General features: G+C 39.6%; 2 protein-coding genes across 6 annotated transcripts; both read right to left on the bottom strand.

Annotated features, from left to right (window-relative positions):
* Positions 1 to 22,423: 22,423 nt before the first annotated feature.
* Positions 22,424 to 40,132, bottom strand: Chrna1 (cholinergic receptor nicotinic alpha 1 subunit). Its single transcript, XM_042694171.1, has 9 exons — positions 40,088 to 40,132; positions 32,770 to 32,915; positions 32,600 to 32,644; positions 30,827 to 30,936; positions 28,595 to 28,790; positions 27,853 to 28,090; positions 24,157 to 24,380; positions 22,866 to 23,105; positions 22,424 to 22,555 (listed from the first exon to the last, which is right to left on the bottom strand). The coding sequence occupies exons 1-9, from the start codon at positions 40,128 to 40,130 to the stop codon at positions 22,424 to 22,426; spliced, it is 1,374 nt and encodes a 457-aa protein (XP_042550105.1). The 5' UTR covers positions 40,131 to 40,132.
* Positions 40,133 to 72,167: 32,035 nt separating this feature from the next.
* Positions 72,168 to 229,984, bottom strand: Chn1 (chimerin 1). Of its 5 annotated transcripts, XM_042694228.1 has the most exons (14): positions 229,873 to 229,984; positions 229,545 to 229,703; positions 182,001 to 182,039; positions 178,390 to 178,445; positions 171,731 to 171,762; positions 167,820 to 167,933; positions 139,977 to 140,265; positions 115,714 to 115,791; positions 94,077 to 94,161; positions 84,375 to 84,548; positions 82,404 to 82,481; positions 79,680 to 79,817; positions 74,276 to 74,381; positions 72,168 to 72,949 (listed from the first exon to the last, which is right to left on the bottom strand). In XM_042694228.1, exons 2-14 carry the CDS (start codon positions 229,561 to 229,563, stop codon positions 72,778 to 72,780), a joined length of 1,380 nt encoding a protein of 459 aa, XP_042550162.1. In that variant the 5' UTR covers positions 229,564 to 229,703; positions 229,873 to 229,984; the 3' UTR covers positions 72,168 to 72,777. The 5 variants fall into 5 exon arrangements, with proteins under 5 accessions (XP_042550162.1, XP_042550161.1, XP_042550164.1 ...); XM_042694227.1 differs by lacking the exons at positions 229,545 to 229,703; positions 229,873 to 229,984 and adding an exon at positions 228,960 to 229,076; XM_042694230.1 differs by lacking the exons at positions 139,977 to 140,265; positions 167,820 to 167,933; positions 171,731 to 171,762; ... (2 more) ...; positions 229,545 to 229,703; positions 229,873 to 229,984 and adding an exon at positions 137,701 to 137,765.
* Between the last annotated feature and the right edge of the window lie 20,130 nt (positions 229,985 to 250,114).

Here is a 250,114-nt window from a genome sequence, read left to right as displayed (position 1 = left end):
GCCGTCCTCCACACAGGGGACACGAGATCGTGGGGTCCTGGACAGGAATCCGCAGAGGAGCAGGACCTGGACTGGTGGTGTCTGTCTAACAAGGGTCCTTTCCCCATGGTTGCTAAGGCCCCTCTTCTTCCATCCTGGGGGGTCTAAGACCTTTATCCCTGTCACCTTCCCCTCCACTCTCAGACAAGACACCCCCTACACACACACACACACACACACACACGCACATGCACACGCACACACGCACACTATGCAAGGACCATGAGCTGTCCTTCCCATGGAAAGATAGCCCCACCAGTCAGTTGGGATTTTCTTTTTTGGAGACGTTTTTGTTGCTAGCTAGTGGGATTCATCAGCCACAGGCATAAACCATGGTTAAATAAACCCTAAACTCTGGGAGAAACCGGAGGCCAAAGCAACTTAGAAGACCCGCCACCTCAGAAGCCACCACCTGGAGGCCTCATAGGAAGGTTACTAAGATGACACTTACTAGAATGTGTGCAGTCCAAAAGACAAGTATAGTTGGCATAGTAATCATTGACTCATTAAGATACCCTGGCCCTTGTGGCACTTTGAATAAAAACAGAGAAATTGGGGCTGGGAAGGTGGCTCACTGGTAGAGTGCTTGCCATGCATGAGGCCCTGCGTTCAACTCCTCAGCACCACATAAGCAAAAAGAAAAAAGCCAGAAGTGGCGCTGTGGCTCAAGTGGTAGAATGCTAGCCTTGAGCTGAAGAGCTGAGGGACAGCGCCCAGGCCCAGAGTTCTGGCCCCACAACGGACAAAGAACAAACGAACAGAAAGATACGAATAAATGTACTTCTGAGCTTGGTGTCTGGGATGAGGAGCCTTTAACTTAAGGCCTCCTCTGCTGCACCTTTCCCAGGCATACTTACATCGCCACTGCTTTTACCAGGTATGATAACCCATCTGGAAAAGATAGCAACACTTTCCATGGCAATGTTTAGTGCCTATATTTTTTTCTTTCTTTCCCTCCCTTCCTTCCTTCCTTCTTTCCTTCCTTCCTTCCTTTCCTTCCCTTCCTTCCTTCCTTCTTTTCTTCCTTCCTTCTCTTCCTCTTCCTCCTCTTCCTCCTCCTTGTGAAAGTTCTTACTACGACGTAGTCCATACTTGCCTCCAACTCTCAATTTTCCTTAGTTCTCCAGGTACTGCCAAATGTTACAGTAGTAAAGATAGATAAGGGAGGGAGAGTGAAGGATGTTACCAACAAAAGTAAGATCAATTTATCAGGGTGCAATACTATCAGTTACAACTAGTCAGAACTAAACAGATGGTTCAGCTTTCAATTTTTCAATTTTGCAGTGATGTACAAAAGATATGCATTCAGTAGAAACCATATTTGAATTTTGTATTTTTTTAAAGACATGATTTAAAGACATATGTACCCTAGGCAGACCTTGAATTTGATGTTTCCTGCCTTAGCCTCTCTAGTGCGGATATTACATGCATCTGCCTTTGAATTTTGGATTTTGATCTTTTGCACAGAGAGAGAGAGAGAGACGCAGAGAGAGACAGACAGACAGACAGACAGACATACTCTTTCATGATCCTTGGCAACAAGAGGAATCAGAGCAAAGTAAACAACTGATACTCTGCAGTGGGCTGTGTTGCTAAGCTATAAAGTTTGGTAGGGTAGGTGTGTTAAATACATTTTCAACTTAATATTTTCAACATATATGGGCCTATCAGATGTAACCTCATTGTAAACCAAAGATCACTTGTATTTGCCTCTCATTTCATAACTATCATTTTGGGATGCGCTGTGATGGTGCCTTAGAATTTCTTTTATAATAATGACTTATTCATTGCTGTTTTCCTCAGTAGACAGAAACTTCAAGTTGCAGAAAGAGGGCAGGTGAAGGGGTCTACTGAAACCAGGTTTTCAGACCCTAAGTCCAAATTCCAGGAGTCCCAAGTAAGATCTGCCCACTCTTTCCAATACTCCAAATAAAGATAGAGTGAAAGGCAGCAAAAGGAGATCTATTACATGGCAGCCATGGGAAGACAGCCCTTCAGTACATCTTCAGCCATCTACAGACATTGGCTTCAGGTTAAATAGGAAGAGTTGGGGGCAGGGAGTAAGAAAGATAGGCAGATTAAAGTAGTCCCAAGTAGCAGGTAAGGCCTAGTTGACCATTATCTCAGTCTTTAACCCCTGGAAGAATTGGGGAATTTGGGAAAAGCTGTTATCGCCTTCTTGTTGGAACAGGACAGGAACAAGATGGTCTCCTGAATTTTTGGCTGTCTGCTTTCATGTAATAACAAGAAGACATTGCTTTATTGAGGGGCAGTTTGCCTTCCAGGCAAGATGGTTATCACTACATCTTCTCTTCCCTCCTGGAAACAAGAAGATTGCAAAGTTACTACAGCAGAGAATATGTCAGATCAAATAGCATAGATAGAAACGGGGAGCTTTAGTTAATTCACTGGACCCAGAAAAAGTATCTTTTAAGTTGCCTCTCATACTACCTGCCTCCACAATGAATTCTCACAACAATTTTGCAAAATAGATATTTGTCTCTATTTTACACATGAAGAACTGCTAACTCAGAGAGCCTAGGTAACCTGCTCCAGATCATTTGGCTTATGAAATTCTAAATCCAGACTGTTCTGGGGCTAATTAATACCTTTGCTCTACCACCACGCAATATTGTCTCCTGGCTTTACTTCCTGTGTTTGTCCTACCTCTGAGGACAAAGGAATGGATGACCTGAATTGACTACAATTCCTTGAGGCCAAATAGCAAAGAAAGGAAATTCTTTTATATACCTGTGTATAGAATTATTGGTGTTCAGACAGATCTAGGCTCTGTGCTGGCTTGGATTGTTTCTTCTGAGTTAATGCAGGAAGGAAATGGGCAAGAGCAAGGTGCCAGGCCAAGTGATGCTGTAGAGAAGCAGGATGTGCTGGCCAGATGGTGTCTGCAGGCTGCTTTGCACTTCATGGTACTCAGCATATACTTAATATATACATCCATTCCCAAAAGAACTGAGTTGGTGGAACTAAATATTTCATTTATTTAAAATACCATACTGTATCCCAACTTTTGCGTAAGACAGTAAGAGTTGCATGTGGTAAAATTTAAACCTTACTTTGGATCAGAAAAACCAGTCAATATTTGTATTCTTTATCATTTCTTTCTTACTATAAATGTGTCCTCATTTTCAACAATTGAAATATTCCACAAGCATAAAGTATATAAACTGGAAGTTGCATGAGATCCCATTCTCTTCTGGGGAATCATCACTATTACTAGGATATGTGTTCTTTCCCATGTGTGGCTAGAACTCTGGGCTTTTCTGAAATGGGGATAAACACCAGAATCTTAGACTACTACCTATTACAGATATCAGTGTTTATCTTTCCTTTCTGTAACTATGAATCTACTACATTTGTTTTCAGAGCTACATGGAATCCTAGTATATGATATATCATAATTCAGCCAATCCCATAGCAGTGGACATTTATATTACTTTCAGTTGTCTTTTTAAATGCACATTGACATACATGCTCTAAGTTCTCATGCGTGTATAACTTTTGCAAATAGTATTCTAGCTTACAGAAGTTAGTCTCCAAGTTTACAGAAGTAAACTTCTACAAGCTGAGTGGAACTGCAAAACAGGGAAGATTTTTGCCTATTGACAGGCACTGTCAAATTGCTCCCTAAATTTTTATCCTCAGAGTCCTTCCAATGACAGCATCTAAGAACATAGATAATTCTTTCTGAGGGTATTAGAGCTTGAACTGAAAGCCTCTTGTACTCCCTTACCTTTTTCATTGCAGATTGGTTTCCTACCATTTGAGTCATAGCTCTACTTCAGGCTTTTTTCTGGAGATAAGAGTCTCTCGGATTTGTCTGCCCAGACTGGTTTTTAACCTCAATCCTCATATCTCAGCCTCCTATGTAACTAGGACTACAGATGTGAGCCTCCAGTGCCCATCTTAAATAGATCATTCTTATAAACAAATTCCACTCATAGACTATTTTCATCATCAGTCCATATGTGAATACTTTCCATATAATTTTACATATAATCATTTTACATATAATTAGTTCTCAGGTTGTCTGGCTGCCAGTCTTGGCTCTTTGCTTTCCTATGTGATCTGAGCAGGTGGCTAAGCCTCCTGTATCTCTAAAGTGAGGGTGATAATCATGGATCCTTTGTGTAATTTCCATCACTGCCTAACAAATTACTTTAAAAGGTAGAGATGTAAAACACACATTCATTATCTCATCGTTTCTGTGAGTTAAGAATTTGGGTATGATTTGGTTGGGTATTTTGGGCTCAGTCTCTCTCCAGGATACAATCAAGGTGCAAAAGAGAGCTATAGTTGACTCAAGTTGTGACAGATCCACGTTCCAGCTCACTCACTCGGCATCTCCGTAGGGCTGTCTACAAGGCAGCTGCCTTCTCTCAGAGCCAGTGAGCAATGGTGGGCACCTGAGATGGAAGTCACAGACTTTTTGTAACAATTTCGAAAGTGGCATTTCATCACTGTGTTAAATATTCTACTTATTAGAAGAAGGCGCAGTAGAGCATGATAGAAGTTCTAGCTAGCTACTTGGGAGGCAGAGGCAAGATAATTGCTGAGTGGCTGCCTGAAATCCAACCAACATTTAAGGACAGGGTATTGTAGAAGGATAATCAACTTGGACCTATTGTGAGGCACTTTTCTTGAGCTGTTATGGTGTTACAGTGACTGAAAATGTGTAAATATATGCATGCTGTCTTGTTTTTGTAAGGGCTCAAGGCAGGTTTATTATTAGTATTGTTTATTGTCACCATCATCATCTTTATCCATTAGTCCCTTCCATTTTCCCAAGAGACTTTGTAACACATTAAGAACCACAGCAGGGCAGTTCAAAACAAAGTTACTTTTTGATTCTGTAGCAGGCAGTTTTTACCAGGAAACAGAAACCTTCCCAATGAGGTAATATAGGAGAGCTTTAAAAAGTTGTTTCCAAGGTGTTTAGGAATGGAGCCAGGTTCTAGAACCAGAACAGCAGGGATCCATTATTAACCAAAAGCCTGAAGCAAAACAGCTAACCAAAACCCAGAGGAGGTGCTGGCAGGTGCGACCTTCAGCAGGGGAGTAGTGCCAGTTATGGTAACCCAGCAAAATGAGGGTCAGAGGAAAAAGCTCTCTGACTTATTCCTTTCTTCCCATATCATCTATCATCTACCACAGGAACCTCATCAGGATGCAGAGAACAAGAAAGCCATAATGCTGTCCATGGATCAGGGTGGAGAATGGTAATTCACTGGTGGCATGCAGGGGAGGGAGGGGTGTTTGAATGGAAGATACCTGGAAGCGGTAGGCACAGCCATAGGAACTGAAGCATGAGGTTTGGGTGCTGTTCCTTAGGGCACCGCTAAGGAGTTCATGTGTAGGTCAGTGAGGAAAGCCAAGGGTTGAACTCATAGCTGGGCTAGAGGTGTAGCTCAGTGGTAGAGTGCTTTCTAACATGCATAAGGCCTTGGATTTGATCCCTAGTGCTGTAAAGCAAACAACAGAAACTCATGAGCTGGCACACTGGTCCAGAAGAAGTGTCTCAGGAAGCTCATGTAGGCTGCAGGTTTTATTTTAACTAGGAATAGACATTTGTTCTGCTCATGCCCTCTGATTATTCACCCTGATGACTGACTTGGGAACACATGCAGAAACCCTCTGAAGACCTTACAGGCTACCAAAGACACAAGGTTTTCCAAACATTGTTCTCCACAATAAACAGGGATCTAAGAGCCTCACTTTGGTGAAAGAAAGCAGTTCAACTCCAGAATGTCCAGAAACTGGACATCATGACTAAGAAAAGGGTGGTGAGTCCAATGACTCTGAGAGGGTCTTTCCTCTTTCTGTCTCTACAAAAAGCTCAATAAAAAGCTCAATGCTGGGCTGGGAAGGTGGCTCAGTGGTAGAGCGCTTGCCTTGCATGCCTGCGGCCCTGGGTTCTATCCCTCAGCACCACATAAGCAAAAAAAAACAAAAACAAAAAAAAACCGGAAGTGGTGCTGTGGCTCAAGTGGTAGAGCGCTAGCCTTGAGCTGAAGAGCTGAGGGACAGCGCCCAGGCCCAGAGTTCAGGCCCCACAACCGGACGCCCCCCCCCCCCCAAAAAAGCTCAATGTTTTTGAATGCTTATTTCCATGCTATCAACTGTAGAGATGGAGGACACTATAGAGCTCCATGAAGACTATATTTAAGTTACTTATTTATTATGGCTTAGATATTTATTGTGAAGCCAGGATCTTGGTGGCTCACACGCAGAATCCTAGCTACACAGAAACACAGTTTAAAGCCAGCCCAGACAGAAACATCCAAGAGAGTCTATCTCCAATTAACCAGCACACCTGGAGGGGTGGTTCAGGTGGTAGAGCACCAGCCATGAGCAAGAAAGCTGAGCAATTGTGCAGCACTGAGTTCAACCTTTGATATTAGTACACATGAAAAAGTGCTTTGTGAAGATATGGTTAAAATATTAGTCATCTGGAGACAACCTTTTAATTGGTGATGAGGACAGTTTGCTAATTCTGAGTATTTTGAAAATTAGGAATGATAGGAAATGGAGGGAGGTGTCAGGATTATAGAGACATCAAAGGAAGGTAGCTGGGGCAGGTAAGTCTGAGAGACTCTTATCTCCATTAACTATCAAAAAAATGGAAACGGAGCTGGGGCTCAATAGTGGAGCCTTGAGTAAAATAGTTCAGGGACAGCACCCAGGCCCTCAGTACATGCAAGCTGTAGTACCAGCACACAACAACAACAACAACAATAACAATAACGTTCCCTAAGTAAAGAAACATCAGACAAATGCTTGTTTAAAAAAATGCAGATTTCAGTGTGACTAGCACTCATAAGAAGCAAACACGTTGGTTTGTTGTATTGTAGTTAATTTTCAACAGTCCAGGAGAGAATATTTCTTTTCCTGTTTTTTTCTATGTCCATTTTCCTTTCCCCTTTCTCAGACATTACCAGCTTTGACAACCCAGGGAAAGCATGAGAAGAAGGTTGCTCTGTGTTCTTTTATGATCTGGCCAGTGGCTTATGACCACCTTCACAAGTTTTCCCAGGGGATCAGAAGCACACTAGACTCAAGAGACATGGATATTACCTTTTGGTGACAACAGCTAATGACAACATGTCACATACAATACTTGAAAACTGCTAACAGAGTACACTTTAAGTCTTCTCAACACATACACAGACACACACACACACACACACACACACACACACCACATGGTAAGGATGCATATGTCAGTTTGTGTAAGCTACAATAAATACAAATATCAAAACATCATCTTGTATACCAGTAATACGCACATTTTTAACCTGTCAGCAAATTATTGTTTGTTTGTTTGTTTTGTATTGGTACTGGGGCTTGAATTCAGGGTTTGGATGCTGTCCCTTAATTTTTTGGCTCAAGCTTGGCATTCTACCACTTGAGCCACAGCTCCACTTCCAGCTTTATTTTCTGGGATGAAGTGGGCAGGGGTAGTTAATTGGAGATAAAAGTCTCATGAACTTTCCTGCCTAAACTGGCTTTGAACCCTGGTCTTCAGATCTCAGCTTCTTGAGTAGCTAGGATTATAGACATGATCCACCAATGCCCAGGTATCAATACATTTAAGAAAAGAAATATTGCTAAAGAACAAAGAGTGTATCTACCACTTGGTAATTATGTCGCTTTGGTCACAGTATTACCCTGTGCTTGTTTGCTCATCTGTAAAACCTTACATCAGAAGGTCCTGGGTGGTATTTGCATTTAAATAATCAGTTGCCAAGTGCCATGGGGCCTTGGCCCAGCACCTGGAGCCAGGTGTGGCCATGCAGTCTTGTCAGTTGCCTAATTGTTTTGAGACTCAATTTCCTTCCTGTTAAAATTGGAGAATGACTGCACCTAGCTCCCATAGCTGCTGAGCACCAAGGGAGGTGCCTTAGTTTGATTGTAAATCCAAAAGAGACCTTACTAGGAGGTGAGTCACTGCAAAAGTTGGGGTGCTAACTCCACTGTCTTCCTCTTTAGAAAGGCAGTGTCTTCAGCAAGAAGGACCTTGGAGTTGGGTAGACCTGGGCTCAAATCCTGGCCCTGCTACCTTCTTACTTCTCGAATGGCATTAGGCTAGTTATTTGTTTCTCCAGGAAATTGATTTCCTTGTTTACAAAATGAGGAGAAGAGTTGTTGTGGGAGTTAAAATGGAACATGCTTTAGGAGTATTGAGATACGAGAGCATGAACAGAGGCCCTAGGAAGAACACAAGGGCAGCAGGTGTGGCCTCATTGGCTCTGGCACACTAGTGCACCTGCTCTCCCTAATTAAATGCATGGTTCTAGGTAGTCAATGAATGATAGTGGGTTTTGTTTATTTGTTTTACTTGAGACAAGGTCTCCTTGTTTAGCCCAGATTGGCCTCAAACTCACTATTCCTGCCTGTACCTCCTGAGTGCTGGGATAGCAGGTCTGTGTAAGATAGGGTTGACAGATTCAGCAAATAAAAATGTCTCTAAGTGTTGCACACACAGACTTACTATACTAATAAAATTACCCATTGCTCATCTGGAATTAAAAATTAACTTGAAATACCTTGCTTTAGGGACTAGACGCATGGTGAGAAAAAGCATCAAACCCTAAATTCAAATCCCAGTGCCAGAAAAAAAGAACCATAGTTATGATTTATCTGGCACAGCTTTTTGAGAGCATTGTTACAAAGGTAAAACTCAGCCAGGCAAGTTGGCATAGGCCTGGAGTGCTAGCACTTAGAGGCCCAGGCAAGAGGATTGCTTACACCCATGCATTTGAAACTAGCTTGAGAGAGGACCGCCGCCCCCCCCCCCACCCATAAAACTCTTGTACAACTCATGTCAGTAAAGACATTTCCTTATAGAAAGAAACTATTGATTTGAATTTCTTCCTCCCCTGTAATGTTTTAGAAGCTAGACTTGAAGGGGAAGAAGGACCAGGTGAGGTAAAGGAGGGTGGGGAAAAACTGAGGGCAGTGACAGACATCTTCTGGGGACAAAGGAAATGCTCTTAAAACTTTCAGGGCCAGGAAGTCTCCACGAGAGAGTCAGCAGAATAGTCAACTTTGGGAGAAAGTTGAATGGAAGAGAGGAAGCTGGGTGGCAGGTGAGGAGTTTTAGGCCCCGCCCTGAGGGTGGAAAGCCAGTAATCAGTCACTAACATTAAGGCAGCACTATTGTCTCAAAGCTGGTATTCACAGAATAAGTTCTTTATCCTGAGTGTTTGGAGACCAGCCCAGACAAAGCATTAGCACAAGAGAAAGACTAGCAGGTCTTCTTCTTCATCTGTTCTTTTCCTTTTTTGTTCCTTTGGTTCCGAGCTTTCTTTTTGTCCTGTTAGTGTGAGAAAAGATGGCCTCCTCTTTCTGGTGGCCTGTGTACATGAGAGAATGCAGGGGAAGAAGTGGCCAATGAGGAGACTTTCAAATCTCACAAGAAGACAGATTGCCCCAAGGCTGAGTTCTGTCTATTTCTGGGTCAGAGGGACAAGGCCTTTACGTGGAGAGGGGAGAATTCTGCAAATCTAGAACTACTGTGAATACTAGATCTGTCATCTTTGCAGGAGAGTACCCCTAGAGGAGCTGGCCTCTTAGGGAGACCTTGCTGGAGTCGTCTACCCCTTTGAAATTCTCACAGAAGCTCCTCTTTGGAATGAATTGGTATATTTCATTAAGGCGATGTTGTGTGAAGTGAAAGCAAATGGTTCAAGGTCAGTAATCTCTTCTCCCTGATCTCTTTCTCATTATTGACTTTGCATTGAATGGCCCTAAGCACCTGTAAACACACCTGAGATAAAGCACCCTTCCTTGGCTAAAGCATCCTTTCTCATCGAAATTCTGGAGTGGGAGGGATGGGAGGGAAGAGAGTTCAATGGGAACACCTTCTAAAATCAGATGGTCAGGCACCACAGGCAATTTGAAAGCCCTTTGATAAAAGGGTTTCTCCTCATCCTCTGAGGAACACACACAAGAACATTGCCACAAACATCCTGCTGCCCACCCAGAAAGTGAAGATAGGCTCAAGGTCCAGCCCTGACTATCGTTCACCCACTTTTCCCCTCCAGCTAACATTTCTTTCCATTTACTAATTCCCTTGCTTAAGTTTGGATATCAGCTGATTTCCACCCTTGCCCGTGTCTTGTGGAATCTAATTTCTTGACTTGTTCTGGGTGCCCTTTGTCTTTGGGGGCAGAACAAGAATCCTTTATCCTGGAGCTGTCCTGTTATTGTAGGACATTTTATAATGTTTCTGAGCTCCATTCACTAGATGACAGTAGAGACCCCATCATACTAGGCTATGGCAACCCGCCATCCCCAGTTGAATCCCTATTGTCCAGATCACTGAAAAGAATTTAGGCTTGGCACTGATGACTCACTTCTGTAATCCTAGCTACTCAGGAAGCTGAGATCTGAGAATCATTATTTTGAGGCAGCACAAACAAAAAAGCATGTGAGATTCATTCCCAACTGACTACCAAACAGCAGGAACTAGAAAGGTAGATCAAGTAGTTGAGCATCAACCTTGAGGGAAAAAGCTTAGAGACTGTGCACTAGGCCTGATTTCAAGCCCCATACAGAGGGGGAAAAAAGATGGCTCTATGAGTTTCCAACATTTCCCAGACTTCTTTCCTGGTGTTTTACTCATTCCCTTAACCAAGGTCAATACTTTGAGTAATCTATGAGCTTTGCAGCGGCAGAACCTACATAGAATTCTCTAAAATTGAGGCTTCACAGAAAGCACAGGGGAGGCCGGATGGTATTAATTCCTCCTTAAGAGAAGTCTATTGTATGGACCTAGCTTGCATGTGGCCTCACCTGCATGTAGGCCAAACCTCACCTGACTAAACCTAATGGGGCTTTGGGGTGGAGGGGGTGTGGGTGGGGGAAACAGAAGCCATGTGTGACCCTTGGTTCTAAGTCAAGCCTGCTCCAGGTGACTGTCAGGATGATTCAGGACCACACACTTAATGGCAGAGATTAAGTAGCTTGCCTGGGTTCACATATTTCTGTCATTAGTCTTCAGTCTGTAAAATTGAGTTCTGTGACTCATCTAGACCAGCTAGTAGATTACTGGTATTTGGTAAAGAATTGGAGTTAAATGTTGTTTGTTTTGCTTGTTCTCTCTCTCTCTCTTTCTCTCTCTCTCTCTGTATGTGTGTATGTGTGTGTGGTATTACTAGGGCTTAAGCTCAGGGCCTCATGCTGTTGTTTGGCTTTGTCTGATTGAAGCTGAGGCTTTACCACTTGAGCCATACTTCCAGCTCTGGCTTTTTGCTGGTTAAATGGAGATTGACATGTTCTGGGTTTGTTTTTCCTGCTGACTCAACTGCATTCCTCAGCCTCCTAAGTACATAGCGTTATAGGCATGAGCCACCAGTGCCCAGCTGAGATAAATATTTTAATGCAGGGGGTGGGGACAACAAGGACCTGTTCTTTTTTTTCTTAGATTATGACTCTCCTACCTCTGTTAAACAATGGACCTAATAATTGATAAGATTTGGAGTTTTCTTGGGGAACCTTTTTTTTTTTTATCATCAACAATATCAGTAACTGGTTCTGATAAATGATAAGGTTTCAGACTGTTCGTATTAACAAAGTAAGATACTGGCAACCTCATGTGAGGTACTGAAAAAATAAAATCACACAGATGGAATCATTTACTAGAATTTTGGCTCCCCCAGGTGCAGAATGGTTGGTAGGCTGCTAGGCCAGAGCAGAGGTCTGAGCAGACACCTGAGCTGAAGGCCTCTGCAGTCAGTCCTATATTGAGAAGTCAGGCTTTCTTGTAAACCTGGGGGTTTAGGATTAAAAAACAAAAAACCTAGCTTCCATTGTCATCCTTATAAAACCACAGAATGGATAAGAATAATTCAATATGCATATCAGCAGCAATGAACTAAGCAGTAGCTGCACATCTAGTTAGAAAACAGCTGTAATACAGCTCTCCTCTAAAACTGGGGGTTCCTTTGCTCTGGAGTTCCACTGCCTTTTTATGTGGTTGAACTAAATTAAGCTGAATGAATATGCATTTGAATATTAAGCAAACATGCAGGCTGAAGGGCTGTGGGAAAACAAAGCATAGGTGAGCCATGGCTGCTGCCTTCAAAGAGGTTCCAATCTGTACAGTGATGGGATAGGAAACTGCTGGTTGCGAACCAGAGAAGACAGTAGGAAGAGGCCTGAGAGGACTCAGGGGCAGTGTGCAAGAGGTGGAGGTCATCCTCATGGGGGACTGCATTATGAGAAAAGCAACACTAGGCAATCTAGACCCCATAAACAATTTAGGGGCAGGTGACTGGGTAATCACCCTGGCATATCTGATTCCTGGTAAGTTCTCAATAAATATTAAAGGAATTAATCAGCAAAAGTTAATAGCAGTGGATATGCTAGTTAAAGAGTTACTGAGCACCATGGTTTTCTTGAACTTAGAGCTGTTTGAGGGAAACTTTCTGTTTAAGCAAGTTTCATGGGCACTCTCAAGATGCTTTTCTGAATTCACTGGTTGTAGTTCTAACTTTTCAACACAAGAGGGAGCTGCTGTCTAGTTTATTTAACATAGTATCTAGGTTAGCCCCCATTCTTAAGTGACTGTGCCATTTTACTATTTTTCCTCTTCCCCATCCCCCCAAAAAAGAATAGCCCAACAAAAGCACCGTATCATATTTCAGTGAAAATTTTATCTAGAGTAGAATTGTCTATGATAGATTTTTCCTAAATTATGTGATTAGTAGAAAAAAAAGATAACATTTAAAATACATTTTTTTAAATAAATAAAATACCCACAGAGCAGGCCGGAGAATTTTTCTGTCTTAAATGAGCCTAGAGTTTCCCAGTAATGGAAGCTATGTTCAATAAAATACTTGAGGGTGCATCTGAGGGCAGCAGTTGCAGCACAGCTTTACGTAAGGGTTAAGGTCTTGCTGAAAGCTTGTCTGAAACTAAGACCAACATTTAGGATACATTTTTTAGCAAAGAGCTGTCAAGATTAGATAATTTTCAGGCAATTAAATGATTTTTGAATGACTTTTTGCTTTTCCAAAAGATGTGCAGCAAAACTTTTCCCACAGCAAACTCCCTAGGATTATACATTAAAACCAACCAAACCTAGGAGCTAGGAATGAAGCTCAGTAGTAGAGCACTTGCCTAGAATACACAGAGAATGTTGTAGGTCCCATTCCTAGCACCACACAACAACAACAACAATAACAAAACAAACAAATAAAAACTCCCACAAAACAAAACAAGCCTTAAATTACTATAGTCAAATCTACACACTGTTTTTGAACAACACCATTTCCAGAAAATAAAAAGAATATACTGTTGTCTTAAAACTCCCTCTATTATTTAGACATGGGAGGAAGAATTACTAAGACACACAGAGGTCAGTGTAATTTCAGATTCCTGAAAGTGAAATACAAGAAAACACAACTTCAAGTGAAAGACTATTTCCCATCTCACAATCAAATTCAACTCATTTTAAGAAATCTCTGTCTCAACCCCTTTGGTCCTCCTAGAACTACCTCATAATTTGTCACAGCTTTGTACTGCACTGAGGGCTACATAGACTCTCCTGTGTCTGTCTGTGTTTGGGATTGCTGCCTCACACCATTCAAGGGTCAATGGCCATCCTATTTTGTTTGTTTGGTTGGTTTTGGATGCAGTGTCTCACTATGTAGCTGGAGCTGGACTGAAGCACCATATCTACCTACCTCTGTCTCTAATGTGCTAGGATTACAGTTGTGTGCCACCATGTCTGACTCTGTGCCTTCTTGATTGCTTTGTTGCCTACAAAGTGTAGCCCTGGGACAGTGTTTAGAAAATGTCACAGCCACTGGTAACTGATAAGGAACTTTTTTTATGCTAGACATTTGTGTAGTTTTGTTCATTTTTGTTCATTTGTTAACTCTGTGTGTGTGTGTGTGTGTGTGTGTGTGTGTGTGTGTGTGTGTGTGTGTGTGTGTGTGTGTGTGTGTGTGTGTATCTATGCCAGTCCTGAGGCTTGAACTCAGGGCCTGGGCACTGTCCCTGAGCTTTTTTTGCTCAAGGCTAGCACTCTATCACTTGAGCCACAGCTCCACTTCTGGCTTTTTGGTGGTTCATTGGAGATGAGTCTCATGGACTTTCCTGCCCAGGGATACTCAGCTCTCAGCCTCCTGAATAGCTAGGGTTACAGGTGTGAGCACCCATGGCTGGTTTAGTTGCTAACTCTCAATTCTCTGGTCAAGATGAAGTAGAGAATGGTGCTAGACATAAATATCTGGGGTTCAAATCCCAGCTCTGCCATTTCTCACTACAGAAATCTTGATAAATCTTTTCATGTCTCAGCTTCTCCATTATAACATGGGAATGATGATAGTAAGAATCTCCATCTAGAGTTGTAATAAACAATCACTCAGAACAGTGTTGGATACATAGGAAATATTATTAGTGTCTATAGAGTATAATAATTACATTCTGTGAGATGTAAAGTATGTGTTGAGTCATTAAAAGCCAAGAAAAGCTCTAAAAAGTATAATGGAAGCCAGGCACTGTTGGCTCACAACTGTAATCTGAACTACTCAGAAGGCTGGGATTTAAGGATTGTGATTTCCCAGGCAGGAAAGTCCATGGGACTCTTACCTCCAATAAACACCAAAAAGCCTGGTGTAGAGTTGTGGCTCAAGTGGGAGAGTGCCCAGGCCTTGAGTTCAGTCCTCAGGACTGGCACAAAAAGGTTCGTTACGTAAGTCAGGTAAAGAGTGCGTTTCTTTTTGGACAATGTCACCCCCCCTTCCCTTGATCTCTCCTATCAATTCACTTTTTAAGTGGTTTAAAATTGTATCTGGACAACATTTCTGAATCAGCCTTCCAAGCTGACCTCCTGAAGGGGATAATCTGTTGGAGTTTGGTTTGAGTAGGAAGGCAGACTCCCTGAAGAATATCTGTAGATACACTAGGGCTCCTTGGCACAGGTCAAAACTTCCTAAAGATCCAGAAACACAACAAATCAAAGAAAGACTGGATAAATGGGATTGCATTAAATTGCAGAGCTTCTGCATGGCAAAGGACATAGCTAGCAAGATAAATAGAAAGCCCACAGATTAGGAGAAGATTTTCACCAGCTATACAACAGACAAGGGCTTTATATAAAAACTATATCTAGATCTCAAAAAATTAAACTCCCCCCCCAAAAAAATCCTCAAAGAAACAACCACTCCATTAATAAGTGGGCTAAAGACTTAAAAAGAGCCTGGTGCTGGTGGCTCATGCCTGTAATCCTAGCTACTCAGGAGGCTGACATCTGAGGATTGCAGTTCAAAGCCACATAGGGCAGGAACATCTGTGAGATTCTTATCTCTAATCAACCACCAGAAAACCAGAAGTAGCGCTGTGGCTCAAGTGGTAGAGTGCTCACCTTGAGCTGAAAAGCTCAAGGACAGCACCCAGGCCCAGAGTTCAATCCCCATGACCGACAAAACACAAAAAGAATTAAAAGCAGGCTTCTCTGGAGAGAAAATAAGAATAGCCAATAGACACATGAAGAAATGCTCAATATCTCTGGCCATAAAAGAAATGCAAATCAAAACTACAGTGAGATTCTACCTCATTCCAGTTAGAATACCATTATCAAGAAAACAAATAATAGATGCTGGTGGGGATGTGGCCCAAAGTGAGTGCTACTACACTTTTGGTGGTAAAGTAAACTTGTTTAGTCACTATGGAAAGCAGTATGGAGGTTCCTCAAAAGACTAAACATAGAGCTTCCCTATGACCCAGCAATACTACTCCTGGGCATTTATCCAAATGTTCACAAACAAGGCCACACCAAAGCTACCAGCACAACTGTGTTCATTGCAGCATTATTTACCATAGCTAAGATATGGAACCAACCCAGATGCCCCTCAGTAGATGAATGGCTCAAGAAAATGTGGCATATGTACACAATGGAATTCTATGCTTCCATCAGAAAGAATAATGTTGTCCCATTTATAAGGAAATGGAAAGACTTGGAAAAAGTCATATTAGATGAAGTAAAACAGACCCAAAGAAACATAGGCTCCATGGTTTCCCTCATTTGTAATAGTTAGTATATGCCTAGGATAGTCTTAGCAGAAGATCACAATAGCTCAATAAGTATGTACATATGACCATATTAAGTGATGCTAATTGAAATGAACTTCAAGATATGGAAACAAGGGTTTTTGTCTTTGTTTTTGTTGTTTAATGTACTGTGTGAAGTTATTTCCTTTTTCTTTCTTTTTCCCCCTTTGGTTTATCCCGTTGTCACTGTTTTTGATTTTGGTACCCTGTGTCTTGTATATACATTTATCTGATTGGGGGAAGGGAAGGGGAATAACAAAATGGTGAGACAAAAGACAAAGGGTGAACCAATGTTAGAGCAAAGACACTATGTCAGAAATGAACTTTACAACTGGGGATCAGGAGTTGAGGGGGAGGGAGAGTGGAAGAAAACAAGAAGGGGGTAACAATGTACTCATTACCTTGCTTAATGTACTCATTACCTTACTTCTGTAGCAGTAACCCCTCTGTTCATCACTCTTACAATAACATTTTTAAAAGACCTGTGTAGAGATACCATCAACCTCCACTAAGAGGAAATTGGTTTCCCTATCCATGCCCATTTTTATCCAATCCACATGTAAGGTCAATTCTTAAGGATAAGAAAGGAACCATTTGCAATTTAAAAAGAGAAGAGCTGATATTGGGACACTCAAGCTTCCAGGCCATCCTAGATAGAAAGGTCCATGAGACTCCATCTCCATGGAAGAAGCTGGTCCTAGTGCTGTGGCCCTGTTATCCTAGCTATGATGTAAAGCTTAAAATGGGTGGATTACAGTCAGGAACATGCCCCAGGGAGGAAGCAAGACCCTGTCTCAAAAATAACCTGTGTAAAAAAAGGGATAGAGGTGCTGCTCTTGAGTTCAACCCTAGAACCCCCCAAAATAAAACAAAAAATATTTAATTATGGCAAAATATACAGGATGTAAAATATATAACCTTAACTATGTTTTCAAGAACACAGTTCAGTGGCAATGCATTAGGATACTCACAATGTTGTACAACCATCACTGGTCGTCTCCAGAACTTGTTCATCATCTTCATTGCCCCTATAACAATACCCCTCCATCACTCCCAACTCTGGTAACTCTAGTCTTCTGTTTCTATGAACCTAATAACTATTCAAGGTATCTTACATAATTAGAATCACACAATATTTATCCTTTCACAGCTGGCCTATTTTACTTAGCATAGTATTTTTTAAGGTTCATTCTCATTGGTCCATATGTCAAAAATGATATATTCTTTCAAAGATGACTAATATTCCATTGTTTATATTGTATATTGTATATTTCCTTTATCCTCCTTGAGTTCTTTGCTTCCTTGGCTGCTGTACACGTAAAGTTTTGTTCCTGTTTTCCATCCCTTTAGAGATGAACTGGGTCATGTGGTAGTCCTGTGTGTGTGGCTTCCTGGGGAGCTGCCAAGCTGCCTTGCGCAGCGGCTGATCATTTTCCCTTCCCCACAGCCACACCCTAGGGTGCACGTTTCTCCACATTCTCACAACAACTGCAGAGAACTGTGGGAAAGGTTTTGGACTTGGAATCAAAAAAAATCAAATGCTAGCTGGGCGCCGGTGGCTCATGCCTATAATCCTAGCTGAGATCTGAGGATCATGGTTCAAAGCCAGCCCAGACAGGAAAGTCCGTGAGACTCTTATCTCCAATTAACTACCAGAAAACTGGATATGGCACTGTGGCTCAAGTGGTAGAGTGCTTGCGTTAAGCTGAAGAGCTCAGGGATAGTGCCCAGGCCCAGAGTTCAAGCTCCATGACTGACAAAAAATAAAAAATAAAATTCAATTTCTGTCTTTTTCTTTTTTAATTGCCTTTCCTAGCTCTGCTTTGATGATGATGATGATAATGATGATGATTTTCTTGTAGTGGTGGTGGTTTGACATGGGATCTCACTATGTAGTCCTTGGTGGTCTCAAGTTCATGATCCTCTTACCTCAGCCTCTCAAATATTGGACTTACAGGCCTGTACCATCATGCTCAACTCTCCTTTTCGGCCAGCCTTTTCTTTTGAGAGGGTGCATTATTAGATATAGAAACCTTGCGGAGAGTACAGCAAGTACATGTGCTCTCTGTCCAGCTTCCCTTCCTGGTGGCAGAGCTGTGGTACATTTGTCAAAACGAGGTATTTTAAGACTGATCCAGTATGGCTTGAAACCGAATGGAAGATTTAGTTCAGCTTTCATACACTCCAGCTCAGGTCCTTTTCTTGTCCCAGAGCCAGCTAGGCCTGCACGTTGCATTAGCAGCTCTGCTTCTTGTTGGGACACTCCTGATGCTGTCATCTCCAGGTCTCTAGGGTCTTGTGGGGAAGTGAGGATGGTGCTTACTCAGCCTCCACCTCTGGCCTCAGAGCCAGATGGGATTGCAAAGGCGGGCTGGACCGCCTCAAGCAACATGAAGGACATTACCACATTCCTCAAGGGCATCCTCTCTTGCACCTTTTGGAGGGAAGGCTGGGAGAAGAGAGGGAAGGGGAAAGAGGGAAAAGGAGAAAAAGGAGAGGGATGAAAAAAGGGGGGAGAGGAGAAGATGAAAAGAGGGTGAGAGAGAGGAAAGGAAGAGAGGAGAGAGGGAAAGAAGAATAGAGTCCATTCGTTGCTCTGAAAAATGACATATTATTCTTTCTAATGGCTGTGTAGAATTCCATTGTGTAGAGCTACCATATTTTCTTGACCCACTCATCTGTTGTGGATCTGTTTCCATCACTTGGCTATTGTGAATAGGGCAGCAATGAACAGGGATGTGCAAGTGTCTTTATGGTATCCCAGCTTGTGATGTTCAGGGAAGATGCCCAGGAGTGGGATGGTTGGGTTGCAGGGAAGATCTATGTTTAGTTTTTTGAGGAACCTCCAGACTGCTGTCTGGAGTGGTTGTACCAGTTTACATTCTCACCAACAGTGCAATAGGGTTTCTTTTTCCCCATACCACAGACAGTATTTGTTGTTTGAATTCACCATGTTGGCCAGTCTAACTGGACTGAGATGGAATCTCAGGACTGTTTTGATTTGCATTTCCTATATGGCCAGGGATGATGACTATTTCTTACCTCTTCTTCTTGATGAGGATTGCGTTAAATTTGTAGATAATTTTTGGTAGTATGACCATTTTCACTATTTTATGTCTACCTTTCCATTAACATGGAAGGTCTTTCCATTTGCTAATATAATTTTTTATTTCTTTCTTCAAATTTTTATAGTTTTTCACTACAAAGGACTTTTGCTTCCTTGGTTAGGTTTATTCCCAGATTTTTTTTTATTCTATTGCAAATGGAGTTGCTTGTACATTGTTGGTATACAGAAAGGCTACTAATTTTTGTGGTTACTTTTGTATCCTGCTACTTTGCCAGTTCTCTATCAGCTCTAGGAGCTTGGGAATTGAGTAATTTGGGTCCTTTACATATAATATCATGTCATCTGCAAATAGGGATAATCTGACTTCTTTCCTTATGTGGTTCCCTTTTATGTCTTTTTCTTGTGTTATTGCTCTGGCTAGGAATTTCAGAACTATATTGAAGAGTGAAGAGAGTGGACATCCTTGCCTTGTTCCTGATTTCAGAAGAAATGGTTTTAGTTTACACCAGTTCAGTATGATTTTGGCTGCAGATCTGTCATATATAGCCTTTATTATTTTAACGTATGTTCCTTCTATTTCCAGCTTCTCCAACATGCTCCTGATTTTCTAAGAAATCATCTGTCATTTGACAAACTCATCAACCTAGCCACACAGGGCTGGGCCTTCAACACAGCCCTCTAAGTTGGGAATGGATCCCAGGACCCCCTGTCTCACCTCCCATTTCATCAGTGCTCTTCGAAAAACTAGGCCTTGACTAAAGGAGGAGATGCGGAAGATGAAAACCTCTGATTTGATGTCAGGTTGATGGAGCCAGTTTGGGGCGAATGGAACACCCTGTGTGGCACTGCTGTTTCCATGCAGGACCAAGCACATTGCTTGGGGTGAGTGGCATGAGTGCAATCTGTGGGAAGGCGTGACTTCCTGAAGAGCCATGGACTGTTTGATGAAATGGAAATAGTGTGAGAATAGGATTTAGCAGGCTGGGTTTCAGGAACCAGTTCTGTGACCCTTATAAAATGAGCGAGCAATAAACTGAGTGCTGGTCACTGGGATAATCCTTGCTACTTGAAAGACTGAGAAGCCCCAGAAATGGCACACGTGCGCGAACATGCATGTATACACACACACACACACACACACAAGAGGGTAGTGAACACAGCAGACACAGAATTATACAAGATGTATCTCTTGAATCTGATTTGTTTCACTAGCTTAATGTTTTTGAGACCTACGATGTAGTATAGATCAGAACTTTCATTCCTTTTTTTTTTTTTTTTTGGTGGTCCTGGGCTTGAACTCAGGGCCTGGGTACTGTCCTGGTTTTTTTTGGTGGTTTTTTTTTTTGTGTTTTTTTTTTTTAATGCGTAAGGCTAGTGCTCTACCACTTGGGCCACATTATCATTCCGGCTTTTCCTGAGTAGTTTTTTTGGAGATAAGAGTCTTACTGGGACTTTTCTGCCAGGGCTGGCTTTGACCTGTGGTCCTCAGATCTCAGACTCCTGAGTAGCTAGGATTATGGGCGTGAGATGCCAGCGCTAGGTCTTCATTACTTTTTAAGGGGCAAATGATATATGTATATGTTATATATATATAATATATAAATCATCTCGGCCTCCTGATTAGTTAAGATAGCAGGTATGTGCCACTGGTACTTGGCTGTGTGGAATTTTTTAAAAACAGCCCACTTTCTTCTCTTTAAATTAGAATGGATTTACTCTAAAACAAAAACATCAGCTCTACTACAGGTATATGACGTGGAGTCACATGGAGGAGTAGATTGAAACCACCTGGGCTCAGATAAGGCCCATGCTCACGCAATTTCCTGCTCTCTTGGAGTTGTTGTGGGTCAGAGGTGTATCTGTCACTCCCAGGCCTTTTCTGACTCATGCCATTTCTCGTTCTGGGGTAAACTATGAAGGACTGAAGTTCACCATGGAGGAAGGAAGTCATTTTTTTCTTTTTTGATTCTTCAGAATTTTACAAGTCGCGATGATATGTACATAGGCGTCCGGTAGAAGACAGACCCCAAACATGATTGGTGTAAAGATAGAGGCAGGAAATTTAATTGGGGAAACAGAAAGATGGTTGTCACTAAAACTAAAACTCTGAAAAGCACAGACCAGAGGTTATAGATTGGCCTAGCTCAAGCTAGGAGAGACCAGGAGAGCAAGCAAGCAGAGGGCTGATCCAGAGAGAGTTGTTTTGGAAGTTCAAGGTCTGGGTTCAAATCTTAGTTCTACATCTAGCTTGAGCAAAGAACTTAACCTCTCAGAAATTGGTTGTCCTCATTTGTAAAATAGGGATGGTGTAAAAAATTCCAGGGTGCTATAAAACCACACAGGTGAGATGGTCCCCATAGTTCCCATGCTCCCACTTTGATATTATTATGGCCTGTTTTCCTCTAAACTCTGAGAATAAAACCCAGGGATTCTGTTAAATTTGTAAACTTAAGGCTCAGGTGTAGCTCAGTAGTATAGAACTACCTAAGAAACCTTTCCCCAACTCTTATGTCAAAAGACATATGTCTTTTGATATTATTTGCATTTTCGTGGTGATTCTGAACATTTTCTATTTCTTGTTTACTGTTTCCTCTCTGTCCAAATCAAAGGCTTTATATTTTTAGATAGATGGAACTTTCCAAGAAAGTTGCAAAACTGGGTCTTTCTTAAAAAAAAAAAATAACAGAAAACAAAAAACAAAATAGCAGTTAGCCAGGTGCTACTCAGGAGGCTGAGATCTGAGGATCATGGTTCAAAACCATCCCTGGCAGGAAAGTCTGTGAGACTTTTACCTCCAGTTTACCACCAAAAATGTGAAAGTAAGCTCTGGCTCCAGTGACAGAGCACCAGCTTTAAGCAGAAAAGCTAAGAAACAGAGACAAGGCCCTAAGTTCAAGCCCCAGCATTGGCACCAAAAAACAAGTAACAACAAAAACCAGCAATGACAAACACAAGAAAAAAACCTTGGTTTTTCAGGCAAACTTCTTCTACAAACCATTTTTTTTAAAGATCCAGTTTCATTTACCAAAAGGTTCATTCCCCAGGAAGGCATGGCAAGGCTGAAGGGAGCTGTGAGGGAGGCTAAATCCTTATGTAAACATAAATTATCACCATAACGATAACTACAGAACATCACAGGATTGATAAATGAGAGTGTATGGAAGTAGACAAGCCCTTCTTTGCACACCTCCCAGTGCTCTGGCCGGTCCTGGAGCAGAGCTTAGGCTCCACTTCTACTCATCCTTGCTGATTCAGTTCAATGAGCCGGCCTGCAAACACAGCCAGGGTTCCAATGAGACAGACGAGCATGAAGACTCCAAGGAGAATGTGGTCCATTACCATTGCGACATACTTCCACTCCTCAGCGGCCTGGGAGAGAGGAGAGAGCGACACAGAGTTCCCTCTAAAGCAGGTATAGGACTCAAAGCGTTCATGCCAGCCATCTTCCATGGGCCATTCAGTCTGTATACCTCAAAGCTTTCAACATCCCTGACCTGGCATATGATCTCTAACTTAATCGGTTAGTAAGATGGCCTACACATGATCACCAGGAACATCTCATGTCAGTAGTTATGGGTTGAATGCCAACCTACCCATCGAGCCAAACCTATCCATCCATCCACACTCATGCATTTGATCGCTGAAACCTAGAAGCAAGGATTGCAAACACAAAGCTTACATTATTGGACTCTTGGTCTGACTTCATGGTCTCTGCGATGTATTTGACACCTTCAATGGCACTTTTCACCTCAGGGTGTTTGATCAGTGGAGAATGGAAGCCCATAGGTGGAGGCCCAGGCTTCCCAGAAATGTCAGAAATATCGATGTCTTCGGTGAAAATTTTTTTCTCTTGTTTGTCTCTCGATGGTCTTTTCATTGTGGAGAAAAACATGACATTCGGGATAGTGTCGATAAAAACCTAACAAAAGGCAGCCATGATATGAGAATTATTGTCAATACATGCAAGTATCAAACTCAGTCTTTGAATTAGCAGTGTGGTCCTGGGCAAATAAAATCCTTCATACACATTCCATGGCCTGTCTAGTTACTGTGGTAGTGATGATTCTGTAATGCAAGAAGTTCACCACTGGAGGGAGCCTGTGTGCAGTCACCCATTCCACAAGGTCCTGAAATGTATTCTTAGAATTCTGTATCTAGGGGATGGAGGTCCTTCTGCCTCCTCAAACATATAAACTTTCACCCCACAAAGTAGCTAGACAAACTTTTCTGTTTCTTGTTCCTGAAGAAACAGCAGCAGAAGTATTTCTAGAAGGAATCCTACATTCTTCATATAACAAGGATTGATAATCTCTTCTAAAGACAGAACTACTGTCAAATTCCTGACATGAAGAGCCTACACTTTAATGCCTTTGAAGTTTTAACAAACTGGCCTATTTTGGGCAGCAGATGAAGCTCAATAGTAGAACACTTGCCTAGCATGTGCTAAGTCCTGGGTTCAAACCTTAACACTACCAAAAACATTTTTAAGGACTTATTTGAAATGTTAACACTTATTTTTCAGTCCAATAATGTAAATATTTGAGACACAATTCCTCACTTTTGACATTCTTTCCTTAAGCTCCTCCTCTGCCTCTAGTGTTACTCAGTTCTTGATAGATGATTTTACCAGCAACAATAAACCAGTCCATTCATAAATTGGAAGACACAATCAGAAACCTTAAGCATGTCACAGGGGGTGGGGGAGGGAAGAGAGAGAGAGAGAGATAGGTATTCCTCTTGAATTAAAGGGATTTTGTAAACTTGAATTTGGAGTGGGTTGGTTCTATTTTTCTTCTCCCTCTGGGAAGGCTACATGGATTGTCTCTACAGAGAAGTCAAGGAAACGCCCCAATTTCTGGCAGCTCAGAAAGGACTTGTAGTTCTAAATATGCACAGGTGTTGGCAAGAAGCCCCCTAGTGAGGGGGAGAGGAACCCCATGAGTGTCTCCCTGTGTGAAGTTGGCGCTCACCTTCCGCACCCACTCGGGCATGATGTGGGTGCTGGGAGAGCGGTGGTGTGTGTTGATGACAATGACGGTGATGATGATGGACGCGATGACGAACACCATGGTGAACAACATGTATTTCCCAATCAAGGGCACGGCACTGGAGGTGGATGGGATAAGCTCCACAATGACCAGGAGGAACACAGTCAAGGACAGTAAGACAGAGATGCTCAGCGTCATCTTCTCCCCTAGGAAGACAACAAAGAGAAATACAACAAACCCATCCACAAGGGGCTGACTTCTCCCCCATCCTACAGCCCCAGGGCCTCCAAACATGACTGTATAAGGGCCTTTAAAGAGATCATTAAAGTAGAATGAGGTCAACTCAATATGGCAGGTGTTCTTATAAGGAGAGCTGGACGTGCATGTGAGGTCACAGGGAGACAATGGGCATCTGCAAGCCTAGGAGTGAGGCCTCAGATGAGGCCAATTCCACCAACACCTAAATCCCAGCCTTCCAGCCCCCCAGACTGTGGGAAAAATAGATTCCTGTTGTTTAAACCATCCAGTGCATGGTACTTTGTACTGCAGCCCTGGCAAACTCTAGACATACCATACACACCCAAGAGTCAAGGACTGTGATCCGCATATTTGCAAATGATTATTCTGGGGAATTTCCCCCCCCTGGAGACTTTCCTCTGTGACTGCCGCACCCTAACTCTAGTGACCATGACAAGTGGTGAGCATTTCCATTAGAGGTTGCCAAGAAGCAGGTAACGACTTAAGTCAGGCCCTCAAATTTTGTTTCTTTGTGGAGGTCAGGGAACCAAGAAGGGCTCTTGTTAGCAAGCTGGACCCAGACTGGCAGCTTTCTTTTTGTCTTTTGTCTGGCAGCAGAAGGAACATCAAAAAACTAAACTGTAGTCTGATATATTTGTTACCCAGCAAATAGGTGGGCAGCCAGAAGTCTCTGTATAGGTCTGTCAGCGTGGTTGTAAGCTCAAGACAAGGAAAAGGACCACACCTGCAAGGTCTTGGTGGTGTCTCTATATATCCTCAGTGACCTGATCTCCCTGCTCCCTTCCGCTCACTTCCATCTAAGAAGCCATCATTTCACACTCCTGGAGATGTTTTGTTTTTCCTATTAGCAGAGTAGAGATTTCCTTGCCCCTATCCCTTTTGCCCTTCAAGCTTTGAGTCTCAGAAGTCCAGGTCAGGCAAATGTGGCATCAGGAAGGTCAAGGATAAGTGGCCTTGGGTTCTCTTCATGGCATCTGACTACTTTAAAAGCAGTAGAGGACCTGTGGGAAGGACTGTCCTTGTGATAGTCTCGCTGCTGGTTTTTCTGGAAAACCCTAGTATTGCCCTGCCAGCATTCCAACGCTGGATGCTTCCAGTAGGCCCTCTGCCTCTATGGATTCTGCATCTAGAAAGCCAAACAAGCTTGGATAAAAAATATGTAGGAAATTATAGGCTTGTGGTTTAGTTCAGTGGTAGCATACTTGCCTCACAAGTACAAAGACGTGGGTTTGATCCTCAGCATGCAAAAATACAAACAAAAAAGTTGCAACTATATTGAACATGTAGACTTTATTCTTGTCACTATTGCCTAACAGTGTAGTATAATAGAGAACTCACATTGTATTTGGTTTTATAAGTAACCTAGGAATGATTTAAAGTATATGAAAGAACATACATAGGTTATTGCAAATACTCTGTGTGTGTGTGTGTGTGTGTGTGTGTGTGTGTGTGTGTGCATGCTTGCTCATGTACGCCAGTCCTAAGGCTTGAACTCAGGCATTATCCCTTAGCTTTTTTGCTCAAGGTTGGTACTCTACCAGCTTGAGCCACAGCTCCACTTTTGACTTTTTGGTGGTTTGTTGCAAATAAGAATCTCATGGGCTTTTATACCTGGGCTGGATCTGAACTGCAATCTTTAGATCTCAGCCTTCTGGATAGCTAAGATTATGGGCATGAGCCACCAGTGCCCAGCTTACTATGCCATTTTATATCAAAGACATGAGCAAACATGGATTTAGGTCACTACAAGATTCCTGGAACCAATCCCCTATGAAGACTGAAGGACCTGTATAAACACAGAGGGCAGAATAGATGGAAGCAAGAACTGGTTAGTTTTTTTCTGGTGAGCAGGACAGCCTTCAAAACTGAAAAAGAGGGGCTGGGAAGGTGGCTCAAGGGTAGAGCGCTTGCCTTGTATGCATGAGGCCCTGGATTTGACTCCTCAGCACCACATAAGCAGAAAAAGCTGTGGCTTTAGTGGTAGCATGCTTCAGTCTTGAGCTGAAGAGCTAAGGGACAGCGCCCAGGCCCAGAGTTCAGGCCCCATGACTGACAAAAAAAAAAAAAAGAAAGAAAGAAAAGAAAAACTGAAAAAGAAATCTGAATTTGAAAGATAAAATAGTTTTCAGGTTACATATAATTTGATTAATAAGAGTAACAGTAGCTAGCATTTACTAAGCTTAGTATAGTTCATTGTCCTAAATATTTTTCAAGTAGACATTATTTAGTATTTACAGACATTAATTTGTTTCTGTATTGCCCGGCAGTGTTTTCTCAATTTACTTTCTGGAGCTTTGTTTGGTTAGGAGGTTGAAAAGATATTTACTCGTACTCATTTGTTTAAAATGGCTACAGGCTGAGGTGGGATGATCCCGAATTCTTATTCAGCTTGGGCAACACAGACTGAATAAAAAAATAAACTTGAAAAATTAAAAAGTTAAAATGAGTACAGCATTGGCACCTTCCTCCAGTAGGGGGAGCACTTGCTGCCTTTACTGTACTGAGCGGTCTGCTCCATCTTTTCTATTTTTCCACTCTTAACTATGAACTGTTCATGAGCAGGGACTTGTTCACAGATGTATGTGTGTGTCCTTTTGCCTTTTTGTCTGATTGCTGGGGTCTGATGAAATTATATCACAGATGTGATTACTCAGTAAGCGGTAAGTAAGTTGTCCAGGCTGATACGTGAGAAAGAATTGCCTCTTGGGAAGTGCAGTCTCCTGTATAAGATGCTGCCATCTGGAAAGCAGCTATGCAGAAGCTACTGAATGGTGCGTAATGAGTGAAGGAGCAAGACCTGTAGTAGTTGGTATATGGACTGACATCACAGGGGATATCTTTGTCATACCCAGCCACATGGTTGTGTGTGAAGCACATGGTTAGTGTTGAGCAAAAGTATTTGTGTGTATGTGTGTGCCAGTACTGGGACTTGAACATAAGCCTCATGTTCTCCCTTAGTTTTTCACTTAAGGCTGGTACTCTACCACTTAGGCCACACCTCCACTTCCAGCTTTTTTGGTGGTTAGCTGGGCATAAGAATCTCTTGGATTTGTTTGCCCAGGATGGCTTTGAACCTCATTCCTCAAATCTCAGCCTCCTGGGTAGCTAGGATTACAGGTATGAGCTACTGGTACCTGGCTGAGCGAACATATTGATGAACATCTTCCTTTAACTCGACTGAGCTAGGGATGTGCTCCTTTGTGATTATGCCCAACTCTCTTTGCTCTGAACATCTGCCCAGCTGTGCGCGCTCTCCACAATCGCTTTCCACTCCACCTGGCTGCCCGGCACGTGTGTCCTCTCAGTGTCGGTGACTTGTGTCTCTGCACCTCTGTTTGTTAGCACATGATTATTTCTGGCTTTTCCTAAAATAGCAGCATATGCTCCATCAGCAGCTGCTGCCATGGCAACTGCACCCACCTGAGTCTGTGGGCAGGTAGAACACCAGACTGGTTAGGAAGGAGAAGAGCAGGCAGGGAATGATGACGTTGACAATGAAGTAGAGAGGCAGGCGCTGCATGACAAAGTGGTAGGTGATGTCTAGGTATGGGGTGTTGGGGCAGCAGGAATAGAACACCCAGTGCTTCCAGCCCCGGGCCTCCTTGATCACCCATTCTCCACTCTCCATGAAGTTGCTCAGGTCTGGCTGGTCACTTTCCTGAGAAAGGAAAAGATGCTTAGAGACCCCCCCCCCCCACAACAGCATGCTGGGGAAGGCAGGGATCTGTAAGCAGCAGCAGAAGTGACCTCCAGAGGCAACAGCTTCTAGGTCTGAGGGCCATGTACCCAGGGCCATGTACCCACTTTTGCTAGGGTCTTAGATTGCTTTCCTAAAGCATAAGGGGGTTTGGATTTGTGGAATTCTTCTATTTAGTTCTATATTCAAGTTGCCTGGGAACTTTGAAATATGGGTGCCTTATTCTCCTGCTCCTTGCTCTCCCCTATGATGGAGGAAGTCAGAATTCTTGAGGCAGTTAGGCACAGAGAATTCATTTAAGCCTATTAGTTCTCAAGAGCCTTCTCCAATAATTGCTAACCCTCCAACTAGATGACTCAGTAGTTCTAATTGGTACTGAGAGCCTGTGAATACCCAAGGGCAGAGTGGGAAACTTGGATCACACTTTTCCTGAACCCAGGATCCTCATAAGAGGTCATGACCTACCGGGTTGATTGTCACCACAGAGCCATCATAGGACCAGGTGCCCAGCTTCATGCTGCAGTTCTGCTCATCAAAGGGAAAGTGGGTGACAATGATCTCACAGTAGCTTTTAAAGATGGCTGGAGGTGTCCACGTGATATGGCCTGTGTAGTCCAGCAGCACTTTGGTGAACTTGACAATGGCAAAGTCACCATTTGCACTACAATTGGGATAAGAGAAGAAAATGGCTCCAAGTAACAGATGAGCCTCCCATTCTGCTTAGAGATGTTAATAGGAGACAGCTGCTAATTATTCAGGTGCTAATTATGGAAGCTTTCTCTGGGGATGGTTGCTTTTTCATCTATGGAAAGTTGCCCAGATTTGTCTTATAACAAGAATCATTGGACTACTTGTTAAAAAAATACCTTCCTGAGCACTAGGAAGCCTTGAGTCAGAATATCTGGGGAAGAAAGTGAGATGCTACAGGTTTAAGGACACAAGGGCCTATGCATCTCAGGTTTTCCCAGTCCTCTGTGGTATTTGTGACGTTAATTTCCATCTATCCCCTACCAATAAACTTTGAGAATTAACTGGGAAACCTAGAAATTTTAAATAAACCCTCCATTGTTTCCTTACTATGACACACAGGCTAGGAAATGGATCTATTGCTGTGTGTGTGTGTGTGTGTGTGTGTGTGTGTGTGTGTGTGTGTGTATTATGTGTGTGTGTGTGTTCATGCATTTGCGTGCATGTGCATGCATGCATGTACCAACCCTAGGACTTGAACTCAAGGCCTAGGTGCTATGCTTGAGCATCTTTTATTCAAGGTTAGCACTCTACCACTTCAGTCATAACTCTATTTCTGATTTTTGGTGGTTAATTGGAGATAAGAGATTCACAGACTTTCCTGCCTCAGCTGACTTTAGACCGAGATCATCAGATCTCAGCATTCTGAGTAGCTGGGATTACAGGTGTGAGCCACCATCATCCAGCTTTATTGCCATTTTTTGTTTGTTTTGTTTTGTTTTGTTTTGCCAGTCCTGGGCTTGAACTTAGGGTCTGGGCACTGTCCCTGAGCTTCTTTTGCTCAAGGCTAGTACTCTACCACTTGAGCTACAGGACCACTTCCGGCTTTTTCTGTTTATGTGGTACTGAGGAATCGAATTTAGGGCTTCATGCATGCTAGGCAAGCACTCTGCCATTAAGCCATATTCCCAACCCTGCTTTATTGCCTTTTTAAGAACCATTTAGAGCTGGGCATGGTGATACATGTCTGTAATCCCAGAATAAGGTAAGAGGATAGTGAGTTCAAGGATAGCCTAGGCTACACTGTAAAACATCCAGGCCAGCCAGGTACTTGTGGCCTGTAAGCTAAGATTACTAAGATTATACCTGTAATCTTAGCTACTCAGAAGGCTGAGATCTGAGGATCTTGGTTCTAGACCAACCAGAGCAGGAAAGTCTGTGAGACTCTTATCTCCAATTAAGCACTAAAAAAGCTGGAAGTGGAACTGTAGCTCAAGTGGTAGAGTGCCAGCCAAGAGTTCAAGCCCCAGGACTGGTGTGTGTGTGTGTGTGTGTGTGTGTGTGTGTGTGTGTGTGTGTGTGTGTGTGCGTGCGTGCATGCGCACCCGCGTGCGTGCACACACACACACACACACACACACACACACACACTCACGCCCCTCCAGGCCAGTATAAGGCTCCTGACTAGAAAGGATGCTCTTTGAAATTTATATTCCCTGACAAATGAAAGGTGTATGATAATGAGCATGTCATTAAATCAAGTGCCTTAGATCCCATTCTAATTTCATAACATGCCTTCTGTCACAGGGCCCAGAAGATGGGCAAGGCGGGCATCCGGGCATCAGTATCGGATGACGTTCAGGATGTGATGAGTCAGAACTCTGGGTTTAGACCCATTTGGTAGGGAGGAAATATAATTCCAAGGAACTCAGGGATAGGAAGTTTGGGTACCTTGGAGGGTTGCCACATACTCCTCAGGAGTTCTCAGGAATTAAATGTCCCCCACCCACAGCCCTGATTCAATTTGGCTCCGATAATTGTTTCTATTCATAACATGAGACACCATATGGCAGCTCTCGCCTGTCAATGTGGCTTTGGTTTTTAGGGGTTATTTAATGTTAACAGTGGTGAGAGGCACGCAGACTCCCCCTTCCTCCCCCCGCCGTTGCCCAGGACACTTGTCTCCACCTGCCTCCACCAGAAACCTCTCCTGCCCGGGGCTTTGCTCACTTGTTGTAGAGAACGAAGTCTGGCCGCCAGATCTTTTCTGAGGGAATGTGAATTTTTTTCACACCACCGTAGTCATCTGGATTCCATTTTAGATTGTAATCCACCCATTGCTAGAAACAAAGACACACAGCTAATTATAAAGCCAAAAACATTTTTCAAAAAAAATCTAAGGGGATCAAGAGCCCCTGTGGGCATGGTAATTCAGCTACTGGTAGAAATTGTGCTTTAGAAAGGAATTTTTTTTTAGAAAGGAATTTTTGATTCATAATTCAGTGTCTGCTTTTGTAAATAGTAACAGCAAACCTATAGTGTTGGTTATGCCTAGTTACCATTGTAAGCTCTTCCTTATCTCTTGTAGTCCTCATTATAATCCTTGGAGATAAAAATGACTACTGAGTTGGGCAAGGTGGCTTTCACCTAGAATTCTAGGTGCTCAGGGGGTAGAGATTGGGGAAGATTGAGATTCAAGGCCAGACTGGGCAAAAGCTCAAAAGACTCTCTCTCAAAAACATGCCAGGTACAGATGCATAGTACATGCCTGTAGTCCCAGCCACTTGGGAGGCAGAGGCAAGAGGATTGGAGCCTGAGCCAATGTAAGCAAAAGTACAAGACCCTATCTGAAAAATATAGCCAAAAAGGGGAGGGGCATGGCTCAAATGGAACAAGCGCTTCAGGCACAGGCCCTGAGCACAAACCCCAATATTGCCAAAAATTAGACAAAAGGAGTGATAATTGACCTTGTGTACAGATGAAGGAACAAGGTCACACTCCAGTGCCACACCAGCTGGGAAGTGGCTGATCTACCAGGCCATATATGACACCCTCAGGTCAGAACAACCCTAGTGTGGACACTTGGCTCATGCACTAATATAAATCTTAAATGTATTACATATTTTCCTACATTATAAAATGCTGCAAATTTGGTGCTAATCTATACTTCAACATATGACCATATTGAAATTAGGGTCTTTTCAGAGAAATTAATTTAAAACAAGAACATTAAGGTAGGTCCTAATCCAACATGACTGGTGTCCTTATAAAAACAATGATGAGCCAGGTGCCGGAGGCTCACGCCTGTAATCCTAGCTATTCAGGAGGCTGAGATCTGAGGATCACAGTTCAAAGACAGTCCAGGCAGGAAACTCCATGAGACTCTTATCTCCAATAAACCACTAGAAAACCAGAAGTGGTGTGCTGTGGCTCAAACAGTAGAGTGCTCGCTTTGAGTTGAAGAGCACAGGGACAGCGCCCAAGCCCAGAGTTCAAGCCCCACAACTGACTAAAAAAAAAAAACAGAAACAAAAACAACAACAACAAACAATGATGAGTGATACTTTTGTTACAGTGGTTGCCTTAGCAAAGCAACATGCACAAGAAGCTCAATGTAATAAAAATAAAACAAAAACCAGACAAGATCTATATTCCCATGTATATGGGAATATGTGCATATATACATATATATGTGTATAATACACATATACATATATATGTGTATTAAACACATATATATTCCCATATATGTGTATATGTGTTTATATATGGGAGTATATGTGTGTGTGTGTGTGTATATATATATATGGAGTATATGGGATATGTATATATATATAGTATATATATATATATATATATAGAGAGAGAGAGAGAGAGAGAGAGAGAGAGATGAGATCTATACTCTATATATCTCTTATTCTGTTACCTAAATTAATGTCATCAGGGTCCAGGTTTGATTTCAGGGTGAATCAAAACATTGGTGCAATTACCTCACTGAATTACCTGTTTCAGACGCACATTGGTTGTCACAATCTGATTTACTTCATCCTGAAAACAAGAAAAGGTCCGCTCTGTAAAAGGTGGAGGACAGAGATGAAGGCAGAATCCCCTGGTAGGATTGGGGGCGGGGGTGGGGGGAAGGTGTGCCTTGGGAGCCCCAGGCCTTGTCTTACCACGCTGATGAGCTGTATCAGCTGCAGGCCCACGGTGACCTCCACAGCCTGGCGGTGGTCCTCCACTGGCCGTACCACACTGCTATAGTCTTTAAATAGCTTTGCCACCAGACGGGTCTCATGTTCAGAGCCCAGGACGAGGCCAGCTGGACAGCAAATGATATATACTCTGTCAGACTCTGCCCCTCCACCAACCCCAGCACCAAGACTGAAGGCACGCAGGGCCTCTGGGGAGGGCTGTCTTGTGTTGCCTTATTGCTTGAGGTCCCTTTCCAAGCACAGTTGCTTGGCTGCTTCCTTTCCAGGCTGCAGTGGGGGTGAACTATACCAGATTATCACAACATTTGTCCTTTAGACAGGTGACATTCTTTAATACAGCCTCCAGCTACAAGTGTGCCAAGATCATGCACATGAGAAAGATCCATTGAAAAGCCAGCATCTGTGTTCCAGAGTGTGGTCATGGTGGTAATGGACTCTTGAACTGGCTGGACTCATCTCATGACACTGTGAACAGGGAAAACAGCTTGCGGGCTCACTCCTCTTAGGATGGCCTTGTTAACACAATAGAAAATAAAATGCTGGTGGGGTGTAAGAAGCTGGATCCTAGCTTTGTACCATGATCCTCAGATCTCAGCCTCCTGATCAACTAGGATTACAGGCACGAGCCACCAGCATCTGGTGATTTTGCTCATTATTAAATGAGGGTTTTTTTTTTATTATGATATATGTGCATAAGTGAATATCTATGTGTCTGCAAGTATATATACGGGAATTGATTCATTTGTCTGATATTTATCAATCAAAATGATTTCCTTTTTGATATACTCCAGATTATTGACTTTTTCCTTTATGATTGTTTTAATGTCTACACACACACACACACACACACACACACACTTCTTCAAACTTACAAAGCTATTTTTACGCTTGCTTTAAAAAAATGTAATTTCAGCTTTTTACTGTCTCTAACCCCCTATTGTGTTAAATTCGCTTTATGCTACAATGTCCATAATGAGTGCACTTTTAATTGCTGAAAAATATTGAATTGTGTGCAAAAAAAAAGAAACTGGATCCTCATCTGTTGCTGATAGAAATATAAAGGGGCAGTCCTTCAACAAGATAAGCTGTTCCCAGTAATTGACCCAGTAATTCCACCCTCGGGTGCACACCTGAATGAAGAACAGCACTATTTAAAATACTGAAAGAAGAACAGCACTATTTAAAATAATCAGAAGGTGGAGACAAAAGTGACTAGCAGACAAGCAGAAAAGGTCAAAGCTATGTACATATGACCATATAAGAAGATGCTAAGCAAAATGAACCCTAAGCGAGGGACTTAAGAGGTTTTATCTTTGTTGCTGTTCTTCTTAATGTACTTACAATATACTATGTGATTTTTTTGTTTCTTTTGTATGTTCTTCCCCCCTGTTTTCACTGTATTTGATTCCGGTGCCCTGCATCTTGTATATACAATTTTTCTAATTTGGGGAGGGGAAGGGAAATAACAAAATGCTGAAATAAGGACCCATTGTAACAATGAGATGTACAAGACACTATGTTGAAAATGAACTTTACTTTTTTTGGGGGGAGGGAAGAGCTGGGGAGGTGGAGAGGAAAGGGATGGTAGAGGAAAAGCAAAGGAGGGGGTAACAATGCTCAGTAGGAAATTGACTCATTACCTTGCTCATGTAACTGTAACCCCTCTGTACAATATCTTTATAATAAAAAAATAAAAAACATATCTCAGAGTTTTCTTGAAATAAAAAGTATGTCCTTTTTTTAAAAAATTGCCTAAGCAGTAAATAAGTGTATGAATAAATTATGGTGTTTCCAAACAAAGCAATATTACTCAGCATAAGAAAGAATAAAGCACTGATACATGCCCTGACATTCGCAGACCTTGAAAACATAATAATGAAAAGCAACAAGCATACAGAGCCCATGGTGCTAACTCCATTTATATGAGACACTGAACAGATAAACCCATAGAGAAAGGAAGAGTGGTTGCTAGGGATGGGGGGTGGAGGTGAGAGGAAGGCAAGCTACCCAGGCCTTCCTTCTGGGATGAAGACAATGGTCATAGTCACTTAGCACAGCAAATCTACTTAATGCCACTAAACTGTAACCCTGAAATGATCAAAACGGAAAATTTTATATAATGTGCATGTGTGTGCATATGCATGCGCACGAATGTGCAGGTACATTCCAGTAGTGGTATTTGAATTCAAGGTCTAGACATTGTCCCAGCGCTGTTTCCTCAAGGCTAGCACTCTATCACTTGAGCTGCAGCACCACTTTTAACTTTTTGATGGTTAATTGGAGATAAGAGTCTTGTGGACTTTATAGGCTGGCTTTAAGCCATGATCTGTAGATCTCAACCTCCTGCATAGGTAGGGTTACAGGCATGAGCCACCAGTGCCCAGCTTGTAATAAGCATTTTACTGCATGTATCTATCAGTAGTGATTTGTGGTAAAATGCCCATTACATATAATTTACCATTTTAATCATGTTAAAGCTCACCATTAGAAGGTGAAACTCGAGTTTTGTTGACCTGGGTTTGAAGCTCCTGTTCAGAGCATGAGAAACTCCAACAGCTCTTCAGGATACAGAGTGGTACCATCAAATATTCTCCATACAGCCCTTTTCTGTTCAGTATGTACTGGGTCAGAGGATAGAAACCATCCTTCTGTGGTTCCCATCCCAGCCCCAACATGTGCCAACCCTCTGATGCTGGTGAGACTAGCAGATATTCTCAACTCATGGGATATAGGCCTGGCTCAAGGTCATACAGCCAGAAGGGCAGAGCTTGGATTCTCATGTTGTGTGCTGCTCCTGCACCAGCTCTTAATTTCACCAGTGTGGCATGGGCTGGCCTGGAACCTCACAACTACACATACCCTTATTCCTAGGAGAAAAATCTGTCCCAAATTCCAAGAAGTGCCTTATGAAGGCTCTGTGTAATTCAAGCCTGGCAGGGATTGAGGTCTGCCCGTTTGGAGTAGTAGACAAATGATCACAGGAAGCTGACACATGATCCATTTGTTCTGACCCATGTAACCAGATCTCTCCTTTCCGCAGGGCATTGCTGAGACCGCCATAATTCTCTGTGGGCCAAGACAACTCTGAACATTGAACCAGCCAGACACTTCCCTTTTCTGCTCAGTATCTATCACCTTGGAAACAGATTATCATTTATTTCTTTATTATTTTGTCTTTTGGTCTTAAGCTTGGAAGAGTCTGTAAACACATAATTATAAAGTAGAAAGTGATTTTTTTTAATTAACCAACAAAACCAATAGCCAACCCAACGATTTGTTATATTCCAGACACTCTTACATGAGCTTTATATAACTAACTCAATCCTCCAAACCGGGTGAGGTAGGGGCTGTTCTTGCCCTTGCTTTACCAATGAGGAAACTGAGAGATTAAGTAACTTTCCTAGGTTCTGCAAGTGGTGGGGCCAAGATTCAATCAGGGTTCCTCACCTACAGTTTTGGATCTGTGTAAAGTAACCAGTGATACAGGTAGTAAACAGATACATTTCTATCCCCTCAAAGTATACCTTTTGCTTACCCCCTCAGGGCCTGAATAAGTATTTATAGTTGTATTAACTTCTTGGATCCTTACACTGATGCTCTGTGATTATTTTTCACCTCTGCTTTATAGATGAGAAAACAAAAGTTTGGATTGCTGAGTGAGCACTCATGGCGGTTCACTTTCTAGTTAAGAGTTTGGGTTCCACAGAGACAGTTTATCACCTCTCCAAAGACCAAAGAAACATTTCCATTTAAATTTTTTTAATACTAGGGTTTGAACTCAGGGCCATGCACTTGAGAATGCTCTATACTTGAGCCAGGCTCCTAGTACTTGGTCCATACCCCAATGTCTTTGCTTTCAATTTGTTTTTCAGATAAAAGTGTCACCCTACCTTTGCCTAGATAGGTCTCAAACTATGATCCTCTTTCTTCTGCCTCATAAATAGCTAGTATTACAAGTACACCAAACCATATCCAGCTCTATTCAGAGTTTTGAAACTTTCAAGATAGCTTCAACATTGTGTTACCTTGACCTAGTTCACCTCTTTGTTTCTAGTGTCCCAAGTGTTCTGAGACCCAAAGCTTCCAATGATGCTAAAAGGGTCCAAATATGCAGAGGTTAAACATAAGACCTTCCTATTCATTTGATGATCCTTCAAAGGCCCAGGCTTTGTACTGAACCACTGGGATAGAGCAATCTTCTTTCTTCTACACTTTGTCCATTCTGGCTGTAGTGGGTTTTCACCAAGAGACTGGGACCTGGAGTTGGTACCTAAGTGCCTTGACTGTTGGTATTGCCCTGTGTTTATTTTGTCAGTTGTGGGACTTGAACTTAGGGTTTGGGCACTGTTCCTGAGCTCTTTTGCTCAAGGCTAGTATCACTTTTTTTTTTTTTTGTCGGTCGTGGGGCTTGAACTCTGGGCCTGAGTGCTGTCCCTTAGCTCTTCAGCTCAAGGCAAGCGCTCTACCACTTGAGCTACAGCACCACTTCCAGTTTTCTGGTGGTTTATTGGAGATAAGAGTCTCATGGTCTTTCCTGCCCGGGCTGGCTTTGAACCGAGATCCTCAGATCTCAGCCTCCTGAGTAGCTAAGATTACAGGTGTGAGCCACCAGCGTCCGGCTATGGCTAGTATCACTTTTAACCATAGCTCTGCTTCCGGTTTTCTTAATTGGAGATAAGAGGCTCACAGACTTTCCTATCTGGGCTGACTTTGAGCCACCATCCTCAGATCTCAGCCTCCTGAGTAGTTAGGATTACAGGTGTGAGCTACCAGTGCCCAGTTTGTTCTGTGGTTTTTAATGATCTCACTTTGACAGGAAGAACATATTGAAAAGCAATGACTATATATAAAAAGATACTAGAAAGCAATGAATAAATACTAGAAAGCATAAAAGTTCTTAGGTGAATCTGAGGACCACTGAGGAGAAGGGAAGACCTGGAGGAACAGACTTATCAAAACTGAACATCCTCTCCCACCATAGCCAATAACTAGGTGCCAGTTCCTTCTATGAAGAATTTCTAAGGGTGACATTGCTCAAGGTGCAGTATATTCAGAAATGTCTTTTGTTAAATAATCCTTTGTGAAACTACTTAAAGACAGTAATACTACTGCTACTACTAGTAATAGTAATAATAACAATAATAATAGGAGGAAGAGGTGGGAGAAGAAGAAGAAGAAGAGGAGGAGGAGGAGGAGGAGGAGGAGGAGGAGAAGGAGGAGGAGGAAGAATTATTATTATTTCCAAGTAGATCTCCATTTCTTAGGTTGGTTTCATTGATGTAGAATGAGGCGACAGAAGACTTCCAAAGGCAGAATTGTAAGGTTCTCTTCCCAACTCCAAGATGGTCTGGAGTATTGAACCAATTCTCCATAGGTTCAGTGAATCACAGTAAATGACTTTCATTAAAAGCCAGGATTCAAATAAACAGATAAATCATGTTAAAAATCTCCTCTTTTAACAAAATTATATTGGTGATTGCTATTTGGATAGTGGTAACATAATTCATTTATTAAATATATGGTGAGCATTTATTGCATGTGAACATTGCTTTAGGAACTTTGAGATATTTGTAAGTGAGCCTGACACAGGTCTCTATTCCATGGGGATTGACCTGACACTCACATAAAGAATTATAAACATGCTGATGCTGGCAAGGAAGTACTTGGGATTCTGGAGATGGAAGGAGGAAAAGATTGGAAAGAAAGAGCTATATGAGTAACATGGTGATCATTAGGTATCTCCCAACACAGAAAAAAGTGGCCTGATTATGAACGAATGAGAATTTGCCCATAAAGGACTCACTGCAAATAGGGTAATTTAGCGACAATTTCAAAGTGTCCAAATGGCTGGTCCAAACTGGAGATCTGTAGTTTTTATATGGTATGGGCAGAAGGAAATTTGATATGTGACAAGCCAGTCACCTTGTGTAATTCTTGCCTCAGCCCAATGCTGTGTCACTTGCAACTTGGTGATGTAGGTTGTTTTTTGACTGTGCATGTAACAAACCAAGTCTCCACATTGCAAATTTTATAAACTAGGTGACCTTGAGAAGGTCAGTTCATATCATTCAACCTGTTTCATTTCAGTAAGAAGTTGAGGATGTTAGACTGATATAGCTCTAAATTTCAGTAAGCCACTTATAGGAATCAACACCAGCAAACCGTAGGTTTGATAAAAACACATAACACATTCTTAATAGCTAAACATACATTTGTTGGCTTAAGAGGTCTCTTAAGTTGTTTTTATTTTTTTTCTTAAGTTGTTTTTAAAAGAAGCTTATCACTTAAGAATTGACATCAAGTGTGATATTTCACACACACACACACACACACACACACACACACACACACACACACATCCTACCCCCACATCACACCATACCATCTTGGTTGGGTCAAAGATATAATTGATATAGTTGAAACTCTGCTTTTGAAAAACATTAATAACACAGTTCTTTGCCTCTTGCCTTGAAGGTCTGTGTTTGTCAAAGCAATATTAGGGCTATCAGTATGTTCTTTTTCAGTTGGAATGATATAGCTGGTAAACTTTTATATGAAACAATTCAGCAAACATCTCCTAGTTCCCTCTTTGGGAAGTTTAGGATAGTGTTTCTGCTGCTGTATACTGACGCATTCCAGAGCAGCTCACAGGTTAAAGAACTGTGAAAGGTTCTGTAGCTTCAACTTAAACCCAACCTACATATAGTAGCACCACTAAAATAAGAAAAAAGTAGGCAGGAATGCATTTATATGAACTTTTTTACCTTCAGAAGTTAAAAAATTATAAAATATTTCATCTGTATGGATTTAGTTACAATTACAAATAGGTTTCTCTTTCCACTACACGCAGTTGCCAATCAATCCTCTTCATTAGCAGAATTCTGAAACAGCAAAAGGCTTTGTCAACTGCATTAATTGTGATTATAAGTTGCTGCTTAAATTCCCTGCAGCAGCTGAAATATGAAGGCCGCTCTAGGGTTCTCTAGTGGTCTGCCAGTGGCCCAGATTCTACAAGTGGCACTAAGGAGCCATGGATAGACCTGGCAGTCTATCTTGAAGCCTTTGACCAGGAAGCTCCCACTTTAACTGGATAACACAAACTAAAAATCATTATTCAAAAATCCAACCAAGTCCTCATCAGGAATAAAACTGGCAAAGGAGCCTCTGCCAGGCTGGGGAAGGCCCTGCTGTCTTAGAATCCCAGCCAAGAGGCCTTGGTTTGAGAGGGTCTCTAGCGCTCTAGTCTCAAATGGAAGTCCCTGCTATCTACATCACTTACCTGAGCAGAGGCCAAGGAGCAGGAGCAGAGGCCGGGGCTCCATGGGCTGTGGGCGCTGCTGTAGACCTGGAGCTGCACAATGCTTGTTCTGCTCCCTGGCACTGTGGCTAGACACTTGGCTGCTAGAAGGGTTGGAAAGCTAGCTGACGACTCAGTGGAGCTATTGTCTTACACCACCTGTTTGCAGCCATGACAGCTGAACTGCCCACAGCCCAGCAGCCCAGGGAGACGTGCAGTGCCTTACCCTGCTGCAGGTGTGGCTCACTTTGCAAGTCGCCATGCTTTCACAAGCATATCACAAGTCATGGTTGTGTGTGTGTGTGTGTGTGAATAACCACCTCTGTTTGGTGTAACCCAGGACCTTATCTGTGCACTGATTCAATTAGGATTACTTGGTCTGAGTAGACATCAGCTGTTCGTGTAAGCATCGTAAATCACACACGTCTACATTCTCCAAATGTAAAAAATGCATTTGCTCTGGCTCATGGTTGAGCAGGGTGTACCTGGAGCTTCTGTGACCACATGAATTTGAGAAGCGTGTGGTTGGTGTTGAATCTTTTGCTGGAGAGTTCCATGAGTTCATTAGATCTGGTTTTTAACAATAGCTTCCTCCATGAAACTGGCTTCCTTAGCGGCCCCCCCCCACCCACACACACCTAGAGTGACTATTCCTGCACCTGTCTTTGGGTAGGCAGGACCTAGCCTATGAGAGCTATAAGCTGGACCATGTTGCCTACCTCCTGTGGCTGTTACTCCAGTAGCGAGCTCTGCCCTGGCCAGGCCCAGCTCCAGTTGTTCCCTGTTCCCACTTCCGGCCGCCCATTCACTGCCTACTTGGGGAAGCAAAGAGCAGAGTGGTTCAGCATATCAAGGCCTTTGTTTAAAGAATTGTTAAAAAAAAAAAAAAAAAAACCCAGTAGCTAGCAATTGCTCAGTCCCTATACTGAGCTTCTTTGCAGGGTGGAGGTGGGTTCATAGCAGGAAACAGTTATTTAAAGACTCACCGCCTGTTCCTTCTGTACCTCCTTCCCAGAATGAATGGGGTAAAGAAGGTTTCTCAACTCAAATCCGGAGGACAGCATCCTGACAAACCTCCTTGTGCTAGTGGGTTCAAACAAATACTTATAGAAGGGTTTTGGAGGGTAGAAATGTTAAACCTAGATCATTGGCATTTGTCTGTTTAAATTCAGGACATCAGTGTACTGCTAAAAATAATTGGTTCTTACCTTTCTATAGATTAGCCAGGAAGGGGCTGGGAAGGTGGCTCAGTGGTAGAGCACTTGCCTTGCATGCATGAGGCCCTGGGTTCGATTCCTCAGCACCATATAAGCGAAAAGAAAAAAGCCGGAAGTGGCACTGTGGCTCAAGTGTTAGAGTGCTAGCCTTGAGCTGAAGAGCTGAGGGACAGCGCCCAGGCCCAGAGTTCAGGACCCACGACCGGACCCAAAAAAAATAAAGAAAGGTTAGCCAGGAAATATATTTTTCCTACCTTCACACCAGCCCCTTTCGTCTACATGGAGTCATGTGATTGAGTTCTGGTCAGCGACAATGTCGGGGATGATTTCCTTGGACCCTTTTACAAGAGCTTGTTCATGCCCTTTCAGCATTCTGATTGGCTGATGGACATGGCCCCCCAGGGTAGCCTTGGAAAGTATATTCTCAGGATGGCTTTTTGGAGACATCTTGGATCCTTAAGCAACTACCTGGAGGAGGGTATCCCACTGAGCACAACTTCATGAGCGAGAAGCCAGCAACCACTGTATGTAGCCACAGGAATTCTGGACTCTTGTTATCATGAATACAAAATTTAACCTTTTGCTCTGGGATCTTTGGTTAAAAATAAACTCTAAAATATGCAGCATTATAAAAGGCAAGAGCATAGACACTGGAGGCTGTTTGATGACCTACTTTATATAGTAGCACATTATTTGGTAAAACCCTGGTCTTCAATTACTACTTGGCGAACGTGAGTCTGCTGGGCCTCGTGCTAGTAGAAGAAGGTGGCATGGTGATTGTTAATTCTTACTGGCTTTGTGGGTACAAGCAAGAGTTGGTACAGGGCAAGAACTAATCTGTTCTAAGTCTAGAAATTTGTAGTCTTCTGCTTCTACTAAAGAGTAGATGATAACATGGAAATAAAGGTTTTTAAGCAACAATAGCTTGCTAAAATTTCTTACTAAACATGGCTGAGGTGTAGCTCAGTGGTTTAATGCTTGCTTAGCATATGTGAGGCTCTAGGATACATTTCCAGCAATGCTAGAAAAAAGTAATTTTTTCCCACTGTATTTTGCTACATGTCAAACACTGTTCTAAGTATCCAGGGTTCATCATGAACAAAAACAGGTAAGAATCCTATTCCTCAGGAAAAACGCAGTCTAATTGGAGGAAATGGATGGATTGATCTAATTGTCTAAGCCATCAGTGATGGGAGATTGGTACAGAAGGAAGCCCAGTCAAAGAGGTGAAAAGTCACTGGATTTGGGCTTGGGAAATATTTCTTTAACATCAGAGCCAGCAGGATTTTATAAAGGATGAATCTGGGATGTAAGAAAAAGAGGCATTTGTGATGATTTTTACTTTCTTGACTTGAGCATTAGGAAAGATTTAAGTGCCAACAAGTGGAATTAAAAAAAAAATTGGAAACCAGGGATTTGTGGCTCTTTCCCTTAAAAAAAAAAAGTTCTTTTAGCCAGGTACCGATGGTTCATGTCTGTAATCATAACTACTCAGGAGGCTGAGATCTGAGAATTGTGGTTGGAAGCAGGGCAAGAAAGTCTGTGAGACTCTTATCTTCAATTAGCTTACATGCCCCCCCCCAAAAAAAAGCTGGAAGTGGAGCTGTGGCTCAAGTGGTAGAGTGCTAGCCTTTAGCAAAAAGCTCAGGGTCAGCACCTAGGCTTTGAGTTTGAGGACCATGACCTGCACCCAGAAAATAAAAGTAAAACAATTTGAGAGAGAGAGAGAGAGAGAGAGAGAGAGAGAGAGAGAGAGAGAGAGAGAGGAAAAACAGTCAGAGGAAACAGATATAAAATAGGGAGGTCAGCAGCTCTTCCATTCTCCCAGGGCCATGATACATTTATAATGTCCTTTAGAATCAGAGTGAGGAATGGATTTATGAGTCAGCTTAGGAGACTGAAGCTACCGGAAATGTCAGTACAAAAGGTCAAAGGAATGAACGTAGGCAGGAAGAGAACGAGCATTAAAAGGTTGGGAAGAGAAGGATGCAGTAGAGAAAGCAGTAAGACAAGAGAGCCAAGAAGGGGGCAGTTCTGGAAGCCTGGAGAAAGACCAGTGTAGGAGGGGTGATCTGCTGTGTAACTTGCTACTGATGGAGCCCAGGAAACGAAGATATAAATGACTTGTGGAGGTTAGCAACATGGAGGTCCTAACAGGCATGAAACCATGCATGAAAAGAGGTGGCAGCTGGTGGAAAAGTAGAGACCGAAGAATTTTTTTCAGGATCCCAGTGGCTACCACCTATAATCCCAACTACTCAAGAGAATGAGATCTGAGGATCCCTTGCTGGAAACCAGACTGGAAAAGACAAATTCAGGATGCTTATCTCTAACTAGCAAAAAGCCAGAAGTGGAGGGGTGGCTCAAGTGGCAAAGCACCAACCTTGAGTGAAAAAACTAAGCAAGAGCATGAGGCTTTGAGTTCAAGCCCCACTATTGGCTCACACAAATATTTTTTCTGTCTTTTTGGTGATGGGAGACATAACAGTGTACTTGGGTGATGATTATAATAAGCCAGCAGTAATGATTTAAAAAATGAGCAGGAAGCCTGAGTCAGGAACAGAAAAAAACACTCACAAAAATGTCCCCCAAAATGAAATCTCTACTTTTCTATAATTTGCAAACTATAAAGTGAATATATCCCTAGTCAAATGTTTCTTCACATTTTCATTTTTAATGGCTGCAAGATATTCTTTTTTTTGAGGGTACTATATTTTGTTTACCCAGCTTCTCATTATTGGCTACTTGATTGGTTTCCTTTTTTATTTTTTTGCACTAGTTCCTCACCTCTCATTCAGGCTTTTCACTCAAATGGCACTCTACCGCTAGAGACATACCTCCAGTTCTGGCTTTTTTGCTGATTAGTTGGAGATGAGTTGCTTGGACTCGTCTGGCTGGGCTGGCTATGAACTGTGATCCTCAGGACTCAGTCTCTTGGGTAGACAGGGTTACACGCATAAGCCACCAACACTTGGTGGTTTCCTTTTTTATATATATATATTTTTATAAACAGTCATTTCATGGACATCCTTTTCCACTCAAGTGAGGCTGCTTTTCTGATGCTCTCTGAGGATATACTCCTAAAATTGGAAACAAAATGAAAATACTTAAATGACTTTAATACATAGCAGTCCAAATCTCTACTTAGAAACAACCCAAATCACATATGACTAATCTTACTACATCTATGTTCCTCTACTTCTAGCACCTTGTGCAAATCTGTTTGTCTCCCACTAAGCTGCAAAGCAGGAGGGCATTGATGGCCCCAAGCTTTTGGCCCACAGCCTGCCACATGTAGGCATTCAGTAAATCACCATTGCTGAGGTAAATGAATGAGTGAATGAATGAATGAGTGAGTGGAGGTAACACTTCATTCAAGACTAGGGTAGATCATATACTATATAGTATCTTTTGGGGAGAGGAGGTGTGACTATCAGTCCCAATGTCATACCTGGAGAATAGCCTTACATTAAGGCTACTTAATATAATGAACAAGTGAAGGTGTCACCATCTTGTGTAGCTTGATGCATGGAATACCTGTGGTTCCTCCTTCCCAAGGTTACTTTAGAGAACATTCTAAGTCCAGTCCACTCATGGATGGAGCACCCAAAAGCAGCAGGGATGTTCCTTAGTCCCAGCCTTACTTGTGCAGAGTGCTGCTGTCCAGTGGCCAGCAGGTGGCAACAAACAATTATTAAAGTGTCAGGGAAGCATTTGAGGCCTCTTTGGACAGAGTGGCCGTCAGGTTGGGATCCCATCTGCTGTCACTTGGGCCCTTCCTGTGTCGTGCTTAGAAAGCCGGGCCCGTGGCCTTGTCCTAGAAGCCAGGCTGCTTGGTCACATTTCCAGGGACCCCCAGAAGAGCAGCTGCTTTTCTGAGGAGTCCAGAAGTGGGACCAGATCTCAGCTCATACCTAGCTCTGCTTCTCCATTTTACAGTTTACAGTCCCAAGGACAGGTCAGAACCTGCATATAATGACCTTGAAGATCCTGACATTCTCAGGATGACACATTTTACCCAGGTCACACCAACAGGTTTGCCTCAGTTGTCTGAAATAGTATCTTTTAAATTCTATTTTGTTTCATTTTGCTTTTAGACAAGGTCTTGCTATGTAGTCCAGGTTGGTCTTGATCTCACATTCTTTCTCTTCTGCTGGGGTATCCAGACAGGTTGGCTGAATAGAAAGAGGAGCCTGTGTTTGTTACCTGTTACATAACTGAACTTCAGTCTTTGCTGTGATTTGGAACAGTCAAGGCCGAGAATATTTTTCAACTTCCATTTTGTCAGCTGCCTGGGTTTCTATTCTGAGAGGTGCTAACTGTTAAACATTGTTATTCACTTGTGTTCCCTAAATAACTTTTAATTAGCATTAATGTGGATCAAGAATGTTTTACTGTTGACATTATGACAATGTTTATCAAAAATATAATTAATGAAGAATTCAGTTCAGAAAAAAACCTACACCAATATTGCAGTATTTTATATCTATCTCAGCAGACACAGATACTTCAAAATGTTTAATTTTGTTTGTGAAATATTTTTCTGAAAGCAAAAATTACATTTGTAAAAAGGTCATGTAAGCCAGGTGCCAGTGTAGCTCACACTTGTAATCCTAGTTACTCTGGACCTGAGAATTCTATTTGAAAGCCAGATCAAGCAGGAACGTCTGAGAGACTATTATCTCTAATTAACCACCAAAGAGCTGGAAGTAGAGCTGTGGCTCAAGTGTCAGCTCTGAGTGAAAAAGCTATGCCCCTGAGTTCAAGCTCCAGTATGGGCATACATACATGCAAGTCATTTAATCCTTTATTTTCACCCTTTTATGCATTGTTCACAGTGGGATTTTCCAGTGATCTTCCAGTGCAATTAATTGCATTGTGCAAGAAAAAAATGGAATTTGTGTCTTTGTAACCTGCGTTCTTCATTGTATTCATTGCACATCTAGACGCAGTGGGCAATGTTCTTTACACTTCAGAGGACAGAATATTGTCAGGGCTGTCATTACAGAAAACAGTCAACACAAGAAATGAAAAAATATTTCTGGAGTTTTTTTTTAATGGACTCTCCTTTTCTCCTCCTCTGTCTTTTAGTACAATGCTAGTTATCCACTAACCAACAGGGTATAGTTTTACTAAAGAAATGCATGTCTCTTTAGCAAAAAAAAAAAAAAAAGACAAATATCAAAGAGATAGTAATCTGGGGAACAGCCCAAGGCATGAATCCTTTTGAATCAAAATCTGGCAAAGATCAAAGAATGTTCGTGAAATGTTTAGGAATACACTGTGCAGCATGCTAGTGAGAATGCCACCCAGGATGACCACCTGAGCATGCTCTTATCTAGTCTTTAGACCTGCAGAAGAATAAATGCACCAACTGGTTCCTTTAGAGAAAGCTAAATGTAAATTTCACAAGTGCTGTGATCAACTATGACACTGTATACATTCACATTTTCATCATTTTCTAAAGTCCTATGTAGCTGGGTCTTGGGACTGCTTGGCTAAATGTGGATAAAGAGGCTGGGCCTTGCAAGAGACCACACACGTGATAGCTGTTCTTAGTACCCAGCAGTTCCACGGAAAAGCTTCAATTCTTAGGGCATTATACCATATCTTATTCATAGAAGAGACTTATGACAGATTAGAACAAGGGTGACAGCTCTGTAATTATGTAGCTAGATTTTTCAAGACTGAATTTTATTCAAGCATTATTTCAGTTGTCACACAAATCTTAAAGACGCTAGTCTCATTAGCCTACTACACTAGTGTCATTAGCTTTATTTGCTTATGGCCACCATCAGGCCTATTTTTATTGTCAAGCTCTATGCATCCCTTTTGTGTGTTCTGAGTCAACGCATTAGAGGTACCAGCTTACTTTTGTTACAATCCTGAGTGTCCTGGCAGTCCCCAGGCAGAGGGGAGATGCCGTTTCACCTCTGGATAAACACAGTCAGTCTGCCTCGAGCTGCTATTATACTTAAAAAAATTTAATCAGTTTAACCATTTATTTAGTGTTGTGCCAATTATTTTATTTAATTTTCTGTGAGCGAACAAAATTATGCATTAGCTATGTTATGACTAAAATGCAAATGTTAATTCATATTTACAGTGATAGAATACCAACTTGTCAACCAAGAAGTAAGTCTGCTTAGCTATCAGACTTCCTGCAAGAAACCATCCAAGGACATCTTCCTGGGAGTGATGGGACCCCGCCCACCTGGCCTCGTGGGGAGCAGTCCCAGACCTGCTCCACCTCTTGTCACAGTCTTCTATCATTGGCCAGGAACTCTAAAGACTACTGGAAGAAGGAAAAGGAAGCCTCCAGCCAAGGGAAGAGCACCCTGCCTGACAGACAAGATCCTGAGAGACACGGATGAGCTAGGCATAGACAGGGCCACCGCAGAAGCTCCCTCCCATCTCAGTGGAACCTGCGCTGGGCAGGAGATCCATAATGCATGTCTTCCTAGAGCGGTCCCTATTGCTCTCCAGGCTGACCATGGAACCCGTACCTTTGACTTTAGCACTTCTTTGTACACACTCTCCCCAGGCTGCCCACGGGGAAGCTTTACTTAGTTTAGTCCTTGCCCTATAAGACATTTCCCACCCTTGGCCTTGTCCATCTTCTATCTCCTGCTTTAGATGCAGTCTATGACCGAGGTGACAAAGTGGCTCTAATCAGTGATACAAAGCTCATTTTTCCCCTGTGAAAATAAATACAAATGCAAAATTCATATGAATGCCTCAAGTCCAAGACCTGGAAGAAGATGCCATGTTTGTAGTCCCTTTGAGCAGAGCCGTGAGCCCCTTGAGGGTACATTCAACCTTCTTTGCTGTTACAGTGCCACCAGCAGATGGGTTTGAGAAGTGAAGCTGCGGGAACATCAGTGCATTAGGATTAGGGACCCACTCCCTCCTTTCCTTTTCCATGTACCTCTCTCTAATCCTTTTTGCTCAAGAGAAGCTGGCCCTCGGGTTCTGTTAACTAGCTGCAGAAGGGAAGGCTAAGGCCCATCCTGTGGTTGCTGTAGAAAGAAAATCTGATACACTTGTGTATGTTAAAGACTCCACCCAGCACATGGACTTCCTGCCCAGCATTTCCCCATGAGAGATGTTTGCACCCTAAAACCCCTAGGATATGGGGCTGGGAAGGTGGCTCAGTGGTAGAGTGCTTGCCCTGCATGCATGAGGCCCTGGGTTCGATTCCTCAGCACCACATAAGCAAAAAGAAAAAAGCCAGAAGTGGCGCTGTGGCTCAAGTGGTAGAGTGCTAGCCTTGAGCTGAAGAGCTGAGGGACAGCACCCAGGCCCAGAGTTCAGGCCCCACGGCCGGACCAAAAAAACCCCAAAAACCAAAAAACCCCTAGGATAGACATTTGGTGAGGATTCTCCTGTCTCGGGGTCGGCTTTGAATGAAACTGTTTCTTTCTACCAACTTCTGTCTCCCTGGTTTTTGCTACAGCATCAAGCAGTCAGACCTTAGATTCTTGTAATGCAAGGAATAATGGTTGCTTTGATTTTGTGCCAACTTGCCCTTTTCTCTGTTTTTCTGTAAAGTTGTTTTCAGAAGTATTTAATGCTGTTTTGATGAAATTCAGTTTGATATTGCTTGCTTGTCATTTCAAGAAAGATAAAGGCAGCCTTGGCTGGTGCTGTGAGCCCTGTGCTCAGAGCAGGAAACAGATTTCACAGCCTCAAGGTAGAGCAGTCATTTGAAAGAGCACACACAGCTGTGCCCAGCCCCCTCCCTGCCTGCCATCTTTCTTACAAACATGAGGAGTCAAGGCATGGGAGGAGCTCAGTGCCAGCCTGAGACTCTGGGCCTAAGCCCCTACCCTTTATTCCTCCATCCTGGACCACCACCACCTTTTCCTCCCTTTCCCCATCCCCAAAGGTGTCAGGAGACACATGGCTGGGAAGAAATGTACCATAAGGGTTCACTAACATGAGATATGGTTTGTGATAGTTTGGTTCCAGCCAGGCTGGTTCCAGGCCTAATAAAATTTGATTCTGGATGAAGTTTAAAGTGCCTGCTCCTCCTCACAGCGCCAGGCAAGCTCTGCTTCTTAAAAATGTAATTGCTTGGAAACTGTTCTTTGGCTTGTTTCCTGGAGAAAACCACGTGGCAGATTTGGAGAATTGTGTTTCCGTATTCATTTCCCTTCTGTAGGCTAATTGGCATGTTGCTTGAGGAGGATCTAGTCACTCCTTAGCACATGTTCCCAGAGCCTGGCTCTCTGACGAGCATCCTGTGATTCCCTTCTAGCCTACCCTAGGGCTGGCTCAGCCTGGATGTAAGAAGACTTGATATTTTGCAGATGGAAATTCCTTCCTGAAAGGGGACAGGTCATCTTCTTCCTCTTATATGGCTTAGGAAAGGCAAAGAAAGAGTCAGAAGATCTAAGCTTAGAGAATCAGGTCGAGGGAAACAGAACTTGGAAGCAGGAGTTGGGAATAAGAGACTGCTGCCAGAATACCAGACAGCTGCAGGGAAGGCTGCCTAGTATGGTACCTGGTGTCAGGAGAAAGAGCCACACTGTGGACAGGCTAAGAGGAAACACCTGGCTGCTGAGCCAGGGCTGGGATGGGAAAAGGAAGCAAACTGGTATTAAGGAGAAAATTCAGCCAGGCAGGTAATACTGGGTCCTAAAGAGACTTGTGATAGTCAGGCGCCAGTGGCTCACACCTGTAATCCTAGCTACTCAGGAGACTAAGGTCTGAGGATCACAGTTTGAAGGCAGGAAAGTCCATGGAGATTCTTATCTCCAATTAATCACAGAAAAAGCCAGAAGTGGCACTGTGGCTCAAGCGGTAGAGCACTAGCCTTGAGTGAAAGCAACTCAGGGACAATGCCCAGGCTCAGAGTTCAAGCCTCAGGAACCCAGGTTGGAGGTAGGGGAGGGGGAAAGTCGGGGGGGAAAGACAGGAGTATTTCTATACTTAATGTTCTGAATTTCTCACACTTAAATAAGTTAGCTTTTCTCCCTGAACTAGAATGAGGTAAGTGCAGACAGACCTTTTCCTCTCTTACCCTAATGAGGTAACACAAGGACACCCTGTGTGGGGAATAATTTCTAGCATGTTTGATTTGTTTCAAAATCGATTTCATCATCTCAAAGTTCTGAGTGGTGAGTACATGCTCTGTATTTGTGTTCACTGAATTTGCCTTTCCAAAGCCAGACTCAGCTCCTTTTCACTCTGGCAGGAGATCAAGGGAAGGCCCGTGACTCCCCACTAATGATAAAATTTCACAGTGAAGCTTTCTCGACATGCCAGGAAGAACCCAGAATAAGCGATCGGGCTCTGACCACTGTGGCATGTGTCACCACAGAGGTTGTACACCCTGTGGGGGCAATATGGCTGCCCCAGGTCTGCAGAAAGCTTGCCTGGCCTGGTGCGGCAGCCAGTGCCCGGCCAGCATGTATACAGAGCCCTTTCTAACAACTTCTTGGAGCCCTCCCCACTCTTCATGCCCAGAGCCATAGCCCTGCCCTCTGCCCCATTGGTGATGCTGTGGTTTGCTTATTTTGACATATTCATCCCCAACATGCCAAAGATAAAAGGCAGGAAATATGCAGTTGCAGTTCCCATACTGGGAGTGTCTGGACCGCAGTGCGTCATGTGTACATGGGACCCTGAAAGCAAACCCAGCAAGGACAACCTCAAGCCCAGTGGTGGGCATTGCCCATCCCAGGATGAAATCTCTCCTCACCACACGCTGACCACTGCTGCCTGTGACTGCAGCCACCTCCTCAGAGCATCACCCCCACAGGGGCTCCCCACTGCTCCCAGGGCTCTGTTCCAGAGAGAGCCCGCTTCCTCCCAGCCACTCCTGCACCCTGGAGGCCTGGTTGCTGCTGAGTGATGAATGTACAACGCTCCCTGCCTTCCCATTTCCTGTTGTGTAGAAAAAGTCCTTGGGCAGAGTTTTTGGAAACCCCCAGTGTTCTAAAAAAGTGATTTAGTTGACTCCCTAAGATCCAAAGCAAAAAAAAAAAAAAGAACAAAAAAGTCAAGGCTTTTCTTTTCCCCTGAGTGACCACCAGCTCTTGGTACTGTCAGCTTGCTAGCTAGATTCTTCCAGAAACGCACCAGCTTTTCTGTAAGACAGAAGTGTCACATCCTCCCACACTCAGGATGTTAGAACATTTGAAAAATGATTTGTTCTACACCAGAAAAAAAAAAAAAAAACCTGCATACAGCATTGCATTTCTCCTTCGCCAGGTGTATACCATGTGGCTGGGTGATGGAGAGGTGGGGGCTGTAACTGGCTTTGTAAGTGGCCATTTCCTGGCTTTGGTGCAGTTAAACCAAGTGCTTGGCCATTAGGCTGCAGAAACAGCATTTGTGTATTTCATTTCCTTCGGGATGGTGTTTTAACGCAGGCCTAATGCACCTGATCACATTCAAATGTGCTCCCTGGGAAATAGGCCAGCTGAGAGTGCTTGAGAGCCGGCCCAGGGCACCCAGATCCAGCTCAGCTTCTTGTTCAACAGAAGCCACTAAAGACATGTACTCAGGGACAATAATGTCCTTTTGTGTCTTTGTCTGGGGCAGCTCATTAAGGTAGAGACCGCCTCAGCCAGCGTTGACAAGACAACCCTTTCCTGTGTGTTCCAGAACATAATTGACTACAAAATCTTTTTTTTTTTTTTTTATGTCATCACTGCCAGATACAAACCCAATTAGTGGTGGAGCTAGCTCAGATGTGTCCGGGGAACATGGAAATACCACATTCTACAGCTAATCAGACCCCTGGAAGGATGACACATGAGGATGTCATCAGGAAGGTGGGTTCTGGGGACAACAGAGTCCACATTCCTCCCCCATCTATTGTGTGAATTACAAGGACTTGGAGGATTAACAATCAAAGACCAGCTCCTGTCTGCTCGGGGCCTCTAGTTCTCCATCATCAGTTATATTCTAAGGCCAGAGATACATTGAGGAGAAATCACTGGGCCATAATCCCAGCCAAGACCCTAGGTCCCTTCCCAGCACCCTCCCACAGATCAGAATGGAGTTATGTAACTGCTCTTCCAAGGATTAAGGAATCTTGTGTTTCAACTCTCCTGAGAGCAAAAGCAAAGGCAGCATTTAAAGACGTAATGTCAAGGCACAGAGAGAGGCTCTGGCCCATCCTCCTTTTACTTAAATAATTAACATTGTCAGGCAGACACCAAAAGGCCAGCCTACAAAGGGTAAATGCAAAGGGAAATGCTGCCTGGTTTTGACTTGTTATTACAAAGGGATTGTAGTGATTATTAATCATTGTGATGTGGATTGTGATGCTGGAAGAGATATTACAGGCCCCAGGCACCTGGCTTTTTAATAATAAAAGCCCCATTTCCAAGTAGACGTCACCCTAGAACATTTGGACTTGAATCAAATGGGTCACGAGTCACACAGAGATGTCTGGTGCAGGGGCTTCTCATGATTGGTGACATTATTTCCGATTGTTTCAGATGTCTTCAGCTGTCAGCATGACACATTCATCCTTGGTTTGTTCACTTGATTGGTGGTAACAAAGTCACACTGGTAGAAGTCCTGCCATCAGAATAGTGTTAAGGGGTCATTCCCTTCCTTAAGCATTATATCTTTGCTTTGTGTGTGTGTGTGTGTGTGTGTGTGTGTGTGTGTGTGTGTGTGTGTGTGTGTGTAGGTCCTGGGGCTTGAACTAAGGGCCTGGGCACTATCCCTCAGGACTAGTGCTCTACTACTTGAGCCACAGCTCCACTTCTGGATTTTTGGTGATTTAAATGGAGACGAGAGGCTCATGGACTTTCCTGCCCAGCATGGCTTCAAATCTTGATCCTCAGATCTCAGCCTGAGGAGCTAGGATTGTAGGCATGAGCCATCGGTTCTTAGCAACATCATATCCTGTTAATTAGATGGGAGATGTAGTGCACTTACATTCAGGCGTGGGGCAGACAGAGAGCATTTGCAAAAAAGCTAGACAGAGCATACTTGCAATCCTAAACTTTGGAGGCTGATACAGGAGTTTCACAAGTTTGAGAACCTGTCTTCAAAGCCAGATGTGGTGGCAATCAGAGAATCAAAGTTTTGAGGCCAGCGTGGCCATAGAAGTACTCAAGACCCCAGCTCAAGTAAGGGACGAACATGGTGGTACACGCCTGTCATCTCAGCTATGATGGAAGCACAATGGTGCACACCTGTCATTCTCAAAATGTGGGAAAATGCTGTGGGCTTGGGATACCAGGAGCCTTTGGAAAAATTCTAACAAGACTTCCTTTTCTATCTTTCCCCGGCTTCCCCAGCTGGTCTGCATGCAGTTGGGATAAATTCAGCCCAGGAAGAAAAAGGCATGCTTCCTCCCCCTCTCTCCTCCCATTTTAGGTGAGAGGAGGAGGTGGCAGGGGGGTAGAGAAAGATCTGGTGAGCGTACCAGCTGGTGCTGAGGCTGGGATGAGCCGAGCCAGCTTGCTGCGCCCCCACAGCATGGGCCTGGGTGGAAACACCCTCTCTGCTTTACCCTCGTCCCCAGCTCCATGGGAGTCAAGGTTGGCTTCAGGAATAGAGGGGATGGGTGGTCCCTCACACAGCCTGATTCTAGGCTCTCCACAGCCTGCATGCTGCAAACAGAGCCTGCTGACAGAGCTCAGGGCACACAGCTTCTGGTGGCAGCCATGTTTTTGGAGTTGTTACTTTCAGAAGGATGCAGTAGAAATGCAATCCTGCTGTCTGCCTGCACATTTCCTCTCAGAGAGTGGTACACTGAATGGCATGTGGGTAGAACTAAGGATAAGACTTGGAGCTATATTTGATGTCAATGAGGGAGCTTGGATCTCAGGTACCAGGAAAGCTGGAATGAATAGACTTAGGGAGAGGGAATAATGCCACAAGCCCTCAGTATTATTTAGACACAGTGGTCCCTGTCAGCACAGGGAAGAAGCTGGAAGACTTTAGCTCCAGCTTTCAAAAACCTCTCATTAGAGCCTGAGTCTAGACAACATGCCTAGTTTCTTCCTGGTTCCTGATGCTGGAGAAGGTGATGTGAGTGCAAAGGCCAGCTCACCTAAGGGGAGAAGTAGCCACTTGAGTTGACTCTGGGGACAAACTGGAACAGCGCTGCACTCATGTATTTTGCAGGGCTAGAGACTGAACCCAGAACCTTGCACAGGCTAAGCAAGCACTGAGCTACACCCCCAGCCTTAAGCAGATTTTAGTTCATTGCATATGTTTCCTAAATGACTTTTTTAAAAATTTAGCTCAAGGCTTTATAGCTATGGAGGCCAGGTATCTGTTGTCAACTTTGGGCTCATCTGCACTTTTTAGTTACTGTACAGAGGCGGTTCCATATGTCTTGGGAGGACAGTCACCCAAGCTTGCTCTGACCTTTGAGCCATGGGCTGTGCTCATGAGAGAGATCCAGGTAGTGAGCTTTTGACTGCCAGCTGGTGAATGTCCTTTGAGGGTGCATATTCCAATAATGCCCTGTAGGAGTTAGGGTCTTTATAGTCAAAGTGGTTGCTTGACATAGCAATGACATTTTAAGGGTAGCGGTCATCTTAGCTATTTGAGTAAGCCACTTGGCTGTTTTAAGACTTGTTTTTCTAAGGGCTGGAGGTATGGCTCAAGTGGTAGAGTACCAGGTAAAGACAAATTATTTTTCTGACAAGTTACTGCTTTGATCAGGTGTCCTGGTTTGGGACTGGTTGCTGGGACAAATGCTTAACCTCTTTCAAACTAGCCAATTGAGCAAGATTATGAATCTAAAGTTCTGACCCATTAGAACAAAGGGAAGTAACAAGTAAGAGATAAAACCTTGGTGGACCTTTTCCTTACAGAGCCGGTTTTGTTACCATGCTCTTCTGCAGAAGCAAAGTCTCCTCTTGATGAGTTCCTCTCGAATTGGTGTCCTTATTCCCATGAGATATATTTCCAGCTGCTCTCGTGCACACAAGGGTTTGACTTTATAGCCTTCTTCAAAGAACCTCTCTCAATGTCCTAAAGAGACTAATTACAGGAATTCTGTGCCTCCCCTTTCCTCTGTTCTCAGATTAGGTCATGACTGGATACATCTATCCTCTAGCCCTGAGTTCCTCTAAGTATCCCTCAGTCACTCAGGGTCAGTCAGGGACCACTCCCAGAATCTCTTTCCCCCTCAGATACCAGAGTCTGTGGATGTCCCAGTCCCTATAAAAATGAAGTCATTATTTACCTATAAAGGCACACACATTGCAAGCAAGATTCTTTAAATCATCTCTAGTTTCCTTGTAATACCCAGCACAATAGAAATGTTATGTAAGTAGTTATTCTGCTCAGCGTTTAGGGAATATTGTTACAGCTATCCATCACAGGCCTAACTGCACAGCACAGGAATGATGCTCAACAACTTGTGCTGAGAGACTGAGGAGTGTGGAGTATGAGGAGAGCACGGCAGGTGTGCCTGTACTCCATTTACATGGACTCAACATACCGCCTTGTGAGTGGTCAAATCAGGTTTTGCCTTTTGGAAACTTTGGGAATTTTTTCTCCCTGAATACTTTTAATCCACACTTGTTAGAAGAGTAAGCATGGAGGGCTGACTAGATCCCATATGATGACTCCTGACGGGGCTGGGGAGGGCAGATCCATGTATCCTTGGCCCAGGTGGAGGTGGAGGTGGAGGTGCTGTGTGATCATCCTTGTCAGCTGAGACCTGTGAGTGTGCTCAACCCAGCCTGAGGACTATTGATGGAGTTTAGTTCCTTGATCATAAAATTCAGTTCTAGTGGTATGAAAAATACTGTCATCAGTCCATAGATTGAGCTATGCTAATTTATATACATTAGTGCTTTAAAAATGCTCAGTTTGGCTTTGTGTTGCTTCACCAAGTTGAGAAGCTCAATTCTATTGTTCATCTGGCAGATGAGGGCTTGTCCACTGGTTCTTCTGGCTCCTGTTGAGCATCTTGAGATGCAGTTATTACTGGGCCCTGACTCAGTGGGGGACGGGGGGGGTGGCCAGCAGGGTTGGTTTCTGCTGAAGATTCTCTTCCTGGCTTTCGCAACCTTCTCATGGGGTCTTCACATGGCCTTTCCTCAGGGCACAAGGGAAGAGACAGCTCTGGGGTTTCTTCCTCTTCTTATGAAGACATCCATCCGATAGGTTTGACTTCATTTGGCCTCAGTTACTAAATCATTGATGTTATGGCTTTGACATAGGAATTTTGGAAAATATATTTCATTCTATATCATTCAATCTAATCATTGTGAAGATAAGTTAACAGAAATTTTCTGGAAGTGGAAAATGAATGGAGTGTGTGTGTGTGTGTGTGTATGTGTGTGTGTGTGTGCGCGCGCGTGCGCGCGCGCGTGCGCTATGGTCTCTAGCTTTCTATATTAAGAATGAAACTAAAGGAAATCACAAATTCTGGATTTTAAAGAGAGGACTGTCTTTTTTATTTTAAAGTGACATGTATAAAAGGATTTTAAACTAAACACAGATCTCCATGACCCAGCCATATCACCTTTGGGCATCCCAGAACATCACAAGCCAGGATTCCATGAAGACCCTTGCACATCCATGCTTATTGCTGCATGATTCACAGTAGCCAAATGATGGAAACAGTCCAGATGCCCTACAATAGATGAGTGGATCCAAAAAGTGTGGTACCTACACACAATGGAATTTTACACAGCCATTAGAAAGAATAATATGTCATTTCAGGGAAATGGATAGGCCTAGAACAAATCATGTTAAGTGGGGTAAACCAAGCTCAGAGAGACAAACAGCGTATGTTTTCTCCCATATATAGAAGCTAGACCAAAAATACACCAGAGCATGATAAATTATATGGGACTCTACGTTTTCACCACAGTGAGACCAAAGGACGATACTCTTAGGGGAGAAACACAAAGGCTCAATGCCCGAGTGCCTCTGATCATACAGAATAATATTTATGGAAATGAACTCCAGGAAATGGAAGCAAACAGAGTTTTCTTTGTTGTTGTTTTCTTTTCGTCTTGTTTGTTCTTTTATCTGTCTTTGGGAGGGCACAAAGGCCCAACAAATGCAGCAGTGGTACTGTACTCACCATGTTGAAAATGAACCATGCAACTAGTGGGTGGGTATGAGAGGGAAATACTGGGAGGAGTGACGTTGTCCAAAAAGAAGCGTACTCTTTTCCTGATATATGTAACTGTAACCCCTCTGTATATTTATAATAACACTTAAAAAGTAAAAAACAAATTGAGGCACTAAGGTAAGCAAATATAGCAGTGGTACTCACTAGGCACTGTTGAAAATGAACTATACAACCTGTGGGTGGGGACGGGAGGGAAAAACTGGGAGAGAGCGAGGGAAGATGTGACATTGACCAAAAACAAATGCATTCCTTACGTGACCTAGGTAACTTGAAACGCCTCTGTACACCACTTTTATACAATAAAAAGTTTTTATAAAACAGAAGAGGATTTTTCTAGAATTATATCTCTGTATCCACCCGAACACCCATCCATCCTTCCATTTGGATATCTGTAATAAGAGATGTCTGAATGATATTGACCAAATGTTGATCATGGTTGTTTCTAGGTGGTAAACTCTGATGAGATTTTGTTTTTGGTCTTCTTTCAACTTACTGCTATCTTGAAATTTAAACTAAGGAAGTCGAATATTCTTTGGAAAGAAAAGGCACTGTGGGATTGTTTATTTGCTGGTACACTGGGTTCTGCAAAGGTGGGTATAGTGCCACACCTCTGCTCCGTTCCCTAGGTAGGCACAGCTACAGGGCAGCAATGAGCACTCCAGTTGTTTGGGCAAAAGCACTCTGACCCCCATGCTGTTTCTGTGTGCTGTCAAGCATGGAAGTGGGGCAGTTGTGCAGCTCAGAAAGCAGAGATGGAGTCTGCAGGGCACATCTGTGCTCCATTTAAACCCACAGCCAGCAGCCTCTGGAGCCTTTGATGTACATTTTATGATCTGCTGGTCACATCTGTAGCTGTCCCAGGGCGACAGCAGTGTGTTCCTAGGGTCCCACCTGGTCACCGTCAAACTGAGACACAGACTCCTGTGGAAGGAGCTTTGAGGGCCCTTGCTCTGGAAGCTGCCTAAATCAAGGATATGACTGCTGAACATTTTAAGCAGAATGGACAGGTGGCTGTGGGTGGCTGTGGATTTGCAGTATTTTTTGAGAGCTTGGCGGGGGGCAGGGAGCAACCAGTGTGCTCTCACTTGGGAGGGGTGAGAATGACACAATTGTTTGGGGAAACAGGTTGGCATCCGTTCACTGATAGAGGTCCCACTCTTAGGCACATGCTCTCACTTGGAGTCGGGTGAGAGGATCCTAACAGCCCTACACTGGCAGCCACTCGGAGCCTGTCAGCATTGATGGCAACTACCCCTAAATAAAAGAGTGCATTTGCAGTGGAAAGCTCTCCAATGCAAACACGAAGTCACTGTCGTCAGGAGCAACAACAGAGATGTGACCCACAAACAAAGCTGGGTGAACAAAGCAAATGCAAAATGCATACAGGCATCATTATTTCATGCACATGAAATTCAAAAACAAGAAAAATGAAACCATATTTTTAATGGATGCATATAAAAATGGTACAAATATGGAGGAAAGGGATGGAGTCAGAGCCAGCCAGGGTTTTCTGGGTGGACAAGGATTCCTGGGGTGCATTCTTTCTGAATTTGGTAGTAGTGACAAGGATGCTTGCTTTATAATTAGTTATTAAACTGTCTGACTGAACAATTTATTTATGAAGTTCTTTTTACTGTGGCGGAAATGGAACTCAGAGCCTTGCACACAGTACGCAAGCACTCCCTCAGCAACTATGTATTTCTTGGAATAGATGTTCTCATTCATGATGAAGACATTAGGGTGTTCATATCTAGAAGGACCCCTTTTTTATTGCAGAGATCCATATAGCATCAGTCCTGTAATCCCAGATACTCAGGAGGCTAAGATCTGAGAATCAAGGTTCAAAATCAGCCTGGGCAGGAAAGTTCTGTGAGACTCTGATTTCCAATTGACCACTGGAAAACTGGAAGTGACACTGTGGCTCAACATGGTAGAGTGCTAGCCTTGAGCAAAAGAGCTCAGGGACAATGCCCAGGCTCTGAGTTTAAGTCCCATGGCTGACAAAAAAAAGATATTGAAAATGAACTATACAATTTGTGGGTGAGGATGGGAGGGAAAAACTGGGAGAGAATGAGGGAAGGGGTGACACTGTCCAAAAAGAAATGTACTCATTACCTGACTTACGTAACTGTAACGCCTCTTTATAATTTTTATAATATTTTTTAAATAGACACAATTGTACTTGTTGCCAGATTCTATTATAAAACAATCTTCATCTGTTCCAGGAAACCCATTAATGAAAGTCCACAGGGGTTTGCTTGGAAAGCAGTTTAGCAGTTCTTCAAAAAGTTTAACATAGAATTGCTTTGTGGTCCTGCAGTTCTACTTCTGGGTAGGTAGCCAAAAAAAGGAGAGCAGAGTGTCAAATCGACACATGTACCCATGTTCATCCCAGCCGTAGAAATGGCACACTGTCTTTCAGATGATGGAGAAATAGGATATGTCATGTCCATTCCATAGAATATTGTTCAGAATGAAATATAAATTCATAATCAGCATGGATGAACCTTGAACACATGATGTGTGCACAATGAAATAAGCCAGACATAAAAGGTCATATTCTGAGTCTACTTATATGAAAAATGGGCGAATTCATAGAAAATAGAGATTACTAAAAGTTTAGGAGAGGGGATTGGGAAAGTTATTGCTTAATGGACACAATTTCTACTTAGCATGATGAGAAAGTTCTGGAGATGGATGATTGGTGGTTGTGCAACCATTATGAATGTACTGAATGCCACTGAGTTGTTCTCTGAGGACTGTAAAATGGTAATTTTTATGCCCTGTGTGTTTTCCCCACACAACAAGCAAAAACCCACAGGGGCTCCAAACATTGTTTCCACATTGAGATAAAGGAGAGAGGCCAAGGCTGTGGAGTTGTCAGATAGCAGGAAAGATAGAAAACAATAGACTGAGTATGGTGGCTCACATCTTTAATCCCAACTACTCAGCAAGTTGAGATCAAAAGATCATAGTTTGAGGTCAGCTCAGGAAAAAAGTTAGTGAGACTCCATTTCAACCAACAAATAGGGTATGGTGATGTGTGTCTGTGGTCCCAGCTACAGAGGAGACAGAGGGACCTGCTGGACCCAGGTGAAACATTTGAGATTTGGCATGAAAAACAGTAAAGCAAAAAAGGGTTGCAAGATGTGGCTCAAGGGGCTGGGAAGGTGGTTCAGTGGTAGAGCGCTTGCCTTGCATGCCTGAGACCCTGGGTTCCATTCCTCAGCATTTCATAAGCAAAAAGAAAAAAGCCGGAAGTGGTGCTGTGGTTCAAGTGGTAGAGCGCTAGCCTTGAGCTGAAGAGCTGAGGGACAGCGCCCAGGCCCAGAGTTCAGGCCCCACGACCGGACCCAAAAAAAAAAAGATGTGGCTCAAGTGGTAGAGCCCATGTCTAACAAGTTCAAGATCTTGAATCTAAACTTCAGCATCACCAAAACCAACAACAAAGCAAGGTAGACTTCTCTTGTAGAAGCTTGAAGAAGGAACACAATTCTGGGCCTGCCTCTAGTGCTCTTCTTGCTCATGAGCTGGCTCCTGGCAACATTATAGAAATGCCTTAAGACCAAGTGAATCCACGGTGCTTATGGAGAAATATTCTTGTTTTCTCTTTCTTACAGTCATCCCTAAACAAACGCTGAAACCAGCCACCCTCCCAAGAGCCACCCTCTGGGAAATTACCTTTTATAATTTTCTATTCATATGTGAACCCACCCTGGATACTACTAGAAAAAAGGAAAAAGAATGTAAAGACCAAAGATACTGTAGTGTGTTTACATATACACAATGGAAAATTTGCTTCTCAAACAGTTGGCACAAATGAAACCTCTCATTCCCATGGCAACCAGATTCTACTGTGACCAACTGCACATCCCTGCCTGGTCACCCACCCGTTGGCAAGGTTTGCTCCTCAGCCTCTCCTAGCAGCACATGAATGACAGCCACTGTGCTGGGGGGCAAAGGGTCGAAGGCTCTGCTCTAGTATCTAACCTGAAAGTCACTAAGACTCCGGCGAATCATTATCATGTGGAAATACAAGACTCCTCCAGCCCATAGGCTTCAGAGTACTGGGATAAGTGGAGGGTATCTAAAATAGATACAGATGTGTTACTGAGAAGAAAACCAGCCCCTTGGTAATCACAAGAACTATGAGCCCCACATTCAGTTAAAAACCCAGTGCTAATTCAATTCTTAATGCTTCATTCCCTTGAATAGACATGGTAACCCTTTTAGAGTGTCCACATTTTCCTCTTAGAGCTTTCAGAACACGTTATTCCTTTCCATATATGCTTGTAGAAGCATTTCCAGGTAGAATTTTGGAGTAGCTGGACGAGGACTAGGCCGGCTACCCTCCCTGCTGAGTCCCTGAGGTATCTCTATGAGAGGGGCTGGAGGCCCATCCATTTTCCCTGCAGCTGACCTCCCCTGTCAACCACAAGAAGGCAGTTCAGCATTGTGGGTATAAAAGCAAGCCATCAATCTTGGTGTTTTGGGAGTGACCAGTCTGCATTGCTCAGCTGTGGTCTCCTTAGCACTCCCACAATGCAATGTTTTTAATCAGCAAGTTGGCTTTGAATTCCAAGCCTGAAGCCTTTCCCCATCGCCTTACAGAAAGCCTCAGGTACTCGGAGAACTGAGCATGTATGCCCTTTGGTTAGCTGTGACTATGCCTGGATTTTAGGATGAGGAAAGAATAGTGGGAAGTTGATAGACAATTTGCTCCAGGAAAGTTAGAATGAACTTGTGACTTTAAATGAGCATCATTATTCTACAATACTGTGAAATTCGGGAAATTATGTAATCACTTAATCACAATAAAAAAATAAAAAGAACCTGGGGAAGGTAGGCAGGGAAGGGATGGCAGGGGGAAAACAATGGAGGGGGTAACAATGCTCAATAGGAAGTGTACTCATTACCTTACTCATGTAACTGTAACCCTCTGTATAGTATCTTTACAATAAAAAATAAAAAAATATTAAAAAAAAAAAGAATAGTGGGAAGAAATGAACTGCAGTGTTGCTCCTGGAGCACAGGGAATTTTCTGCACCTTGCATTTGAGCTGGTGTGTGGTATGGAGAGCAGTGTTTGACAGTAGACTGCATCTCTGCACCTTAGGCGAATGGTGAGAAAACTTAGCAGGGCCACTGTCTTTCTGAGCCCTATGGAGTGATGGGTATTGAGGCACGGAGCCTTTGCTCCTCATGAGAAATCCTCAGAATGACCTTCCACTAACCCTTTGCATCTCCCCATCCTAACGTTGGAAAAAAAAGGAAAAAATCTGTTCATAGAGGGCAGACAGTTAAAAAAAATTTTTTTTTTGCCTTAATCCATGCTCACTTCAGTAGCCCTGAAATAGCATGGATTTTGCAACATGAAAAAAATCCCGCTTCCTCAGCAGATAGAATACTATGCAATCCGAGAAACTAGCAGGAGGCCATTATGAGAATCATAGGACAGGATGGAGGCAGGGAGAAAGAATAAATCTAGCCAGGCACCGGTGGCTCACACCTGTAATCCTAGCTACTCAGGTGGCTGAGATCTGAGGATTGGGGTTCAAAGCCAGCCCAGGCAGAAAAGTCCCTGTGAATCTTTTATCTCCAATAAACCACTCAAAAACCAGAAGTGGGGGCTGGGAAGGTGGCTCAGTGGTAGAGTGCTTGCCTTGCATACATGAGGCCCTGGGTTCAATTCCTCAGCACCACATAAGCAAAAAGAAAAAAGCTGGAAGTGGTGCTGTGGCTCAAATGGTAGAGCGCTAGCCTTGAGCTGAAGAGCTGAGGGACAGCGCCCAGGCCCAGAGTTCAAGGCCCCATGACCAGACTCCCAAACAAATTAAAAACAAAAACAAAAAACAAAACATAAGTGGCACTGTGGCTGAAGTGGTGGAGCACTAGCCTTGAGTACAAAAAGGCTTAGGGACAGCGCCCAAGCCCTCTGAGTTCAAGCCCCACACCAAAAAAAAAAAATGCCTAGTAACCTAGACATTAGGCCTCAGCCTGATGCCTAGATATACCCCTCCTTCCCTCTTCCCCGCTTTCCTTCCCTCCCTGCTTTCGCTCTCTCCTCTCACCTTCCAAAGGACAAGAGGAAGCTTCTTTCCTTCCCTTTGGCAGCTCTACTTTATCTTGCTTGGTCAGCCAAAGCTAAGGATTCTAGCTGCTCTTCACCACGTTTCTCTTTATTAACTTATATAAATGGTGATTAATTCTTGATTTTGTGAGGCCAGCCATCCTTTTTGTTTGGCCACTTGTTTCACAAACAATTAGATCTGAAAATTCTCTGGTAATTTACCCAGGTACTGGTGGCTCATGCCTACAATTCTAGCTACTAAGTAGGCCAAGATGTTAGGACTGCAGTTCGGAGCTAGCTGGGGTGAGAAATGTCTTGAGAGACCATCTCCAAGTAACCAACAAAAAAAGCTGGACTGGAGGTGTGGCTCTGGTGGTAGAGCATCAACTGAGAACATGAATGTGAGGCCCTAAGTTCAAACTCTATCACAGGCACAAAACAACAACAAAGTCCTTGTGATAGTTTAGTAATTTCCTCTAACAGACTTGGAACGCGACCAAGAGTGGAAACAGCAGGGAAGTTCTAGACAGAGATAGAGATCACCTCTTCTGAGTGCCCTGCATCACCATCAGGGGTAGGAAAAATTGTCCAAGTATAAGGAAACTGAGTCATGAGGCTAGCAGAATAAAGAAAGGGCAGAAAGTAAGCTCCACAGACCAACAGGCTTTATTTGGGAGTGAAGCCTGGGAAGGGTGACCAAATCTCAGCATGGCTGAAGGGGAAATGGCATCAAGAGTAAAGCCAGAGGGAGGGGGCAGATGGAAGCAGAGTGAGATGGAGGCAGGGTGGTTGAACAATGTCATTTTGACTCAGGAATTTCAAGGTTTCAACAGTCTCTGTGTTCATCAGGGGTGTCAGCATCAGCCTTGGTCTTAGACTTTCTTCCAAGACTGCTGGTACATTTGTTCAGGAGGAAGGGGCGGGTAGATGATTCAGCAGGGTTTGCAGCAAGGGACATTCTAAGATATGGCTAAGATATGTGCTTTCAGTTTCAATTATCTTCCATCACTGGGGGCCTCGCTGAGCACTCCCTTTGTGCAAAGCCCAGGAGGCCACAGGCATGTTCCTTTGGGAGTTCCGGGCAAGGATCTCCTGTCTCTTCTTCTGGGAGTTCCGGGCAAGATCTCCTGTCTCTTCTTCTCAGGGTAGATGGAGGCCTTCTGCAATGTACTAGGAAACTCATTTCAGTAAACTCTTCCTAAGAGTCTACCCAGCATAGAGACCCAGCTAGGGGGAAGAGGATATTTCCACTGTGAGAACCCACAGCCCTTCTCATTAGGTCTTGCGCTTCCCTATACATCACCAGATCACCTAAAAAAGCATTTAAGCTCCATGTTAGAGCAGGAATTTCAGGGAGCAATGTATGGGGTTTTGGAAGTCTAGGTTCAGTTGGGCTAGGATATGTCTTTCAAGGTGAGGAATGTAGTGTAAAACTAATGAGCCCAGTACAGGTTGGATGGGCTTTGGTGGACAGGCTGCTGTTGGGTGAGCAAGCTCTGTCCACATGGGTTTAAGCAGTACCTCGTCTGGGGCAAAGGTTCTGTAGGATGACCTTGAAGCAAAGATGAAGTCATTGGGTCTATGGTCTGGTCTACCTTTGTTAAGGTCTGTGGAACAAACAACCAAGTTGTGCTGATACAATTGATCTCTAGAACTGCACTGACTTGGGGCAGGCGGTGTGGCTGTGCAGGCTCTTTTCCTTCCTGGGGCCCTAGACATGAGTCAGCAGGAGTAGCCATACCAATTGAATTAACTTGCACAAAATAGGCCATGCACAATAGGAAACTCAAGTCCAGATGGTTAAAACTTAGCTACTGTCTTCAGGGGGAGAAGAGAATGAGAGGGTTGTAGGCAACTTTAGAAGGTAGTCAGTGATTACTACTGAGAATGAATGGACCTAGGGCAAATTAACTTTTAGATGATTCTCTTTAGAATTGGAATAAGCTGAGAGAGAGACATTATCTTGTGACAAAGTTGTTTCTGGGTGTAATTATGTTATTGGGCAGTGGTTTCCATTCAGGATTGCTTCAGGTTCTTGGCATCTCAAACAATTTGAGAAAGACATGAGTTGTGCAAAGTGAAATACACTGCACAGCATGGGAGTGGGCCTGAGCAAGAGAGCTTCAAATCCCATAGAGATGGCATCTGGGACAACTTAAGGTTGGTTTGGGTTGAGGGGAGGGTGAGGGGAGGGTGGGGGAGTTCCTCCCCCAAGGGGGCTTCATGATGGTCAGTTTGAGTGGTAGGTTGTGGTTACCTAACAGGTTTTTTGGTTTTGTTGGCAATACTGGAGTTTGAACCCAAGTCCTCATGCTTGCTTTGTTTGCTTGCTCATGGCAAGCTCTACCACTTGAGCCATACTTCCAGCTTTGCTTGTTGCAGGTTATTTTGGGAAACGAGAGTCTAGGGGTTTTCTTCTAGGGCTGGGGAACACATGCCCATTCCCATAATGCATTGTTATAATGACATTAATGATATGAAATGCATAAATATGAAGTCTTAGGGGCTTCACAATAAAGGGGTTCCTCACTGGTCTTTTCTGCAATAGAGAACAAGGTTTCAGGGTACAGATGGAAGGCTTCTATGTTCCTTTTGGTGTCAGGACTTTTAGCTGGGGAGAGATTTTCAGAGGGGGAGAAAAGACAATCATCTGAGGCAGCTTCCAAGGGGACCCCCAACCCATATACAGAGCCCCCTGACAAAGAGTAGGTGATATGTTGGCTCCACTGTCCAAGTGCCAGGCTTTCATGCATCATTTTGTCTAAGCCTTCCCCTCACTATTCTCAGAACACGTCACATTTCTCATACTATTTATCACCTAGAACATGAGTCACCTGTTAGTTTAGTGCCTGTTGAAGAGAGAAGTCTTTCTGTGGTAAAGGTATCTTCTCAGTCTTCTTAATCATGAGTTTTACTAGGTGTTCATCTGCTTTATTCTCTGTGATTTAAAAAAAAATTGATAAAGTCCCATTTCCAGTTTCTGACTTCACATCTAATTTAGGTCAAATAAGCTGTGTAATTTAGAAAAGAATAATAATACAGGTTAAATATTGAGGACAGAGACAAACTTAGGTCAGAAACTGGAAGGAGACTTTGGAGAGAAGTCGGGGGCCAGATGCATAGATATTTCCTGTACTCTTGATGTTTGGAACATTCTAGAGAGAACCTCCCCCACCTCAATTCCCAGAGACAGCAAAGAATCTTCTTTGAAGTTACCAGACCAACCAATCCAGAGTTGCCATCCCCTTATTAAATGTTCTAGGCCAACTGCCCCTGTCCCAAGCCATTCCAATGCCAGCTACCAGAGAACTAGAAACCACCTCATGGCCCAGAGCCCACCAAAATTATTCAACTAGCTAATCCTGAACTTAATACAACTTCCCTGCATTGCCCATTCTTCCCCTTGAGATGCCGGTAAAGGTTCTGGGCCAGGCTTTGCCCTTACCCTTCTGCCAAGTGACTGACCCTGGTCCTTCCCCACAGGGCGCTTCCTAGGGTGCTGTGATTTGTGTCTTGTTTCTAGGGTCTGTGAGTAAAAACTCCTTTATGACAAGCACTTCCTACATATCTGCTGTCTTCCCATACCTGATTGAAACAAATCCCAGTATGTTTTAGCATGCCTACAGGAAATGGAACTAAATGTGCTAAGCACAAGGAGACTGGTCTAACAGCCAGCCAGAGTAACACACACACACACACACACACACACACACACACACACACACACACACGCACACACACACACACACACACACCTGGGTGATATGGATAGGGTGTCTGCATCACTTGGAAGAAATGTACTTCTTGGGCCCTACCCCAAGCTTTCTCTTTCAGAAGTTGTAGAAACTACTTTATCAAGTTCTCTGTATTGGATAGGGTGGTCCATGCCTATAATCTCAGCCATTGGGACACAGGACTAGTCAGGCATATCACACACACATACACGCATATATATACACACATACACATACATATATGTATATAATATATACTATATGTATATATATGTATATATGGTGAGACTGTGTCTTAAAAAGAAAAAAATAGAAGAAAATTCTCCAGGCAACGTAGATGCTTAAGTTTGAAAAGGTTTTCAGTGGATTAAAGCAGGATCCAGTTGGAGCAGCAAGTCACTAACAATCTGGGCTTGGAGTCCTGATGTTGACTCTTGTACTTGTTTCCTGCTCAGATTAATAGCTTCTGCTCACACCAGCACCCAGGAGGCCGAAGCAGGAGGATGAAGTTGGAACTTCCCACCCAGGAGTCCTGGGGCTGGTGCTGATGCCATAGATCATGACTTCCTGTGCTCTCATCACTCGCTCATGCCTTGAATACAGCTCAAACAAAAGTGAAGAAATTCTTCCTCTCTCCTAAGTATTCTCTTAGGTAAGAATACAAATTATCTTAGTTCTTGGGTTTGATGCTCAGCACCATCAAAACAACACCATTTGAGGAGAATGTCCACTCACTCGGTGGAATTCAAGTATCTGACTAGGTCTTGGTTTTCTGCAGGGGATGCCCCAGTGTCTCAGTAGATCTTCCAAGGAAAAGAGAACCAGTTTCATCTAGTTACCAGGTCAGTGAAAAGAAAAGAACACTCCCATGTTATGACATTTTATCTCTAGCCTTCTTTTTGCTCATTTCTTCTACAGTGTCACTGAAGTCTCTAAAATACCACCTCCTTTGTCTTTCGTGTCTTAGGACAGAGGCAGCAGGGTGGTGGTGGTGGTGGTTATGTTTTAGATTTAGAATTAAAACCGTAAGACTCTTAGTTCCACATGCTAAAGTTTCCTGCTTCAGTGTAACTGTGTGTTACGATAAAGCCACAATCCTGAGGGGGCTTCCAAGGGTTACCAAACCCTAGGCCAGCAATATGGCATTTACACCTCTTGATTGGTTTTTGTGCCATTTTCATAAGAAGCAGAAAGGAAATATTTACATTGGAAAACACATTGTGATTGGAAGACTATGTTAAAATCTTGCTTCAGCAGAGAACAATAATATTCATGCATCAGGACTTTGCTTTACAAAATATGGCAAAGAATCATAATTGTTCAGCTTTGGCTCTCTCTTGCTTTGGTTACAATCTGTGGAAATGTCAACTGAGTCAAGGCCCATGAGGAGCTGCAAAACAGCAATACTTTAACAATTGCTCAAGCATTTGCTGAGGTCCTAGTGACTTAAGGCAGAAGGTTGTAAACAACAAATGTTTGAGTCTGGAAGACTACCAGCATTAACACAACCACTAACATCTTAATTCCTCGATACATAGACCAAGGAAAAATGGCATCTTTAGCTTTTTCCTTCATTCCTATTTAGGAAATGTAAAGATTGTTAATCTATTTTAGATAAAAGAATTGTGTAAAAGAAAAAGAATGTCATTCAGAGATTTTATTAACTTTCAATTCTAGAATCAGACAACACTTGAGGCACTTTACTCTCCCTTTAATGTTACTTGTTTATGTAGCCAAAATTTTATATTCCCATATGATATTCTGCACTACTCTCTTCTCCCTTCCCCACATTCCTTAGACTCAATATTATTTCTAAGTTAGGGTCCTGCTTTATGGCCTCTCTGATCTCAACTGTGATCTTATTTGTGCTTCTCTTTGTTGCTGAGTAGACAGGCATGTACCACCACACCCAGCCACTGGTTAAGATGAAGTCTCCTGAATTTTTCTACTCAACTGGCCTTGAACTGTAATCCCCCAATCTCTCTCTCATATAGCTAGGACTACAGGCTTGAGCCATTGCACCCAACTTGTTCAAGAGTTATATAGCCTTTGACCTTCAGGACCTGCTTCCTTTGTTCAGAGATCAGTAAATGGGGTTGAAAATTCCAATCCTCTAAACCCGTTTTATTCCATCACTGAGTGCTTCTGAAGTCCTGTTCTAAATTATATCCACTATAAGTCTAAGAGGGCTCTTTATGAGAAAAAACAACAAAAAAATGTTCCTATCACCCAGGAAATCTTAGGGGTTTATGAAGCTCTAGGTCAGGGATTGGGGACAAAGACTAAATATATTTTAGTCCCTCTCCCCTTTTCTACAATTACCTTTGAGGTTTCAGTTATCAGCTACCTGAAAATATTAGGTGGAAAATTCCAGAAAAAAAATGTTTTAAGTTACGCACTGTCTAAGCCTGGTGACATTTTGTGCTGTTTTGCTCCATCCCAGGATGTGACTTGTCCCTCTCTCTGCCCCGTGGATCCACCCCGTGTATTCTACTCTAAGCTAGTCACTTTGTAGTCACCTCAGTTATTAGGCTGACTGGCATGGTGCCACAGTGCTATGTTCAAGTAGCCTTATTTTACTTAATAATTGCTCCAAAGGGATACTGGCAATTGGGATATGCCAAGGAAAAAGAGTAACATGCCTTAAGTGAAAAAGTAAAAGTTCTCAATTTTAGGAAAGAGAATCACATGCTGAGATTGCTAAGATGTATAGGAAGAACAAATCTATTTGTGAAATTGTGAAGAAAAAAACTTGTGCTAGTTTTGCTGTCACACTTCAAACTGCAAAAGCTTACAGCTACAAAATACAGTAAGTACCTAATTAAGATGGAAGAGACTTTAAGTATGTGTGTGTAGGAAAAAAACGTAAGGGTCAGTTTTGGTACATCAAGATTTCAGGTATCCTCTGGGGTTCTTGGAGTGTCCCTCAGAGAGACAGTCATCAGGCTGAGACCATTCCTTGCTGCAGAATGTCCAAAGGCTGGCATACTGAGGGACTGACAGGCTTGGTCGGTGCAGGAATATTCCACTGGCACTCCAGTCCAGGCAGCAGACAATCACTTAGAAGGATGAGTGATACTGCTGAATAAGGTTCTGCATCTGACAAAAGTCATTTCATTTCTCTCTCTTTTCTCTAGGAGTCAGAGGAATGCTTAAGGTCAAATTTATTATGAGCTCACTTTTCTCTTGTCCCAGGGCTAGTACTGTACAATGTATTATGAGAACACAGGAAATGTGTATACAGTGGGTTGGGCAGGTGACTGTCTTTTTTAAATTTGGAGCCATGTGAACCAGGTCTCTAAAAATTAAGAGAGGCTGACAGATCGCCGACCTTGTTTTGACTAAGTCTTTTCCCCTCCACCAGAATGGACATCAGGTCAGAGAAGCTCAAATGTTCAGCGAGTGTAGGCTTGTTGGTGCATGTAAAAAACACTACTGCCTCAGGCTCATGGAACTAAGTGCGTCTCACTGAACCCTGACAGACACGAATGCCATGCATAGAAATCAACTCATCAAAAATGCTTTGAGATTTCCTTGTAAAGCTAATGCCCAATTCCTAGAACTATACAGTTGGAGGACAGACTTGGGTACTCTGATGATCTAATATACATTCAGAAAGTCTGCTTTTCAATTGGACTTGCCAATAATACCTAATTAGCTTTGGGTGATAAGCTATACATGTTTTGTTAAAGATGATGATAGGTTGTCTGATGAGGTAACACGGTGGTACAGTGCATGTACCAAGTTTTGAGCTCAATTCCTAGCAACACACACACACACAAACACACACACACACACACATAAAAATGACAACTGTAACTTGGAAGCTAAATTGATGGTTTTCTCTTTGAGTTTATCAAATAACAACAGAAACATTTTGCTAACTATCTATTCTTTCCTGTAAAGACATTTTTCAAAATCTCCGTTTAGTGAAGGATTCTTTTTTTTTCCTGGCCAGTTGCTGTTAATGGTATTAAAAAACAGAACTTTGGGCTAGGGAGGTAGCTTCAGTGGTAAGCCTGCCTAGCAAGTGAGAGGCTCTGAATTCAAAGCCCAAACACCCAAAAACAGAACAAAGAAAGAAAACCACAGAAAACTTGTGGAGAGGGGAAATTCCTTGTTTTCTCAGTAATTTGTTTTCAGAAATACAAGGAACATGGGCGGGGTGGAGTGGGGTATCTGAGGGTGACAGTGACACTGGTCACTTCCGAATTGTGGCAGAAACTGAAACCTCTGCCTATTAAAGATCATGATTTAATGAGTTTCCAGGAGCCAGAGAAATATGTGAACAAAAGATTTTGGGAGATGCTTGAACAAATGTCTGAGTGGCTGGAATTGTTTCTTCACTGCAAGAAACTGATGCTCAACTGTCCAAGTGTGTTCACAGATGAGGTAATTGTGATACCCTTCTGTACGCCCCGAGGGCGTGCACCATACACCCATCTGTTTTTTAAAAGCCATGAAGCACGCTATTCACAGAGCTGGTAAACTGTGACTTTGTCTGCAAACAGGCTCACAACCTTTCTTTGAAGCTGGATGTTGTGGTGTCGTCTGCAGCCCTAGCACTCTAGAGGCAGGGAAATCAGTGTGAGACCAGCCTGGGCTATACAGTAAGACCTTGTCTCAAACAAAACAGAAACTCCAACTTCCTCTAAAAGTTGATTTTAATAGATAATTTACCATGATAAAGTATGGAGGGATGACATGTTCTAATTGTAAGCAGTTTTAAATGATTATTTTAGGAGCTTGCTGTAAATACTTTAACAATAAATACAAGAGGTGAGAGAAAAGTACTCAGAATTAGATAAATGGCCAAATACATTTTCTAAATTCTCATTCATGGCTAAAAACCCTATCAATTTTTTAATTTCTAAATGCCAAATTTAATAAATTAACAAATGCATGCTGATAAAACGCCACATTACAACTGAAAAGCAATAATAATTTCACAGAAAATGCTCTGTGTTGTACATTTTTTATTGGTAGGCTAACTTATTAAAGTAACAAATCTGGAACACATTTTGATTTTGCTGCAAAGAAAGTACTACGTTAGAGAAGAGCTAGGAGAAACCAGAAATGAACCATTTGCAAAAATTCAGCATGACAGTCTACGGTAATGCAATAGCCAGGGGTGCTGTTTACCCATTTGTGTGTGCATGTTTGTACAAGTATCAGAAACCAAGGGCATGGACCCCAAAGCAAAGTTATGACAGTTTTCTCGGGGAAACATGCTGGGTGACAACCACAGACGACCCAGGACGGAGAGGCAGTGCAGGCACAGGTCTGCTTCCTTGGTGTGGGGTTTTCCTTATCAAATAGGGGTAATCATGCAATAGTTTGAGTTTCTCTTAACATGATAAACACCCATAATTACTAAAACTGGAAAACATGTGTTCACTGTTTACAAGGACAGCTGAATGGAGTGGTGCTATGGAAAGACAAAGTTCCTTCATTTTAATCTGGTTATTTGCCCAAACCTCTAACCAAGAAATAATTCAGCTAGTGGATCCAATTAAATTACTATAAAACATTCCTTCATCTGTAAAACATTTCTTTCCCTGAAAGTGAAATTTAAAATAAAATGTCTTCATTTTTGATAAGCAGCTCCACCACCAGTCTCTGATACCGTATATCATTCAGTGCAGCCATGGCGTCTAGTTCTGGGGATCTCATTAGGGTTGGACCAAACACTATCCCAAGGTTCTCTGCACTCATCAGATTCTCCTTCTCATGGAGGGTCACTCTGAAAACACAAGAAGAAATGACTAAGTCAAGACTTCTTCATTGGGTCTGAGCACTAAGACAAGCAAAAGATTCATAATAAAGATGAGATGACTTATTAACTCTTTTGCCATGCTGTTTCTGCATACTTCTCTGGAGCTTCACAGTACTGACTTCCCTGAAAGAAGATTTCTTTCAATAAGAACTGTCCTGATGAGGGATGAAGCTCACGTGTGAGTGAATGTGCTGGGCTGTATGGTATGGAGACGATTGTCTGGATTCTCCTGGTCTAGTTGTAGGAGAGAAGGACCAGGTCACCCTCACTAGCCTTCCACCTTCCCTCCACTTGGCCTCTCATGCTTCTTATGGGAAGCTTTTACAAGTTGAAGAGTTTAATGAGTGTTTGAGGAAAAAGCAGTTGAGATAGTGACAGGACACAGCTCAGAGTAAGCATAACTATTCTTTGCTTTGCCACAGCCACAGTGTAGACTTCTGAGTATCAGTCCTTTGTGTTAGTGTTTCTGTTAATTTACACCCGAATATGCAGCAAGGTTGAATTTATGAGTAGAGCATATTCCACAAAGGCTTTCGTTGCTTTCTCTAAGGTCTTGGAAGCCAGCTTGCCGATTCTAGAAGGTCCCGGCCCTTTTAAAAAAATCGCTTAAGTTTCTATTTCCTCAATGCTGTACTGTTTTCCCAGTGTGATGTGCAAATTCCTGCCCCAGTCGCAACAGTCTTGTTATACTCCTCAGAATGAAACTCCCAATTCTCGGAACTGACTCTCTCCCCAAATTCCCATGGTCCAGGTAGTGTGACTCATGTGACTACCCCTACCACGTAATATGACCTGTGTGACTGCCTCCTAAAATTCTGTTTAAATTCTGCCCACACTTGTCCACTGCTGCTGCCTCTATTCCCACTTGGAGCAGCCTGGCAGGTCTGTCCCCCAATAAGGCCTTGAGCCCTACTGGTTGCTTGCACTTCTTACCCTTTTAAAGAGGGTAAATACAAATATCTAAGAGTGACTTGCAAATTGCTTTGCTCTTACTTTTACTCTGCTGAAACTTTTTCCCCTTCCACAAAAATCAATGCATGTCCTTGGTAGAATATTAGTATTTCTAGCATATTTGCAAATTCTCAAACTGCAAGTACATTTATGTCAGAATTGGGTGTGTGCAGTATTGTAGTACAGTATTTTTAGCATTCCTTTTTAACTAGTGTAATTTCTCATAAGACAATACAGCTATGTACTTATCCATTCTTTCAACAGATCTCTTGTCCTTCCTTTCACCTTCACACATTTTAAGATCTGCATGCAATACAAGTGTGATATTCCAATCTAACTTGCCTCTTTAGATGTGCCATCAGGTACCGGAGGGTTTCGCAGTGAGCAGGCGGTAATAGTTTCAGTGCTTCATGAAGGGTTTCTAACTGCTCATCAGGATCCATAATTTCTAAGACAGCAAGTCAAAACCCAAAAAGAAATGCTTTAACAAACTGATGCAAATGGCTCACTGAACACTATTCTGTGATACTCTTCTCAAACTGTTAGAAAAATACTTTTACACAGATCCTGTACCCAATTCTGGAAAATATTTTTTTAACACTAAGCCACAGATTTACAAAGGCTTTTAGGTTCAATGTGGCAACACTGTTTATTTGCATTTGGGGGAGAAGTATCTACTTTTTGTTCATTTGAGTATATTAGGAGTTGAATGTCTTATTTAGAAACTATGGAAAATAAAATGGAAACTTAATATTCAGTAAGTATAAAAAATTCGGATGCATAGTAACAGACTCTTATACATGCAAGGACATTCAGGTTAGATCATTTTAGAACATTTAAGACATATTTAAAGTATTCAAAATACTTTGAAAGCTGTGCTTCCCAACTACTTCCTGTGACAGTCTCTCTCTCTCTCTCTCTCACACACACACACACACACACACACACACACACACACAAAGTGGTGCTTAAGGTAGAACCCAAGGCATTGTGCATAAGGCAAGTGTTCTACCATTAAGCTACACTCTCAGCCCTCTCTTGCAACCAAGAAATCTATCATGTAATGTTTACCTGCTTTACCTGCTTTAGTTTTAAATTACTTTGTGTTACATAAAAAAATGTCTCCATTCAAAGTACAAGCACTTTGTATTTCTTGGGATATGCAAAAGAACACACAGTGGACTTGGAAAGCAATTCTAAATGTTCTATATGATGGCAGGACCCTTGAAATAACTGTGGTTCTTTGAAGGGAACATATTCATTTGGATATTTTAGATTTGCTGTATCAGCCAAAACCCCAGCTCATTCCTTTCAGGCTAGAAGTTGCATTTGATTTATCAATCATTTCTATAATTAGAAACAGTCAACATCTTCGAAATTTTGAGAGCACTGCAGGGGGAAAAAAAAGGAGAGAGAGAGAGAACCACAACACATTCTTATTCTGGGATGATGGGGTGTTTTAAAATGCTGGGTAACAGGACCTCATGCTGGGAGTCCTAACTGGGATGGTATCCTTGAGGTATTAGGAAGGTTACATTTGAGCAGAACAGAAGATCAAAACTCCTGGTCTTTCTAACTTATAAAGCAAGCCAACTCAATGGTACAGTAGTTGAGTCATATAAAAACTGGCATAAGATAAATGTAAAATTTCTAGTCTTGGCAGAACAGATTTGATAAATTTCAGAATATGAACTGTGACTGAAGCCTTCTAATGCAAAAGAAACTTCGATTATTTTAGAGTTTCTGCCCCTAGTTTTCTTGATTCCTAATTCATTTCTTTGGAAAGAAGAATGAATTATTTGCCTTTTGCAAATAAATGTGCTGTCGCAGAACCGTGGGACCTTTAAGAAGTGTTAACTCATTACGCAAGTTCTATCTTAGGCAGTGAAATGCAATAGTCCAATGTCTAAAATTAAGAAAAGAAATTCCATTTACTCTGGAAAGCTAGTTTATTGTTTTAAATCACAGGGCTAATTTGAAACTATATGATTGTGAAAACAGAAAAAAGAGTTTCCCTTTTACTTCTATTAATCTTTGCTAGGAGAACCTTGAACAAGTATGAAATTAAGGGTAGTGTGGATGGCTAGCTAATGACAACATGCAACAAAGTTTATAGTGTATTCCAATGATGAGGGGCTTAGGGAAATGATTAGGGTAGGAGGCACAGCAAATGTTTTCAGTTTTAAATGGGTGGCCAGGAAGGACCTCAGTGAGAAAGAAACCTTCAGTAAAAACTCAGGGGGAGGGACAGAATGAGCTGTGGAGGGCTGGAGGAAGGATGGTTCCTGGAAGAAAAGAGCAGGTATAGGTCATAAGGAGGGCAGACTGTAACATCTGAAGCAAGGTGGAAGCCATGTGCTTGTTCATGTCAACAGCTGCAAACATAGGCCAACACTTAAGTAAAGCTATTTTAAAGTATGCTTTGTTAATCTCCTATAGAGAAACAAGTCCAGGAAGAATAAAACTTAGCTAAGCAAAAGGGGTGACTCAGTGGCAGGGCTAAAGGGAAACTAGAAAGCTCTCTTTCCCAGGTTTCTCTTTAGAAAGTTCAAGGTTGCTGGAGGAACAAACAACCCTAGGTTTTGGCTTTATATGCCTCATTCAAGACTGATGGCTTTTATAAGATCTTCTGGGAAGTCTTCTTCAGACTCCCCAGCTGGAGGACAGTACACAGTTCTGGACTAGCAGGAGCTCTCTGGTGGAGGTGTGATTTTTCACCATTGTCAGACAGGTACACAAGTGTTGGCTTATTCAGTAGCCTCGTCTTCCAGAGTTTGTGTTCAGGAGCAGCAGGGTCTCAGTAGTGAGGAGAGGAAGGAGTGGAGGAGGCAGACCCAGATTTCACAATGGGCTAGGAGGGGAGTGTCTAGGCTTAGGGAGGCTATGAACAGGAGGAAGTCTACAGTCAGGATGGCCTGACTTGGCATCCACTCCTTGTCCTCTCCAAGGAAGGCTGCAAAAACAAATTCACTAGAAGGTGAATGTTCACCAGCCACTGCAGAAGAAAACTTCTTGATAAACTCTGACTTCTGTTGGAAGAATGCTAACAAATGCTAGACATTTTCTGGGGCTGAGAGATTAAGAAAACAACAACACAACAACAACAACAGTTAAAGAATGACTGCATTGGAAGGGTCATCTACCCTTGTCCTTTACTTGGAAGAGTTTCCTCCTTTTTCTTCCTCTTCCTTTGTGCAGTCTTTTCCTAGTTCCAGAACTGTTCAGAGTGGAGAGAACCAGAGCTCTGATGAGGCACATGTGAGGTTTAGGTGTCTGAACCACTCCCCCAGTGACATGACCTTGGCCAACTTACACCCTGTCATGTCTTCTTTCTAAAATAATACTGTAGGTATAAATTGGCCTGACCTAGTATATGCTCTCAGCCATTAGAGAAGTCAAGCAACTCTCATCTTCCTTGTGTGCCTCTTAAGAGATGCCTTGGCATACATGTCCGAGGAACAAAGCATACTTTACTGTCAGAAATGACATGTGAGAGAACACACTATTCCACAAAGCTGTTGCTAACCAACACGCACCACATATATTCATAGGAAGTACAGTTATTATGCTAGAGTTTTTGGTATCACAAAATATTAAAACAGCTGAGATGATAAGAAGAGACATTTATACCTTGATTTAAGAAAGTTGCTTCCTTATGATGTGGTCTTAAAGGCTCTCTCTAAGGGGTGAGATGGAATGTCTTAAGTTATTCAGACAGGAATGCTATTTCAGAAATGAAACCTATAACAATGACAGGTGCTTTGGAAGAATTGAAAAAGGGAGATTTTCCTTACCAACTGGGTGGGTATAGGGAAAGAAGGTGAGGTCAAGAAGAAACTTGAAGCCAAGTCCTTTAAATCCAATAAGATGGCTTGGATGGAATCTAGGTGGGGTGGTAGTGCAGATATCAGAACTGGGGTTGAATCACTGCTCTGTACACTGTTAACTACCCTTGAGTTAGGCACAGTGCCAAGTCTTAGTTTTTCCTTCCAAAGAACTCATACCAGTCCAGTTTACCCTGCAGTTTTCTTGGGGTCATGACAAAGGAGATAGAGAAGCCCTTCAAAGGGGAGGCTATTTCCAGGTGCCAATCAGGCTGATGACTTCTCTGGGAGGTCATGTCTATCCCATAAAACAGGAGTGTGTTAACTCTATTTTCACAATCAGCACCAAGTTCAATTCAAGATGAGGGGAGTTGGGCTGGGAAGGTGGCTCAGTGGTAGAGCGCTTGCCTTGCATGCCTGAGGCCCTGGGTTCGATTCCTCAGCACCACATAAGCAAAAGGAAAAAAGCCAGAAGTGGCACTGTGGCTTCAAGTGGTAGAGCATTAGCCTTGAGCTGAAGAGCTGAGGGACAGCGCCCAGGCCCAGAGTTCAGGCCTCACGACCGGACCCCCCGCCCCCCCCCCAAAAAAAAAAAAACCAACAAGATGAGAGGAGTTTACTCCCTATGGAAGAGACTCAGATCTTTCATACTCCAACTTTTTAATCAGTATAATTCTTGTGCTGTTCTCCACATTCAGAACTCAACCTAATCCACAAGAAATAAGCACTCTAAGGAATTAACCACAAAAATCCTCAACAAAAAAAGCTCTGAAATGGAAACTGAAAAATCCTAACAAAAAAAGTTTGTGCTTCATGAAATTTCAAAGCCAAAAAGCAAATCAGTGATACTAAGCAAGTGATGTTATTATTTAAAGATGAATACACATATGGTTTTAAAGAGAAAAAAAGCAAAACGACAGAAAGCCTATCTTAAAAAAAAATTGTAATACCAATACTTAAGTTCTGTTAAAGATTTCCTTTTTTTAAAAAGTAAAATGTGAGCCAGTGCCTATGGCTAAACCTAACTACTCAGGAGGCTGAGATCTGAGGGCTGCAGTTCAAAGCCAGCCCAGGCAGGAAAGCCTGTGAAATACTTAACTCTAATAAACCACCAGAAAACAGGAAGTGGCTCTGTGGCTCAAGTGGTAGAGCACTAGCCTTGAGTTGAAGAGCTGAGGGACAGTGCCCAGGCCCAGAATTCAAGCCCCACAACTGAAACCCCACCCCCCCCCCCCCCACGCAATAAAAGTAAAATGTGAAATACAGGTATAATTTTTGCAGCATAAACCAAATTTGACAGATAACCCCTTGCTTTTTCTCATTTTCAACTCAAATACAGTTTAAAAACAAAAACATACTTCTTGGGACAAGGGGTAGCTCAGTGGTAAGGCACTTGCCAAAGTTGTCAAGCCCTAGGTTCAATTCTCAGTTCTGAAACACAAAATCAAACAAACCTTCTCAATCTGAAATAGTGTGCCTTAAAGTTTACAACTGGTGCAGGTTTGTGAACTGCATGTTAAAGATCTGCATACTGAAGATAAACACACAAAAAGTAAGAGTTTGAAAACTCTTATGGCAATCTGAGAGTAATTTTTGCTTGCTGAACTTAGTAAAAAGTAGTTGTCCTTGTTTTATAAATTTCATTTTTCTAGGGACCCATTTTTTTTTTTTATTTTACCAAGTGTTGGCCCATATTTAAGGAGCACTAGTATAAGTTGGTTTTCTTTTTTTGAAAACGAGTACAAAAAATGGTTGAATGTATAAGTCATAAGTAATGTTAGAGAAGACTGTAAAATTCTTGTAAGTACGTTAACCATGGAGAGAGGTATATGGAGGAGAGAGGATATGCAGGGGGATATCAGGAAACTGGTCATCTAGAAGAGACAGATGTTAGGGTGTTGGGAACATGCATTCACACTTACTGGCAGACTCTATGAACTTGGGGTAGGCGTCATATGTGATGAGTGGAATTGGCAAATCCCTGAAGTACAGTTTAAGTGCACCAGTGATAATGTTGATATCTTCATACATGTTCACAGAAATATCTGCTTTCTCACCATCTTTCAAGGATGTTAAGAGAAACAAAGTAAATGCTAAATGCTGGGTTTTAATAAATGACATTTTAAAATATAACCAGATTTTAAAAATAATCAATGTTCCAGTTTTTAACATCAATGATCAATTTCAGAGAACACCATTTTTTTTCAGAATTTCTCTCCTGAAATTGCTTATATTCTGGAGTGGAGAAGTGAGAAAGGACTAAAGTAGAAATATTTCAATTTCAGAGTTACTTGAGGAGTCCCACCAGAGGAATAATATTTCTTTTTTTTCTTCTGTTTTATATAAAAACTGTGAAAAAGAACAACAGAGGCACTTCTAAAAGAATGCCAACACAGAAGGTTTCTTCTGTTTTACCCCAGGTTCCTACACATTTAATACTCTGGGTAGAGAGCACTGAGAAGTAAAAAAGCAAAAATGAAGCAAAAAAAAAAAAAAAAAAAAAAAAACAACCAACAAATAATATGTAACAAAAAATTCCCAAACATATGGAGCGTTAACATAGAGAAAGCACTATAAAATAGAAGGGTGTTTTAGAAGGCCCGCATATTCTCAAGCAAGGCTCTTCTCTGCATTTAGTACTTTGCCTAGTTATTATAACTGAAATTGTATCTACTGAATACTCAATATTCTGAGCTAGATCTTAGGTTGATTTCTTTTGTTTTGCTTAACTTTTGAAGATTTCTATGGATTACATAATATTTCATTAATATTCAAATGGCTGAAGACCCCAAAACACTGTCATCAAATGTTGGTGTGGATGTGGAGGAACAGGAATGCTTATTCAGTACTAAATGGAATGCAGAATGATGCAGCTATTGAAGAAGACAGGTAGTTTCTTCCAAAGTTTACCACACACAGACCAGAATGTACTTCATTTACCCAAATGAGCTAAACATTTTATTTAAATTTATTAAAAACCTTCATGTTTATAAAAGTATTGTTCATAATCTCAAAAACAAATCCCTTCAAAACTGGAAGTGATCAAAAAGTCCTTCAGTATGTGAACTGATTAATTATGGTATATCCATACAATGAAATATTATTTAGTTGTAAAAAGCAATCAACTATCAAGCTACAGAAGACATGGAGGAACTGTGTATGTTAAGTGAGAGTGAAAAGGCTTCATGATAGCGGGAACTCACATCAGTAACCCTAGCTACTCAAGAAGCTGAGATCTGAGGACTGAGGTGTGAAGCCAGCCCGGGCAGGAAAGTCTCCACGATACTCTTATCTCCAATAAACTACTCAAAAAAAAAAAAAAAAAGCTGGAAGTGGCACTGTGGCTCAAGTAGTAGTGTACTAAGCCTTGAACAGGAGGCTCAGGGACAGTGCCCAGGCCGAGTTCAAGGCCCAGGACTGGGGGATAAAAAAAAAAACCCACAAAAAATAGGCTTCATTATGTTTGTATTTAAGGATATAGAATCTTCTTTGGTCTCACTTTATTCTAGTAGTCAAAGCAGAGACAAATAAATAAATCACAAAATAAATAATAATTTAAATGCTATTTTCCATTTATCTATTTAATGATGGGACCAGGATTTGGACACAGGCCCTCTACTTGCAAGACAAGTATTCTGCTATCTGAGCCACACCTGTAGTTGTTGTAGTTTTTTTTTTTCAGAGAGAGTCTAAGTTTGGGGTAGCAAGATGATATTGGAGTGCAATCCAAGTATCTGTGCCTCCCATGTAGTTGGGATTATAGCCACTGTCTGACTTGTTTTGTTGAGGTATGATCTTGCCTGCCTGCCTGCCTGCTTTCTTTCCTTCCTTCTTCCCCTTCCTCCATCTCTCCCTCCATCTCTCCCTTCCTTCCTCCTTCTCTCCCTCCCTCCCCCTTCCTTCTCTTCTTCCATCTCTCCCTCTCTCCCTCCCTCCCTCCCTCCCTTCCTTCCTTCCCTTCCTTCCTTCCTTCCTTCCTTCCTTCCTTCCTTCCTTCCTTCCTTCCTTCCTTCCTTCCTTCCTTCCTTCTTTCTTTCCTTCCTTCCCTCCCTCCCTCCCTCCCTCCCTCCCTTTCTTGGCCCTTCCTTCCTTGGACTGGGTTTCTCTCCAACTGTGATCCTCCTGATCTTCATATTTTGAGTTGCTGGGATTACAGGTATGAACCCTGTGCCCCCTGTAATATGAACCTGGTTGGCCCCTCTTTCTACAGTGGGGCAGGTTCTGTATCAGCTCTTATGAGCTAGAACTTGGTTTTAGTCATACATGGTGATGAGGATGCCTTGGGTCCTGGATGACAGCTGACGTGGGTGGGTCATTTAGGCCCAGGACATTTGAGATCTGTGAAAATCATATCTTTTTACCTGCTACCTCTAGGTTTTTGGTTTAACTGATCTATGTGTTTTGGTGAGCAAAGATTAGTCTTGGAATCTCTGATGTTGATCATATAGTTAAGATTTATGCTTTTTTCTCACAATGAAATTCAATACTTTTAATACTGTAATTAAAGCTAATGCAAAAATAAGAAACCATGAATTGAATCTTTTTGGGGAAGTAATTTACATAAAAATAATGCTAAAATGCCATAAGAAATTGTGATTATTTGGGGGGGGTAGGGGCAAAGAATATGACCTAAGTGAATGACATACCTCTGTCAAATGCCATCTTGACATCTTCAATTAGGTCACTAAATCCTGATACTCGGTATAGTCCTTCCGAATTAAGACCTATAAACCAAGAAATAATAAAACAAGTTTAGGAGATGGTTTCCTTGGATTCTTTAATTCAAATTTTAACTTCTTTTCATGTACCAGGTTGGGGAAGTAATGTGTCAAAAGAATAATAAAATAAACATGACTAGAAACTTTTTCACACCTTTGTTTTAACATAAAACTATTTCATTTACAGTTTTAAATTCTGACCCACTGGCACATAGATATTTATAATTTGGCTGAACATGTTGTCTAATTAGTTCAGATAATGTTAAAGTCTTAAGGGAAATAATTCATCACTCCAATTACACCAAAAGTTCCTTTATATAACAAAGGAAAGATACATTGAATTCTAGGCCTGGGCCAGTTTTTCCCCCAAGGGAGAGAATAATTAGGGTGTAGCTCTGGTTTCTGGCCCAGGGTAGTTTTACTAGGGCATTTATACTTTTCTTTCTTTTTTTTTTTTTTGGGGTCCGGTCGTGGGGCCTGAACTCTGGGACTGGGCACTGTCCCTCAGCTCTTCAGCTCAAGGCTAGCACTCTACCACTTGAGCCACAGCGCCACTTCCGGCTTTTTTGTTTTTGCTTATGTGGTGCCAAGGAATCGAACCCAGGGCCTCAGGCGTGCAAGGCAAGCGCTCTACCACTGAGCCACATTCCCAGCCCTATTCTTTTATTTCTTAGACGTCAGAAAAATATAAAAAAAAAAAACAAAAAATAAATTTGCTCTTGAAATTGGCTTTAGAAGAATGGAAGCCTCAGCTATATCTTTTTTTTTTTTTTTTTAAGCCAGTTCTGGGGCTTGAACTCAGGGCCTGAGACCTGTCCCTGAACTGCTTTTACTCAAGGCTAGCACACTTGAGCCACAGCACCACTTCTGACTTTTTCTTTCTTTTTTTTTTTTGGGGGGGGGGGTCTGGTTGTGGTGCCTGAACTCTTGGCCTGGGTGCTGCCCCTCAGCTCTTCAGCTCAAGGCTAGAACGCTACCACTTGAGCCACAGCGCCACTTCCGGCTTTTTTCTTTCTGCTTATGTGGTGCTGAGGAATTGAACCCAGGGCCTCAGGCATGCAAGGCAAGCGCTCTACTACTGAGCCACATTCCCAGCCCTATCTTTTTATTTCTTAGACGTCAGAAAAATATAAAAAAAAAAACAAAAAATAAATTTGCTCTTGAAATTGGCTTTGAAGAATGGAAGCCTCAGCTATAAATATATCTTTTTTTTTTTTTTTAGCCAGTTCTGGGGCTTGAACTCAGGGCCTGAGATCTGTCCCTGAACTGCTTTTACTCAAGGCTAGCACTCTACCACTTGAGCCACAGCACCACTTCTTACTTTTTCTGTTTATGTGGTACTGAGGAATTGAACCCAGAGCCTCATGCATGTTAGGCAAGCATTCTACCACTAAACCACATTCCCAGATGTAAATATATCTTTAAGGATATTTTTTATAGCCAGGTGCTAATAGTTTATGCCTATAATCCTAGCTACTCAGGAGGCTGAGATCTGAGGAGCCTGGCTCAAAGCCAGCCAGGGCAGGAACGTCCATGAGACTGCTATCTCCAATTAACAACCAGAAAACCGGAAGTGGCACTGTGGCTCAAGTAGTAGAGCAATATCTGTGAACTGAAGAGCTCAGGGACAGAACCCAGGCTCAGAGTTCAAAATGCACAACTGGCAAAAAAAAAAAAAAAAAAGAGAAAAGAACATTTTTATATTAGTTAAATTTACCTTGAGATTAAACCATTTATTTGCTAATTCATTTCCAACCTTGAGAGGACCTGACATAGGAAACCATTTCCCCGATATAAAGACAACAGCAGTTCAGTGCACTAAGGCACCAGAGAAGGGCTAAGGACCCAGTCCCAGTGTCAGTGAGCTAGACTCCGGCAGCTGCATGGAAAGTGCCTCACCTCTAGACTCGATCTCCCTGATGCACATGTCTACTACCATTGGCCGCTTAGTGATGTGTGCTTTCACGAGCGTTGTTAGGTCACAGCTGTACACCTTCTTCACATGCTTCAAGTCTGGCTTACAGTCATTTGGGACCATCTTGGAACACTGCTTATGAACATTCAAACCACAATCTATGTAAAGAATACAGGAAACATCATAATTTTCAGTTTTGAGAATCCTTGGAGTGTTTGTTTTGATAATAGATACTTCAGATTGAATTGGGGGTTTCTAATAGTTTCCTCAGGGTAGAGAAAAAAAGAGATCCTTCTTTGCTCTCAGAAAATTGCAAGTATAACCTACAAGACTGGAATTTTAGCCTCTGTCTCATAATTTACTTGTTGTAAGAGCACAGAAAGGAAAAATTTAGTGTTTCATTAAATGTTTATAAACATGTTATGCCAAATAGTCAGTGCCATGGTTTGAATGTATTTCCCCCCACCCCCTAAAATCCATGGGGCGGGGTTGAGAGGTGTGGCCTTCTGGGCGCTGTTAGGTCATAAGGGCTCTGCCCTCACTCTCAACGGGTGATTGCTGCTATGAAAAACCCATGTAATGGTGGGATATAGTTTTCTGCCCTATGAGGATACTTGCTGCCTTCTGCTGTGTGAAGATGCAGCAGGAAGGAACAAACCTTGAATTTGGACTTGACTACCCAATTCTATATACTTATACCTATTCTTACACTACTCTGTAGTGTAAGAAATTTTTGTTTCTTATAAATCCCCAGGCTGATGTATTCTGATACTGCAGTATAAAAGGGACCAAGATGGCCAACTAAAAATAATTTCTTTAAAGTTTCATGAGGTTTATATTTAATGCAAGCTATAATTATATCTCAATACATTTGATATGATATAGCATTGAATCTCAAAAGAGAATCCCTAGCCCTTTTAAAACAATGCTGCTCCTATTTAGAATCTTTGTATAAGTTGTAACTAATATTTGTACATTTTTTCTGGTTGGTCGTGGGGCTTTATCCCTCGGCCTGGGCACTGTCCCTCAGCTCTTCAGCTCAAGGCTAGTGCCATACCACTTGAGCCACAGTATCACTTCCAATTTTTTGAGTAGATTATTGGAGGTAAGTCTCATGGACGTTCCTGCCCGGGCTGGCTTTGAACCATGATCCTTAGATCTCAGCCTTCTGAGTAGGTAGAATTACAGGTGTGAGCCACTGGTACCTGGCTCTAGCTAACATTTTTTGAGGGCTTAATATTGCTAGACACTGTCACTTAAACTTACAGAGCTCTATACATTTATGCACAAGGAAACCATGTATATAGGTAAGAAATTTCCTCAAGGTGCACAGTGTTCACCTCAAGGTGAACACTGCCAACAGTGTTCAGCAGTCTAGGATGAACACCTGGATCACATTGCTTCTGATTACTGGACTGTGACTTCTCAGATGTTATAGTATCTTAATAAAATATTAATATATTTAATAAAAATATTAGTATCTAATGAAATTATTAACAGATTTTGAGATACTTTGTTTTTCAATGAGAAGAGTACAATAAAATTTTAGAAGGGATAAAGAGGAATATAACCCTTTTGCTAAATTAGACTGAAAAGGGCTAAACTGTAGCTGAATGAATAGTTGATCTTAAGTAAATGCTATCTTTATGTTTTGAAATTATAGCTCTTTTGTATTAAAGTTCATAGGACCTTTTAGTTGACCTCTTGTAAAGCCAGTACAAGCTGGGAAGATACAGTTTCAGCCAAATCTTAATGAGTCTGACTTGAAAACCACAAATGCTATGGCAGCAACCTAGAGTCTCTGGGAATTCTGTGTCTCTTTTGCTGTGTTATTGGCATATAGGAGAGCAAGGTAACCACCCTGAGCTTACTGAGCCAGGGCATCCACACACTGCACATTGTAAAATCCTAGACAAATGCTGGGATCATGGTCATGGTATGACTTTTGGCAAAACTTACAATCTAGTTTTATATGACAATAACAACACATAGCTAAAACATAAATAGAACTGTTTTCTTGCCCAGCGGCTCATGCTTACAATCCTAGCTACGGAGAAGGTTGAGATCTGAGGATCGCAGTTCAAAGCCAGACCAGGCAGAAAAGTCTATGAGACTCTTATCTCCAAAAGCTGAAAGTAGAGCTGTGGCTCAAGAGGTAGAGTGCTAGCCTTGAGCAGAAAAGCTCAGGCACAGTGCTCAGACCATGAGTTCCAAGTCCTAGAAACAGCATGCGCGCACACACACAGACAGACACAGAGAATTGTGTTTTCATTAAATATGTAGACACTACCAATTTAAAAAAGATGTTATAGCCTGTGGAGCGTGAGGAGGAATTTGTAGGTATGAGCATGTCCATAAGCAAAACCAGGCTGCCTGTGCAAGGAGCTGGGTCAGTGTACGTGTTTGTAAGCCAACAGCTCTGAGACACAAGCAGCAGTGATCAACATGTGCAAACATTATCACTGCTAAGGAACAGTTTTCTTTGAATTTATACAGGCTTCGAGAGCAAACAGCTCAGTTATAGCTTTGGAAGAAATGAGGCAACAATATACTGTATAGTTAAACAAGGCCCAAACAACTAACTATATGTATAAACAAAGCTGAAATCCCTTTTGACATTTATGTTAGGTAATATTTCTGGTTCAATCATAGGGCAAATTAATGGTAAAAGTCCACTTAAAAGAGAGATTTCTCACCAAACATTTTAAAGTTTTTTGATAATTTCTTCAGTTTAGAGTTGGGAATCTATAAGCTACGCGATTCCTTCTGAGTGAGTTTATTTAGCCTTTATGTGCTTTAGTTATGCAAAATGGGACTAATAACTTTCTCTGTTGGAGTTTATGTGAGGCTTGAATGTTAATCTATGTAAAGTGCTCATGGCCTGTGCAAAAATTGTCATAAGATTGCCATATAGCATGGTCATAACCAACTTAAGATCAGAAACTAAATTGAACTCAAGGTCAATATTCTGTGCATCAGATGCGAACATGAGCTATTGAAAAATGAGTCAAAGAAGAGGAATGTACCTTGCCATTGCAGGTGGATGTAGAATTCAGGGTGGTGTTGACAGCAACTGTAGTACTCACTAGGGAGAGGGAGCAATGTGGCTTTTCCACAGGGTTATCCGGAGAAGAGTAGGTTTGGCTAAAAGGTTTCCATTCTCCTAGGCTGACCTTTGTTTGTCCAGTGGATTGGCTAGAAAGAGGAGGCTTTTCTACTCTTCTTGCCTGTTGGCATTTATGGGTTGTAAGCTTCTATCATGCCCAGGACACTATGAGAGACAACCACATACCACAATGGAACTTGTTGCTGGATTCTTACAGTTCTGAATTCCCTATGTGCTTTCCTTCTTGCTCTAACTTTCAAAGTATTCTCACAGTTGATATAAATACCTTCTTATAATTTTATTTTATTTTTGTAGTGCTAGGTGTTAAAATAATTGGATGAAATAAAGTGAAGAAATACATTTATCCAGCTTGTCCAAAATTAAAAAACTCTTATACAATGTAAAAGTATTAAATTTAGCTGGGGCATAGTGGTTCAAACTTGTAATCCTAGGTACTTGGGATGCAGAGATTAGGGGATTGCATTTGGAAGCTAGCCTGGGCAAGAAAAAGAGACACCATCTCAACCAATGGCTGGTATGGTGGTATTCACTGGTTATCCTGCTATGGAAAAAGCATAATGGCTGGGTGCTGTGGCACAGGCCTGTCATCCCCAGCACCATAGGGAAGCATAAGAAGGAGGATCATAGCACAGGTATAAGGAGGGACTCTACCTTGAAAACAACACAGAGCTCTTGCCTAGCAAGCACAAAATACTGAGTTCAACCCTTAGTACTGATATAAAAACGTATAAAATTCAGAGCTGAGTATGGTGGCTCATACCTGTGACTCTAGCTATTTTGGAGGCAGAGATAGGGAAGATCGTAGTTTAAGGCCAGCCCAGGCAAACATTTAGTGAGATCCCATCTCAACCAATAAAAAGTTGGGCATAGTAGCACACATCTGTCATTCCCAGCTATGTGAGAAGTAGGAGAATCATGGTCCACTGTCAAGGCATAAAAGCAAGACCCTATATGAAAAATAACTAAAGTAAAAAGGGCTAGTAACATGACTTGAGTCATAGAACACCTGTCTAGCAAGCACAAGCCTTGAATTCAAGCCCCATTACTGCAAAATAAGTAAGTGCAAGTATAAAATTCACAAAATTTCATAATTATGTGTGCCTCATAGTTTACCTATATTAACACAGATCACAGAATTGAAAAGGGTTCTTGATAACAATCACCATTGTCAATGATGATTGTGAAGCTCAGGGTAGCTACAACTTGTTCAGGTATTCATCTAGAAGAGCAGAAGAGCTGAGATTCAAATCTTGGAGCACTGATTCCTCGCCTATGCACTCCCTACACTGAGTCATACATGCTTCTTTCTGCCAGCAGTACACTTAGTTTTCAGCATTGAAGATGAAATTTGCTATTTTTAACTACTGTTTGGTAATTAATGCTCATTGTATCCATTATTATACACACTTTAAGAAACACCGCTACAGAGTCTGTTAACTATTTGACTGATCTGATGAGACATAAAAAAAAACCACCTAGTAAAACCTGACCATTTTATTCTTGTTTAATCACATTCTATTCTATATATAAACCTTAAATGGAAGCCAAATAGTAAATTTGATACAAGTACTTATTATCAGAAAGAGGCAATAATGATTAATCTAAATCTTTCTCTTCATCAAATTCCTTGTGACTCAATGAAAACAAAACTGATGTGTGAGCTCAGATTGAAATGTTTAAGGAAAAAGGAAATGTTTTCTAAACAAATTTTCTTTTCATTTGAGTAATGTGAATCTATGGGAAAATATTACCATGTTCAATCTGAGCAGATTTCAGTGATGAAATATCTAGCAAGACTGGATATGAAGTGCTTTACAAGACTATAGGACAGGACAAAAATACTAAACTTCTTTCTATACCCGAAGTTCATAGTGCAATATGCCAAACCTGAGCTTGCACTGAAAATTGCTGCTTTAGGAACTAGCAGTGTACCAGGGTTTCAGCTGATCATTTAGACTTCCTTTGATTTTCATTTATTTATTAAAGTCATATAACTCCTATAATAGTTCCATTTCTTCCAGGGAGGCTCTATGCTGTATTTAGGGAGAGAAGGAGAAGTCCATAGATTTCATTTGTTATATCTCTTGGTATTATATTTTTATGTACTATTAAACCACAGTTCCCTACCAATTTCACAAATTAATAAGTATTGAATAAGTGAAGGTAAATGGAATAAAAATAAATTATATCTATTCTGTATTTTTCATATAGTATTTTTATTACTTATACTCTTTCTCTTAGTAAAAAGTCCTATATTTCACAAGAATTGATTTCTCTAAAACACATGTATACTGTTTATCTAGGAAGCAGAGACTTTGGGGAAGGTGGCAGTTCTAGGGTTTGAATTCAGGGTCTTGAACTTGGTAGGCAAGCACTCAACCACTTGATCTTGTATCTCCAACTCTTTTTGTGTTTAGTTATTTTTGAATTGGTTCTCATCTCCACTCCCCCCCTCACCCATCAAGGGGCAAGTTTGGACCAATTTACACTTTCTTTCTAGCAGGGATAATAGGCATATGCCACCACACACAGCTATTGGCTGAGATGCAGTCTGTTTGCCCAGGCTAGCTGAGAACCATGATCTTCCCAGTATCTGCCTCCCAAGTAGCTAGTATTACAGAAGCAAGCCACCACACCCAATGATACCTATATTTCTAGAGCAAATTACTGGTATTATTTACATTGTACAGATAGGATTAAGGGTTAGCACAATAACAGTAATGTGTGTTTTGGAAGATAATTATTTTCAATGAATGTTCATATTTAAATGGGTTTCTTTTTTTACCCTCTTTTTTTTTTTATTGATAGTACTATAGATTAAACCAGCACCTTGTGCATGTGAAGCAATTGCTTTACCAGGGAGCTATTCTTCAGTCTTAAGTTTTATTCTTAAATATACCCCTTAGACATTTCTCTCCCTATAAAAAGTAGAACAGCTCACATTCTAATATATGCATCACACAGCATTACTTCCACAAATTAAGAGGAATGCCTTGTCCTTTGGAATATTTATAAAAAATTACTTTTACATTAATTTTCAAATTCTCACAGACTTACAAGAATGACCACAACTTTTAGGGGCAGGCAATCAATAATATTATTTCTAGTTTTTTCTATGTAAAAGTATTTTCATACTAAAGTAATAAATTCTATTCTTAATAAAAAAATTTCTCTATTTCTGAAATGTTAGAGACAGCAATGATAATGCTAACATGAAAAATATAGTCAATTTAATAACAAATACTACACTGAGATGTCTGGCTTAAAGTATTTAACATATTCTTTCCCAGAATATTCTGAGAAGGCTAAAATAGAAATAATCCAGGAATGCTGGTAGAATAATCTTTTTTGGGGGAAAGGGATGTTTATAATCGCTCTGATTACATAATAATAGAGGATGGATCGAGGATGGGGATCAGAGAAAGATGATGTAAAGACACAAGTGGAGGTCTGAGAAGAGAGAACATGCCATGTATTTAATTTTGAAGATGAAGGAAGGGGCCCTGAGCTAAGGAATGTGGATAGTTTCTGGGAACTGGAAAAGGCAAAGAAAGAAATGAATTCTCCCACTACAGCTTTCAGAAGGAAACAGGCCTGCACGCAGCTTCATTATAGCCCAGAGAACTGACTTTGGATTCCATAATTGCAGGAAAATTAAATGCATGTAATTTTCAGCCATGGAGTCTGTGGTAATTTGTTGGAACAGAGGTGGGAAAGTAATACACTAGCCACTAAACATTAAAGATATTTTTAAGGAAAATGGCAGGCTTACAGTCATTTGTAAAGGAAGATATGTATTTATATGCTTTTGATCCCTAAAACAGCTTTCTTTGTTCTGTTTCTTTTTTAAAAAAATCCACCAAGGCTAAAGAGGTTGTCAGGAACAATGGGATATTGGGAACAGGCAGCATTGTATCCTATCCACTCAAGAAAAGAAAAGACAGAAGGAAAGAAAGAAAGAAAGAAAGAAAGAAAGAAAGAAAGAAAGAAAGAAAGAAAGAAAGAAAGAAAGAAAGAAAGAAAGAAAGAAAGAAAGAAAGAAAGAAAGAAAGAAAGAAAGAAAGAAAGAAAGAAAGAAAGAGAAAGAAAAAAAGAAAGAAAGCAAGCAAGAAAGAAAGAGCACTGGGTGGTGTTCAAACCAATAGGAGGCAAATAAAGCTGAATGAATAAAACTGAATCCAGCTAATAGTGTAGCAGGCAAGCTGTACCCTCACTGAAAGCTCTGAGCAATTTTTTTCATTTTTGAGATAGTATCTCCCCATGTAGCCCAGGAGTGTGCTGGGATTACAGGTAAATGCTACCATACCTGGCTTGAGTAAATGATTGTTTTCGAAAGAATACTCCATTTGCTTTTGAAAAACCACAGGTGAAATATTCTTAAACCCATCACTTTATCAACACTTTCTAGTCTACATTGTTCCCCTTAAGTTAAAGACACAACCACAGTCTTTGGAGACTCCTCATTTTGACTACACAGTAAGTTATTATAGTAAGGATTCCTTATGAATCCCAATCCAAGGTGCAACTAGTACCTCTGCACAGTTCAAAGTCCACACCTGGGGAATCCCTTATCCTATTCTCTGTGGCAGGAAGGATTCAGCATAGCTCCAACTTGTGAGCCATGCCTGCAACATTAGAATATCTAGTGAAGCAGGGAACAGTAACCAAAAGAAGACTGATTTGGACCACTCAGTCACATGTAATACACACCATACCTTGCTATTCTAAAAAAATGCACCTGAAGCCATTAGAAAGGACAAAATAATGGCATTCGCAGGAAATGGATGGAACTAGAAAAAAACATTTGGAGCGAGGTAAGCCAAGAGCAAAGAGACAAACAACACATCATCTCCCGGATATGTGGATGTTAAATACAAAATGCAAGGAGAGATGACAAAGTAAACAGGACTAGAGACACAAGGACTTCCACTCATCTTGTCGTATCATTCCTAAATGACTCCATGCTGTTGATCACATATATGGCATATATATGCACATCTGAGGGAAACTAGGAGGAGGACACAGAATCAGAGGGAAACGGGAAAACATACAACAGAGGGGCCCGTCAGCTGCACTGGACACTGATGAAAACGAACTAAGCAACTCAAGGGCAGCGATGGGAGGGAGGGAATGAGAGGAATAGAGGGAACAGCTAACACTAAGCAAAGGGAAAGAAATATACATACCACCCGATGTGGAAGATGGCTATATTGTCAAAGCTCATAGAATTCACAAACTTTATAGACCACAATAATGACAATTTGCCTCATGAAGGTTAGAATGTGTTTGTGACTTTAACTAAGTATCACTATCTCAAAATACTGTGAAATTTGAGAAATTTATGTAATCACCTAGTCACAATAAAAATTATATATAAAAAAAGAAAATGCAGCTTAGAAATATAAAAAGGCAGACCACAAAATTTTTTACACATAATAGACAACAACAATATTCCATTTAAAAATCATGCCACAACAAAAAAGTCAATGTTTCAGTGATGTTTGATAGTATTTAGTTACCATTTTGAAATAATTTACTTAGGAAATATTTTTAATGTAAAGCCATATTTTAGAGGATATGTAAGAAGATACTTAAGTTCAACAAATAAAATAGAATTTTTATGATCAAATACTACATATTTAAAATAAATTATTATTTTTAAACCTATGCTAGAATTCACAGCAGTTTGAATGGCAAATATGAAAGAGTTGTTCTATACAAACAAGTTTCATAAGATGTGATTAACTACTCATTTAATGAACTATTTCTCTAAATCAATGCATTCTGTGTGCATGTATGTGTGTATGTATATATACATATATGACTATACATGCACATTATAATAAAGAAAATCACACCACTTATTTTAGGGTTAAATATCATCACAATCTGGGAAAACACAGTTCAAGTCTTAAAAATGTGCTGTCACATTGGGTATTTCTTTATGTATGAATCTTAAAAGTTTCTAAATTTAAACCTCAAATACCATGATCATATTTTACAAAACAGATTTGGTATATTCAGGATTTCAAAATGTCACAAAGGAAGTATTAATGACTAAGTGAATTTTCAGAACTTGGTAACTATCTTTAAAGATAAATTCACAATTTTTTTTAAGCTTTGACTTCACAAAAATTTTTAGTAAGGACAATCCAGATTAACACGTTATCTAAAATTCTGTTTCCAAGGAAACAATCCTAAGTCCCAGTGCACTGCTTAAAAAAAAATCACTTTTATAAATTTAGATACTGTAACATCAAAGGCAAAGTATTAAATATAACTGCCTTACTTTCATCTCCCCTTGTCAAGCTTTTAAAACAAGTTGACTTCTCTCTTTTCTGGACCAGATTCCTAGTCTTCTTCTACCCCTTAAGTACTAGGTTAAGGGCAGATAAAAATCTTAATTTCCAAATTGGCTGTCTAACAATGCAGCCAGGCGCACATACATGAGAGTAGACCGGGCTCCAGTATGTAGTGTGTTTAACAGTGAACTTCCTAACACCTTTATCCTTAGAACTTCACAGCACAGCCAGCAGAGAGAGGAAGGAAGTGCTCTCACCTGCACATTTCACTCCCTGAGCAATGAGGCCCCACATGAAGTTGGCACAATATTCACACCAGTGTGGGCCTCGGAATGTATGGACCTGAAAAAGAAACAGGGCAAAGCGGGAACAAGGTTAAACACATGGAAGTAATCGTTTCATGTCAAAGCATGGTACATAAGACAAATCTGTGGAAGAGGCAAAATGGCTACATTTAGAAGAACTTCAGTTGAGTGGAACTGATAAACAGTTAACATTTTTTCAAAGCCTGACTTCCTCTTTCAGAAGTGATGACAAATCAAATCGATATTCTGAAATTTACTGTTAGAAGCAATTTCTATAGTGAAATATTCCAATGAGTCTCCTCAGGCATAAGCAGCCTCTTCTATCTTATCTAAATACAAACATTTGTGAATATGATGACATAAACAAGGATAAGAAGAAAAATAGAGTACGTGTTGGATTTGCAAGGATTTTGTCAGATGATCCACCTTCTGTTACCATAGTGGGTAACAGATGTTATTGATTAACTGACTAGCTACAATTAAAAAATCAAAAAGTACCAATTTTTGGGGCTGGGAAGGTGGCTCAATGGTAGAGTGCTTGCCTTGCATGCATGAGGCCCTGGGTTCGATTCCTCAGTACCACATAAGCAGAAAAAGCCAGAAGTGGCACTGTGGCTCAAGTGGTAGAGCACTAGCCTTGAGCTGAAGAGCTGAGGGACAGTGCCCAGGCCCAGAGTTCAGGCCCCATGACTGGCAAGAAAAAAAAAAAAGTACCCATTTCTGTTCAAAACATTTGATTTTATTATGTTAGCAAAGAAAACGAATACCTTTTGCTAACTACGGAAGCTGTAGCTAATCAGAAATTCCGAGTAATTATATATTAACATTCCAACTCATAAAAGTTTTAGTTTATTTGATTTCTTTTACTCTAACAAAGAATGCCTCAAGGAAAGGATTAAAAAAAGCACTAAGATACCCATAATTTCTTTCCCTCCCTTTACCGAGATAGTGTCTGGTTATTTTCTCAGGCTGGCCTGGAATTTAAAATGTTATTGCCTCACGTTCTCAAGTGCTGGGATTACAGGTATATGCCCATACTTCTAGAGCTCATAGATCTTTATACACAGGAGGAATATTTCAGCTGATTCATGTGAAAAAGATTACTGGAACAAAAACAAATGAATCTAAACACTGGCCATTGAAGATTAAAACAGAAAAATTTGAATATTAATAATAACAATGAGATTTCTTTTTTTTTTTTTTTTTTTTTTTTGTCGGTCGTGGGGCTTGAACTCTGGGCCTGGGCGCTGTCCCTCAGCTCTTCAGCTGAAGGCGAGCGCTCTACCACTTGAGCTACAGCGCCACTTCCGGTTTTCTGGTGGTTTATTGGAGATAGGAGTCTCACGGTCTCTCCTGCCCGGGCTGGCTTTGAACCGCGATCCTCAGATCTCAGCCTCCTGAGTAGCTAGGATTACAGGCGTGAGCCACCAGCGCCCGGCAACAATGAGATTTCTGAGCTGACAGTATACTACAGAAATAATAATAAAAAAAGGAAGTTCAAGGACATCATTGTTTTTCATCACTGGTTTTCATCAAATTAGATTTACTTAGAATAATTTCTTACACATGATTTCACTCCTGCAGAAAACAGTAAAAAAAGAGTAAAAACTCACAAAGTATGATGAGTTGATTTTAATACAAGCATTTACTAAAACAGCTACTTGCAAAGAATGAAATGCACAGCTGAGATTGTAATTTTTCACTATTATTATATTAATGTATTGACCAGAAAAGTAAATGGTTTTAGTGTGTATATATTTATGTAAGTGTGTGCTATAAATAACATTTTTTAAACTTAAGATGCTTCAAATGGGACTTAACATATGGTCCATTTAGAAAAACTATGATTAGAAGATAAATCCCAAATTTTAGAGATGCTAAAATGTAAAATAAGATGTACATATCAGAATCAGCAATCAAAATTCAAAATCATCCATAAGACTGCAATGGATACCTCAGGACTCATTCGAAGTAGCTATGTGCTTGTGACTATCTATGGCTGTCACCAAGCAAATGTGAATTTTTATACTGACTTGGAAAAGTAGGCCATAATTCCTTCTATGTCTTCTATGGGAAAGCGTCAGGAATGCAGACACAGTTGCTTCTGGATTGTTAATGATGTTCAGAGCCAGGAAACTGAAAGCATTTCCTGGAGTTGCTGAGGCAGGCCCAAGATCACAGTAAGATGCTTGTGATGTCCCTATATGTGTCTATATTTCTCAGAATGAAAAAAGTGGATAAGAATGCAATCTTGCTTCACTTTGGTGGGAATGTGAAGTAGCTAGTACTGATTCATGCTAAGAGTTATATAACTGTGAAACCAGTCTATAGGATTGTGAAGTTAATTTTAGACACTCTTGGGACACAAACTGGCCTGCAGGCTGCCAGATCTCAGGATAATTCAGTATCACGTACTTGTTGAGATGAATAAAACCAGAATAAAAGTATGGAGGAAATCTCAAGAATTATCCTTTACCTATCACTACCAGTTCTCTCATGATAAAGTATCTGAAAGCTGCATTTGAAGAGCAGACAGAGTAGTTGATTTTACTACTTACCCAAAAAGACTTTGAGGCAAACAGCACTGACTACCAGAGATGTCACAACAGAATCCATTCTTATTGTTTTTTTTTTTTTTTGGTCCAGTTGTGGGGCCTGAACTCTGGGCCTGGGCACTGTCCCTCAGCTCTTCAGCTCAAGGCTAGCACTCTACCACTTGAGCCACAGCGCCACTTCCGGCTTTTTTCTTTTTGCTTATGTGGTGCTGAGGAGTCGAACTCAGGGCCTCAGGCATGCAAGGCAAGCGCTCTACCACTAAGCCACCTTCCATTCTTGTCCTCCCCTTACTGAAAGCAGTGAGTGTGGCATTTTGGAAGGCAAGAAACACTTGTTCATGTTATAGGTGGAAGTAAGGAGGCTTTAACTGTCCATTCAGGCCCCATGTTCTTTAATCAAAGAATAGGGATGTATTTCAGAAGATAGTCATTAGGAAATTGCTATTTATATACAACATTCTTGGGATAGCTTTTTTATAAAGATATTTTGAGCTACTTAGGTTTATTTTTAAAAAAATCATTTATTTTAAAAAAATCATTTAAAACGTGGCTTATGTAGCCCCTAGGAAAACTATCCTAGAAAGTTGTCAAAGTTGTTTAACATTTAACTAGTTCCCCTTGGAATTTTTCATCTAAAATTTGTATTTATTTGGTTTCCTTTGCTCTATAATCTCTGACCTCATGGCACCGAGGTATGTTTGTAAAATTAGACTATTATTACCTATTGTCTTCTTTCATTAATTAAACACTTTTATCCACACATAAACACGTAAGTGATGACAGAGATAAAGAGGTACGCATTTAGGGAATTCAAAATAGCTACTAAATGGAATTTTTCAATGTTTTCAACACAAAAAAAATGGTAAATGCTTCAAGTGACAGATATGCTACTATCCTGGTTTCGTTATTACATATTGTATATTATACTGAAATACTGTACTTAGCCCCATAAATGTAATTAAATAGTAATTAAAAACCAGCTCTCAAGTTGTCCTGCTTTAAAAGCACAAAGAAAACAGCACTTATTTACTGTAGACAATTCTATAAGAACTGATAATTGCTAACAATTCAACTAGATGTGCTTGTATTATAATTCCTATTTTAAAATTAATCAATATTGGGGCTGGGAAGGTGGCTCAGTGGTAGAGCGCTTGTCTTGCATGCCTGAGGCCCTGGGTTTGATTCCTCAGCACCACATAAGCACAAACAAAAAAGCCGGAAGTGGCGCTGTGGCTCAAGTGGTAGAGTGCTAGCCTTGAGTTGAAGAGCTGAGGGACAGTGCCAAGGCCCAGAGTTCAGGCCCCACGACTGGACCTCCCCCCCCCAAAAAAAATTAATCAATATTTAGTAGACATTCAAAACATAAAAAGTGAAAAGTTGCATTTTGGAGACTGATGCTGAGAGAAGAAAAGAAGGCCTGAAATGGGTCAAAAGATCTTGGGCCCAAATCCCAAGATTCAATGACTGAGCTATATCCTCAGCCCTGTTTTTATTTATTTTTCCCTCCCAGATGGGGTCTCACTATGTAGCCAAGGCTGACCTGGAACTCATAGTTCTCCTGCCTCTTCCTCCCCAGTGTTGGGACTGCAGGTATGCCACCATGCCAGGTAAGAGAGAATAGCTTTTGCCTGAAAGACCCTATCCTATCTGTAGTAAACACCCATTAGCAATTGATAACTGATCTGTATTTGAGGAGTCAAAATTGTTTCTCTGACAATATACATAACTAATAGACGCTCATTTTGTGACTGTCATTTCTCATAGGATTTTTAATGCAAAGGGCTTCAGATTTTTGTTTGTCTTCTCATTCTAGAATGTTGTCAGGTCTTTCCCTCCCTCACTCCTTGTTCTTCTGTTTAATCACTGATTTTTAGTTATGGACTGGGAAATCAACTAACGGAATTTTGCTAGCACTGAATGTAAACCAGAAAAGTGTTTATCTTCTTCTTTGAAACAATGAAAAGCTTCAGGATTTTCTGTATTTCTAACAGTTGAACCGATGGACAGTGATCTCATGATGAGAGAGAGTAGCAACATCTTACTTTACAGACTTACATTCATTAAGTCATTGTTTATTTATTTTTTGGTTGGTCATGGGGCCTGAACTCTGGACCTGGGTGCTGTCCCTTAGCTCTTCAGCTCAAAGCTAGTGCTCTATCACTTGAGCCACAGCTCCACTTCCGGCTTTTTCTGCTTATGTGATGCTGGGGAATCGAACCCAGGGCCTCATGAATGCAAGGCAAGCATTCTATCACTGAGCTACCTTCCCAGCCCCTAACTCATTGTTTCTTAGACACATAAACCAGTCTGGTTTTGCTATCAATTGACCTTAAAGACATACACTGGCTTTGTAAGGTGGGAAAATGATCACTTCCTGAAGTGGTGCTGTGGCTCAAGTGGTAGCATTCTAGCCTTGAGCTGAAGAGTTGAGTGACAGTGCCCAGGCCCAGAGTTCAGGCCCACGACTGACAAAAAAAAAGAAAAAAAAGAAGAGTAGGAATAAAGGCGAACAGCCACAGAACATAGTTGCAAATGGAAGCCATGCTGGGGCAACAAGAACATTAGGGGCAGTGAAATTTTGTTGAGGAAAGTAACAGTGGTATTTCAGTTGGAGCTCTGATGGGTTGGTCCTCCACCACAGTGTTGGGCAATAGAGGGAACGGATGATTAAATGAAATGAAGGGGATGTAGGTAGGCAGTTGGCAAAAAAGTTCTCTTCTAGGCCTGGGAATGTGGCTTAGTGGTAGAGTGCTTACCTAGCATACATGAAGCCCTGGGTTTCATTCCTTAGTAGAACAGATAAAGCCAGAAGTGACACTGTGGCTCAAGTGATAGAGTGCGAGCCTTGAGCTAAAGAAGCTCAGGGACAGTGCCCAATCCCTGAGTTCAAGCCCTTGGATTGGCCAAAAAAAAAAAAAAAAATTCTCTCTCTCTCATCCTCCTCATTTTTATGTCAGGGCACGTATTATTATTATTATTATTATTATTATTATTATTATTATTATTTACCAACAGCACCTATGGTAAATTGTTATTTAGTCCACATTGGCCTAAAAGTCACTATACACACTCCAAGCTGGCCTTGAACTCCTGATCCTACTGCCTCAGTCTCCCAAGTTCCAGGATAACATGTGAGTACCAACATGCTGGACCAGAATGCACTGTTTTAAGTGACCAACATTCGTATCACCAGCACAGTTTTTAATTTTTGACCCATAACAAGAAATTTATCATTCTAGCCCTAAATCTGTCACTTCAGCTAAAATACTTTGATGAATAAGCCATGAGGAAAGAATGCATATGACAATAGCCATGACCATTATTAGCATTAAACACATGAAATGCATAGGACCCCTTTAAAGTGAGGCAGGGGGTACAATTAAAATAGGAGTGTCTTTAATACCAGACAGTACCTTCTTGACTTGTGGTTAAATCTGTTCAAAAGTACTAGCCATCTGCAGACTCTTGAGCAAAATCTGTAATGAACACAGTGAGGTTGGGTACAATGACAGTAGGTTGGCCATGTGGATAGAATGAATATGCAGCATTGTGACCACAGCAGGGAAGAAATGTAGCTATAAACAATGGTTGGAGGTTGACTGGGAGGAGGGTACAGGTGCTGTCAACTTTTGTAGCTAGCTGTTAAATAGATGTTGTTACAGGGAGGGTGTGAAGGCACATGCTGCTGCAATGGTGGTTAACACTGAGAAGTATTTCATAAATGACAGGAAATTAGTGATTTAATGTTTCAGTAGTGGGAAAGCTGTTTAATACTGAGGGAAATGCCATAAAAGCCTATTAGACTTACATTGCCCAGAATAAAAATAAATATCCTCAATTATGAGAAATAAACTAGAGAGTTGATATAATCTGGTCAGACTATAACAATACTAGTTATACTTTACTAATAAGGTAATCATTAATATGAAAATATAGTTCGGCTCCAACATTTAGAACATTCATAAAAAGTTTTCTCAAGTGGTATACAAAATACTTTAAATAAGTGTAAAGACAAAATAATAAGAATATATTCATACTGTCACTGGTGGCTAATGCCTGCAATCATAGCTACTCAAGAGTCTGAGATCTGAGGATCACAGTTCAAAGTCAACCTGGGAAGGAAAGACTCTTATCTCCAATAAACTACTCAGAAAAAGCTGGAAATGGCATTGTGGCTTAAGTGGTAGAGTGCTAGCCTTGAACACAAAAAGAGCCCAGGCTCTGAGTTCAAGCCCCAGGAACAGCAGGGGAAAAAAAAAAGAAAAAAGAAGAAAAAAAAAGCATCCAACAAAGTTCAGAGAGCTTGCTGGGAAGGTGGCTCAGTGGTAGAGCGCTTGCCTTGCATGCCTGAGGCCCTGGGTTCGATTCCTCAGCACCACATAAGCAAAAAGAAAAAAAAAAGTTCAGAGAGCTTTACATTTTTTAAAAAATGTATTCCCTCCTGATTTACCTATTTTTCTAAACAATGCTATTCTGTGATGGAGACTATATCTCTAAAACTACAACTGAGTGAGTTATTACTATGCAAATAAGTGAATTTGCTCAGAATCGTGCATGATCATGCTAATTCTAGAGCACAAACACAGTTTCTAGTGTCAGTGTTCTGTTCTAAGCTACACATTATCGGTTTGCAACCTAGGAATCAAGAAGTGCAGATAACCAAGTTTTCAAAGCAATCTTATTTTTTAAAATCATGAAAGCAGGCACATATTGCATAATAAAAATGTAATAATAAATATAACCAGACATTTAAAAAACCTTTCCATTCCAAAATATGAATGTTAAAAACCTGTTATTTTAACTTTCTTCCCTGATAGCTTTACCCCGGAACTAAACCATCCTCAAGGCATAGAAAAATGTCTAATGGTATAAGCTTCAGCATTTTTACTTTGAGATTTAATTTAATTTCTTGGATGACTGAGTCTATACTCAAATATGAATAGTAAAAAACAAACAACAGTGAATCAATACTAAAATGCCAATCCCCCAAAGTTATATAGGTATAACAGAAAAAGAAAACAAATTAACCAACATAGTTGTGAAATCAAAAACACTTTACAATTATGACAGGAAATCTCTATGCTACAGTATAAATAGGTAAACTGAACAAGAGACAAAACCAATTTAAGACCAATCCATATTATCCAATTTGGGAGGAGGGGAGCTGTACTGGGGTTTAAAGAGCCTGTGCTTGGTAAGCAGCTACTCCATACCACTTGTGTCATATACACTGCCCTTTTGGCTTTATTTTTTGAATAGTTTCACTTTTTTTTGAGGCTGGCCTAAAACATAATTCTCCTACTTTTGAATAGCTGCGATGAGAGGTTTGACTTTATGCCCAGCATTTTATTGATTGAGGTACCGTCTTTTGAACTTTTTGCCAGGGTGGCCTGGAATTACAGTCTTCCTGATGTCAGCCTCTTGAGTAGCTAGCAGCACAATAGCATGAGCCGCCCTGCTCAGCTCCAATCCACATTATTTTGAAACACATAGTTCCCACCCTCCACCCCGGTACTGGGGTTTAAACACAGGTTCTCAAGCTTGCTCAGGTTGCTAGCTCATGGCTGATGGCTGATGCTCTACCATTTAAGGCACACTTCTAGCCCAGGTTTTTCCAATTATTTTGGAGATAAGAGTTTTGGACTTTTTTTTTGCCTGGGTTAGCTTCAAACCACAAGCCTCTATGTCTTAGCATCCTGAGTAGGTGGGATTACAGGCATGAGCCACTGGCACCTGGCTAAAATCGACAAATCTATGAAGCAAATCTACACGAATTTAACATTTCCATACAAGTAGATTTCAATTTAGCTTGGTTGTACAAGAGTAATATAGAGAAATATTATTAATATGTACAAGGAAAAAAAGTTTGGCCTAAATGCCAAACAGGAAATTATTAAACTCTGTGGCTGAGGAGTAGCTCAATGGCAGAGCTAATCCCTGGTATAATCCCTGTTTTCACTGTATTTGATGTTGGTATAATTTGTGGAGGGGAAGGGAAAAAACAAATTGTTTAAATAGGGATACAGGTCGATCCATTGCAACAATGAGATGTACAAGACATTAGGTCAAAAAACAAACTTTACAACTTTGGCAGGGGGGGAGAGGGTGTATGTGTGGGGCACGGGGGGGGTGTGGGCTTGGTAGAGCATGGATGTTAATGGGAAACAAAGGAGGGAGCAACAATGCTTGATAAGAAATGTACTCATTACCTTACTCATGTAATTGTAACCCCTCTGTACGGTATTTTCACAATTAAACTTAAAAAAAGATCAAACGAATGAAGGTATGGTCATAACCACTGCTTGCCTGAGGTCTACAGTGCTGTCACTGCCTTTCACAGCCTCTTCCAGGGCCATTATTTATATTTTATTGAGCATAAATACTTACTCAGGGTGTGAAGAATGTCAAGCTCTGTGGCAAAAATCTGTTTGTGCTAGTGGTGTAAGATATTACTCATATCACTTCAAGAGGGAATAAAGAAACAATAAAAGTCAACTTCATACAACACACGATGGGATCAGCAAACCTAACAGGGTCTCTGTTTTCTGTGTTTCTGCAGAAAGATGTCCTGCACATATCAGAATCCTAGCAAAACACAGTTCTGTAGAAAACTTCAGATTTTATTACTGAGCTGAGTTGCACAAACAGAAGCTAATAAGAATGAGCACCATTTTTGAATTTGGGCAAATCTTGGCCCTACCAATTCCTAATTCTCCAAATCCAGGTTAGAATGCCTAAATTCTTTGGATTATTTCCTGTGTGGGAGAGATTAAATGAAATACTGTATTTCAAGTTAAGCATATAGTAAATATGTGAACATGGTAGCTTTATTATTGATTCAATCCTTAAGCTCTAAATCCCTGCCTACTTTTTAAATTTGATATGTAATTTCAGAGGAAATCTGTAGAAATGTCCCTTCTTATTACTGCTACCTACACATGTACTTTTTACTAGACTATAATAAAATTATTATTAAAAAAAAGACTCCTCCCAACTAAGTGCTTTAACCCATTACAGCCTTAGTAAAAAGATCCTGATTTTTCTTTAATGATTTTCTTCTGCTTCACCAACTGCTGCACTTTAATATTTTTTCCCATTACTTGATCTAATTGGTATTCTTTTTCTAGAAAGGTTCTTAATCCTGTTGTGGAAAAGATATGCATTGCATGATTTCAATTCTTTTCCATTCATGGACACTTGTTTTTTACTATCAATAGTCCAGAATATGTATAGCTTGGCACATCTTTCAGGTTTAGTTGAAAAGTACAAAGAGCACTTTGTAGATATTAGGTCAAATTAATTAATCAAGTTTTCTATGTCTTTATACTTCTCAGGTCTATTTTATCCATGAGAGAGAGAGAAATGAAGGCTAGGTGCTGGTGGCTCATGCCTGTAATCCCAGATACTCAGGAGGCTGAGATTTGAGGATCATGGTTCGAAGCCAGCCCAGGCAGCCCAGGAAGTCACTCAAAAAATCCAGAAGTGGCACTATGGCTCAAATGGTAGAGTGCTTGCCTTGAGCAAAAGCAGTTGAGGGACAGTGCCCAGGTGCAGAGTTCAAGCCCCAGGATGAGAGAGAGAGGGGAGGGGGGCGGGGAAAGGTTGAAACTTCCAGCTATAATTGGTCTATTTTACTTTCAGGTCAGTTGTGGCTTTACATATTTTGAATCAGTTATTAGATGCACATAAATTACAAAATATTCTCTCCTCTTAAATGAATATATAATATTTCTCATCTTTGACACTAAATTTGATATAAAATATATAATCTAGATCTAAGCCAATCAGCACATGCTATTCTCATGAGTATGACTACTGATACATAAGTGGACATACATAATTAGAAGAATAACTGCCAGTCTTAGATCCTAAACATACTCTCTCTGTGCAGGGGCTAGAAGCTGGCTAGAGCTGAAGCTTCTACCAACCACCTTGTCACCAAAAAGCCTAACATTACAGACAAAGTTGTGATGGCCATTTCAGGACCCTGTGTCAAAGGATATTTTTAATGCTGGATGTTTTCTACTGTGTAACACAATTAACTGTCCTTTTTGGCCTCAGCCAGCATGAGTTGACCATTCTAACACTTACAGTGCTTCTTCCAATTGCCAAATGGTAAATATCATCTGTGGGCTCCTTTTTTTTCTTTTAAACCAGGTGAAGTAGTATCATACAACTATGAAGTAATGAGCTGTCATGGCAGTCTGCAAAGCAAACTAGCATGCCTCCCAGAGATGAACTTCTCTTCATGAACAGGGGCATGTGTACTAGAGAGAGCTGGTGCTCCAAACAAAGGTAGTTCTAAAACAGAGAAAGAGGATGCATGACATTTTAGGCTTGGCTCAGGCAAATCTATATTCATGAGTAGCCCAAATGTTATCTCTAAGATAACACACTATCACATGAAATGACAGGAAGTCTCTGTCTTCATTACTAAAAAATAGATCTATTCTTTTTACTTTAAATTTTTATGTCTAGAGGACATGAGACAATTCTATTTTTCTTTTCTCCCAAATGAAAACCTTTCTAGGGTGTGAATGAGGAGGCAGAATTCTTCAGGAGTACAATCTTACTGGGCTATGCATGGCCACTTAAAAGATTCCAATTTTGTACCTAGGAGAATCTTAAGATAAGAAGAAGGATTAGGAAACCCAAGAAAGAATCTAATGAAATGGTGTCTATCAGAAATACAGTTTATAATGGTTACATATTTAAGAAAAAAAACCCAAAACTTTGCGCATATTCTCTTCTATTTTAAAAACTTCATTCTATTTCTTTTGGTTATAAATCTTTCTTTCTTACCCCGGCCATTTGATTTATCTGATGAAGGTGATCATCATTCTTTTTGCACTGTACCATTACACAAACAATGATGAATGCTAACTAATAATAAGTTTACTGAGATATAGGGAACTCGATACAAGAGACAATAACTAAGATATTATAGTGTGTAATGCTCTGGTTATATGCACCGATCACTTTATTAGAATCATTATAGGCCTCACTTCAGCAACACAGTTCCATATATATTTCCCCTGTTAACAACAACAAAAGCAAAAATGATCTAAAATCCAATGCTCAGTTGGATTTGTGAGGGGAGAATGGATACGCAATACAAGAGATTATAAGTCCTACTAACTCAAAAAAAATTTTAAGAAAACAGGCTTCTAAAAAGGTGACAGCAAGGGGGCTGAGATGTAGCTCAGTGGCAAAGCGCTTGCCTACCAAGTGCAACGTCCTGGGTTCAACCCCCAGTACCAAAAAAAAAAAGGTGACAACAAGCTGGGTGCAGGTGGCTCACACCTGTAATCCTAGCTACTCAGGAGGCTGAGATCTGAGGATCATGGTTCAAAGCCAGCCCGGGCAGAAAAGTCCGTGAGACTCTGATCTCCAATAAACCACTAGAAAACTGGAAGTGGCACTGTGGCTCCAGAGGCAGCACTTGCCTTGAGCTGAAGAGTGCAGGGTCAGTGCCCAGGCCCAGAGTTCAAACCTCACAACCAACAACAACAACAACAACAACAAAAGGTGACAACAATTTTTTTTTAAAATCAATGAGGTCCCAAGGCTCACTGGCACATGGGCCCTGGGTTACACAAGCAAAGATATTTATTTGAATTCACACTGGGAAGGTTACCATGGATACATGCAAAAATGAAGCATCTATATTACAATCAGAGCCAACACAGTGAGAAACACTGGTTCCCTTATTGTGTTGAGAAAGGAGACTGCAACAGGTGACAACTATTTTAAAAATGTTTTAATTATGCATTTTTCATGTATAAACTTTTATTGGTGTGGTATGTGTGATGCTAGGGATTGAACTCAGGGCCTCACCCATGCTAGGAAAAAGTGTACCACTGAGCTACATCCTTAGTTCCCAGCATGGTTATTTCAAAATATGCATAAATTGTGCCAATTGTCAAGCTAATCACATACTTATCCTTTTTATGGTGAGAACACTTGGGCTACTGAGATGTTCAAGAACAAGATACACTGTCATTAGCTATAGGAAGTAACTTTTAAAAAAAATTGTGCATCCTTTCTGTGAGTTTGTATCTTTAACTTGTCATTGTTAGAATATGCCAAGCTGGTTCTCTACTTTGGGATTTAATTATAGAGACACTAAATTTTCTCAGTAGATGGACATAGAATCATATATAGCCGTTGCTAGAGGGTCTCAAATTGGGATACTGGAAATTGGAAATAAGAATCAGAATCTGGAGAGAGCAAGCCCAGGTTCCCTCTCCAAGCATTCAAAAACAGAAGTATGGAGAACTTGAACTCAGGGCCTCACATTTGCTTGGTTTGTTTACTAATAATTGGCACTCTACTACTTGAGCCATTCCTCCAGCCGTTTTCTGGTTAATTGAAGATGAAATCCCTTGGACTTGCTACCCTGGCTGGTTTCAAACCACAATTATAGGTCTCAGCCTCCTGAGTAGTTAGGATTACACATGTGAGCCATCGAGACCAGCCTACTTTTTGGTTTCCAAAGTGGCCCTCACATTTTTATTTTTCTTTCCTAAATAGACACCTTAGTAAGTTCTACTAATAGCCTCTTAATATAAGAAACTGCAAATCTCTACCCTATTTTTTTCAGCAACAGAAGCAAAAATAAATGGGACTATAGCAAATTAAGTGCTTCTGCACAGCAACAAAAATCAATCAACATATTAAGGCCACCTCTGGAATAGAAGAAAATATTTGCAAGCCCTACATCTAGTAAGAGAATGATGATTTGTAATGAACTCCTGTAACTCAACAGCAAAATCACCAAATGACTGTTTTTTTTTCTTTAATGGGTAAAACAGGGTTTGATAGTGCCTACAGACCATAGGAGGCTGAAATAGGAGACTCACTTGAGCCTGTGTTCAAGAACAGTGTAGAAAATGTAGTAAGGCTCCATCTCAAAAGGGAGGGAAGGGAGGAAGGAAAGTTAAGAAAAGGTGAAAAAGGGAAAGAGTGAGGGAAGGGGTGACATTGTCCAAATATATGTGCTCTTTACCTGACTTATATAACAGTAATCCCTCTGTACTTTACCTTTCTCTTTTATTTATTTATTTATTTTGCCAGTCATGGGGCTTGAAGTCTGGGCCTAGGCGCTGTCCCTCAGCTCTTTAGCTTAAGGCTAGCACTCTACCACCTGAGTCATAGCACCACTTCTGGCCTTTTCTGCTTATGTGGTGCTGAGGAATCGAACCCAGGGCCTCATGCATGCAAGGCAAGCACTCTACCACTGAGCCACCTTCCCAGCCCCTGTACTTTACCTTTATACCATTAAAAAATTAAATAAAAAAAAGAAAAGGCAAAAGACCAGAATAAACATTTCTCTAAAGAAGATAAACAATGTGTACTATTATTAATGATCAAGAAAATTCAAATACAAACTACTGGAACATCAGCTTATATCTGTTAGAGTGGTTATTATAAAACAAAATGGTAAGTGTTGGTGAAAATGCGGAGAGGCTGGAGCCCTTGACAGTATTTGTGCGAATGTAAAATGATGCAGTTGCTACAGAAAACAATATGACAGTACTTCAAAAAAATTAAAAGCTAGAACTATCATATGGCCCACAAATTCCATTTCTGGGTATCTATCCAAAAGGACTGAGATGAGATTAGGATCTCGCACACTCTGTAAATGGCAGCATTATTAACAATAACTAAGGTATGAAAACAACCTAAAATGTCCACTGATGAATGAAGATGTATTTTATGTGTGTTCATGCATACATGTATGTGTGTGTATATAACAGAATGCTTATTCAGCCTTAAAACATCTTGAAATCTTGCCACATGTGAATCAGAGGAAACTGAAGGGCACTATGCTAGGTAAAATAAGCCAGTTATATGGGACAAATAGTGAACGTATACTCAAGAGGAATCTAAAAGAGTCAAACTCACAGAAACAGAGAATGGTGGTGAGGGGCTGGGAGAAAGGAACAATGGAGAGTTGCTGTTCAATACCTCCGAAGTCTTAGTAAGACAAGATAAATAGGCTCTGGAGATCTACTACTTTATCCCTCTAGTTATCAATAGTACATTGTACATTTATATCATTAACATTAATACCGTATTTGTATATGGAATATAGAACCTCTAGGGAGATGATATTGCTACTCATCATACAAAATAAGAATGACTGTCAGTGCTCATGCATAACATATTATGTTCCTCTTATCACTGCCATTAGAGAAAGAATGATATGTGTTTCCTTTCGGTTAGTGTGTTCATGTCTAGAAGTCAAGGATCATTATGTTTCAAATTACTTCATTTCCCTGCCACATTGTCTAGCATAGTGGAAAGCACATAAAAGTGGCTCAATAAATACTTGTAGGATGAATGATGACAGAATGGAGCAAATACAATCAAAGAGCTGAAAGTCTTGTTTTAGATTGGGTCTATAATCTGGGTAAGACATTTTTACAATTTTGAAAATATTTATTATGTTCACCAGTAGCTAATCCCATGTATATTTAAAAAGCCAATCTTTTCTGGGCCCATACGGACAATGGACACAGTAGGAGCTTCAGACCAAAAGGTTAGAAGGAAGGTGCTTTCAAGACAAGTCTCCCTCAATGAAATCATTTTAAAAATGACATATTGCCAACTTGAATGGAAGAAATGTAAAACATATCATATAGTTTTATAAAAGGCAATGTGTTCTGGCAAGGCAGTATCAGGGAGAGAAGAAGAGTCATGCAACTTGGGAAACAAAGACAGATTGTGAAACAGGTTGAGAATAAGCAGTCATGGTTTCTGATAATAACTGCATCATGAGAATAATAGTATCATAACTTTCTCAAGTGTAGCAACTTAAATTTTTTTAGCCCCATCAGAGATTAGTGAAGGAGTATGTACAAATCACCGAGAGCCTGATGAAATGTTTCTCATTGGATTATCAGTGTCAGATAGGAATGTAATGATCTTGGTATATCACAGATGATTCTTCAGCTAACATTACAAACCATAAGGAAGACAGGCAAGGGAAGGGTGAGAGGACCACAATGCTGAGGGCAACGGAGAGGCCGGGTGATAAAGCAAGGATGAGTTTCATGGTCCTTCTCTCTCTTTTTTGTCAGTCATGGGGCTTGAACTCTGGGCCGGGGCGCTGTCCTTGAGCTCTTCAGCTCAAGACAAGCACTCTACCACTTGAGCCTTATCTTATCTACCTCATGGCCCTTCTTATCAATAAAGTACCATAGCAACAGAAATCTAGTACTTGCAGATGATCTTTTCCAAGCTTTCATTTTCTCTATAGCCCTTTCCATATCTGTCCCAGGCAAAAAACTCAGCTAGACACCAATCTTGGAGCTTTGTCTTTTCTTGCAAGTAATCATATTCCGAATGCGCTCTCTCTTTCCTCTCTCTCTCTGCCTCTTTCTGTCTGTCTGTCTGTCTCTCTCTCTCTCCCCCTCCAAGAGAAAATCATTATTTACCCCTTAAAAAAAACTTATGTTGGCCAGGCACCAATGGATCATGCCTGCAATCCTAGCTATTCAGGAAGCTGAGCTCTGAGGATTTTGGTTAGAAGCCAGTTTTCATGAAACTCCATGAAAGTCCAATTAACCATGCACCAAAAGAGGAGTGGTGGCTCAAAGAGGTAGGACTAGCCTTGGGCAAACTCAAGGTCAACACCCAAGCCTTGAGTTCAAGCCTTATGACTGGCATGTATGTGCATACATGTGTTTATGTTCATGTTTGACATTATTGAAGGAGCTCAATAAGAGTCATATTGGAACTCTCTTCTTTTACAATATCATTACTAAAAAAACCTCAAATTCCTGAGCATTTAAAATGTGAAGTTTCTCTAGGTAAATACTAGGTAATAATGATATTTTACCTTCCTCTTCCTTCCTTCCTTCTTCCTTTCCTTCCTTTTTTTTTTTTTTTGGTGCCAGTACTGGGCCTTGAACTTAAGATCTGGGTACTGTCCCTTAGCTTTTTTTTTTTTTTTTGCTCAAGGTTGGCACTCTACCACTTGAGCCACAGCACCATTTCCAGCTTTTAGTGGTTAATTGGAGATAAGAGTCTCAGACTTTCCTGCTGTAATCCCCAGATCTCAGCCTCTTGAATAACTAGGATTATAGGCATGAGACAATGATGCCCAGTTTTCATTTCATTTTTAAAGTTCATATAAATCTGATTAAAATAGTATCACACAGACCTTCAGATTATTAGAGAATAATAAAAATTTTCTATCACCAAAACTGGTACCAAATTAAGAACCACTGTGTCATAATGGATGCTCATTTAGTCATTTCACAAGTTAATTTCCAAGTCCTGAGAATCTACTTGTTACATCTTATCAGGTAGGCAGGAAGTACTGTCATGGCTGGTGGGGATTACACAGTGGCACAGTGCTGGAATATGGCATTTCACTGATATGAAAAACTCCAAATCCCTACTTTCACATGTTGATTCATTTTGTATTTTTCTTCTCAAATGTGACTCAAATGAAAGAGCAGAGGGCCTGGTTGTGCCTGTATTCTTGGAAGGAAAGACCACTTTTAGTACAAGTACAGCCACTGCTACCTTCAGGTTATCAAATAGCACAATACTAGGTCTGTTGGAACAAAGCAGGGAAAGCTGCAATTTGCTCATCCTAGTAGGTCCTAAATCATATTACATATTACTATGCTACTTATATGCAGTGCTATTTTCATTACAGCATCAATTTACATTTCAGGATTCACTGCTTGCATGTTATCTTGGCAACAAGAAATCTATCAATATACTATTTCATATCTTCCATTTATATGCAAAATACCTGAAATCAAAATCAAATCAATCACTTATCACCTTAAGACTACCTTAAAATAAAACTAAACTCTTAAAGTATCTATCTATTCATTATAATTATACTTTCCTTTCTTTTTCTCTTTCCTTCTTTCTTTCTTTTCTTTTTTTTTGTTGTTGTTGGTCATGGGGCTTGAACTCTGGGCTTGGAAGCTATCCCTCAGCTCTTCGGCTCAAGGCGAGCGCTCTACTGCTTGAGCCACAGTGCCACTTCCAGTTTTCTAGTGGTTTATTGGAAATAAGAGTCCCACAGAGTTTCCTGCCCGGGCTAGTTTCAAACCGTGATCCTTAGATCTCAGGCTCCTGAGTAACTAGGATTACAGGTATGAGCCACCAGCGCCCAGCTTACTTTTATTTCTTTAGTGCTGGTAAATGAACCTTGGGACTTGCACATGCTGGACAAACCCTCTATCACTGAGCTACACCTTTAACATTTTTTTTTCTTGGTCGGTCCTGGGGCTTGAACTCTGGGCCTGAGCGCTGTCCCTCAGCTCTTCAGCTCAAGTCTAGCACTCTACCACTTGAGCTAAGCATCACTTCCGGTTTTCTGGTGGTTTATTGGAGTTAAGAGTTTCATGGACTTTGCTGCTGGGCTGGCTTTGAACTGCGATCCTCAGATCTTAGCCTCCTGAGAAGCTAGGATTACAGGAATAAGCCACCAGTGCCTGGCACCTTTAATGTTATTTCTTTTAAGTATTCAATTTACCCATGTGTGCAGCAAGGCTTCTGTTATTGTATCTAATCTTGATTTTTATGTAACAATGCTTTCCAAATTAAGCAACAAATGAAATGAAACATTTCATAGTTAAACTCAGAGGCAGTAAAATAAATAAAGAGGATTTCAATGTATTCTACAGGGCACAAAAATTCAACTAGCTTATGTAACACCCACTGTGACTGGGAGTGGTGAAAGCTTTCTTCAGCCCCTATGAACACTCTGATACTCTGAAGTTCTCCTTTGCCTTATGGCCACTGCTATTGGGCACAGGATTCAGAATAATGTTTTGTGGTGTGAATTCAGGAAAAATATGCAACTAGAGACAATTCATAGTGACAAAAAGTGGTTACTATGTACCTACATGTACTAGAAAGTCAATATTTCTGATGGGGGGAGGGGATTTGAAAGATCAAGCAAATGGTCTAAGTTGGTATAAATAATACGCAAATTCCTGGGGCAAAAACTGGGTCTTACTATTATTTAATCAGAGAGACTCAGAATATAGCATGCAACCATTGCTAGGGGTAGAGGGAAGTGACAGTGCTTGTACTTTACTGTCAGACGGTCTTTCTGTTTGGTCACCAACCTTTCTCTTCATGGTATTAGGACAGGGCAGTTAATTGATCTAGGGTATATTAAAGTTATTTTTAATAGTTTTAACTCACACAGAAAGTAGTACATGTTTATTAGTATTATGTGATGTTTCCATACAGGTATACACTGTCTGATGTTCAAATCAGAGTACATATATGAAAACATTTAAAATCCTTTTACTATTTAAAATTTTTATTCTATAAGGTCATAGTTTTTAGAAGATGTGATACAGTTATCTCTAAAATAATAACTTTCCTAAGAGACATAACTATCTGATGACAGATTATCAAATCCTTATAAGTAAAAGTAACACGAGAGGGGATAAAGAGTGGGAGACCATGTTACATAATAGTAAAATAAGAAGTCCTTTTTAGGGATGAAAAAGCCCCCAAACACATCTCTGTAGTAGGTCCTGCTGCTGTGTGGCATTTACCCAAAAGTATACGGAGCTCTTCACTTTGAAAATAGGATTTGACAGCTGTTCAGACCATTGAGCAGCATTACATAACAAGGCATAGTTCAAGAAGCAAAAAGGAAACCGACATTGAAATAAAGCTTTGGTGTGTGGGCTCAAGGTTGAATAGAACACACTTGTACAACACAGAAAGGAGTCACTGACAAGGCCATGTGATATTACCATAATGGAAATGTTCCGGCTTTTCCCACAGCAGACCTCTGAACTGTACATACATATTGCCAGCAATGACCTTCTAATTGAGCGTTTGTGTGGGAGAGAACTGTTTCTGCTAGACATCTGACTTCTTTTGGAGATGTTTTTGGAAGTCAAATATATGACTCTTCTTTTTTTCACAATGCCATTGCAGAGAATTTTAAATAACAATGAATCAGATTCTGCATCTGACCTTATTAGCAAGTCTAAAATATGTAATGCAGCTCACTAAAACTGGCTAAAGCATACTTTTTTTTTTAAAGAGCAAGTGGTAGGTGGTTTAATTTTTTTAGCTAGTTTTTTATATGCCAAAAAAAAAAAACAAAACCCCACTTAGGGTTGAGGGGGATAGTTCTGTGGTACAGTGCTTCTCTTACCCACAGCACAGGGGGAAAAAAACCAACTGTATAGAAAGCAGCTTAGGTACCAAAGTAAGAGTAACTCTAGTCTTACTCAATACTTTCTCGTGTATACAATTTGCTTACTAAACTATGTGTTAAGATTGAGAAATACCTGGATTATGCAACCTAGAAAAAAAGGAATATGTTTATTTATGAAAATTCTTCAATAAATCTGTTTGCTTTTAAGCAATACTGATAAAAAGCACATGGGATGCATATAGCACTAAAATGGTACTCTCTGTAGGCCTGTTTCTACTGCACAAATCAGAGGGTACACTTCTGGGGAAAGATTTTTAAAATATCAACTATTTTTTAGAGTGTACATATAATTCTTAGTAACCCAAATAACCGTTTTTGTGAATTAACATGTATATATAACTTTATATTTGCAAAGGACTTTTTGGTCCTTTTCCCAGCCCAAACTTGGTAAACTAGGTTGTATATCATGCAAACAGAATGCAAAGCCTCATAACTTGCATGAATGTTTGGGTTCATAAGTGGATATTATGGTTAGGTGTGGATACACACGTAATTTCTGTTTTCCAAAAAGTATTTAATCTACTGAATTGTCTCAATTTCACTTTAAAGCAAGGACATTGATTGAAAAGTAAGGTCCTTAATAATGTTTAAAGAAGAAAATACTACTTGGTTTATCTTGAAATATTATCAGTCACTCTATTATTTACTAATAATCCTTATACTTATCCTCAAAAAATGATCTAAAGATTATAATGCATTTCTATGACAAATGACAACAAAGTACATAGGGAGGCATGGTACTTAACATTTTAATAAAATAAATGCTGGTGTTAAAAAAATTAGGATGAATTGCAAATTTGAAAAGTCACCCTGTACAGAGTCAGCATTCTATATACAGAATAGATTCGTAAACTGAAGATCAGGATTTCTATCTTGAACACTTTTAGAAATCAAATACTCCCTTTTCTAACAAAGTAGATGACATTCTGTCTAATCTGAAAATACTCATGTCTGCATTATAAAGTTTTCAAACTATTGAAAGTTACTATAGAAATGCCAAATGCATCTCCTATTAGGTATAACTGGGTCACTTTACATACTAGTTCATGCTGTATATGCTCTGAATTAGAATGTGAAGGACACATCTCCAGGGTTTATACTGTGCTTTAAAATCCATACACATAAGTTATATCAACTTAAGTTATACCTTGGTGAAAGATTCAGGTACAGTGGATGAAACATACCAAAAAACAATTAAAAACAAAATACACACAAGGTGAAAGCAAATACTGAAACTGTATAGAAGTTGCTTGTGTCAGCACCATCAACAGTCTCACGGTAGCCATCCTCCTTTCATCATGGTCAATTCATTAACTGAGAAGAAAAGACAGAAACTATGGGAAATGCAGACCATCTGCTCAATCCAGATGCACTGCACATGTCTAACAGATAAGATCTAATCCTTCCCTGAAATAGCCAACAAAGGTATTTAGATGAATTTGCATCACAAATAAAAATAATTCTGAAATCATTATTAAATAACACCTTTTTAATATCAGTAAGGCTTACTAGTGTATAATTAAACAGAATGTTAACACAGTATAGAGAAAATGGGATTGGATTTCTAGTAGCTCTAGTGTGTACACACTGATTAAACAGAATATTAACAAAGTATAGAGAAAATGGGATTGGATTTCTAGTAGCTCTACTCAGCTATTCATAAAATACATCAGGCTTTTTAAAATATCATCTTTCCTTGAATAAAAGAACATTTTAGTCAAGTCATCCAGAAGATACCAGAAGATATTTAATACATTTCAAGTAATGAGCATTTTTAATAAGAAAAGGTTAAAAACAAAAATATTCTTACCTTGAAATTATGAACCTTTTCATATTTTGGAATTTGCTCATTTTCTTTCAGAGTCGCTCTTCTAACAAGTGATGTCAACTGCGAATAAGCAAAGAGTTTCAGAGGTTGCCAGATTGTCACAGATGACTTTTGAGAACCCAGTTTCATTCCCAAGGCTGCTATCAATAAATCTTGCTGACGGCCCTCTTGTTTTGATTTGTGAACTGCAGCTCTATTAGTTTTCCTCCCAGACCAAGACTCTTTGGATGGCATTTTGGAATTCAGAGCAAAGAAAGAAACCCTGTATTGGCCTGTGTCTGCCGGTGAACTCTATTCAGCTAACACATGAGCATTCTGCAGCCAGCACAGAACCCTAACCTACAGAGAGCTGAGGCCACGTCACACCACAGAGAGGTGCAGGAGGGTGATGAAGCACTTCTTCAAGAGAGGCCGACTAACCAGGCAAATTCTTCTTTCTTCCTGTTTTAACAAAATGAGGCTCTATATTTAAGCTTCTGAAAACTTAAAGAGTCTGAAGAGAAATAAAAACAGTCGATGCTAACATGTAAAACACTCAGCATTCTCTTTACAAACCCTTTTTAAAAGCCATGCAATTTTGATACATTCCTAAAAGCTTTCTTCTCTATTCAATAATGTCCATTCTGAATGAAAGATGCCTACATTCTGCCTGCAGTCAGTTTCTAGCAACAGACACCCTGTGAACCCTCTAGCAGGAAGGTAGGGGGAAGGGAGGGATTTGTCGGGGGAGGCAGAATTAGACTGGTTATCTCCTTTCTTACGGTGGCCAATAAAAATCAAGCAACAGTATTTAAGTGCTGTGTTCCTCAACTCACTGTTTCTCCCTCCTCTCATGTAAAATTTTCTTGCTGGCTCAAAAAAGAAAAGAAGGAGAAGAACAAAAAAAAAAAATCAGTGGGAAGATAATGAGCAATGAATGAGTCATACATTATTACAAAATGGAATTTTTAACCTATTAAATGCAGTAGAAAATTAATATACAGCACCATGTTTTAAAACAAATGAACATTCTATTTTCAGGTAATTGTGAAAAGCTGAGCCATATCATTCTTTGTGCATTATGCATATATTCTACACCTCATATCCCCTCTTCTTTGTGCATTACTGGCAGATATCAGTTAACTAAAACCAAATATAGAAAAACTGCTAACTATTCTAATAAAAAGATATTTAAATATGTCTCACATGATTCCATATAGAATAAAGAGCATGCATATAACATTGCTAATACTCTAGGGCAGTCAGCTTTGTTTGTACTATGTATATAGTTATGGATCTACATTTTAAAAAATCAACATTTTAATTTTCTAGTCATATTTTTTATTCATTGATCTTGAAGTGAAGGGTGGTAGCTGGGAATATCTGAGTTACACAGGTCCCAGATGTAGTGTAACTGTGTTTACCAGGTTCTTTGATGTTTGTACCAGGTTCTTTGATGTTTGCTGATGTAGCAAAGTGGGGAGATGTGTAAGACACTCAAACCCAGCTGTATTTAAAAGCAATAGCTATACTCTCAGTAAGGGACTATGGGAGGCTTAAATTTTTCCACTGTAGTTCAGAAAACATCTTTCACCTATTTCCTTGTGCTACAGTAACTAATTTTAATCTATTATAACTCTAATTATACTAAGAAAATCTACAACTCTCATATTGACATGACCTACAGGATGGAGGGTCTAGCTCAGTGGTGGTGTGCTTACGCTTGCCCAAAGACCTGGGTTCAATATCCAGCACAAGTCAACAAATTCAATTAACTTACTAGCATAACCTTTATAATCTATAGGTGGCACAGCCCCATGAATATTCTAGTTTAATTTGGGCACAGGTGGTCTTTAAACTATGTTAGGTATTTAAAATAATCCTTTTATAAACATAACCATTTTTAAAGTTTTGAGTCCTTTTTGTTCTTTTAAAAATATTTTAAGCAAATAAAAGAGAGATGTTAATATTTACATGTATTGGAGTCTCAGTTTCAAACTAACAACCATATGCCAATATGACATCTAAATTAGTCCTCATTCCAAGAGGAAAGACAATGGAAAAGGTTTTCCTTGCCTAACCTAAATTACTCTCCAGCTTAGAACTAATTTGTCATTACTTAGACGCACCAATTCCTTATGTATAGACACATGTACAGCCTAAAATGGTTTATACAATTTTTAGCTGCACTAATTCGAAAAAAATTACAAAGTTAAGCAATGTTCGTGTTTTTCTCCAAGCTCCTGAGTTAGAGAAAACAATCACATGTGTAACTTAAAAAAAAAAAAAATCCCAGTCTTTCAACTGAAATAACTAAAATTCAACCAAGCACAATAGTATTCATAATAGTCACCCAGAAAATTCATGTTCAGGTAAAATAAGCATTTTATTACTAAGAATACTACATACCATAGACTTGGTAGGTATTTTTTAACTTTTCTAGTAATCTAAAAATACTTAGCTGGGGCCTCAAAAGCCTGAGGCCCTGAATTCAAATCTAGTACTCAAAATAAAAAACAAATAAATACAAAAATAAAAAAGGAAGGAAGAAAAAAAAAAAAAAGAAATACAGTAACAAGGTCTCCTAACTGTGACATAAGGCAGTAGAGAGACCGAAAAGAATAGCTTAAGATGAAAAAGGTCTTAGGTACTCTCAAATGCCTAAGGGTTTGGTCAATGCTGTTTGTCAATATGGAAACAACTGTATTGTGGTAATGGTTTGGGGACAAGCCTGCAAAATACAAGCGTTATTCGTTTTAAAACTCTGACCTGCTACCAGTGTTCTGATGCCCAATCTCCATAACAAAAAATATGTATTACTCTTGCTTACATTCATCTGGCCATATCAATTTATTTAGGTACTGAGTACTTGCACAAACCCTAGTAAGGCATAATACTATTCTCAGTTTATAGATGAGAGAATTAAGGTCCACAGAAGTGAAATTCCCAAGCTGCATAGCTGCACGGTGGTAGAGCTGGGCTCTTAAACACTATGCTATATCTACAGAGCAAACAAGAGGAAACTATGGAATCCTTCCTTTACAAGCGGTGGATGGTTTGCACCAACCATATGTGATCTTGCTCACCTCTTCATTATCTTGGGGTATCATATTCTAACTCATATCACAGTTACCTAGGTAACTATTAATTTAGAATTGGGTCTTGCATATCTTCATATAAACCTTGATTTCGCATGGAAACTTGCACCAAAAAAAGACTCAATAAATATTTGGTTAAAAAATAAAACCAGTCAGGCACCAGTGGCTCACACCTGTAATCCTACCTACTTTAGGGGGTTGAGGTCTGTTGAGGTTCAAAGCCAGCCAGGGCAGGAAAATTGGTGAGATTCTTATCTCCAACTCACTGCCAAAAAAAAAAGAAAAATAAGGAGGAAGAGGAGGAAGAGGAGAAGGAGAAGGAGCAGGAGCAGAAGCAGTAGCTGTGGCTCAAGTGGCAGAGCACTGGCCTTGAACAAAAAAGCTCAGACAGCAGCACCCAGGCCCTGAGTTCAAGCCCCAAGATGGGCAGCAAAAAAAACGCATCAAACACATATACAAAAAATAAAAACCAAATGAAGACAGCTATTTTTATTAGGAGGCAGAGAAACTGAAGAATGAATATTGACTTTGGGAGATTTGTTGGTGCCTCAACTGCCCCATCTACATAATGTGTCTTGTAGTTCTTAAGACTATAAACAATAAGTGTTCAATAATGATTTACTATTATAAGTAAATATTAGCTGTAGATTATATGTAAATATAAGACAAAGCTCCTGCTCTAAGAAGGCATAGCATGACTGGAAAAACTTGTGTTATGGCCTGTACTTAAGTCTCCACATTCTAGTTCTAATCTTTTTTTTTTCTTTTCCAGTCATGAGGCTTGTTAACTCTGGGCCTGGGCACTGTCCCTCAGTTCTTCAGCTCAACGCAAGCATTCTGAGCCACAGTACCACTTCCAGTTTTCTGGTGGTTGATTGGAGATAAGAGTCCCATGGACTTTCCTGCCCCCGTTGGCTTTGAACTGTGATCCTCAGATCTCAGCCTCCTGAGTAGTTAGGATATAGGCATGAGCCACCAAGCCCGGCTTCTAGTTCTAATCTTTAAAAATTTACCTATGAAGATAGATGCTAATTGTGAAAGCAAGATTGAGGAGGATGGAAAGTGGAAAAGAGATTATCAATATCTTTTAAGGAGTAATCCTTGTAATTTTGCTTAAGAGTAATCCTTGTAATTTTGCTTAATGCTTCATTAGGTTGCTCAATTTACTGGTCACAATCATCTTGGGAAGCATGTGACATGAGAGTCACATAAAGTGAAGAAACTAGGCCTCACAAAATGACTTGACCTGAATCTATCTGTCTTTCTTTTCCAATGTCTTCCAGCTCTTTTTGCTACATTACAATCAGAGCAGGAGATAAACACAGGCAGTTGGGAATTCAGTGCCTCTCATGTTCTGGATTACAACAGAAGAAAATGGTATGAGTGGTTGGAGATGTAAACTGGCAGGGCACATAGCTTGCAAGGTCATTCTTACTGGAAACATCAGCTGTGTTTAGCTTTTTACTTTGGCTACGAGTCTTTGACCTGTCTTCAGACCTAACTCTGCTCATCCTTGATAGTGCTGTCACTTTTTTAAGTTTATCTGAATCAGGGTGACTGCTTCAGAAAAGGGCAGATTCGAAAACTATAAAAAGTTAAAGAAAGAAATTGCAGAAGACACTAGGAAATGGAAAGACCTCCCATGCTCTTGGATAGGCCGACTTAATATAGTAAAGATGGTAATACTTCCAAAACTAATATACAAATTCAATGCAATTCCTATTAAAATCCCAATGACGTACATCACTGAAATACAGAAAACAGTCCAAAAATTCATATGGAACAACAAAAGACCTAGAATAGCCAAAACAATTCTAGGGGATAAAGACAATATGGGAGGGCTATCCATGCTGAACTTCAAACTCTACTACAGAGCTATAATAACAAAGACAGCATGGTACTGGCCCAAAAACAGACCTGAAGACCAATGGAACAGAAGATCCAGAAATAAGTCCACAGGCCTACAGCCAGCTGATATTTGACAAAGGAGCCAAAGACATACAATGGAAGAAACACAGCCTCTTCAACCACTGGTGCTGGGAAAACTGGGCGGCCACATGCAAAAAACTAAAAGTAGACCCCAGCCTATCACCATGCATCAACATCAACTCAAAATGGATTAAAGACCTTAACCTTAAACCTGAATCTCTAAAACTACTGCAGGACAGAGTAGATTAGTTCACTACTGCAGTGAACTAATAGGCACAGGAAGGAACTTCCTGAACAGAGTCCCAGGGTCACAACAAATTGGAGAGAGACTCGATGAATGGGACTACCTTAAAATAAAAAGCTTCTGCACAGCTAAATCTATTGCAACCAAGCTAGAAAGACAACCAACTAATTGGGAAAAAATATTTACCAGACAAGGGGTTAACATCCTGTATATACAGGGAACTCAAGAAACTAATCCCTCTCAAACCTAACAAACCAATTACTAAATGGGCAAGGGAACTAAAGAGGGACTTCTCAAAGGAAGAAATAAAAATGGCAAAGAAACACATGAGGAAATGTTCATCATCCCTGGTGGTGAAGGAAATGCAAATAAAGACAACCCTGAGATATCACCTTACCCCAGTCAGAATGTCCCACATCCACAAATCAGCCAACGACAAATTCTGGAGGGGATGCGGAGAAAGAGGAACCCTATTACACTGCTGGTGGGAATGTACACTTATACAACCACTTTGGAAAGCAGTCTGGAGGGTCCTTAGAAAGCTAAAGATTGACCTCCTTACGACCCAGTCATACTTACTTCTAGGCATCTACCCTGAACAACAGGAACCAATATACAAGGACACGTGCACCTCCATGTTTATTGCAGCACTGTTCACAATAGCTAGGATATGGAAACAACCCAGATACCCCACCACAGATGAATGGATCCAAAAATTGTGGTATCTATACACAATGGAATATTATGCAGCCATTAGAAATGACAAAATAATGGCATTTGCAGGAAAATGGATGGAGCTAGAAGGAATCGTGTTGAGCAAGGTAAGCCAAGAGCAAAGAGACAAACGGTACATGGTCTCCCTGATAAGTGGATGCTAAATCCAAAATGTTAGGTGATACGACAAAACTAACAGGATTTAAGAAACAAAGAACTCCCACTCATCTGGTAGAACCACTACTAAATATCTCCATACTGCTGATCACATGTATGGTGTATATGTGTACACCGTTATATGTTATAGACTGTGATAGACAATTTGCTCCAGGAAAGTTAGAATGAACTTGTGACTTTAAATGAGCATCATTATTCCACAATACTGTGAAATTCCAGAAATTATGTAATCATTAATCACAATAAAAAAAAAAAAAAAGAACCTGGGGAAGGGAGGGAGGGAAGGGATGGTAGGGGGAAAACAATGGAGGGGGTAACAATGCTCAATAGGAAGTGTACTCATTACCTTACTCATGTAACTGTAACCCTCTGTATAGTATCTTTACAATAAAAAAACAAAACAAAACTCCGATCCTCTGGAAAAAAAAGAAAAGGGCAGATTCCATAACCCCTTTTTTTCTGCCTTTGTTGAAGCCATCTACAGGAAAGAGACCTATTAAAATGGTGAGGAATAGAATGGGATAGGGAACTGTAATGAAGAATAAGGAACAGAAGGTAGGATAAGTGACCTTTGAAAGGAACACATTCACCACTTTTGAAACAAAAAGACTCTACAGATCATATTACTTCCTGTTCATACAGTAATGATACTCATTTTCACCAAGTGCAGTCTAACAGGAAGTTCAGACTCTGAGACCAACCTGCCATTTACTGACCATGCACTATCCTTGGCCAAGTTACTAATTTACCTCAGCCTTTGTTTAAATATGTGCAAATGGATTAAAATAAAGTAAAAATTAAGAATCAAATGATATGATATGCAGGAAGAATTCTACATTATTTCTGGCACAGAAAGTAATCAATAAACAAATGTTTCTCCTCCTTTCCTTGCACCCAAGGATATATATTACCAAAATTTGAGTTAGTATTACATGTGACTATGAAGTGGACCCAAGTTCAATGTCCTCTATCATGTAAACTTCAGCTACACTGAGAACATCACTATTCTGTAATTTCTATTTTAGCTTGTCCTGGCAAGAACTTTCATGCTCACTTGCTAAAGTAATTCCATCAAATCCTTAACAAATTATTCACATTAAGGTACGTTTTCTTTTGTACATAGTCTTGTATTAATACATGACCAGGACTTAAGCCAAAGGAATAAATCTCTAATTACTAAATATCAGGACTTACTTGTAGTCATGAGGGTGTTTTCCAGAAAACTGGAAGGACCTCATGCGACACAACCATCCCCTCCTACAAAACTCTGTAAGGAGAGCACAGATGCATCAGCACAATAGTAAGTCAGTTCTGAACCTCAAATACTCTAGCTGGCAGGGCCTTGAGGCCTGGGAGAGTCACATAACTGGATTAACTTTTGGGTACATAGGTTTCTGATTCTGGTTTATCAAAATCCTATAATTTCTATAGAGTACTGAAAGTGAGATACAAACAACATAGCTTTTCGGAATTCTCCAAAATCAAGAAGTAATATGATTACCCATAATAATGGATTCAAACAAACAAAGCTCATTACAGATACACATATATACATTATATATACATACAGATATTCATTATTATCTTCACCTCCTGGTGGCTATCTTTAATCCATTTAAGCCAAGAACGAAATATATTCCAAGATACTTAACAACAATGTCAGTTTCTACTGACAGCAGTGTGACAATGAATGAGTGCATGTATGATGAAGTTTTGCTGTGAAACCAACTAATAACATAGATATAATTTCTATTTTATAGATGAAGAAATAGAAGCGTAGAGACACTATCTTGGTTGAAGGTCATCTAACTAGAAAGAGGTGAAAATAGGGCTTAAATTCAGGTTTCTATATCTTCAAATTCTATGTCTTTCCTTTTGACTATCTGACTTTCATATTATTTACAGTTGACATGCACCTTTGAAAAATTACTACTGCAATAGATTCACAGATCATTAATACTCAAGTACGTCTCAAATCACTAGGTATTTTAGTATTTCTTTGTTTGGTTGTTTGTTTTGACAGTTCAGGGCCAAGACACTGTTCCTGAGCTTTTTTGCTCAAGGCTAGTGCTCTACCAACTTGAGCCACACCACCACTTACAGCTTTTTCTGTTTATGCAGTACAGTGGAATTGAACCCAGGGCTTCATGCAAGCTAGGCAAACACTCTACCACTAAGTCACATATATGTGAATTTATAGTATCTATCAGATGAAACAATCACTCAAAGTTTCCAAAAGCACTTTCAGTCAAACATTAGACTTCTATTTTAGAACTTTAAAATTCCGTTATTTTGTGATAAATGTTTATGTTGCACAAAGTTTTATGATACAACCACAGTCACATCATAATTCCTAACTCAGTCTTTTTTTCCCCATTTCTTTAAAAAAAAGTTTTATTATGAAAATACCATACAGAGAGGAGTTACCTAACTCAGTCTTAATTACACAGATCCTTACCATTAACATAATGTCCACCAAAGAACCCACATAATATCCATGTGAACAGTAGCAGTAAGGCACATCAGTGCATTAATTTCACTGTGCTATGCTAAAGTACTAACGCTGAATGCTATATACTCTAACATCCTCCTCGACAGACTCAATACTTTTAAACATACATCTAAAAACCCAATGTAAGCAAAGTATAGCTGTAACATTCCTTCTTCCAAGAAATAGCAGAACAATTATAAACTTCATCGAAAACTTGAGAGAGATTCTTTGTCTGGTCCTAGGGCTTGAACTTGGGGCCTATGTGTTATCCCTGAACTTTAGTGCTCAAGGTTAGCACTCTATCAGTTGAGCCACAGCTCCACTTCCACCTTTTTGGTGGTTAATTGGATATAAGTCCCATAGAGTTTCCTACCTGGGCTGGCTTTAAACCACAATCCTCAGATCTCAGCCCCCTAAATAGCAAGGATTACAGATATGAGCCACCAGCACCTGGCTCTTGAGGGGAACTTTTCAACGTTACATGACCCTGCCATGCCAAGGAAGAGAAATGGAACTGCACACAGCTTGGTTTTATTTCCAATTCTATGCATGTTTGAGGATTTTCCTCATTAGTGGTCTTCTTAGAACGGAATACTGTACTCCTGGACACCAAAGGGCTATAGTAATTATTCATTTGTAAATCCTCAGAGAGAAGTAGTTTATAGTTCTGATTACTGGAAACAATACAGCTTTGGACAATAAAATGAAAGAAGATAGTCTTATCCTCCCAAATACTTGGTCACTGATGGTAGTAGTTATGTGATGATCATCATAATCAGTGTTCTTAATGAACAGCTGAAACCGACCAAAACAGGAACCTCCTCTCCATGCCTACCACCTATGGGCCACTTGAGAAATGTGTCATCATTTTGACTTTTTTGTTTTAACAAAAACTTTGCTATTCTGCCTGTAATATACTATTATTGTTCTGCAACAATAGAGAAGGTAACGTTAGATGTGCTCCAATACTTCACAAATAATGAACATTAAACAGTGCAAAATTTGTAAATCATAAATATTTTAGCTTTTTCAAAGAGACTGTAGTTGTAATATACATATAGAAAATACAACTAAAAGATTCAGGTTGATACTATCAGGAGTATTTTTATATTTCAAACTGCCAAGAGATTACTTCAAGTTAGTATACTTCAAGAAATATTTGCCCTCACCAATTTAACACAGGTAACCCAAAGTCTCAAAGCTAATACTTATATTTTTAGATTTCTCACTCCTCTGGTGACTTCTGTTGGCTAGACTGGGATGAAGCTTAAGTGATTTGATTAGTTTAAAAATAACTTGTTACAAATGTAATGAAATCTGAGCTGAAAAAAAAGCTTGTTTCAATATCTTGGAAGAAAAAAAGGAATTGTAGTTTGATTAGAATATTCTGGTTGAAATTTATTTAAAACATTCAGTTTAAGCCTAATATTGATGTTGATTCACAGGAGGAAGCCAACTGTAGAATTCAAACACACTTTATTACATAGAAAAGGAAATGGTGGCATAACAGGAAAATATTAACTTCCTCAAACAATTATGCAGGAAGAAGGATAAACAGGAGCATAATTCATACATGTGTGAACTGTCTACCTCACAGCCAGACATGAACTTGTCTTCTTTCTGTAATGTCCCTATGCTGACTGTTTTCCATCAAGATAATGATGCTTACAAAGGACTTTGTAATGCTTTGGAGCATTTTCTAAAATAAATCTTTTATATCTTGTCCATAATACTTCATTTTATGAGATTCTTGTTAGTTCAAAGAATCCTAATGAAATTAATAGAGAACTTGAACAACCCATAAGTTGGACACTCTTCTTCATGTAGGAGAGTCATCAGATTGGTTGTTTTTACTGTGTCTCACTCAACATCTTAACAGTAATTTGAGGCATCTGGATTAAACCTACAAGAGATCACTGTTACAAAATAAGGCAGAAAGTCAGACCTTGACAACTGGCTCCTGTGAGCAAGAAGGAGAAATCAAATGAAGCCTGATGCAATTTCTACCTTTTAATGACATTTCAACGTAATGAGGAGTATCTATTTGCTAATCTCCCGCTCCATTAAGGCCTTGTAAAAGGGAGACAGTTTACCCTAACCAAGCAACTAAAGATCTGAGGTTGATAAAGTTAAATACTATTTAAAGCTACCTGGCCAACTGAGACCAGGGATTTACTACCTTTTGCCACTATTTTGGTAGCAAAATGCCACCACTAATAGAAACTGAAAGTGATTAGGGATATTCATGAACTCAAGAGGGCTTCTCCAAACTTCTGAGAATGTACCTACAATTGTCAATATCAACACATTTTCAGTTACTACTGGTACTCTAGGAAGATATGTTATATTTATCTTTAAGCTTATTTATCTAAGTTCAAGCACAGGCTTATATTCCCTAAGGAGGCCTTAGAAAATATTTTCTGGCCTGAGGCCTGATTCTAAGAGAAAGGTACATTATCAAGAAATAATCTGTGAAGTTAAGTTGGTATTATCCTAGTGTTACTTTATACTAATTTCAATTATTTGTTTACTCCTACCAACTTAGTCTCATAAGACTATTCTGTTGTATGCTTTTTGTTTGTTTGTTTTTGTGCTGGCTCTACCATGTGAACCACAGCTCCACTTTCAGTTTTTTGGTGGTTAACTGGAAATGAGATGATAGTCTCATGGACTTCCCTGCCCTAACTGGCTTCGAATCACGATGCTCAGATCTCAGGCTTCTGAGTAACTAGGATTGCAGGTGTGAGTCACCAACACTTGGCTTTGTTAAGAAATCCACTGATGTTAAGAATTTGCTTAGCAGTAGAAAGCCAACACAGTGAGGATAGAACCCAGGACTCCTCAGTTCTCACTGCATCCTCACTTTCGGCTCTACTTCCATGAGGCCTGGGGAATCTGATCACTCAACATGTGATGAGGAGAATGCTGAATCTATGTAAAACTCAGGGTCATCAGAACCATCAGAAGCAGAAACATTTATAGCTGAAAATGACAGTGACTGACTGTTCCAAGTCTGACAGTTTGCAACATACAGAAAAGTATAATTGGTGTATAGGTCAACTTGCCTTCACTGTGACAAAATATCTAATCAATTAAAAAAATCATTTTAGGGCTGGGAAGGTGGCTCAGTGGTAGAGCACTTGCCTTGTTGCATGCCTGAGGCCCTGGGTTCAATTCCTCAGCACCACATAAGCAAAAAGAAAAAAAGCCAAAAGTGGCACTGTGGCTCAGGTGGTAGAGTGCTAGCCTTGAGCTGAAGAGCTGAGGGATAGTGCTCAGGCCCAAAGTTCAGGCCCCACGACCGGACCCCCCAAAAAAAATAAAAAAAATAAAAAATAAAAAAATCATTTTACTGGAGTTAGAACTCCAAGCTTAGAGTCTGAGGTATGCTCAAATCCTTTTTTTTTTTTTGCAGTCATTTTTCAGATAATGTCTCACACTCTTGCCTGGGGCTAGCACTGGACCACCAATTCTCTAATTCTCTTACCTCATTGGAGAGGTAAGAGATTACAGGAATATGCCACCACAGCAGACTTGTCCTTTGAGATAGGGTTTTGACAACTTTTTCCTTCAGTAGACCTCAAACCTCAAGCCTCTTATCTACTAAACAACTTACACTGCAGGCACAGCTACTAGAAGTGGCTTAAAAATCAACTTAAAAGGAGCAACGTTTTATTTTGGTTCATGATTTCAGAGGTTTCATCCCATAATTGCTTGACCTTATTGTTTTGGACCTGGGGCAGCATAGTAACTACGGCAGGTGTCAAGACTGCAAGGCAGTGGAGCAGGGGTGGGTGCAGGGGTGAGCTGAGGTTCACTATCCCCTTCAAGGGCACACTTCCAATGACCTATCCAACTCTAGACTCCATCTCTTAAAGGTTCCACCACCTCATAACAGCACTAGGAGCATAAACCATGGGTCTTTTGGGGATACTCCAGATTCAGACTAAAGTTAACCACCCTTTTCATGATTTTGATGGTGGTAAGCAAGGTGATATGTTAATTTTCCTTAGGCACATACAGTCTTTTGCCTGGTGTCTATCAGGGCAGCAGGCACAGCTATTACTAGCAATACACAATTTTGTGTCTTAATATTTGTAATGGAGATTCCAGATTGGTTAATACAATAATAATAAAAATAGGATGCATTTTATTTTTAAAAGAACATAAGATTTGGGGCACTGAAGATGTCAACTAAGAAACTATATGTACATACCCCACAAATTCACTAAATGAAAATAATGAAATACTCAAAATATACATGCATAGTACTAAGGGGCAGATATTAAGAAAATATATACTGCTTTCCTTCATATTTTTGAGAAATACCACAGAAAATAATAAACTGTTTTGTTACAGACCTGATAGGGTTGTTTCTGTTTCCTTTTTCTGCTTCGAAATTATAATAGACTTCCTAAAGTTTTACATAAACTCTCTTGAGTACTGAGTTGAAAAGAAATCTTCAGCTGCCTTGAAAATCTTGCTTATTTAGGAGACGAATGTCAACTTAGAGGTCTTTTGTCAGTTTCCGAGAGCTAAGCAAGCTTAAATTTTCACAATGAAATGCTAATATAAGCATTTTGAAGACTGAAATGATAAAAACCTGAAGTTGTCAACTAGAATTCAAGCTAGCTGTCAAAAATGCCAAAGTGTACAAACTTATCTTCAATAATGTGATGTTTTATATCATAAATCTGTCACCAATAATTTCATTAGTACACAGATAATATTAATAATTTTATAGGGTTCAATTACAAAAGTTTGAAATTCTGATATCTCATTACGTGAAATATACTGCTGTTTAATATGCTTAGTTGAATTACTGTCAGGTTTGCACATTTACGTGTAATTCACACTGTGGCACGGGTGTCCTTCTTTATACAGTAGTTCTTACTGATGTTGTTCCTAGGAAAAAAATGAGACTTTGAGATTGGGAAAAAAGCAGAAATGGAATTTTCACTGTGATGCCTGGTACCACCGCTGTAGTTCACACTTACCAGCTGCAGACCCTCTACAGTCCCCTCAACTGACCACGATAACAGCTGAGGCTGGACAAGGGCAGTATCAGCAAATAAAAGATTGCTGGCTAATTTCTGCCCAAGTGCTTCAGGCTCAGTCCAAGATCCCAGAAGAGCAGAGGTTCTTCCTCCCCATGAGGAAGAGTACTTCCTCACCATCTACTTCAATTTACTTTTAACTTAAGAGTCCTTAAGACAGAAACCTTAAACAAGCTACCATCCCTAAAAAACCACTGCTAAACACCTCATGTTCCTTTGTAGTTCCTATATCCCTAAATGATGATCTGAGAAATTTTACATGCTAAAATCTGATATACAATCTGATACCAGATGTTTATAATAAAAAACAAATGCAATAAATGTGATATTAAAGTATCACATCAACATTTAAAAATAAAAGTCCCAATAGAAATCCCATCACTGGTTATGTGAGGCTAAGGTAAGTGGGTAGGGGATTTTCAACGAAGAGGCAACTTTCTGGAGTAATGAAATGCTGTATATTTTGATTGGAGTGGTGGTTACATGGCTATAAACACGTTAAAACTTTTCAAACTGTGCATGTGTGCACTTTACTATATATAATTTATATATCAATAAAAGATCGCTTTTGAGAAATTCTTAAGAAAGATGAGGATATATGCTTATTTGTAAAGTTTCACTGTTAGGAAGAAAAAGAGAACTTATTAAGAATCTGGGTAGCAGCCCAAAGCCATTCTAAAGGTAATAAGCAAGCTACAGCCAGAGCAAGGATCCCCTTCTGCTGAGTGGATGAAAGGAAGGAAGGTGCAAATCTCTTAAGAAGGTGCTAAACAGTCTGCAGTTTATATAAAGGCCTCTGGTTTGAGAGCAGAAGTGTACTGGAGGTGAACTTTTTACCAAAGATTGTTGGCAAATAAGCTACAATAACTTAGAAATTATCAAGAAAATACTTATATTGGATGAGATGTAAATTTAATTAAGGTGGGTCATCATCAAACCTACAGCATTTAGTGAATGGTTTATTTATAGAGAATGGTTTTAGAAACTAAGGAAGTTGGGCTTTTTCAGTCAAGTAACTGACAAACCACAGTAAAAAAATGGTGTAATAGTATAGCTGTCCCTTGATATGGCTGGGGGACTGATTCTATGCTCCCTATGAATATTAAAAATCCACAGATGCTCAAGTCCCTTACCTAAAACAGTATCTATTTGTACATGTGTACATGTACTTTTTGAATGTACACAACTTCCAGCTTAAGAGATTACTTATAACACATATGCAATGTAAATTTTATGTAAATAGCTGTTAGGCTGTGTTATTTAGGGAATAAAGACAAGGAAAAATGATAGAGATGGATTTAATAAAAACTACTGTTGAGTGGTTGGATGAGTCCAACATTGTGGATCAACAGAAAGCTGAGTACACATATAAAAGACACACACACGCACACACAAACACAAGCTGGGCACCAGTAGCTCATGCCTATAATCCTAACCATTCAGGAGGCTAAGATCTGAGGCTCACAGTTTGAAGCTAGCCGGGGGAGGAAAGTCCATGAGACTCTGGCTCTAATAAACTACTCAGAAAAAGCTGGAAGTGGCACTCGGGCTCAAGTAATAGAGTGGTAGACTTGAACACAAAGAGGCTCAGGTCAGTTCCCAAACCCTGAGTTCAAGCCTAGGAATAGAAAAAAAAAATCAAATTACTGCAATGTAATGTTTCAAGTTCCAGCATTTCTGACCAGTTCTAATAACTTGAAAGAGGTCCTAACAGAATGAATTTGTGAGGCCACATTAAAAAAAAGCAAATTTCCATCACTTGTGTAAAAAAAAGCTTCATGGCTTGGTTACAATTGTCCGGTCACTCTATAGTCCTTACATTAGGAGTAAAAATGAATGAGTCCAAATAAAAAAGGGTAATATGATAAAGAAAAAAGGAGATTAGATTAGAGTCCAAATAATTGAATTTGGGACTATTGTAGGGATTTATTACACAGAGCTATTCTTTCAAAATTGTCTATCATGCATGAGCAACAAGACAAAGCCAAATTAAGCTCAACTGTTTCATCTTGCTTTGTATCATAAAACAGTGTTCTACCCCTAAAAGCCAGAAGAGAAGATTTTGATCTGAAAAAGACAAGTAAAGTCAGTTTTGCCACTATTGATATTTCTTCTACCAAAATGACTCTGAAACAGCAATTTCTAATAGCTTCTTTTCCAATCTTCAAGTCAGTAATTAAAGATTAATTTTATTTGTTCATTGGCTCTGATACAGAAAATTTCCCCAAACTGCAGCTGGCTTAGAAAATTACAACTTGGTCTTCTGTTCTGAATTTGGCCTGGTTCTTTGGAGCTGAGGAACTGATGTGTTTATCTTCCATCTTCCTCTTTCCATCTGGTTTTCCTTAGTGCCTTTCAATAACTAATCTTTTCTGTAGGTGATAAGATGGAAGGACAGATGAGACTCACATGTAAAATATCCTAGGCCCTCTTGGGGTTTTAATAATTACAGCATGGAATTCTACAGTGAAGTCTATATATTTCTAACATATGAGTAGTAGCTATGAACTTGGTGAAGCATTCCTTGTCATCTTGGCTTCTTTAGACACACCTCTAAAGAGGTGCATTAGCTCATACCCCCACAAATTATTTTGTAACACAGATAAATTTTTTTACCCTCAGATACTTTGTTTGGAATGAGGAATGACCTTCCCTGCCTTTAATGCTCATTCTAATGTTTCTAGTTCATAAAGGGGAAAAGAATATTAAGTCAAATTACAAATTACAGATTTTGTTCTTTTTTTTTGGGGGGGGGGAGGTCCGATTGTGGGGCCTGAACTCTGGGCCTGGGCGCTGTACCTCAACTCTTCAGCTCAAGGCTAGCGCTCTACCATTTGAGCCACAGCACCATTTCTGGCTTTTTGCTTATGTGGTGTTGAGGAATTGAACTCAGGGCTTCATGCATACAAGGCAAGCACTCTACCACTGAGCCACCTTCCCAGCCCTAAATTACAGATTTTGTTCTAAATCTTAGCAAGGATTTCTATGATAGCCTTAGATTTGGCTGAACTCAGAAAAATCTATGTATTTATTTATTCGTAAGTAAGTCAACACTATTTATGTAGCTAAAACAGAAGTGAAAGAATACTGAGGTGCTAAACCCTTGAAACGGGGTCAGATGCCCTCATTCCATAATCATTTATTATGATCTATTATTCAGAAAAATCAGGTTTCTTGTTCACAAAGGTGTTTCCTGTGATCTGCTGGAATATTATAGCAGCAAATTCAAACAAAGGTGAATCCAACTTAGTATTTATTGAACTTTTTATAATTCTCTATATAAAAGGTTACTTTCTGTTCTCAAGACATGAAGTGTTCATTAAATAGAACTAATGAAATATTAAAATGTAAAGTCTTTGAGACAGGCTTACATTGTATATAGTTTTTATCCCTTCTAGAATGTAGGGCATTTGTTTGTAAATAGGAAACATACAATAAATCCTGAATTAAATGCATTTTGAAAGATGAGTTAGTTCTTGAGAACTAAGGGAGAAATAGGAATAATCTTTCTGACTTGTTCATAATTTGTATAAAGTTCAGGATAACTTCTGAATAACATTTGTTCATAATTTGTATAATATCTAAGATAACTTCTGAATAACATGAAGAAATTACTTACATAAATGCCTCATAAAACCATTTTAAAATGAAGTATGAAGATACGAAAGCAAAAGGAGATCCTTGAACTAGTTAAGAGTTAAGAAATATTGGTGGGCTGGGAAGGTGGCTCAGTGGTAGAGCGCTTGTCTTGCATGCCTGAGGCCCTGGGTTCAATTCCTCAGCACCACATAAGCAAAAAGAAAAAAGCCGGAAGTGGCACTGTGGCTCAAGTGGTAGAGCGCTAGCCTTGAGCAGAAGAGCTGAGGGACAGCGCCCAGGCCCAGAGTTCAGGCCCCACGACTGGACCCAAAAAAAAAAAAAAAAAGAAATATTAGTCTGAACATAAAGCACAGTTCAATAAAAGTTATTGACAAGAAAAGAAGCAGACTTTATGCCTTACAGTCGAGGGAAAGAGTTAAAACAACTTCATACTAAAATACAAGTATCAGAAAATACTATATTTTATCCTGTTTAGAAGGAGGTGGTAGGCAAAGACATGTTTCCTGATTAAGGTAGAATTATCACTATATTATCTAAAAGAGAAACTTTACTTTCATGATGAAACAGTTAGGAGACTTTTGCTATTTTCTTGTAAATGGAAAAGACAGTCCAAGAATCAAAAATACCTTCTTTTTCTTTTTTCTTCTTTTTGGTGTGTGTGCCAATACTGAGGCTTGAACTCAGGGCTTGAGCATTGTCCCTGAGCTATTTTAAAAGCTCAAGGCTAGCCCCCTACTCCTTGAGCTACAGCTATACTACTGGCTTCCTGATGATTAACTGGAGAAAAGCGTCTCACAGACTTTCCTGCCTGGACTGGCTTCAAATCTTGATTCTCAGATCTCACACTCCTGAGCAGCTAGGATTACAGGTGTAAGCCACCAGTGCCCAGCTATCAAAACATTTTAAACAGCTGGACACTGGTGGCTTACACCTGTAATCCTAGCTACTTAGGAGGCTGAGATCGGAGAATCTCGGTTGAAAGCCAGCCTGGGCAGGAAAGTCTATGATACCATATGATACCATCATCTCCAATAAACTACTCAGAAAAAGCTGGAAGTGGTTCAAGTGGTAGCGTGCTAGCCTTGAGTAAAAACAGCTCAGGGACAGGGCCCAGGCCTCCAGTTCAAGCCCTAGGACGAAAGTCACTACGTTGAAAACAAACTTTACAACTTGGGGGTGGGAGGTGGGTCAGGAGTTGGGAAGGTGGGGCAGGAAGGGATGGTAGGGGAAAAACACAGGAGGACATAATAATGCTCGATAGGAAATGTACTCACTACCTTACTCATGTAACTGTAACCCCTCTGTACAGTATCTTTACAATAAAAAATATATACTAAAAAAAAAAGGGAGAAAACAGAACCTGATAGTTTTAGATAGTACTTGGAGTAATAAATGGACATCTGGTTTATAGTTTCTCTGATCTAACATACCAATATTGCTTCATGTAGCATCAAGGAAGATCACATTAAAGAGTGTCATTCAAGCTCAATGACATCCATATGCTCCTTATCAGATATTGGAGCAAACTAAGAATAGGAAGGTAAGAGCTTGTTCAAATTCATATAACTGGTAAATAGTAACTATGTAGTCATCAAAAAACCAACCTCTGGTTTCCTCAGCAGGACATTTACAGATATTAAACACGCTATTACAAGTACTATCCACAAGTTGCAGTCTTACTCATAATTTACTAAACTGGCTTTTATACACAAATCAGTGAGTCTAAGCACATTTCGAAGTTCTTGAAGGGCCTATTTGTCTTCGGATCCCAATCTTTACAAAGTACAGTAGAGCCTTGCGTAAAGGCAGGGCTAAGAAAGAAAATGAAGAGCTGGAGCAGAAACAAAGAAGGTCCAAAAAAAGAGGTCCAAAAGAGGGTGAAGGTTCAAAATCATGAGCATAGTAAGGACACACTGCTTCATGCCTTCCTTTCTCAATCAAGATAATGTAGAGATGGATTAGGTGCTATGTATTTTAAAACAGTGAAAACTTTAAGAACAGCTGCTTTGTTAGAGACTAAGCTAATAACATACCAGATTGCTCATGCCCATTTTGTTGTTCCATTTTATAGAGATATCCAAAGAATTCCAGTCATTGTGGCAATGTATGGTAGGCTTCAATTACATTTCAACTGCAAAGTTCAATATGTATGTAGGCTAAAGATTCCAAAGAAGTCTTCCAAAATGTGAATTTAAATGTAAAACAAATTCCTTAAAGATAAATTATAGAAACATGCCAAACATTACATTCACTACAAACTTACAGAAAAAAATGTTTTATACATGTACATGTTATTTAGCTTGTTCAAGGTCCATAAAATCAAAACACTCATTTTGCACACCCTTGCCTCCTAGGCATCTTTACAAGTGAGATGGTTAAGTTCAGATGACTAATCCAAAGAGAAAGACATTCTGCCTAGAATCACATTCCTAGCTCACAGTATTGTTTATAAAATGCAAATTATATATTTGATTTGACAGTATCCATTGTTCACAGTTATATAAGACATTTTCCACATCATATTTTTGGGAGATTTAAAATTATACAATTAGTAAGTATGAAATTATTATTAAAACTACTGGTTCCATATTTTTTGAGGTAAACTTATTATATTTACTATTTAAATCCAGTTCCAAGATAAATAAAAAGAACTAATAAAGCTGGGCTATTGGCCAGTCTGGACTGCTAAGTTATGCCATTTTAGACAAGCATATTCTGGGGGGAGATTTAAAATTATACGATCAGGAAGTATGAAATTATCATTAGAACTACTGGTTCAGTATCTTTTGAGATAAACTTAGTATATTCACTACTTGGAACAAGAAGACATTCAAATCTAGTTCCAAGATAAATAAAAGAACTAATAAAGCTGGGCTCTTGGCTAGTCTGGACTTCTAAGTTAAGTCATTTTAGACAAAAAGGAAGTCTGGCTTCTCAATATGCTGCAATTTCACAATTAACTGCATCACAATGCTTTAATAGATTTTTTTTCTCCTCTATGGTTCTGGAGGTTAAATATGGGGCCTTGTGCTTGCTAGGTAGGCATCCTACTTCAAGCCAAAAAGTAGATTCTTTGGTGTATGCTTGGCTGGTTTGGATCACGATTCATGTAGTTACAAATTCCACGTAGGTAGGATAATCGATATATACTACTGCATCTACCTATTGATTGAGAAATGGATCTCAAGTTCATGCCTGGGCTGGCATCAAACTGTGATCCTCACATTGTCTGCCTCCCAATCACAATGTTTTAAGATTTGTAAAGTTTCCAGTTGATAGGTCAAGTTTAGTAAACAGTAAACAAGAAAAATGGTATAGCTATCACTTGAAAAGAAATTGTTTTCCCTCGTAACAGGCCATCAGATTTCCCAGAGACAAGGAACTCACAGTTACACAATTTGTGGCCAAAAAAAAAGCTTTATGGCAACGAAATCACCTAATGGACCACTCACAAAAATTTAAGATGCACAACTTACAAAAACACACACATGTAAAAGTCTTCGTCAATTATGAAACAAAGACCTTAAGAGATTACCTTATACAAAAATTTCCAGAGTAGTGTTCATGAAACAGTTTTCCAAAAATATTCTCAGCAGGGTGATTCAAATAAGTCTGGGAGTCCTACTGGAGAATCATGGTCACATTAGGTCATTAGTAAAGGCCTATAGAAAAAGAGCAAGCTTTTAGGGCAGGGCATGGTAAGCTCATCCTTGTGATCCCCGCTATGTAAGAAGTGTAGTTTGGAGGATTATGGTCTCAGGCTGGCCTGGGGGGGGGGGGGGGAGCCAGACATTATTAAAAAAAAACAAAACTAAAGCAAAAAAGGGACATATGTCAGAATATGTGATTCAAGTGTTAAAATGCTTGCCTCGCAAGTGGAAGGCCCTGAGTTCAGACTTCAGTACTGTGCCCCTAAAAGAAACAGGCTTTTAAAATTTATCCATCCTGGGGCTGGGAAGGTGGCTCAATGGTAGAGTGCTTGCCTTGCATGCATGAGGCCCTGGGTTGATTCCTCAGCACCACATAAGCAGAAAAAGCTGGAAGTGGTGCTGTGGCTCAAGTGGTAGAGCACTAGCCTTGAGCTGATAGAGCTAAGAGGCAGCACTCAGGCCCGGAGTTCAGGCCCCATGACCGACAAAAAATAAAAATAAAATTATCCAACCTATCAGAGTGCTGACTGTTTTTCTGAGGTAAGTATGTGTGATTCATGTTCTGCAGAAAACCCCTGAGCTCCTATGAAGAAACTTGAGTCCAGACAGACTAGCTGATAAAACTAGTTTGACAATAAACTAAAAAACATCTTACTTTCAGGGCTCTATTAGAGTATTCACTCCTTAAAGGATCACAGACTATAAGAACCACATCTTAGAGATCATATAGTCCAATGTTGTTCTAGTAATGGCACAGAAATATAATCTCAAAGGAACAAAGCAGCTGACCCAACAGGACACTTAAAATCCATTCTTCTAGCAGTAAAAGCACCTACCTCTTCATTACAATATAAGCATTTTCTCTAAGACAGTGTACTAACTCATATAAGGCCAATATTTTTTGCCTCTGAAGTAAAGGCAACATAGACAAGAGGCACTTTAGCTATTAAGGATCCATTTAAAGTATTATTAAACCATTATTGTGTTAATAAATATTTTACATCAATTAAATATGATTGTCTTTACTTACAAATGTCATCCACTGTGACAGGGAATCAATGTTTCAAGCTGTTGAACAGGTCATCATCCCTGTCCTGTTGGATGACACCTGTAAATAAAATAAATCTATTTTTGAGTGAGATTTTTAAGCCAACTAGATTTAAGATGCATGCAGTTTCTTAAAAAGTTGAAAATATGATCCTTAATAATGTATTGCTGGAGAAGTATACTTCCCAGTGCCAATTTCATTGTAGTTATCACTGGCCCTTAGCACAAGACAATCCAGGGAATGTAATATAATGCTGCCAGAATACAAAAGCAATCATGTCTCCCAGCATGAAAGGGGTCCTCTAGGAGTTATCTAGTCAGTCTTCTGCCTTTGTATCAGTTCTACTCTGGAGAAAGGAAAGCAAGGTTCTGTTAAGTTAAATAACTCACTTAATATTATATAACTAAATGTCTAGCTCATACAGATTATCATTAGGTGATCAACTTTGAAAGACTTATTTTGTTAATGTTGGCATCAAATATTATAACACATGAGTATAGAATATATTAAAAGTACAAGCATTAAAAAATGCTTTGGGGCTGGGAAGGTGGCTCAGTGGTAGAGTGCTTGCCTTGCATGTATGAGGCTCTGGATTCGATTCCTCAGCACCACATAAGCAAAAAGAAAAAAGCCGGAAGTGGTGCTGTGGCTCAAGTGGTAGAGCGCTAGCCTTGAGTTAAAGAGCTGAGGGACAGTGCCCAAGCCCAGAGTTCAGGCCCCACTACCAGACCCTCCCCCCACAAAAAAATGCTTTGGGTAGAAAGATCAAGCATCAGTGAGAAAATGGGAATGAGATAGTGCAAACAACACTACTGAACATAACATGCATTTGCCATTTTAAATTCAGGCTACTTCCAAGATTTGTGGTTCCTAACCAATGTAAGTATATGAAAACAATTTTTAAACAAATTTCCTATAGGCTATAATTTAAAACATTTGGCTTCTCTGTAACCATAAAATACACTAATCTAAGTATGATCTGCCAGAAACTAGAATTTGGGTGGGACAATAAACATTCTAAATTCCGTAACTGTGAGTATCTGAGGAAGCTGCCTTGAGGTAATGTGGCTGTGATGATAATCTACTCATACTGAGGGCCAAGCACTCCAAGTGTTTTATACAGACAATCAATCCTCACAACTGGTTACTTCAACTTTACAAGTAACATGATCAAAACAAACAAATTAAGTAACTTGCAAACAAATCTATCTGGTGACAGAATCCAAACTTAAACTCTATTACACTTCATCTAGTGACCAAAATTCTTAAAATAACAAGCAAATTCATAAACTTCTAATTAGAACACACAAAACTCATGTAAATTTCACACAACATGAAATATAAGAAAGTTTTCTTACTCTCTGGAGAAAAAGGGATCTAAGGAAAGTAAGGAAAATTTCAAAGGTAAAATATTCTTAATGCCAAACTTGTTCATCTGAAAGACATTTTAATTAAAACATGACAACTAAAACCTTAAACTAAAACTTAAAAGTAAGACTTTTTGATCAAATTACTTCTTAAGAGAACTCTTCCTCTATCCTGGAGATAGATTTCCCAAAATAGTTAATAGTTAACAGACTAAATTAAGTCATATAATAAACTTGCTAAATAACTACAGCCAGGTACTGTGGCTCACACCTAGCTACACAGGAGGCTGAGATCTGAGGATTCTGGTTAGAAGCCAGGCCAGGCAGAGAAGTCCCCATGAGACTTTTATCTCCAAATAACCATTCAAAAACCTGAAGTAGCACTGTGGCTCTGGTGGTAGAGTGCTAAACTTGATCACAAAGAGGCACAGGGACATTATCCAGGCACTGAGTTCAATCTCCCACAACCCCCCCAAACAAACAAACAAACAAAACAAAGCTAGAACTACTTGTACAGTAAATTACCTTTAAGGGAAACAAAAAAGTAATGTCACCCCTCCATTTCTTATATTACCTGCTATCTAATCTTGGCTGTAATTTATGCTTCTGACTAAAACTCCTAAATGTTTTTACTAGAGGACATTTTTCCAATATAGTTTTGAAACTAAAACTGATAAAATAGGAAGACATGCAGGAATTAAAAAAAAAATAACACGCCTATTTTAAAACAAGACCTAAATAATGTATGCAAAGCTTAGCACTACAAAAACAAATTATGAAGAAAGCATTCACTTTTTAAAGCACGTGTTGAGAAATGAATTGTGGTAATAATAGCTCTCTGAAGAAGACCCCAAACAGAAAAAGATACAGTGTGGTTTCATGGTAGCTTACCCTTTTCTCAGATACCCCATCCTGGCCTGTAGCATCTCTCTCATCATTTGTCTCTTTCACGATTGCCATATGTTTTTTGTATGCTGGCTCTCTGTTTAAGGTTGTGTATCCTACGTGCTCATAAATTGGGTTTATCGTCATCTTGGCAATGTATTCTGCTGCCTTGGTTTCAATATAGAGAGTAATCAAGCCATCAGTCACCAGATCGTGGATAGACTCAAAGCGTTTCTCCCCAACAAAGTGCTTTCCATCGTAGTAGAGCCTGAAGTTTCTGGTTTGACTTCCAAATCTGCCTCAATGAAATGGGAAAGATGTTTTTAAGAAAAGTAAGCAAGTGAATTCTCACAAAATTCAAAATCTAAACAAACCATTGCATTGTTTGCTTTGTGTATGTCTCATTGTTTAAATTAGCTGTGTTTAACCTCCATGAATCATATGGCATATATAAAATGAAAACTATTATTTATTTATTCACTCATTCACTCATTCATTTATGTTGTTAACAGCACTGGGGTTTGAACTCCAGGGCCTGCAGCCCTTGACTTTTACTCATTGTTTTTGGAGATTGGGTCTTGTTTCCTGGCCAGGCTTGCATCTGGGATCAACCAACCTATGTTAGACATCCTTATCTAACTAGTAAGCACCACTGTGTCAAGGTCTTTGTTGAGAATGGGTCTCTCAAACTTTTCTGCTTATGCTAGCCTCAAACTGTGATCCTCCCAATTTCAGCATCCCAAGTAGGCAGGAACCACAGGGGTTCCTGGCAAAATGAAAACTTCTGAACACAAAAAAACCCATCTGCAGTAACAGAAATAACTAGTGAGAAACATGCTGATCCAATAAAACAAAATTTGTTTTTATTTGATTTTTAAAATACTTCAATGCCTGTCAGCAAACAGGAGAAAATATGTATCATACTGTATTAAAACATATATTCAATATTAAGTTGGTCAACTCCAGTATATGAAGTTTCCATATTAACATTTTTTCTTCAAGTTGAGCAAAACAAATATTCAATGTTGTTAAATAGTAGCATTCATTTAGGATGAAGACCCATTTACGATGAAAGGTTCATCTGACAGATGCCGACAATCATGTATACTAAAGCTGGCTCCAAAACCAGAGCCACACAGGCAGGAGGGTAGAAAAACACAGTTGTTGGTGTTTTTTTTGTTTGTTTGTTTTGGTTTTGCTTTTTTTTTTTTTTTCTGGTACCAGTCTTGAAGTCAGGGCCTGGATGCTGTCACTGGGCTTCTTTTGCTCAAGACTATCTTAATACTTGAGCCACAACTCCAACTTCTGACTTTTGGTAGTCTGTTTACTGGAGATAAGAGTCTCACAAAGACTTTCCTTCCCTGGCTGGCTTCAAACAATGATCCTTAGACCTCAGCCTCATAAGTAGCTAGGATTACAGTTATGAACTACCAGTGCCCAGAGAAACACACTTTTGCCATTTCTGGCCTCTGGCAAAGAACTTCCTTCCTTCCCACAGTCATTCTCCTCTGCGTGCTAGTTAAGTAAGAGCAAGAACTGTTCAAGATACAGAAGGCACATAAGTCACAAAGTAGGACACTGCAGAAATGCTTGACAACATGCTTTTACAACTAGAGGATTGCTTCCTTTTGTAATAATTTCAGCATTCTGCGTTTTGAAGCCCAATAGGTCCAAGCTGGCATGACTGTCAGCAATGCCCCTGCCAAAATATATGGGCAGTCCTAATACAAAAACTGATGCCCAAAGGCAGAAAAGGGTGCAGCTGTTATGGCACCCTGCAGGTAATCCTGAGGGAGCTGAATACAACACTAAGAAAAATCTTAAGTTATCAGATTTTCATTTTCTTATCAAAAATACATTGAAGAGATAAACTAAAAATTAAAAAAATAATTCCTGTTTGGAAAAGGAAGTGTTAAATGAGACTGCAACTTGTTGCACAACACTATTGCAGTATAGATTATATGCCAAATAAATAAGAGTAAGAAACTTCCTTTTAAAAAATTTAGAATAGTTTAAGATGTTTCTATGATGAGAGTTTAGACTTTTCTAATTTTTAATCCAGTATCTAATATAATATCCATACCAGCTTTTTAACCTATAATTCAATTAAAGTTGTATTTATACAAAAGTGGGTGACTATATAACTACATTTTCCTGCTCTCCATGTTCCTCTAAAGTTAAAAACTTATTTCTCCTACATAGAATTTTTTTTTGTGCTAGTCCTGGGGCTTGAACTCAGGGCCTAGGGACTGTCCCTGAACTTCTCTTGCTCAAGGCAAGTACACTACGACTGTGGGTTTTTGGTTTCTTATTTTTATTTTGTAGTTTATTGGAGATAAAAGTCTTATGGACTTTCCTGTCACAGCTGGCTCTGAACAGCAATTCTTAGATCTCAGCCTCCTAAGTAGCTAGGATTACAAACATGAGCCACCAGTGCCTGGCCCAAGTAAAATTTTTTTCTTTTTTTTTTAATTGTGAAAATACTATACAGAGGGGTTACAATTACATGGGCAAGGGCTGGGAAGGTGGCTCAGTGGTAGAGCGCTTGCCTTGCATGCATGAGGCCCTGGGTTCGATTCCTCAGCACCACATAAGCAAAAAGAAAAAAGCCGGAAGTGGCGCTGTGGCTCAAGTGGTAGAGCACTAGCCTTGAGCTGAAGAGCTGAGGGACAGCGTCCCGGCCCAGAGTTCAGGCCCCACAACTGGACCAAAAAAAAAAAAAATACATGGGCAAGGTAATGAGTGCATTACTTATCAAGCATTGTTGCCTCCTCCTTTGTTTCCCCTTACCATCCCTTCCCATTCCCACCCCCTCGCCAAAGTTGTAAAGTTCATTTTCGACATAACATCTCATTGTTGCAAGGGGTCCACCTGTCCAAGTAAATTTTTATCCTGTCTAAAAAATTAGCAAAGTAAAATTTCTATAGCAATTTAAAATATTAAAATTTTCCTGTTTAATGTTTTTATTTTCTTTTTGCTAATATATATTAGTTGCTGTTTACAAATAAACATAGAAAGCTACTTTAAAATTTTAATAAGCTCTTATAATAAGGAGCACACATAGCCTGAGTTATCACTAAGTCCCTTTATAGTTCAGTTATATCAGAGACATTTCAAAGAGGACTCTTCCCTCTTTTACGCCCACTAGGGTTTGTGATTTTATCCTGCATTTTTACAGTGAATATGGTCCTTAAAATAGATTATTCAGGCAATAGTGTGAGTCACTTGTCACACACCTTCTGAAATCTGGGAAGTGTGGGCAGCACAGGGCATGAAGGGAAGGTGGCTGAACTAGCTTCAAATAAGATAGGCACAGTTTGACTAAAAGAAGGAGGCATAGTTGGGCACCAGTAGCTCATGCTCATCATCCTAGTTACTCAGGAGGCTGAGAGCTGAGGATCATGTTTAAAGCTAGATTGGGCAGAAAAGTCTTATAAGACTATTAACCTCCAATTAACCACCCAAAAGCCAGACGTATAGCTGCAGCTCAAGTGGTAGTGGCTTGTCTAGAGGAAAAAAGCTCAGACAGTGCTCAGTCCACTGAGAAAAAAAAAAAGGAAAAGAAAAGAAAACAAAAATAGAATGCGGCCTACGGTTTGACTTTCAGCACTTTACAAGGAGCTATTCCTAATTTACCGAAGAAGTGCTTTCTGGCTATAGGGCACTGAATGAAAAGTGTCTGTCCTTTTTCCTTTCTCATATAGTAATGCAAGTAATCATGGTTCTTTCCATGATTCCCATCTCCTCTCAGCCTGCTAATTTTATGGGGCTATGGGATTACTGAAATAACTCATAATGTGGTTTGATTAAAATGGTGCCTCAAAGGACAAGTAAACAAACTTGCATGGATTTTACACTGGATTTTTTTCGTTAAGGGAACTGCATAGTTACCTTTGCTTCCTCTCTTTTACACAGGAAGCTATATAAAGCACAGCATAGTGGTAGGGGTTTCTCTACTTGATCTGATTTGAAAGGCATGTTATACTTAGTGGGGTCAAAAGTGGAGGAAGAAGACAGAAGATCTCTGAGAAAAAGATGGGGAATCAATGGATCTATTCTATGTAAAAAAGGCCCCAAAATGGGATGCCAGATCTGAGGGCAGAGAGAAAAATTCTTCCTCATAAAAGGATTCAGCCAATAGACTGTCATTTATTCAATAATGTTTTACGAAATTCTCAGACACCGTGTTCACAATTAGAATAAGGGAAAGTTCCTATTTCTTCAGTAGCCACAATGGGAGACAGATTAACACAAAACTAATACAAAATATGAAACAAATTCTAAAAGAGGTCACTTTCAGATTGATTGTTTTAAATGAATACAAAAATATATGTGTATAGAGACAGGAAGATTGATAGGCAGATAGACACATACAGACTGACTGACCGACCAACCAATCAACTTACCAACCTACCTGTGGTTTGAACTTAGGGCTCTGTAACTTGCGAGGGAAGGACTCTACCATTTGAGCTGCACTGTTTTGCTTTACTTACTTTTTGGATAAGGTCTTAACATTTTTGTCTGGTCTAGGACAGCAATTCCCCTTCCTATGCTTCCCATGTAGCTGAGATTACTAGTATATACTACCACATCCAGTTTATTTACAGATACGGGGTATCATTGAGTATTTGTCTAAGTAACCTCAAATTATGATCATTTTGATCTCTGCCAAGAAAGTAGTTTTTCAGGCACATGACAGAACTCCTGGCAAAAGCATGTATAATCTTGCTCTTGAACAAGTTAAATTTTGATATAGTGATTTTGGAACTAAGGAAATCCAACGAGTCAAGAAATTATTGCTTAAGAAGATCTCAGATATTGCTATCTCCAAGTACAAAAGTGCGCTAGTGGTTTCAAATAAGGCCAGGGACAGGCAAGAGTGGAGCTTATGTCTTTAACAGAAAACCTTAGGCTTTGGTATCACACAGAGGTCTCTTATTTCACAATCAGCAAAAGTCCTGGTGAGTTCTTTGTGAATTTTTCTCTTAAGATGCTCTGAATAGTTACAGTTAACAATTAAGCAAATGGGAGGAAAGTCAGGCAATAATATGTATTAAAGTAGGACATATGTACTAAATGGATCTAATGACAAGTACTGACCCCCAAACTGCACAATAACTTGTAAAAACTCTAAAGATAAACCATTTCCCCTGCATTCCTATAGAATGTTCTTTTCCTATTTTTTTGTATATTTGTTATTTGTCTCTGCCCTTGAGTAATTCCTTAGTTAAGAGGTTTGAAACTGTATTGGTAAAACTCTTACCTAGAAAGAGTTTAACTTTGGAAAAAGTGGTACTGTAATTATCAAGCAAAAAAGAATGGCAGAGATAACATTCTCTGAACTGCTAGTTGTGCATAATTACCACTCTCTAGAAAGAGCATCTTTTTCTCTAGTTCTAACATTTTCATTTTCATATTTTGAAAAGGTATTTAATGCTGTGTCCAACTGCATCCAGAAGATTTTCAATAGTTCTAACATCTAGCTTTAAAAAAGTAAACACAATCTTAATGCCATCTTTTCCATATTTTACCAAGGAATCACACTCTTAAAGATTCCATCTAAAATCACAAAATGATGAAATATATATACTAAATAGCCCTTGAAATGGTACTTTAAATTTTTTATAAAACTAAGAACTAAGTTTTGAAGCCAAAGGTATTTGGAAGTCTTTCTTCAAAGGAAATCTTCAAGCTAACAGATGTTTTCTGTTACTAAACAGAAAAGGAAACATACACAACATACTAAGCTAATGTTAGACATATTCCCAGCATCCAACACAAAAACTATTTCATTTGTTATTAATGCATTTGCTGTTTGTTTATGAGCACCAAAGAAGCTCAAATCTCAAATCTCTCATGAACACATGTAAGCATAAGCATACCCTTGGAAGACAGGTTCCAACAGAAAAAAGAATGTGATGAAGCACTTCACTGAATGCTGTAAAATAATTATAGATACTTCCTACATAGGAAGGCTGAAGAAGACAAAGTATTGTTACATACAACTTGCCTTGATCTAAAACTTTGTTCGGCTATTACTTCTGTCAGTTCTACTATATAATTTTAAGTGGCAGAATGGGGACAAAAGTACTAAAGGATGCCCCCACTGAAGAAGAGTTGGGTTCTGTTCTTTGGATAGAAGAAAAGAGATTACAATTTGAGGAAAAGCAGGCATTGAAGACACAAGTATGTACCAGCTGCAAAATGAAATGACCCATAAATAAATAAAGATTGATGCCTCCATTTCCTTTGAATACCAAGTTCTTGTGACTCATGTACTTCCTTATAAGAGACCAAAAGGTTCTTCTTTGGGAAATCTGATAACTCTCTTGAAAATAAGACAAGATCATCATCCTATATGTTAAGTGTCTACCAGCTCTTGGAGCTACTAGTCAGCTTTCAAGTGCCTAATACGCTTCGACATGAGCAATCAGCTAGGGATAACCTGATATCTGAGAAAATTGTTTCCTGAAAAAGTCACAATGATAAGTAGAATAAAACCAAGTTGGAGAAGGAAAATCATGAAGGCATGAAAGTATGTATTTTTAAATAATCAACGTGCTTTTAATGGTTATGTATCTACCAATCAATAAATCTCTGCAGGAATTGAACTCAGAGCTTTCCAAGTTGTTAAACTACTTGAGCCACATCTATTCTTGAATAGAATTTAACTAAAAAATATTAAATGTCATAAAAGAGAGACAGAGTAAATGGAAGGGACAGAAATCAAAGAATAGTCTCAATAGCTATGTGCATATGATTATATAATATGATGCTTATGGAAATGAACTCCAAGAAACAGAAACAAGCAGTTTTTTTACTTTATTTTTGTGTGATTTTCCTCTTACTTGGCTGCTTTTTATTTCTGTATCTTTTGTCTTGTATAGTTTACCTGATTTGGGGAGAGTAAAGGGAAGCACAGAAATGGTGGGACCAAGGGTGAACTAATTCAGCAGTGATACTCACTAGATACTATGTTGAAAATGAACTATACAACTTGGGGGGGGTGGGGGACTGGGAGAAAACAAGGGAATAGTATCAACTCTTCAATGCACTCATTATCTGACTTATGTACCGGTAACTCCTTTATACCTTTACAATAAATATTAAAACAAATAAATAAATAAATTACTAAGGTACAATGCCTATGTGCTGTGATCATACAAAATAGTATTTTATCAAAATGAACTCCAGGAAATGGAAAAAAGAAATCAAAGAATAATTCAAGGAAAATTAAGGTGAGGTACAGCAGCTTACACATGTAATCAGGAGAATGGTGGCTTGAAACAAGCTCAGGTAAAAAGTTAACAAGATGTTACCTCAACAGACAAGCTGGGCATGGCAGTACAATCCCAACCAGCAGGAGGTATAAGCAGAATTGTGATTTTATTTTGCCAGGGCAAATGTAAGACCTTACCTGAAAAATAACATAACATAAAGCATAAAGGGCTGGAGATAGGGCTGAAATTGTACTTGAGTTCAAACCCTAGTACTTGGTGGGGGGAGGGAGAAAACAAAGAAGGAATTTTTTTTTACAATAGAAGGAAATTATTTACACACCAAGAAGGAAAAGTTACTTGAAAGAAGAGGAGGAGAAGCAGGAGGAGGAGGAGGAAGGGGAAGAAAGAAGAAAGAGGAGGAGGCAGGAGGAGGGGGGAAGAGGAGGAAGAAGGAGGGAGGAGGGGGGAAGAAGGAAGAGAAGATGAGGACAAAAAGCGAAGCCAGGCACTGGTGACAGACACCTGTAATCCTAGCTACTTAGGAGGCTGACATCTGAGAATCAAAGGCCAAAGCCAGCCAAGGCAGGAAAGTCCATGACACTCTTATCTCCAAGTAACCACCAGAACACTAGAAGTGGTGCTGTGGCTCAAAGTGGTAGAGTACTAGCTTTGAGCAAAAGAGCTCAGGAACAGTGCCCAGGCTCTGAGTTCAAGCCCCATGACTGACAAAAATAAATAAATAAATAAATAAAATAAAAATATTTGCTAATAATCTTCAGATTGACAAAACTTAATTAAGTCTGAAATCTAAGTACCAGCACGGACACAGATGTGCTACAAATGCAGCAACAGACACACTGTTTAATAAAGGGATTTTATATTTCATAGTAAAATCAAATATATGCATGCCCAACAAGCGCACACATACACAAGCATACATACGTACATACATACATACATACATACATACATACATACATATATATATATATATATATATATGACTGTCATTGGCTGCTTGTTTATGCCTCTATCTAAATAGCTATACAGATGTATACAGATATATATGGCAATTATCTTCACAAATAACTAAGCTTGCAAGCCATATAAATTGCCAGTAAAACAGAAATACTCTAGTACATTTACTGTGATAGTTAATATCATATATCTGTAAGAGTCTTATTAAATTTCTTTGTCTTTTCTGAAAATTAATGGTTCACTTCTACCTCAGTAAGGTTTCAACACTTTAACAAACAAGCTGTTAGTTTTACCTACCTTTAAAGCACCAGAACCAACACAGTACTGGGCATGTTACACTGTCTATGACAGCTGAATCTGTTTGGTAGAGTTTCATTGAGTCTTTGCACTGAGCTGGCCAGCTAATACAAAGTATGCAGGAGTCACACAGAACCGTCAAAATATAACCAGATTCCTATAGTTGCACTAGACATAATTCTATTTATTTATATATTTTTTATTGTGAAAATACTGTACAGAGGGGTTACAATTACATGGGCAAGATAATGAGTACATTTCTTATCAAGCATTGTAGCCTCCTCCTTTGTTTCCCCTTCCCATCCTCCTCCCACCCCTCCACCCAATCCTCCCCGCTCCCCCCCCCCGCCCCCCAGATATAATTCTAAACATGCTACTTCAGTGGAGTGTTTGTCATTTACAATTCTCCAATGCTTTTGGTGCTTATCCCTTTAAACAAAACTGCTTTCCATATTGACACTGGGGCTAAATGATGACCAACTTTTTAAAAACTGAACTTTACAAATTAAAATGACTTGGGCTATTATTTTTCATTTTAAGGATAAACCAGAGAAACCATATTAAATATTTGTGTCTGGTCACTAAATTTTTACACTTATTAATAGGAAAATTTACACACATATCCTAACCTTTTAACAAGACTATATATAGGCCAGACACTAGTGACCCATGCTGGTAATCCTAGTTATTCAGGAGGATGAGATCTGAGGGTCGTGGTTCAAAGCCAGCCCAGGCAGGAAAGTCTGTGAAACTATTTCCAATTAACCACCAAAAAACTGGAAGTGGTGCTGTGGTTTAAGTGGTAGAGTGCTCGCCTTGAGCTGAAGAGCTCAGGGACAGCGCCCAGGTCTAGAGTTCAAGCCCCCCCACCAAAAAAAAAAGAATATATAGAGAAATGACTTATGTTATTAAAATCTTATTTGTGTATTCCTTTAGTAAAAAAAAATTCTTAATACAATAGAAATTCTAAAAAGGCACAGAATTACATGAGTTTGAGTAGTTGAAGAATTCTATACATATGAGTAGGAGTGTTGTACAAACATATATTTATATCATTTTCAGATTCCTGTTTAATTCCTCTATACAACATAATGCTTTTGTTTATTTCTATATAAATTATATGCTCTAAGTATCACATATATAATTTGGGTTTTTTTTGTTGTTTGTTTTTGTTTTTGCCAGTCCAGGGCCTCGGTACTGTTCCTGAGCTTTTGTACTCAAGAGTAGTGTGCTACCATTCGAGTCACAGCTCCAATTCTGACTTTTTGGTGGTTAATTAAAGATACAGTCTCACAAACTTTCCTGTCCAGGCTGGCTTCAAACTAAGATCCTCAGCTCTTAGCCTCCTGAGTAACCAGGATTATAAGCTTGAACCACTGGCACAAGGCAATTTAATATTTTTATGAGCTACGTTCATTAATACATTACTGAATGTGGTATACAGAAATGTTCCAGAGGCTACTGTAGTGTGTTGAGCTACCTTTCTCCTGCTACCCACTTAACATTTACTTAGTGAATCTAGTTTTTAAAAGCTTCTTCGTAAGTTATCAACTATGTTCATCTTCTAATTGTCTACATTTTATGCAGGATAGGGTAGAGGAAAAAAATGACAAAAGAAATTATTAATGTAATAGCCTCTAATGGACATTATGAAATACACCTTTGCAACAAAACACATGGACTCTGATGTTATTAGTGTTTTGACTTCCAGATAAATAAGAATACTATTGAAGATGAGCAAACAGAGCTAATTTGGTCAAATATATACGCAATATTCATTAACAATTTTGTTAAATTATTAACAAAATTACTATATTTTTTCCTGAAAATGCATTATTTATATGAAATACACATACTCAATGAAAGTACAGAGTTCATTAAGCTTTGATAGAGATGACTATCATGTTCAAGATTCAGAACATTTTAAAAAGCTCCAAAAGTTTCCATATGTCTTTTTGCAATCTAATTGTCCCCTGTTCTATTCAATGACTTATCTGTTTACTATTAATGGAAAATCACAAAATACTTGTATGGGAATGCATTATCCGATACCAAAATCGGACACAGACACAGACACAGACACACAGACACACACACACACACACACACACACACAAACTACATGCTATTATCTACGACAAATATCGATATGAGATACAAAATACTAGCAAATAAAATTCAACAGCACTTTTAAAGGATTATACACCATGACCAAGGAGAATTAATATCTGGGATACAAGGATTAAAATAAAACACTAAAGTCAGTAAGTATGTAACCACAGTGAATGAAGAACAAAAATCACATGATTGCCTCAACTGAAGCAGAAAATGTATTTGATAAAATTCAATACTCTTTCATGAAAAAAAAAAAAAACATTCAACAAACGAGAAACAGAAGAAAATCACCTCAGCATAATAAAGGTCATAGATAGAAAGCCTAACAATCAATTGTGAAAAAAACAGAAAGCTTTTTCTCTAGGACCAGAAACAAGGCAAGAATGGCTACTCCAACCAGTTCAATTCAACACAGTACTGGCAATCCTTTCCAAAGCAATTAGGCATGGAAAAAAAAAAACAAACACGGCATCCAACTGGAAAAGAAGAATAAACTTACTTCTGTTCAGAGAGGACATGATTTTGTAAGTAGTAAACTCTAGAAAGTCTACCAAAAATTGTATAATACAAATTTAACACTTAAAAGAATGTTGTATTTATAAATATTAACAATGAACTAGGGGCTGGGAAGGTGGCTCAGTGGTAGAGCGCTTGCCTTGCATGCATGAGGCCCTGGGTTCGATTCCTCAGCACCACATAAGCAAAAAGAAAAAAGCCGGAAGTGGCGCTGTGGCTCAAGTGGTAGAGCACTAGCTTTGAGCTGAAGAGCTGAGGGATAGCGCCCAGGCCCAGAGTTCAGGCCTCACAACCAGACCCCACCCCCCCAAAAAAAAACCCAATGAACTATCTGGAAAAAAAACAAACCAAAAAAAATTCCCACTTAATACAGCATCAAACAAATAGAGTCAGGCAGCTCATACTTGTAGTCCAAGCTATTCAGTAGGATGAGACCTGAGGATCTTGGTTTGAAGTCAGCCTGACAGGGAAGTGCATGAGACTCTTATCTCCAATTAACTACCAAAAAGATAGAAGTGGAGGGAGCTGTGGCTCAAGTGGTAGAACACTAACTTTGAGCTAAAAAGCTCAGAGACAGTGTCCATACCCTAAATACAAGCCCCAGGACCGCCATACCTCCCAAAAAGATGTCGTTTTCATACTCATTAAGATGACTACCCCCCCCCCACACACACCTACACACACACAAGAGACAGAAAACAAGTGCTGGCAGGATGATAAATGGTACTGTGACCCAACAATGACTTCTGCGCATATACACATACATATATGCATAATCCCACAATTATCTGCACGCTCATGTTCAACTGCAGAACTGTTTGCATCACATGTGATGTGATGGGTGAGTGGATAGAGACAATCTGGTATATGGGAAAGTGAAACATGTTTTGGATAGAGGGCAGGTGCTTAAAGAGAGGGGAGCCAGATGAGTGAAGAGAGAGAGGGTGGATGAATATTGTTATAATATTCAATGTACATATGGGAAAACAGAACCAAGTAGACTGTGAGGAGGGGTAAGGATGGAACAGATGAGAGAAAATGATGGGAATGATGTACTGGTCAAGATGCATTGTACTCATAAACTGACCTTTGTACAACTACTTACAGATAACTAAATTAAACTTTAAAAGAAAACACAATACACACACACACACAATAGTTTAATATTCACCTTGCACACAGGAAATTCTGTCACATGCAATACCATGGGAACTTTAAGGAAAATATGTTAAGTGAAATATACAACTATAAGAAAACAAAACTATATAATGTTCATCATTTGAGATATCTAGAATAGTAAGAACCATGGAAACAGAAGGTGTATTGTGGCTTCTAGAAAGTAGGAGCTGTTCAAAAGGTCTAGAGTTTTGGTCACACAAGAATGAAAAGTTCAACTTTACAACTTTGGTGGAGGGGGTAGGATTGGGTGGGGGGGATGGGAAGGAATGGGAAGGGGAAACAAAGGAGGAGACAATAATGCTAGGATTGGGTGGGGGGGGCGATGGGAAGGAATGGGAAGGGGAAACAAAGGAGGAGACAATAATGCCTGGTAAGAAATGTACTCATTATCTTGCCCATGTAATTGTAACCTCTCTGTACGGTATTTTCACAATAAAAAAATTTTTTTAAATAAATAAAAAGAATGAAAAGATCTAGAGATTTGTTGCCCAATAATGTAAATAGAATGAACACTGTAATTATAAGTCTTAAGAGATTTTAAAAGGCATATAAACAACTGGCTCTGGTAGCTTACACTTGTAATTCAAGCTAGTCAGGAAGCTGAAATCTGAAAATAGCAATTTGAAACCAGTGTGGGCAGGCAAGTCTATGAGATTCTTTTTTTTTGGTTGGTCATAAGGCTTGAACTCTGGACCTGAGCGCTGTCCCTCAGCTCTTCAGCTCAAGGCTAGCGCTAGCAAGTAACAGATCGTTCTATTTAATTCCATAATCTGAGTATATGATTATTTGAAATATTATCACCATATGGTAAATGAAGTTTCTAAAATCTGAAAGACTCAGGCTGGGAAGGTGGCTCAGTGGTAGAGCGCTTGCCTTGCACGCATGAAGCCCTGGGTTCAATTCCTCAGCACCACATAAGCAGAAAAAAAAGGCCGGAAGTGGTGCTGTGGCTCAAGTGGTAGAGCACTTGCCTTGAGCTGAAGAGCTGAGGGACAGCGCCCAGGCCCAGAGTTCAGGCCCCACGACCGGACCCCCCACCCAAAAAAAAAAGAAAAAGAAAAAAGAAAAAAAATCTGAACGACTCTTCTTCAATTATTAATCATATAGGCTTCCAAAACACTGTGATGTGATCCCAGTCATTTCAGGTACCAAATCTGTACTAACATTTTCAATAATCATGTGGTACAAATAACATGGTATTAGATTTTTTTAATTAACATCTATTTTATGATACTGCAGGAATACTGAAATCACATTATCATCCACTTATATGCAAAAAATTAACCATTAACTGATCCATAATCTTAGCTGAAAGCTGAAAATATTTTTGAAAAATTGATTCTGTAGAACATTATTTTCCACTTATTCCAAGTAGCACCAGGAGGTTTGCAGATGAAATGAAACCATGGAAACCAACTAAACCTATCATAAGCGACCAGATCAAAAGAACACAATGTACATTTACCGTCAACGCCTACTTGGAGCATAATCCTTCTCCAGTTCCTTTTCATCTTCCTTACACAGGAAAAAAAAGCTTAAACCAATTTTCAATATTCTTAAAATGTGAAAGGCCCACTACCAATATCTACTAAAATTCTCTGCCTTTACCAAGGAACTCTGACTCACTTTAAAAGTCAAATTCATGGTCTGAGTTTCAATTAGGAATTGCTGGTACTTTTAATCATTAGAAACCAATTTGAGTTTTCATTAATTTTATCATTTTCTTCATTCAATCTTTACTATAACACTTAAAGAACATTGTCTTAAGAATCTCTTGCTTAATAGAATCTTACCAACATTCAAGTTCAAAACCACAATAAATTAAGTCACCACCACCACAATTACAGAATTCAGGAGTCCCATTTTAACATATTTCTAATCTATCAATAGTCAAATCTATCAATATCCTAGGCACTGACACTAAATTCACAGAATCTGGTTCCACATGTTTTGAATCTACCCAGTCACCAGCTAAAACTAATAAGGAAGTGACTGACTTTGTGGGACAACAGCTATTTGTTATATAATTACAAGCCAGGTAGACAATATAGCAAACTTCTCCAAAGACTTGAGATCCAGTTTGCCGATTCTGTTAACCACCTCCTACTAATTATCATTTACAAAAGAATGTAATCTAGTTGAGTGAGGTGAGCCAAGAGCAAAGAGACAAACAGCACATGTTCTCCCTGATAAGTGGATGTTAAATACAAAAACATAAGGTGATACGACAAAGTTAACAAAGTTGAGAAACAAAGGACCTCCACTCATCTGGTCAAATCACTACTAAATAACCCCATGCTGCTGATCACATATATGGGATATATGTGCACACCGGAAGGAAACTAGGAGGACACAGAACTAGAGGGAATCAGGGAAAAACATACATCAGTGGGACCCATCAGCTGCACTGGACATTGATCAAAATGAACTAAGCAACTCAATGGCAGCGATGGAAGGGAGGGAATGAATGGGAAAGAGGGAACAGCTGACGCAAAGAAAAGGAAAGAAATGTACATATCACCCGATGTGGACGAAAATAACTGTACTGTCAAAGCTCATAGAACTCAAACTTTATAGACCACTATAGACAATTTGCCCCTTGAAAGTTAGAATATGTTTGTGACTTTAAGCATCACTTCCCACAATACTGTGAAATTTGTGAAATTATGTAATCATTTAATCACAGTAAAGAATTTGCAAAAAAAAAGAATGTAATCTACATAAAATGCCATAGAAAGATGTGTACTTTTTAATTGGCCAATTTCTAGGACAAATAATTGTGAGTGGCATTATATCTGAGGAATGAAAGTAGAAAAACATGGTGGGGAAAATCCCAATTTATCATTATACTTTTTTTATTTTTAAAAGTATAACCACATCTGATGCTTTTATAATCACACTATGTATTAAAGGATAGGTTTGTTTATAAATATACTTTAATAGAGAATTAGTTTTCTTTGATGCTATTAAAACAGTATATAATTGTTTTATTATTACCTTACATTGGTTATACAGAGAGGGATTTCATTGCTCCATTTCTAAATGTTTACAATAGATTCTGACCAGTCATATCACATCTTATCACTCCCTATCTCTTTCCCACTTCTCCCCTTCCCAAAACAATTTCAACAGGTTCTCTTGTTCAATTATCACAGATATGAACCATCTACTTTAACTACACTCATCCTCTTTTAAAATGTACATTTTGTACTCTCCTTTGGTTATATGCCCAATAGTGGTACGACAGGGCTATTTCTTGGCTTTTTTTTTTTTTTTTTTGTCCATTGTGGGGCTTGAACTCTGGGGTTGGGTGCTGTCCCTCAGCTCTTCAGCTCAAGGCTAGCACTCTACCACTTAAGCCACAGCACCACTTCCAATTTTTTCTGCTTATGTGGTGCTGAGGAATTGAACCCAGGGCCTCATGCATGCGAGGCAAGCACTCTACCACTGAGCCACCTTCCCAGCCCCTATTTCTTGTCTTTTGAGGAACCCAAATACTAATTTTCACAGTGGTTGTACTAGTTAACATTCCCACCAACAGTGCATTAGGATCCCTTCCAAACCCCCTTGCATCCTCCGAAGATTAGATATTTGGTTTCTTGATATCCATCATTTTTAATAGAGTGAGATGGAATCTTAGTATCATTTGATGTGCATTTCCTCTAAGGCCAAGGATACTGAATATTTCTTCATGTATTATTAACTTTTTGTATTTCTTCTTAATAAGAACTGTCTGTTCACTTTGCCTATTAATTGGATTGTTACTTTGCTGCTTAATTTTTTCAATACTTTATATAATCTAGGTATTAACCTCTTACCTGCTAAATAGCTGACGTTCTTCCATTCTGTAGGCTGTCTTTTGGTTCTGGTGACTGTTTTGCCATACACAAACTCTAGTTTAATGAGGTCCCATTTGTCAATTCCTGCTTCTATCTTCTAGGTATCTGGAGTCCTATTCAGAAAATTTTCCTGTACCTTAACTTCCACAGAGTTTGCTTGTATTTCTCTGTAGATTTATTTTCAGATCTTACTTTGAGCTCTGGAGTTGAGTTTTGCACAGGTTGCAGTCTCCTATAGTTGGATGCCATTTCCCCAGTATAATGTGATAAAAAGGCTCTCTTTTCTCCATTGCATATTTTTTCTTTGTCAAAAATGAGTTGGCTATAGCTATGTGATTTTATTACTAGATCTTCTATACAGTTCCCACTGGTCTTCAGGTCTGTTTTTGTGTCAGTTACTAAGATATTTTCACTTCTATGACTCAAGAAATAATCTGAAGTCCAGTATGGTGATGCCTCCAGCAGAGTGCTTTTGTTTTACAATTATTTTTGCTATTTGGGTCTATTAGGATTCCACACGAATTCTTGGACTAGTTTATCTATTTCTGTGAGAAATGATACTGGGATTTTGATGGATATTGCATTAAATCTATAGATTACCCTTGGTAGTACAGCCATTTTAAATTTTCTGCCAATACATGAGCACGGGAGGTCTCTCCATCTTCAGAAGTCTTCAATTTCTTTCTTCCAGGTTTAATAATTTTCACTGTAGAAGTCTTTCATTTTCTTGGTTAATACCAAATTTTGAGAGCTGTTGTAAATGTAACTTTTCCCAATTTCCTTCTCAGACTACTCATTGCTGGTATACAGAAAAACTAGTAATCTTTGAGTGTTGATTTTGTATCCTGCTACTTGTCCAAAGGTATTTGTCAGTTCTAGCAGTATTTTGGTGGAGTCTAAGTAGAGTTGGTTAGTTACAGTATTATATCACCAACAAATGGGATAATTTATTTCTTCTTTTCCTATTTGAATCTTTTATTTTTTTTTGCCTCTCTTGTTGCTCGGGGTAAGAATTCTAATGAAACACTGAATAAGAACAAGGAGAGTACACATTCTTGTCTCATTACTAAAACTTCAGGAGAAATTACTTCATTTTCTCCCTCATTTAATATAGTGTTAGATATAAGTATCATGAATATAGCCTTTATTAAATCCAGGTACATCCCTTCTATTCCTAGCTTCTTCAAAGCTTTTATTATAAAAAGGATGTGAAATTCTTTCAAAAGTTTTTTTTTTTCTGCAGCAATTGAGATATTGTGTGATTTTTGTTCTTTGTCCTGTTTATGTGATATATTACATTTATTGACTTATATATATGAACCATCCTTGAATCTCTGGGATGAAACCAAGTTGATCATGATATCTGATCTTTTTTGATGTGTTGCTGAATTTAGTTTGCAAGGGTTATATTGAGATATTTTGCATCGATGTTGAGACTGATTTTTCTTTTTTTCCCCCCTTACGTTATAAATATTCTCCAAGAACCATTGGAGTCACAATGATCAACGTGAAAACAGAATTGTCTCAACAAGGCAAAATTTACTTGTGCAGAAGGGTGTGCTATCAGCCAGAAATCTGGCAAGCAAGCACATAGAGCAAGCAAGGTCTTCCCTACTTATCAGTAACATAGCATGCCCTTCTCTTCAGCTCAAATTGGTTGACTTCAGGTTCCACAGGGTGGTCATTAAAAGATATTAAAATAAGATTAACAGTACACAAGCAATCCCAAAACACACACACACACACACACACACACACACACACACACACCATTTCTTGAACAATGAAGTGAGTTTTCAGAGGTGTGCCTTAATTCTAACATGGAACAATCAGTTAAGACAAAACTTTGTATTTCAGAAACCCTTCCTTATCCCAAACCAGTTTCTCCTTTTATTTCTTTACTGGATGATATTGTCTTACCGGAATAATCAACAAGAACCAACACCAAGCCAAAGCAGGAACTTTTAACCAACCCACTTTGATAGAAAAGACAGATTTTTGTCACACTTGATTGCATCCTATGGTTGCATCTTTGTTGAATTTCTTGGTTGAACGAGTAAAATAGCTGCTTCATAGAATGAGTTCAGTAGCATTCTTTCCTTTTCTATTTTATGGAAGAGGCTGTGTAGTATTGGTGTTAGTAGTGCTTTGAAGGTCTGATAGAATTTGGCTGTGAATCCGTCTGGTCCTGGGGCTTTTCTTTGTTTGGAGACTCATTAGTTCTGATTCAATTTTATTACTTGTTATTGTGCTGCTTAAGTAGCTTATATCCATTTGGTTCAGTTTTGATGGGTCAAATATATTTATCCATTTCTTCTAGCTTTTCCAACTTAGTTGAGTACAAGTTTTCAATGAAATCCTTCATGATCTCTTCAGTACTTGTTATGATATACACTTTTTCATCTTGAATTATGTTGATTTGAGTCAGTTCTTTATTTTGGTCAAATTAGCTAGAGGCTTATCAATCTTATTTTTTCCTTCTTTGCAGTTGTTTTTTAGTTTTGTTTTTTTTTTTCATGTTTCCAATTCATTAATTTCTGCCCTAATTTTTTTACTATTTCTCTACCAGTTTGGAGTTTGGTTTGTTCCTGCTTTCTAGACGTTTCAGTTGCATCATATTTATTTGAGTACTGATTTTGTTTTTGATGTTAAGTACTCATGAGTAGCTCTTTGCTATGAGTACTTATAATAACTGACTACTTACATCAAGTAGGTAACTATGACTATGAGTACTTACAAAACACTGCCTTTGCTATATTCTAAAGGTTCTGATAAAATGTTTCCATTTCCTTTAGTTTTCAGGAACTTTCCTCCTTTTATTTCCTCAATGACTTACAGTCATTTAACAATGTGCTGTTTAGTCTCTAAGTATATGAATATTTTCTAAATATCTTTTGTTGTTAAGCTCTTTTTTAATTCCATTATAGCCAGATATAATAGAACAAATTCCATTCATTTCATTTTTGTTCTGTTTTCTGAGGCTTGTTATATGTCCTAGGATATGATGTATCTTTGAAAAAGTTCCATGCACTGGTGAGAATAATATGTATTATATATTGCTACTGGGTGAAATACTCTAGATACCTGTTAATTCCATTTGGAGTATGGTACCATTTAATCCTAAGGTTCTTTATTGATTTTCTGTTTAAATGACCTATTCAGTGGTGAGATTAGAAGAATTTAGTTAATGTGGATTAGGACAGGAAGCAGGAGAGATGAGCATTATATACTCACACAAAGAGTCCAACAACATCAATATTCAAGAAAGGAAAAAAAAAGGAGAAAAAACACAAATTTTAAAAAAGGGAAGCAAAAAGCAAAAAAACAAAATGATATAAAGGTAAGCCAAGCCCAGAGAGACAAATGGTGCATGTTTTTGATCATATGTGGAAGCCAGATCTCAAGTACACTTATACGGTAGATTATACAGGGCTCTAGGCATGCATACACAATGAGACCAATGGAGGATACTCTTAGGAGAGGACACAAATACACAATGCCTACATGTATCTGATCATACAAAATAATATTTATCAAGAAGAGCTCCAGAAAATAGAAGTTTTTTCTTTGTTTTTCTTTCTTTTCTTTTTGTCTTCTTTGTCATTTATGTGTCTTTGGGAGGAGGATTAAGGGAGGCACAGAAATGGAGGGACAAAGGGTGAACAAATGCAGCAGTGGTACTTACTAGGCACTATGTTGAAAATGAACTATACAACTTGTAGGTGAGGATGGGAAAGAAAAACTGGGGGCTGGGAAGGTGGCTTAGCGGTAAAGCGCTGGCCTTGCATGCTTGAGGCCCTGGGTTCGATTCCTCAGCACCACATAAGCAGGGGGGAAAAAAAGCCAGAAGTGGCGCTGTGGCTCAAGTGGTAGAATGCTAGCCTTGAGCTGAAGAGCTAAGGGACAGTGCCCAGGCCCAGAGTTCAGGCCCCACGACCAGATTCCCCCGTCAAAAAAACCCAAAAAACCTAGGAGAGTACATGGGAAGGGGTGACACTGTCCAGAAAGAAATGCATTCCTTACCTGAATTACATTAATAACAGTCAAAAGATTAAAAATGAAAAACCAAAAAATGAAGGCCAATTTCAATCAAACATTTTGCTTCCAGTCTGTCACGTTTTCTTATTTCAGTGATCACAGTAACTATTCCTTCTCTTTAAAAGCTCTTCAAAGGGCACCAAGTCACAGTGTGGAAGAATCACATGCAACTAGGATTTTTTAAAAACATACAAATGGAGCCAGGTACTGGTGGCTCACTTGTAATCCTACTCAGAAGGCTGAGACCTGAGGATCATGGGAACCAAAAAGCCAGAAGTAGAACTGTGGCTCAAGTGGTAGGACACAGGCGTTGAGCAAAAGAGCCCAGGAACAGTGCCCAGGTTCTGTTTTCAAGCTCCAGGAACAGTACACATGCACACACACATGCGTGCACACGTGATGCACATGCGCACACACACAGAGAGTACATATTACAGCATGATCTTAAAGTGGAATTTGTTTTAATTATTGGATTTCAAATACATTTCATTTGCTTTTTTATTAGGGAGGTAGAATTAGAAAGTTAACCTTCAGAATTTGTAGAATAATTCCCACCTTCAAAGTCTGTCTTTAGTTTATTTATAATTTTAGTTTCTCTGTTTGGTAAAATGACCAAGTATTACTTTTAAAATCTTTTTGAATGTATCGATTTAAAAGGTAAAAATTTACTCTTTTGTCATATTTTTTGTTAGTTTATACAATGAACTGGATATTAAACCAAAAGTTGTATTACATGTCTACAATCCCAGCAGTCAAGAGATTAAGATAGGAGGATTTTGAGTCCAGGCCAGCCTGGGAATGTAGTTTCATGGTAAGAGTTCTTATGTAGTATCTTGAAGGCCCTGGGTTCAATCCCCAACATGGGGGAAGGGAAAGAACTGCAATTTCATTATTATTTTTTACAAGCTATATTTCTTAGCTTTTTGTTCTTCAGTAAATTAAGCTTTGGTTTACTCATTTGAAAATGCAGAAAATATTAGAATGTACTGCATGGAAAATTCTGCATATAAACAGTTTATCTTCAGAAACTACAAGTTGCAATATATCAAACCTTATCTAGTCTCTGAGGAAGTAAACAGGACCTGAGTTGATACCACTTTACTTGGTACAGCACTCACATATGATCATGGTTGGCTTTGGGCATTTACCTCCAGCATGGAAAAGGGTCCATGGATGACACATGAAAAAAACTTTGTAAATAGTAAGATATTTCACATAAAGTATTTACTATAATGCCTAAAGTAGTAAATATTTGGTAGATGTTGGCTGTTTGATTTACAAAGCAAATCCCTTAATAAAATTTTGAGAAGTGCTAGGTTTTTTAGTGGAAGTAAATTAATACACTATTATTGCATTCTGCAGTGGTATATGGATACTAAAGAATCTTAAAAAGAGAATCAAATACACCTCCTACTGCATTTCAAAATGGACGCAAAAGTCAGATTCTAGTTCCCTTTTCCAAAAAAAAAAAAAAAAAAAAATCACCAAAAGACAAAACAGATAGAAGATGATCCAAACTGTTTTTAATTAATTGCTGCAAAAAGTATTTGAACTTAAGTCTATGTTTAATGCTTGACAATTTGCCTTAAAATATACCTTAAAAATATAAAAACAAAAGTAAGTTGAAATCAGCTTAACACAAATGTTGAAAAGGATGTAGAAAAACCGAACCCTTCCTTCACTGCTGTAGGACTTTAACAAGGTAGCCACTTAGAAAATCAATTGGAGAGGCACATCAGAAAGGAAAAAAAAAAAAAAAAGTGATGAAAACACCTATTTAGATCCCTCCCCCAAGCAGTCTTTTAGGTTAACTGATCAAGAAAGGGTCTACGGAGAAAAAAAATGGACAAAGAGTGTTTTAGCTGACTTAACAAAACAGGAGAAACCTGGTATATTTTCTTCCTTCTTTTCCACCTTCTGATCCCAGCCGTAATGTTAATTTGTTAACTAAAAATGAAAAATCACTCAGAAGCTCTTTATAATCAGCAGACTTAAGTTTTCTCTCCCTGTAAAAAAAGTACAAGGGGAGCCATTCATTAAAAAGTTGCTTAGTGATCATAGAGACAAAAGCAAGAAACCGAATCAAGTATATTTCACTGAATTCCATGAAGAAGGATTCATGGATTCATACAAGCTTAATACTAATAATACCTACAGGCTCTGAGAAGCACTTAATCCAACAGATTATGTTTAGAGGCAATTCACATTCATCAGCAACAGCGCCAGTGCTGCATCAAGCGCTCCCTCTATAAACCCTGCAAGGATTTCAGACACTGTCCATGCTGACCAATCCCTTCTGGCCAATTAAACATGCTGAAAGATTCTAATTATAGTCACAACTTCATAAACAAAATTAGAAAATATTGATTTTCATTTTTATCTAAAGTTGTAGCCTATGTCCTCATTTTGTCTAAAAAAAAAAAGAAAAATAACACTATTGACTTTTGGAAAATTATATATAAAATCAGGCAACTTAAAAGGTACAAAGAAGCCAAGTGCTTCCTGTAATACTAGCTACTTAGGAGGCTGAGATCTGAGAATTGCAGTTTGAAGTCAGCCTGGGCATGAAAATCTTAGAGACCTCCACTAAACAACAAAAAAAACCTGAAGTAGAGCTGGTTCAAATGATAGAGAGCTGGCCTTGAGCAAAAGAAGCTCAAGACAGCAACCAGGCAGAGTTCAAGCCCTAGGACCTAAAAACACACACACAAAAGTAGAGAAAAATAAAAATCATCTTAACACTCGGATAAATTGTTTTCAGCTAACTCTCTACTTATAATATGAAATTATAGATAGATAATTTTATGTAAATAATATGATACTGCTTTGTATAATGCTGTCTATATATGCTTAAAAATTAATCAAATAATAAATATAATCAAACATAGTTTTTCCAGTTTTCAGAGTTACTGTTCTCCCATTATATAAAAACTTCTAATCTTATCTTGATACACAAAATTTTCAAGAAGAATAGCATTTGCATGTCAGGCATTCTCTGGAATATGTCCAAATCTATCCAGGGAATGTCTAGAACCAGCATCTTGGGTTATCAAGATTTTTGTATACATGCTGTCCTGCTCTTCTCCAAACTTAGAGAAGCTAAAATGAGTTAACAGAAATATGTCTGGAATCACCCAATTTGGATTTAATGATATTTTCTCAAAGTCAATATTTTATAGGACATCAAGAAACTCTTTTAAAGATCAATTCTCCATAATCAAAAGAAATTGACTACTGATCACTGAGGATCTAAATTCCATCGCCTGCACCACAAAAACAAAAACAAAAGCAAATGTTTAGGGGTGGTAAAATGCTTGCCTAACACAAAATGAAGCTGTGGTTTCTATCCCCAGCACCATTAACATAGTAATAATTTTGGTAAAACTTACCACAATCCTTTCCATTCATTATTCTTACTGTTCCAACAATGACCTAGATTGTAAAAGTAACTATCACTGCCTTCTACTCAGATTTTGGTAATTTGTATTTGTAGATAAAATCGAAACTCTTAAACTTTAACTACCAGGCTTTCCTAGAACACTTACTGCTAAAATATCCTTCACTCCCACCATCTAGCAGCCTGCCAACAGACCAAAAGCTCCAGGTATATCATTTTTAGTAAGAGGTTGACCAAGACTAAAAGATTTGAAGAATTACATTATGAGATAATCTTCATGGTCTAACACTGAAATGACCTTAATGATCATAGGCTAACATGCAGTAGTAGCCATGCTTCTTCACTAGCTGGTATGCATCTTCCCTCCTTTCTATCAACTTTCCTCCTTGGTTTAAGTAAGAAAAGAAAAACATATTCTAGTTATTCAGTCTTTTTCCCAAAGTCATTTCCTAGCATTAGAAGCAGGTACTAGACAAACAAACAGAATCTGTCATGTCCCCCAGAGGTTACTGGCTCGATGGTGGGAAAGGGCAACCTGCACTGGTTCTCTCAAGCTAAAGGGAAAGAGGCACGTTGTATGAGATAGGGATGGTTCCTTGGTACTTTCTTGCCAAATATAAACAGGAAGCACATATCTCATACTATCCTGGCAAGCTACCTTTGATGCTAAGGAAAACAGCCATAAACTGAAGCTGATGATCACAGTACTTTCAACACATCACTGGAATATTAATTATCCATACTATTAAAACAACTACAATACAACTAACTCAGGAAGCTGAGAGCTAGAAGATTGCAGTTCAAAGCCTGAGCAGAAAAGTCCTTGAGACTCCATCTTCAAAATAACTAGCAAAAGTCCAGGCTGGGAGCATGACCCAAGTGATAGCATGCTGAGCAAGGAAGCTGAACTAGTTCAAGGCACTGAGCTCAAACCCTAGTAGTGAGAGAAAAATGTGGGGTTTCTTTTTTGCATTTTTCATAATGTGATGTATTTCCATAAGTAACTTAGGTTTAAGCTCATAGAGTTTACTTCTTTGTGCATTAGGTAATATTAGCAGCTGAAAACATTTCAATGACAGAGAATATAATTCTTAAAGAGGATAGTAGACTTTAAAATTGTTGAGAATTACTGCTATTATTTTCCAAATCAGAAAATAAAACTTAAAAAACTAAGTATATATAAGAAGTCAGGAAACTAGAATCCATGTTTTCAAAATCTAAAGTTGCTACTATGGCTTCATTTCCAAAGCTCTAATAAAGATAACAGGTAACTGCAACTAGTTTATGAATCGTTTTCTTTTTTTTCTTTCTTTTTCTGTCAGTCATGGGGCTTGAACTCTTGTGCATGCTCACGTTGGCCTCAAAGTTCTAACACATGACTACTCCAGGTAGTCTAGGACTACAACCTTCAATGGAGGATGAAAGTTTTTCACAAAACTGAACTATGGGAAAAAATGAGCTTTTCTTAACTCAGACTTTTAAAGTCTGAGGATCTGAACCAACAGAATAAGACTATCAGGTTTGGAGTCCAGCTGACAGATATATTAAGAGTAATGATCAATTCCAAACATGGCTTCATTGAAGAGAGAGCAGTTTAAGATTACAAACAAAACGAAACACACTGAGGAACATAGAAAAGTTCTAATTCTAGGTGTTAATGAAGTTATTCATGCAGAAATGTATACAAGAGAACACCGCTCTTTTTTATTTATACTCAGACATAGGTTATAAGTGAACACTTCTGTACCAGTGTAGTAGCTGTAAACCTATTTTAAAAAAGACTTCTTAATTTTAGTGCCCTAAGTTAACACAGTAAATGCATTAAGGACACTTACAACTATCAACTAGACAGCATGCTTTTCCACAAAGGGATCGTGCAATATTTTGGTAACTAAACAAACTGATGGAATTAGAAAAACATCAGCAAAGGGGAAGCATCAGATGAGAAATAGATAGATAGATAGATAGATAGATAGATAGATAGATAGATAGATAGATAGATAGATAGATAGATAGATAGGACATATACATATATTATAGCTTCTAATGCACATTCTGATTAGCATTATTCTGCCATACATCTAGTTTAAAACAAGGAAAAACATTAACTAAACTTTAGCAATAAGTTATTCATAATGTAAACTCACAAATTTCTCTCCCACAATTGCTGCAGCCCTTTTACAATTTTTCTTGCAAATAACAGTTTCACGATGATTTTCAATAACATAAGAAAGGTTATATGTGACCCCAAAATGCACCAAAAATACTCTAATGTTAGCTATTCACTAGTTTCAACCTTGAGATTTATTGGACGGTGTAGATGAAAAGTAATTGTAAGCCTAAAGTAATGGGCAAAATGAGAAAGGGCAAGAGGTTAGAAGGAGGAAGACTGTGGAAGGTCTGGTGCAACTTTACTCCAAACTAAATTCTTGCCCCTCAAATACTTCTGTTGTCATCTAGGGAAAGCTGAGTGACAACATGTCATAAGAAGCCATATGGTCTAGTGCAAAGTATCTGAACTTCACAATGAGGCAAAATTAAGTTCAAACTAAATTTCTGTACTTTCTGTGTGACTTTAGAGAAAGGTAAACTGCAAGAGTATTGTACAGATTTCTGTTTGCTATTTTTCCTTCCCACTTCTTTCTTCTGGTACACCAGCTTTCACATCAATGCTTATTTTTCCTAGATAATCAGATGACCGGACTATTTGGAAATGCAGTGGTGCAGAATTCCAGTGGAAAATGTTAGGAGTAAAAAGATAAATCAGCTTCAAGAAAGTCTGTAATTAGCCTCATATCAATCTTCTAGTTCAAACAGTTGCCAAAAAAGAAAAAAAAAAGGAAAAGAAAAAAGAACAAGTATTTAGATTGCCAAAGTAATTATATCCCCCTGTATACCACAATTTAAATCTGTAAAATATTAGTAAATTAAGTAACTGAAATTTATACGTTAATTTTTCATGAAAAGTAAATTTTCACAAATTCCTATGACAAGTTCTATTCTGCAAGAATGCAAAATGATATAATTTTTATATGAAAAAATACTGCATTATATAATTCTATTTATCACATAAATAATTATTAAATCTTGTGGACATGAATGAAGTCCCTTCCCTGTTCATTCTCATAAGTGGTAGAAAAAGGATTTAGACATATTAGTCCTAAGCACTAACATCAACTTTTTTTTTTATTGTTTTGTCAGTCGTGGGGCCTGAACTCTGGGCCTGGGTGCTATCCCTCAGTTCTTCAGCTCAAGGCTAGCGCTCTACCACGTGAGCCACAGCACCACTTCCAGCTTTTTCTGCTTATGTGGTGCTGAGGAATTGAAACCAGGGTCTCATGCATGCAAGACAAGCACTCTACCACTGAGCCACCTTCCCAGCCCACTACCATCAACTTTTTATCCTCTTATCTGTGGCTACCAGAGGAAATGTTACTTCTTTGACCACTTGCTTGGGAAGTTGGTATTCTAAAGTCTTTTACAAAGAAGAAGTATGTAAATGAATGAACAAAGACTTATTCTAAGTCTTTCACCAGATACAAATATGGAATGATTAAAATGACAGACTCTGAAGCCAGACTGGGTTTAAATATCAGCTGTACAACTTACTCAATGTAAGGCCTTGGATGGTCATGTTATTCAAACTCCAGGATCTCAGTAATATAAGTACCGTAACAATAATAATGGTACATAGAGTCACCATGCAGATAAAATGAGGTTAGAGGCCTGGCATGGGATAAGTCCAATGGGTAGGTATACTATTGTAACTAGAGCATTACTGGGTTGGTAGTGGAGTCTTCATGGAAATACGTGTTTTTGAGCACTATATTATAAGCTAGAACAGCCAAAACACAAGGCAAACTGAAGTTTGTATCAGGAATGATCTCAACAAAAGCTACTTCAACCAAAATCCAAACTAAGAGAAACTCATTAGCTTTATGAGTTATAAAGAACTGTTCTTTTAGTCACTTTTCTTTATTCAAGAAATATATAGATGCTGACACAGGAAGACTAATAGGAGAGAAAGGAAAGGTTGGAATGGAAAGAAGCAGCTACAACGAAAAATGCTTTAAAAGTGTTTTAATTCTTAATTACTGAGTGCTACCATTCATGGGGAATTTTTAAAGGGTCTCAAAGCTATTAAAATGGTAATTGGGCCCCAAGAAAACAAGAATCAATTCAATTACATGCTGGATGCTTTTAAATTTTACAGCTCTCTATTAAGAGGGTTTAAATAAAGTGTAGTTATAAGTGCAGGTCCATGACCAACCTTAAAGCCAAAGTATAGGTTCCAGGCTGCCGCTGACTCTCCCGAATAAGGTAGCTCCCCTCGGCTACACTCAAGAGCTGGTCAGATGCTTCTCTGGAAATCATGCCGTGAAATCTATGGGAAAAAAATCAATTCAGAACTTTATTCTTTCCACAATTCTCCCCTTAAACAATCCCCACCATCTTCTGTTATTTGCTAGGAAAATATGCTACATAATCAAAGAAAAGCACTTGGACTTAACTATGAATTTCTCTGGGCCTGGCCCCAGGTCAGCTTCTCTGTGTGTTAAGAACAGTATCAGACAAGTTACTGAATTCAGTTACCAATCATAAAATCAAAATTTACGTCCATCTGGAGGATCACTTTGGCAGACAATCCTTTCTTTCCTTTCTTATAGAACCTGTTTGAACATATGTACTTGCTAAAATCTACGAAATGAGTTCCATTTCTTTACTTCCCACCAGTGGCTCCAAAACTTTGGCTCAGAATCTATGCTGGCAATTTTCCAGGACCCTACGTTGTTTTTAGTTGGCGTAATTGCCCAATAATATGCATAATCTGCATTATTTAATACTTAAACCACAAGCAAACAACGGCAATACTAGTTTTCATTCCCTGTTAAACTTTATCTTTGGTTAACAAAGAAAATAGAATAAACATAAATAACACATTTTTATATAAGTAGTAGGTTAATCTGTAACAATTTGATACCAAACATTAAAAAAGAAAAATTTCATGGTGGAAAATATTGAAAATATGATTATCACCTTATATTTGTATGATAATTTACAACTCATAAAGAACGCACATATATATATCAAAGATAATGAAGGAATACAGGACATATTACCCTAAAATATTCTGCTTCAGTGTACTATTCTGAGCTGAAAGCATCTGATAAACAGTCAGTGCAAAAGTGTTTCTCTACTTCTTTTTAATACCTAAAGACAAAGCCTCCAAAAGAACTTAATTGGGGACTGGGAGGTGGCTCAGTGGTAGAGTGCTTGTCTTGCATGCATGAGGCCCTGGGTTTGATTCCTCAGCACCACATAAGCAGAAAAAGCTGGAAGTGGCACTGTGGCTCAAGTGGTAGAGCGCTAGCCTTGAGCTGAAGAGCTAAGGGACAGTACTCCCAGGCCCAGAGTTCAAGCCCCACGACTAGCAAAAAAAAAAAAAAGAAGTCTGAGCTAGCTTTCTCTTTCACCAAGATCAACAAATCACTATTGTATTGTATACATTACAAAATTATATCTCCAGCCAGACAGAATGAAAAAAAAAGAACTTAATTGCCACCAATATTTCCCTAGAAGTTTCATGAACCAGGGAAGACAGACAAATTGTCATAAACTAGCACATCTCCCATTTATTTTCCTAAGGGACCATTCACGTTTCCTAAAAATCACTTGCTGTGTCCTCTAAATACACTTTCCCAACCTTTTTTCACGCTTTCCTAAAATAACCATACTAACTCTGCTCAAAAAACACTTGGCAGATTCATAAGAAATAGTCACTTGATTTTGCAATGATAAGTTATAAAGGCCCTGAAATGACTCACTAGTAACTGGAACTTTACTAGGACTAAGTGGCAACTTGAAGTTCCTCAGCATGGGCCTAGTGAAGGTTCTCTGAATAGTCTTAGAACATTTCTGGCAGCTATGTTCAAATCATGTCAATTAAAACAGGTAGTGTCAGTCACAATAGAAAACTAAATTTTTCATCTCCACAACAAACTAACATGCTCCATATGCTAGAATCAAGATGATAACTTATCCCTGAGTAACACATACCATTAGGTTAGCATATACTTTAAGTTTACATATCAACTGATAAAACTAGTAAAAAAAAAAAAAAAAATCAGTTTTTTAAAGACTTGAATTGTAAAATAAAACCAAAGGAAAAAATTTTAGAATAAAAATTTATTCAGACCAATCAACCCAGTACGTCTACCTGCCCTCAAAACCTTATGTATTCTGATGTTTCTTATGTATTACTTTAATAGTAGCATTTCAGTATCTCTAATCTAAAAGTTCAAAATCTAACACACTTCTGGTTTCCAGCATTTTTTTGTGAGAGTTACTGATTCTGCAGTTGTTGTTGTTGTTTTTTGGTCCGGTCATGGGGACCTGAACTCTGGGCCTGGGCACTGTCCCTCAGCTCTTCAGCTCAAGGCTAGCGCTCTACCACTTGAGCCACAGCGCCACTTCCGGCTTTTTTCTTTTTGCTTATGTGGTGCTGAGGAATCGAACCCAGGGCCTCTGGCATGCAAGGCAAGCACTCTACCACTGAGCCACCTTCCCAGTCCCTGATTCTGCAGTTTAAAAGAACCTAAATAACAAGCTGAAGACAAACTATACAAGTTATGATATGACTGCAAAGAACCCCAAGACTGCCAAGGACCTGGGAATCACTCTCCTTTAACTAATAGATTTTTACCCTTCACAACAGTCTTGAAAATAAACACAGAATTTTTTTTATTCAATGTGATCTCAAGTCATAAAAAACAAGATTTTATTTGGAGAATGATGGGATTATGGGTGATTTTGTTGCTCGGTAATCAGATATATTAAGGACTATAGAAATTACTACAACAGCATTCTGAACTTTCTGCTGTTCAACTGCAGAACTGCAAACAAAGCAGTTAAAAAAAATCATTGAAGCCTAGCACTGGTGGCTCATGCCTATAATCCTAGCCACTAAGGAAGCTGAGATCTGAGGACTCTTATCTCCAAATTAACCACCCAAAAACCAGAAGTGGAGCTGTGGATCAAAGTGGTAGAGTGTTAGCCTTCAGCAAAAAAAAAAAAAAAAAAAGCTAAAGGACAGCACCCAAACCCTGCATTCAAGCCCCCATGACAACAGGAAAAAAAATAACCAAAGAAGAGAAGAAAAGAGGAGGAGAATGCAGTCAATAATTAAATATATATCATAAAATTTAGAAGAATGAAAGAGAAGGTGGGTTGGGGAGGGATGGGTGAGAATGCTGAAAGGGATGACATTGATGCATTATATTCATAAACTGCTGTGTTAAGTGGCAACTCCTTTGTGCAACTACTTAAAGATAATAAAATAAATGTAACCTTTAAAAATTAATACAATGTTCATTATCTTTTTTTGTTTTTTGTTTTGCCAGTCCTGGGGCTTGAACTCAGGGCTTGGGCATTGTCCTTGAGCTTCTTTTACTCAAGGCTATCTACCCCTTGGGCCACAGCACCATTTCTGGCTTTTTCTGTATATCTGGTACTGAGGAACTGGACCCAGGGCTTCATGCATGCTAGGCGAGCACTCTACCACTGAGCCACCTTCCTAGGCCCTCATCATCAATTTTAAATGGAAAAATAAGATTATTTTAAATATAAAATACCTCAATTTTGGAAAAACAAGAAAAACATTAGGAATATAATGCATGATTGTAATCTCAACATTCCTTTGGGTAAGACAAGAAGATCCCGAGGTCTATATCAGCCTGGGCTATATATTAAGGCCTTGTATAAAAAAAAAGGGGGGGAGGGACATAGAGCCTCAATTTTTTAACAGCAATTATCTTTTGGTAGCATGAACTGCATTTTTTTTCCTGATAGTAAAAGAGACAATATACTACTTGCAGGAAATTTGAACCAAATATAAAAATGCCCATATACCACTGATTATAAATTTAGTATGTATCAAGTATTTATGTAAATTCAACTTACACAAATACATTTTTCTCATATACATTTAGTATTGACTTGAATCTTTATTACTATATGTACATTTTTTCCTATTTTCTTCTTCATATTGTAATTATCACTTTTAACTGTAGAAAATTTGACTCCAACGAATTTGAATATTTGTATTATCTTCTTTTTTTACTAAAATCATACATTGATTTGTCTATTACATATGCCAAATATTTTGAGATAATCCATACTTACTCTCTTCCATAATACTTTGGTCTGTTTTCTACCTATTAGGGAAAGAGAAAAAAAGTATACTTGTGAAAATGTAATGGTACAAAACATAACATTTTATACATGTAATAAACCAAACATGCATTAAGAAAAAGAATTTGAAAAGATTAGAGACCAGAGGAAATAGGTTTGTTTCTATTGGTAGATTGAATGTACCATTTTAACTGGTCATGTAGTCACTTTAGACCTGCTTCTGATCTATATCATGCTATATGTATGTAAGTTACATGGTATTACAATTGTACTAAACTATCATCATTTCTATAATGTAATGAACTGGAAAAGGTATTTATATTGCTTTTCCCAAAGAATAAAATAAAACATCCCAAAATGTAATGTCACCATTATTTCACACAGACTGCAGCTTTCTCTCCCATCCTCTCATATTCCTTCCCATCCTGTTACTCCATTTTCTCCGTTTTGTTAACTTCTCAGTACCATCCTCCTATCAGGTCTTCCCTTACCACAGCTTACCTTCCCCTAGCATTCCATTGTGTGAATGCTGGCTACAACTAAAGCAAGCTCCCACCCCCTAGCATAAATGGGTAGGCAAGACAGAGAGCATTTGCCCCCATAGTTTAAGAAAAACTGAACAGCACTTTTCTATCTGCAGGGGACATATCACTGAATAGGACCATAAGTGTCCTGTCATAGAATACATCTAATGGTGAGAAACAAACAGTAAAGAAGTTTAAAAGAGAAGCATAAGGAAAATGGAAAGTACAGCACTAGTGAGTGCTGTAATGAAATAAGAGTCGGTAGAAGAGGCAGGACTGGTGAAGCATTTAAGTTAGATGGTCAGAAAAGGCAGTATTTCAACTGAGTTCTGAGTGATAAGATGGTTCTAATAACAAAGTCACAAGAACAGCAGAGACCAGAGCTTTAATTTATTTAGCTGTTTCTATTCTCTAAGTGTTTTACTCACATTTGAAAAAACATTTAATTTTCACAAGAAGATACATTCTATTTCTTTTTCACAAGATTATCACTCATTTTGTTTACTTATTTTCATGGCAATGTTCCTCTTTTATTTTCTATTCATGTATTTCTGGCATAAATTACACATATAAAATTTATGTACTATAAGGAGGAGTTATGAAATGTTTTCAGTACAATAGCTAAATCAAGCTAATTAACATATTACCTCCATATCTTGGTGGGAGACTAAAACAAAACCTATTCTGGGCAGGGTATGGCGGTGTATACCTAAAATCTTAGCTACTAGAAGATAGAGATAGAAGGATTGTGGTTTGAGGCAGCAAAAAAGTTAGGGAGAGTCTATTCCAAAAACTAACTTGGATCACATGTCTGTGATCCAAGCTTCTTAGGAGGTAGAAGTAGGAAGATTGTAGTTCAAGGTCAGCCAAAGCAACATAAGCAAAACCTACCTGAAAACAAACTAAAAGCAAAAGAACTTGAGACAGGTGGTAGAATATTCACTAGGCCTGAATGTAATCCGCAGTAACACAAAATAAAACAACAAAGCTAGTGGCTCATATCTGTCATCCTAGCTAGGCAGGAGGCTGAGATCTGAGGATCATGGTTGAAAGCCAAGCAGGCAGGAAAGTCCTTGAGATTCTTATCTCCAATTAACCAGAAAACCAGAAATGGCGCTGTGGCTAAAGTGGTATAGCACTTGCCTTGAGCTGAAGAGCTCAGGGACAGCACCCAAGCCCAGAGTTTAAAACCCACGACCCACAAAAACAAATAAAAAATCCTATTTTTAGCCAGGCGCTGGTGACTCACGCCTGTTATCCTGGCTACTCAGGAGGCTGAGATCTGAGGTTTAGGTTTGAATCCATCCTTGTCAAGAAAGTTGGTGAGATTCTTCAATAACTTGCCAAAAGGACTGAAGTGGAACTGTGGTTCAAGTGATATAGCTGTAGCCTTGAGCAAAATCAGTTCAGGGACAGTGTTCAAGCCCTATTCTTAACACTTATCAAGTACACAATATATCCTTATTGACCCTAACATCATATTGTAAAACAGATCTCTAACTGAAACTTTGTATCTTTTAACTAGTATCTCCCCAATCACCATTCTGCCTCCAACATCTAGTAACTACTTCTTTTATTCTTTGCTTCTCTGAGTTCAACTTTTTAAGATTCCACATAGAAGATTATGCATTACTTCTCTTGTTATGTCTAGATTCTTTCACTTACTGTCATATTTTCTAGGTTCTCTAAGTTCATCCATATTGTTGCTAATGATATTGTCTTCTTTTTAAAGGCTGTATTCAATATAGATTATACAATTTTACTACAGAATATGCATTCATCATCTGTTTATACATTTGCTTAATCCATGCACTTATTGGCAGACCCTTGGGTTGCTTTCATATCTTGACCTTTGTAAACAACACTTCCACAAACATGGGAGTTTAAACATCTCTTTGACATACTTGTTTCATTTCATTTAGATACAAACACAGTGGTGAGACCACTGGACCACATGGTAGTAAAGAAATCGAGCATCAGAGAGGTCAGATAATTTGCTTACTGTTAGATCTTACTTGAGTGGCAGAGTTCAAGGTAAAATTGATATTCTTAGGCAAAGCAAAGCCCTGGGTCTGTTTGAAATCTGCCACTGAATCTGAATCTTATCTGAATTAGGTTGAATATGGCAGTTTCCAAAACAACTAAAAGTCTGTACTTTCAGTGATCATCTCCCTTGGTTTTGCTTGGAGAATGGATGCGAAGTCTAGGTTACCTGCCTACTAGTCATCTACATCAACATCTATAGCTGTTTTAAGCAAACTTCAGATATTTATTCAGTGATAAATTCATTCAGTGATATGCAAACATTTGTGTTTCAGTGAAAAGCCTGAAGGTGAAATCAACTGGGTAACAGCCATTTTGGAACTTTCTAAAGAATAGATAATTAATAAAATTTCTCCTTCATGATAGTGATTTAACTGACTTCTGATTTCTTCCTTATGCTTGCTCAGCTTTAAAAAACAAAAACAAAAAACCTCATTCTTCAATAAAATAGACGAAGCAACCCAAAAATTTATATGGAACAATGAAAGACCCCGAATAACAAAAACAATCCTTAGCAGAAAGAAAAGTACTGGAGGAATAGCAATACCAAATTTCAAACTCTACTATAAAGCTATAGTAATCAAAACAGCTTGGTATTGGCACAAGAACAGACCTGAGAACCAATGGAATAGAACTGAAGACCCAGAAATGAACCCACAGACCTATAGCCACCTAATCTTCAATAAGGGAGCTAAAAAAAAAAAAAAAAAAATAGAATGGGAGAAAGACAGACTCTTCAGTAAATGATGCTGGCAAAATTGGTTAAAAACCTGTAGAAAATTAAAGCTAGATCCTTGTATATCACTCTGTGCCAGAATTAACTCCAAATGGATCAAAGACCTCAAAGTCAAAGCAGACACCCTGAAAACATTACAGGAAGAAATAGGAGAAATTCTAGAACTCCTTCGAATAAGCCAAAATTTTCTTTTTTTTTTTTTACTTTTTTTTTGGGGGGGTCCGGTTGTGGGGCCTGAACTCTGAGCCTGGGCGCTGTCCCTCAGCTCTTCAGTTCAAGGCTAGCACTCTACCACTTGAGCCACAGCGCCACTTCCGGCTTTTTTTTCCCCCTGCATATGTGGTACTGAGGAATCAAACCCAGGGCCTCATGCATGCAAGGCAAGCGCTCTACCACTGAGCCACCTTCCCAGGCCAAGCCAAAATTTTCTTAATAAAGACCCAGAAACACAACAAATCAAAGAAAGGTTGGACAAACAGGACTGCATGAAATTGCAGAACTTCTGCATGACAAAGGACATAGTAAGTAAAAACAATAGAAAGCCCGTAGACTGGGAGAAGATCTTCACTAGCCATACAACAGACAAGAGTCTTACATCCAAAATATACTTAGAACTCAAAAAACTAAATCCCCCAACAACAAATCCTCAAAGAAACAACCACCCAATTAATAAATGGGCTAAAGACTTAAAGAGAGACTTCTCTGAAGAGGAAAGAAGGATAGCCAATAGACACACAAAGAAATGCTCAACTTCTCTAGCCATAAAAGAAATGTAAATCAAAACAACATTGAGATTCCACCTCACCCCAGCTAGAATGGCTATAATCAAGAACTCTAATAACAACAGATGCTGGAGGGGATGTGGCCAAAAGGGAACCTTACTGCATTGTTGGTGGGAGTGTAAACTTGTTCAACCACTTTGGAAAGCAGTATGGAGGTTCCTCAAGACTCCACATAGAGCTCCCCTATGACCCAGTAATACCACTTTTGGGCACTTACCCAAACGATCACAAACAAGGCACAACCATGTTTATCGCAGCAGTATTCACCATAGCTAAGATATGGAAACAATCCATTTGTCTTATATTTCTATTTACCTACTTTCATATTACTTATATAATTTATACCTGTCTAATCTGTCTATACTCACACACAACTAGATGTTTGACATAACTTTAAAATAATGTAAGTTTTTAGGAAGTGACAAGAATATATATATATATATATTTAAATTTCTAATATTGAACAAGACTTTCACTTTATATGCTAACTTCAAAATTAATTCTCCTGTAAGATACAATTGAATTGTATAAGAGTATTATTAAAAGTCACTTTCAAGCTTTTAATTATTTGCTTGGTTTCTAAAGCATGCCTGAAACAATTCATTGTATATCTAGAAATCATCCTATAAAAAGAATTATTTATATTGGAGTTAGAAGTCCATTAGTAGAAAAACGAACTTTACAACTTTGTGGGGGGGAAAGGATGGGGGGATGTGGGGGAAGTATGGGAAGGGTTGGGAAGGGGAAACAAAGAGGAGGCAACAATGCTTGATAAGAAATGCACTCGTTATCTTGCCCATGTAATTGTAACTCCTCTGTACGGTATTCTCACAATTTAAAAAAAAAAGTGAAAGAAAATAATAAAAATCTTTTATGTTTTAGTAGTCACAAGAGCAGCTGCTAATACTTTCTGGAATTAGAAAAAAAATGAACTTAGTTACAACTTAATTTTTCTTTTTTTTTTTTTGGGTCCGGTCGTGGGGCCTGAACTAGTTTACCTAGGCAAACTATGATCCTCCTAATATGACTCCCTGGTAACTGGGATTACACACAAGGGCCACTATATCTGGTCGTGGGCTTTTCTGTATTTACTTTTGTTTGTGGAGTATACACATGGGGCAAAAGTCATTACATATATAAAAACACCAGATAAATTTCCCTCTCATCAATCTATTCACCTCCACACCCCATAAGTATACCTCGTTCCTTCCTTACAATCACTGGGCTTATCTCTGGTTAATCCTGTGTTTCTCTTTTGAAGAATTAAAATTTGTTTTTGCAATATTGGGGATTGAATTCAAATGGCTCTACCACTTGAGCCACACACAGTCCTTTTGCTTTTAGTTAGTTTTTCAGATAGGGTCCTGTGCTAACTTTACATAGACTGGCCTGACACTGCAATCCTCTTTCCTCTGTCTTTTAAGTAGCTTGGGACCACCAGGTACAGCCAAACTGCATTATTTCTTATGTTCTATTCTTTCTTACTAAAAAGACCATAAAGTCTGCTTACATACATTTTGTATTTGGGAATCATTCTATATTGGTTCATGGAAATATTTCTTATTTTTTGATATTATATTCTAGTCTGTGTCCCATACACAGACATTTAGTTCTCTTCCCAATATTCTATTACTAATAATCCTACAACAAAAAATCTTAAGCATACATGATTTCCCATATTTGAATAGGGAATTCAACAATGTAGTAAGATGTCAAATGGTAACTGCAGGTATAATTTTGTTAAATATTACAAAGTTCTCATAAAGTTTTAACAGTTCATATTCCCATCAGCAATATATGCGAATACCTGTTTCTTTACTGCTAAGCTTTTGAACTTTTCCCAGTCTGTAAAGTAAAAATGGTATCCTTGTGTGTTTTAATTTGCATTCTTATTATCAATTATCTTTTCATATGTCATCATATGTAATATCTTTGTGAAGTACCTGTGTCTTTTGTTCATTTTTTAAAAATCATGATTCAAATCTTTCTTTGAAAGGGAAATAATTCAGGAATCCTACAAGGATACCTTCAAATTTCATGAGCACCAGTGGCTCATGCCTATAATCCTAGCAACTCAGGAAGCTGAGATCATAGGATCTTGGTTTAAAGCCAGCCTGGGTAGAAAAGTGCCTGAGATTCACCAGAGGAGTTACTGGTGCTATGGGATCAGCAAAAAATAAACAAACAAAAAGCAATAAAACTTGAAAACAGGGGTGGGATATAGTTCAGTGAGAAAGTGCTTGCCTATCAAGTGCAACATCCTGGGTTAGATTCCCGATACCAAAAAAGAAAAGACAAAAAATAATTAAAGTAAAACAAAATAGCTAAAATTAAGTTGTGAATTAACTGTAATAATCACTTCAAACTACATGGCTATAGTCAGTTTATATATTCTTCCAAGCAGTTCATTAAGTAGCAATTATAACAAGAAAATGTTAAGAAAAATACATGATATCAACTAGAGTTAAATGGTTAGTCCCACAAATAATCAATCCTTTTAAGTAGGTAATAGTTTGAGAAACAGATGATTAAGTAATTTTCTTGTAGTTATTACATTGTACCTACCTCACAAGTACAGGTAATTCTTCGAGGATGAGGGGCTTCCTGTTGCAACTGATATACTGTAAGGAGAAATAAAAACATCAGTTTCCTTTATGTAAAATTTAGAAATAGATTAGGAATAAGAAATCGACTGCTTTTTATACTCAGAAGAAACAGTTACACTTCTATTTATTATTAAAACAAAAATTGTTATAAACAAAATGAAATACAAAGTAAATCAAATCAAATTTAGCAAAGATCTAGGAACAAGCACAAACAAAAATCATAATCCACACAATTGTCTTTGTACCTTATAACAAATCAATTCTGGATATTTAGCTCTGTTCTCTATCATCTGCTAATTTATTTTCCTTGACTTATGTATGTATTAAAAGTATGTCTGTGAAATAAATAGCTATATAAAGGATTTGTTTTTTCCCTTCCCCTCCACAAATTATACTGACATCAAATACAGTGAAACCAGGGGTTATACAGTGGGGGAGGGACATACAAAGCAACAAAGAAATAATCTCATAAATGTATTAGAAACAATTGCATGAAAGAAAAAGAAACATTTGAATACATAACTTAGGGTTCATTTATACAGGTGGACCCATTGCAACAATGAGATGTACAAGTCCTTATGTTGAAAACAAACTTTACATCTTTGGTGGGGGGGGGGGGGGGGAGGGAGGAGGGAGGAGGATTGGATGGGGGGGCAGGGGGAGGATGGGAAGGGATGGGAAGGGGAAACAAAGGAGGAGGCTACAATGCTTGATAAGAAATGTACTCATTATCTTGCCCATGTAATTGTAACCCCTCTGTACAGTATTTTCACAATAAAAAATAGCCATATAATATATGCATTGTGTATATATATATATATATATAACATACATATTCTGTAAAACTTTATCAAATGTCGAACATAAAACTAAAACTAAAATTTACAAGCTGAAAGTAATAGATAAGCTGTTTTCTCCCCCTATTTATATCATAAACATCTATCTTCAAATATCATCTCAGCTAAGAATAATATTTCAAAGGCAGTTACTATGACTTATCAAATCAGGGCAAATGGAATGAAAGTGAATCCAGATACTGAGACACCTAGCCAAATGAGTGGATTAGCCTTAGAGTATCTGAAAAAAGGTCAATGAAAATTATACTAATAGGGGCTGGGAAGGTGGCTCAGTGGTAGAGTGCTTGCCTCGCATGCATGAGGCCCTGGGTTCAATTCCTCAGCGCCACGTAAGCAGAAAAAGCCGGAAGTGGTGCTGTGGCTCAAGTGGTAGAATGCTAGACTTGAGCTAAAGAGCTGAGGGATGCGCCCAGGCCCAGAGTTCAGGCCCCACAACTAACAAAAGAAAAAAAATTATACTGATAGCATGACCTCTTTTTCTGAGCTATTTGCTCAAAGCTAGTGCTCTACCATTTTAAGTCACAGTTCCACTTCCAGTTTTTAGGTGGTTAATTGGAAATAAGAGCCACATGGATATTCTTGCTCAGGATGACTTCAAATTGCAATCCTCAGATCTTAGCCTCCTGTAATAGAGTACAGTATTAGTCATTTTTATATATTCTTAGAACTTTATTCACCCAATGGGGGAAGGAGGGCAGGTTTTAGTACTGGCAAACAATCTTTTTAGAGATTTCTAAAACAGCAAATAGAGGCTGGAATGTAGCTTAGTGGTTACAATGCTTGCCTAGCATGAAGCCTGGGTTCGATTCCTCTGTACCACATTAACAGAAAAAGCCCGAAGCAGCACTGTGGCTCAAGTGGCAGAGTGCTAGCCTTGAGCAAAAAGAAGCTTAGAGACAGTGCCCAGGCCCTGGGTTCAAGCCCCAGGATTGACAATAAATAAGTAAATGAATAGCAATATTTTTAAAGACTTCTTATATTTTACTTACTATATTTAGCTTAAAGTAGCAACAAATTATTAAAAGTATCTGTTGTTCTTAAAACATAACTCAAGGGGCTGGGAAGGTGGCTCAGTGGTAGAGCGCTTGCCTTGCATGCCTGAGGCCCTGGGTTCAATTCCTCAGCACCATATAAGCAAAAAGGAAAAAGCCGGAAGTAGCGCTGTGGCTCAAGTGGTAGAGCACTAGCCTTGAGCTGAAGAGCTGAGGGAGAGTGCCCAGGCCCAGAGTTCAGGCCCCACGACTGGACCCAAAAAAAATAAATAAATAATAACTCAATGAGAACTTTAATTACTACTTTTTCAGGCAGTAAGTTTTAGTGATGTATAAACATCAAAATTTAGGATAACTATCTTTACTGTTGGGGATGTTTGTTTTGATTTGGCTTGAGTTTTTTGTTTGTTTTTTGGCTTTTGTGATACTAGTGATAAAATGCAGGGCCTCACACACAGTAAATGTTTTAATACTGACTCTATCTCAAGCCTTTTGTGACACTGTTGCTGTAACAGTGTAGCCTAGCTTCTTAAAAATCTACTTTGATGCAGGAATCTGATGGCCAACATCTGTAATCCTAGCTACTCAGGAGGCTGAGACATGAGTGAGGATTGTAGAAAACAGTCTGTACAGGAAAAAAATCCATGGGATTCTTAGCTCCAATTAAACATCTAAAAAGCTGGAAGTTGAGCTTTGGCTTGGGTGGTAGAGCATCAACCTTGAGTATCACAAAAGGTGAGGGACAGTGCCTAGGCCCTGAGTTCAAGCTCCAGGACCAAAAAACAAAAACAAACAAATGAAAAACCAAACAACAAAAAAACCTACTTTGATTACATTTCTACTTTTAAATCAGGACTATTATTTGCTTGATAAAATAATTTTCTAGGAAACAAGGAAGGGAAAATAAGAAACTAACAACCCAGGCTCTCTTGAGGAAGTATTTATTCTAGAATAATGCAGTCTGAAGAGCAAAATAGAAATAAAAAATCCTCCTTTTACACTTGTTTAGCACATGGAAGTCCCTCAGTCTGACCCAAAGAGCACCTTGTTATAATTTTTATATTTTGGCAAAGCAATTGTTTTCAAGAAAAGAAAAGCTTTCTTTTCACATATTTTTCTATGAAGACAGTATCTTTAATTATCACCACTGATCTATTCCTTCTGCCATACAACAAATCAAAATTAGAGTAGATTTCTTGAATTTTTCACTTCTCCTTGCATTCATTCTACCAGCCATTCTAAACAGTGATGTCAAGTTTGCTATATAGAATTCTGCAGACTCTGAAGGATGAGCTGCATTCCAGATACACAAACCATACTGATCTTGAACAAATACTTCTTTTAGCATAATGATTTCTTTTATGCTATTCTGAAATTTGTAAATAAATTTTTCAATAATGGGCACAATATGTATCTATGTAATAATCTTGATTTTTTTTTTTTTTGGTCGATCATGGGGCTTGAACTCTGGGCTTGGGTGCTATCCCTCAGCTCTTGGCGAGCACTCTACTGCTTGGGCCACAGCACCACTTCTGGTTTTCTAGTGATTTACTGGAAATAAGAGTCTCATGGACTTTTCTTGCCCAGGCTGGCTTTGAACCATGATCCTCAGATCTCAGCCTTCTAAGTAGCTAGGATTACAGGCATGAGCCACCGACGCCAGGCTTAATCTTGATATTTTATAAAGCACTATCACCCATACAATTTATTTGGATACTTACAGTAAGATTTCCAAACAGGAGGTCTATATTCATCTGTATCTGAAACAATAAATAGAGCAAATTAACATTACTGATAGTTACACCTCAAATAAGATCCTTTTATGATTAATTTGCTTAATATATATAAGTGAACTCTACTTGTCCCAATTATAAACAACATTCAAAGGTTTCAACTTGGCCTTTGTTTTAAAATACAGTCTTCACAAAGATATTAAAAAAGGCAACTCTATGTACTCAACTGTATATCATATAGATATCATGGTTAATTTCTACTGCTGGTACTCAATGGAATAATAATCAATAAAGTCCCTGGCCTTCAAGATTATTTCGCCGAAACAACACTAAAATCATTTGCAATTTTTCTTTCCCAAACTAACTAGGTTGGGCTGGGAAGGTGGCTCAGTGGTAGAGTGCTTGCTTGCCTTGCATGCATGAGACCCTGGGTTCAGTTCCTCAGCACCACATAAGCAGAAAAAGTTGGAAGTGGCACTGTGGCTCAAGTGGTAGAGAGCTAGCCTTGAGCTTAAGAGATAAGGGAGAGAGCCCAGGCCCAGAAGGCCCCATGATTTATGACAAAACAAAAAACAAAAAAACTGACTAGATAATACTCCACCAGAAATGTAAAGTATGTCTCTATTTTCCCCATTACATTTGGATGCTACATGGAAAAAGAAGAGCAGGCAATGAGAAACCCTTCCAGAAAACAGAGTATCTCCAGGGAACTATAAAGAACAGGATGTGAGTATCCACTCTTCAAGTTCATATCCTTTTGCTCTGCTTGAATGTGGATGTAGGAGACAGTGTGAAGAGGCAGTGGCAGGAAACAGAAATACAAACATACAAGCTGAAGAAGATAAAGTAACTGAGAGAAAGGCCAGGAGCTCAATTTACCAGCCAGCCAAAAGCTCTTTGCTAAGAATATGTAGCCAAATCAGCAGACACATTGTGTTTTCAGTGGAAAGGTGCGCTAGCCACATCACCTGGCTCTGATGGCACCTAAAATGAACCCATTAGGAAGTCCTAAAATTTTTTGGTCGTCAGAGGCAAGAATAATCCAAAGAAGTTGATTAGGAGGGCTGAGCCTGAAGCTCAAGTAAAATGGTCATAGAAATCAAAACATTCGACCCTCAATGCCCAAACTTGAAAATGTAACCTCACACCTCATTCCCATTATTTGTAGTAGAGCTATTCTATAACCACAAACTCAACTGAAGAATAAATACTGAATCTTTATTCTTAAAAGGAACAAGAGAGGTTTCTGTGTCACTCTGGTCACAGCATTCTCATCAACCAATCAGTATAAAACCTTAGCTTTAGAAACTATTATATATTAAAAAAAAGAAACTATTATATATTGTTGATATTGACACTGAATTCACAGCTTACAGCACTACAACACTTCTAAGAAACTTATCTAACGTTCATTTTCTCTATGAACTACACACCACACTTCCTTGTACTTGGGTACATTAGACAGGATAACAGTACTATACTGAGTGGGTACTTTAAACAGCAAAATTACCAACTATGTAGACATAAAGATATGAGAAACTCATCTCAATTAACAAGATGAAAAAGAGAAAAGAGAGAGGGAGGGAAGGGGAAGGGGAAGGGAAAGAAAGGGAGCCTACTCCCAAAAACTCAGAACCACCCAAAAACTCCTAACTGGCGTGTGGCTCAAGTAGTATAGTGCCAAAGAAAAGGCTTGGTGATAGTGTAATGCCCAGAGTTCAAGCCCTACACATACACAAAGAAAGAGAGAGGGAGGGAGGGAGAGAGGGAGGGAGGAAGGGAGGGAGGGAGGGAGGGAGGGAGGGAGGGAGGGAGGGAAGGAGACAAGGGGAGAGACAGACAGACAGACAGACAGAGAGACAGAGAGACTTAGGATGAGGATGGGACTTTCAGGTATTATCAGTTGGTCATCATGAGGGCAACTAGCCCACTAGGTATATGTAACAAGGCTCTAACAAAAAAGTCCTGAGCACCTAGGTTGGGAAAGCTTTTCTGCATGGGAGCACTCCACCTGTACTATCACACATAAATGCAGGCTATGGGTCTGACTCCACAGAGAGAACAACAGAAGCTTCATTTTCATATTTCTCCTGAATACTGCTTATGTGTCTCTTGCCTGGACTGAATTTAATCTGTAACTGTTGTTCCCTGGAACAAACCATGATTGGCAGTGCAAGACTGTTAGTGAATTGTGCTGTGCTGAGTCTCATGAATCAGAGACACTGAGGGAGATTTGGCAGCCTCCTTACCAACTTGCAGATGGTCTCGGAAGTGAAGCAAGTCTTGTGGACTGTGGCCTCTAAGTCTGCAGTTGGCCCTCTTTGAAGATCTTGTGCAAATCCTGAACAGTTAATCCACTAGATCACTATACCTTTGGAGAAATAGCATCTCAACATCCTATCTGGGGAACCGTGTTACTTAGTGCTAAACAGGGCTTAGGAGAACATCCATCTCTATTTGCTGTGTGACTGTAACATATGTACTACCTCTCTGAAATTTTATTTTTTAGCTATAAAATGGAATAACAATATCTCCAATAGTAACAGGTTTGCCATGAAGATTAAATTATATATTATATAAAATACAAGGCATCTTGTACTTAAGAGACTTTTCTTAAATAGACTCTCCTGCTGTCACCAAAAGTGAATTTAAAAACACATATTGGATGCCAGTGACTCATACCTGTAATCTTGGCTACTTAGGAGGCTGAGATCTGTGGATCTCAGTTCAAAGCCAGCCTAGGCAGGAAAGTCCATTAGACTCCCATCTCTAATTATTAAATAGCTAGAGATGGTGGTGTAGATCAAGTGGTAGAGCATTAATCTTGAACAAAAAAATCAGGGACAGCACCTAAGGCCTGACTTCAGGCCCCAGGGCCAGCACACAAAAAAAGGCAATATATCTAAAAAAAGAGCCCAGCACCAGCAGCCCATGCCTGTAATCCTAGCTACTCAGGAGGCTGAGATCTGAGGATCGCGGTTCAAAGCCAGCCTGGGCAGGAAAGTCCATGGAGACTCTACCTCCAATTAACCACCAGAAAACCAAAAGTGATAATATGGTTCAAATGGTAGAGTGCTAGCCTCAAGTGACAGAGCTCAGGGCAGCACTCAGGCCCTGAGTTCAAGCCCCATGGACAATTTTTAAAAAATTAAGTTAAAATTAAAAATATAAGCCAGGCACTGGTGGCTCACACCTGTAATCCTAGCTACCCAGGAGGCTGAGATCTAAGAATCGAGATTCAAAGCCAGCCCAGGCAACTCCCTGAGACTCTTATCTCCAATAAACCACTGGAAAACCGGAAGTGGCGCTGTGGCTCAAGCAGTAGAGTGCTCGCCTTGAGCTGAAGAGATGTGGGATAGCGCCCAAGCCCAGAGTTCAAGCCCCATGATGGACAAAAAAAAAAAAAGACATATAAATGGCTAACAAGTATATGAAAAAGATGTTCAACAACTAAACACTATGTTGAAAATGAACTATACAGGGGCTAGGAAGGTGGTTCAGTGGTAGAGCACTTGCCTTGCATGCATGAGGCCCTGGGTTCGATTCCCCAGCATCATATAAGCAAAAAGAAAAAAGCCGAAGTGGCGCTGTGGCTCAAGTGGTAGAGTGCTAGCCTTGAGCTGAAGAGCTGAGGGACAGCGCCCAGGCCCAGAGTTCAGGCCCCATGACCGGACCCAAAAAAAAAAAGAGAAAATGAACTATACAACTTATAGGTAGGGACAAGAGGGAAAACGGAGTGAGAGAGGAGTGACATTGTCCAAAAAAAAGTGTATTCATTACCTGATGTATGAAACTGTAACTCCTCTGTACATCACCTTTATGTAACAAATAAATCTATTTAATGTTCAACATCTTAGCTATAAGAGAAATGCAAGCCAAAGCCATAGATTAAACTAATGAAAAAACTAATAAAGATGAATTTTGCTAGGTTTCTAGGCACTTCACATCCTGATCAAACTTTTTTCCTAGAAAATTCAAAATGTACAAAGAAAACATTTCAACTGAGATCATTAAAATTCACCCTACAAAGTCATGTCTAAATCAGGTCAGTTACATTCATCCTCAGAAGAAACAAAATCATTTAAAATTGCTGCAAGTTAAAAACTCATATGTCAAGATTCAACGCTACAGAAAAAAACTAAACCAAGGGTAATTATTTTTTATTCTTCATAGAACAGTGACCCAGAACTTTTGCTATATGGGGAAAAGTTTCTAAGACAGTGTAATTATAGTGTACATATGTAACTTCATAGTGTGCAAATGCAACGCTCTATCTGGTCAAAACTGAATGCAACCAAAGCAAACTTGGAAACTCTCCTTTTTAAAACACCAAAAGGTTTTATACAAAACCTAAGCAAAGCTTCCTCTTACCAACTTGGCAAACCTAGTAAACAGACTATACAAACAAAATCCTTCTGCTCACTCAAATCTTTTCACTATACTCTTGAAAACAAAAAGCTTTACAAATGAACTGGGTCACTGGACTCAATCAAAAAGTAAAGGAAGTCATTTTCCAATCTACTAGTTCTTCTAAACAACAGGTCATATCTCTGAGGTTTTCTCCTTAAAGGATTTGGTCATTTCTTATGCTTACCCTAACATTTTATCATATTTACTAAAGTCTTCTGGCAGACCTGCTTACCCACAGGGTTTCTAAAAAGGGAACTTCAAAGGGAATATAGAGAGAGAGAAAAAAAAGTATAGCTCCTGCCAAGACTCTCAATTACATCTCAGCATTCCCAATTGACTTCCATTTGTATTTTGCTTGGTAAGAAAAAAAAAAATCACCTTCAATAATCTTGAGACAGATTAGAGAGATCTACCTCACTCTAGAGTACTAAGAGCTAAAGCAGTATTAAAATACATTGTTAAATCACTGTTAATGCTAAGACTTTATTTTTTTTAATTTTTTGTTAGCGGTGATGTACACAGGGGTTTACAGATACCTAAGTCAGGTGAACAGTACATTTCTTTTTTAACAATGCCATCCCTTCCCTCACTCTCTCCCAGTTTTTCCCTCCCATCCTACTCACAAGTTGTATAGTTCATTTTCAACATAGTGTCCAGAGTGCACATCCCTTTTAACGTTTTTTTTTCCCTTTACACTAAATTGTTGGGAACTGCCAAGTTGACTGCTATAGCACCATTCCGTAGTGTCCCAGCTGCATTTATTTTTTTTTTGGGGGGGGGGTCCAGTTGTGGTGCCTGAACTCTGGGCCTGGGCGCTGTCCCTCAGCTCTTCAGCTCAAGGCTAGCGCTCCACTTGAGCCACCTTCCCAGCCCTCCCAGCTGCATTCATAAAGGATAATAAGCCAAGCACCCAACCAGTAGAATTGCTGGTCTTCGCAACAACACTGGCTATTTTGAACACTACTCCATGGACATCCTGAAGAAGCAATGTAGCAACCACAGCTGTTTGCTGCTATCAAAACACAATTTTGGCTCTTGAAGACACTCTCCTAAGTAACAGCTTGCACAGGGGGACTTTTTTTTATCACAAGTCTCAGGGAACTCTGAATGACGATAAAGTCATTTCTATCCAGGCCAGATGTAGAACACTCTTCCCAATACCCCAACAGGACTTGACTGCTGCATACAGGACTGCCATGACTGGTATATGAGAGACTGCCATGATTAATGTAAACACCATCCTTCATTTGCATGAAGGAATTGCCATGATTGATACAGACCCTTCTCACACTACCTTTCTAAGCATAAAGCAGGCTGTTTGGATCACTCTGTGAGTTAGCCTCCTGTGCTGCTCATTTGAGTGGAAACAGGACCAATAATGGCTTCTCTCAAGGGAATTTTTTTTTTTTTTTTTTGCCTACTTCTGATCTTCATCATTAGTAGAACAGTTTGAGCTGGCAGAGGCAGCAGCAGAAATGGATCATCACAGCCACAGCCCTGGTGACAGAAGTGGTGGTACTGGTGACAACAGTACCATCCCAGCAATACTAATGACTGTGCCAGAGGTACAGTGGAGTCAGTGCCGTGGCAAAAGCAGACACCATCCTCATGACAATAATGAGGGCAGAAGAGGCAATTGCAGAGTTTGGGACAGCAGTGGTAAGAACAGCAAGGACAAAAATGACAGGGAGCAGAGGCTAAGAGCCAGGTGACTCACATCAGTAATCCTACTACTCAGTTTGCTGAGATCTGGGGATCACTGTTAAAAGCCAGCCTGGGCAGAAATGTCTGTGAGATTCTTTTTTTTTTTTTTTTTTTTGTCGGTCGTGGGGCTTGAACTCTGGGCCTGGGCGCTGTCCCTCAGCTCTTCAGCTCAAGGCGAGCGCTCTACCACTTGAGCTACAGCGCCACTTCCGGTTTTCTGGTGGTTTATTGGAGATAGGAGTCTCACGGTCTTTCTTGCCCGGGCTGGCTTTGAACCGCGATCCTCAGATCTCAGCCTCCTGAGTAGCTAGGATTACAGGCGTGAGCCACCAGCGCCCGGCTCTGTGAGATTCTTATGGCCAATTGACCATCAGAAAACCAAAAGTAGAGCTGTGGCTCAAATGGTAGAGTGCTATAGAAGTTGAGAGAAGGCAAGAAAGGGTAGAGAGCTGAGACAAAAGGCTATAAAGAGCCAGAAAAGAGAAAATGCTTGAAGTTTACTCGAAGTATTCTAGAGAGCCTTAACTTTAACCTACATGGGTCCAAGGCTAAGAACTCTGACCTCCTAGGCCAGAAAACTGTAACACTTGTAACTGTAAGGTCCTAATACCTAAGCCCAGATAATAGAAGTAACATGTCTTACAATGTATATTATTTTTTTACACAGACTCAGAATTCTCGATAATGAAAAACAATATGTCATTTTTGCCAGCAAGCATTAAAACAACCATCTTTCAAATTCTTCCTTACATTGTTATTTTTAAGTTTTATCAAGAGGACAGGCACTCAGAAAATAGTATATACCAAATCTTACATAAAAGTCTAATGTGGAAATAATAAAAAAAAAACCTCTTATTACTAATAATTTGACATCACTGGTAACTGAGATAAGAAAAGATCTCAGCATTCTTCAGTTTATAATGATTTACAAATACATTTCAACTGGAATAGTCTCTAAATAAAGAAGAAAAAAATCAATTTTAAAAAATAGAGAGGCTGGGAATGTGGCTTAGTGGTAGAGTGCTTGCCTACCACGCATGAAGCTCTGGGTTCAATTCCTAGTACTACATAAACAAAAAAAGCCAGAAGTGGCACTGTCGCTCAAGTGGTAGGGTGCTAGCCTTGATCAAAAGCAGCTCAGGGACAGTGCTCAGGCCCTGAGTTCAAGCCCCTGAATTGGCAAAAAAAAAAAAAAATCCAAAGGTTTGCTTTAAATTACAAGGTATAGAGCCAAGTGTGGAATAAGGCAACTCACAGATGTAAGAAAGAGGGCATAGTTGGTATGTAAGTAATCTTGTGTCAACCACAAATGAGCAAAGTTGGACAATTCTAAGTATATCCTAAGTTTCCCAAAGAACAATAAAATTCTCAGAGTATTTTAATTAATACTTTGCATATATGACAGTGTGGGTTGCCAAGACTGCTTGGAAAGGAGAACTTCTGTTCTAAATTGATAAGTGCCTGTTTTTGTTTGAGAGAGAACAGTCCTTAAGGGTGGGTGTCTGGTTAATGCTTAGCTCAGCAAGGCCTAAAATGAACATGTAACTTAATTGATCACCTTTAAAAAGTTCTTGATGTATGAGCACATACGAAGCAACAACCTGGGGCTGGGAAGGTGGCTCAGTGGTAGATCGCTTGCCTTGCATGTATGAGGCCCTGGGTTCGATTCCCCAGCACCACATAAGCAAAAAGAAAAAAGCCGGAAGTGGTGCAATGGCTCAAGTGGTAGAGCACTAGCCTTGAGCTGAAGAGCTGAGGGACAGTGCACAGGCCGAGTTCAGGCCCCATGACCGGACCCAAAAAAAAAAAAAAAAGAAGCAACAACCTGAAGAGCAACAAAGAGTCCAATTTTTCTCATCTATAAAATCTGAAAGTTGATGACCCATTGCAACAATGATACTCATAAGACACTATGTTGGAAATGAACTTTACAACCTGGGAGAGTGGGGGAGCAGATAGTAGGAAAAAACAAAGGTGGTAACAATGTTTGACAAGAAATGTATTCATTACCTTACCACTGTAACCCCTCTTTGTAGCATCCTTATAATAAATTTTTTTTTAATCTGAATGTTGCAAAAAGTCAAAATATTTCTATTACTTATTTGGCAACCAATCCTGGTCTGACATGAACCTCAAAGTATTTTTTAATAACTCCTTTAGTGGCAAAAACCTCACCTGAATTAATGTGGGACAATTGTTTATTGCATTGAGTTTGACTATTCATTTGCTTCACTGCAAAAATATTAACTACAGAAAAACACCTCTCCTTAACACCGCTGGGACTGCTATAAACTATACTACGTACATATATAAAATACATAACCTTGCTGGGTGCTGGTGGCTCACGCCTGTAATCCTAACTACTCAGGAGGCTGAGATCTGAGAATCACGGTTCAAAGCCATCCCAGGCAGGAAAGTCCGTGAGACTCTTATCTCTAATTAACCACTAGAAAACCGGAAGTGGCGATGTGGCTCAAGGGGTAGAGTGCTCGCCTTGAGCTGAAGAGGGCAAGGACAGCACCCAAGCCCAGAGTTCAAGCCCCACGACCAAAAACAACAACAACAAAATAAATAACCTTTCTAAAAATCTCAGAAACTAAATCCTAACATCTAGATCCCGGGGTTTATAGTAACAGATTTTAGACTTACTACTATTACTAATATATAACAGATGATATTAAAACATAAATCAGGATGTCATTGTTCTATGGCTTCTCTTTAATGGCTTCCTGGGCCACTCAGAATAAAAATCAAACTGTTTACAGCTGCTAACAACGACTGCTATTCAAAGAGTACCATAATAATGGCAATGCCAAGTAATGTGTTAGAAATGTAGAACTACAGAATCCAACTACCATCTATGAATTGGAATATCTGCATTTTCTTTCTTTCTTTTTTTTCTTGTTTTGTAGGTCATGGGGCCTGAACTCTGAGCCTGGGGGCTGTCCCTCAGCTCTTCATTTTAAGGCTAGCACTCTACCACTTGAGCCACAGCACCACTTCCAGCTTTTTCTGCTTATGTGGTGCTGAGGAATCAAACCCAGGACCTCATGCATCCAAGGCAAGCACTCTACCTGAGCCACCTTCCCAGCCCCCTGTCTGCATTTTCACAAGGCCAAGTAACACACACATATGAAATTCTCTCTCTCTCTCTCTCTCTCTCTCTCTCTCTCCCTTACCTTTATAATTCAGCTATTTTTCTCCCTTTTACTCAGTTCCTCCATATGAGATATTTGTTCAATAAGCTGGTTCTTCAGTTGAAAGGTTCTCCCCCCAGTAGCTCTATGGCTTGATCCTTCAGCTGAGTCAGTTCTTCACTCTACCAGGCCTTCCATCTATCTAGAAAGTTCAAAACTCTCTGATATATTCTCCTTCAAACTTACTGCAATCTAAAATATTATACATATAACAAATTTATGTTGTTGTTGTTTTTTGTCTTTCTCCACCAGAATGCAAGCTTGAGAAAGATGATGACTTCTTTTCATATTGCTGTATCCTTAATACCCAGAACAGCAATGCTCAGTGAAATCTGTGGACCCTTGTCATCACAAGGACCCTTTCAAGAGATTTTGATAGTTAACACTAAGAGGTTATTTGTCTTTTTCACTGTATTGACATTTGCACAACATTGCAAGAGCAATGGTAGGCAAAACTGCGGGGACTCAGCACAAAACAAAGCAGTGGCAACAAATATTAGTTGTCATTGTTTTCTTCATCACCACTTTGTCTTGGCAACAAGGAAAAAATCCAGCTAACTGAGGAATGTCTTTAATGAAGCAGTTAAAGACTTTTTTGAATCTTGACTCAAGTGGCATCTCTTCAATATTCTATGTGACAAAACAGCAAGTTTGTAAAATACATGAATTGCACACTGAGTAAAATGGTTGTCTTAAAGAAAAGTATATGTGAGGTTATTAGATTGTAGCAGAACTCACTGCAAGCTTTATAAAACACCATTTTATTTGAAAGAATGGCTGACAAACTATGACTAAACAGATGTATTTGATAGATATTTCCTCAGAAATGAACAAAGTGAGCTTATCCTTTAACAAAAATAACTGACAGCATTTATTCCCAGTCACAAAAGTCAAGCTTTTAAGTGAAAACTAAAATTGGGGAAACTTGTTGGAGGCATGACTCGGCCTGCCTAGTGAGAAACCCAGAGTTCAAAATCTCAGTATTAGCCAAGTGCCAGTGGCTCACATCTGTAATCCTAGCTAGAAGTCTGAGATCTGAGAATCGTAGTTTGAAGCCAGCCCCGGGCAGGAAAGTATGTGAGACTCTTATCTCCAATTAACCACCAGAAAGCCTTGGCTCAATGGGTAGAGTGCTTGCCTTGAGTTGAAGAGCTCAGGGACAGCACCCAGGCCCAGAGTTCAAGCCCCAAAACAAAAACAAAACAAAACAAAAAATCCAGTACTGCCAAATGGAATCATTTACCATGAGTTTGAGAAATTACTGACATGAAATCAATTATGACCTTAGAGAAAATGATTTTATTTTTCCTACCAGGCCTGGGCCTTGAATTCAGGGCCTGGGTGCTGTCATTGAACTGTTTTACTCAAAGCTAGTGCTCTACCACTTGAGCCACAACTTCACTTCTAGCTTTTTGGTTGTTAGCTGGGCATAAAGAGTCTCACCAACTTTCCTGCCCTGGTTGGCTTCAGATCATGACTATCAGATTTCAGACTCATGAGTAGCAAGGATTACAGACAATGAGCCACTGGTGCATGGCAGAATATGATTTTTCAAATATATCATATAATGAAATGTGTTGACATTAAAAGATTTCAATAACTCAATGAAACTAACTTTTTTGAAATGGCAAATACATGATGGTACAATATCATTTATGAGTAAAAGATATAAGACAGACCAAATGGATATTAATGTTAATAGAGTACAAAGTGGTTTCAAAATACATTACGAATTACTTTTATGAAACTGTTACTTGTAAAATTTTAGTGCAGTATCAAATTACATCTGAAACTGTTTGAGATTAAAGTATTTCCCTTTCCAACAATATATATGTGTGAGGCTAGAGTTTCTTCACATACTCTAAATCAAAATGATATACTACCACAGATATGAGAATCTAGCTCTCTTAAGTCTGACATTCAGGAGTTTGTAAAAATAAAAGAACACCACTCTTCTCACTACTTTTTAAGAGTAAAACTATATTCACAAAATGTTATTTGTGCTCATGTATAATACTAGTTTAAAATTAACTGGAAGTTTTAATTTTTTAATTTTAAATATAGTTATTCATAACATGTTTATATATAATTGACCTAAACACTCCTCATTAATGTTTAAGAGTATAAATGGGTCTTGGGGTTTAAATGGTTGAGAACTACGAGACTAAAATAACAGCCAGTATTTAATAGTAAATTTTGTAGATCTGAACATTTACAATGTGACAGGCTCTTATTAAATGCTTTTATACTTACTTGTTTATACCTCAAAACAATTTTATTTATTTATTTTTGTCAGTCATGGGGCTTAAACTCTGGGCCTGGGCACTGTCCCTCAGCTCTTCAGCTCAAGGTGAGTGCTCCACCCTTTGAACCACTGTACCACTTCCGGTTTTCTGAGTGGTTTATTGATAAGAGTCTCATGGACTTTCCTGCCTGAGCTGGCTTTGAACCACAATTCTCAAATCTCAGCCTCCAGAGTAGCTAGGATTATAAGCATGAGCCACGAAGCCCCTAATTTTATTATCATTTTAAAGATAAGAAACCTAGCATTTGAGAGAGATCAAGACACAAAAAAGCCCACAGCAGATGAGTGAGTATTTAACTCACATCCTTGGCTCCAGATAACTTCAACTGATACTGTAATAAAGGGTTGTTAGGTTAGGCAAATAGTGCAAGGTCAGGTAACTATATCTAAAATTATCAAGACAATAAGCCAAAACACAAAGCCAAAATGACTTGGGGTCTGAAAGGAGACAATTTAAGGAAGTTTATGTGAGCAAAAGAAAGACTATGATAAATTATTCACAGATAGATGCTGATTCAAGTGCAGCTCCAAAAGTTTATCACTAGGCTAAAGAACGGACACAAATATCCATGAGACTGAAGACCACCTTCCAAGGACAGTAGTCAAGCTATATCCTTTATAGTCAGATTCATTCATGATGCCATTATAGTTGACTATCGTTGGTTTCCTTATAGCTCATGTTTGAATGCAAGCTTAAAATATTTCAGTTGTTCTGTAATTGCCATATCCAAAGAGATTGGCCACCCCATTAAAACGAGCCAATCTAAGAAGGGCCTCCTCTGAAGCCCAGAGCAGAATAGCCTGAAGCATCACCACCCTGACTGTCATAGTGACAAGAAGGGCACTTAATGTCTACACTGAAAGGACTCCAATATAAGGTAAAGAACAGCAATCCTTTCCCAACTTCAATTGAAAATCCCTGCTAGAATATGCACATAAAATTCCACACTCTTGAATTTTCCACTTCCTGTAATCTTTAAACTATGAATCACTTTTGCTGGAAATGATTTTAAGAAAGTGATACACTATAAGGAAGGAAAACAATAAAGTAGGTGGCAGAAAAGTAGTCATAGCTTGCAATGCAGCATTCAGACAAACAATGGATTTGGGACAAAATAAAGTGGGATATTGAAACTGCTCTTACTCTATTTGGAAAGAAGAAGAGAAGCTATTAAGTTGTGTATTAAGAATGCTTGCCTACATATGGTATGCTCAGCTTGAGAATGTTAATCATGTTGACGGGTTAAAATACATAACCTTCAGAGAAAAGTAGGAAAATTTCTAAATCAGTTATGCAGAATTATAACACAAAAAGACTAAGAAATAGGGAAATAATTGCATTTTAGTATTAATGAAATCTGTAACAAGTGGAACCTGGCCCCAGTGGCTCATGCTTGTAATCCTAGGTACTCAAGGGGCTAATATTTGAGGACTGAAGTTCATAGCCAGTCCGGGCAGGAAAGTCAGTGAGACTCATCTTCAATTAACCACCAAAAGCCAGAAGTAGAGATGTGGGTCAGGGGAAGATGACTAGCCTTGAGTAAAAATGATTAGGGACAGTACCCAGGCCTGAGAAGCCCTAGGATGGGCACACACCCCCACCAAAACAAAAAAAAACTGTAACAATGGAGAAAATGAACTTATATGCATACTTGCAAATTTTCAGCTGAGATAGATTCTTTAAAGTTCCTAATGTATAAGGGAAGATAAATTATCACTGATATGCTGTTTTCTAGTGTTCTAGCATCCTTTTATATCTGTGGGGGGGGGGAGAAAATTATGAGGGTTTTTTTGCTTTACTAAAATGACTTGGGGTCACCCTAACACTATTTTTGCCTTGAATTCTTCTACAAATCCTTCTATACATTCTTCTATATAGGTCACTTAAGTAAAAATCTTAAGATTAGAAAGAGAATGATTACATTCACTGGTATTTCCATGGTTAAATGGGCTGCCATCCAATTTTCATGCCTTCTTCCTACCACAACCCATGCTTCAACATATGTTATGCAGAACTTCAGTGACTCAACATTTTGCTACATTATAAACAGAAAATATGTATATCTAGTAGAATTATTGTCTTTTAGGTTCTACAAGGCACTGTACAGTTCTTGCATGTTGATAGTTAACTAACTTAGACTCCAGAAGTTCTGATTACAAACAGAAGTTCTGATTACAAAATACATTTTCTTAGGAAGGGTTAAGACTGGAACAGTTCAAAGTGAAGAAAATCAATGATTCAAAGATAGCTCTGTGATATTTCTGACAAGAAAAACAAATAAGGAGGGAAAAACAAAAAATAAAGGATTGCTGGTAGCTTTCCATCTGAGGCTAAGGATAAATAGGAGTTAGCTATGAATACTCTGTGAGGCTGATGTGGGTTTCAGGACTTTAGACTATAAAGACCTGCCTCACTTTGTCCTGACAGCTTTGGCAGCATGGGCAGAGGTCAAAAGTATGTGCTCTGAGGTTATGGAAACCTGTCTGTAATAGTACTAACTGTAAACTTGTAGACAACTGGACAAATAAATAAGAGCTGTTATAACCACTTCCCCAAGTTTTGTTTTTTTTTGGGGGGTCAGTCGTGGGGCTTGAACTCTGGACCTAGGAGCTGTCCCTCAGCTCTTCAGCTCAAGGCTACTGCTCTACCACTTGAGCCACAGTGCCATTTCCAACTTTTTCTGCTTATGTGGTGCTGAGGAATCGAACTCAGGGCCTCATGTATGCAAGGCAAGCACTCTATCACTGAGCCACCTTCCCAGCCCATCTCCCAAGATTTTTTTAACTTGATTTTTTTCTTTCCTTCTATAATTTTTGTCCTTTATCGTTTTTCTTTTTTTTCTTTTTCTTTTTCTTTTTTTTTTTTGCGAGTCCTAGGGCTTGACCTCAGGGCCTAGACACTGTCCCTGAGCTCTTCGGCTCCAGGCGAGTGCTCTACCACTTGAGCCACAGCGCCACTTCTGGTTTTCTGAGATAAGAGTTTCACGGACTTTTCTGCCTAGGCTAGTTGTGAACTACAATCCTCAGCCCTCAGCCCTCAGCCCTCCTGAGTAACTAGAATTATATCCATGAGCCACCAGCACCCTTCTTTTTTTACTACTCAGCTGTAGTTTAAACTCCTCTTGCTAATAAGCTGGTGTTCTACTGCTGAGCCACATATCTAGTCCTAACTTGGTTTTTTAAATACCTGATACTAAAGCAATTTACAGAGAATTACATATAGATGTGACTAGAAATACTTTCACACAATCTTGAGAACATTTATGATGCTATAATCTCAGTTACCACAGGGTAACATTCCTTTATGCCATCTGCAATGAACATTTCCTAAGCACGAAGACATTTTTTGTAGGATGAATAGCAAACAGAGGGAAAAAGTAGATGCAATAATCTACTTTTGAATCAAATATATATATGAATATATTTTATATGAATATATGTATATATATAGAACATATTCATATAAAAATCAACCATGGAACACATGGAAAAAGAGGTACGGGTTAAAGCCATATGAATAAACATGAGTTAAATACAAAGGTTCTCTCATGTGTATATAGCTAAGCTTAATAAATTCCTACCAGGTAATAAGAAGTAGAGACAAACATATTAAAGAGAAACTAGAAAATTTTCCAAACTGTCTTTATTTAAAGGATATCATTCTCCCTTCCCATTTCTACTTCAGTACTCAGAATATTGTGTAAATGCCGAATACACTTCACGGATGAAATGTCATGCTGAAATAAGCTTACCAAAACAAAAAGGCAGATCTTTAAATCATTCTTAAATACCTAAATTAAGTCTTTTGTTGTTTAAACTCAGTTAACAAGCTTCCTAATAAGCAATATTGTTGAATAAAATGCAGACCAAGTCTTATGTCAACCATCTGTGAACAAGAATTTTGTCATTGTTTGCATGCTTTATTGCACTAGAATGATAGAATGTCCTCTGGAAGCTCAACACTACAGACTGGAAAACAAAAGGTCACTCACTGTCAATGCAAAGCAAAACAAGGTATGTGATTCAAGTCAATATCAAGCATAAAGAAATGACAGTGGAGAAATATTTTCACATGTCTTTAGCAGTCTATGCAAGGATTACTTATCATAAGACTTAAATGCCTATAACAAAATAAATGAATTTTTACAAATCAGTGACAAGTAGATCAAATTCCATTTTCTCATATTTTTTAAGTTTGGAAAGTTTGATATATTCTTAAGCTCATGCAAATATGCTAGCAGTAAATGTCTTCCCAGCAACGAAAAAATTAAAGATAACATCATGAATAACTTACTTAATAATCATTAAATAATAAATCATTAAGAAATACAAGAGATTCTTTCTCAGAAAATTTGAGTTCTCTGTATATAAGTCTCTTATTTTAACGACGAGTCTCCAGATTTTCTGTGGGAACAGGACCATAAGAAATGATAAAAAATAATACTAGACACATTAACAAGATTGGGGTTACCTGTCCTTGTAATCTTGCTAATAGACAAGGGAAATAACCTATGTTCTATACTTAACAGAGTATTTTCTAAAAGCATAAATTTAAGAAAACAAGTGGTGCCAAACCAATTCATATTATCACCATTATATTTCTCTATTCCTTGACAGTAAAAAGCTAATACAATTGGAAATAAGCTAAACTAGTATTTAAACATACACACATACATATACATATGTAAGTAGTGTAACTGCAAGTATACTAATGTTCCTTCTTTTAAAAAAATGTGTATATGGGGAGAAAGAGCTCCTTTCAGCTTTCAGAACCAAATTTTCACTTTATGATTTTTTTCTCAAGTGTTTATTTTCAAAATGTTCAAACCTACAAAAAAAAACTCACAAAAACAAAATAACTTAAATATAAGAATATCAGTATGAGCCAGGAGCTAGTAATTCATATCTATAATTCTAACTACTTAGTATAATTCTAACTACTTAGTAGGTTGAGACCTGAGGATTATGGTTCATAGCCTGCCAAAGCAGACAAATCCCTGAAATTCTTATCTCCAATTAACCATAGAAAAGCTGTAAGTGGAGCTATGACCCAAGTGGAGAGCATCAACCTTGAGCAAAAACGCTAAGGAACAACACCTAGGCCCAGGGTTCAGGCCTTAGTACCAGCACATGTTCACAAGTATGTGCAACACACACACATTTGCAAACCTGCAATATTTCACTACAATCATCTAGCATGATCTGCTAAAATGAGAACATTCTCTTACATAACTACAAAACATCATTACACCCAGGACATTAACCAGTAGTGCTCAGCTAAAAATTCTAATAGGTTGTTTTTCACTGTCCTTTATTGTTGTATCTGTAGATTATCCATAATGTGAATTAAAAATTATGTAAAAATAAAAGGAATCATGATGCTGCATGGTAAATGATAAGGTTCCCCCCATCCCTTTTATTTTTACATAATTTTTAATTCACATTAGAATAATCTACAGATACTACAATAAAGGACAGTGAAAAACAACCTATCAGAATTTTTAACTGAGCACTACTGGTTCACACCTGTAATCACAGCAATTTGTGAGGTTTTAGATTGTTGGGATTGTGGTGTAAAGTCCAGCCTAGACCGAAAAAGATCACAAGACTCCCTTCTAATCCAACAGCTGGATGTAGTGGTATACACCTGTTAGTCAACCTATCATGAAGCTTAACATGAGCTGACAGTACCTCTCAAAATAACCAGGAAAATTAGAGCTGGAGATGTAGTTCAGCAGTAAGAACACCTGTAAACAGGCACAAGTGAGGCCCTGAGTTAAAATCCTCAGATGGTTAAGTGCCAGTAGCTCATGCCTACAGTCCTACCTATTCTGAAGGCTGTGAGAGGACTGCTGTTTGACACCAGCCCAAGCAAAAAAGTTTGCAAGAACCTATCTCAAAAATAATGAGCAAGCAGGGCACCAGTGGCTCATGCCTGTAATCCTAGCTATTCAGAAAGCTGAGATTTGAGGATCACAGTTCAAAGCCAGCCAGGCAGAAAAGTCCCTGTGAAACTCATCTCCAGTAGAAAAGCACATGAGACTCAACCTCCAATTTACCAGCAAAACGCTGAGTTGGAGGCCTAGCTCAAGTGGTAGAGCACCAGCTACTAAGCACAAAGCCCTGAGTTCAAGCCCTTAGTACTGCCACAAATAAGGAACTTTTAATAAAAACTTAAATATGACAGCCCAAATTTTATTCCATAGTTTTCTATTGTGAAAATATATACAAAAAATAGACAACAATCTAGCTGTTCAACAGTCAAACATGAACTTGACTACATAGTCATTTTGCAAACACTGATTACATGTTTCAAATACTGCACATCTATCTTACAGAAAACAGATCTTAGCTTATTGTTGTTTCTGGGTTTTTCTCTTTCATTTGCTTTGTCAAAATGAAATCAGAAAACTACCTCTATTTGCAGATGATCCTATACCTAAAGGGCCCTAGAGACTCCTCCTTCAAGCTTCTAGAGCTGATCAATAAGTTTAGCAAAGTAGAAGGATACAAAATTAACCCACAAAAATCTGTAGCTTTTCTGTATATCAATTACAAGCAAACAGAGGGAAATCAGGAAAATAACTGCATTTGCAATAGCCTTTTTAAAAAGTTCTAGGAATAAATTTAACCAAGAAAGTGAAGGACCACTCTAGAAAAAACTATAAATTCCGAAGAAAGAAATCAAAGAAGATACCAGTGTTAAGTGTTAGGTCTACCACCAACTGTTGGATGAGAAGGGGGTCTTGTGAACTTTATCTGATTTTTACCAGCTATATATCTGACAAGGGCCTAATATCCAAAATATAGGAGGAGCTCAAAAAACTAACCCTCCCAAAAATTAATAACTCAGTCAATAAATGGGCAAAATAGAGACTTCTCAGAAGTAAAATGACCAATAAACATGAGAATATGCTCAATATCCCTGACCATACAGGAAATGTGAATCAAAACACCATTGAGATTCCATCTCACTCCAGGAAAACTGGCCAGCATGGAGAATTCGAACAATAACAAATGTTGGCAGGGATGTGGGGAAAAAGGAACATTATAATAGGTTACACTGTTAATGGCAATTTAAACTAGTATAACCACTCTGGAAGGCACTCTGGGGATTCCTCAAAAAACAAAACATAGAACTAGCCTATGATCCAGTGATACTACTCTTGGGCATCTACCCGGAATATAACAAATCAGGATATAGTAAAGGCACTTGTACATGTATGTTCATTGCTGAACTATCCAAAATAGCCCAATTGTACTGCACTATTTACAATATCCAACATCTGGAAACAGCTCAGATGTCCTACAATAGATGAGTAGATGCAAAAAATGTGGTATATATAAACAATGGAATTTTATTCATCTGTCAGAAAGAATATTATGTCATTTGCAGGGAAATGGATGGACCTAGAAAAAATTACATTAAGTGAAGTAAGACAAACAGCACATATTTTCCCCCATATGTGGAGCTAGATCTATACATACATGATAATAAATACAGGGTTTTATGCATATACACACAAACCAACTGACTAAAGGATGGCAAACTTAGGGGAGGAATCCAGTGGTTTCACTCCTCTGTACAACTAAGGAACTGCTTACCAAGAAGTGGAAACATGGGACTGGGAAGGTGGCTCAGTGGTAGAGCACCTGCCTTGCATGCATGAGGCCCTGGGTTCGATTCCTCAGCACCACATAAGCAAAATGAAAAAAGCCGAAAGTGGCGCTGTGGCTCAAGTGGTAGAGTGCTAGCCTTGAGCTGAAGAGCTGAGGGACAGCGCCCAGGCCCAGAGTTCAGGCCCCACAACCAGACCAAAAAAAAAAAAAATTAAAAAAAAAAAAACCAAATGGAAGAAAGCTGAGCAGCAGTCATTACATCCCATGTATATTATGTAACAAATTAACTACATAACTAGAATGTAAGGATAAAAGGAGGGAAATGGGGGAGAAAAAAAAAAGGGGTGATATAGCTGGGCACTGGTGGCTTACGCCTATATTCCTAGCTACTCAGGAGGCTGATATCTGAGGATGATGGTTCCAAGCCATTCCAGGCAGGGAGACTAAGAGTCTGTGAGACTCTTATCTCCAATTAATCACAGAAAAATCTGGAACTGGCACTGTGAAGGGATAGAGTGCTAGCCTTGAGCAAAAGGAACTCAGAGACAGCACCCAGGCCCAAAGTTCAAGCCCCAAAACTGGGCAGGGGGGTAGGGGGGGATATTCATTAAGATGCAATGTATTCATAACCTGACATAAAATTGAATCTCCTTTGTACAACTACTTGATAAAAAGAAAAACACTGAAATCAGATTCCACATGTAGCCAGGCCTGGTGGTACACACCTACAGACTCAACCACCACTTGGGAGGCTGAGGCTGGAAGCCAGCTTGAACCTATGAGTTCAAGATTGGCCTGGGCAACAAAGCAAGACCTCATCTCAAAGATAATGTTCCAAGCCAGGCCTCACCAACTCATGTCTATAATCCTAGCTACTCAGGGGGCTGAGATATGAAAATCAAGGTTCTTTGAAGCCAGTGTAGGCAAGAAAGTCAATGAAACTCTTATCTCCAGTTAATCACAAAAGAGTTGTAAGTGTAGCTGGGTAAAGGCCAGTCTTGAGTAAAAAAGCTAAGGGATTGAGCCCAAACCCTGAGTTCAAGCCCCAGTACTGGCACAAAAAAATAAGTAAATAATAATAGTTCAGATGTGCAAAGCATCATTAAGTTCTCATTTATATTAGCTCTGGGCTTTCCTCTTATACCTGTATCTTCAAAACAGTAGTTGTAAAAACTCAAATGGAGGTTGGAGGCATGGCTCAAGTTGTGGAGCATCAGCAAATGAGCAAAAGCAAGCATGAGATAGCGCATTCAAGTCCTGGTCTCTAATTTAAAAACACACACACACAAACTGAAGTGGCTAAAATTTTGAAGAATTATCTTCTTTGCTCCATAATTACAAAGCATTTTCACTCTTAAATTCATAAAAAATCTGAATCAATAAATGTGCTTCTACAATATGTCTTTCCTTTTAGTTTTGAATACACATCTATCTTTCACATTTGTCCACTGAGGAATTACTTCAAGGATATTATGATGAGCAAACATCATGTAAGATGAAAAAATACTGTCAAATGTCCTATTAGCAAAATGAGACAGATACTTAGGGGAAAATACAATGCAAAATCCTATTGAGAGTAAATGTACTGAAAATTTTAGTTCCTTTTTATCCATATACTGTTCTTTCTCACCTCTTAATATTGTAAGATTTACCCAATACAATAGGCTAGCAAAATTCTGACAATTAATCGTTTAGTCTTGGCAGACCACAAACCATATCTGCCTCAAATTCCTAACTATAGACTCTGTAGTAGAAAAGTGGTCTTAGACAAACAAGTCAATAAGTAGGTATGGCTTTGCCAAGAGAACTTTGGTTCAGGATGGTTTGTTAACCCCAGACATAGGATATTTTCATCTGATCATTTCTTTTCTTTTCTTTTTTGTTGTTGTTGTTGTTGTTTTTGGTTGAACTCAGGGCCCTAGACACTGTCCCTTTTTTTACTCAAGGCTAGCACTTTATCAGTTTAAGCCACAGATCTACTTCTAGTTTTCTGGTGATTAAGTTTCATGGGTTTTTCTTCCTATGCTGGCTTTGAACTGAGATCCTCAGACCTCAGCCTAATGAGTAGCTAGAATTTCAAGTGTAAGCTGCGGGCACTCTGCTCATCAGATGATTTCTACTGTATCTCCTACATAGTCAATTTAATTATCACAATTAGAGACTCAACTGTTATCTGGTCTTATTCTCGTTTACCTAATAATCATGAAACATCTCCTTTTGTCAAAGTATTTCTGTTTACCATTATGGCTGAAAATAATTATAAATGTCCAACAGTATTCAATGAAACCTAACAAAACAGAAAACTTCTCTTCAAAGCTTAAAGAAATGTTTACTACCCCAACTTAATCATTATACACAGAGTAATTACTGAATTATTCCACTGTATTCCATAAATCTGTACAATTAAAATACTTTTTAGCCAGGTTCTAGTGGCTCACACCTGTAACTATAGTTACTTAAGAGTCTAAGATCTAAAAGACTGAAGTTCAAAGCCAGCCAGTAAAAACAGTGAGATTCTTAACCCCAATTAACCACCCAAAAACTGGAAGTGGAGCTATGACTCAAAGTAGAGTGCTAGCCTTGAGTGAAAGAGGTCAGGGACAGCACCCAAGCCCTGAGTGGTAGAACACTAGCCAAGCAAATCAAGCACAAGTTCTTCAGTGCAAAACACACTATCATGGGGGAAGAGGGAGAGGAAGATTAATTTAGTGGTTTTTGACCTACAGCTGTACCTTTAACTTTATTTTTTTTCCTGCCTTTTAAAAAACTCTGAACCAGTAAATCTTGTAGAATGTCGGTATTCTGTAGATATTTATAATTCAGATTAGGATATGCTATATAATTTGTAAACCATTTAAGACTTTTGCTCTAGCTGTGAAGGTATGCATCTATAATCCCACAACTTGGGAGGCAGGCTACATAGAAAAATGCTGCCTCAAAACAGAAATTTCTACATGGCAGTAAAAAAGCACTAATCCAAAAGTGAATACCTTCTTATTATGGGACTCTGAGAGCCTGGACAGGTTGCCCCCAAGTCAGCTCTAACTCAACCTTTCTGCAAGTCTACGGGTTGGTAATGATTCATACTTCCCGTTACATCACCTTTAAGAGATATATCCATTTTGTAAGTCCTAATTCTAGGCTTCAAATGACTCTTTAATCAGTTCTAGTTTATAATAATTATTTTGGAGGGGGGTTTGCACTTACACTTGTCAAAACATAATAAATACTGTATTATGGATGAGAACTAAGGCTAAGTTATCTATGAAAATATGAGCAAGACACAGTCCCCGTACTTGAGAATGTCCAAGTTTATGGTTCAAGAAAGACAATAAGGGCTGGGAAGATGGCTTAGTGGTATAGTGCTTGCCTAGCATGCATGAAGCCTTGGGTTTGATTTCTCAGTACCACATAAACAGAAAAAGCCAGAAGCAGCACTGTGGTTCAGGAGGTAGAGCACTAGCATTGAGCACAAAGAGGCTCAGAGACAGCACCCAGGTCCTGAGTTCAAGCCCCAGGACAAGCAAGAGAGAGAGAGAGAGAGAGAGAGAGAGAGAAGTGGGGAAGAAAAGAAAAAGGAAAAGGAAGACAATAAGCCTGATACTGGCTTAAAATGCCTGTAATGCTAGCTACTTAGGATGCTAGGATCTATAGGACCATGGTTTGAAGCCAGTCTGGGCAGAAAAGTCCAAGAGACTCTATCTCCAAATAAAACATTGGGTAGAAGTGTGACACAAGTGGTAGCCAAAGCAAGGCTTGTCTGAAAGTCTAAATCCCAGTAATAGTAAAAAGGAAAAAGAAAAAAATGACAGACAACACAACACAGACACAAGCATTTAATAATCACATTGCAGTATGAGACATACTAGTGGCGAAAATATGCCTTAAGTAGAGCCAATTTAAAGTTCCAGCTTTATCACTTACTAAATTTGATGGATAACCAGTATATTTTATTTACAATTCAGTGGGATTACAACAAAAGATAAAATACTTTGTAGACAAGTATTTTAGGAAAGTGGGAGGTATTTTGAGCCATAATAATGTGTTCTTAGTGCATTTACACTGAATAATTACTTTGTTTGATAGAACATTCATGAACAGTAGATTGTTTTCTACATTATACACTAAGTATCTATTTTAAAAGACAAAATAGAATTTTAGTCCTCCATTTTTTTTCTCTATAGTTAACCCAGAAAACCTGTACTGGAAGGCTATGTTCAGCCACAATTCAGGAGTTATTGATAATATTTAGAATGCACACTGCATTTACGTAGCACATATCTTAGAGTAATTTCAAGCCAAGGCTTAGATTTGTGGAATCTTGTACTCATCATATGACTCTTGCTTTTCCATGGGAGAAAGTAAGGTTGTAAAAAGCCAGAAGAGTAGTAACACTTCCATACAAAAACTAACAGAAACCATTGGTATTTTTATGTAACCTCAAGAATTCTTACCATTATTTAAAAAAAAAAGAATTCTTACTATTATTAAGTCCAAGAGAACAATATAAGTTTTGTAGGGAAAAAGTAGTTAATAACACCAACACAACCTCTGCTCATTTCAGCTCAAATTAAGGGTAAAATATAACTAGAAAAACAAATAATTTTTTTAATTCAAGTGAGATATGCCTGGTTTCCTAATAATAATTAGATGCTATGGTTTCCTCATACCTAAGTCAATACTTAACAGTAGTCAGTTAAAAAGCATAAGATGCCACTTTTTTTTTTTCTGGTCGGCCAGAGTGATTGAACTCTGGGCCTGGGTATTGTCCCTGAGCTCTTAAACTCAAGGCAAGCACTCTACTACTTGAGCCACAGCACCACTTCCAGTTTTCTGGTGATTAATTGGAGGTAAGAGTCTCACAGAGAATTTCCTGCCAGGACTGGCTTTGAACCACAATCCTAAAATCTCAGCCTCCTGTATAGCTAGGATTACAGGCGTGAGCCACCAGCGCCCAGTTAGGATGCCACTTTTTAAATGGTAAATTAATATTAAGCTTACAAAGCTGGGAACTGCGAGACTCACATGTAATTCTACCTATTCAAGAGGCTGAGACCTGAGGATCACAGCTCAAGTCCAGCCCAGGCAGAAAAGTCCCAGTGAGACTCTTATCTCCAATTAACTACTAAAAAAAAGAGGGGAGGTGGGCTGTGGCTCAAAGTGGTAGAGAGTTAGCCTTGAGCAAAAGAACTCAGAGACAGCACCCAGGCCCAGAGTTTAAGCCCCATGACAGATGACAACAACAACAAGACAATGAAACTATCACTCTTCCACTGATTTGAAATCATGTAATTTTTAAGAAGAAAAAAAATGGTATTTTGCAACTAAACAGAAAATATGTCTCAGCCAGAAACAATAAAGACACTCATTCTAATTTGCAAATTTAAAAGTTGCTTTAACTGGGCTAGGAAGGTGGCTCAGTGGTAGAGCGCTTGCCTTGCATGCCTGAGGCCCTGGGTTCGATTCCCCAGCACCACATAAGCAAAAAGAAAAAAGCCGGAAGTGGCGCTATGGCTCAAGTGGTAGAGCGCTAGCCTTGAGCTGAAGAGCTGAGGGACATCGCCCAGGCCCAGAGTTCAGGCCCCACGACCGGACCCAAAAAAAAAAAAAACAGTTGCTTTAACTTCCATGAACATCGGTTTGAGAATTATCTTACATGTAAAATTTGGCCAAATTTTGTACTGCAGATATAATCTAATCCACATCTGGAAAAAGACAAAAACCAAATTAGACAGGTGACATAAATCCAAAGATAGTTTTTCATGTGCAGAAAGATCTATTTAAGCAACTAATTAAGGAAGCTAAACTGGCTCTCTCACTTGAAGCATTAGGAATGTATCCTAATAATTAGTTCTTTATATATTTATAAAAACATACAGACATGTAATTTTGCAAAGTTACTTGGTGATAAACCAAGAGTTGTGATATCAACTAAAAAATTCATGGGCATGAACTAAAAAGGAGGCAGGTAAAATTATGAGAAGGCTGTCAGGATCAAGTCCATTGAGAACCCAGGAAGCCACTCTGTCATCCACAGAACCATTGGCTTCTGTCACTATAACATCCTTTTGGTGAGTGTGCTTTAATATAGTAAGATGCTAACTTGGGAATGAGACTTTCTCCTCTACAAGACAAAGCAATACATAAAGCAATTTAACTCCTCAGTAGATGACCACTATATGAAGCATGAAACATTGTCCAAACTGTTCAGCATCTGTCCAGGTGACTGCCTGAACCCAGTTTAAAAGTAAGAATTCTTACTAATTATGTCAATGAATAGTGAATTTGAACAATTCTTAAATATAACTTAGCTTTCCATGACATTTTGTTTCATTTGGGGTTTTGTCTATTAACTTAGGAAAACAATACTGAATATTCTTTCTGACAATATGAAATAACATCAAAATGGGGAAATTATGAAGAATAACAAACTCAAATCAGTTTTTAATATATGGTATTTAGTTCAATGGAAGTTCAGACTTAGTGTTTTATTGTCTGATGACCCAAAATATCCATAAGGAGTCCTTCACTGTATCCTTTTATTTTTATCTGCTTTTGGTGATAAGTATCAAAACAAATCAAAGAAGCGAGGCGCTGGTAGCCCTTGCCTACGATCCTTGTTATTATTTAGGAGGCCAAGATCTGATGAAGCCAGACCATGGAAAATCATGGAACTCTTAGCCACCAAAAAGCCAGAAATGGCGCTGTGACTCAAATGGTAGAGCACTAGCCTTGAGGGAAAAAGCTAAGGGGCAGTGCCCAGGCCCTAAGTTCAAGCTCCAGGACTGGCACCAAAAAAAAAAAAAAAAAAAAAAGGAAGGCAGGAAGGAAAGTCAGGTCAAGATGGAAAAGGTCACTCTATATAGGCAACAGTGCATAGTTTCATCTGTTATTAATATATTTCAACACTTTAAAATAATATCTTTACTGAAATCAGCTTTTAAAATTTAAAATATACTTCAAAAACATATTGCTTTCCTTCAATAAGACTTAGAAGCTCTTTACTAGGTTAACTGGATTTGTAATAAAGATTGTAGCATTACACATTTCTCAGACTAAAGTGAAGATCGGTGGTAATGAGCTTCCTTAGCATGTGTATGGTCCTATGTTCAATTTCCAGCACTAACAAAGAACAAAACATATTCCCATTTTATTACCACCACCAAAGAGAAAGAAAAGACATCGGAAAAAAGAAACCACAAAGAGACAAACTAATCTTGTGTGTTAATGTCAGGACAGTGGTAAACTTTGGGAAGGATAGTAATTGATAGGGCTGTTCAGGGAGACAATACAAAACGTTGGTAATTTCCTATTTCTTGAGGTACCTGCAGAGGTGTGTTCATTTTTAAATAATTCACCAAGCTTATAATTTTTCTTTAACTTATTTTTAACATATTTATACATTTTACTCAGTACTGCAACATGTATTTTTCTGCATGTATGTTTTTTTGGGTTTTTTGCTGGTTGTGGGACCTGAACTCTGGGCCTGGGCACTGTCCCTCAGCTCTTCATTTTAAGGCTAGCACTCTACCACTTGAGCCACAGAACCACTTCCAGCTTTTTCTGCTTATGTGGTGCTAAGGAATCAAACCCAGGGCCTCATGCATGCAAGGCAAGCACTCTACCACTGAGCCACCTTCCCAGCCCCTCTGCATGTATGTTGCACTAATTTTTTAATACTTAAGGAATAAATAAATGTGACACCTTTCAGTTCTATTGTTCTTAGTGGTGTAACTCGGGAGTTATATTGGACCAAATATAAAGAGAATGCAATTATTGTCTCAAAAAGTATTTGTGATCGGAAAAAAAAAAAAAAACCCTCAAGGATGACCTCGTGGAAAAGACAAATCCTTTCCTGACAATTGCATAGAAGCACACTTTTTTTTTTTTAATAAGAAGGATTAGAAAAAATCCACAGAGAACTAACTTTCATTTGAGCTACTTGTCTTAACTTGGTCTCAAAGGAGGGAGGGAAAGAGGGAAGGAAGAAAGGAGGGAAGAAAGAAGAAAAGGAGGAAGGGGTCTATTTTTCAGATGAATTTTTGTTTTTTCAGAGATTTGGTAGAATTCTGGGAGAACAAATACTTGAAATTTTATCAGTGGAAAAAGAATCAAAGCACTTCAAAAATAAAAGTTTAAAACACTAGTATTCAAAGACAATTGGATGAAGCATCTGTGGCAACTATGTCCACCTCTGATATTTATTCCCTTATTTCTAAAAGATTACCAGTTCAGAAATCAATTTTGTTGAACATCACTAAACTTTAAAAAGACTGTCTGACAAGCTCTTAAAAAGAGATCCTGTAATATGATATAGCAATGGCAATCAGAAAGGGAACAGTGTGAGCCCTCGCTACAGGAAAGGGCAAGCTAACAAAGGAATAGTTTCCATGTGCATCCTGCCCACAGAACACATTCATTATGTGAGCTTAACAGCAAGTGCATGCAGTTAATTGTAAATTTTAAAAAGAAAGCTTCTCATACATAGTAGATTCTTTCTTCTTAAAACTTCCTAAGAATGATGAAAAATGAATATTTGGTTAAATGCTTAAGTTTAGATTTTTGCAAATCTGATTCAGTAGTCAACAGAAAGTTCTTTACTGTTTTTATTCCACAGCATGTCTTTTGGCTTCTATTGTTTGACCACTTTATAATGCAGCTGAGAGAAATCAGAATGTTTAGCTGTAAACAATGCTACAATGCTAAAATGTACTCAATAACACTTTCCTTCCTCTAGACCATGTAGCTCCTTTCCCTGAAAATTACTGACAGAATTTCAAAAAGAAATATATAAAAATTCCCTACTAACATCAACATAATTGCAGCCTTGTTCCCTTCCCCAAGTTAGTATAAACAGTAAACACGTAAAACATGTTTACATTAAATGTTAAATATGCAGAGGTAAAAAGGAAGCCTAAGGTAATTCTTATGACTGGGTAGATTCTTTTTCTCTTTCAGTATTGTTCTTCTTAGTAAATCTCATCCACAACTAGAATTATGAATTCCTAATTATAAGAATTACATTCTAAAACAACAAAAAGAATTACATTCTATACTACATTCTAACTCCATTTCTTGCTTTTAAATGGAAAATAAATTAGAACAACTACTAATAGCCAGTGTCCTTAAAAATAACAATAGTTTGAGATGTCTAGAAACTAAGTATATAGATTATATATTTTATAAATTAGATTATGTATTTTATAAATCACATTTCCCCCAGGTTTTGTAACTGAGTTTTTAGATTTTTTTAATTAAAAAAAAAAATTCAGGTCCTGGGGCTGGTACTCTGGCCTGGGCGCTATCCCTAAGCAACTTTTGCTCAAGGCTAGCACTCTACCACTTGAGCCACAGCACTACTTTCCACTTTTTCTTTTATGAACTGGAGATAAGAGTCTCATGGACTTTCTTGCTTGGCTGGATTCCAATAGTGATTCTCGGATGTCAGCCTCCTGAGTAGCTATGATTACAGGTGTGAGCCATCAGTGCCTGGCAGTTTTTAAATTTCTTTAATTAGTATACACTATACAAAGAGTTTCATCATGATTATTTCTATATATACATATAATGTACTTTGATTAAACTCTTCTGGATTACAACTTCTGGGTAGGGATGGAAGGGTAAAACTGGGGAAACAGTAAGGGAAGGGGTAATATTGAAATGTACTCTTTACCTGACGTATGTAACTGTAACCCCTCTGTACATCACCTTGATAATAACAATAATTTTTTAATTCTTCTCTATTATACTTTTTCACCACTTCCCTTTAATAGTTTTTAGTTTATTGTTTCAAACATATATACAACCCCATATTCCAATCATGGTCACCCTCATCATCCTTCCCTCTCCAGCTAGTTTCTCCTAAATAGTCCCTTTTTATAATCATGTATTATTATTATTATTTCTATTTCAGCTTTTAATTTTACATGAGAGAAAACATGTCTATCTTTCAGACTGAGCTTATCTTGTTCAATATCTATTTATCTGTTATCTACCCATCTTGATGTTTGATCCATTTTCCTACAAATATATTTTCTTTTTAAAGTGTTTAAAAAGTGAATGGAGTAAACAGAGGCTCCCTTCTACTGTACAGATTACAGAGTGCTTTCACTATAACCTCAACATCTTGAACAAAGAATCCTGGATCCTAAACAACAAATGAGCATTTCTGAAAATATTGCCTTGAAGCTCTCAATTTTCAGAAGTCCTGACTCAAGCTTTTAGATACCTGAACTTTAGCATCTTAAACAAATGTTCTTAAATTTTGTCAAATTTGCTTAACCTAAGGAAAAACAGAGAAAACAGGTTGGCAAGTGCCATCTTGTGGACTTCATAAAAACTGTTTTCTCTCTTTATGACAGTACCAGAAGCAAATCATTATCCATGTTTAATATTCTTAATAACAACAATGTTAATGTAATTTATATTTGAAGATTAATTTCTCAGGGTTCATATATCAACAACTATAATAAACTGCACTTATAGATCTAAGTAAGAGTATTCTAGGACTTAAAGTATTTATAGTCAAACTATTACATTTGATACTTTGTTCTCAGATACATTGTGCAAAAGCTTGAGAATCTGATAAGCCAAAATTTTAAAAGCACCTAGTCAGTAGAGAAGTAAGAACAATTTGAATTTTGAGATAGAGCAAACAAACATAGAGCAGCGTGCCTTACAAAAAGTAAAAAGGTCTTTTGTTTTACATAAAAAGTAAACCAGTGTCATCAAGAATCCTAAATTAGAGTGGAATTAATAAACCAATCTGTACATCCACTCTATCTCTGTGTCTTGATATTAAAAAAAAAAAGTTACAAGCCAAATTAAGAGTTAAGGTATAGGCTGGGCACCCATGGCTCACACCAGAAGGCCAAGATCTCAGGATCACAGTTCAAAGCCAGCCCAGGCAGGAAAGACCATGAGAATCTTATCTCCAATTAACCATCAGAAAACCAGAAGCAGTGTTTTGGTTCAAGTGGCAGAGTACTTGCCTGTAGCTGAAGAGCTCAGGGACAGCACCCAGGCCCAGAGTTCAAGCCCCACAACTGACAAAAAGAGTTAAGGTATATAGTACATAAACATGAAAAATCAAAGGCTAACAGAATACCCCTGGTCAGAGGCATATAACTGACTTTCAACCTTAGAAGTATGATGGTTTATTCTCTCACATAGTATTAAAAAAAAAAAAAAAAAAAAGTTGGGGCTGGGAAGGTGGCTCAGTGGTAGAGCGCTTGCCTTGCATGCCAGAGGCCCTGGGTTTGATTCCTCAGCACCACATAAGCAAAAAAAAAAAAAAAAGCCGGAAGGGGCGCTGTGGCTCGAGTGGTAGAGTACTAGCCTTGAGCTGAAGAGCTGAGGGACAGCGCCCAGGCCCAGAGTTCAGGCCCCACGACTGGACCAAAAAAAAAAAAAAAAAAGTTGCAGCATGCAAACTTTACAAAGTACTGCTTTTGCACAGAAACTGTAACTGTATTATTATCCCTTGTTCTTACACCATCTTAAAAAGATAAGGAAAAACTGTTTTTATCTAGTGTTTAGGTTCAATAATTGAATACATGCCAGGTACTAGTGGCTCATACTTGTAATCCTAAATACTAAGGAGGCTGAGATCAAAGCCTGCCCAAGAAGAAAAGTCCAGGTGACTCTATCTCCAAAATGGAAAAAAGCCGGACTGGTTCAAGAGGTAGAGCACCAGGCACTGAGTTCAAACCCCTATATCACACCCCCCAAAAAAAAAAATTGGAGACAATTTTTGATCATTTAATAAAGACTGAAAAGTTAGGTGGTAGCAGTTTTATACAAATGTACTATCTTAGACCTGGTACTGATTGCCAATTTTATCCATGCTGAGATAAAGGAAGGGGTAACTGGTAAATCTTTTTGATAGTCTAAATTGGTAAGATTAAAAAAAAAATTCTTTCACATAACTAGGGTTAGGGATATAGCTCAAGAAGCAGGCTTACCTAGAATGCACGGGTTCATTCCAGTTCAATATCCAGTACTGGGGGAAAATGAACATTCTAAAGAGTACCAACAAGCCAGAAAATGAGATTTGAGCCAAAGTGGTACCAAATAGTAGTAAAATATACGTTAGTATCTCTTTGAAGAATGTATTCTTATTCAAAAGATATAACTAGGCATGCACAGAATAACATATATTATGTTTTAATACAGGAATCCGCAACTCACTGGCTCCTATCACCCAACTCTTCAATCCTACTAATGCTTCATCTTCAGGACACTCCAATCCTCCCTGGTGTTCCTCTAAGATTAGTACAGGTCAGTCAGTTTTTCCATTTCCACAACCCTGAGTTTGCAATTGGAAAGCCACCAACTAACTTGTGGCTGTAGTTGCCTCACCACCAGTGCAAAGATGTGTTTTCTTTGGCCTGCACTATGTTTTTTTAGAGGCCTAAATTGCCAACATTTAAAATCAGGAAATTCCTCAACATTCCCTACTGTATATGGTAACTAGCTAACTGTCCACATTTGTGGCTCTGGTTTACATTTTATTCTAACTCCTCCAATTTTTTCTTCACAGTTCTTTTCCTAATATTCTTTTTTTTCTGAGCTGGGGGGGAGTGTGTGTGAAAAGGAGCACAAAAAGGCATCCAAGGTCATGCTTATGTTACATGGAATAATAACTGCTTAAGGATTCTTTCCCAGTTTTCTCCTTAGATGGTGCTTAACCCTGGTGCCACTATAGGCTAACGATGCAGCAATGCCTAGAGGTTTGCAGGGCACTTACCTTTCTCACCAGCATTCTAAAACATGAAACTGAGAGAGCTTTCTGCTTTACCTACCTTACAATTTGACATTTGTTACAATTTGACATCTTCTTTGAGGGAAGAAAAAAAAGAGGAAGAACATTATTTTGGCAAAATTTAAATTGGTCTAAAACTTAATAGAATTTTAAATACTCTACAACTTCCCCTGTCTGTTTAAATAAGGAAGGACTATACCATTTTTCAAAATGCTTTATAAGTGATTACTTACATATATATTGATATATTTAGTTGCCTTGAGGTTATGATAGACAGTGTTCTCTAGTAGCATTCTTTGGAGCTTTGACTATTTTAGAATAAGGCACTGGCAAAGTGAAATGCAAAGCCTATTAAATGTCATCACTAACTGGAGCTCTTTAGAAAAGAAACAGTAAAAAAAATTGACAAATATAGTAGAAATACATCTTTTCATCCAAATTTTCAGCATTAAGAAGGCACTATTTTTATAATTAAGAAAAAGTTTCAAAAAAATCAAAGAAAAGTTTGATAGTGATATAATTTAAGGACATTTGAGGTACAGAACATGAAGAGTTAAAAGTGGCATACTTCACTAGTTTTTATTATGATTTCTAAGTCTTCTTTAAAGTTGTAAATTTGAAAAAGTAATGCTCCATGGTAATTATTTAAAACTGATGCACTTTCTCTATATTAACAGATGAGTTTCACCTATAAATAGTCTTGGCCTATTAACATAGAGGTTATCAATTCAACAGTATTACCACAAGCTTGATTAAATTTTTAAATAAAAAATAAATGTCCATTTAAAAACTTTTACCTGAAGACACAGGATGACCAACTGCAACAAGGATACCCACAGGGCAGTATATTGGAAATGAACTTTACAACCTGCCGGGGGGGGGGGGGGGGGGGGGGGGGAGTGTGGAGGTGGGATATGGGGGAGGGAAGGGATAGTGGGACAGCACCAAGGAAGGGAAGGGGGGTAACAATGATCGACAAGTAATGTACTCATTGTCTTACTCATGTAGCTGTAACCCCTATGCTATGTACAGCACCTTTACAATAAAAAAAAAAAAAACCTTGTACCTCATTGGGCACCGGTGGCTCATGCCTGTAATCCTAACTACTCAGGACACTGAGATCTGAGGATCGCAGTTCAAAGCCAGCCTGGGCAGGAAAGTCTGCGAGACTCTTATCTCCAATTAACCACCAGAAAACCAGAAGTGGCACTGTGGCTCAAGTGATAGAGTGCTTCCCTTGAGCTGAAAAGCTGAGGGACACCATCTAGACCCAGAGTTCAATCCCCACAAATGACAACAAAAAAAAAAAACAACTTGTATCTCATCTACCTAACACAAGACTATAGATTTGAATCTGAGTATTAAAAACAAACTGCCAGAAGTAGCGCTGTAGATGGCTCAGTGGTAGAGTGCTTGCCTTGCATGCATGAGGCCCTGGGTTCAATTCTTCAGTACCACATAAGCAAAAAGAAAAAAGCCGGAAGTGGCGCTGTGGCTCAAGTGGTAGAGCGCTAGCCTTGAGCTGAAGAGCTGAGGGACAGCGCCCAGGCCCAGAGTTTAGGCCCCACAACCGGACCCAAAAAAAAAAGTAGTGCTGTAACTCAAATGGTAGAGCGCTAGCCTTGAGCTGAAGAGCTGAAGGACAGCACCCAGACCCCATGACCAACAACAACTATTTCTTTGAAATAATTTTTAAGAGTTAAAAGTTGGTAAAAACCGTAACAGAAAATGTCCAACATTTTCTAATCTTATAATAAGCTGTTTTCTATTATCAAGGGAAGAAGGAAAACTGATAGATTATTAGTATTAGATAATTTAAAAATTTTGTCTGGGCTGGGAATGTGGGTCAGTGGTAAAGTGCTTGCCTAGCACACATAAAGCTCTGGGTTTGATTCCACAGTACCACGTTAACAGAAAAAGCCAGAAGTGGTGCTGTGGCTCAAGTGGTAGAATGCTTAGTCTTGATCAAAAGAAGCTCAGGGATGGTGTCCAAGCTGAGTTCAAGCTTCAGGACTGACAAACAAACAAAAACAAACATAAAGATCTGTCCCTCTGGGCTCCCATGACTCACACCTGTAATCCTAGCTAGATTTGAGGATCATATATTTAACATATTGCTAAAGTTTCACACTTATTTTATATGTACCTTTACTTAGAGAAAACAACTTTGGGATGAGTGTGTGTGTGTTGTGTGTGTCTGTGTGTGTGTGTGTGTGTGTATGAGAGGGGGGAGGGAGATCTCAGGTGCTGTCTTTTAGCATTTCCACTCAAACTGGTGCACTACCACTGGAGCCATAGCTCTACTTCTGATTTGTTGCTGGTTAAATGGAGATAAGAAGTTTCAGACTTTCCTGCCCTGGCTGCTTTAGAACTGTGATCCTCAAATCTAGCTTCATGTGTGCTAGGCAAGCACTTTACCACTGACCCACATTCCCAGCCCAGACAGATCTTTTAAAATTATCTAATACTAATAATCTATCAGTTTTCCTTCTTCCCTTGATAATAGAAAACAGCTTACTATAAGATTAGAAAATGTTGGACATTTTCTGTTAAGGTTTACTAACTTTTAACTCTTAAAAATTATTTCAAAGAAATAGTTATAAAATTTTCAAATGCCTGATTTTCCCTAAGGTCAATTATTATACTTTAAAAGTAAGATAGAAGGAAAAGTCTGGATTAGACTCAAGTCAGTAGATTCAAGTATGATGAAAGCTGAATGAGGCTTCACCCCAAAGGTACAGGTCCTAAAAGCTGAATGGGTAATTGGTGATTCCCCCAATTCTTCCAGACACTGGCCCACATGGGGGTGGGGGGAAGACAAACAAACACAGACATATGGGGGAGGGGGAGAAGACAAGAGAGTCACTAAAGAGAACAAGAGCTCCTCTGTCTGGACAGACCTAGGAATAGCAGCTATAGGGTGGCAAAAGGAAGGCTTGTGGCTCTCCAGAGAACCAACTGCCACCTGGAAAATTCAGAAAAACAGGCCTCAGAGTGTTCTACCAATCTCTCTAATAATGTATAGCAACTGATCTGTTTCTTCCTTTCCTTTTATAACACATCTTGGTGCTTTTTCTTGTCCTTTTGAAGTAAATTTAACCTTTAACATCACCTAAAAGCACTGGTAAGCTCAGACAATTATTTTCCATTCAAAAAATATAAGTTTAGGGGCTGGGAAGGTGGCTCAGTGGTAGAGCGCTTGCCTTGCATGCATGAGGCCCTGGGTTCGATTCCTCAGCACCACATAACCAGAAAAAGCTGGAAGTGGTGCTGTGGCTCGAGTGGTAGAGTGTTAGCTTTAAAATGAAGAGCTGAGGGACAGCGCCCAGGCCCAGAGTTCAGGGCCCACGACCGGACCCAAAAAAAAAAAAAGAAATATAAGCTTTAAGTCTCTCGTTAATTTTTAAACATTATGAGGAAGAAAAAGAAATATGAATTGTTTTTGGTGTGTGTATTCTTTACCTATTCTGTATAAATGAATATTGAACATCTTTATAAATCCAAATCTGAGAAAACCAGCACCTGTAATTCTAATACTTGAAAGGCAATATCACCAAAACAATTTATGTTTTCACAACTGGCAGTCAATTTACTCAAATATTTTTTACAATTAAATTTAATATTATAAGCAACGTGGGAAATATCCAATAAACCAGTGAGTTATTTTCTATAGAGGATAACATATTCCAGCACATTCTGAAAAACAATTGCTAGTGTGAGCTTTAGTAAACTGCTTAGTGACTTCTATTTAGCAATGTTAAAAACAATTATCAAGCAGGGTATAGCAGTGTACATCTTTAATCCCAGCATTCTACAGGCTAAGACAAGAGGATCAGGAGTTTGAGATTGGCCTAGGCTATGCAAGAGCCTATCCAAAAAAAAAAAAAAAAGTCAAGTACAGCACCAATAATCCTAGTGCCTGGGAGGGAGAGATCACAGGATCACAGTTTGAGGCCAGCCAAGGCAGAAAAGGTTTCCAAGGCCCATTCTCAGACAATAACTTGGCATAGTGGCAGATGCCTGTCACCTAAAGCTAAGTAGGAATTCTATTAGGTCAGGTTATCAAGCCATGGCTCAAGTGGTACAGTCTTCAACACAAAAGCAAAGGAACAGCATGTAGGCTCTAAGTTCAAGCCCAACATGATAGCACCAAAAACAAGAGAGACACAATTGTAATGTTTACTGGGGGCTGGTGGCTCACACCTGTAATCCTAGCTACTCAGGAGGCTGAGATCTAAGGATCTCCATCCAAAGCCAGGCCAGGCAGAAAAGTCCCCTTGAGACTCTTTTCTCCAATTAACCACTCAAAAACCAGAAGTGGGGGTGTGGATCAAAGTGGTAGAGCACTACCCTTGAGCAAAAGAGCTTAGGGTAGAGCCCAGGCCCTGAGTTCAGGCCCCACAACCACCAAAAAAAAAAAAAATTCCTTGGTGCATGTACACACACACACACACACACACACACACACACACACACACACACACACACACACACACACACACACTTTAATGTATCCTCTTAATAACTTCCCATCTACTTCTCCCAAGCCTATTCCGGGATTATGCAATTCAGAATTGAGCTCAATCTATTACATTAGTACTGATACTTATCATAGTCATTTTAAATAAGTATTCCCATTTTAACAAGTGTCAAATTTTTTTCTCTCTTTTTCATTAGGAAAGAATGACATTTACATATGTAATTATGAGAAAACCACTGCTCTGTGGCACTAAAGTTGGGAAGAGGAGAGAAGGTCAAAGGATCAGCAGGTGTACAGGGCTAGAGAGATGAAAGTGGTAGAGATAGGAGTATATTGGCTGTTCTAAAAAAAAACTGATTATGGGAAGTGCTAATAGTTCATAATGGTGCTCACAAGGGTACTAAAGTTGAAAAAGTTATCACATAGAATGGCAAAGCATCACTCTAATCAGAAAGAAACAAGGCAGGGTTAGAGGAAGAAACTAATGAAACAAGGCAGAGAAAAATGAAACCCAACATGTTTACTATATTCTTACACTGTCTCTTTTCCTAAGTCACTTCAGATTCTTCTTAGAAGACAAACATTAATAAATAGCAAAAATAAGTCTTCTTTAACACATATAAAGATATATTTAAATGGTTGCATATATTCCTCTAATAACCATATGAAAACTAATGGAATATTCATGTAGCATACATATTTACTATTACAAAATATGCTGTTTTTGTTTTCAGACCTCTAAAAGGTTAAACTAGCCATTTTCATATTGAATTCCTATTCAATTTGATTATGTTCCCTGCAGTGAGGGAAAAACACGAACAAACCAAGTTAATTTATGTGCAATTTCTTTGTGCTACTGAAATGAAAATGAACAATAGCTTAATGAAGTAGAATTTGTTATCTAATTATGCCAAATAATTTACAAACATCTGTTGGTTGTTAGTAATATTATAGTTAAACCTCAAAGAATATGTTCCCAGAGAGACTTCTTTTTATTCAAGCCTGTATGTTTGCAGTTGAAGAATCCACTATAGAAGATGGAGCCAACGAATGACAGAATGGCACATGTAGTAAATTTGTTAAAATAACAAAAAGCTGGGTGAAGCAGGGCACTGGTAGCTCATGTCTATAATCCTAGCTATTCAGGATGAGGATCCAGGTTCAAGCCAGGCCAGGCAGGAAAGTCTGTGAGTGTCTTTTTTTTTTTTTTTTTTTTTTTTGGGTCCGGTCGTCGGGCCTGAACTCTGGGCCTGGGCGCTGTCCCTCAGCTCTTCAGCTCAAGGCTAGCTCTCTACCACTTGAGCCACAGTGCCACTTCCGGCTTTTTTTCTTTTTGCTTATGTGGTGCTGAGGAATCGAACCCAGGGCCTCAGGCATGCAAGGCAAGCGCTCTACCACTGAGCCACCTTCCCAGCCCCTCTGTGAGTGTCTTATCGCCAATGAACTTCCAAAAAGTCAAAAGTGGAGCTGTGGCTCAGGTGGTAGAGTGCTAGCCTTGAGCAAATAAAGCTCAAGGACAGCACACTAGCCCTGAGTTCAAGCCCCAGGATCAGCACAAAAATAACAACAAACTATATTATATATCATATGGACTGGAGCCCTACAATTAAGTCCCTAATCTAAGAGCTACATATTCATCTTAGTAAATAACATTCATCAAATATTTATTAAATAGCTGGTGCAGACTCTGGCAGTTAAGGATAAAGAGGTTCATAGCTTTTCCATTAGGGAACATGACTTGGTGGAGGAGACAGAACAGTTTAAGCCAATCATTATATTACCACAGATAAATGCTAGGGCAGAGGTATACAGGGCACCACAGATAGAGAAAAAAGGAAGACCACTTAGAAAAACTAGCTATTCATGCCAAGTTGTAAAAGATATGTAAAAGCAAGTTGGGATAAAAATGAGTTAGGGATAAAAATGAGTTAGGGCCAGGTGCTGGTGGCTCACGCCTGTAATACTAGCTACTCAGGAGGTTGAGATTTGAAGATCATGGTTCAAAGCCAGCCCAGGCAGGAAAGTCCATGAAAATCTTATCTCCAATAAACCACCAGAAAACCAGAAGTGGCACTGTGGCTCAAGTGGTAAAGCACTTGCCTTGTGCTGAAGAGTTGAGGGACAGTGCCCAGGCACAGAGTTCAAGCACTATGACCGACCAAAAAAAAAAAAGAAAATTAGTTAGGGCAATGATGGTGCCAAAGGCATACAGAGCAAATTCAAGTAGGTCAGTATAGCTTAAGCATAGCCTCTCAGGGGTGGAGAATAAAAGATAAAGCCAGACAAGAAGGTAAGCAGGAGGCCTTTCTTGACAGCTGACATGCTAACTAGGGAAGCTGTACTTACCCTGAATGGTAATAGAGAACCAATGGAGGATTTAAAGTAGAAAAGTGAACTGTGCAACTAATTTCAAAGGCAGATTTAATGTACGAGTAAAGTAACAGGAGGAAAAAAGGTAACTGAACACAAAAGTTTAAATGGTTCATGGGTTATGAATACAGAAATGATCATCCATTTTTATGTGGTTATTTGTTGTTGCTTCATTTATTCAATAAACTTGGATTGTGTCCTATTATGTATCAGACATCAAGTTTACATCCTTGATGTACTGAAGTGCCAAAAGAGAAGGGACTTCATCTGATTTTAGTCTTGATTACACAAGAGAAGTGATTGTTACATGTTGGCCTGTGTATGTTTTACATTTTCTGAGCACAGTGGAAATGTCACAATGGCCTGCACTATCAGAGATCTGATCTCTGCTGTAAATGCCCTGAACTAGGTCAAGTCTCCAGCACAGCATTCTCAAACACATCTACAGTGACACATGACACATCTTCAGTAACACATGTAAGGAAAAATATTACAGAACACTTTTTCAAGAGATTTAACAGAGCTGTCTAAACACAGGGAGAGAAATAGGGTTTGCAGCTTAGTGGTAGAGCACTTGACTATAGCATGTCTGAAGTTCAAGGTATGATGCCCAGAACCTCAAAAAAGAAACAAATGGAGAAACATTTTGATCTTTGTTCATAATTGTAGTAGTGATAATAGTGGTGACAATACTATATATATATTTTCAATACTGTACTATTATATTCACATACATGATTGCAATAATTTCTGCTTACATGAAAAACTTACCTAGAAAGAACTATCCCCTCACCAGGCACCGATGGCTCACGCCTATAATCCTAGCTACTCCAGAAGCTGAGATCTGAGGATCACGGTTCAAAGCCAGTCCAAGCAGGAAACACCATGAGACTCTTATCTCCAATAAACCACTAGAAAACCAGAAGTGGCACTGTGTCTCAAGTGGTAGAGCACTGGCCTTGAGCTGAAGAGCTGATGGACAATGCCCAGGCCCAGAGTTCAAGCCCCAGGACCAACCAAAAAAAAAAAAAAAAAGAATAGTCCCTCATATATAAGGAAACTAAGAGAATATACAGTTGATACATGGCAGAGAAAGGTTAAACAATCCTCTCTTACTCTAAAATCCAACTACACTGCATGCTATAGAAAGATCATCATCCATGATGTCTATTTCATTCAGTGAAATCTAAAGAACTTAACCGTAGTTTACAGGCCCCTAACTGATCTGGGTCCTCTCTCCCGGCTGTCTCTGCCCTCACCTGTTACCACAGTCCCATACTTTTCACCCTGCTTTATTTTTCTTCATAGCACTTGCTGCACAATATATACATTTTTATTGTTTGCCTTTCTCCCATCTTGAAAGCAGAAAACAATCCATACCTTGCACATATTGGAGACTCAAGACCATTCAACAAATAGATGAGTTAGCAAATGATAAAACAGAAAAACACAAGAGCTGTTAAGTAAAATATTAGAAAATAACACTTCTCTGTGTCTGCTTCCTCCTCTCATTTACCAATATTCTCTATCTTTCCCCCATCCCTACAAACCCTTCTTAACAATGTCTCCCCCTTTAAAGGAAACTTCAGTCACTGTGTTTTCTCTGGTAGTGCAATTCCCTCAAAAAAAAAAAAAAAATGTTTGTCCTAGGTCTTGTCACTTTAAAAAAAAAATCTCCAATCCATGAGTTAAAATAATTCTTCAGGGCTTTATGAAGATTTATATCTACATCCAGTCTGGTAGTCCTCATTCTTTACACTAGCATGTTATAAAATTCATTTGCCATGAAAGATCTATGGAGGGCTGGGAAGGTAGCTCAGTGGTAGAGCGCTTGCCTTGCATGCCTGAGGCCCTGGGTTCGATTCCCCAGCACCATATAAGCAAAAAGAAAAAAAGCCGGAAGTGGCACTGTGGCTCAAGTCGTACAGCGCTAGCCTTGAGCTGAAGAGCTGAGGGACAGCGCCCAGGACCAGAGTTCAGGCCCCACGACCGGACCCAAAAAAAAAAAAAGAAAGGTCTATGGAGGCAAGTATTTCAGTCCAGCATACCCCTCAATGGACAGCTACAGCACTCACCTGTTGTTGGTCCTAGAACAGGCTACTCCAAATCCCAAGTCATCTCTACTGATACAATTTCACAGCCAATGAGGAGCTTAAACCATAACAACAAAGTTCTACATAAAAGCCACAAAACAGAATATTCTGTGTGGGCTGAAAATATGTGCTAATGGCAGATTTGGGAAAAGCAGGAAGGCCAGCAGTTTGAAGAGCCTAGAGGATGCACTCAATGGAGATGTTTCCTAGGCTACATTCTTTTTTTATATCTTTCCTCCAATAATGAAATGTATGTAGTCCAATGAAGTTGAAAGGTAAAACAGCACAAGTAGAAAGGGAAAGGAACAACTTTCAGTGCAGCTGGGTGAAAAACAATGAGATGGCCCCATGCCACTCCACTTAGTAGCTGGCAACAGGCTTGAACTGACTCATCTTCCTCCTTCCACAAATTACTAAACTGTCACAACCAGTAATTCTTTCCAAGAAGTGGTCACTTTTCTCAGTTTAAACCCATTCAAAATAGGCAAGAGCACTTTACCTCTCAATTTTCAGAAACATGAAAAGTTCTAAAAAGTCCTGGGATATAAAGTCATTCAACTAAAACTAGTTTATTCTTTTTTAACAGTTTAAGAGAACTAAATTATTTAAACTGCTTTTGTTGTTTTTGTTGCTTTAGTTCAGATGGCTTTTTACCAATTACAGTTTAACTGAGATATACATCACATACTACAAAATTTACCCTTTCAAAGTATTCAAGGATGGAGCTGGGAATGTGGTTTGGTGGTAGAGTGCTTGCCTACCATGCATGAAGCCCTGGGTTCGATTCCTCAGCACCACATAAACAGAAAAATCCAGAAGTGATGCTGTGGCTCAAGAGGTGGAGTGCTAACCTTGAGCAAAAGATGCTCAAGAACAGTGCCCAAGCCCTGAGTTCAAGCCCCATGACTGGCAAAAATTAATTAATTAATTAAAGTACTCAAGGAGCCGAGTACCAGTGGCTCACATATGTAATCCTAACTGCTCAGTAGCTGAGATCTGAAGATCATGGTTCAAAACTAGCCCAGGGAAGGAAAGTCCATGAAACTCATCTCCAATTAACCACCAGAAACCTGAAGTGGCGCTGTCACTCAAGTGGCAGAGCATTCACCTTTAGTTGAAGAGCTTAGGGACAGTGTCCAGGCCCAGAGTTCAAACTCCATGACCAAAAAATAAAAATAAAAAAGTATTCAAGGACATGGCTCAAGTTATAGAGGACTTACTTGGCAAGTATAGGATCTGTGTCAAACCTCAGGACCACAAAAAAAAAAAAATTAAAGGAATAAGTAAAATCTATTAGTAAGTATAAAGTACAGTATATACACAAAGTATTCACTTTTATAAAAAGAAACTAAGAATTATATTTTTAACTGTTAAATGACTTTTTATTCAACATGATTTTTTTCTTTCTTTTTTTCTTTCCAGTCCTGGGGCTTGAACTCAGGGCCAAAGCCCTGTCCCTAAAGCTTCTTTTTGCTCAAGGCTAACACTCTACCACTTGAGCCACAGCACCACTTCTGGCTTTTTCTGATTATGTGGTGTTGAGGAATCAAACTCAGGGTTTTGTGCATGCTAGACAAGAATTCTACCACTAAGCCACATTCCCAGCCTTCAACATGATTTTTAAGGTAAAATATTGTCACATTATCCTGTGTTCTTAGTTTCCTTCTATCTTATTTTTAAAGATAGTAAGATTGTATTAATCAATAAAATATCAAAATTTTGAAAATCAATTTCAAAGAAAGAATAACTCAGAAATGGTCAGTAATTCAATTTGAAAACCAGGTTCAATGTTTCATGCCTGTTATCCTAGCTATTCAGGAAGATGAGACCTGAGGATCAAGGTTTGAAGCCAGGCTATTAGACTCTCTTCTGCAATGAACCAGCAAAAAAAGCAGGAAGTGGAGTTGGCTCGAATAGTAGAGAGCCAATTTTCAGCTTTTGAAGAAGCCAAGCAAGCCCTCAAGACCCTAAATTCAAGCCCCATTACTGGCTAGTGCTTGTGCATATGCACGCACGCACACATACACACACACACACACACACACACACACACACACACACACACACACACACACCGATATTTCTTTATTCATGGTACACAGATAGTGATAATTAAAATTATAACAGCTATAAATCTTTAGACTCTCTACATGGTGCCAGATCCCCACACAACATAAATCTTAAATTTTAAATACTAGATTTTTGACACTGGTAAAAGAAAAGATGAAGGCAAGCACTTAAATAATAGTGGTTTGAGGTCAAGTAAAAAGAGAAAACTTGGCTGTGCTTTCACTGGGCCACCTCACATTCTTCAGAACAAATTAAATATACATACATATATATATATCAGCAGAGACTGGGAGATGGTGGCTCTTGCCTGTAATTCTACTTACTCAGGAGGCTAAGACCTACTAATCGAGGTTCAAAGCAAGCCTGTGCAGGAAAATTTGTGAGATTCTTATCTCCAATAAACTTCCAAAAGGTCAGAAGTGGAGCTGTATCTCAAATGATAGAGCACTATTCTTGAGCAAAAATGCCAAGGGACTGCACCTCACCCTGACTTCAAGCCCAAACAATAAGAAGAAAAAAGAAAAATTAGCAGAGAATGTAGCCAAGTGGAACTTTCCTTTTTGGTCAAGTAAATCACACTAAAAATGTTCAACTGACTCAACTTTTTGAAAATAAATTTTAATTTCAGGTTAATCATATGAACAACAAGAAAATTTTCTAGCTATATATATAAAAAAAAGCCACAGCCTTATAATCACTCAGAAATAACTCTACAAAGATGTCTACAGGTGGGTGTATCAGGACCTTGACAATGCTAAAAAAAGATAATGAAAAAGTTTCTGTGGCAGAGGGTCTGAAGAAATATGACAAGAAAATATTAAAAGTGATTCATGGGGCTAGGAAGTTGGTTCAGTGGTAGAGCGCTTGACTTGCATGCTCAAGGCCCTGGGTTCGATTCCTCAGCACCACATAAGCAGAAAAAAAAAAGCCAGAAGTGGTGCTGTGGCTCAAGTGGTAGAGCGCTAGCCTTGAGCTGAAGAGCTGAGAGACAGTGCCCAGGCCCAGAGTTCAGGTCCCACGACCGGACCCAAAAAACAAAACAAAACAAAAAAGTGATTCATGGCAGAGCATTATTCAAGGTGCAGCCAACAGAGGGATCATACTGAAATTCCATCTATCGGTCTGGGCAGTAAACCATTGCCCCATTAAGCTATAAGTGATGGAAAATACTGCCCAGGGATGCCCTGGCAGACTATTTATTTCCCCAATTTGGCTGAGAGCTCTATTGGCATGGCCAATCAGAACACCCTCTCAGGTACACCAGCTAAAATGTTCTAAATTTGATGATCTGATGATCTCAGACTTCTCTATTATCCCAGTAGTTACAAAAGAACATGTGCTTCCCTACCAAGAAGGTTCAACAAAGCCTATACTTGGTTATGTACCAGTAACTACATGGAATTGGGTAGTGAGCAAATTGGGCGCATTTGGTATAGTTCTAAAAAGACTATGGAATAATACCAATATTCAAGCACTAAGAAGTTATAACAGAAGTCTGCTGAACAAATGAGCAAAGTGGGTGGGGTCTGAGTTATAGCCACATAACTTTTGAGATAGGATGATTTAAAAAACTATCTGAAGGGGGGGAGGGGGGAGGCTGGGAAGGGATGTGAAGGGTAAACAAAGGAGGAGGCTGCAATACTTGGTAAGAAATGTACACATTATCCTGCCCATGTAATTGTAACCCCTCTGTACAGTATGTTCACAAATAAAATAAAACATTAAAAAAAAAAAAAAACTATCTGAAGGTTCATACTGAGACATGGGTCAAGAAAAAAGTAGAGAAAAATGGTTACAAATCCCTGAACTTTCAAAGATGCACATTTTCAATGCCCAAATGAGACCATAAAAATCATAAAAGAAGCTGGCACAGGTGGCTCACACCTGTAATCCTAACTACTCAGTAGTCTGAGAAACGAGGATCACAGTTCAAAGCTAGCCAGGGCTGCAAAGTCCCTATGACTCTTATCTCCAATTAACCACCAAAAAACTGGAAGTGGTGCTATGTATGGCTCAAGTGGTAGAGCACTGGCCTTGAGATTAAGAGCTCAGCTCACAAACTTTCTATATCAAGATTCTGTACATTTATAAAATGCCTGAGTAGAATTATAAGACACAAAGCAAGGGATAAACTATTCTAGGTGCAAACTGTTGATCTTGGACTTGATGACTGACAAAACATGTTCATCTAATCTGCTTTCTTTCTCCATCTTCTTATCACCATCTAACAGAGCTTTATCAACTCATTACTCCTCCATTCTAAGTTGGTCATTAAGAGTAAATATACATTGGAAATAAAACTGAGTGATAGCATGCATGTCTGGCATATATGAATCTATTAATTCAACCGCCAGCACTGTCAATTTTTTCTTCTTCTAACCCTTGAACACTTCTATTAACATATACAAAAAGGTATTTTTAATCAAATTTCCTAATAGTTACCTTTAATTCAATGATACTTAACTGTTTCAAGTGCTTAATCATGGGGGAGGGGAGTGTCTTTGAGCAAAGGAATCTACATTATATACATTTATTTATTTATTATAAAAGTGATGAACAGAGGGGTTACAGTTGCATAAGTCAGTGTCTTGCTCTCTTGCTCTTCTCTTACTCTCTCCCAGTTTTTCCCTCCCATCCTCACCTACAAGTTTTACAGTTCATTTTCAACAGTGTCTAGTAAGTTATCACAGCTCCATTTGTTCACTCTTTGTCCCACCCTTTGTGCTCCCCCCAACCCTCCCTTAAATAAACTTACAAACAAGGCAAAAGATAAACAAAAACAGAAACAAGGAGAAAAAAATCACCTCTTATTTCCTTTTCTTGGAATTCATTTCAATAAATATTAACGATAATATGCACATAGTTACTGTGCCTTTGTGATCCTCTCCTAAGAATATCCTCCTTTGGTCTTCTACATTTTTTAACAGACATCCAGATTAGTTTACAACCACAAAACAGCTGTTGATCTACCACTACTTTAAAAACCTCTTCACATGGACACTTTCCTTTGTAACATAGAATGTTCACATTGAAAGGAAGTGAATCTTGTTTCCTCCAAGTGGACTTTAAAATCTTAAAGACACTTTATTCTGACAGGTGGGAGATATTTCTTACACTTTGGTCTAGAGGTCAAATTCCACGTGCTGGTGTTCCTCACCCCTGCCTAGATAAACACATAATTTTTGAATCCTTGAGAACTTATTTTCCCCAATTTATCTGTTTTTACTCACCAGAAATGTCAATATCCTAAAAGCTAGACTTAAAGTTTCCTTTTGAAAGTCTTCAAAGTTCAGAATATCACTTTAGGGAGGAAATGAATTTAGGCTACTTGTTTTGGGAGAAATCTACCTCTGAAAATACGCTGATTAACTACAACAGACTTTTTAAAAAGTATGTCCTGGGTAGAACCTTCCATCATTTTTAACTGTTTGTACAAAAGTCCACATTCAAGGAAAGAAACCATTCCTATTAAATAATGGAGATTAGATACCATGTACTGGGAAACAGGAGAAAGAAGAAACAAGGAACTCAGACCCCAGCCACTTAATTCACATCGGAGTATTTTCATCGAAAGGAATTTAAGGCATGTGACCCCTCTAATGTGCCTCCTCAAATAACACGATTAAAACTTCACTGGAAATATGATAGTCTGGATAACTTTTCTAAGGCTGTCCCTAGAGCTATCAGTGGCAGATCACTGTACCCTGATTATGGAAAAGCTGAAGAGTGGGAACATAAATTTTCATATACTAGGTTTTCCTGATGAGAAGTTCCTAAGTACCAATCAGTTGCTTTGGTAAAAGAAAAAAATACCTTTTCAGTCCTTCAACCCGGCTCATTATCATTGGAAAAGAGAGGGAAGGGGGACTTTCAAATCCTAACCACTGAAACAATAGTCCTGCAGTAATGCCATGTCTCTTCTAGTGAATACTCACAAATACGCTCCGGATTAGTTATCTTCCAGTAGCCAACTTTCTTCCGTCTGCTCTCATTCGGTAGAGTACACATTTGCAATTTCAACCAAGATTAAGTTCACAAATATTTTCAATGGAACATACAGAGTTCAAAACCAAAATCTCCCAGCAATTCAACAGGAAGCAACAGCCGCACTTGGGTCATTTTAGAGAGGCTGGAGATGCTAACACATCTTGTTTAAAATAAAACTTTCTAGCCTCTTTATTTCCCGACTAGGGAAAGGTAAGGTTGGACCCAATCGCCAACTTCACTCTCAAGTTGGCGTGGGGGAGAATCACTGTGCGTGTACAAAGCACCCAGCACCTCCCAGCCAACCCAGCCCTGAATTGGTCAGGGGAGCACACGCCCATCGGCTCTGCCAGGAGAGGAAACAATGGGAAAGGCGCGAGGGAGGCAGCCCCGCGCTCCGGGCACCGCGACCCCGCGGCCCGAGCCGCGCCCCTCGGCGGGCGCCGGGCCCCCGTGGCCGCCCTCCCCCCCCCCCCCCGGCCTGGGCGCGGCCCACCTGCGGCGGCGCGGGGCGGGGCGGGGCCGGCGGCACTTACCGAACAGGGTGAGGGCCATGGCAGCGGCGCTCCTGCTCGGGCGGCTAGCCGAGGCTCGCGCTCCTCCCGGCGGCCCGGGATCACCGCACCGGCCCAGGAGCGCTCGCACCTCGGAGGGGCGTGGTGCGGGGAGGCTGCAGGCCGGGACGCGAGCGGCCGCTGCAAGAAAAAGTTGTGCACGCGTTATTGTGGGGCGCGCGGGCCCGCGGGGAGCCCGCTACCCCTCGACGCGCCGGCACTTGTCGCAGCCACCTGGCCGCTGCGCGGGAGGGCGGGCAGGAGGGACCGAGGGGGGCGCGCGCGCGCGCGGGCGGGCGGACGGCGGTACCTGCGGGGCGGGAGGCTCGGCTGAGGAGAGGCGGCGCCGCAGTGGCGGTGACGGCGACGGCGGGGAGCGAAGCAGCCCGGCAGAGCCCCCAGCGGGGCGCGCTCACTCCGCATCCCGCGGCCTCGCGGACGCCATCTTGCGAGAGCGTCCCCCCCGCGAGCTCGGCCGCTTCGCCTCCTCCCGCCGGGCCCCTCGGGCGGCGCGACCCGGTGCGTTCCCATGGCAACGGGCGCGCGCGGGGCGCGGGGGCGCGCGCTCCTTCCCCGCGCCCTCCTTCCCTGCCCTGCCCTCCTGCTCGCCCGCCCACCCGGAGTTGCGGGAGGCTGGGGTGAAGGAGGCCGCCGGAGGGGCTAGGGCGAGGCGGGGCGGAGCGGTGGGTGTCGTTTCACTGAAATCCCTGGGTTTCGCTGCTATTTCATGAATGAGGTGTGACGGGCGCGGAGGAGGAAAGCTGATCCGCTGCGCGGAAGCTGGAGAGTGGCGGAGGAGGCTCTGCGGGAACCGGCAGCCCGGCAGGGTCGCCTGGGGCCGGGGTTGTGGGCAGACGCCTCCTCCAGGCGCCCTCAGGGCTAGCGCGCGGGAACCCAGGACCCCGGGCCGCGGGGCGACCCGCGGGACTGGCTGTGGCTTTTCTCCCCGTTGGCGTGTAGGAGCCAGCAGTAGTCTGATCAGATGCCATACACTGGGAAACGGGCTTAAAAAAAAGAAAAAGCGACCCTTCGGGGACCGCCTGAAATACTGAGTCCCAAGGCCCACGCTCCAGCCCGGGCTCCCCCTCCCACACCACCCCTCCAGTACTCCGGCTCAGGAAGAAATCAGCATTCCTCCCAGACCGGCGCTTCCCGGCCACAAAAGACTGTTCCCTGGAGCTCTTGGTATTTATCTGCTAATCACTAGCAACATCCTCCGTTCTGATGTTCTCTCCTCACCTTTGTCTTTGCCTGAATTAATGAGGAGTCATCTAACACCTAGAGACTATCAGCCAAAAGATGTTCTTGAAAAGCTAAGCTGTGATGTCGGGTTCACTTTAATGTATTCAAAAACTCAGTATTCTCCAGTTGCTATATTCTTGCCTTTCTCTTGTTTCTCTGCTTAAGGTTTGATACTATTTTGGTATCTAATCATCTACATTTCTCTTTGGTGTTCATTACTTCCCAAAATACATCCTTTCCTCTTAGTTCATCGGATTCCCTAGTGTCATTTTTCTCTTTTCTCCATTTTTTTCAACTAATTTTTTGAAATTACATAAAAATCTATTTAACGTATCTTAGGGATTAAATCTCTACAAAAATTATAATTACTTCAAATAGAGCCATGGTTAATTTGTCATCATCATTTCATAGCAAATCAGAAGAAGAAAAAAAAAAAGCAAAGCTGGTGGGGAGGAGCCAAGCCTTTTGTTTCAAGTCAGTTAATTCTACAAGAAAGAAATAGAGAACTCTGCACGAGTGAACAAATACTTAAGATGCTGTTTGCTTGAAATGTTCTAATATAAAATGACTTTCCTGTAGTCACAGCTACAAAAATAGATCTTGAAATCTTTTGACTTTAAATATTTGATGAATAAAGGGACTCTGTATTTTAAGCAGCATTTTTAGCTTATGAAAAGCACACCCAGCTCATGAAGATAAATGAAAACTCAAGAAAGCTCTATGGGACAGATTTTATAGCCCTGTAAAGATTGTGCAGGTCCATTCTGAAACCAAATAAATCAGAAACTAAAGACTCCATTTACTTTCTCAACCACTGATCTTCAATCTTTTTTTTTGGAGGGGGGGAGGAGTGTGTGGGGTAGCAGAGGGACTTAGTTTCTCCTTCAGGCTTTAATGAAAATATATGCACACAAAATTTTTTTCACACAATTTCAGGATGACTATTTAGCATCCCTAAATTAGCCCCTACCTATACTTTGCAATCTCAGAACGTTTTGTCTTTATTCTTTAAAAAAAAAAAAAATTGTCACATGGAACCATGGCATTTTACACATGCAGGGACCTACACTCGATTCCCAGGCAAAAACAAACTGAGGACCCCTTGGTAAAAGATTTCCCTGAGATCCATGCACCTCCTTAGTGACAGAACTCACAGGAAAATCTGAGGCTTCTGCTGTTCTTGAGACCCCCTCCACCCTCCATCCCCCACCAATTTAGAGCTTGCATGGTTTTAATTTAATAGGAAAAATCTGCTTAGTATTAGAAGCAGAGTAGCAAGGGGGGTATTTTGTCCTTAGTCAGTTGGTATGTATGTTTAGGTTCTTTAAGAGTTTGGGAGGTTGCTGTATGTCCAACAAGGCTAAGAGAGGAAAAGTGCTTTTCTCTTTGTTAAGCCCTTTTACAGAGGTGACAGAACATCCGATTTTAGATGCTACAGGTTAGCTGTCCCTTGGGGAATTGTCCTGGGGATGAATCAGAGAGAAATAACTATCCTGTGCCCAGACTGATCCCTCCCCCAACATTTGTACAGCGAAGATTTGCTCATTAGACCAACTCTTCACTCTTTAATAATTGTGGACAAAACTAAATGCTGATTAATGATAGACTCAGTAAAGTTGTGGGGGGGCTGTTTTTAGGGTACTGGGTACTGATACTGTTTGGAACAATACAGTTTGAACATTGCCATGCATCTTTTCAAAACCTCTAAAAGATGCCATGCATCTTTTCAAAGCTTTCCCTAAGTGATGCCTTTCCATTGACTTCTAAATGGTTTGATGCTCTAACAAAATGCTTTCAGTACTTGATCAAAGTGCTCTGCCTTGAAAATGGTATTGATGTTTTTAACAGTGTTCTATCCAAGAGAATTCAGGGTGCTTCTTTCCTCACTTAGCTAGAAATATAGCCATAGCCTTTGGACTGCAGATTCAATGAGAGGAAGGGCGTTAACTACTTAGAGGTGATTATTATGGGTGGTGACCTCAGTTGTTTATAAAAGTGGTTGAAAGATGAATTGACTTCATAACAGTTATGTTTTCATTCAAAGATTTAACTTTGTACTTAACAGGAAAGTAGTTAAAAAAAGGCTTGTTTTGCCAATATTTCAGTTCTGGTTCTTACCTTCCTCCCTCATAACATGAAAGATTAGGAGGGTTATCTCTAATTCCCCTTTTAGGTTTATCTACCATTGTGATATTTAAAAATCTAACTAGATTATGGATAAAACAAGATGTTTTTATTTGAATCTCTAATATAGCTAAAGTATTAAAATATCTAAAAATCATAAATAGCCAAGGTAATAAAGAAGTGATATTTCATTAAAGCATTCATACTGCAATTCCATTTGTAGTGTGTTTTACTCATAATATTACATTTATTGTATACAGAGTAACCTTTTTCGGGCTTAACAGCATTAAAGTAAATGTCTGCAGTGAACACTCTTATTTGAAATTTATTAAAACTGTCCCTTATTTTTAACTTTTGTTGTCTAAACAGAACTCAATCCTTTAAGATTTGTTTTTTGGGGGGGAGGGTTGGTGGGGGGGGGTCATGGGACTTGAACTCTGGGCTTGGATGCTATCCCTCAGTCCTTCAGCTCAAGGCAAGTATGCTACCACTTGAGCAACAGTGCCACTTCCGTGGCACTAGTGGTTATTGGAGATAAGTGTCTCACTGACTTTCCTGCCCGGGCTGGCTCTGAACCGTGAGTCTCAGATCTCAGCCTCCTGAATAGCTAGCATTACAGGCGTGAGCCACTGGCTGCCGGCTTGATTGTTTTTCTACCTCTTCAACTAAAGACTATCAAGAGTTTCTTAGATTTTCTTTTTGTTACTCACTTAGTTTCACTCCCCTTGGTAAACATTGGTTTGTTCCTCAGTTTTGACTGAAGCAGAAATTAACAAGGCAAGTCCTGCCTCACAATAACAAGTTAAAATTATAGCACTTTATCATGTCAACAGAGTTTTAAACACTAGGAATACCGATGGTATTATCACAGGTCCAAAAATAGTGCAGAAGTTTACTGTGGAAGAAAGAAATATTACAGTGTATTTCTGCTTATGTGTCAGGAACATTTTCTATTCTTCATTCACCCTGAGGAAGGTTAAACTTATACATTTATATATTAGCAACATGTGACATTCTCCCTATCCTGTTTATGTTATCACTGGATATATTTGTTTCCATTGTGTGAATTTGTTTAGTGCATTCCATCTGTTTATAATAATGTTTTCCTTAAACATTTAATTCAAATGAGGTTTTTTTCCTCCCATCTATCTCAGACTTTGAAAAGAACACATTACCTGATATTTGTGTTTCCAGTACCTCTAATTAGTACTTTTACAGGACAAGGCCATGTGCATACAAGTAACTAAGACACTAATTCTCTTGTGCATAAAGATTCAGACCATAAAACTGTTTGGGGGAAAATAAGAATTGTGTTATAAACTGTAAAATTGGCCATTAAACATTAAGTAATTTAATGTTTAGGAGACTTAATTGTATTACATTGGCCACTAACAAATTATAGTCATTGGAATAATAGCATACCTTAGAAATTATGTAAAATTCAATATGAAAAATATATAAGAAACCTTAAGAACTGAAGACTCAGTTTCCCTGTACACCCAGTGCTTGTTTATAAATACTATGGCTAGTCCTATGAAAATTATGCTAAATGGGACAAGTACTAAAAATTTGCATATTACAGAAGCAAGAGTACTAGGCTAAAATATATTCACTTTCAAACTAAAAAGAAATTGAGTAGAAGCTGGGGGAGGGATGAATGGAGAGAAAATTGAATTTAAAATCGCAATTTAAAAAACAGGTTTTCTATCTTTGGCTCAGAAAAATGTTTCTTATTAATTACTCCAAGTGAAGAGGAAATCTTGATTCAGAAAGAGGTATAGCCACAGGTACTAAGTTAGGATGTTCTAAAAAACCCCAAGTCCTGTTTTAAATTTTTAAAATATATATTTTATTGTAAAGATGCTGTACAGAGGGGTTACAATTACATGAGTAAGGTAATGAGTACATTTCCTCTCAAGCATTGTTACTCCCCTCCTTTGTTTTTCCCCTACCATCTCTTCCCTTCCCACCTCTCAACTCCTTCCTTCCCCCCTACCCAAGTTGTAAAGTTCGTTTTCAACATAGTGTCTTGTACATCTCATTGTTACAATGGGTCAACCTGTATCCTTGTTTCAGCATTTTATTATTTCCCTTCCCCTCCCCAAATTAGAAAAATGTACATACAAGATGCAGAGTACCAGAATCAAATACCGTGAAAACAGGGGTTATATCATGGGGGAAAAACGTACAAAAGAAACAAAAGAAATCGCATAGTAGGCTATAATTACTTTTAAAACAATAGCAACAAAGAAAAAAAACTCTTGTGTCCCTATTTTGAGGTTCATTTCACTTAGCACCATCTTATATGGTCATATGTGCATAGCTTTTGACCTTTTCTACTGTTTTAAAATTGTTGCAATTGTATGCCAGTCCTGAGGCTTAAATTCGGGGCATGGGTGCTGTCTTTGAGCTTTTTTGCTCAATGGAAGTGCTGTTCCACTTGAGCCACAGCTCCACTTCCTAAAATTTATTTTGATATAATGTCAAAATAGTCCTGGTTCCAAGTAGAGAAGGGATGGAGAGGAGGGAGCGGGAGGAGAGAGGGAGGAAGGAGGGACAGATCTGCTTTTAATTTGTTTTGAAGCCATGTTTCTTTTTTTTTTAATGCTTATTTCCTGTTGAGAAACAGCAAATTTTTAGGAACTTTTTGTAGACAAAAATTTGTTTCAGATACACATTACGAAGGATTATAATGATCATGGCTGATCTTAAGTGAGTTTTTATTCTATGCCACAATCATGTTAGAATACTTTAAGCCAGTATTTCTATTCAAGTATGTTTTTCAGAGGTTACCAGGCATATCTAATGCACAGTGCGGCTAAATGTCTATTTAACTTGAGCAGTTGGATTTCTGCCAGACTTTTCAAGAGGCTATAAGGGGATTTGGCGACAAATCAAATCTCCCTACCATGGCCATGGTTTATCTGGTTAATATGGGTGTCCACAGTAAGGATGACTTACTCAAGCTCATTACATTTATATAACATGTGTGTATTTGACAAATTCCCTCCTTCCAACTTTTCTACCACTCTGTAGCAAGGCACTTTCAAATTCAAATTTACCAAAATCCCTCCCATACTTCTGGCTATATGGCTTTTCTGCTACTCTCCTCAGCCCTATTTCTTATTATATAAGATATTTTCTAGGTTCTGTGTGCTTTCCTTAATCTCCAACTTGCCCGGTGAGCAAGAATCTTCCTTACGGTCAACTATCTCCAGTCTAACACCACCAAAACAACTGAAAAATCTGGGGTTTTTTTTCTTAATGAAAGAGTAAAAGAGAAAGAAAGATGACCCAGACAAAATTCTAATAAATTTCTTGCCCTACATACAATGAATATCAGGAATTCTGTGAAATATCCTGTGTACATTTTTGCATTTGAACCTCATAAATACCATCTAGGTAGATGTTGGAATCTTAAGATTTCTAACTCAGATCGCCACTGTCTTTCCAGCTAGAACCTGCCACCTTTCTATAAACCAATTATTTGCCACAAGCATATTTAGACACATAGGTATAGTTTTCACATGAAGTATCCTTCATTACAAAAGTTTAGCTATACTATTTGAGTTTAGAGTTCATGCTCTGATTTCAATCCAGTTTAAAATTTAAACCTTTAATCCCTTGACAAAATACATATTGATAATATTTCCTAGAAGTTCAAATACACAAGATGAAATTCAAGTAATAAAGCAAATCACAAATATAAAACATCTGCTATGAACTCAGTATTTTTGCAAAGCTCTGTTTTTTTTTGTCGGTCATGGGGTTTGAACTCTGGACCTTGGCACTGTCTCTGAGCTCTTCTGCTCAATGTATACATCTATCACCTGAGCCATAGTGGCACTTCTGGTTTTTCTGGTGGTTTATTAGAGATTAGTCTCATGGACTTTCCTGCCTGGGCCGGCTTTGAACTGCGATCCTCAGATCTCAGCCTCCTGAGTAGCTAGGATTACAGGTGTGAGCCACTGGTGCCTGGCTGTAAAGCAGTTCAACAAAAATTTTACACATATTTTGAGCAGACAGTCGAGAGAAAGACAATTGGGATAGCTGAATTCAAAAGATGGGGGTAGGGACGTGTAGCATAGTGATAGAATACCTTCCTAGCATGTATGAGGTCCTGAGTTTAACAATCTCCAGTATAAATTGCTACAGGAGGGTCAAGCTGTAGTACACACACACTCTTTCTCTCTCCCTCATCCTTTTCCCCCTCCTTCTCTCTCTCTCCCATTTTTGAGCTGGTACTGGTGCTTGAGCTTAGGGTCTCACACTCTAGTTAATTCCTCACTCATGACTGGTACTCTACACTTGAATCTTGCTTCCAGTCTAGCTTTCTTCTGGTTAATTGGAGATGGACTCTTGTACCCTTTTCTGCCCAAGCTGGGTTTTAATCAAGACGCTCCAGGTCTCAGCCTTCTGAGTAGCGAGGATTATATGTGTGAACTGCTGGAACCTGGCTTCAGCCTATAGCTCTTGTCCTCAGACTTCTCTGGAAAATAGTGACTGAGGGAAGACAGCTGGCCAAACGGGGAAGAGAAGGAGACCAAGAATAGAAAATCATCTCTTTTTAAAGTCATACCCTGTGTGTGTGTGTGTGTGTGTGTGTGTGTGTGTGTGTGTGTGCGTGTGTGTGTGTGTGCATGTGTGTGCATGTGTGTGTGTGTTGCTAAGGATCCATCCCAGGGCCTTGTACACATAGACATAGACAAGTGCCTCTATCACTGAGCTCCAGCCCCAGCCCAGGAAGGGCTCTTTTGAATCTGCCTGTCATTGGACCATCAGTGTCACTAGAATGCCCAGAAATTATAAGACATCAAAAATAATAGATTCGTCAGCCCATGAGTGACAGAATGAAATGTGTTTGCTTCATAAGTAAGATTTTAAAATGCCATTTTAAATAGAACAAACAACTTCCTGTCAAGTGCTTGTTGTGCCCCTGGGTAACTTCATTCATACTCTTTCCTTTTTGAATTTGACTTACTCTGTCTGATTCCAGGGCTTTCAGAATGATTAAATGCTGGGTACCTTTGGGCTGTGAAGGGAAGCTGGCTGTCTTAGGAAATGTCTTCCTGTGTTTCCTGTGTTTCTTATGAGGAACAATACACACTGGAGAAAGATAACCCTCCAGTGACGGTGACATAGTGTGCTCATCCCAACCCAAAAAGGAAAACAGATACAGTAAGAGAAAGCTCTTCCTATCTGGAGTCCCCTCAGCGCAGCTCTTTTTCCATCCTCCACCCCTTTTCTGTCTTCAGAGCCTTAAGTTAAACTGAGGCTCCTTTTGTGCAAAGCCTTTTTATTTTCAACAGTGATCCGTAACAGGAGGCAGTATGTCATTCAGCATTCATTTTTAGCCCATTACTTAATGGAAGGGCTAATTCATTTCTGCAGCTTATCTTTTTTGCACAGTACAGTGTCCTTTAAGGAAGAGCTGCTGTTTGCTTGCTCTTATGGTAATCAGGGTCAGACTCAGACTTCCTACCCAGGGAAGGGCTCAGTCTTGAGTGTCTACCCCACCAGCTCAGACCCTCAGAGCCTTAAAATTCCACCCTTCTTTTCCTCCTCTCAAAGCAGTTAGTACTTTATTGAATTGAAATATTTAATAATGATTCTTTAGAACTCCTTTTTCATGTTTAAGCTTGTACGAATATGGCAGTATAGAAGATATATTGATACAGATGGTTAGTTAAAACAAAACCAAATAGGTAGGTAAGTAGGTAGGTAGGTAGGTAGGTAGGTAGATAGAGTTTAGCTGAGATCTGAAAACATCCCTTTATACTGAAATTTCTCAGCAAGCCACCCTACCCAGAAATTGTTCAGGCTTCTCTTCACTCCTACAGAATGCTTTCCCCCCCCCTTTTTTTGGCCAATCCTGGGGCTTGAACTCAGGATCTGGGCACTGTCCCTAAGCTTCTTTTGCTCAAGGCTGGCATTCTACCACTTGAGCCACAGCACCATTTCTGGCTTTTTCTGTTTATGTGGCACTGAGGGATTGAACCCAGGGCTTCACTCATGCTAGACAAGTACTCTACCACTAAGCCACATCCCCAGCCCCAAGGAAAAAAAAATCTTGAGAACCCATTTTAACCAATGAAAAGCTGGATATGGTACACATTCCTGTCATCCCAGCTATGTAGGAAGTACAAAAGGGAGGGTCATTGATCCATGCAATCTGGGACAAGCACCAAACTAAAGCTAAAAGGGCTGAGTGTTTGGGTCAAATGGTAAAGTCCCTGCCGAGTAGGCATGAAGCCCTGAGTTCAAACCCAATATATATAAGCAAAAAAGGTGGTGATGGTGGTGGGGAACTGTTGTTAATACTGCCAAAAGTTATCATAATTAACACTTGGGTTTATATTCTTTGAGATATTTTCCCTGTCTCTATAAATATAACACATACAAGCATAGATTTGTCTCTTTCTCTACTTCCTTGAATCCAAACCATTGCCACAAGTGTCCCGTGCTAGTACCACCATAGCCTTGCTCTCTAACATAGTTACTGGCTAGATCTATGAAGGGACAGTAACCCCAGCTGGACGGCTTAGAGTTACCTTCTTCTCTGAGATGATGCATAAAATTCAAGTAATAATCTGCAAGTAATATTTGATCATGTGGAATAAGAAACTGGAGAAACTGTCCACAGCAAGTAAGATGCACAGAGGGGAACAGATGAGAGAGGATCTTAGCAGAATCCAAGTGTCTGGTTGCAATTATTCTAAAGCCTGGATAAACCTATACTTTCTTTCTGGCAGATGCTGTAGTGTGCTGCCCCTCCACCACCACCAATCAGGACCAGGTATATATGCCCTTCCACCACCCCCAGCTACCAGGAGTGTCTGGATTTTATCTGTTTGTTTGTGCTAGTACTGGGCTTGAACTCAGGGCCTGGGTGCTATCCCTGAGCTTTTTTGCTCAAGACTAGTGCTCTACCACTTTGATCTATAGCACCACTTCTGGTTTTCTAGTGGTTCACTGGAGATAAGAATCTCATGGACTTTCCTGCACTAGCTGGCTTTGAACCATGATCCTCAGATCTCAGCTTCCTGAGTAGCTAGGATTACAGGTGTAAGCTACTGTCACCTGGCCCTTAGCTTTTTGGATAAAGGCTAGCACTCTACCATTTGAGTCATAGCCTTTACTTCCAGTTTATTTCTGATTATGGAGATAAGTGTCACATGAACTTTCCTTCCTGGGCTGACTTTAAATGATGATCCTTGGATCTCAGCCTTCTGACTAGCTGGGATTACAGGTGCCAGGCTAGGAGCATCAATTCATTGATGATTCATATTAAAGTCATTTCCCAGGACTTGTCCTTGGGCCAAAGGAGTTTCTTGGACAAAAGTCACATACCTTTTCCAGGGATGGCTTGTATCTAATGGATGGTTGATATGTAGTATAAAGGCCTGGGTCTCTTGTCTCAGTAGTAGTAACTGCTGAGCTCTTATGGAATTGACCTTGGCACTAATTATAACTACATTCAGCCCAACTTTGTCCTTGGGAAGTCTGCTTCCCTTGCAGACACTGGTTCAAAGAGCACTGCTCTAGCAGGGCACTGGTGGCTTATGCCTGTAATCCTAGCTACTCAGGAGTCTGAGATCTGAGGATCACAATTTGAAAAGAGCCCCAGCAGAAAAGTTTGTGAGACTCTTATCTCCAATTAACCACCAGCAAATTGAAAGTGGAGCTATGGCTCAAGTGGTGGAGCACTAGCCTTCGGAAAAAGCAGGCTCAGGGACAGTGTCCAGGCCGTGAGTTAAAACCCCATGATGGACAAAAAAAATAAAAATAAAAAGAGCATTGCTTAGTCCATTTGCTGTTCACAAATCTCTGTCTCCATTTGTCTCCTGGGAAGATTGACAAGGCAGTGTGTGTAGTAGAGCTGTGTAAATAAATATCTCAAATAATCCATTTCTTCTTTCTTACTTTCTAATATGGATTATAGTATATTATAATAAACCACTGCACAATTATTAACTAAGCTAGCACAAATAGTTTCTTGTTATTTGTAAACCAGTAAATTCTAATATATTATTTGGTTATGAGAAATTTCTCAAATTTAGAGCTGGGCACCAGTGGCTCAGACCTGTAATCCTAGCTACTCAGGAGGCTGAGATCTAAGAACCATGATTTGAAGCCAGCCCTGGCAGGAAAGTCTTATCTCCAACTAATCAGCAAAAAGTGGAGCTGTGGCTCAAGTGGTAAAGTGCTAGCTAGCTAGCTATGAGCAAAAAAGGCCAGGAACATGGTTCAGGCCCTGGGTTCAAATCCAGGACCAGCATACACACACACACACACACACACACACACGCACACACACACACACCATTTCTCAAAGTAAAATTGCTGTTAAAGACATATTTTTAAGATTGTTGATTCTTTTCAAAGCCAGCCCTGACAGGAAAGTTCCTGAAACTCTTATATTTAATTAACAACCAAAAAGCTGGAAGTGAAGCTGTGGCTCAAGTAGTAGAGAGCTAGCTTTGAGAAAAAAAAAAGTTTGGGGATAGCACATAGGCCCTGAATTCAAGCACCAGGACTGGCACCAAAAAAAAAAAAAAAAAGAAAGAAGAAAAGAAAAGAAAAGGAAGAAACAAAAAAGAAAGGAAGGAGAAAGAAAGAAAGAAAAATTACTGATCTTTGTTACCACATCACAGTTCTGAAATCAGTTGAAACAGTTAATATATCTCATCAATATTAGAAAAACAGAACCATTTCCCAACTGTGCCCAACAACATTTCATGTTTTTACTGATTTGTTCAACAGACATTTCTTGAGAGTCTAAAAGAGATAAACAAGAAACAAAAGAAGTGAGTGTATTGGTCAGCAGCTTATAAATAGGAAGCTTTATTTCAGCTCACAGTTTTGGAGATTGCAGTTCGCAATCAGTTGGCTGTATTGCCTTGAGTGACACAGCGTATCATCCCAGGGCTGTGTGGCAAAACTATTCATATCACGAGTAAGGACCAAAAGAGTTCAAGGAGGGGAAGGGAGAAGAGTCAGGGTCCATATCCTGTCCAAATCCCCTTCAAGTCTATGCCACTAATGACCTATAGACACCCCCCCACACTAGACCATACCTTTTAAAGTCCCACCACCTCCCAGTTGCTCCACACTGGAGACCAAGCCTTCAAGACCTCAACACATGGGCATTTGGGGAACATTCAACACCTCAACTATAGCAGTAGCTTTTTTTTTTGGCACGTGTGCGTGTGTGTGTGTGTGTGTGTGTGTGTGTGTGCACCTGTGTGGTGTGTGAGACAGAGAAAGAGAGAGGGGGGGGGGGGGTCCTAGGGCTAAACTCAGGGTCTGGGTACTGTCTCTGAGCTTTATTTATTTATTTATTTATTATCATGGGCCTGAACTCTGGGCCTGGGCACTATCTCTCAGCTCAAGGATAGTGCTCTACCACTTGAGCCACAGCAACATTTCCAGATTTTTCTGCTTATGTGGTGCTAAGGAATCGAACCCAGGGCCTCATGCATGCAAGGCAAGCACTCTACCACTGGGCCACCTTCCCAGCCCTGTCTCTGAGCTTTTTTATTTCTCAAGGCTAGTGCCTTACCACTGTAGCCACAGCTCCACTTGTGGCTTTTTGGTGGTTAACTGGAGATAAGAGTCTCACAGACTTTTCTGCCTGGGCCAGCTTCAAACCAAGCTCTTCAGATGGCAGCCTCCTGAGTAGTTAGGATTACAGGCGTGAGCCATCCGCATCTGGCACATTGGTTTTAATGTACACTACAATGTAGTTAAGTGCTATAAAGGCATAAAACACAAGGGAGAGGACCAGGCAGTTCAGGGCCTGAAAGGGCATCCATTTTAAGAACAGTGGTCAGAGATGCCCCACAAGAAGGTGACTTTCCAGAAAATCCTAGAAATACAGGATCAAGGTGTGAGAATATCTGTTCCTGAGAATGCTGTTCCACAAAGGGAACAGTAAGGGCCAAGTTTTAGAGACTGGAACACACCAAATATGCTGAAGCTATATCAAGAGGTAGGAGTCACAGTGAGAGAGCAAGTGGGAGAGTAGGAGGAGATCAGGTTTGTGAGGTCAATGTGATTTCCACACAGTCCTGAGGACTGAAACTTCCTCTAGGTGAAATGGGTTTCCACTGGGACACATTCCTACGTATGACTTCCAAATGGCCCCCTAGTGTTGTATTCAGAAAAGAATACAGTATACAAGTACAAGGGACTGTTTGATCCCCAGCATTATTATTATTAATGATTTTACCGAAAGTGAAATTGGAAGTGGGAGCAGGGTAGTAGACATTGCGTATGTACAGGAATAAAAAATAGTATTTCACTGCTTATTATGACCTTGTATTTCTTCTACTGGGAATGGTCTCTTTAAGACCCTTGCTGATTTTTCTATTACATATTATTTATGTTTCCTTATGAATTTTTACTTATAAGATAGTAGCTCTTTGTCATATATATGTAGTAGTTCTACAGCCAAAGTTTTTCTTTCAATTTAATGTTGCATCTCACTTTTTTTTTTTTTTTTTTGGCAAAAGGTTAGCTACTTGTCCTGAAAAAGTTGCTAGGAAGAACCGTTGAACTTGTGCCTAAATGTCTATTAAAATGAACCCGTGTTTTTATTTCTTAGGTAGTTTAAAATACTTCAGCAACTATTGCTACTTAAATAATGCTTATCTGATTGCCAGAAATCCTTCTTGATTGTGTTTTGTTGTTTTTACCAATTTAAAAACAGCGCAAAGAAAAAAATTATTTTGTAAAGATAGCTGGGTGCTGGTGTTTCACGCATGTAATCCAAGCTACTTATGAGGTGAGGTAAGAGAGCTCACATTCAAGGCCATCCCCTCTGAAAAACAGGGAGGTAGGAGTAGAGAGCCTTATCACAGCACTCTAGAGACAGAGTCAGGCGATGTAGGCCAATCTGAGCTACACAGCAAGACCTTATTTAAAATCAAATCGAAACAGCAACAACAAAAAAAGCAAAAAGAGAGAATCAACACAAACCTCTTTTTAAAAAAAAATTTTTTTTGAGTCCAGTCGTGGGGCCTGAGCTCTGGGCCTGGGCCCTGTCCCTCAGCTCTTCAGCTCAAGGCTAGCACTATACCACTTGAGCCACAGTGCCACTTCCGGCCTTTTTTTTTCTTCTGCTTATGTGGTGCTGAGGAATCGAACCCAGGACCTCATGTATGCAAGGCAAGAGCTCTATCACTGAGCCACCTTCCCAGCCCCAAACATACCTCTTTTAACCAATGGCTTATCAAAAAGGAAGGAGCCACCACAAATCATTGTCTAGATTTTTGGGAAAGAAACAGCTGTTGGTCAAAGGATATAAACCTCCAGAAGATGAATATGTTGTGACTATTTAAGGTACACCATGAGTGGTAATGGTGTAGATGTGTTTATTAAGTTGATTGTGGTAATCAATACATATATTATATATTAATATATTTAATTACCACACTGTGAACCTTGGATATGTCAGCATTTGTCAACTAAATATTTTAAAAATCCATCCTGAAAGTTTTCAAAATAGAGGTTTCCTATGCTCCCCAAAAGAAAAAATTAGAAAAGAAAGAAAGACCAAAGAAGAGAACAAGAAACAACTGAATTCAGAACGGTACTGTCTAAGGCTCTAGGCATGGCTCAAGTAGTAGAGCAACTAACTGCCTAGCAAGTGTAAATCCCTCAGTTCAAAAAAGGTCCAGCAAGTGACTGACACATTGTCCTCATCTTCTTTCCTGTGGGAAAGGAATACTTCTAAATTGGCTAGATCACAAAGACTGTTGTAGAAGCAGAAGCCAGTCAAGCAAATCCCAAGCAAATCAAAAAATCTGGCAAGATTGTTAGAATTTATTTTAAGGGGACTATCATTGTCCAGTAAAATAATTTGTAAGCAATTAATATTTTTAATGAATGTGCCAAATATCTGTAGTATTTGTCACAATTGAACTAAATGGTTTCTAATGTCTCTACAAACATAAAATTCTGTTGTACTAATACTGTATTTTCCTGTGTAAACATATGTTGGGCTGTATGAAACTGTTAACCAAATGCTATGTTCCCCCAAGGCATTTAAGATCCACCAAAATCAACACCTTCAGAGGCTCACATAAACAAACATTTGGCTCAGAGATAGAGCATAGATTTAGTATGTGCAAGGCCCTGGGCTTGCAAACTATTTCTGTGGTATGTACATATGACATTATAACAGTATAATGGCAAATTGAGTAATACAGTGTGATTTTAAGGTAAATAAGAATTTCAAATCATTTGTTTATTTATTTACTTATATATCTTTTTTTTCAGTTGTTGATTGTGGGGTTTGAACTCTGGGCCTGGGTGCTGTCCCTCAGCTCTTTGGCTCATGGCGAGCCTTCTACCACGTGAGCCACAACACCACTTCCAGTTTTCGGGTGCTTGACTGGAGATAAGACCTGCCTGGTCTGGTGTTGAACTGTGATCCTCAGATCTCAGCCTCCTGAGTAGCTAGGATTACAGGCGTGAACCACTGGTGCTCGGCTTTACTTATCTATCTTTAAGTAGTTGTACAAAGAGTTTCAATTCAGCATGTCAGTTCAGGAGTACAATGCTTCTTCATCAATGTTACCCCTTCCATCATTCTCCCTCAACTCATCCAGCTCCACCCATCCCCCCAACTTTCCTAGTGCCATATTCACATGTACACATTGAATATGATGAGTGCATTTTCTCATCTTTCCTTCCTTCATTCATCTACATATTTATTTTTGTGCTGGTACCAGGGCTTGAATTCTGGGCCTCATGCTCTTACTGAGTTTTTTGTTTTTGTTTTGCTAGCATTCTACCACTTGAACCATGCCTTTTCCATTTCCAGCTTTTTGCTGACTAATTAGGATAAGAATCTTTCAAATTTTTTTTTGGGGGGGGGTCGGTCCTGGGGCTTGAACTCTGGGCCCGAGCGCTGTCCCTCAGCTCTTCAGCTCAAGGCGAGCGCTCTACTGCTTGAGCCACAGCACCACTTCTGGTTTTCTGGTGGTTTATTGGAGATTAGAGTCTCACGGACTTTCCTGCCTGAGCTGGCTTTGAACTGAGATCCTCAGATCTCAGCCTCCTGAGTAGCTAGGATTACAGGCGTGAGCCACCAGCGCCTAGCAAGAATCTTTCAATTTTTAAGTGATCTCAGCCTTCTGAGTAGCTAAGATTACAGCGTGAACCACCAGTGCCCAGCAAGAATAAGCCAAGCTCAAAGAAACAAATGGTGCACGCATGTTTTTCTCTCATTTGTGGAAGCTAGATCAAAATACATCTGGATATAAGTTATACAGGTCTCTAGGCATTCACACACAGTGAGACCAAAGGAGGACACTTTTAGGAGAGGAACAGAAAGGCACAATGCTTATGTGCATCTGATCATCAAAATAATATTTATAGAAATGAACTCCAGGAGGGCTGGGAAGGTGGCTCAGTGGTAGAGTGCTTGCCTTGCATGCATGAGGCCCTGGGTTCGATTCCTCAGCACCACATAAGCAAAAAAAAAAAAAAAAAAGCCGGAAGTGGCGCTGTGGCTCAAGAGGTAGAACGCTGGCTTGAGCTGAAGAGCTGAGGGACAGCGCCCAGGCCCAGAGTTCAGGCCCCACGACCGGACCCCCCCCCCCCCAAAAAAAAGAAATGAACTCCAGGAAATGGAAGCAAGAAGTTTTTTTCTTTTTCGCTGTTTTTCTTTTCTTGTTGTTCTGTTTATATGTCTTTGGGAGGGTAAGGGGAGGTACAGAAATGGAGGGACAAAGGGTGAACAAATGCAGCAATGGTACTCACTGGACATTATGTTGTTGCCTGTTGCACATGCTAAGTGAATACTCCACATCTACACCTCCCAGCTCCTGATTTTATGATCTAGAATGCAATCCTTTCTTTATCTTTTCCTGGTTAAAAAAAAAAAAAAACAACCCTATCTCCTCCTTATCCCAGAATCTCTTTGTAGTTCTTATGGCCTCCAGGCCAAAATTTATTTCCCCAGTCTTTTTGTCCAGGCTGACCTTGGACTATCCTATCCCCACCTCCCAAGTAATTGGGACGATAAGCATGAATCATCAAACCTGGCTTGCTTATTTTTATTTTAGTAACAAGGTCTCAGCTTTGCTTCTGAGGCTGGACTCAAACCCCTGAACTCAAGTGACCCTCCTGCCTCAGCTTTCCAATTAGCTGGGTCTACAAGTGCACACCACCACTTTTGGCTCTTTATATGATTAGAAATACAAGGCAGCTTGTTTAATTTTTTCTGGCAATCCTGAGGCCAGATATTTTGTAAGCAGAGTCCCAGACCTGATTGCTGTTCCCAGCAGTGTCAAGTCACCAGGGAATAGCAATCTGTTTAACAAGCTCTCCATATGATTCTGATGCACACTCTAGTTAGAGGGTCCCTGTCTCAGGTGTTTTTTTCTCTGGCTGTGGGAATTGACCCTGCCTGATTCACTCTTGAACTCAAAACAAGGATGGGAGTGGCCATGCTGGTATACATATTATTAAAATCTTCCAAGATCTTCAACTTCAGACCTATGCATTTTACTGGATTTAATCAAACCAGGATTTTTATGTTTAATACAGCCTAATTGTATTTGTGAGGAAGTTGGTTGGGGCTTGAGGGTCATCAGACCCAAGGGCCTTGACCACAGCAGAATGATCCTTTGTCTACCCATAACGAACCCATTCCATGTACATGACAGCCAAGGAGATCTGTCTGTAGCAGCTCCAAAGGGATTTCTTGATGTTGTTTAGCAGAGAACAAATCTCAAGCAGTAACCTCAACTTGTTTGATATCATCCTGAATAAATCTCTGAGCTTTGGGCACATTCAGAGGAAGCTTGAACAGGATGCCAAAAGAAACAGGAAGTACTGCCCTTAAAGGTGGAAAAGGGAGTCATGAGAAATTTAGAAAGCACAGATTAAACTCAGCTGCCCCTGCAGTGAATACAAGTCCAGGGTAAGAGAAACCCATGCAAGGACAGTAGGCCTACTCTGCAGCATCTTCTCTGCTAGCTTGGCTCCTGGAGGAGTTCATGAGTAAGAAGCCCCACAGAGCTACAGTTCTAAAAGGTGTCTGCCCATTGCTTTGGCCATACAGGAGAAGACCTCTGTTGACCACAGTGTCAATTGTGCACCTAGACTCAGAAACAGAAGTTCTTAATCTTATCATTGAGTGGCCTCCTGTGTCTTTAGCCAATGAAAACATTTGCCACCCAGTTTCCAGGCTCCCATCCCAACCTACCAACAAACACCTTCTCATGCTGGGCACAGTGGCTCACTCCTATAATCCCAGTTACTTGGGAAGCTAAGATCAAGAGGACTGCAGTTTGAGAGGCTTGGGAAAAAGGTCTCAAGACTTTATCTCAACCAATAAAGGTGTGGTGGCATGTGCCTGTCATCCTCGCTATGCAGGATAGAAGGAAATGTTGTCCAGGCTGACTCAGGCAGAAAGAAATACCCTATTTGGAATTAATAACTCAAGTTGCAGAGTGCCTGCCTAGCAAGTCAAGGCCGTGAGATCAAATCTTAGTACCACCCCTAATTAGAGAGAGAGGCAAAGGTGGGGGAGAGGGGAGAGGAGAGGAGAATAGAGAACAGAGGAGAGCAGAGGACAGCAGAGGAGAGCGGAGGAGAACAGAAGGAAGGAGAGGAGAGGAATGGAGAGGAGGGGAGGGGAGAAGAGAAGAATATCTTCTCAATCTCCCCACTTCACTCTCTTTCAGAGTACCCACTGGAGGCTTGGCATTGGGGCCCATTTGCTGATTGCTACCCTGCTGGGAAATGTGGGCTACACAGCAAACTTGCAGTGCGGATGGGAAACTGCACCAGCAGGTGGACCCAGAGTCCAAACTATACCATCCTCTCGCGCGCAGTGGCTGGCAGCTCCGCCCAGCTCCGCCCAGCCAGCTGGGCATTCGTTCTCCGGCGGCCTCCGCTCTTCTGCCCTACTGACTCCGGTGAAATGGATCTTCCTTTCACTTAAGGTCTCCCTGCGAGGGGCTGGCCAGACCCACTCCGCCCAGTTGCAATGTAAACAGTTGTGAAAGCGCTCCTGCGGCAGTGCCGTTTCCCTTCGTTTCCAGGCCACAGCAGCCCTGGCTGTTTAGGGTTTGGCTTTTTCGGTTTCATTTCTGATGCTTTATAGTTTTCACTATGACAGATGCTTGTTAGTTTTTTTGGCTTACCATTTAAACTTTATTTCGACGTTGGGTGAATCTTAATGGGAACCCCCCCACTCCGGCGCCCGCCCCCCCCCCCCCCCCATGTAGAATCTGGAGGAGACTGAGAGCCCTTCTCTCCATCCTTAGTGAAGAGCCGGGAACGAAGGCCCCGCCAATCAGATGCCGCCACATGTGACTTCCACGCCAGCCAATCAGATGCCGCCACATGTTACTTCCACGCCAGCCAATCAGATGCCGCCACATGTGACTTCCACGCTTGCGCGATGAAGGCACTGCTATAGAGAACATCACAGGGCCGGCCTCAGGTGCCTCTCGCCTGTAATCCTAGCTACTCAGGAGGCTGAGATCTGAGGATCGCAATTCAAATCCAGCCCGGAAGGAAAGTCCGTGAGACTTTTATCTCGGAATTGGTGCTGTGGCTCAAGTGGTAGAGCACTGTCTTGAGCTGAAGAGATCAGGGACAGGGCCCAGGCCAAGAGTTCAAGACCCACCACACACACACACACACACACACACACACACACACACACACACACACACACACACAGATTCACAGTGCCAACAGAGTGTGGCGTGGGAAGGTAAGAGGCCAAGGGTAGGGGAACCTGTGCAGCTTCCTCGCTGCAGGCTCTTTGGATTGCAGCGTTTAGAACCTCTTAGAATGTTCCTTCATGTCCAGATTTCTTCTCAGTTCCTCATCCCACATTCTAGCTTTGCCTCCCAAGGGTAGACTAGATTTGATTCGGACTAGGTCCCTCTATCTTTAGTCTGTGCAGAGACACAAAGTGGGCCTGGCAGCTATGTCAGAACACATATGTTTCAGATGGCAGTAAACGCACGCAGCCAGCCTGCCTTTCTAGTCACTAATGCTCCCAATGTAAATTGCTAGATTTCTTTAAAGTACTTTAAAATTTTTTAGTCTTAAGCTGCTGATTAACTTAAGAAATGTGATCACTTGGAACAATTTAACCAAGAGTAGGAGCAAAGACAGTACTCTGAGGAGGAAGAGAATAAAAGGGGGGAGGG

Source organism: Dipodomys spectabilis, unplaced genomic scaffold (assembly GCF_019054845.1).
Source record: "Dipodomys spectabilis isolate Male_0828 unplaced genomic scaffold, ASM1905484v1 ptg000174l, whole genome shotgun sequence".
NCBI classification, from domain to species: Eukaryota; Metazoa; Chordata; class Mammalia; order Rodentia; family Heteromyidae; genus Dipodomys; species Dipodomys spectabilis.
Note: the sequence above shows the minus strand (reverse complement) of the source record. Positions and strands in the feature narration are given on the sequence as shown.

Coding starts and splice junctions, on each gene's coding strand:
- Chrna1 (XM_042694171.1), bottom strand. CDS start 40,130: ATGGAGCCCCGGCCTCTGCTCCTGCTCCTTGGCCTCTGCTCAG. Junction 32,916..40,087: donor GCTCCTTGGCCTCTGCTCAG/GTAAGTGATGTA, acceptor TTTGCTGTCCAG/CTGGCCTCGTCCTGGGCTCT. Junction 32,645..32,769: donor TGATACAGCTCATCAGCGTG/GTAAGACAAGGC, acceptor TCTTGTTTTCAG/GATGAAGTAAATCAGATTGT.
- Chn1 (XM_042694227.1), bottom strand. CDS start 229,032: ATGTGTACTCTACCGAATGAGAGCAGACGGAAGAAAGTTGGCTACTGG. Junction 79,818..82,403: donor CAAGATGGCATTTGACAGAG/GTATGTCATTCA, acceptor CATCCTTGAAAG/ATGGTGAGAAAGCAGATATT. Junction 72,950..74,275: donor CTGATGGCACATCTAAAGAG/GCAAGTTAGATT, acceptor TTGTGTTTTCAG/AGTGACCCTCCATGAGAAGG.